Source organism: Megalops cyprinoides, chromosome 3 (genome assembly GCF_013368585.1).
Source record: "Megalops cyprinoides isolate fMegCyp1 chromosome 3, fMegCyp1.pri, whole genome shotgun sequence".
Taxonomy (NCBI): Eukaryota; Metazoa; Chordata; class Actinopteri; order Elopiformes; family Megalopidae; genus Megalops; species Megalops cyprinoides.
Genome location: NC_050585.1, coordinates 17935105 through 18223462, shown reverse-complemented (window position 1 = coordinate 18223462; position 288358 = coordinate 17935105). Strand labels below are relative to the sequence as shown.

At 41.8% G+C, this 288358-nt stretch overlaps 1 protein-coding gene across 7 annotated transcripts; it reads left to right on the top strand.

The window, feature by feature from the left end:
* The first annotated feature begins 101655 nt into the window (after positions 1–101655).
* Positions 101656–287442, top strand: LOC118774279 (teneurin-4-like). 7 transcript variants are annotated; one of them, XM_036523504.1, is made up of 31 exons: positions 101656–102016; positions 158825–159111; positions 161373–161642; positions 182978–183199; positions 196869–197115; positions 200128–200226; positions 201346–201581; positions 208624–208788; positions 210929–211143; positions 212219–212429; positions 216540–216641; positions 218594–218788; positions 220506–220706; positions 225606–225791; positions 230932–231078; positions 232097–232313; positions 237165–237284; positions 239767–240028; positions 241630–241897; positions 243032–243175; positions 244594–244843; positions 245233–245253; positions 250591–250823; positions 253122–253276; positions 258365–259242; positions 264070–264242; positions 266061–266296; positions 273366–273662; positions 275279–276893; positions 280494–280636; positions 285826–287442. In XM_036523504.1, exons 2-31 carry the CDS (start codon positions 158889–158891, stop codon positions 286582–286584), a joined length of 8490 nt encoding a protein of 2829 aa, XP_036379397.1. In that variant the 5' UTR covers positions 101656–102016; positions 158825–158888; the 3' UTR covers positions 286585–287442. The 7 variants fall into 7 exon arrangements, with proteins under 7 accessions (XP_036379397.1, XP_036379399.1, XP_036379401.1 ...); XM_036523506.1 differs by lacking the exon at positions 200128–200226 and adding an exon at positions 199750–199824; XM_036523508.1 differs by lacking the exon at positions 182978–183199.
* Positions 287443–288358: the final 916 nt, after the last annotated feature.

Here is a 288358-nt window from a genome sequence, read left to right as displayed (position 1 = left end):
TTTTGGGGGCAAGCATTTGTAGCTCAACAGTCAACTCTCTTTTGTCATTGGATAAAACTCTTTTCCTGAATGCCGCCCAAGTAAAATCTCTGAGCAATGATTGCAGCTTCATGAAGTGAAAGAAAACGATGGTGTCCTATGGTTGCATTTTTCACCCTGTCAGATCCTCCCTGCATCTTATCTGGAGAGGAAGGACGACCGCAACTTACAAAGTCCAAACCCTTTGGGTTCCAAAGGAAAAAGTCACATTTCATTGCTTCTCTAATAATGTTTCACAGATCCTTCAGATGTCCTGTTTCCTGTGGTCTTCATTTATTGACAGTCAAAAAATGAATGTGTCTGCTTTTGGTGTGGAGGTTGGATATCATTATCTCAGCTAAGTTAAGCAGGAGCCTTGTTTAATTTATTAGCTTTCATTATAGGTAGCTTGTTGGAGCTGTTTCACAGACTGCCTGGGAAATGACCTTTGTACCATGCAAATAAATCTAGCCTAGATTAAACCAGCCAGTTAATTTGTTAAGAAAACCCACGGCTGTTGTCAGCAGTTTAATTCTGTAATGACACCTTTGATTTAGAGAAAAAAAAAACTTTGTCTGTGGACATATAATATTTTTTGTTTCAGTTTTGGGAGGAGAGCTGTCTTTATCTCTTTGCCAAAAGAAACCTATTGTAATGCTTAACCGACAGTTCCTTTTTTGAATTCCAAGTCTGGAACATTTAGATTGTGCCTTTCTCAAACATAAGGCTGAGACTTTTGAAAACAACATGGGGATAACTTTGCTGAAGGTCAACTTGTGGCCACATTATCATACACCCTGAGCCTCTCAGACAGAGGGTTCCAGTCTGGTATGGCAGTTGCAAATTGTAGCTTGCAGCTGTTGGAAACAGATGCATGTAATTCTGAAGCCTGTTACACTGTTTGCTCTTTAATGGACAATCTGCAGCCAAGGAGGAACAGAGCTTTATAAACTGTTTTTCAGTTTATTTACTTTCATTGAAGTCTGACAGCGCTCACAATTCTGAGAAAAAAAATCAAATTTTGTCAGAACATACTGTATTTGGTAGATTAGCACTAGGAGTTAGGATATTGTCATGCAAATTGTTGCAATTACTTAGAAATTAATTTGTGAATGAGGGGTGGGGAAATTGTGAAATATTGACAATATATAAAGCTATAATGTTTGTTTACTTCAAAATTAGAAACTAGTGTAACTTTCTATGACTATTCAGTCTTTTTCAGTATCTACATACTATTTTTACCATAGCATCTTAATCACAGAGGTAATCCTCAACAAAGGCTATGTAAAATATAGCCATTTTTTAGGAATGTAAAATCACAACCAGCACACTTCGGTTAATGTAGCGCAGTTTCATCATGAACTGTGATCTTTTTTAATGTACATACCTACTGAAAATTGCATTGCACGCTCATGGCGAAATGACATACTGACAAAGCCATTTCCAGTGGAGTGGGATGGAGATGTGGTCTGAATGAAGTTTCATAGGAAATTGTTGCTGAATCTTCTGCTGTCAGAGAGGTGATTGCATTAACAGGTGGCAATGACACAGGGGCTGATTCGGAATTGTAAGATCCTTTTTCTGTCAAGAGCCCTCTCTGTTCCTTCTTGTTCTTGAGAGACAGGAGTCCATTAACTTTTCAGGCTGGACTGGGATCTGTGTCCTGTCATGAAGTTGTCGTGATACCGGTGAGGCTTTAGATGGGAGTCAAAACTGTCCTTTGCCAGCTGTTTTTAGAGAGGATTCTGGGTTGTTTTTTCCATTTGTGTCCTTGGGAGTTGCCCATTGATTCAAGCAACCACCACACAGATCACTGGACATCTTCCAGAGCCCTAAGCAGAAGTAAGCCAAGCTTGATTTTTCATGGGCATTCAGAAGAGTATTTCTAATTTAGGCAATGGGCAGTCAGGGCCTATTAGCCTTCCAAAGGTGAATCTTCTCATATTCTATTTGTTGAGCTCAGCTTCATCCTTTTTTCTTTTATCTACGCTGTGTGACAAGGAGACACGCTCATGTCCATATTTGTCCTTTTTGATGCAAACGGGGGAGTTTTAATATTAGCTGCAGAGTCAACTGTGCCATTTCAGGGTTAACTGTGAAGCAAACCAAACTTTATGGCTCAAGCTTATGCAGGGCACACAAGCAGATGGCTTTAAAATTGCATTTTTGATTTGAGGATTTATGCACACCCCTGTCTTTTCTAGCTTTCCTGAATCATTTCTGTGTTGACAAGCACATATAGTCACTCCATTTTAGTTGCATCTGTTCATCCCTGATTGTGAGTTTATAATGCTAGAAAGTGAATATTCCTCCCATCTTGTTGTTCCAGCTGTTGTACATTATTATACCGACTCATATTAATTGCATATGTTTTGCATGATTATATTAACACTTTTTTTTGTTTTATTCAGTCATTGAAAGCATTACCCGTGGCTTTTTTGTATTGATTTCATCTGAACTCATGCATCGTTCACCATTTATTTGTGTGTTACCTTTTGACAAGTGCCTCTTTTTCCACTAACATCTCATTCTTTTTATTCTCCTCTCATCCACCCTGCTGTCAGTGTCTCCACTCCAAAATAAATGAGTCATTGCTTTTCGCAAACACAAGCTCCCTTTCTCTCAGCTGTGAAATCTTAAACAATTTAGAATAGATTATTAACAGTTCAGAAATGCTGTGTGTACAGTGCGGTGGTTAGATTACTGTCAATTCTTAGCAGCAACAAGTTGTTGGTTTTAGGAACGAGTGGTATCTTTCTCAGGGAATGCCACAGGAGATACATACAGCAGGCCCAAACCATTCACAGGCTTGCAACATTGGGTGCAAGAAGGGGTACACATTTCTTCACCGATGACAAGGACATATACAAGGGAATTTGTTCCAAACAGCAAAGTGTGCCATAATAACATGAAAATGTGTGACACAGTGTATGGTAAATGTATTGCTTGCTGCAAATATCCAAAATCAAATACCAAGTAGTGAGGATTGTCATTGAATAGTATATCATAATATCTGAGGACACACACACAAGGGTGGCGCAGTGCAGAGTTAGAGTGAAAATTTAGATTAAGATCTTTTCTAAAGGTGGACTGTGCATGCATACCTCATATTCAGTAACATCAGCATTGTAGGTAAGGTAACATAAAATGAATTTCTCTTGCTGCAGCCTGTTGTCACGGTCTTGACAGAATATTCTAGAAACAAAAACAATTCTGTCCAATTAGTGAAAAGTGCATTGGGCTGGAGGAGACATGCCTAAAACCATGTGTCTTTCAATAAACCCAAACTTTGTGTGTTGCTTTCCATCTCTGAAATAGCTGGTATTGCACATTGCCATTTGTTTTGTTCGTGTGTACGGCAGCGCTGAAAAAGGCTGGAGGTTAGTAACGGCACGCTGCAGTCACAGGAGTATTTTCAGAGTGGGCCTGGGGAACTACAGAGAGGGGGCTCTCAGATCCCCCACAATTTTATCACAGATTTGTCGATATGATGAAAGCTAGGACATGTCTGGTTTTCAGAGCTCACGGTCTTCAGTGCTATCAGCTGCTGAGATTGGGTGAACGAAACATGGAGGAGGGGGGCCGGTGCTCACCGGATTATACGGAATCCCATCTTCGACTTTTGACGGCAGATATTTCTGAGCGCGCGCATTGACAGAAGGCACTGCAGATGGCTGCAGATAGCTGGGAACATTTATATGTCATGACACTCTACCGTGTAACAGCACTCGGCAGGGGTTTATCGACCGAGAAAAGGTGCCCGCCTCACTGGTCTTTCATTACATTCAGCACCTCAGAGCCAATGAACCTGCGGCATATTTCTGAGCCGTGAGCCCTGCAGAGCAACGCGACAGCAAGAGGCTACCACCAGAGCACAGGCATTCTGTTCTGACATGACATTCAGCTCAGGCGCCAATCTGTCCTCTGTCTATGAGGATCTGGCTGGTAACAAGAGGTCTCAGTGCTGTCTGCATTCCTGCGCCGACTGCTCAACTCGGTGCACTTCACACTGAAAGTTCTGTCACTGCAACTGTAGAAACTACCAGCAGTTTTAGACCACAGCTTTTCAACACTGTTCATAAACAGCCAGCGATTCAGAGGACTGCATTGGCAGAGCTAGATCGTTCAATGTGAGGAGCACTGAGCTCACCATCTGGTCAATATACAGAACATCTGTGGCCAGAGTCTGCTGGTAATGTCAGTGATCGCAGAGAGTGGGGGGCTAGACATCTCACAGTTCAGGCTGGTATCGCCTAACTGGGGAAAGTAAGCAGAATGAAGTTCTCCACAGTAATGCTCAACCTGACTGAATGCTCGGTCACCTCGGGAGTGCAATCTGTGAATTGCTGCCTCTGTCCGACGTACGTCTCCTGTTTGGTGATCCAGCAATTTGTTTTGGTGTGGAATATGTTCAGATGGTTTCTGGCTTCACTGTTCTCTGTCTTTTGTGAGGTGATGAGGGTGGTGGTGCCCACATTCTTGCTTTTGTGGAGTCAGAACAGAATCCATTGCGGAGTGAATGAATGATACCCAGTGGACAGCAGACCTGTGCACACAAGCAGTTGATAGTCATTGTCAAAGACATTATTTTGTATGCCTTTCTGCCTTGGTCAATTATGCTGTGTATTGTAAACATACACATTCTAAATTGCTACGCCTAATTTATGTATTGATCTGAGTGCATGAGTAAAGACTGTCTTGTGGGCAGTCAAGTAGCCTTCAGTGGTAAATGTAGCGCGCTAACGCACAAGATTACCTAGCGACAAGGAAACTAATAGGGGGTTGCTGGATAGGGGTCCAACATGCCCTTTATGTTTAATTGCTTTCCATTTAGAGCTAATTGGTTTGCCCTTATGATTTGAATTATTAATTTAAAAATGTCATTTGCAATTGCACGCAATGTGGCAGGTAAATTAAAGCCTTAATTAATTTGTGTTTTTTTCCTTTTTTCCTAAGAATCGCCATCTCAACCCTTGTAAATTATTGGTTAATTTTCTTATTATAGTTGCAGCCATTTGAAAATGAAATGAGTAAAAAGGCATGAAAATAGCTCATTTATCACATCCAGAGCCAGGCTGTCACCATGTCCTCAGGGAACCCGGGGGTCCTGTGTCCATACTAGGGCCTCTACCAGGTTCTTCAACAGAGATACCAGGCAGGTCTAGAATTTTGTCCTGAGAGTCAACAGCCAATGAAAACCCCACAATGATGTAACTTCCACTTTACCCTTCATGATGGACTTGGTGACATGTTTGATCGCTGCCTGTGCTCAGAGCGTCCTTCACAAAGAAGCATCTCGGTCGGATGGCCAGGAAGTAATTTTATTTAAAAGTTCATATTTAGGAATGCTGCTCTCAAAAGGTGAAAAGATGGGATCCAAAAATCTGTATGTGGCATTGATTCCAGCTTGAGGATCCTCTACCTGAGCGGACTAGATTTGTGGAAGACAACAGCACTTCTGCATTCGAGCAAAGACCAAAAGGGTGTGAAATCAAGGAGGCTGTAACTCCTTTCATAACCCATTCATAACATATCGTGAAGCAAACAGTGCATCAGCAGATACGCAGCCATAAAAATGAATCCTCCATCTCAGGAGAAATGGCATTATCACTTGCAATAAGATTCTTGCAGTCTTGGGTAGGCTTGAATTATTTGTACCACAGCATACTGGCGAAATCTGTACCTTTGAGAGCTGTGAAATCTGTTCATATACATGCAGTGTAGGTAAGCATATCTTGAGAAATACCGCTATTTCTTTGATCACATTCGTACAATTTTCAAGAGGATGTAGTAGCACTGAAATGTACTGTACGTAATCTGTCAGTGCCTTGTGTCGTTGGTGTGCTGCATCTCACCCCCCGCCCCCCCATGTGGCTTAGGGTGGTGCCATCTTTAACTTTAGTAGCCTCATTCTGTTAGAGCTGTCCAAGGTCAGCAGAGCTGTGGCCTCTATCTCCAAGGATTTGCAGCATGGTGATCAATCATTTCATGGTCCCTCCACAAAAAGTGTAAATAAAAAAATGTCTCAGAGTAAAAAAAAAAAAAAAATCTGGAAATGTTTTCTCAGAGTCTGAACCCTGCTACTGAATATTCTACACCTCCTTTAAGTACAGAAAAAACACACAGCTTCCTAAACATACTTTTGAAGGAATTACTGGATTTGGAATTACTGGTGGCACAGAGGTCCTGATGACCTCTTTGGTCAGGGCTGGCTTGAAAAAAAAAAAGTTAGTTGTTCTTTTTACCATGACAAGAAAAACATTGTAACCAAACATGCCCACCTGTTTTTGTCAGGTGTAGTGCATGCAGTGTCTCCAGCCCTCGCAGTGCAGATGAACTGAGAGTTTTGATTGCACTTCATCTCAAGAGGAATAATGATAAAATGGCCTGATGAGCAGTCAGTACCAATAAACAAAGCAAAAAATTATAAAAGATCAAATTTTACAATTCAGTAAAACTTAAGAAACCAAAAAGAACTAAAAGCACACAGGTGTTTATTGCAATGATAAGTCACTGAGACAATAAGCCACATTATATCACGAGAAGCCACAGGACATGCAACCGGTACATTTTATCTAGGATTTGAATGCTCCTTGGTTTCATCACAGGATGCTGCTACTCTTGGTGTAAAATACTCTACCCATAGAACCAAAGGGATTGTTGTTGTGGCTTATTCTGTATCTAAAATAAAGCGGAAATTTTTGGTAATGAAGTAACTTGGTAAAAGGAACTTAAGATGGGCTTTACTTTGGATTTTCGCCCTGGGCTCATAGTTATCATCTATGACCTCCCATTCAAGCACTTTCAGTAAGGCTGTAAATTATTCAACACATGTCCATGAATGCCTTAAAGCCTGAGCTCCTCCCAGTGGAAATCTTTGTGACGGTAAAATAAAAATGAACCAAAAAATATGAAATTGGCCTGGTCTGTCATGTGCTTGTGCAGAGATTTTAAGACTACAGGTTAGGCTACATTTTTATTGATGTTGTAACATGATTTAATATTAGAAATGAAAATATTTTTTTCCAAATGTGATAACAGGCCATGCTGAAGTAATACCTTTGACCCATGCACCAATCACAAATGGCAAGCTCAAGTCTGATTGCCTTTAAAGAGGAGGGACTGAGAGTGTCTAAGAAGAAATAGAGTGTGTACAGGCTCTGTGAAATTCCTGGTCACTCTTTATATTAAGGTGCTGTGAGTAAACCATTAATGAATACATTATTGAAACATGGGCTTTTATTACAGTGTCTTAAGAAGGCATCATTCAATTCTTAAAATTACTTTAAGGGCAGGCACTGGAAAACAACTCAAATAATGCTTTATAGTTGCAATTATAGCTCATTTGTAAAGGGTGAGGAGAATCTAATTTAGGGCAGGCGCTACAGAGCAATCAATGAACATTAACATTAAAAAATATCAATGTATCTGGGCCTTAATATGTAATGTTTTTAATGTCATGTCACTGATTAAGTGGATATCTGGACACAAATCCATCTTAATCGTGTGCCAAGTAAAGCACGGTTACAAACCGCACAGATTGCATAGGCAGTGCTGCAGAGAATCTCTATAGGAATAGAGAAAGTTTGTATCTGGCAAACTCTGGTTAAGTCATAATTATTATAATTATCATAATCATTTCACTCTTTTGAAATGACTGCCATTTCAGAGTCTTAAAATAAAGTACTTTTCTCAGCATGTCAATCCACTGACAATGTTCAGCTCTATAATTACAGCTGTTTGTTAATTAATTGCACATAGTTGAAGTGCCACAGGCTTGCCATAATCATTACAATATATTATTCACCACATTTGAATACTATTTTTGAGGTCTTAAAGGTGAAATGCAAGGGTGTACATATTATATTTCATCAGTACAACAAAATATAATTTGCACTATTATTTTTTCCTAAGCACTTCACACATTACTATATATTTTATATAATGTTGTACAAGATATTGATTTTAAGTTGTATGTGAATAATGGCATTTCTACACATTTTGTTCTTGAAATGATAAATGCCAATAATCATAAAAACTAGACCACAATGAAAATAAGCCAGAACAAGCCAGTAAAGTGTATATGTGCACTAAGAAAATATAGTGTAAATATGGTGTATGAATAATGTGTCAGAACCAGCTAGATATTAGTGCAGTGTTCATTCAAGGGAGCCGCAAAGTATCCATCATGATAATCAGGCTTTCTGCCTCTTGAACAATGTCAAACCATTCAAATTAAAGGAGAAAGTTTTCCTGCAAATTACAAATTACAGTGAAAGACTGATTATTTTTTCTCAATATTTATAGACATAGTGGTGAACAAAATGACATTGATAAACCTAAAAGGAAATGAAAGCAGATACAGTGAATGTTAGGTATAGATGAAGGAGACAATACTAGCAGCAACCAGCAGAAAGGAGAATAATTACAGGGCAAAAGCAAAGATATTGGGTGACTAACCTGATATGACTGAACATCCCCCACCCATATGGTAAAAGCATTCAGGTTGAGGAGTTCAGCACTAAAAACCTTATTGGTTCTTTGCAATTCATTTCTGAGATAGATTTCTCAGAACTTCTCTCCAAACTAGACTTCATGTGAATATGCCGTGGAAAATGCAAAAAACTGTTAAATAGCTAAGCTACTTTTGTGTCATCAGTGTAAGAATTCTGTCTTACTAACACTGTCCGAATAAAAGGTTATAAATGGTGTAAATTTAAAAGAGCTAGTATGCAGAAGCTTCAGGTTGCTTATAATGATTCTCTGAGGATATTGCTCAAGAAACCCAGGTAGTGCAAGTGACATGTTTTGTAATGCACACGTCAGTACATTTCAGGCATTGATGAGAAATTTGATGTACAAATTTATTTGTCGCTTGAACAACTCCCAGAACAACCTTGTTTGGATGCTGTCAAATCCTAGATTTAGTGCGCTACGCTACCAGTCATCTATGTGGAAATACTGGTACAAGTGTGTTTTATAAGAAGTGCAATACTCCTTTTTATGTATGTTGTATGTTATGTCTGTCTTGTGTTTGTGTGGACCTTGAGTCTGACAAATAAAGGTGATGATAATAGAGTCTTGGAGTCTTTTTGTTACTGTCTTAATGAGAGTACACACTCTGAATACAGTATGTAGCTAACGAAAATGTTTGGGTTTGGACTTAGCTCATCAGAGCTACCAAAGCTCCCAAAATTGTCCCAAAAATGTTGGGAACCCCTGGTCTAGCTAGGATTGAACTGGAAATTTTCTACTGAAGAAATGCAGTTTCTTGCTTATTTTTATTTTAATTTATTTTGATGATACTTATTTATTTTATTCACATCTTGAAAGCCAAACAAAATGCAGTGCATTTTTTATTTTTTGTAACTAATTATTTAGGAGACTTACAGACCATTGTACTTGAAAGTATATATCTGCTTATGGTGGGTCAGTCTGATCAGTGGTGAGAACAGAATTGCCCTTTTCCTTTCTGGAAACATCACCGATGATTGTAATACCCCTTCTGCTTTGAATACAGTAATCACTTAAATTAGCTTTCAGCTCTTACTAATCTAGGAATCTCTGGTACCGCCCCTGCTTGGTTCCCTTCTTATCCTCCTAATCACATGTATCAAGTCTTCAAGAGTAGCTCACTGTCTGTTCATAATCCACTCATCTGGAGAACCTCTAAACTCCCCTGATTGGTTTCCTGTGGCTTGTCCTGTAATTTCTGAACAATTGACTATTTTTCATCTTAGGATCTCTTTTTCACTCAGTTAAAGGCTCAATCAAAATATATTTGTTTTTATAGTGCTATAGTTTTATTTTTACAATTGTGATGTTGCAAAGCCCTGGTTGGACTTAATTTTCCAGAGGGAATTGAAAAACACTGGCCAAAACCTGTTGAGGGCAAACCTGGAAAATTATACCCTGACTCTATGGAACGGCTGTGGAAAGACACTCCTGGAAAATAGTGTAATGGAGACAAAAAATATACCTCACAAATGATTATAACTTGACACTTTTGAGGCTGCAGAAGACCTCCAGAGTTGGCTGGGTGGGGAGGGCTTGCCATTCAACAGTGACTTGGGGAGGGATGTTGGCGACTTTTTATCCAATGATGGCACAGGCTTCCTCTCCGATACTGTAGGTGAGGACGACCTAAAAACGAAGGGTGAATACTGTGACCTCTTGGACGGCAGGTGCTTTGTTGCTCAGATAGCCTGAGGGAGCGAGAGAGGGAAAGAGAGCAGGGACGACGAAAAGAAAGTGTGTTCTGAATAAATGGGCAAGGTAGTTAATCACAGCATTTAATGAGCAGTATAACACTTTGTTAAAATGGGCCATAGTCCGGCAGCATACAAAAGAAGTGAGAAGCCAGGAAAGGACGTGTAGCCATAAAAATGATCAGAGACTGTCTTACTCCACAAAGAACTGGACACGACTGAAACAGGGCATACCTACTAATAATGAGAAAACTGCAAGGGCGTTTCCTCATGCCTGAAGGAACCATCTCTTCTTGAACTTTCACCACAGTCTGACTGCTTTTTGTCACTGGAACAGGGGTAGAACAGTCTGCAAAATGAAATATAAGGATCTTCCTACCCTATGTATAGATCAACTTGCTTATGGCCAAGGAACAACAAGTAAGTTGGAATATTATCTGTTTATAACAGAAATGTTTTCCTGTTAAAATTTGAACATTGTAAAATATAACTTAAATAGCTTACATTACCTCATCCACTTTTACATGTGAACATTGAGGAAAGCAATACAGGTTCAGGTTGCTGAAGGATGTACCAACAGAGGTGTCAGACCAGTGAGATCAGGGTGAAATCCCCAACAATCTTTCCATAATACTGCCTGACTTACTGACATACATTTGGAAATACTTAAAAGAAGACAATGATGTTCTTTCAAAATAAGTCTTTTCTGTCCCAATTCAGTTGGCCATTGTCAGAATATTGCAGCTTATTATTTGTTTTGCATTTTGACGATACTTTGCCTGGATGACTGCATTGTTAATTATGAATTGCAACGGCAGTGCTGAAGGATATTTTTCTATGCATATTTCAGGAAATAAAGCCAGATATAGTTTTCCAAAGCAAGGGTCTCAAATCAAAATAACATCTGCCTACGGTAATACAAAGTTGTCATTTTTATAACACCACGGTGCTTACTCACTCAGGTCAACTCCATCTACATTGATTCTACATGAGAACAACTAAAGCAGACTTAAAGACTTTGATCACTAACTGTATTAATAGAAGGGGTATTCTGATGTTCTACTTATACCCAGCTCATTTGCAATGCTCTAACTGCACACTGTGCTAAGCTTTCTTCCTTACTTCTGTAATTAAAAAGCATGGTTACAACATTGTTGAAAGGGTGACTTTATTTACAGGAATGGCTGAAATGTGGTAACCATACTCCTGTTTCAGTGGAGTTTCTACAAGAGTAGCTTCTTATACTCTTATAAGCTTTGTCTAAGGCCATATATGTTGATAGCATTGCATCTGCTGAGACCCACACCCATCACTTACGTACATCAACATAAGGGAATTTAGTCCCCCTCAGCTGAAACAGTTCTTGATCACTCAGCCCCGGTCCATATTCTGTAACTGATCGCTACACCCATCAGTTGCGATGAGTCATTGCTTACACTTATCAACTCTATTGTGTTTATGATAAGCTGAAAACTATCTGGGTGGCAGGCATGACTGATTTGCTAGTGTTTAAGACTTGAGTTAATTAGGACAATATATCACACCAACATAGAATCTTACACTTCTCTCAGGGTGAAGGATAAACAGCTATTTAAATCTCAGCAGATATGTATGTATGTATGTATGTATACCATCTCATGGTACTATGTATAACTATATCAGCAGGATCACCAATCTATGCTAAATAGCACCACTGCCCTTCGGACCTTTGTATACTGTGTGTCAACTAGGCAAATGTTCCTTGATTGCTGTTGCAGCACCATCAGCAGTATTCAAGCACAACTTATTTTTTTCTTAGCAGAACCCCTTAGTTACAGCAACATACTGTATACAACTTACATGTTATCCGTTTATATGGCTGGATTTCTACTCAGACAAATCAGTATCTCGCTCAAGGTTACAACAGCAGTGCCCCATTTAGGAATCAAACCAGCAACCTTTCGTGTATCTTTGCAATAGTTTCACACATCTTCAGGAAAAGAGCAATGCTGAACTCATCCCCTTGAACAGTTCTTTAAGCTTTGCCTCCCCCAGATGTGCTGTGGAGCACTAGAGACAGTACACCTGTCGGAGATGGACAGTGCATGTTTTGATAGGGTAGATCAGAGCTCTATCTCTTTCAGTGTCAAGTAAGACTGATATATAATAACAACTAAGAAAAAACTCCAGCTAGAGAGATTTTTTTTTGGGGGGGAACATCGCTCACAGTAAGACAGTGTGGGCCTCGGCTTTGATCTATACTGATATTTTTTTTTACTTCAGTTGCCTTATGTCAAATGGCAGCTGTCATTTAATTTAAACCTATACTTGCCGTGTCTTGATGCCTGATTTCCTTGTACTCAGTGACTAACTCTCTTCCCCAAAGACTGCCTTGTTCGTTCAGAGAGGGTGTCAAAAAATAATGACCAAGGTAATGAAAAAACACAGATTTATGTCATTTTGATATGTGGAGTGTTTGGAGAGTTATAGTATGTTACATTTTTCCAAAAAAATTCCAAATGTGTTTGGTTCATGTTCTATTCTTCGCATGCATCCATAATCAAATAAAGTTATTCCAAAGATTTAAAAGAAAGTGCTGTTTGATGCATCCAGGTATTCCCAAAATGAGGTTGGTTGTTAAACTGTACTTTCTCCATGAAATCCAGGTCCCATAGTAGCAGAATAAATTAGGTCCATTCTGTCAAGGAAAGGATGTGGTGTTGGCCAGTGTTTCCTCATCCCCCTACTATATCAGGCACCCCATGATTCATCAGGCACCTGCGAGTTGCTTAGGTGATTGGTCAGTGGAGAAGTGCCTATCCTCCAATGAGTGCTCATTTCACTCTGGTGCATTGTGTGACCTGTACTGTGAAAAACAGCCACTGGCTGCACATGAGTCTGTCAGAGGATTGCCTTTGTCTTACTTCAATGCTCCCGCATGAGCGCAGAGGTCGCCGCAGTGAGACAAGCCTAATGTATAAGTGCTGACTCCAAAAACAGGGTTCCATAAAGGGCCGAAGAAATCATCCAAAAGACCCTGCAATCAATCACATTGAGCTGTGTTACTCAGCCATATTCATATTGGAAAACACATCATGCACATTGCGCCATGGAACATCTGTGGGCCATCTGCTCTGAAAAAGTACATCAAAGATCCCTGTAAAGGCAGCTCCTGTTTAAAAATGAGAATCATGTACACAGGGACCCCTCTATGTCAAAGTAGTTAAAGTTACAAATACTGAAAAATGGAGACATTAACCTAATCGCTGGCCTGTAAAGGTTTCTATGTTGATTGCTTCCGATGCGGCCAAGGGGGGTGATGTTCTCACCCCCCCCGCTTCTTTAATTGGAAGTCTGGGATGGGTGGAATTGTGTTTTTTGCCTCTGTGATGACTGACAATGCACAACATGTGTTGGGTATGGTGCGCTGGTAAATTGGGATTATGAAATGAACTGACCTTTCCTGGCTGGCATTTCATCCTTTTTATTGTTTATCTGCCTCCCAAGTCCGCTGGCACAATGGAGACAGAGAAGTCAAGGATCTCAAGCCACACAGTTGCACCACAGCACCTTCCCATCTTCTGTAGTTAAAGCAATAAAGACAGAATACAAGGCCTGCATGAAGAGGGGTTTAATTATGGTTTGTACGTTATCTGTCATAGGTGTACATTTCTCATATGAGGCAATTTACTGCCAGTCACATTTTGAATGACATTTAAATGTGGTACAAGCAAGATAATGACAGGTGACTTGCAACATAACGGATTACTTTACAATTCAATAAGCATATAGGAGCCTGAAGACTATCACTCCTGACATTGAGCGTACAGCACAAAGAACTACAGCAAATTAAGTCAATTTGGAAAGGGATGGACAAAGAGCTGAATAATGAGAAAATGAAAATAAACTTGCCAGCCTGTGTGAACAGTACACTGGACACAATAATAAAGAAAATCCCATCTACCCAAGCATCCAAGTAATTCTGCAAATCATTTTGGGAGAAAAATATAGAACCTGTGCCCGTAACGCCATGCATATGAAATATTGTATATTTTAACGGTTCAAAGTTTTTATTTAAAAAATTCATGAATATCAATATTTTCTTATTCAGTGCCATTTCCACTTGCTAAGGTTCTGTATTTTCATGAGACAAAAATAAGGAAAAATGATTTAAATTTGACCGCTGTGTCTTGCATATGTTTATAGTCTTCTTGTGTTTACATAAAACATACAGCAGTAATCAGAGGGAAATATTGAATCAGACAGCATGAAGATTAGCCACAGGTATCCAAGCTTTTCAAATGCAAAGCAATATGTCATTTTTGGTTTAATTTACTTAGATTGCTCTTTCTAAGACATTTCAAGCATAAATAAGCTCATGCAAGCATCAGTTAATGACCTGAATATGGTGAGACAGACATTATCTGAAACAAGAGTCAACATAAATCCTTGATGACCACTTACTAGACTGGATTCATCATTTCTTCATGAATTCTCCGTGTGGAGGCACCAGATAAATACTACACCGTCTTACAGACTAGAAGTATCCCTGTGATTTCTAGATGAACTTCTGTGAGTAGTTATATGGGCCTTCCTGCTAGGCTCATGGTGGCATCCAGGAAGAACAGGGGGAACCACTACCCAGGGAATACCACATTCTATGGGAACCCTGTGGGTCCCTAAGTACCTGGAGGATTGTGTGTTGATTTACCCTCAAAGAGCTGTATCACCCACAACACAAATCATGCACAAATCACAAATCAAATCTCATGGTGTCTCATGGTGTCACAGCTGGGCAGAGCAGACCTTACCTACCATGTAGGTAAGATCACACATGGAGGAGACAGAGTTTTGCCAATACCAGAGGAGTGGAGGGGAGATCTGCTGCACCAGATGAGGGAAATTAAACCGGAAGCCCACTATGAAATTGAGGAGTGTTACATACACCCATGTGTGACTGTGGCATCAGTCAGGCAACAGTACTTGAGCGAAGCTTTTAAGTCTTCATTGGATATAGCTGCACACCAGTATTTCACCATTTAGTTTTTACAGTTACTATAGGGTTGTTTTAAGTACATCCAGAAACTGAGGGTACATTCAAAGAGATATCATTTACTTCTATTCTTTAACAAAGCTACCACCATTAAGATACCACCATAAAAATCTACACAAGGCTTGTGCTGGTTTATTCTAATGGCATGTTTTATTTCCTACCAGAGGGCAACAGTCTGGTGTTATTATGAACCTGCTTATGTTATGGGAGTTTTACCCCAGGAAAAAAAACTAATTCAGCATACACCTTTGTCATGAAGCTGATGGAGCTGACTTCATTTGAATTTAAAAACTGGAGTATTGAGAAATTGCACAAAGGACAGAGCAGAAACACAGAAGAAGCAGAGCATATTCCATATTCCTTCAGGAGGTTGTGTCCCTGGCTATGTTTAATAATGCAGTACTACACACACTGCAAAATAGCAAAATACAAAAATCTTTATGGGGATGTTTTGCCAAATTACATTATTCATTCTTCAAGCATTGCAATATTATGATAGGCCTACTTAAAAAGTAAGTGGAAACTGCTTCAGGGTAAATGCTGTTCCGCAACTAATACTTAAACAATATGCAATATATTAACTCAACTTACCTATGAAAAGCAGAGATTAATCTTTGTAAGCATTACTTTATTGCTTCCCAAACACCCATACATGTGTGCACATGCACGCACACACACAGACACACAGAAACAGACGCTGAAAGAGACATGTAATGAGCCAGAAATCGGAGCTCATCATTTGACTTCAGGGTGGCTGCAAACCTTCTCCAAGCCCTCTGGTTTAACCACAAATTCTAACTGAGATCACCCCAGTGATCATAATGGCAGATGATCCTGTCATAAATCATAAACGTAATTGTAATTTTAAAAATAAAAAAATTGCAATGATTAAATATGATCAACTTGTAATCGCATCCTGGACATAATAAATTGCTTGATGCACTGGATGTTTACTCACTTTTATTGACTCTTTACATCTACCTGCTCACAACCTGATTTCTACATCTGTTTGGTGCCACTAGTTGCTAGTGGTCACTGGAGCTCTTTTGATAGCACCATATATTTCATTATGTGAGCACAGAATTTTGTCGTCTCAAAATGGTTCATTTACTCTTCAATGAACAATGCAGACAAGTAAACAGAATTTGATGTGTCATGGATTGAAATGTAAGAGGATAAAAACTGTCCTGCCCTTCTCCCTTTCAAGCGACTGCCAATACCTGTCATGCAGTCATAACAAATACGGTCTGAGGTCGGTAGATATGTAGGCATTACCCTGGGCTCTGGTGAGTCACATCTGTAACACCATGTGGAGGATTAAATATCAGCAGACACTGTGCCCACCTGTTCTGAGCGACAGCCTCTGTGCTGCCTTAAAGGGGAATTCCAACCCACACAAAATTCCAACTAACACAAAAAAGTACAAAACAAAAAAGGGCTATTTCTCACTGTAAGAACAGCTGCAGTGGCTTCTTTCATGTGACAAATCCTATGCTTTAGTCCCAAGCAGGAGTGTGTCATCTCAGCTGGTTATGTCACAAGAAGGCAGACATTCTCTTTGAGACTCTCATATTCAACATTCAATATTCAGCACAGACTGGATTACTCCACTTGGAAGGGTAAGCCTTGGGAGGGGTTTCATCAGAGTCAGCTGCAGTCAGTGGAGATTTTGGTATGTCAGTTTCACCTAGTCTATGTTATATGCATGTTGTACGTGTGTTACATGTATGTCACATATGTCATTGCAGCTGCCTCTGATTAGGAACTCATCAAGAGGCAGAACCCTTCCAAGTGCAGTAATTCAGTCTGTGCTGAATATTTCATGGTGGAAATTGAAAAACATCCAGTCTTTCCAAATCCCCCTGAAAAGCTTCACATTCCTCCAGCTGAGATATTACTATGTTTTGAGAAAAAAGGAAGGCAGGTTATGAAAAAAACCCGTATTAGAAAATGACAGCTTGTTTTTATAAATTCCCCGAAGCAATCAATTATTTAAGGAGCAACTTTTTTCAATTTTATTCACATAATCCCATGAAAAAAAGGTAATTTGTGGAAGTGTATTGCAGTTGGCCAAATTATGGATTCATGGTTACCTGAAAATGAACATATTTTCAATGATAAAATCAGTGATTTAGCTTTAGTTTGTTAAATATTTACTCAACAATGGTCAGTTGTACCCTCAAACCAGGTACTTTAACAAACCAGGCAGCTCAAGAACAATTGTATTAGAAAACATCCACAAAAAATTATTTTGCTATTGTTGAAGGAATTTGCTAAGCAAATCACCATCAACAATCAACAAAAAAGTACTTAACAAACACATTTTGTATGATGTAATTAGACACAAAAGGATACAGTGAGATGACAAGGTCCACAGTGGCATGTAATAATAACAACAATAATAATAATAATAATAATAATAATAATATGACTTTATTGTCCACAAATGTGGAAATTTGCCTTTGGCTCCACAGGTAGTTGTTGTATGTAGGATGAGAAAGCAACAGAAGCACAATTAAATACAGCCAAAGACAGTCTTTGGTGCATGTGTTGAAATTGAGATTAACTTATTGTAAGGGTATGTAGCTCAGGGCCAATCAACATGGTTTGAAAACCTAAATTCAAACCTTCAAAGGTCCCCCTCCTCAACTTTGCGTGGGGTCCAGCATTTTGCACTACGCCACTGATGGTCTATACACTCAGTTGAAAAACAGGTTAGGACACGTGGCAGGCAAACAGCCAGACCTGATCCTCCTGAGGGTCTCCTCCACCTCAGACCTGAAAGTTATCCCCCTCCACCTCTCTGACCACTGCTTTGTCTGATTTTCTCTACCTCCTCCTCCAGGACCCTCTTCTGTGCCTATCTTCTTGTCATAACATACTCAACCTCACACCTTTAGCTTTCTTTTCCACAGTTCTCCCTTCTCTCCCACCCCTTTATTCTTTCACCAAACTTTCTGCTGATTCCACTGCATGCACCTTTCTCTCCTCTCTGTCATCTTCCCTGGATTTTCTCTCTGTCCTCTTACTTCCAGGCCTGCACAACCCACTTCACCTTGTCTATGGCTAACAGATTCACTCCGTGAGAACAGGGCCAAGCTTCATGCCACAGTGCAGAACTGGAGAAAATCCAATTCCTGTGCCAATCTGCTGAACTATCAACATCTCCCCTCTGCACTCTCTTCAAGTGTGTAAAGACAAAATTACTCAAGACATTAAGTGTAAGTGTTCCTTGTTTAAGATAATTTTAGGTTTAATCACTAGCGCACAAACTGTTCTGAGTTTAGTTCAGTCTTGATACCCAAATCTGCTATGATATGTACATATGTAAACAATATTTGCATAGAAATGTGGCTAATATGATACTACTAGCCTCAAAAGTATGAAGTGGTATTTGTTTAATAAAATGGAGTCTTTTTTGTTGATGGCATGATGTTGTATTCACATTCTGTCAGAGATTCTTTGGCGGCAGTGGTGACCCCATTATTCAGTTACAGTACATGGAAATACGTATGGTCAAAAAGGGTGTACTGCACATTCTTCTTTTGAGAACTAATTCATTGTCATTTGTGCTACAGTACAATAATAGTTTTGTGTTGTGAGTTATTTTTTTGTAATTTTGTCCTTTTATGTTATTTTTTTTTGCCAAGCACCAGGCTACTCTGTTATTCTCACTGCATGCAAAGGCACAGAAAATCACCTGCATATTGTGGACACATTATGTGTTCATCTATAAATAGAAGTCTTCTGTTAAAATATTAATTCAATATGTTTCCTCTGACTGGTGGAACCATACAAAACAGTAAAGCATAAAGAGTGCATGAACACTCCTTCCCTGTCTATTCTTTTTAGTCTTCTAATGCACATGGCACAACTACATGAACCCAGTTTTGAATTCAGGGAATCTCTCTTTTTCCTAAGCACTCATTATATGTATGAGCCATGATTATATGCTGAGATAAAAAGTATACCAGAACTATACTTTAACACAACACACAAAAAAATTCTCATTTGGTTTGTTTTCCATTTTTGTCAGTAAGTGATTTAACATGAGTATTAATGAAATAAATCCAAGCACAAGATTTAGTTTAAAACTATTACTTATGTACATCATTATCTATTTCCTATATGCTTAGAATTTGTTTTATATTGGGAAAGGGAGTCACTATAAGAAAAAAAGTATAGTAACAGTTTTGGAATGTCTATCATAGAACTACATGTGTGTAACATTCATCACTTGTGTATATATGGCATGATTTAGATTCAAATCACCTTCCTGTTACTGTGTGAAAAAGAGATGTTGAAAAAAAAAGTTGTGCCCTTCACAAGTGTTTAATTGAAAGTCAAAGTGAATGAACACTGGAAACAAGATGCTTAAATTGGTTTAGTTGAAAATGCTTCACTTGAAGAATTCATGTATCATACTAAGAACTGTCACATGCCTTTATTATCCATCAATGTGTTCTCTTTTATGTGAAATCAATTTTTAAACTTGACCAAAGGGGGATGTGATGAATTGACTATTTTGACAATATACATATACGCTGCTGGTGAGATGATGGGGATAACCTGATCGCTCCTTGCTCAGGCGTGGCCTTATGTGCGACTATTCTGTAATAGCACCATATTTTACAGGCCCCAACAGTAACATTGTGAATCATAGCATTAACCCAATTCATAATGGATATTTCTCACACTTTAAATTCAGTGTAGAGGCCATGGAATAAGTTCTTTAGAGCTGCATGAGGCGCTAAGATTGCAAGTTGGCCACTCCTGTGTAGCAGAGCTAAAAAGGAGTAACTTGCAGACTTAATTCACTTTTGTTGCACCTTGCAACTTTACATGTGACTTGCTCTAAAATGTCAAAAATGGCGTCAGTATAAAAGGGCAAGTTCATGCTATGGCAAAGTATGACATCATAAATATGCAAGTTCCCATTCTCAGCTTAGTTTCTGATCCATATAAATCACATCAGTGCCTCTAATGTAATGCAAAGCAGTTCTGCATTCAAATTGCTGTCACTGCTCTATGTCTGTCCAAACTTCCCCTGTCTCAGATGGGTGAACTGATCTGTGTTTTGTCTATTCTCATTACTGAAGAGAATAGGCAATACCTGATCACTTGGGCACAGCATTTTCTTTAAAAAAGAAAAAACTGCTTATTTTGAATTTAAGGAAATTGGTAAAAATCTTGCATGAAAAATGCATACTATCAGGGACAAAGTACTGCCACTGATTAACAGTGATTCATGTAACAGTAACTTTTCTTTTTTTCAGTAGCATGCTTAGTGTAACCTCTTTCACTCTTTCTCTGATGGAGGGCACTGTTAGCTAACTGTTAGCTAAGTGGCTGTTTTTATAAGAACAACTGTGTAAGTTTCACACTCTGGTGCTTCAAAATGTGTGAAAATCGGTGCAAACAGAATGTGAGCGGCCTTAAATTCAGGTGAAGATCAGTTAAATCTCTATATTAAATTTGCTGTTTTCAAAAAATCTGTGTATGTTTGGTGAAAATGGGCAAAAACTAAATTGCCTGGCCTATTGATTATTTATAATTTGTCTGAAGACAAACACTGGTGACACACATAGCTGCACTGAGTGCTTTTGAGTAACCATCAATTAACCATGCTCTTTAATCAAAGATAAAGTTCCTTAACAGGAACTGTTATTGTTTAATACATTAAAAACAATATTAATCCAGATATGAGTGCCACAAAAAATGCTGTTGACAATTTTGCTGTATGCAGCTCCCTGGATAAATGGCATTGAGCTTAAAGCATATAGACCCCTAGAGACATATATTTCTGAATAGAAAATCACCACTCTGGAGAAAAGATTGACACTGAATTAATGTATGCTGTAGGAGCTGGATATATATTTTAAAAAAACAGCCAAATTAGCATACTCATGCACAGGACATTCAAATGAAGAGTGTGGGGATGTTGAATCAAGTGGTCAGCTGGCAGATCCTGCTGTCATGTTTATGTAAGTATACTAACAGGACCGAAAACATTGGTTGCGCTGTACAGTGCTGTCATAAGCAGCATTCTCCCTTTGGTAAGCCAGTATAAGATCTGCAGTATAGATTGAGAGGCCCTGCCTTGGTGTATAAATTTTTGAAAATAAAATCAGGGTTGGATCTAATAGCAGGTTTCCTCATGCACAACAGCTCATTCAGTTTCCATCTCAGATGAAAAACGGGTTAAAAAAAGTGTTCCTTGTGAAGTACTGGTAATTCCAGAAAAGCTTAATTAAGCCCCAGAAAGAGCAGCTGATCTCCTAGTACTATTGATCTTTGAAGTAATCCCATGCAAATGGCATTTTCCTTTCGTGACAGATTTGGCAGTTTTAAAAGACAATGCGAATTAAAAGATAAAGGAAATAATGTGTGTTCAACGGAAACTTTTGGCTTGTCATTGCAGAACTCTGAAAATGGAATTTTCAGACCAAAGCAATGTCAAGCAAAGGGTTTACAAGAAAGACTAGAGAAATTGACTTACACACTGTTCAAATAAAATCCCCAAAGCTTTTGCATGTACAAATGAGAAATCTATCACTCGTGTTTTACAATCTGGTGAAATGCATTTTAAAGCAGACATAACAAAGTCCAGGTTCTATGTAAATATCATAAACGTGTTTCAATAAGGATTCTACCCAATGTATGAAATGCACATGCAAGTGTCCTGGTAATGAGAAATCGGTGCCTGCCAAGAGAACACTAAAACAGACTTATAGATTTGACAGTGCAATGTACTGTATCATTAATGTTGCATGACACATTTAAAAAGTTGTTAATTGTATTTATTCGTATATACCTACTGTAAAGAAAGTAATGTAGTATAGGGTTCATAGGGAGGAGAAGGCCATCACACAAAGGCTTTCAAAGATGATGAGCTTTATTTATAAAGGTGCCACAGTGTTCAGTACGTACAGTGCAAGCCCACAACAGCAGAGGTGCACTGAAAACACACAGAAGAAAAAAAACAAGAAAAACAAAGTAAACCTATAACGCATACCTGAAGCAGTTTGCAAGAACTACTGGCTACAGCCACCATTGCTATAAAGCAACTAGTGATGTTCAGTATGTGAACGAACAAATCTTTCTGAATGAATCTTTGAGGTGTACTGAGTGTACTGAATCCCTAGTCTAAAAGATTTGTTCTTTTCTCTTTGCAAACATGCGTGCTGATTAACTGGCGTACCAGCTATAACTCTCCCTCCAGTGGATATTAGCTATTCGGTCTGTCCATGAAGCAGCCTATCACAAAACTGTATCAGCGGTATGTTCATGATGACAACTAGCCAATGGCTGAAATGCAAAAACACTCGATGCACCTCCTATTGGCCATCTCGGCACAGCGGCTCAGTGACTATGCTGACCATGGTGACTACAGCATGTGACTGACTCTGGAAGACTCGAAATGCCCTCACTGTGTACTGTGTACTGAATGACCTGATGTACTGTTGACAAGTTCTCAGTACAATGGTTCCTTCAGACTCGAAAGATTCTTTGACTATGCTGACAATGTAGGACAATGCAAAAGATCCGGTGACTACAAAGACGCGAAACACCTCCACTGTGTACTGTGTACTGAATGACCTGATGTACTGGTGACAAGTTCTCAGTACAATGGTTCCTTCAGACTTGAAAGATTCTCTGTCTATGCTGACTATGAGAGACCCGAAATGGCTGATTTGATACATAATCATAATAGTGCACTGTTTTACACAGTAATAAACCAACTTTTAGCATCTAAAACGTTCCATTGTCTGATGCATACTGAAAAAGCATAGAGGTTACCACACTTGTGAATCACCGGTATGCCCCCCCCCCCCCCCCCCCAAAATCTGAGGCGAGGTGATGCTGCGGTAATAAACAAGCTCCTTCAGAATGTCTGTAACTGCAAACTACACTAGATTATAGATCCTGTGGTACCTCTTAAACATAGCCAGCCGTTTGACCAATATTCCTTTTCATACCGCAATGTTGCTAGCTAGCCAGACTACGAATAACTGCACAGGCACAATGAAAAACATGTAAACTGAACACACACAAATATTTAGAATTGAATATTCCCCACAGGTAAACTTTGCTCCGTCATACTCAGTTTCATTCACAAATGAATGCATTACACATGCACATGCACTACACCACCTGAATTGAATTAGCACAACTCTTTAGCCAGGTAGAGGAGATAATTAGTGAAATCACCTTGATTAGTGACTGACTAGAACAAATACATGGTAGGACTTTTACTTTCTGAAGTAAAACTTTCTTTTTTTCCACCTCTGAAAACCATGTGTACATATCCACAAATGTGGACAAATGTCATTCAAAGTAAAGGGAAAGTTTATTGTGTGGAGATCTGGACACGGTCTGAGTTTAAGATTAAAGAACCAAATTCTTGCTGCTTGAAGTTATTGCTAACTGGAGACCATGAGCCATCTAAGTTTGAGTTACAAGTCGCTCCTTACAGCTACTCCAAGGTGCTGCCCACTGCTGGTTGTACATTTCTATACAGCTGAACATGTGCAATCAATGACATCTTTGATTCAAAGGGACTACAATCTGGGGGCACCCTGTACATGCTAGTTTATGTCCCAACTAAGTTATCAAAAGTACCAACACTTCAAAACTACCAAGATATTACATTTAGAAAATGGTTCCAAGCTTCATTAATTATGCATTACTGCGGAAGTATCTATGATGAAAATTCCATCTTTGTGTTCATGTAAAACACAGAGTGAGTTACTAACAACAAAAAGTGATCCTCTCTGTCTACGTAGGGACACCACACACAGAACTGACCTTTTAGTGCTGATCTAGAGTCAGATTTCACGAACCCAATCCAACCTAAACTGATCCAATTTCTTCTGCTAAATATGTTAAATACAAATTGTCAAACTGAATGGTTATTTAAATATGGATATATTTGTTCTAGGCAAACTATATTTGCCTTACCGTGTATCAAACGGTAACTAGTAGTAGTAGCCGTAGCTAGTATTTTGACAACCCTATTTACAACTGCTTCAAATTAATTGTATTTGTTTTAGATGTTGAGTGAACACTACTCTGAAGTCTTTTACTGAAATTACATTATGTGATTTTTAACACGTCATTGTGATAAACATTTAATGGAGTTTATGTTGTTGGGATGTGGCTTGGACCATTAGTATTCTAAATTACAGATACAGTTAGTTATTTACTTGAATATTCCCGCTCCCTTGAAAATAAAGACATAAAAATAATAAATATTAAATAAATTCCTACTATTGCTTAGCACATTTCAGCGTTTTCTGGTCTACCTAAATTAAATCATAACATTTGACTAATAGAGAAAAGATGTACCATAATGGAAATTTCATGTTAGCAAATATCTCAGTTCAACATGTTTAAAAGAATTACATACATTACATTTTTTGGACCTTTTGGTTTAAAGGAATTTAATACTAACAAGAGAAGGCAAACCAGGGTAACACATTAGCACATTTTAGCAGACATATTGAGATCACACTATGAATAGCTTTCAAAGTATGCACAGATACCATATAGTGCACATAGTGGTAATTTAAAAACAGATTAATAATCATTTTGCATGGAAAACATCTCCATCTCTTTTAAACATATCTGCCCTTTTGCTTCCATACAGCAGAGGCTTATTTCGTGTCAATTTCTGCTGTCAACATTTCACCTCTACTTATGTAAATATGTCATACCACAACAAATGATGTGTGAAAGCAAGCACTTGACATTGCATGTCTCTCACTCTGAAAATGACAGACACCACAAAACATAGACCTGTTTGAATAGTTGAAATGAAAAGTGAATACTCTACAGTCCAAGTAGTTGTGTTGTTATGTTTTTTTTTTTCAACTACCTCAAGTTCTTTAAAATATAAAAATATGATACTTGGGTATAAACAGTGTGAAAATGCAAGCCCATCAAGCAGTGTGAGGTATTAGTACTGTCAACATGGAGAACACATGCAGATAAATGGATGCATTAATAAATATGCATTCAGGCCTGCAATGGTCTAGTTGAAAAATCGACTTATGTGCTCCCTATGAAGAATAGGTCACAGTCCTCTTCTGGGCTTTGGAAAGGTTTCTTTAGTTCCTTCCAGAGCCTGACCTTACTTTCTGCCTCTGTGGGCCTCCTCAAGTTGTCCAGAGGGCAGGTTCAGCTTTTCCTTTGCATGGTAGGTTTGACTGCTGTGATTGATTGTTTTTTGTAGATTGTTTTCTTTTATATATGCATGATCCAGCTGAACTTCAATTATTAAAATAAACTGCTTTTAAAACTTTAACGATTTTTTTGGGGTTCCTACCCAATGGCCTTTGGATGGGATGGTGCTATGATTCTGCGATATTTATTTATGAAATTTTGGGGTTCATCAACAGCAGATTAGAATGGTCAATGATACTCTGCCATGTTCTGTCACTGTAAATGCATAACGCCATCACATGTGCAGGTTGTCAATTCAAGACACAATACTAGCCACACTGTTCTGAGGAGATCAAATTAATTTTGACAGTATGGTTTATTCCAGGAAGGAGGCAAACTGTATGTTGTGATTTTGTTACCATGACTGAAATGTGCATTAGGTATATATATGTTGTTGGAATTGATTCACGTATTGTAAACATTCATTAGGGAATTTCATTGACTTTTGTGTAAATTGGTAAAGCACCCATGCAACAATACATTTTCACTAATTTCTTGTTACTCGACTGATAAACGGAATAATTCAAGCATTCTAGATGTGCCTTTATGCTGATATGAAGCAACTCGCATGCAACATTTATCACTTGCAAGAAAGTTGTACTTGATTGCATCATGTAACACCCTCTGCAATTAACTAGCAACTCAATTGTAACCAAGTTGCACAAAATTTACAGTGATTCATCTTATTAATTCATATTCAACTGTTGACAGATGGAGCAGAAAATATGCTGTGTGGACTCAGGAGAAGGAATTGAATTTTTTGAAGGTATGTACAAGTGGTAAATATTGTCAGCATAAAACACCGGTGTCAAATTGTATTAGCTAGCTTGCGAATGTTTGTTGTAAAGAAACCATCTGTTTTGCTGTATCAGAGTTTCAGTAAGTTAGTTAGCTAGTTTGATCAGCAGTAGTTTGCTAGTTTACAACATATAAAGTTTTTCCCTTCAATTTTATTTGTAAAAATTATAGTAACAATCCAATCAATGAAAACATGTTTTACAAAATGAAAACCAGGTAACAACTTTAGGATTACTATTGCAATTAGGATTTAGGATTATTATTGTATTAGAGTATTGCATGAAACTGCATAAAATATACATCATAAGTATGATTGGACATAGAGTATAATTTAAATCATATTTGGATTGCTTGTGAAATGCTTTGTGTAACTGCGTGTAATTACAGCACATGCAACTGTAAGCGGCATGTAAATTGGTTTGTGTAACATCAGACTTAAACCTCTGGTGTAAATGGCATATTTTAGTGATCAATGCTTACTATAAATAGTGTTTAGCACAGTGTGTCAATGACAACATTTACTGGTGCTATTTTTACCTTGTGTCAAAAGAATTATTTAATTTGTGAAACCTGTTGTAAATACCATCTTTCACCTACTGATGCTTGGTGTCAATTGAATATTGCGCATTGTGATGACTGAAACCTGCTGATAAAAGAATAATTTATTTCTGACACATATGAATAGCAACAGCTGTTTTTATAACTGCTGAAAGGTAATGCAATTTACCTCATTTAAGTATGTTATAGTTTTGCAGGTGTTTTGAAATATGAGGATGTACAAGAGGTGGACTGTACATGGTAACTATGGTGATCATGTTTTATAAATAACTCTTGGTACTTGGTTATATGTCTCTCTGAATAGTGCATGCTACTCTAACAATTATAAAAATTAGACGGCCAAGGTGTCTACTTTTAACTTGCTCGCTGTACTGCACAATGTTAAATTATTAAACCTTGGCATCCCTCTTTGTGTTTGGTATCTGCTGAGATCAGCATGCAGAATGTAATATTGCTTTCCCATTTTGATAATGATTGCTATTTAAAGTGTTCGGTTTATGGCAGTATGTGGTTATTGCAATGTAATATATATTATTTTATTTGACTGAATAACTGTTTCAATGTGAACATCTGGATGTTTTACAATCCAGCATTTGAATAGTAGGAATATTCCCCAAGGAATTTTGTACTATACAAGGGATTTTCTTTCCCAACAACTGAAACAAGATGAATGCACTGAATGCACAGCTGAAACTGCTGCATTTTTACACATACTTTTTAATGCCTTATGACCTAATTTAAGATATTTTTCAAGTCACTAAACAAAAAGAGCACAAAATCATTGGCCCACATTCTTTTGTTTTCCATGCTTGTTCATGGAAGCCATGTTGCATCCATAGAATTAACATATACACATATATCTACAGATATATTAAAGCCATACATTCACCATCTGCAGTAAATTGGGGGCAGTTCCTATATCCAACATTTACTGTCTCTGAGAGACCATATTTTCCAACCTCTATTTCTTTGATACAGAACCTTTATGTTAAGTTGCTTTTTGGTGGGTTGGGGATTTCCGAGCGTAGGTTATGCTCACACTTTATATACATGTGTATTTTTAATCACAAGAAACAGGTACTCATTTGTTACTATTTTTCCTTCCTTTTATTTGAAGTATAGTGCATAATGTACATGTCCCCCAGAAACTGAATGCTGTTAAATTGTCAGTGTTTGATTGTTAAAATGTTAAATGTTTAAGGGCCCTTTGTCTTCAGTCCAATTCAAACCCACCTAAAGCAGATCACATGTCATCACTTGCATCCAGACCTGTTAATTGTTAATTGTTTGCCTGTTTGTGACTGTAATTTTCTGATGTGCACGTGAAGCCAGCCATTGGTTAATGGTCCACAGGTGACTAATCAGAGACACGTTAAAAACAGGTGTGAGGCTGCACAGGGAAACCTTGGTTTGCAGAATTTTTGCTGTTTGCTGTGTGCTCTGTGCCCAAGGCTGGGTATTTTCTCTAAATTATTATATAATTCTTATTGAAATTATTTAAACTATTTTTTTGTGGTAAAATTTCCCCCTTCTGTTTGTTTTATGTGTGATGCATCCGCCAGCATTGTTACATTGTAATATGTAACCATCTGGGACACAGACAGAAATATTATGGATTGTGCAGGGGTCTATGAGTATTGCACATGAGGAAGATGAGAAAGTAGCCTTCAGTGCCCCTCTCTACAGCTGCAATCACAACACACCCAGCTGAGTCAAAGCAGCATTAAAAAGTAATGTGCTGAGCTGACACATATGCAGATGTACCTAAAATCCGGTCACAATAAACCTCCTGCACTCAGTCCCCAAAGTGCCTCCAGTCTCATAAAGTCCACTGCACTTTGGACACAGAGGTTGTGCATGCTGGGTAGTTTTGCACAAAATCAATATGTTCCACTTATTATTATTGTTATTTTTATGTAAGTCCTCTGTAGCCCTGGCACATTATGGTTGACAGTTTCTACAGTGGGTGTACTCACACACAAACTTGCACGCACACACACACACACAGCATTTCTTTTTCAGTTTTCATTGAATTCATCCCTATACATCCAAAAATGGAGGACACTGCATCCTCAGAAGGGTCATGTGACTAATTTGAAGCATGAGTGGGCCTGGTGATCTGTTATCACAGAGGCGGGTTGCCAGTTTGGCACTTGGAACTCTCACCCAGTTTACTGAAAGGCCTGAGAGGATTAGCAAGATTAATCAAGGCCTTGCTGACAGTAACAGCCAGCTAAACAAGAATGAAACGGCTCCCATGCATGCTAGTGATACAGTCCCATTCAACTGGCTTTGGCTAACATACACTAATTATGTCCTGGTGTTGAAAAAATTTAAACATTATTGGAAAATGAAAAAAATAATGAGATGATTGATGGGAGACATCATTGGAGAGTATTGGTGGAAATTGAACAGGTCGCCCTGCCCAATGTGTTTTCTGTGGTGCAGAAACTGCTGCTTCGTTTGGCTATGCTTAACATAATGCGTTTGAATGCTAATCAATTATTAATTTGTATATCAAATATTTATGCTCTGACTTGCAAAATCCTATATCCTTTGTAATAATGACTTCCCCTTTGAGTTGCAAGTAGGTTTTTTTTTAACAAATCAACATTCTTGCAAACGTCTTGTACATAATGTCCAAAGCATCTCTGAGCAGGCAAGTAAGACTAGCTCTATCTTATAATTATTTTTTTTTTCCTTTGTTTTTTTCTATTCTTAATGGGCAGTGATGTAACCATCATGCATGAGACAACTACCTATTGAGACACACACTGCATATTAAATATAGGTCAATAATTAATACCATTCGGTTCCTTACACACATGATTTTTTGTGTCTCAGTCTTCAAGGATGTACTGGATGATTCAGTATTTACTTGAATACAAAGAAATTGAGAAGGCCACAAGAAAACATTGACTGGGTCCAAAAAGGGGGGGGGGGGGTTCTAGTCTGAAGGCTGTTGTCAAAATGTAATGGCAGTTGAAAATTTGTGTTACTGACAATTTTATACTTACCAAACAATTGCTTGTTGCCATGTTGACAAGGAGCCGAGCAACACAATAGCTCAGTCAATGAAGCAACATGAATATGTCCTTGAGTACAATGTTCATTTTGATTTCTGTTTGCAATTTTCACCCTGTAACCATAAACTGGGAACTTTCATTGTATGCTACTGTATTGTATGTATGTACAAATGAAAATGGTATATTGTGTCTTACAGCATAGGTATGTTATTGGATTAAGATTCATCTTTTCAAAGTCAGTGGACATGAAGTGCTCAGAATCTTAGCAAAGGTACTGATGTAAGATTATGCTGCTCAGCAGCCATATTGATTTTTAGGCTAAGGTTTTCAGACTTTAGCACTGATTCAGCTTCACAGCATTGGAGGCATATGGATGTTTTCAGGATCTTTATCGTAACCTGGGCATCAGATAAAGCATTCCTGTCTGATGGCAGCCATTTTTTTCTACTTTTTAATATCTCTCTCTCTCTCTCTCTCTCTCTCTCACACACACACACACACACACACACAAAACACACGCACACTTACTTCAAAAAGAATTCATTAAATTCTGCCCAGAGAGCAATAATGGAACTGGTGCCCCTACAATAGGGGACTGTGTAGTGCCTTGACTCTAAAATTTGGGCAATCAGCATTTTCTATTAAAGTCATAACCTACTGGAATTTGCTACCAGCTGATATAAAGAACTGCGGCTGGTTTGGTAGTTTTGCACCCAAACTCACAACATGACTGCAGGGAAATCAAATGGATATGATCTACTGTACATTCATATGATTTTTAACTACAGTACACATTTGAAGTTATTATCACATTTTTCATGTAAGAGGTTATTGTTGCATATGGGATTATGAATTTATTGTGTTGTTTTTTCAAACTTACCCAGGGAGAGCACATGACAGTCTCTTAGCTAATAACTTAGCATTTATGTTGAGCATAGCACACCATACATGACACATAAATGTATTTATTGAAATAAGCCAACAGACATCTGTAATTTGTGAATAGGCCTTCCACTGAACACAAATTTTCTTAAGGATTTTTTTTATTTGTCCCTTTGCCTAATGGAAAATAAACATTCTATGTAACCATTTGTGCAGACAACTCCATCTTTAAGATGGAGGTCAATACACCAAGTTGGAGGCAAATTAGCTCTCTACTCATTATTTCTAAACACCAGTGCTGCTTAAAGCAAATTATGAGGGGGACTGCAAACACATAGCCCCTCAAAAGTGTCAATAAATGTGTTATTGAGATTTTATTGCTGGAGATTATATTTGTTTGTTTATGCCATTAGTCAGGGTTGTTGTCATTGAATAGCATATTTTTAGAAGCTGAAGCTTCCACAAAGGACCACCCTATACACAAAGATACAGGCAAGAATATTATCGGTGTTGAGTTTTGTATTACCGTCTGCCTGGCAAGCACCCTCATCTGGAAGGTCATCTGAAAGTAATATTAACAGTCTGAAAAGTGGGAGTAATTAATCCTCAGAGCTTGCAAATTAAACCCAAACTTTGATAGTTCATGGAAATATATTTCCAGGATGAGACAGATTCACTGTGCAGAAATTAGTGGCGTTTTTACATCTTTTTTGTTGAAAATCATTACTGGAACTTTTTCTTTTTTATGAAACAAACAGGTGACATAAATGTCTTGTGTTTTAATTATTATTTGGAAAATGGCATTTATTGTATCATTTTAGAGAAAATGTACAGCACCAAAAAGGGGCCATGAAAGGGTTATATCCAGGAAATATACTTTTATCATCCATGTCTCAGCATTTTATGACCATCCTCATTGATGTAACACATTAATTTAGCTTGAGCTATTAGCAAAACATATTTAATCTCTGTGACAATGTTAAGTCACATGAGAATGATGAATGAAATCACACTAATTCATTTTCACAAGCAAACCAGGACTAGAATAATTTAGTATTTAATAATTATGCAGTTTTCCTCTACAGCTCATTCAGGCCCATAGGTTAATATTCAGATAAATAGTTCTGACTCTTTCATATGATTGTGACACTAATGTAACATGCACGGATGTGACTAAATTAATTCATAATATCCCTAATAATAATTATGATGATGAGGATTTTATAATTCATAGCTGTGATCCCTGGCTTGAATTCCTGAGCCTTGTGTGTGTGTTATTTTATCCTCAGCAAATTGCATTGAAATCCTTTCCAGTCGTACCCACAAACCTTTGACACAGCAAGTCTTTCCAACAATTTAGCATGCCACATACATTTTCTTTTGTTGCTTCATACATTTTCGTTTCTGTTTTTGCTTCAACAGAGGAAGAAAATATTGTGGAACACTATTTTATATCAATTCCTGAAATCGGCAAGTTTTTTTTTCCAGATGACCTGACACATCTGTTGACACAATGGTCCCTTTGTTTTGTTTTGTCAGATAAGTTGATGCTTTCTAGTATGGCATGACTTATTGTTTGTGGAGCTCCCACACTGCATTATATATTTCACATTAAACATTATACATTTCATATTAAAGTTTGCTTCAAGTTTCAAAGGCATGATTTGGGAAGGTGGGGTCACAGTGTCATGTTTTTATATGCATCTTATTTAAATTAATCCATGAAACATATGAATATGAAAAGACAAAAAAATCTAAAGAATTGCAGTTCATACTGCTCCAGTGACAATTTATTTTATTTTCTGCGAGGATAAACCTGTGTAATGGCTGTTTTTTTTTCAGGATACATGGTGACACCGTGGGTTCAACCTGGGTGAAGTGTCAGACATATTGTGATCATTAAGTGGTCAATATATAAAAGAATGGCCCTTGTATGCCATGCAGAATGTTAGGGTTTGAATTTAATTCACAGTGGACTAATTGAAAAAAGTCAATTTGCAACATCACCTTGTTTTTTGAGATGCAATTGGAATCCTGATGAAGTTAGTCCAGCCCTTTTTCAGCAGGTTAACTGATTTTCCTCTGAGTTTGGTTTTCTTGCAAAGTCAATGCATTTGTGAGTTTTTTTAATTGTTAAAAAAACTGTGTGTGTGTGTGTGTGTGTGTGTGTGTGTGTGTGTGTGAATGCGGATATGCATGTGTTGGGTTCCTGGGGACCTACTACTGTAGAACATATGCATTCTGAGGTCATTTCTCATGTGGTGCATAAAATATATGTCTTTAAAGGGAGGTACAACAAACCACTTCATCTTTTAAATATTCATGGGGGCTGGGTGACCAGCATACAGTAGGTAGCCGTTGACCACAACTGGAATGACTTACCTGTGGTACTCTTTGTCTTCTGTCTAGTCAACTTGATTTCCCCCTTTTCTTTTGAGCTGCCTGGGTTAATATCATTTTCTGACTGCTTCCTCAGCATTTCCTGGGAGCATCCTCAGTTCTTCTTTGCTTTCTTTCTCTGTCCTGACCTCCACCTCTTCTTTTGTCTCCTCTCTTTTCTCATTCTGTTCTTTTCTGCGCTTTAGTCTCCTCCACACTCAATGCCCTATTCACTGGATCATACGGAAACGTCTTTGCAGTCAAACTTATAGCACTGTATAGGAGTTTTGTTCTCACTCCTCAAACTCTGTGCTGTCTGCACAGCAATGTCTGTTGGCTGATTCTGCAGGAATTTGGATCGATAATGTCTGACACTGCAGTCAAAGAGCCTTCGGTTTGGGGAGTCCATCAAAACACAGCTAGGAAGAGTCGTTGTATGAATGGCTGGAAGTTTGCTGGATTTGGATAACTGCAGCCATCAACGATCAATGTGAGTTGGGTTTGGCTCGCCATCAAAAGCGACATACTGGAGACAGACTATCAGCTTGTTATTGGTGCATTTGCAGAGAACAGTTCTTTCCTTGTTTAAAAGTTGATTTCCACTCCAGGTCACTCTGCCAGACCCATGTAGAAGGTGCTGTACCACCTTCAACAGGGTCAAGATCTGTTCCACACCTAGGTATATAAAGTAAAAGCTGCTTCTGCAAATATTCTTCACAGCCTCTAATGTCTTCTGCAAAAAGGGTGTTTACAGCTGGGTCTTAAATGTTGCTGCTTTCTTGCCTTTACAGTCTCATTTCCTGACCCAGTGAACATATCTTTATCTTTCCTTATACATGGTTTAATGTCCAGCTCGTTTAGCTGGTTAGCTGGCTCATTCACAATCACCTTACTGTCAAAGAGAAGAGACCCAAAATACAATTTTGTTCTTCAAAAAGCACTTTGGGCTCCATCATTTCAAAAGGCAGGACATGTATCTCACAGGTGATACACCAGCATCCAAACCTGATGGTGGGAATTGTTGTCCTCCTTTGCTGAAGGGAAAAAGTCTCTGTAATTTTCATGTGCTTGATGCCATCCTCGTGAGTTTTGTCCTGGACAGAGATTTCTGGATCTCTCTCAACCTGTCTGGAGCTTTAAGGACTGGCATTCTTCCCATAAACAGACACCAGTTGGATTTGGAAAGATGCACTCTGCAGGCAGGGAAGGAATGCATAGTGGAAAATGGTACAAGCAGACATCTGAAGGTACTGATGATAACACCACTGTGGAACAACAGTCTCTTTGCTCTCATTTTCTGGCACTGTGAAGCCTCATTCGTCAAATGATGCACACTTCTAATGCCTCTCTCCAGCTTGCTGAAATCTAGTTAAATCTAAAGGTGGTCAAGCTAATTCAATTTAAAGTCATAAAGAAAATGCCAGGCTTGAGCCAAACCCAAGCATGTATAATATACATGCAAAGATTTTGGGCAGAGGAATGACAAAGTCATTCTAAATCCTGAAAGGTTTTTTGAGAGTGAGTGGGGATGATTTGCATCAAATGGCTTGGATTATTATTCATATTAAAGCATTCTCCGTAAAACAAACTTACATCAAAGTAAATGTTTATTGAGGGAGCTCTTTGTTAAAAATGTATTTGATGCATTACCTTAATGCATTACATCTTAATGTTCTCATGTCACTAGAAAATGAACAGGAGAGTTATATATAGGTTTTTGTCATACCAATTAACAATGGTGTGTGAGAGGAATATTACGCCATCACAGTTTATTCTGGGTTTGAAATAATCACGTACTGTGTGCTAGCATTGTCCAGGGATATGATTGGAATATGATTTGTGTGTCTGCGTGTGGATTAATCCCAGGATTATGTAATTAACATGCGGATCAACAAGCAAATAAACAGCACAGATATATTTAGACAGAGGTGACGATTCATGTCCTGGGGGTATTCCACTTTTCATAGAGTTGATATGCCCTGTCTTTATTAAATATGAAATAATTATTTCACAGATATGTTATACTTATTGGTTTCAATACCATATGTAGCAGACATAATTATAGAATTTGCTCACACACAGAGGCTTTGAACTAAAACCACAAGGTTCATTGGATTGTCTGTGTGGGGTGTACCCTTTATATTTCTAGGTAACACCTTACCGGTCTAAGGGTTACTCTTTTGGAACCCTTTCTTAAGAGTATACGACATACTGTATATATTGTTGTACAATATTGTTGCACAAAGCATTTTATTCAAAATGCTGCTGAAAATTAGCATTCCTATACACTGAAAGTATATTGAAGAAATGCAATGGCTGGTGGGCAGTGTGAACTCATATACTGAAGGTTACGTGAGAGAGAAGTTTTTTTCACATTTAAGTTTCATGTTTAGTTTTTTATTGCCCCCAGTAATGTGGAACAAATCAAAACAGTTCCTGTGTTATCTTATGGAACACTAACATTATTTTATATTTTTATGTTGAGATTTTGTTTTGTAATGTTAATGGATAACATTTATTACTGGTCATTTCAATACACTCATATTGAAAGAGATATTTCTTCTCTTCTGCTCATCTGTATTTGTTTCCATGAGTTTCTGTGATTCTGTGTAAACATTAAAGCAAGCTGTTTTTTTCTGATTATTTCCCTCTAAAATAGTTTTGCAACAGCGCTGTACAATATCAAATATGGTAATTATGTTTTCTTTTCAAGTACTCCTTTGAGAAAAAGGTGTCATTTGCCTTTAAGAATATTTTAATTATTAAATACTTTTGTACTCGTGGCAATAAAGGAGCATTTCTCATTAGCATAGTGCTATAGGTTCCTGCACATTATTATTAAATCTTTATCAGCATTTCTAATTACAGGGTAAATTAGGAAGTATTATCTTATTTATCTTGTATTGTGGCATTATGACAGGGTCACTCAGTGAAAAGGATCTATATTAAATGAATTACAATAAGCATGCCTTGTCATACCAGAACAATTACAAGAGCTTGTAAATGCCAGTTAGATATTTATAGCCACCTGTTCTCCCACATTATGAGGAATGAACAGCTAGAAGCTTTAAGAAGAAGCCTGTTCTTGATAGACAGCATAGTCTCCCTCCACAATGGGAGCTATTTTCCAGTTTTACATTTCTGTGGCAGGAAAAAGGAACATCAACCCAGTACACAATGAAGACTCCACAGCGCTGACAGCCAAGAATACAATGGTGCTGAATCTGATTCAGCAGCCGAAGGTCTTCAAACATGACTTCAAGACTTCATGGAAGAGGGGTGGGGATACTCCGTTAATATTTGGAAATACCCTGCTTGTGTCAACATTGTGCTCAGTTAACCTCAGGTGACTGTTACTCAAAGTGTGTGTGTGTGTGTGTGTGTGCATCGTGGAGATGGTAGCTGGATCTGAAACCACAGCTAACTTATGAAAACAACTGGCTGGCAAAGATGATGGGTTAAAGAAAAAAAGCTCAAGTGTACACAGTGTCTTCATTATAGTGACTTACCTCAGTAATTCCATTTACTAAATGCATGCCAAACTGTAGATTGTAGCAGATTATTTCCTGTTAAAGCAGGGCAGAAATACAGAAATAACCCGACCTGTTCTTAGTGATGACAGTTAAGGTCTGTCATTCTAGACAGCTTTCTTTTCCCAACATATCAGTTCATATTCTGAAAAAAAGCATGCCCAAGCTGTTATCTCATCAAGATAAAAATGTATATGATATGTAAAATAATAATTAAAATATTAAGAAGCCAGTTGAACCACAGAATGACATTTAATGCCTTGGCTGAATGCTAATTTACCCCGTTTTAGAGACAGAAGCCATGTGTCATGAGTAATTGTCTTTTTATAGCAGTGGTTTTATTAAAAACGCTTTCTCCAGTAATGCATTACTGCATTTGGCAACTTCCCTTCAGGGGGTAAATACGTTATTAATGGTTATGTCAGTGTCAGTCAAGAAATGGCATTCATTACCAGACATGCAGTGTACCCCAGTGACTTAAAAAAAAAATCTGCTGTGAGAGTTGATTTTAGGTAACCCTGGAGGGTTTCGTAATGCTTTTTAAACATATTTAAGTAATAGTTTGATATTTAGTTATTTGCCTTTGCAACACACACACACACACACACACGTGCCTTTCTGTATATATTGGCCAGATATTCAGCTCTCTGTGCTTCACATTTTAAGCTCTCTCTCTACCATTGCTGAAGCTGCATGTGTTCTGATTTGCTGGTTCTTTATGACTGTTCATGAAGGGGCGTGGTCTAAAATAGAATAACAATAACTCGCACAAGGACACAGAAATTACTGGAATTTCCTGTAACTAACATGATGGAGGATGAAATGAATACTGGGGCTGAATATCAGATTGTAAATTAGAATATAGTGGTAGTAATGCACATTGAATGCCCTCAAGTGTAATTCAGCCTGGGGATTACTCATATTTGCATATATTCATGTAAAATGCCAGAACAATATAGATTTAAGATACTGAAGCAAAACTACACTCAGATATTTAGAAAATTGGTGATGTCAGATTAGACCAATTGGCTTTACAAAAGATGAAGCTGAAACATCCATGGTACTTCCCTCTTCAAGCAACGTTTGCCTGTGTCAGTAACTAATTCTCCCTGGGTACCCTGGATATTGAGCCTTGGACTGGATATTTGCCCATGCAGATTTATTTCAGTGTATTTTTGTTGCTGTGTACAGTAAATGCTCTGCTTATGCCAGTACAGTAAATGGTGCACATTTTGTAATTGCTGTGAAGATCATGACACCGTTCTGGGAGAAATGCTATTATTTGCTGGCACCAGTGTACGCTACAGTATGCAAATGGAGACCTCAGAGGATCCCTGGAGGATAGGGCTGTCTGGAGGGCTCAGCGGGGAAGGCACTGTGGTAGTTTACGCGGAAAGAGTACAGAAAAGCAACAGACAGGAGGCCCGATCTCCTGCCCTGCTGTTAGAGAGCTTTGATGCGTTGGAAGAATAGATCTGACCTTTTACATTCTCTTTCCAGCCTCACTTAAAAACACAGCTCAGGTTAATGCTGCCTGCCTTTGAAACATCTCATCAGTGGTTTGTTAGATAAGTGAGGTTCAACCAGACACAAGGTTTATTTATTTATTTATTCTTTTTATCATCGTGAAGACCTGCTTTTATCACTCGCTAACGTCAGCCCTGTGACAAGACGCTGCACTTCACGTTAGACCGGAAGGACCCTTGACCTTTGATGTAAGGCTGACCGTATTGCCGTTCAACCACCTCGCCTTTCTGCCCTCTTTTGCCTAGTCTGCTGGCCATTAAAAAGGGGTCAGCACTATTCGTCTCATAATGGTAGCGGCATGAAATATGAAATGCTGTCCTTCAGCTCCATTTTCAAAGTGTATATTTTCCAAAGCAGTGGTCTAATCCCTTTTGGCCTGTAGATGTAAGTGACTGAAGAATGCATACATATAACATTAATGATTAAACCCATGGTTTTTGCAGCCTGGCCGCAACAAGAGCTGACTATGACTATGACTATGTTGAGGACATCCAGTCCAGAGCCTGTAATTGCAAAACCACAATTCAAGAGCAGAATTATCTATAGTACAACCCCCCCCTCAAAAAAAAAGGTGTGCTTCTGTCACTGTGTGTGGTCGACCAAGACCTGGAATGTAGAAGATGAGGTATTGATATCTATGTGACAAAAAAGCAAGCACCATCCTGTGTACTCGGTGCACTCAGTGCAGCTTAGGCCACTGGAGCTATTCAGGTAGACTGGATAGAAATTCCCCAGTGTGATCTTCCGTCAGCAGGTGCTGGTCTTTCCAAAGCAATGCGCTAATACGTTTCTGTGAGCAGAATGGTTAATGGATCACTGAGCAGTGGTGCAGTATCACTGCTGCTGACATATTTTTTCAGGCAGATATATGTGTGTGTGTATATATATATATATATATATACACACACACACACACAACCCTTTGAAAGACACCCGTTACAGAAAACATGCATTGCTGCGAAATGGCAACGTTCAGGTAGGTCAGTGTGTGATCTTCTCAGTCGGGTTTGCCTTACACTAAAACAATGCTAATGTCAGAATGCTCAGATTACTTGGCTTGGGATACTGACTGCTAAAGGAAAAGATGTTTGGGAAGCGATTCCATTGTGGTTAGCGTTACTAGTCTGGTTCATACTTGTGCCTCTGGATTCAGTATAAAGGTCAAGTACTGTAGATACCATCAAAATAAAAAGTGAAGTGGTTTGGCCTTAACTTTTGAGTGATGACTTTAAAGAAGTGTTTTCAGATCATTTCTGCCTATAATAAAACAAACATCTTCTAAGGATTATGAAAGACTACCTCTACAGGAAATGTGCTTTACAACATGATTGTGCTTTGCATTTTCATTAAATTGCCCCCTTTGTGACTTTCAGCCTAAATGTATAAGGAGGCAGGAGCCATAGTGCTAGGATTGGCCATGATGAGCATGTCATCATATGCAAATGCTTTCCTGAGCCCCTGATTAAAAACAAGCAACATCGCAGAACAGAAGCGGAGGTGAGGTCGACACCAGCAGTGAAGAGGTGTCTGGATGCACACCCACATTAACTGAACCATTGCACGACCAAGAATCCAATTAAACTCTTCCCAAAGTGCGTGACCCCCATGCACAGAACAGTGTATCTTATAATATATAGATACCAAAAGGAATACAATTCGCCTTGGGAAGAATACTGAAAATATGTTTTGTGTAATTTGATCAGAACAACATTATAAACAAATCAAAAGTTTTGTAACATTTTTGTTAATACCTCTATATATAGACATTATGTGCCATACAGCTATAAAAACACTTCCAGATTTGTTCTGCTGTAAAATACCTGCAAAATTTAAGATTTTATATTTAAATATTCTATGCACCTATGTAATTAACTTGTAATGGCTGTGTAACTGTGCCTTCAATTTGTATTTAATGACCACAGACACTGTCATTTACTTGGGCTTAAACTGAGAACATTCAGGGAAGACTCTTAAGGGAGAGTCACTGGACTATTAATTGGCTTCAATGTGTTGAGAGCCAGTGTGTCGTTAATGGCCAATTTACAAAGAATGGTTATGTAAAGCAGATGATGTCACCCTGAATGCAAAGATGCAATCTGTCGCTACAGTTAACGGAAAGATTCCATGTCATAAGAACACCGTGTGACAAGCAATGTTTAGAGCTTAATTAACTATATATTACAAAACCAAAATATGAAATGTGCAGGGAGAATTTGGAAGCCAGTCAAATATATGCAAGGTCTAGCAAAAACTAGTAGAAGACCTTAACAGGAGATTGTGTGAAAAGTACAGAAAGCAGCCTGCTCCTGGCGTGTGTGTGCAGTGTTTGTGACACCTGCTCAGGAACTGGTTGTCACAAATAGCCACAGGCAGCAGTAAAATGCCAGTGATGTTGAAACCTGTTTAAATGCGGGTGTCCTGCTCCGGCTGCTTGAAACTTGATTAATACCATCGGTTACACCAATGAAATGCATCAACATTATGAATGAAAAAGAATGCACCGTATGCAGGAGTCACAGAGGTACCGTATGCGGCCTAGTGACAATCAAATGTTTTGATGCTCTGCTGGCTTCTGTGTCAATTCACCCTTGTCCTAAAGGTAATCATTGTTTTTCATCCACATGCAGCTGTAGCTTTTCACACATGCTGTTCAGATAGACAGACAGACAGGAACACAGGAGTAAACTCCAATACACATATCATTTGTGGAGGTAACACTTGGTGAGACTAGGGTTGGGAACCGAAACTCGTTTCCAAATTAGAACTGAATCCAAAATGCCAAGTACCGGGTGCCTGTAAAAAAAAAAAAAAATTGAATTTTGGTTCTGCTTATCGGTTCCTAAATGCGATAACCCTTTATTATTGCAAACAAAGGCTACATATCTGCCAGGACCTGTCTATGTGACTACGTCACGCATCAACGCAACAGCGTGTCTATTTGTTTAGTCCTTTTGCGTATACGGTCACACCGGTGTGATTAGCCGTTTAATGCGTATGCTAAAACCGGTGCGATTAGAGCACTAGATTGGAAAAATTCTAGCCAATTTTAGCTTTGAGGAAACAGCAATTTCATGTTAAAAATATAGGAAATGCTAACTGAAAACCATGAGAGGCTTAATAATGCTGATGAAAATGTAACGAACCATGTAACGTAACACGTGCGCTACATAGCTTAAAAAAATTACGTGCGAAAGGGTTAAATACGAGCTAGCATGCATGGCTAACGTCACAAAAGTGTGAAAGATGGACCGCAGTAAACTGTCAAAAGTGTGGCTTTTCTTTAGAAAAGAAAACGACGACAAGGCAAAGTGCAATGCATGCGGGAAACTAATTAGCTGCAAGTCAAATCTGACCAAACATTTAAGGCAGCACGGCGTTGATCTGAAAGACTGCACAGTGTTTGATGTCTCGCAATACGCAAGAATATGTCAAGGCTCAGGCAAGGACTCAGGCGCGGACCACGGGAGCTTCGGGTTCCAAGCGTCTTTAATGGAATCGTCAGGCAGAATCGCTAATAAGAAAACGGGCAGGGTCGAAAACCGGAAGGCAGTCCGTGGACAGAACGAGGATCGGGAAACCGGAGCAGGCAAGGTCGGGAACCGGACAGGCAGGCAATTAGGCGAACGTGGCAAGGCGGCAGGCAAAAACGAGGTCAGGGTACGAGCAGGGTCGAAAAAAACGAGAAACAGGCAGACAGAAGCAAAACGCAAACGGCGGAGACGAAACAGGCGAAAAACACTGTGACGAACTAGCAACAGGGCAGGGAAGATATAGGGCAGGGTTGACGAGGGAATGGGAAGCAGGTGTGCAGGCAATCAGGCGGCCGGAGACCGGGCGGGGAGCGGGGCAGGACTAAAACACAAGGAAAACAAAAGCACAACAGCTAAGGAGGAGGAGCACTGACAGAATAAGCAGAATCGGAATCGATTAGCAGAATCGGAATCGATAAAAATCAAACGATATCCAACCTTAGGTAAGACATGGCAAAGAAATACCTGTCATCTACAGGTACAGTACCAATAAAAAGTGCTTACCTAACTGATCGTAATTCAGGTTGTAATAGCCAGGTCAAGAGGTGTGTCCTTGAATGACAGAATAAATGAAATTCTTTATATGTTCCTTCAGTGGAAGGGGTAAGAGGCATGTCTGGCATACATTTCTATTATGTTCCCTTCCTCTATACCTCAGCTGATGCATGGTGAGAATTCTGATGATCGTGGGTGCTATGCATTGGTGGTGGTTGAGGTGAGCCCCTTTCTGTTTCACTGTAAAAAAAAAAAAAAAAAAGCTTCCATTCTGGTACATCAGTGCAAATCATTGTTATTAATGTTATTACTATTATAGTTATTATAGGGTCAAAGATAATAACAGCTTGATTCCCTACCTTGGACATTACGTAGTAGAGTAGGCTACCCCCGAGATTACCCTTCTTACAATAAATTTGATTGGATTAATGCTTGGGATGGAATATGTAGATTGGAAGGAAATTTATAATGATAAGATTAAATGAGATTATACAACAACATTGTATCTTTGAAAAAACTGTATGGAGCTTCTTTGTTGTGCTGAGCTGTTAACATATTGTGTTGAGGAAGTCAGGATTAATGCCTGCTTTGAAGAGGTAAGAATGTACTAATAAATAGGTTGATTCTATTTAAAAAGACATTTACAACATCCCATCCAAATTATAGCACTTAAATACATATGCATGTAACAAATTACATATGTGCAAATGACAGAAGTTCATGATGAGGCAGTTGAATTGCAAGTTTGACACATTATGAAAGGTTAGAAAATACTCCACATATTTTTCGAGTCTTTTTAACGTGTGCACACACACAATCCTACGGTAGTTGCGGGCCTCAATTGTCAATGCTTGTTTTCACAATAATTTCAAAGGTGCAATAGATTAGCAGTTCAGTTCACTGTGCACTGTGGTCTTTGCAGCACTGTCCCCAAGGATGAACCTAGATGTATTGCAAAGGCCTATAGGCCATTCTGATATGTGCCACAATCAGGTTGGAAAGGCAGTACCAATATATTGAGTGTAGAGATACTGAATTTGTTATGACAAAGGTTTGAAAATCCATTTTCTATCCCTTAATTGCTTCTTGCTCTCTTCTTTCTGATTCCCCCATTGCCATTCTGTCTAAGCATTTAATTTCTGTTTAGTCAGTTTTATAAAATTCCCTGGAGTTTCAGAGCTAGAGAGAAGATCAGTAATCTTGCCTGGCCATGGTTTTCTTTTACAGAGTAAATAATTAAAGCTCAGATTTTTATCTCTTTTTAAGGCTGAGCCAACCATGTGAAGTGCCAGCCATGTGAAGTGAACTTTTGTGCTAGAAAGGTTTGTAAAAGAGGCAGCACGAGTACAAAGCAAATCTGTGAAGTGAGGTGGGATGTTCCCTTTATTTCTCATTTTACTCACTTTAATCTCACAATTCTCTCAAGTTAGCCTAGAAAGAAGCCCAAGTAAACTTAAGGAGCAGGATGAGTAATGCTTCAAATCTTGGGGAATGTTGTTAAGGCCGACCCAGTTGTTTTTAGATGCATCATTTAAGTTTTCAAAATGGCTAATTAGATGCAGCTGGTTTCAGAACTATGGCACATCATTTGAAACAGTGAAGAAGCACTTTCATGTTGGATCTGAACATTTCATTTATTGCAAAGCACGTTATGCAACTTTCCATAAATGTGACCTACAATACTAGTTCTCATTGAGAACTGTTTATTGTAAGCTGTTGGCACATGAGCAGGCATATCAACTGCCAACGTCTTTCTGAGCAGTAACATGTGAAACAGAGTAGCAGACACCATGACACAGTTGTGTGGTTGCATGGACTGGGAGTTTTATTGTGTCTGTACATTGTTTCACTTGTCACTGTGAGTTAATCCATTCTTTAAAACACGTTGCCTTTGTCATTCTTTAACTGCTTGTATACAATTCCTCAGCTGAGCTGGAATATAGGAAAAAATAGAAATATAGTGAAAAAATTAGATATGTCTCTGTCGTGTAATCTCTCAATTTAAATGCAAATTATTTTTTCAATGCACTCCTTAGTAACTCCCACAAAAGTGCATTTCTAAACTTGCTACATATGCTCTCAATAAATATCACAAATTGGAAATGATGTAGCTTTAAACTATGATTTTTATTAACAAAATCACTATTTTTTCACCACCCACTGCTTCCAACTAATTTGTTCTTTGATCAAAGAAGTAACATGCTAAGCTTCAGGGGTCAGCCTATTAACTTATAAGGAGAATAAATTAAATATTACAATCAGACCTAGAGGGATGGCTGCTGTTATCAAGGCTAATTAAATAATGATCTCCTACATTTTTGGCCAAAAACATTTGAAATCATTTGATCTATTCAAAGAAATTATTTTTTTATCTGCGTAAATGTAATGGTTTCAGATTTCCACCCTCAATGGTACTGGAGGAATCAATAAATAAATATAAATACCCTTGTTGACAAGCAGTATTATCTTGTTGACAGGGTGTCGATTATCATATTTTGTTTTATCTGCACTCATTTTCCTTAGAAAAATAAAGAAAATAACACTATGGTTTAACGGAAGAAAGTTTTGAAAACATTTTTTTGCTTATTTTGAGTACATTATACGCCTCATCCATCACTACAAAATGGCAAATGGCAAATGTTTTCTAAAAGGAGAACATATACCTCGCATCCAACAATGATTAACTGAACTGAAAGCACTATGACACAGAACTGGTCCCTTTTGGACTTTGGGTATACTCCACACATTCATCACAAAGTCATAAAGTCTTAGCTCTTTTCTTATATACTGTACTTTATGTGGGCTCTTTGTTGTATGGCAAATTAGTTTTTCAATCATTATGTTTTATAAGTCCCTTTCCTGAGTCCATTTTTCTCTTTTTTTGAGAGCAGGGGGGTGGGGAGGGAGACTTTGCCTCCTGGAATTAAGGCTATGAGCAGTGTACTGGGGCTTGTATAAACACAGCTCCCAGCAGCGTTTCTAACACTGAAATGATGAGTATTGCACTAGAGCAAGCTGCACAGAGCAAGTGACAGATGATCAGCAATGAAGCAACAACAACAACCACAAAACCAACCGGCTTGGCTGCCGAGAACTGCATTCAAATATATGCCCAAAGAGACCGGGTCAAAGAAAACCATAAGCATTTCTGCCTTGTTAATGTCCAGATGATGTAAATTATCCCTGCCAGGGGCCAAGGGTTCAGAACTAGCCCTAAAAATTACAATATAGAACGTATCTCATGAGTTTGTCCTCCAGTGCATACTCCACAGTAAAACTCAGAATTCAATTTGCTTGCTTACTCAATTTTTGATTCACTTTGGCTTAAAAATTTGACATAAGGTATACTTAATGACATTAACATTTTGTCACTTGGCAGGCAGACCTACAGAGCAAAGGTACAAAAGTTCATCTAATACCAGATGATATGATGACTAATAAATGACTGTGACTGATACCAGACAGTGTGTGAAATGTGAAATGTAGGATACAAGGATACACCCCCCCCCCCCCCCCCACACACACACACACACCCACATCCACACACACACACACACACACACGAAAAGAAGCACCCAGTGGGTCACTCATACGTAGATCCCATTTCCAGCGGAATGTTCCATGGGAAAATATATTGAATAAGCCAACAGAATAAAGAACAAAGACTCAGAGCTGCTTTTGGTGTGTGTACAGAAAGCTTGGTGCGCTAAGCTTAATGGTCAATTGAGAGAGAGACGGAGAGGGAAAAATGATAAAAGTTCTTTCTTCAAGGCCTGCTGCAACCAACTGGGACTCCCTTTTGAGTGGAGTGCTCCACCCCTGACTGGGCATTTTTTCTCAGCACATGGGTGGGTGACACTGTCTCTGAAATGCTGCAGGCCTCCGGATAGTGTAGGCCTCTTTGCATAGGAAGCCTCAAAGTCCACTGACCACATGACCAGCCGCAATAATGCCTAATGACCAATGATCAATCCTATTGTGCAATTCAGGATTTTGAAGCATGAATAACAGAAGCTTATCTACCTCTGTCTTAGATTATATAGTCATGTCCATGATGGAAGATCCAAATACATTCTCCTCACTTGCACAGATGTAAAATGGCAAGCCACTGTAGACAGATCTTGAGTCCCAGTCACAGTACAGATATATAGAAGGCCACCTATTTTTCAAAGGGATTTATGTTTAAACTGTACTCAACGGAAGCTAATGGTGCATGAGATGTGAAAAGGTTACTGCTCAATAACTGATTATGCTTTTGTCTACCTAGAATATGTCCTGTGAAAAGCTACAATTATTATTTTTTCGTCTTTACAGTCATTTCAATCAACAGCGTATGATGTGAAGTCTGTTTACTGCCACACATCTCCATGTCTACAACAATGACAGGGGCAGCTGAATGTTAATTGCATGACCTCAATGGGACCTGAGTGTGTCAAATGTGAAGGGGGGCCTCAGTAAATATCCTGCTGTGTAAATGGGTAAAAAAAAAAAATTGTAACCTATGTAAGTTGCTCTGGATAAGAGTGTTTGCTAAATGCCAGTAATGTAATGAAGCTCGGTTTGTGGTTGCCAAGTTGCTTTCTTGCATGTGTAAATTTTGTATCTATGCAAAATTTGCAATAAAAGAAAAAAAGACTACATTTAACGGTTGTTTAAACCACAGTGTGATCTTTTCAAACTTTTACAGTCAGAGGTAAACATGCGAGCTGAGTGAGAAAGTGCTGCAGTAGGGGCATCCTTCAATTGATATATAAACTGAAGCTCTCACTGTATCAGTGTTGCTGTGTAAATATGTTTTTCCTGGATGATCTGGAGGTATTTATTGCAGGATTTACTCACACACAGATTATCCTCCTTCCACCCTGAATTTAATGCCTATTCAGAGAGAGTGGAGTGATAACAGGCAAGCTAGGACCGCAGGACCACAAATGTGGCTGGGTTTCGATTAACTGAACAAGGGACAAATTTCTTTGCACATTCCTTGGTCTGGGAAATGTCTCTGTGTTCTGGTGGCTGTTCTTCAGCTGGAGGTCTGCTGCCATTGATGGAATAAGATCCACCTTGATTCTGTTGGTGAACACAGGGCAACACTACTTGACAAGTAACAGGACTTACCTAAGTTCTTCACTAATGTGTACCTCTTCTTAGATTGCCAAATGCATTTTTAATACTGTTGAACTCAGTCTCAGAGTTCAACAGTATCCAAGAAAATCCAAGAAGTCAGTTCAGACACGCTTACGTAAATCTAAGTATCATGCAACTACAGTGATGGTAATGAATAATTATTTTATACAGTGCACACATTTTGATAACATTAATGATAATCAATTAAATAATTAACATGAAACTGTTTATTTTTTCTTTGTCTTTACAGTAAACATGATGCTTACACAATCCAGAATATCAATCCACTTGTGCTCACTTCAAATAAATTTTCTTGGGAGCAGATAATTTCAGGGTTCCAAAAACTTGAGGCAGCTGCTACTTTGGCATTATTTAAAACAGTAGGTTGGAAATGCAACAGCATTTTGTGGACTGATGCATGCTGTTAGAGCAGAAGTTTGTTCTACAATACCAGCCACTCCCACTTCTAGAGTATTAAACTTCAGTTTAAAACAGCTCTCCTTCAATTGAGGATATAATCTTCTGTTTCTCAAAACTGCACTGAGTTTGTGTTTAATATAGAATTGAGTGTAGTATCTTTTCAGTACCCTTGAAGACATTGAACATGTGTTGATTTGCAACCCATAATGCTGCTGTTGCTGGCCATCTACTCCCTCCTACCACACGGCTTTGCTGTCTCGGGGGGACACAGATTTCACCAGTGCTACTGCTTATATCTGAGGCCCACTTCCCAAAAATCACATTCTCCATCCATTTCCATTTTCAAATGGTCCTACAGACTCTTCACCCTTACTCATTTTCAATTAATAGCAGTTTTGCTTTCTGGTTTTATTTTCTTGTAGGTTGTGTGTTCATTTAGGATGGTTTATAATGGCAAAGCACATCTGTTAGCCACCCTCTAAGATTCACAGCCCCAAAAGAGTAGACAGAAGCATCTGTCTACCATTGTTGAAGGACATAGACAGATCAAGGAGGAGTTTAAGAGAGGGTAGGGAGACTGCATGAGAGGCGTTGAGACAGTCCCATTCTCAGTCACAGAGAAGTGGACACAGTTCTTCACAGAGCAATCAGACATGGAGTCTAGACAGGTGAGGTATCCTGGTGCAGGAGATGAATAAGTAAAATAAATTGACAATTTTTGAACCATTAACCCAGTTTTGGCATAAAAGTTGAGAAGGGACATTGGGTGGTAATTGTAGGACATTGTCGGATCAAGACTAGTAGTTTCTCTCGTAGGTGTGATTTAAAATCATGGTAAAATTGCTAGCACAGCCAGAGTAATTAAAGAGAAAGGATTGGACGGGGGAAAGCCTGCCATTGCAGCCCAGGAGACACTGTGTGGAACTAAATGTTGTCAATGTGTGGCAGAAAAATGGAGAAGGTTAGAGTGGTGTGAAAAATATGTCAACAGCATGTAAAATGAGGTTGGTTCAACAATGTCTGTGAATCAGATCAAATAGAGACAGACCTGAGGAAAGAGAAGAATCACATGAATAAGGACCATTGGCAACCACGGTGGAGAAGGACATAGTGAGGGGGGGACCTTGGATGTGGAAGAGGAGGGTTGAAAGGGGTTGGAAATCACAAAGAACAGCTTGCTGGAATTACTGGTTGTGGGTTTGATTTTTGTGTTATAATGTGCTTTATTGGCAGAAGAAAGAAGAGGAGAGGAAGGGAACTGGGTTGAAAATGAGCAGGTGTGAGCCGGCCTTGAATATAAAAGACACGTAGAGCCAAAGAGTTACATGTAGTGCGGAAAGAGTACGAGAAGAGCAGTTAATAGGTTGATCTGAGGAGGAATCCAGAAAGGCAAGGCCAGGCACAAAAGACACAGACAACTGGAGGGGAGCCAGTGCATGCTGGTAGGTAACAAAGGAACCAGAGAACAAGAGGAGGAAAGGAGGGAAGGCAGTGGTGAGAGTCTGAGAACATTGACAGGCAGATTAGAGAGGGTTTGTACTCACATCAATTAAATTCTTTACAAATCATACATTTTGCTGTGTGTGATATTTTATTTAAAAACACTGAAACTCAAATGTAATTATTTTAAGGTAACATTTGTTTTAATTTAAAAAATATTTTTAAAGAAAAATGAAAAGTGAAATATGTTGTTTGCATTTGTGCAAATGTATCATTTGTGACAAATGTGTGAGTAAAATATGAGAATTGGTCAAGAGTTTGAATACTTTTGCAAGGTGCTGTATATACAAGTATTATAGATGATCAACATCATTAGCTTATGCACTTAAGCTTGTGGATATAATGTTTGCCAGCTGTCAGAGAATACTTTCACTGCCAAATGAAGAAAGGAAGACAACATAGGAAAAATTTTCTGAACAGAGAATTGCACGTATGTGCAAGTGAAGAGAAGCCCCCTGCCAAAAAAAAAAACACCAACCCAAATGTCAGGTCTACCTAAGTGTAAATTCCTGCATGTGAATTCCTGTCAAGGGTAGGGTGAGGACTGACATGGAGGGTACATGTGGGTGGCGATGTCAAATTAAACAGAGGCTGCTGTCAGATGCCAGACAGGACCTCTGAGATTAAAAGTGCCCTTGGCATGGCCAGCAGCTGGTGTCCTCCGTCTCAACTCAGGCATTTTTTTCCCCCAGAATATTTCTCGTAAGCATCAACAATCACTAAAGCTGATTGGAAAGTTATTTTAGATTCCATGCTCTACACATTGTATGTATGTGTAGTATATATAATACTACATATATACTATGCATATGTGTGTGTGTGTGAGAGAGAGCACTGTCACTGTAATAAACTGTAATACATTCATAGATAAAACATGAAATAAATGCTGTCATCAACACAGTAGATAAGGATTTAGGGATTTAAGGATGTCTGGGACACCTGCGTGTATAGATGGCTTTCGTTTTTCATAAGTTACAAATGATTACAGTTTCCTCTATCTTGGAGTTTATTTCATCGTTCAGATTCTTCCCTGTTGCCATTGGAAGGATTTGAAGAATTACATACCATCAGTGTTTCAGCCTGTGCACTCTTCTTGTCACATAAATTCAGTACATTTTGAAATTTAAGTGAAGTCCAAACCACAAATCGGCAGGACTGAATTCTGTCCAAAAAAGTATTTCTGAAGGTTTTGACTCATGTGAGTGTTTCATTTGATGTTTTCCAACCAATGTTCCCACAATGTGTCAGCTTTGGCTTTTATCCTGTCAGTTATCATTTAGGAAACACTTTGAAGATATTAAGATGTCTGTATCTTCAAGAAACAAATGTACAAAAATCAAAAGAGGAAGGGAAAATGAACACACTCAAGGATGGAATTTTGACAAAATAATAAATGAGGGCCAATCATCAACTTTAAAAATTCAAGGTGCATCCAAACTAAAAATATGGAAGATGATGAAGAGAAACTACTCAGAAAAAAAGAAAAACAGAAAAAACTCAGAAAGCTACTTGTCATCAAAATAAGTAAGGCTTCTGTGTGTGCATATATATAAGTATATAAGTCACTCTGATGAGTAGTATCCAAACATTCCCGAAGGGGATACTCTGTTGTTAACTGTTTAAAATACAACTGACGAAAACAAAAGAAGGCTAACCATATACATAAGATCTATTTAGCCATTTAACTATATGTTGGAAATATGCCTGAGGCAGAATGTACAAATTATGGCATTTTCTTTGACATAAATATTCATCAGAATTTATGTTGATGTAGCCTGTAGTAACCAGAGTTACAGAGGACTTGGTGAATGTAATTCTGTAATCTGTCTCATGCTCACAGGACAAAGCATAGAGTAGTGAGACCAGGTGCAACATTACTAAGAAGTATTAAAAATAGAATGGTGGAAAATTCTAAGAGCCCACTTCACCTAGGTGGTAGGATCAGTCACAAAGTCATTCATGAAGCCTGTCAGATCTTAAGATTTTATAATATGGCATTGTATAACTAAAAATCCAAAAGTGTCAAAGAAGACCCACCTATGACTTTAGTGTATATTCAGAAAGCTGATGATGCAGGGCATAAATGAAAGCATGCAGTTTTTGTCTAAAACAGAATGTCTTTGAGATCTAGGATGGCTCTGATTAAAAACATACCGATTACATCGATTAGATGGCTTGAAAATCTATTAATGGTACCCACCTAATGAGTTTTTCCCCCTAAATTTTCTCCTTTGAGATATTTGCCATGTGGAAATTCGTCCAATGAAAATGCACTTTCATTTGTGAATTTCCATTTGTAAGTGAGAAAACTGCTTTGCTACCCTGTGTTCATGACAACAGCCCAATATGTTACAACTGTAGTAGAGAGTTCTATTAATCGATTCATTGAGCCTGACCTGTCATGAACATGTTGGTCATCAGACAAGATAGTAAAACTCCGTCATGAAATCATGTCACTATCGTATCTATGCCTTAAAGCACATTTCTTTTTGGAGGCTTTGCTCAGTTGTTTACTGCAAATTACTCACTGCACCTTTATAAAAACACTCATAGGTGCAACTTCCAGGTGAGAATGAATTTCTTGGCCTATGGCCATTCTCAAGTGTTACACTGTTAACTTGTTTGAGTGACAACACTGCTCACAACCACTGATATGAACTCATTGCCAATTTTTTTCACCCCGGATCTTGGAAAGGGACTTTAACCTAGAAAGCGTCAGATCATGTTAAGACAAATAAGCAACAATGTCATTGTGTGTATATGGTCAGGTTTAAAATTTGTGATGTAACAACCTGAATAGCATGATTCATCCTAATATATCCCCAGAGTAACAGAGCCATGTGCTGTTTGTAATGACAGCTGGTTTTGCAAGTAAGACAATCCATCCATAAATTATACAGATGCAGTGCAAGATGAAAAATCCATGTTGTTTTAATTGATTCACTTTGTGAGAACCATCTGAATAATATCACCAGAAGGCAGGTGTTAATTGGTGACTACCTAACTGGTTCTGTCAGTCGCCAGCTGAAAATGGTCTCCATGGAGATGAGCAGGAAGGGTCTGGATATATTTCAAGGACATTTTTATCTATAGGAATCCATTCAGCACTTTAAACAGAAAACTTCATACCAACTGACACAAGCATTGTATATTAATATGCAACACTTTACTTTCTACATAATCTACAACAATGTTGAAATGGGAGAAACATAATATATTGTAGTAATGCTCATGTAATAACAAAGATAGGCTAAGATGCAGGTTCTTGGGCATCTCTAAAGACTGTATAAACCATAAACTGTAATGCTTATATATATTATATATATAAATAATGAGACGTCAGCAGTGAAATGAACACTTTGGACACATTAAGGAGTACGTATTCTAGTTACAGTTACAGTACATACAGATTTGTATGATTATTTTGTGTGTTTCGAAGTAACACAAGAACATACGTTTAGTGAAAAGAGACTAATCAATCAAGGGCTCATCATCTTCCCCATGGACTACAATGTATCTAGAATTCTGACCAGATCTGTTCTTGATCTAGACCAGATCCTGAGCGCTCCTCTCCCAGTACTAATCCTGGAAAGCAGTTCCATGCATTATTAATTCTCTGTGCAAACAAATAGTTCCTTGTGTTGGAGTGAAAATCACCTTTTTTCCAAACTTTTTTACACCAACACTTTCTTGCTGTGCTTACAGCACTCTGTTTTGAAATGGCTGCAATCCACTCTTAAAGAAAATTTAAAATTTAAAATAAAATTAAAGTCCAGACTGCTTTAGGTTGAAGTTGGATGGTTGGTGTATATGTGTGTGTGTGTTTGTGTTTGTGGGGATGGTGGGGGGTAGAGCTATGTTGTGGCCTAAACTAGCCCTCCTCCTCAAGGTTTTGCAATCTTGCACATCAGTTGTTGACTTGGAAGCCAAGTATCTTCCTCTTTAGCTAGTTAAAAGGGGGTGAGAGATTGAATTTATTATTTCCAATAAAGGATCTTCATTTGTACATGAAAAGATTGCAGAGCTGGTCTGTTATGTTGTGATGGCCCAGGGACTTGCCCTATCTAAACAGAGACTGTCTGACAAGTTACTGGACACCATTTGTCACGTACTATCTTCAGCCCACATATGCCTACCTTAAATGATGAACCTTATTAAATTCCCATGTGTCTTCTTCATCTTATAAACATTGTTGTCCTTTGATAACCAGAGGGCAGGGCCTCAGGTAATAATTTAAGATGCCATTGCATAGGGAGGATTTGTGTAAATTTCATTATGTGTGTGGTTTGGGCTCCATTCAAAACTGCCAAATAATCTGCACATCAGTAGTGCAAGCATCATCCAGGGTCCTTCCTGACATACTTACTGTAAGTACCCTGACTGAAATACTGTCACAATGGGCTTTCTTTCTAAGCTACTATGTATTTGTAACTGTGTTTAGTAACTAGTCAGACACCCTTATCCAACACAATTTACTCAGCATCTGTTTATATGTCTGGATCTTTACTTTAGCGGTTCAGGTTGTGAACCTTGCTCAAGGGTACAACACCATTGCTCTACCTGACTGAATGAAATGAGCAACCTCTGGGTTCTGAATTTTGCTCAGGGCTATGTGTCCCAAGTCTGGTGTTTTCCCAGCTGTTGATGATTTGCCCCTACTCCCACTTTACTCCGGGTTACAGGGACCTCTGCAACAGATGTATGACGCCTGTCGAAGAAGGGACTCCTCTTTTCAGTGCTTGGGGAACCCTGTCAATGGAAATCCTGGGACACGTGATGCTTTCAACTTCAAAATAGGGGTTGAGATGTGAGAATTATGAGCACTTCTCAGGATACAGCGCAGAGGATGGCACCTTCTGAAAAATGAACCTGAGATCACAAGCAGAGTTGTCTCTAACGAGATGAGCAGGTGGCTCTTTTGAGTATTCAGCCCATCAAAATGAGATGAGAGGCCTCTATAACCACAGTGTTTCAGCCAAAGCAGTTGAAATACATTCTGCTTTATTTGCCAGACTTATTAGTAAAGTCCTTTCTTTTTTTTTTTGCAAGCCTTGTATTTGCTAAAAGGCTGCAGCATCAATTACCATAAATTTAAGTGCGGATGGCAGCAACGCTAATGGTTTTTTAGCATTAAGCACAAGTACTGTTTTGTGCTTTACAGTGTAGCCTCCTTTTGTCTACCTTGCAGATTTTCTTTCATTTCTTGATTGACAGAGTTACCTGTAGATTTGACATGAAATATTCAGTAATCTGTTAAATGATGAAATGCTCTTAGTGAATACAGCCATCCTTTCTTTTCTTATGTAATGTCATATATATGTATATATATATATATATACAGCCCCATATGCAGCAGGGTGTGATGCACTGTGTGTTGTGACACATTCCTCCCGTAACCATCATTAAAATTTTCTGTGACTTGTGCTGGTATACCTGCGCACAGTAGACCTTCTATCAGTTTGGACCAGACGGGATAGCCTTCATTGCCCTTGCGCATTGATGAGCCTTGGGCGCCCAACACCCTGTCGCCGGTTTGCGGTTTGTCCCTCTTCGGACCACCGTCGGTAGGTACTCACCAGTGCTGACCGGGAGCACCCCACAAGCCTTGCCGTTTCAGAGATGCTCTGACCCAGTCGTCTGGCCATAACAATTTGGCCCTCGTCAGAGTTGCTCAGGTCTTTACTCCTGCCCATTTCTCCTGCACCCAACACATTGACCACGAGAACTGATTGTTCGCTTACCATCTAATCTACCCATACTTTGACATGTGCCCTTGTTTGGAGAAGGTCAATGTTATTCGGTTCACCTATGAATGGTCATAATATGTTGGCTCATTGGTGTATGTATACACACACGTATAAAGTTATATAAAGTAGTCTTATACTTTTTTTGTTCCATTATCACACAGTCTGAAGCAGGTGTGGTGTGTTATTCAATAACACAATCCAATCACAACTGGATCAATTGGCTCATAATTATCATCCCATTGGGTCTCATTAGGAGCATGTTTATTTTGCCATTTTTACAAACAAATGACGGAACTGTTTTTCTTTCAGATCCTAAGTTGAGTAGATATTGTTGAAATTTGTTGCACTATGTTATTCACTAAGGACCAAAAAAGAATTGCCCTCTGTTAATCAGTACCCTTTCTCTGCATACCTTCAAAGAAATTCTGCTCTGTGTGCTTGGTTTGTTTGTTTGTTTGCTTGCATGCCCCATGTGCATTCTGGCTGCCTCAATCTTCCTCTTAATTAAAATGTTCTTATCCTTTTCGTGACACTGTTCCATCTGGGTGCAGCCCTGCAGTTGACCTTTGGCACAATATGCTGTGTGCCTGCACATTTGAACACTTTTTCGACTGCAACTGCATTAATGTAAGACATAAAACTGGCGGCTTGCATTGTGTTCAGTTAATGTTAAAAGAGAGGCTATCCTAGAGGAATATTGTCCATTGACGCTGCTTTAATGTTAGAGATACTAGGATGGATTAGTACTGCCTGCAGGAGAACAGAAATAAACATGAGGGCTTGAGATTGCGGCTGAAACATACATTCTGTATGATAAAGGAATTCCACAGAATTCCACAGCCTCCTCAAAATATATTTTATAACAACAACAGTCTCAGCACAACAAAACCACAAATATTACATTAACAGGTAACATAATGCACATGGCTGTTAAAACCATAACTTGTGTTACTAACTAGTTGTCTAACACAATTAAAACTGTGAGCTGTGAGCATCATTTAAATAAGCTTTCTGTGGTGGTGTCTGTGTTAAGAATTTGTGTACACCAATCATTCCAATGACAGCAGCTTTGTGACAGTGGATGGCTGTCGCCAACTCTGCTGCATCAAAGCGCTGTTGTCAAAACTACACACGTTTATCAGGAAATCAGTTGACAGATTTTATCCTTTTTGGACTTGCACTGAATTCAAAACCATCATTAGCGACCAAACATGGGCATTTAATTAGAGAATTCAAAGGGAAAGGAGGAAGTGTTTCTTTGCAGTGGAAATGTGTTAATTTCTTGTCTGTTCTTGTCTTGTGTGATTCCAGCAATACTGTTTTCTGCCTTTCAATCCTAATTACTCAGCCTGGTATTTATACCAGTTGAAACTTCTCCACCCGTTTCATTTGAATCTATTATATATCTCGCATCATTTCCATGTTGATCATTAAGCCTGTACTAGACATGACAGGGGATGGTATTATGTGCTCTATAAATCAAGCCAGGACATCTTTGCTTATGTCAGTCCACTGAGGCAGGTACAGAACATCTTTTACTGTTCTACAATTCACTTGATGACATGGGGCATAAGCCCCTGATCTGATGGAGTGTTCCCTTTCTGTTTACACTACAATATCTGTGTGCTGAAATCATGTTGCTCCTGTGGCTTCTTCTGTATAGAATATAATGCAAAGTACTTCTTTGGGTTTGCAGCATTAGAATATCTTTAACTAAATGTGTAACACAAAGGCTTCCTAGCTTTTCAGCTGATCTCTGCCATTGTGGTGTTCCAAAGCATTTCATCTCTCAAGAAAACTGGAATCTTGACATTGCCCCTCAAGGTCTGCTGTAGGCATTTCCACAGTTTAAGTGGATATTATTAATGGGAACATAATTGTTGATTTTCATAAACTTTAAAAATCATTTCAAATGTTTTTTTTTCAGGTTCAAGTTTTAATCACCTACACTCTTATTTACTTCTGAAACCTTTGCATTTTGCAAAGAAACAATCTATCAGGTATGAGTGGAGAATAAAATGAAAGAACCTTATGATCATGTACAGACTTTTAAATATGTATCAGTCTGTATTGTATCATTTTACACTGTTGCAGACAGTGGTACCTCAGAGAGGGATTTAGAAAATAATGTATTATTCTTATTTCATGTACTATACATTGCAATAGGATCTTAGATCATTTTCTTAAGTTCCTGAAAACTGATCAATAATTATGAGAAAATGAAACTCATGGAAGGACTTGGCTGAAGTTGCCTAGAACACACCAATTGCCATGGCAAGGTTTATTTATCAGTGTTTGAAAAGGCCTAGCAAGCACTTTTCCTGGGTTTCATTTTGCCGAGAAGTACCCAAGGGGCCCTTTAAGTAAATTTTAAGCTAGGACTTCAGATACAGTCCACAGTCATTGCTAGGTGATACACTAAATTGATAGATTTAGATGGGATTCACAACTAACTATCATACATTTGTTTTTTTGCATTTATGTGTAAATATCAGAAGTGATTTGAATTGTAAAATCACATGAAAGCAAGGAATTTCATTTTCTGTTGCCCAAAATGTATCCATGGGAGAATTCAGCAATATGCCATGAACCCCATGCTCAGTGTATACTCCAGGTGCAGCTGAAAAACCAACACGAAAATTGCACGGGGTTTCTGACGTGGCCCTGGCGATTACCTTGATCTTACCAAAATAAAAATCGCCATTTGTCAAGGAAGACGAGACACTCGCAGGTCATGCAAAGTCACAGGCCTCCTCTGTGCACTGGCATGCACTCTTGCATTGTATCACTTCTGTTCCACACTCATCTCACAGAACCCTCATTTTCTGTGTTCACATCCTTGTTTCATATTCCCCTGCTAATTATCATCTGCCTGGAGAAAGCACAATGTCAAAAGAATGAATAATTAACGCATACAGCGGCAATTTTATTGTATCGCTGGTACTTTGTGAAATCTCTTTGAAAATCCTTGAAATGTACTTATCATTTGTGGCAGATTATACGTCTTAATGGTGAAAGCGGCCCAGGGCTTCTCATTAGTGGCGCTAAATATCAATAAAGTATCAGACGTGATAGCAAGGAGGGGGGCGCAGTCATTTGAGGGAAATGTGAGTGAATAACAACAGGTTTTGAGATCATGTAGAGCTTTGTTTCTCTCTCTTCCTTCCGTGAGGCCCTCACTCTCTCTCCCACACAAGACTGCCTGTAACTCCCTTGCTGAAGCCTCCAGAAAGATCCCGAGGAAACGCGCTGAATCTTGGATTATGTCAGCCCAAATATCAGATTTGCTTCTGATGTCAGTCTCCAGGCTCCTCCGTAGCTGGAGGATTTGCAGATCTTCAGGCTGACAGCCGTGCTTGACGTGTAGGGGGTTTATGGTCTGTCGTTGTAAAACCGTTATTGTCACTGCGCCTCAGGACGCGTGGAAGTCGGTTGCCTTGAGGTGCGTTTCGTTGTTGAAACATGTTCTAATGTCTTATTAAAAAGGCCTGTCGTTCGAATTACAGATAAATGCGTGCTGCTCCAGAAATGTGGGAAACGCATTAGCATTAGCAAGCACTTCAGTCTGTCCCCATAGCAATTTGCAAGCATCCCTCTGTAATCTTCCTCTGAATGGTGCGAATTCTTACTTTTGGCTATTTTGCCATTAGCAATAGCTTATGCTCTGTGCAAAACCTGGGGGCAGGGGGGGATTCAATTAAAGCACAGATAGCTTTTTTTTGGCATTTAATTTCAATGCAGTCTTACTTTCTCTAAAAACTTACCCCATTTGCATTATATTTATGAATCATTCCTCCTCAAAAGTTTTAACTCATTTTCTCTCTCTCATTTCTCTGATTGCTTGCTGTAATAGCTCAAGAAAATCCTCATTCATACAAGAAAGCACATTTTATCCTTTTTTAAAAGTTTTGTACCTGTTTAAAAAAAGGTGAAAATAACACCCAGTTGGCTCTATGCAATACCATTGGCATCGCATGTCAGGGCTTGTATGTGTGCAAACGGCCTTATCATTTCAGCAAACAGTTCCATTTTGTGTAGCTGTAAGTAATATTGGGTGCTATGAGCCAGATGGTAAAATATGGGGCCTTTGGACTGAACACCTGGCTTAGTCAACCATCTCATATATTACATATATTATTATAACACAGTGGCATAAAAACTGCAACAAATGGCACAACTTTTTCATGCAATTTTTTTTTAAAAACAAGAGCAAGATACAGGGTGATTTATTTCACCGGGAGGGGTGGCAATGGACTGCGGTGTATGTGGAAGGAACCTGAGACGCGTTAACCATGGAGCTCATATTCTAATGAGCCGAAATACCAAGGGGGTCCACTGCTCACCCTTTGCCTGGTGTCAGCATCACTGGAGAGTTCATTTTTCACAGCGACGCATGTTCCTCTTGCACAGAAGCGCTGCGCACGACTCGGCAGGAGTCCGAGGTCGCGGTCACAGTCACGGCAACGCGCACGTAAACATCCCAGAGGTTCTGTTTGGGGTCCATCCTGGGTGAACATTGCACAGCCAGTCCATCATGCGTGTGTTCCAGCCTGGCCAGAAAGACGCCCTCACGTTTACGCATGATAGCGCACAGCGCCTGCACTTGTCAAGGTGAGGTGCAGTGCATGGAGCTAGAAAATCTTTTCTATTGCATTGTGCAGTCAAGAAGCGTGACCTCCAGCCACACTATACTGCAGCCCATGCCATCACACCTCCTGTGTGATGGCCTACTATCGCAATGTAACATAGATGGCGCTCCTTGCTGTGTCTTTGGCACATTAAATGTAAACCACTATATGTGTGGTAGAATAGTCAGCAGACATGCAAATGTGATCACATGTTTCTGCACCTGTGATTGCGGGTACAAAAAACTGAGGAAAGGTTACTTTAATTAAAGCTGAGCCAAAATGCCACACTTGCTATGAGTGAGACAGAAAAGACTACCACAATGACAGGGCAGTGATGTCAATGTCAACAGCTGTGCATGTACATGTAATATGTAATATATGTATGACCAATACATTATATTTGTTAAGCACCTTTCTCATGCTCGAGACCCTGTGCAGTACTGGATAAAACACAGTGACAATATTTGGGTGAATAATAAGATACAATACCAAGAAAAATAGATATACACCATCTGGAACTGCAGGCTTTCGAAGGTTTCTTGTTTCCCTGAGGTATTGAAAGAAGTGACACATGAACATAGCAGGCAACCAGCTAACTCATTCAGCAATTGAATAGTGCCCACCATGACCAGTCCTGTCAAGATGTGAGGCAAAACCTGACAGTGACTGATTTATATGATTATACCGCTTACTGCTTGGGCACATTGCACCATAATGTACGCTAAAAATATTGAGTGAAAAAACTGTCATTCAAGAGTGAGAGCTGTTCTGCAGATGAGTTCCATGCTGTTTGTAATATCAGCTCCCCCCCAAACGATCGAACTGTATGATTCATTCCAGAAAATCAATCTCTTTCTGTAGATGTGAAGCATATCAGAAGCAGAATGAGGGTTCAGTCAGCATACATGAGCATCCTTTTCCCTACTGTTCTGGGACTCACTCTGCGAACTGCCTACTGATAGAGAAGGGTTCCAGAAACATTAAAAACTAACCCAATGATACAACAGCTGACTGAAAGGCATTTTGTTGAGCTTTTCTGTAGATTTGTATAGACTGTGTTTAAAAGCCGCCTCTGCCAATAAATGCTATTTCAGGAAGGCATTGTTGAACAATTGATGAACACCTTACATCTGTCTGGCAATTGATTGCCTTGCTTTACAGCAGTAATCAAATTTTATTTGATATAGTGCTCCATAATAAAATCATTGACAAAACTATTCATAGAGCATATTTAAATATAAATGCTGTAACAACCCACATTTTAGTAAACAGGCTGTAGCAATGCTACCTTGTTTTTTGGTAGCATTGTGTTGATTTCATTATTCAAGTAGTAAGTAGTTCACAGGAACATCTGTATTCGCTAAGAAGCTACATGTTGTTAACCAGTGGTTCTACAGTCACCACAATGCATGTTTACATGGAGTCTGGAAAGACCCTGCCAAAGGGTTTATTTTGCATGCAGGACATGGGAAATACCCACATCCTGTATATAGGATGATTATTACAAATGTGTGCTGCGTGCCATGTTAGTGCTGGGATGTTGAACATTATATACCTGTTCTGTTGCGCACTGTTGTTCACACTGGTACCTGAAGCACCTGCCAGTTGGCTAGGCCGGGCTGCATGGTGTAAAATGAGGCTGGTATAACTGTCTATCCGTATTACAGTGAGGTGTGACTCTCTGTCCTCCAAGTAACGCTAATAGCAATGTCTGTTAAAACTTGTATGTCAGAATGCATACCCGGAAACCCAAATTTGAGAAATGAGTATACTTCCTTTGAAATGTGTTTATCATCTTCCCACATATTGTATCCACTAGGGATACTAGTGTGAATTGTTCTAAGAGGTACTCACTTTCAAAGGACTGAGGCTCTCTTTCTGTATGCCTGCTCTGAATGTTTAAAGGCTTAATTGCATTTTGTACCGAGACTCTGGGCAAGTAACTCATCAGACAGCCGTCCATTTTCAGCTGTCTGTGTTCTGTGATCTTCCAGGTAATCATTACAAAAGACCCTGCTTTAGAACATAACCAAGAGGTAGTAGAGGCAATAATGCATGAGGACAATGCTGGTGTGATTGCTGTGAAGGGGTCACCATAATATTTGCTCCAGGCTTGTTTCTGAGCTGAAAGCTGTTGTGTCAAGCTAAGTCTCTCAGTTGAATGGCAGCGGAGGGAGCGACCAACATACAAACAACATCTATGATCTCTTATAAACATATGTGAACCTTTTTATTTTTGCACTGGACCCGAAAGGTGTGTAGAATCCACCCTAAGAAGCGAGCTCTGCCACAGCCGATTCATATTTCACATCGCAGTTCACATTCTGCTGAACGCTGCGCGTGAAAAATCGAACAGCGCAATATGGTAAGTGCATGCTGCAGAGGGACTCTTTAGGAGGCGTCAGGATTCTCTCAGGAGGTTTGACTTCTTTGAGAGGTGGTGTGCCTTTAGACTGCAGTTCTTTCACAGGAAACTTGCTGTGAAGGAGGTGCTCTCAGTCATTCCTGTTACCTGTAGCTAACTTTGCCCTTAAACCACATATTTCAAGGTACTTGTGAATGCGCCTCTGACCTCAGCCTTTCTCAATCTCCCTTTCTCTCTCCTTTTCTCTTCATCTCTCTCTTCTTTTCTCACTTTTGCTGATTGTTTTTTTTCTGAATGGAGTGAATTGCATCACAGACAGTACTGTAAAGCACAGCTATTTTATTGCAGAATGTGTCACCACTGTAGCTATTTCTGAAACTGCAATAGAGACAGCAGAGGAAATGGTGCCCACTACTGGAAGCCCCCATAACAGAACCAATGACCAGTTGGATACAATCTAGCTGATTACACTACCTTTGTGAAGGGAGTTACCATCAGCTTCACACAGTGCAAACTAATTGAGAGGGCACTTCATAAAGTGAACCAGGCACAATAAGGGAGACAGGTTACCAGCAATGCAAGTTTACTACAACAAAGACATTGGACAGAACATAGCAATGAGCCTTGCACAGCAATGGCCATATAGGTGGATGAAGGGTGAAGGTATAAGCAGGCAGTCTGTGAAAATGGGGAGGTTACCTTACAATTATCTTAACATCTTGTATCTGATTCCAGCCAAAAATAAACTTCAGTCTCTCTGGAGAAGATCAATAACTTTAAAAATGAAAGTGTTTACTTAGTATGCCAAGAACACACAAAGTCAATGGCCCCTAAAAGACAGATTTATGGACTTTTCCAGTGTTTTGTTCTTGGAACCATCCGAGAGATGTTGTTTTGAGACACCGTTTGCCAGATAGCTACATATAGCGCATTAATAGCTACAAAATATACATATTAACAAAATGAATCTCTTAGTACTCAGGTCTGGTCATTTTGGGCTAATAATCACACATGTACATTAGTGTTATCTTCAGTAAGAAGTTGAGTTTTATGTTGAATTGATTAATCAAGGATTGGGGACGCTTACAAGTGAGGCTTATCTCATTCAGAAATAAAAAGGGGGAGCAATGTCCAACAGTACATGATAATGTGAACATTTGTGGATTTTCATGTTTGTGTTTTATTTATAATCTGAATTTATGTCAATTTTGGCATTGAAGAGTTCAAGTGCATTCTAAAGCATTCATACAATTCATATGTTTGTTGAATTACAGACAGTGGTTGAGTCTTAAAGCCAAGGTGACCACAAGGTTCAGCTCTTACAATCTGTATAAAATTTCACCTGTGCCATCAGATGAAGATCAGCTTCAGGTCCAGGTCCACTTTTGCTAGGTAGTTCCATTCCGTTGCCAGCTAAAGTCGGCTATCGGCTGGTGAAAGGAAGGGAGGCCTCTCTCCGCAATGTGCAGGACACACCAGCGCTGGCCCAATCATCTGAGGGCTAGTGTGAGAAAAGAAATTTCCCACCCCAAGATGTCACCACCAAATGCACTGTATCAGTCAACACAGCAGGCTCATTAATGTGGCTTGTGACACATCTACACACAGTGGACATGACGAGATGTAGCTGTCTGCTAAGTGGCAGCCTTGTCAGTACAGAGGAGTAACCTTTGGTCAGGTGCAGATGTCTGATGAGGCATTACGGCTCCTGAGACTTGGGGGGGGGGGGGGGGGGGGGGGGGGGTCATTTACTTTATCACTTTGTTCTCTGCTGACTCAGTGCATACTATGATTGGTTGTTGTCAGGTCAAGGTGGCTGAAACATTCGAACCACTTTGCTGGTCAGTTCCCTTTATCTTTATCTTTAATTACTTTGCATAGGCCTACTTTTATGGTACTTGTAAATGTAACAGGAAATGAAATCTCATTGCACTTACTCTATTAGGCTGTTTTTGCTGTTCCAGAAACCAATTTACATTAATAGTCTAAATAATAATCCCATGACCTTAAAAGTATAAATAATTAATGCTTTATATTAGTTACTGTCATGGTCACTGTCATATGAATATCTCACTTTTTATATGAGTGAAGATCCAAATGATCCAAGATAGAGTAGAGTGGAGAGAGGTGCTTGCATTAGCATGAGTGTAGAAAAGGCCTTTAATATTCAGTTGCATTTCATACCAGATAAAGTCTCATGAGTTGTATGCTCTTTTTCTGTATATGGAAATTATGGGAATTCTGCTGGAACATTTCTGAGTTGGATGCTCTTTTCTGTATATTGAAATGAGGGGAAATATGTCAATTGTAGTCTGATTATTAATTAACATAATTTCAAGCATGACATATTTCCAAGACGCAAATGACCATCTTATGCATGCCCTGGCAGGAGACATTAAACAAGTGACAAAGATTATGGAAACCAGGCAAGATTTTTTGGAAATATCCAGCTTGGATATTTCACCACACCTCCACATGTGAATAATTGGTATTGTCAGGTCACATAAACCTGGTCTCTGTGGAAAATACCAGTAGCAAGAAAGCCACTTGTGTCTGCCTGTGCTTGGAGGGAATTACAATACTTATCACATATCAAGATATCATTTAACATGTACACTATCCTACTTTATCCTGGGACATGGGTAGTTAAGAAAAAGCATGTCATTTCAAGAAATTAATAGCATGTTGGATTACCTTTGTCCTTAATGACTGTCTTAATACATCGTGGAAGACTATATACTAATTGTCCGGTAGAACACTGCTGGTTTTGTGCTCCACTCCTCCTTTAAAGCAGTACTAAGCTCCATCTTGACTTTGAGAATTATTTAATGTTTTGTTGAAAAAATGTATTGGGAAATGCACCAAGGTGCAGTACTCAGTTTAACAAACCTAGCACTCCCAGCTACTGGTCATTAGCAATCCGAGTTATAAGTGCATGTGACGTTCAACCAATCACTTTCAATCACTGTGTTGATTCTCATAACGCAGCTCTCTTTATTGCTATCGTCAGTGCTATACAAGGGTGTTACATTCCACTCTTTTTGTTGTTGCATTGCTAGTTGTTTTGTTCTGGTCCTTGTGCTGCTGTGTTTGTTTTTGTGTCCCTTTGTATGTAGAGGAGAAGATTTGTCTTCCTGTTTCTGTGCAACCTCTTCAGGAGATGCGGTGCACCTGGATTGACCCTTGCAGGGAAAACCTCTTCAGGAGATGCGGGGAACCGAGGAAGTTTCTGATCATCGCTTAGCAAACGGAGGAGGGGACACCATTACCAAGGATGCCGTGGACCGTTGCGAAGCAGCATAACTAATGCCGGACTATTTATTGGCATGTTGCCGGTCTAACAGTGTTAGACCACCACTTTGCAAGCTACTAGACTCACGACTCTGTGCAACGCTGTTTAATCCACCTGACCTTGAGTTTTTCCTGTTTTCTGTTAATAACTTGAAGTATATGCATGCTGTAACCGGTAGTACAGTAAATAACAATTTCTCAAATTTAACACCTAGAAGGAGTCTGTTCCTGATCTTCATCGCGAGGACTGATTTCGATACCATCTCAACAGACGCCGCTGGATTTTGCTATTCTGACTACCTGCTGAGGTTTTGCAGGCCGTCTATAATCATATTCAGAGTTATGTACTAGTTTAATTGATATTCTCCACCTGTAATAATAAATGCAAATTAGCTTGTATATACCACTGTGTGGCTCAACTGGTTGTATTGTGATTGTGTGATCGAGGTGGCTTAGTGTTACGACCAGCTTCGTCCTCACTGTTATTGTAACATCGTTGGATTTTCAGGCAGTAACAAAGGGCGTGAACCACATCCCCTAATCAACAGTGTTGCACCCTGTGTGCTTCTTTGTACTCTTCTCTGGGGCAGTCAACTTGAAGCTCAAAAATGTCTGACCTTCCCAGGAATCCATCCTACGGTAGCAAATCTGGAAGATTGCTATCCTGCATTGATGTATCCTGGGCCAAGAGAAGTAATTATTCCCTCAGAACCCTCCCAATGAGTGGTTCACCTCCAAACACAGCAATATTTATCTTGAGAAGAACAGTCGGTCCGTGTGAGTGATCCACTCCACAGTATCTGGCCTTGTCTGCTGATGGTATAGTCTCTCATGTTACAACAAAACACATTTACTGCATCAATAATGATTTGTACAGCCTATTTACTACCCATTCTTTCAATAAGAATTTTTTTCTCTGCCACGATCGCATGAGATTTGAGTCATGATCATATTTTTATATAATGTCTTCTCATTGGATGGAATTGCGCCATACAAAGGAACTCCAGTACAAATTTTGAGTCTGTCTCAAGCTAGAATTTAAAAATAAGAATCTCCCCTGCTGTACTGTGATTGAAGTACTGAAACTCAGAGCATGTCACATCAGATAGTGTATTCTCCAGTTTATGTCTTTTCTTTTTCCCTAATTGCTTACAAAAGGGGAGGAAATAATGAGGAATGCAAAGCTGTCAGTCTTTGGGGGAATAGGTCTGTTTTTACTGTGGAAGCTTATATTGTGTATGGATTAGATTTTCTAAGACTAAATAGGCCACAAGAAGGAATAAGGCAACTCTTAGTAACCATTATGAATCATATCGAAACAGCACGTTCAGATTTGTCTGCATGTGCACTCTACAGCACTAAAAGTATAATGTTTGTAATGGCATGCCAATAGTTTACCGAAACAATTTTGTACAACAGAGTCCCAAGTTGTACTGCAACACTCCAGAAGCTGTAAAGAGCAAATTTAAGGGTCAAGTGATACTAGGAAAGGTGATGTGCGAGAAGAGATGGATGCTTCCCTGCCTTTGCCTCTGTCAGACCCACCTACTACTGCCCTAATGCTGTGTTAACCGTGGGAAGGTCCATGGCGTTGTGTCAAACCGGAGGCCGGTGAGATATTTTTCAACGACAGCTCCCCAGCCTGACATTATTGAATCTTTCAAATCTGATGCAACTCCTTGCATTGCACAGAAATAGATCTTTGCCACATTTACTTATGCTGGACATATGAGGCAGCCACTCACGCTGCCGTGTCAGCAAAACTGATTTTCCCACTGTATCTGTCCTACCATGTCGCATGGGAGAGATAGGCACATATCCAATGTGCAAATACAAAACATCCAAAACATTGACATGTAAATAATTCAACATGTTGAGTGAAATACAATATCTCCATTATTATATGAATGCAAATAACAAAACTACATAAAAATACAAAAACTAAAATGTATAAAATTTGGATAAAAGCAGACCAAGATCACCCTAGGTAGGGGAATTGCAGTACAGTTTGAAGTGGTGGGTCCTCAGTCTGTGAGAGATCATGGCTACCAGTTCAGATGTTCTGACCTCAACCAAAAGCTCATTTACAAAAATCCTTGCAATGGACTTTTTTCAGTGAATCTCTTCCTGTTTAATGAGCTCAATGTAACATTTTGTGTTGGGGCAATTCAACTGGGTGCATCTGGAAGGCTTTGCATCATGATCACCTTACATCAAAGAAAACTGGCTGGTAGTCAGCCTAGGCAATGCTTATGGCATTCAATAGGACAGACAAATGTAGCTGCAACCCCATGTGGTTGTCGCACTCAGCTACAGGTGGAGGATGCTAGCAATTAGCACGGAGAAGTCAAATACCGTTACAGCATTGAAAGGGTGTCTTTGTGTAATTCAAATGCATTATTTCACAGTAATCAAATAAGATGAACAATCATACCCAGCCAATTTACATTAGGAATCAGTCCCATACAGGGTTCTCTAATGACTTGCGAGTAGGAATGGAAGGTTCAGAAAATGCTCTGTAGCAAAACATTTTTGTTTTGAAATGCCACACGTGGTATAGTGGCTACCTTTTCCTTAAACATCATGGAGAAACATCTGATCACTCTAAATCAGATTTATTTAAAGATCAAACAACAGGATTCCAAAATGCTCCATATTTTCATTGTATTTTCTTTTTACATTTTTTCCACTTAGGGTTATGTCCAGAGATGTTTACTGTCATGAATGATTAGCCTTTGGTTTGCATTACTGCCTGACCAATGCCCAAGTAAGACAGCTTGTATCTCACTGCTGGCTGATCTACTCGGGAGCTTACAAACTCATGGGGTGGTCTGCAGGGGACACTGCAGGCTGGCTCTGAAACGCAGTGCAGGTAATTTGTCCAGGCCCTCCCCCCTGCTCCTACCTGCACAGCAGGTTCCCCTGTTGTCTGCGGAGCTGGAACAGTAACAGGCAGCACATAAGCACAGTCACCTCATCCGCATTACGGACCACTGCTGCGACAAGCTCGGGCATGCGGCACTCAGGGGTTTTATTCATCCGTAAAAAAAAAAAAAAGGAGGAGAGAGAGTAATCTGCCAGAGCCAAGGAGCTCTGCAACAGCTGAGTAGCCAATGTGGTCACTTCAGGGGGTCTGTGAAAACAGGGATGCATCTGTTTATTGGCACAATTAACACCTCCTATTTAACTGAATTCAATGAGGCACGAATACGACTTGTGGGAAGCGGGCCCGGTGAGAATTTGCTTTCGCCAGTCGGGGTTCTGCAAATGCTGTCATGGTTTCCAGAATTCCAGTCCATCCTGCTATTCTCCAGTGGCCATCAGAGGTTAAAAAGAAAAACGCAACGAAAATGGACTGCTCTCATTTTTCTAACACACGACTTGAAAATACTTGCTTGTCTGTGCGTGTTAAGTAGCTCACTACAAGTCCAAAAATGTATGTAATTCATGTGTAATAACATTTATGTAATAAAGTAAAAAGCGTTGAATTTTTTGGCACTAGCAGATAATCGTACTGTATGCTTAATGAACGCTGCCTGACACAAAGACTACTTTGTGCTACACCACTGCAATATTATTGGCAGATAATTTGGATGGTAACCCACATCCATTTATCTTGTTTTTGTCAGTCTTAGCATCCTTAATGGTGAACAAGGAATGGGTGTGCCGAGAGCCCCAGATAAAAAGCTAGAATTCTGACCTCTGGATCCAATCAATGTTTGTCCTTAATCTTTTTCTTCACAAAAATAGTGTGGCCACCAAAATTACTGGAAAATGTTGAGAGTTTGTAAGTCAAGGTTAAAACAAATGTTGATTCAATCTAGGGGTCAGTCTGAAAGTTAATGTAACATCTGGTACCACAGTTACACAATACCACAATGCCAAATATTTCTTAATGCCATTTATAAAGGGTGATAAGGACTGATCTACAATAAATCAATCAATAGAAATAGGTGAAATTGTGCATTACTTAATATGTCTTGCTTAATTAATTTTTCCAGAGCTTTCCCACTGAGGCTACCCAGTGATTTCATTATAAGGTCACTGTTACAGGCTTCCAATTGGTGGAGCTGCTCTGGAGAGGTAATAGCAAAGGACTTCCTGTGCTATTGATTTGAACACATGCGTTTTAATTATTAAGCTGATTGTATTTGGCCAAGAATCAAAGATTTCCTTCTGTTATGCGTAAAAAAAAGCCCTAGAGAAGCATGCCACTGAATCATACACATGGTAGATGGGGCAATTAACAGATGCGCTGTTTTTTTCCATTGTAAACTGGATGCTCCATGGAAATTAAAAAAAAAAACCTTGATACCCTTTAAAAGGCAGGGTTTGGCTTTGAACACTCTGGTAAGTGTGTTAGCCGTGGTCATTATTAAAACGAGCTTGCTACGCCCGGCGGATAGAGGAGTTACAATCAAACAAGGCCTTTATGGGCTGTCACCGAGCGGGGATTCATCTGTCTGGCCAATCCCCAGACGACCCAGGTGCAGCGCTCTGCGACATAGCTGGAGACGTGCCTGCGGACCTCCCAGGCCGGCTCACCCCCTCTGCCAGTCTCTCTCAGAGCTCATCTGGACCCCACTGGGTCATGTCCAGATGCTTGTCACAGGCCTTTAATGGAGATTTCAATGATGCAGTTTATAATGAGAGCTGGAATAATAATAACTATAATAAAAACTACAAGTGTTTGGTTTATTTATTTATTTAGTTTTTAAAATATATAACACCCTTCCAAGATGGTGTTCCAGTGCTCAGTAAAATAGGACACAATGGTTCTTGGATGAATTATAGAACCCTGTATTTTTGCATAATGAGCATTGTGTGGCCCATCGATTTGGCTGAGGGTGATTAATTTATTTTCAATCCCATTTGCAAAGCCAGAGCTTTTTTTCTGCAATAGCTCAGTCAAACAGATTGCATCTGAACTCATGTTTTTCTTTTCCCTCTTTCCAAAGAAAGTCCCAAGTTTCATTGACGTCAGCTCATACTAAACATGACTGGAGCTGATGTTCAGTCAGGTTAATCTGAGATGGAGCGGTACCAGGTTTTAATGCAAAGACAGTAGACCTGTATTCAGCATGTTTTGCCTAATTTTAGGCACCATGTATTGACTTTCGATTTGCATTATTAAAATCCATTTCATTCTTATTAAATAATAAAGATATGCAGATATGCAGAAGATTGCATACTCTAGATCACTGATTCTCAATCCTGCTCCTGGGGCCCCCCTGCTCCACGCATTTTCCATCTTTCCCTGCTCTACCTACCTGAACGAACTCATCAGTGGCACTTTTGATTAGCTAAACACACCTGATTTAATAAAGAGCATCAATCAGGTGTGTTTGGAGCAAGCATAGACTGAAGATATGCAGGACAGGGGGGCTCCAGGAGTAGGATTGAGAAACACTGCTCTAGATAATCAAGGTGTTGCACACTCTAGGCAATCTTTTGGAGTGGTCATACAAAAACATACAGTGGCAATATCTGGTATACATTCCTGTCTTTCATGCTTTAACCACATGTGGCAAATTAGGATTTAATAGTGTTCTAGTGTGAGATCTTTGACAGAGGTCAGGAATAGTCATGTAGTACAGTCAACATGGTGTTACTCTAAAGGAGATGTCCACTGATTATCATACGACTTATCTTTAATGGTAGAAGTGAATTGGTATTTCAGTACAGGGGGTGCAACCAAACATTTGAAAGCAGATTTATGCAAAAAAAAATGGCATGCAATATAACAAAAACAAAACAGCAACATGATTCTGGAACTGCACCTGGCTTCATAATAATACCTGAAGATTTATTCCCATGACTGTTTTTACCTTCAGAGAGGCTAAAAAAATGGACTTACATAGCCTGACTTATTATGCTTACTGTACTGTATGTGTATGGCTTGCATGTACAGGTGTGCAAGAATACAATCGTATTGCAGCCCAGTAGGAATATTTTGTCGTTTTCACTAAATATTGTTTGTTCACGAGACCTCATATTACATCTGTAGTTATACTGGTGTCATTTATTGTCTAAAAATAAATATTATCTATTTACTCTATGTGTTTCACATAGTTCATAGATCATATATTTTTGTCATCTGGAGGTGATTTGGAAGACCTCAATCTAGAAATAAAGATATGATGTATATGAAGTGCCACGGTGCCAGCCTCAGCCAGAAATCTATGTCTCAGCAACAGATCCACACTTTAAAGAAAAAGTAAACAATATGCAAACGCAAAATCAAAGCTTAATTTGTATCCCTCTGACTCTGAGTCAGATGCTTCAGGCAGAGGGTCTCAGTCAAAGAGACCGGCAGAGTAGTACTCATGTAATGTAATCGCTCAATGTATGTGTTCTCTAGCAAAACAAGACCCCTGCTGGCTTTGAAATGTCACACTGCTAGTGGTTTATTGGATGAGGTAGTTTGTGAAGTAAGCAAGGAATCCTTTCAGTCATTTGACGGGAAAAATGGAAAATAAGCACTTTTTTTAGTCACTGTAACATAAACAAAAAATTACAAGGGCATTGCCTCTTTCAAATGCTGGCTGTTGCTTTTCAAATAGCATGAAGATCATTTAAATAAATACTTACCAAATATAATAAAGAAAAAGGCAACCTCAGTTCTGTCATCATTTTATGATAATTTAAAGGGAGACAAAGAGTTACTATAAATTGCTCTTAGAGTTTGTCATCAAATGAAAAATGTTTCTTATGTCATTTATGTCTTACCTACTCTACTATGTCTTACTGACATATTTGGAGTGGTACCATTCAATTCTACTTTCTTTTTGCAAAATATGCTGCCCATATGTACGTATGCATAAATACAGCATTGTAAGGATATTATGTGCAAAATAAGGCTGACTACTTTTGAAACCAGTCATCATACAAGACCATTTTCTTTCCATGTTTCCAGCATTCTGCCCCGAAAAAGCAACAGCAAATTTCATCCTTCGAAAGAATGTAATCTGGTAATATATATAGTATATTAGTGTATATAGTATACATAGTATATATAGTTTATGAAAATTAGCCATTTTAAACACATTTTCGTAGTGCATATAGCATGCACCTGTCAGTGATTTGTGCAAATTTCTCAAAAATGGGCATTTAGACCAAGTGGAGCAGAGTTTGCATTGTGGGGGCAAACAGAAAAATGCAGTTCACTGCAGTGAAATCAATTACCTGCCTTGCAAGCTGAGCGCTATGTGTAAGATTCAAATGTAATGCTGTTGTACCCTTGATCAAGATGTACAATCTGAATCCATTCACAAAATGCATCAATGGTCAACATGTAAAAGGTGTGTTATGTAAGTCTGCTAGGGAAATGGAATGCAGTCACGTTTTTCAGTGCTCATTATCACTGACCACTCCCGTGTGCCTTCCACATACAGTAACACCCAGTGTGTTACCCACAATGAAACGGGGAAGAAGGAATTCAACAGCCTTGGTAAAGGTAGGCTCTTCAGCTGACCATGAAACGCCCTTAAAAGGCCAAAAATATGAAAATAATATATTTTCACATGCTGTAAAAAATGCTTCCCGCTCAAGAAAAGCAGTAAGAGATTTGGATTGTTAGCCCTCACAGGTTAGTAATAGTTGGATATGGTTAGGCAGCATTCACAGTAGTTATGCAGTTTATAGGGTATACATTCATATATTAACATGCACACATTATGTAAGGCGTGACAAATAAGAAATTGTTGTTTTCTTTTTCACTTCTGAAAGATGTGTAGGGTAATAGTTTTTTTTGTTATTGTTTTGTTTTATCACTAGATATGACAGCAGTATGAAATTTGGTGGAATGGTTTTATTCTAGCAAATCCACATGGTACAGCTAATTGCAGGGGAGACTCTTTCCACCTTTACCAGATAACAATACTTAAGTCTAAAAATACATAGTGGTTGAGAGCTGGTTGCTATGGGAATTCAGGTGGGTTTTTTGAGAAGCAATATCTTCACAGCATGTTTCAATTTAATGGTGGAAAAAAAACCTCATAATTAATGACAATGCATTAATATGGAAAACTGAAAACTCAAAGCAGAGATAATTAAGGTTAATTACAGTGATTGTTCCAGACTAATTACAAGCTTTAACATGGGCAAAAAACCTCTATCTCTCCGTATGAAGAAATATAAGGAGAAGTGTTAAAGATAAGCTCATGGTAGGAGTGTTTGCTGGGTACAACATGAACAATGCAACAGTCTCTCTGTGCTATCAAATTTCCATTGATCTCTAGGCCAGAAACCATAATCGGGGTATTGTAGAAAGTACTACCAGTTCTGAACATGAGAGACTGCTACAGGAAATTATTAAATAGTCTCCCAGGCTCTTCACAGACATAATTTACTTAATGACACAAACGCTCTGGTCTAGCTCCTAAATCTAAGGGAAAAAGCACAGTAATTTTCCCTCAAAGTGAGTTTCACACCATGAAGCCATTAGGGCACCGGAAAATCAGGATCGGAGGCCCTCTGACTCCTAATGAAGCATTACAAGCCCTCCTCACAGCATTGTGTGAAAGTTAATGCCCCTATAAACCACCGTATCTTCCCAGCAGGTACATGCAAGAGCAGATACTTTAATTATGGGCCAAATTATGTTTCCAAGTAAGCCCTTCCTGTTTCCAGCAATGGCTGAAGAATTAACCAGCCTATACTTGTGCGGTATGAGATTTGGTAAAGAAGTTATTACCTGACCCTTGAGTCATTCTTAGGGCCTTAAAAAGCAAGACCCTGAATTGATTCCTATTTTCCAGTGTGAGCTGTGTTTTCTTGTAATGACACAGCTCACCTAACTAGGCATTTATGTCATAATTTCAAATTGAGTGTTTGTCATCCGTTTGCCCAGTTGTAATATGTAATATGGATGGATGGAGACAGAGGCAAGGCCCAAGGAGAGGCCTGCCAATCAACACGTGGGATTTTCATTGTTCCCAGGAATTGCACACTCCTTTCTGTCCAACAGCACGTATTGCTCACTGTGTTTTGTGTAATGGGCGTGAAGATTTGGATTATATATTTTAATTAAATCAATGGTTTAGGATGTTTTGCATTTAGATTGGCTGAGAGCAATTTATAAGCCCCTGACATGGAGGAGCAGTGGACACCCTGCTGGAGTGAACTGAAGCTAAGCCAATTTTCATTTTTAATTTGAAATACCATGTTGTTCTTATTACTATGCATTGGAAATTAAGGACAAGTAGAACAGTTCTCTGCATATAGGATAATTACAATCTATATAATTAAATATAGGTGGCATCAATGGGTATTGAATAACATGGGATAACATTTTGATAATTCTGTTGAAATACTTAAATACCTGTTTTTATATGTACATATGAACGCACATGTGCTTAGAGATATGGTGCTTAAGCCAACATGGTTTGGCATTATGTAGAGTGTAGAGGTTGTGAGTCAACATGGGCATTTTTGTCGAGGGGAAAAAAGGAGAACAAAACACTTTGCAAAGATTTAAATCCAAAGTTAGCCAGTGTGACCCATTGTATGGTCAAAAGCCAAGCAAAGCAAACTGAACTTTGACATAACAACATGCAATTGCAAGCTTCCTCGCCCCTCTCCCTTTGTTGTCCTCTGGTCTAAATGCACCGTAGAAACAAGGATTCTGCCACACTGGAGCCGACCTTGCTTGTCAGTAGCAGTTGACGAGATGAATGAAAAAAAGCTGAGTTTATTTGAATTCTCATGTGATGAGAATCATCTCTTGCAGTGGAAAATGTGCAGGTAAATTACTTTGCTTATACCACGACTAAAATAAACAATGCAATTTGATTAGTTGATCAGTATTCTAAAGGTTTAGTTTAAAGGTTTGTTGTGTATGCAGTGAAGGAAAGGGGATGTATGTAATGTAATGTAATGAATGTAAAAAAATGTATGGACATCCAGAAGCTAACTCAAGTGAAACAAGCCTGATTACAGTTCAAAGTACTTTGAAAACCATGAACACAAGTCTGACTGACTGTCAAATGATTTTCACATGTTTACATACAGCAAAAACTGTGGTCCATTTAATCTGAACTAACAAACTGAAACTATCTTTATTTAATTTAATGTAGGAGATACAGGAGTATACTTCAATACTCCTTTATCTGGGCACAATGCTATCTGTTTTTTCTCAGAGGACAGTCTGTAGTCCACTGGACATAGATCTTAAAGAAGCTTTAAGCTTTAAGACTACTGAGTGCCAACTGTTTTCAAGAGACAAATTCTCTAAATAAAAGGGCCCTAGAGCGGCAAACTCATCCTTCCTCCTCTTTTTAGCTTCACATGGCAAAAACATGGCTGTGACAGCTCTCCATGATGACAGGATGAGATCACCTCCTGTGTCCTTGATCTCATCATTTGACTTGCTAATTTCAATGCACTGTGCCTTAAAATGAATGCCCTAATGCACTTTGCCATTAGCATAAATGCTCAGTATGAAATGTTAGATGTACCAATAGGAGCACGAACCACAAACTCCAAGAGGAAATGTTATATTTCATCTTAAAGGTACAGTTTATTTTTACATGGTGTAAGTTACATTATCCTAATCGTGCTGACAGAAAAGAGAGCTTTTGAAAATGTGAAACTGGAAAACAACAGCACAGTCCCATTTGAATGAAGCAGTCTGGCCAGAGGCAATGCATTTCAGCTCAGACACGGGTCTGATTCAGGCAAATACAACAATGATCTGATTTCTAAAAATGAAAATGAGCAAACCATAAAACAACAGACTGCCATCAAAATTAATTATGATCTTGCAGATATGCAAAATCGTAACATGTTCTGTTTTTGCCATCAACATCTGTCCTTACTTTATTTCTTGTAATTTTTTTATAATTAGTTGTTCAGACTAACTATAATTATGGCTGTAGCTGTAGCTGAATTGTTTTAATGTGAGTATCAGGTCTTCGCTCCCCACCGCAGAGTGGACACTGTCAGTGTAGAGGGTGGATACTTCACCACCAGTCACTCAAAATGACCTGACAACACACAGATGATGACAGATTATGTCAGATCATATAATGATTATGTTGAATGTGAACTCATACATCTTCAGCAACTAATATATATATATACACTTATTTTGTTGTGGTTGTTGTTATTTAACACTCACTCATTGAAAACCATATTTTGGCTGTATATTATGATGTTACTAGTATTCTGTCACACTACAATAAATCATGAAAGGGAATACTTGTAGTTTTTTCTCGCTGCAGCTCAGAACAATATGTGGACTTCAGAGAGAGAAGAATGGGATCAATGATCAGAGCAATGTTTATAATAAAAACATAAATAAGAATTACAATAATATTACAAAATCAAAACACAATTCAATTTTTTTTTTTAATGCTGAAGATTCAGTAGGCATTGAGCTGCTTTGGAATGTTTATCTGCATATGAGGTCAATAGGTTTTGTTTTGAATTGTCTTACCTTTAGAACGTTCAATGACATTTATTTGCCCCTGTTGATCCATTTAAAAGGATGACACTCTTAAAAACAACTATCGACTCAGCCACTGGAAACCTCAAATTTTGCCTCAGTGACAATGGTCAAAGAAAAATTTTAATTGCCAATAAGTCTCCTCTTAATAGGGTCTATTGGCATACAGATCTAGCAAGGTGCACCTCTGTCCAATCCGAGTGTTTGTGAGCAATCTTTCAGTTGGGAGGCGGAGGGGAGAGGATGATTGACTTGCCAGCCATGCCATATAAACACAGTATAGGCTTGTGCTTAAAGAACACCAGAGCAAATAAAAGCCCTCTTTGTTATCTAGCTGATGAATGTAGGTATGCACATGCTATTTTCTCTGTTTGCTCCCAAGGTGGATGACATTGAGAACCGTGCCATAGCTCTTGCATGGTCTGTTTGGTTTGTATTTGTCCCACGCAAAAGCTGCTAATCCGGAAAAAAGAGAGAATTCAACCCCAGAGAGGCCCTTTGCTTTTATCATTTTGATACTTGTGTCCCTCAATATTTCCTCTGATTTCAATTACATTTTGTTCTGCTCACTAAAACAGCAAAGTCAAAGTTGATAGTTTTCATAGCAGAGTGGTGGCATTCATAGAAATAGATTCATAACACTCAGACATAAGCAGCAGGGGTGCATCGGTCTTTGACTCCTGGCAATCAACCGTGGGTGAATTGAGATATTTACAGGCCTGTATACGGCCATTGATGGCAGCAGAGGGTTAGCTGCTGAAACCCTCTTCATTTGCAGGGGCAATGTGCTGAAGCATCATTTGTCTAACCTCAGTTTTCACAGTGGAAGAAGATTTCAACAATGGGAAAATTTAGTCCTCCAGACAGAAGGAATAGCTGGCAGTGGCAGCGTTTGTTCTCTTACTCAGAAGACAGCAAATCAAGGGAAAGGAACGTTAATGTAGTTTTACCTCTTTCAATAATATCGCAGAGGGCAGAACTGAAATACTATGGTTCTGGTGATAACTCTTTAAAGGCTGCAGGGGAAGATAATGAGACTGTACACTGTGACTTGCTTTGACCTTTGACAGTGGTGCTGATTTCGGATGACTTGGCGTAAGACCATAACAAACTGTCAAGTTTACTTTTGTAAAAATACAAATCCAAGACAGTTTACACTGCAGATTTAGTTTATGCTACTACACTAGTTTACACAAATGTATCTTAGATAGTTTACACTACACTGCATCCCATACATTTAAGGTACAGTCAAGGAAGAAAATGTGGTCAGATTAAATTCAGACATTGTTTGCCTATTACCAATAAATTCAGAGTTACAGGAACAGACTAATTTCCCCTATCATTAATTCAAAGTCAACATTCATTAAATTAATCCTCTACCTGCAGTTATACCTGGAATATTGTCATTGGGGGGTAGAGAGAAGAAAATCTGCAACACACTTCCTATAACTGCTGCTTCTTTTGTTTTCCATCTTATCTTTATTTCTATTTTGAATACTCTGTATGGCATTATACTGCATTTACTCCCTCCCTCCCTCCCTCCCTCACACACACACACACACACACACACTTACAAATTTAAATAGTCTTTGTGTTGTTTAAATTGTAAAGGAGGAGGCTGTTATTGTCTCCTTTTGTTTGGTACTTTATGCTCAGCAGGAGAAAGATCAGAACACTTATGGGTTAAAATAGATATATTTCATTCATCAGTGTGCAGCTAACTCCCCAGCAGTTGGGATATTGAATAAAAGAGGTCCCTAAAGATTTGCCCTAACTTGTGTTGTAATGTAGTGATTCTGTTTTTCTGAAATATTTCATGAAAATGAGCACAGTGGAGAGAGAGCATGCTCCAAGGAATATTTGTTAGGGGACGAGAGGGATTCCATCCTGCTTTGCAATTTGGCTTTTACATTGGTATTCTACATTGTTTGTCACTAAATAATATATTTGTACTATTTTAAAATTGAGTTAAATGAATATGGATTGCTGTGGCATAAGTAATGCCAGATATAGGCTAGTTATGTATTTCAGGGAAAGAGTACGGGAAAATCCATGAATGTTTGCTAAACCTACCTGTGTGGTTTCTATTAACACAACTATCATATTAATTTTCAGATTTTGGGGTTAAAAGGTGTGTACATCCTGTGCACAGTACATACTGTGAAGGAGGAGCTTTCACCTGTCCCCAAAACCATCTGTATCATGTTTAATTGTTATTTAATTGTTTTTCGATCCTCTGTCTTTCACTTTATGTCGCGCCAAACAACTGATCCGAATCCAATCAATTTCATTGCTAACAGCCTCTTGTCATTGTCTTCTCTTGTCAGTCTCTTGAAGCAGCTAACTGGCTAATTGGCCCCACCTGCCAAATTAAAGGAGTTTACACAGGTGTGTGGCTGGAGAGCAGGGCTGACTTTGCATGAGCAGTTGGCTCTGTGTGTTCAGACTGGTTCTTGTCTTTGTTGATTTTTTAAAAGAATTTTTTGTACAATTATCTCCTTGCATTTGCTTTATCAACAGTGCATTGGTCAGCAGATTCTGTGACATCATTACCAATGGATTAATCGGGATCATCTCACCTTAAAATCCAGTTGTGGGCAGGGTGGGGTATTCATGCTATTTTAAGGCGATCTGCTTAATAAGTAGAGAAAATAATGAAATGCAATTAATCTTCAACTGTGAAAATAAAAAAAAGCAATAACCACTGTGGTCTTTCTGTACTGTCTCACCTAAGATGACAGTGTTTGAACTGTGACTCTTATTTTCATAAAGGGAATGAAATGCTTTCTTCATTATTTGATAAACCATACTATATCTTAAAACATACTTTAAGCTACCCATATTCAATTGTAAGCTATACATATATCATTAGGATTTATCACCATATCATGATGCCATCCTTGGGAAAACTCCTTAAAAGTTTCAATGACCACCACTAATGATTTCACTGAAAAAAATCTAAAATATAAGTCAGTTTGAAAATGGATCAATTTTTTCCAAAATAAAATACATTTTCATAACATTCAGGTGAGGCTCGGTTAAATTTAAGGATGTCCCAAATTTATATACCAGCATTATATGTGTCATCATTGTACTAACTGTGTCAACATCAATATTAACTATATCATGTCAGCCTGTGGTTTTCTCTCTTTTTTGACATTTCAGTATTGAACGTGGTATAGTCATGGTACATAGCACATGGACACCTGTCCTTCTGTCTTTGTTCTGTCCTAAATATAATTCACTGGCTGATTCCTTGGAGGGGTATCATATTGAATCATCCCAACAAATTGAGGCTGTTTCTGGAACTAAATCAATAACCTCAGCCACGCCCGCTCTTGTTGAATTATTTTCCTCAGAAGTCAATTACACAGGGAGTGATGGCAACCATCAGCAAGAGTGAAATGATTTCTGCTTATGTTTGCTTTGGACACAGTTTTGCCTCAAAGGGAAATATATTGATGCAATATCAATTTTAAGAATAGTGTATGTTGTAGTCTCCCATAACTACATTTCTTAGTATATGTCAAAAAGGAAAAAAGGAACAACATATATTTTGAAATTAATTGAATTACTCTGAAACATGTATGGTATGATCAAAATTGAACATGAATATTTATGGCACAATACAGACCTAACCTCTAAATCTTAAGCAAATGCTTTAAAAATATACATTTAAGCTATATGTTATAGTTTTACTTCATATTGTTCTTTTTGTGATTTTTTTTATAGACTTACAGGTAATATTTGTTAGCCTGTAACTCCAGAAGTGGGGCCTTGATTTAAAATACAAATAAAGCCATACATGCATTCTTTATAATTATATTGATTTGAATTGCTTGTATTTAATTAAATGTTATTTTATTAGAAGGATCAGAAGGATGAGAAGACATTTCTCTTTAACCACAGAAAGCAAGGTAGGGAGGAAGGCAAGGAATTGCAGGGCCAAGCAGCTCCAGGGAGGTTGATCAGGTGGCCAGATTAATAGAGCCAGTTTGGGAATTCTGTCCCAGGAAGCGGGGATTAAAACCTCCTCTTGCTCGATAAATGCCATTGGATATTTAATGGTCACAGCCAGTCGTGGTTGAATGTCTCGCTTAAACGATATTATTGAGGATCTTAAAGTATGAAATTGCTAGAGCCCAGAGGAGCGGTGGAGAGTCCTATCTTAAAAAGTAAGGTGTTGCCCCAGCCCCAGCAATGAGGAGGCTTTTCTTTTAATTAAGAGGAAAGTAGGTTCGCAGATGCGTAATTGTGGCAGGACCTCACAAGTTGAAGAAGAACTGATGTGGAATGGGAGCGAAGTGGACTTTTTTGGTTGTCTTTTATGAGGTCAGAAACTTCTATGGATGTAAGGGTCGGTGTGGCCCATACAATCAGGCCAATGCCTCTGTGAAGCAACAACATCAGTGCCTTTCCAGCACAAACTAAGACCTTCTGCATTTGTTAGATCTGGGTTGTACCACATGGTGTGGGATATGGTAGCTGCAAGATACTCTTCTTACATGCATAAATTTCAAAAATCATCCTCATAAATTCAGCGTGATACATGTACTCGTGAGGGTCTCTTACAAGCAATTTTCTCTGCCAATGAACATATTGTGTTCATTTATGAGCTTGCAGAAGACATGTGATATCAGTCCGGCATCATCATGCACCTGAAATGCTACACAACCCTTGTTAATATTGAAGGACACATACAGTATCTCACACATTCTTTAGAATGTCTCTGCTGACTTCCTGTGCATGGTGAAGACAGGACATATGAAAGCAAACATGAGCGTCAAAACATTTGTGATCACATCACATTAAACATGACAACACATCCTCCATAGGATTATAGCTATAGTTATTTTAATACTGTATCTCATGATACAAGGTACAAGGTATTTGTTTTATATTAATACTTGTAACAACAGCTGATGTGATGCTGGCATTTGATCAATGTTAAACTAAAGCATCCTTCACATGTCTGTGAATGCTGCGTGTAGTCACACCTCTTTGTCTGCAGTGACATTAATTCACAGTATTCAATTTTCTGCTCAGGTGTTTGATTTTCCAATATGAAAATGAGCAGAAAGGATAATCCACAGACAAAAATACATCTAAGATTTTCATAAATGTATATTAATTGGTAAAGTATATTTAAAGCAAAATATCATAGCTATGCTTTATGCCTGGTATATCTAGCTGTATTTTACTGTACATTATGATGATGGTAGATGCTTATACCGCCTACATCTTTCTATTCAAAGACAGAAATGTCTGATCAGATCAACATTTCTTTCCAACATCTCTGAAGTTAGTAGTAGTAATGGAGGGTTCTTGGATATATCCTACTGAAAGAAAGAGATTTGCATTGTTTTGCAACAGTAAAGAAATAGCTTGATTTTTCAAGTGAAATCACTGATCTAGTAATGACCACTAACCACATCCTTAAGACCAGATTTATCTGTATCTATGTCTATATTTATATCTATATCTAGATCTATACCTATACCTATATCTATATCTATAGATATATCTCTATAGGTATCTATATCTACATAGAGAGATACCTATGTGTGTGTGTGTGTGTGTGTGTGTGTGCTTATATGCCTTATGCTTCGTTTTTTAAAATTCTACATAAATATTAATTAAAAATACTTTCTATGCAGGTGATGCTATTTGTTCTTAATGAAGACACTTATTTGTATGAGGTGTGTGAGAGAAATAAAGAGGAAGGAACAAAATCCAATTAAAATTTTCTGATAATGGATAATCATGTTTGCTGTTAACAGATGAATGGCCCTGGACATGTGCGATGATTGATCAAATAAATAACATGTTTACATTCGATCCCTTATTTGTCAGAGCATGGTAATTTTAGGGTTTATTTTAGACATTTCCAGAAAATGTAGTGAATTTTTAAGTTTAATTAGTTTTAGGTATAGTTTAGAAAAAGTGTACCCTGACAGTAATTCATGATCGGTTATGTTGAACTAAAACACATTGAAACACCATCAAATGTCAAACACTGTAATCTATGAATTCACATACATTGGGATTCTCTGGGACAGTAATAAAAGCTATCGTTCAAATGTGAACTGGTTTTCATTATAACCAGCATTACTGTTGTGTTATTCAAAACAAATAAACAAAAAACACTCCACTGTAAACGTTATGTTAGAGGTATAATCCATTTCAGCTTATTGTTTCTTTTTTGTTTTTCTTTGTTCTCTTCTCAAAGGCTTTAATTACACAATGGGAAGCATAAAATGAAGTCAGTCAATCAAAAGGGGATCTAAGTGGCTTAACTAAATAGCATTGTCTCAAAATCGCGTTCGTATAAAATGATTAGCATTCTAGGTGGGTAAGGCCCTGTGCTTAGTGAGCACATCCGATGAAATGGCACAGTTATCCCCTAATGTACTATGTACTGACTCCTCTGGCGCTCTACAGGCATTTGGCAGAAATGTCAAGAGGTTTGCCAGTGTGCACAGACTGCAGGAAGTGGTGGGGAGTAACTCATATTCCCTTTATCTCATGAATAACAATGAATAACATTTTTTTGTTGGGCAATCAGACCCTAATACTCCAGTACTTACAAAAATAAAGAAATCTTTGTTAGCTCATGCTTCATGAAATGGTGTAGGTTTTTAAGATTTACTATCAGGCATCTGAAAATCTGTTTGTATTCAAATCCACTGTACAGTATTTTTAATGTGTAAAGTGGCTTACCCCTGGACTATGTCAAAATTGATTGAAGACCTATTACCAGACTATAAAGACCACATAATACAGTCTACATGAAAAACTGTCGGTACAAATTATTTCACTAATCTTCCATCCGATGCCTAATCCAAAATTCATAATTAATGGTGCTCTGTGACAATCTATTTGCAAGGGGTGCGATACCAGATAAAAATGGATCGAATTTGATTGAATGCCTTGTGAGGGCTATAATAGCCTACCTGACTTTGTCTCAGAGTCAGTCAAAATGCAGTGCACTTTGACTGAACTCTTTGTGCTGCATTTTTACTTTCACACAGTATCACCTGTTACCTCAAGCAACCTCTGAACTCATAATAGTTCATAAATACTGACAAAACGGAACACTTGTTTTGATTTAATAGGGGCCTCACAGATGCCATGCAGTTATATTTACATTTATTCATTTGGCAGACGCTTTTATCCAAAGCTAGGTACAAGTGAGGCAGAGTACAACACAAGCAAAAAGCCATATAAGGAGTCAGGAATATTAGAAGTGCTGTGTGACCAGGTTTCAATAGTTGGCCAGACAAGGTACAAGCTAGCTGCTAGTGATACAAGTTTTTTTTTTTTTTTTTTAGTGAAGGAAAACAAAGTTTAAGACATAAGAAATTGTTTTGGGTATTAGTGTGTCAGGTGGGCGCAGGAACTTCAGATTTTTCTTAAAGAACCTGCAGTGGGTTGTTTTGGGCAAAACTGCAGGTCGATCTAAATGCACAGTTTTCTTCTCCACTGTATACGTAAGCATATATACTGTACAATCAAACAGTGAAACAACTCCAATGGACACCAAATCAAAACTGCGCGTAACACTGGATTCAAAATGGACAGCTCAGCATAGCCCATTATGATGTATATAGTCCTCAGACCCCCACAAACCATTCTCATTTATGTGATATCAGAGGAGCCCTCTAAGAAACACATTCCTTTCACACAGAAGAGAGCTTTTATTGAAGTGATGTACATGTACTGATGTACTTCAGTTCATTGTGATTTGGGTTTTAGGGCCTTTCAAAAATATATTTAAAAAAATGATTTAAAGAAGAGAGTTGTTCTTGGACAGATTCTCAGTTAACCTCTCCTTCCCTTTTTAATTATTTTTAGCATAAAATTCTTGGACACTAGCATTTCAGTTAAGACCACTTCTTTTCTCAGATTTCTCTAAAAGGTTTCTGATGAAACATGAGTGGGATTCTTAAAGGTTATGTGAAAGTGATGATTAATAAGTGTTTATGTAGATAAGGGGGGCTATGCAATCATTCTGCTTTGCGTTTTTTGCATAATTATGGGCACAATTTATTCATCCCACTTTGAGATCTCATTTTGACTAACTATGTTTTAGCAAGTGTTAATTATTCATTGTTCACCAAACATTTTTAATCAATATCTGCTTCTTCCGAATTTATAATACTGTGTGAGATGTACAAAAAAAAACATATGTTTACGTCAAAGTGCAGAGCAGAAGATTAGAGTTGAGTCCTCTAAAAAAAAGAAAGAAAGGTGAGGCCGTGAAGTTTACTTTCAAATGCGTCAGAGCAGTTAAAAAAGCAGCGCCTGAAGCCAGACTATCGCTGGTCGCACCAGGTGTCTGCTTGGAATGATAGGTTTCCCTGGAGGGGGATCAGTAGCCGGAGGCCTAGATTACATCAAAACTTTGACTCACCTGCTAATAGCACATTACAAACCAAGAGATGAGCGAGAGCTCCCTCTGGGCAACAACCAGGAGCCCGACCACAAGTAAGACTGGCCGCCATCAGAGAGACCTGCAATGTGCTATCAGTGGCAGAGCTGATCTGGTATTTAATACAAGCCTTGGAGCTGCTGTTGGTGAAGGTGAGGGAGTTACAGAGGGTCAGAATAATGGCTGCAGTATCCTGAACTGGTTAGCATTAGAGTGTGGGGGGCATAAGTATGTAATCCAGACATTAATTGAGTAATTTGGCAGATAATCTGTTACCAAAGATACAATGCAAGAGAGATGCACTTGTGGAAAAAAAAAATTTTTAGATTAGTAATATAAATAGAACTGAATTTGTTATGTAACAATGAATACCTTATTTTAGGTCCCATGGGAATTCTTCTTTAGGTTCTTATACATGTGAAGGTGAAAATGTTTATTAATTGAATATCTGTCTCAGAACTCTTTTTTGGGAAGTAAATCCTTAACTATATACTGTGTACTTTAGGAAGTATATCCTATACCTTATATCCTATAACTACAGCATAAAAACCTGGACACTCGTGCATTCTTAAAATGTCTTTTAAATGTCAGAATGAGGTATCATGGTCTCATGTGATGTACTGTTTCATCATGTACCATATCTCAGGAAAACATCACATCTTCATTGTGACCTCCCACAGTGCAGACAGCTCAGCCAACGTGTCACTTGTGTCCAGAGGTGTCTTCGGTGGCATGCCGCTTTCAACCCGCCGCGTTGACTTGTTGTGAGGCGACGTGTTAATAAACATCACGCTGCTGACTTTGGTTGAGCGTTGTCGCGACGCACTGCTGTAGTGGTGCGTTGTGACCTCGGCCATGTGACACTGCCGGTCAGTTTGCATTAAGACACTCAAGCAGGGTGTCGAGAGCCAGGGCTTGATTGTGACAGACAAGTGGTTGTTATCCCTGTCGGCGGGCACCAATTGTCTGCCACTGCGGAGCAAAGTGCTTGGGACAAATGAAGGAACACTTTTGAAGGGCAACCAGTATGCAGAGAGCCAAGTATGGTAATACAGAAGCTTTCCAAAGGTGTGAATCCAATCATATTTGTCTGTTTATATCTGTTCATCAGTGTTATGTTCCCACTGACCACATTTACATGTGCAAAGTATCTAGGCTGTGCCATACTCGTCTATTATTTCATTTCTATGCAATGTGAATGGCTGTAATAAATGTTTATGGGTAGGTTTTAATCCAATTCACCCATCAAGTTCATTTCAGTCCAACATCTGAATCTACTGGTGCTTTATCAGAAATGTTTCAAAATTATAAATGCTGTTTCTTTTTCACTGATAGTGTGCAGCTGCATTGGAATTATCTCACATTACCTTTAAATCACAAGACCAACAGTAACAACATCAATAGATCATCATTCTTTAAAAATCATTGCAGTATACTGCCAGAATTAAGCATAACTGGATGCAGTCCTGTTGTTCAATGAAAGTGTAAGTCAGACTAAAATATTAATCTCAACTTGGACAATGTAGCATCATATTAAAGAGTCTTAACTTGGGGGTGCAGTGCCTATCACATCAGACAGAAGAATGGCTATATGGAATAGGAATGATGTCGTCAATGTTGCAGAAATTACTTTGAAAATGTAGAAAGTTAGCATGATGTACAAGCAAGTGTTAGGGGAACCAGACCAACAGTCAGAAGGTGGTATATTTAAATCCCCATTGGTACATTGTGCTGTAGCTGTAATTATAAGTGAGGTACTTCACTTGACTTACATGACTTGCATATTCTTGCATGACTTGCATCCCTCTGTATAAATGCTTGGCACACAGAATGTATGCACTGTGCAGGTTGCCTTGTATAAAGCAATGCAATTTATACAATAGACTATAATGTGCCAGATCACACCAGAGTACCTGAGTTAACCTAAAGTGAAAAGAGAAAAAAATGCATCCAGAAGGTACACTACTTAAAAACATGCTTGCTTCTTTTGAGGCTATTTTCGACAATTGTATTAAGCAATTTGTCACAGAGAGGGACCAGAGATATGGTGCGTGGCACAGGGCTATTTTTGGCCAACTACAGCCTTCTGATGAGTGTTAAGCATTGCATTTCCGATGAAGAGAAACACACAAACCAAAATAAGCTCAAATAATGAGTGGAAAGAATTAATTAATAATAAAATAAAACTTGAAGTACGTTTGTGGCATTGTCCTTATTCATATTTTTAAAATAATTAAATGTGTATGTTATGTACAGTATGAGTCAAAAGTTTGGACACACCTGAATAAGATAATGGAAAACATGCATTCACAGACATTTTGATCTAAAGACTTATGCTTAAATGCCTGAAATTGTTTTGGAGAATCTAAAATAGAAGATGGTTTTGATTTGTATAAAATTTAAGAATCAGAATAGATAAGAAGATAAGAAAAGAATAAAATAAGATAAGATAAGAAATAGATAAGAAAAAGATAAGAATTAGAATTAAATCTGTTTCCAAACTTTTGACTGGCCCTGTATATCATAATGTTACACAAGATAACAAAAATATGTTGTGTTTACCCAAAATGAAGCATCAACTATTCAAACTCATACTAATGTGACTTATGCATGTAGTATGCTTATGAAATTGTCAAGCTGCTTCTGTCTGATTTTAAATTCGTGCAGTTAGATGCTTGTCCTGCTTGGTCACACCATCACAAAATCCATGCAACCACAGTAGATTGTGGCCTTCCTGCCCCTTCCTTCGCACTTCCGGAAGGGCATTGTCCTTGTCCAAAGGTCCCTCAGTTGCCAATTACTGTGCAGGTGCCACATATGACATCCACAATCTGTCCCTTTTTTATTGGAATTCCACCCGATCCTGTTGCAGTCGCAGATCCTGAGGACGGTGCATCTCACAGAGGGTGCTACTGTACGTGCTGCAGTTTGGTAGTAGTACCCTGCCATGAAAAAGAACATAAAAATTCATACAGTGTAACCGTGGTTCACTGAGAAATACATATTGCTGGTGCCTTGCTATTCAAGACACAATTTTGCACCAAAGAGATCCACTTCCTGTTCCCTGTTAGATGCATTTTGATGGTGATGGTGAGCTGTGATTCACAAGTTTCACACGCAGTTCTGAGATGCAATATTGTCCCACACAGTATGCGCATACTGCCCTCCCTTAGTACACTGAGGCTACTCCTCTAACCCTCACATTAGACTGGGACCTGTGTCAGCATATTGATTTGTACAGTGCTTTACTGCACTGTGGAATAAGGCAGTATATTGATTTTAATTTTCAGGCAGACCAGAAAGTCAGGTAAGTAAATGAGTGTCACACTCGGGCCTCCTGTTTCTCCTGATGTTTATGTGATAAGCCTATCTGGTCTAACAAATTACTGTGAATATACCCCCTTATTTTTAATTAAAAGAAGAATAATGACGGAGTATGCAAAACCCATCTTAACCTGTCAGGGAACTGAGGTATGTAGTAAAGAATGAGGATGTGGTTTTAGGCTAGCTTTCTGTAATACAGAGATCTGTTTCATTAATTAGTGCTCGTTCACCTGCACCTGTTTACCTACACACAATTTTGATTTTCCCTCGATTTGAGTACTTACCTTATTGTTGAAAAGTCATTGTTGTTTCAGACATCAGCGGGGGACAGTGTGAGATAAGTTTACTTTTCAATCACTGTTTAATTACTACCACAGTCACAGTCTATCACATTGTATTTTTATATAATATTACACAAGATTACAATACCCTCGTATAATAACTTCGCTTTATAAGCATCCAGTAATCCACATTAAATCTTGGCCATGCCTCAAAATATGAGTCTATCTTAGCATTATAAATGATGCCAATCAGTTCTGCATGATGATGGCGGGTAAGCCGTTAATGACTTCACACAGGCTTGGTCATGATTTAATTATCCTCAGGAGCATTCCTTCTGCAATCAGTTTAATTTTGAATGGAATAACAGTGCCAGACTGGGCCGGTAGGATTGTGCTTGAACTGTATAAATGCCTCACTGCTTTTTTTTTGTACGTCAAAGGAGATTCTAAGTCTGCTGAGCTGATAAAGTGCAGCATTTTGTTTACATTATAGAGAACGGTAACATGAGTCATTCAATGAGACAAGTAGAGAATAATGTATGATTCCCACTGCCCGGAGTCTGAATGCAAATTATATCACTATGTAGCTGCAGCAACATTTTCTGAAAGAAGACAAGTCCTTGTACAAATTCTTAGCTGCATATTAAAGTATTTTTTTTTTCAAAGTAACACATGGAAGTGTGTGAATTCAGTTTACATACTGTATGTATTTATGGTTAAAAAGATATTGAGGAATATTATTTTGTGCACATGCATGTATCCAATCTGTTTTATCAAGGAGATATAACTAAAATGGAGTAACAGTGTCAAAACAAAGGTGATTCTGGCTGGAGAGGAAGTGTCCCCATTGAAGGTTAGTCTTACCATTGAGGCAATACCCCCTAGAGGACAATGTGAGGAAGTGCACTGCCCTGTCTAGAACTTTAAAAAGGGTCCCAGGCAAGAGTGGCAATGTACTACCATACCATGTACTACCAACAGAAACTTTTAACTACAGGTCGTAGACATGGAGCCTAAATATTAAGGGGAATTCTATCAGCTGTACTACTGTCCTGTTGTAAGTGTATGTATGCTTATATCACCCCAAATGCCTACTGTGGGGACAATATCTGGTGAGTAGGGCTTTTGTATTCTACATTTCCATTTAAATTTGATATTTTTCTTTGTTTGTTCTTTTTGCAGTTTACTGCAACAAACAAGCCAATGCACCAATAGCTGTTAAAATTGAAAGAGACTGAATTATTTAAGTTGTAGAAAATCTAATTATTAAACGCAAATTATTCCAGTGACAATTACAAGACTTTTCCCAATGTAATACACGAGGGATAATTGACAGGACAGCAACAAGCCATCCAAACATATAAATGGGAGTTGAAGGAAATCCAGTTGAATACGTCAAACAGTAGCACTTCATTCAACAGTGAAACAATCTGTTTTTCATAGGGTTGAGGTGGCAATACAATTGGCAATACAATATCCACTTCCAGAAAATAGACATACAGGCAGTAACAGGATAAAACTGTGTTGACAAAGCAATAGCGCCTACTGTAAGTGTGAATATTAAGTTGCCCACACAGTGTGTTGGCAATATGTTAAAGAGTGGAGTGGTGTAAAAATGAAAGGCAAGGTGTTCTGTTTCATAGGCATAATATCTTAAACAAGCCTCAGACAGACATGAGGAAATCACACATTTTCGCAAAGTGGTATCGAATGTGGTGCTGTTTGCTTTTTTTACATCCAGGATTATGAGGTTTAGGAGCAGCTTTATGCAGTACCCTCATGGACCCAAGCTTACTTGATGTTACTGCTGACAGGTATCAGCTAACCTATGTCTTGCTCCTGGTTCTGCTCCTATGGGACTGGTTTCAGCCTCCCTCCACTGTGGGCACTAAGGGCGTGTGGAGACATCTCCTAATGGGGTCGCCGGGTACACTGTCACCCAAATTAGTAATCAACATTGGATCTCAGTGCAGTACCTAGGAGGTCTCCCATGGCTTTTCATCTCTGCCTTATTGGACACTGTGCCCCCCTTTCTCAAAGTCAGTTTATTTTTTTCGTAACCTTTGTCCCTCATACCTGCCATTAGTTCTCCCGAGGAAAGCAAGTGCTAGGATTTGAAATGATTGCTTTTCCTTTTCTGTCCTGGTAATTGGATGTTCACTCTATATCTCTTTCTCTCTCACTTGCTCTCTCTGTCTGTCTCTCTCTCTCTCCCTCCCCTCTCTCTCTCTATTTCACTGAGTACTTTTATGTAATAATTACTGCTCTGTTCAGGTCTTATCTGCATAGTGTCATCTGTGATACTGGCCCTAGGACTGGAAATTGGACCTCAGTAGGGGGCTAAAAGTGCCTTCACAATCTTTACAATCCTTTTAATCTTTCATCTATCACTTTCAAACACCACCGGGCCAATGATCCGTTTACCTTGAGGGGGAAGGTGCTATTTCTGCCAACAGACGTTATGCCAGTCGGCTGTGAAGCTGTCTGAGTGGAGGAAGGTGGTAAGCCACAATTTTGATTGGATAATTGAGGCACCAAATCACCAAACAGCAGAGAGTGGAATATGCGAAAGTGTAAATAAACAAGCATGAGTGCAGTGCATATTCCAGATGGGCACTGTATGAGCATTCAGACAGGATTACCCTCTGGACCCCCTCATTCAAATTGTGGTCCTCTCAGAGGGACGTTCAAGAAGAAGGGTCAATGTGATTTGATAACGGATCTTTTTTCATACCCTAATCTAGCAAACGCATACCCCCCCAGGGCCAGATTTGTAGTAAGTGATAGCATTTCACCAAAAAAAGAAAAAAAATAGGCTCGTATTAACCACATGTGAAGACTGCTTGTAAAACCTAATTTATTGTTACTTTACTTGAATAGACTTTAAGCATACCTCTGTCAAGGACACATCTGAGGAAATCACTCTGTTTTTTTAACAGGCTGCTAGACAATGATCGTGAATTATAAACAGATATGGTGAGATTGAGAGCTTGAAAATGAAATGTGTGGGCTATCCCTCTTCTAAAATAATATTTTCAATTTTTTGCACTTTTTTGTATTCATCGTGTAGCCTGATGTAATGCCTTATTAGGTTCAACAGCAAAGTTTTTTATATTATATAAAGTTATTATATTACCTGGAAATGATCAATACTTACACTCACTATCATAATTGTAAATGTTGCAGTTTCAGCTAATTTACATTGTACCTTGCATTTATCGTACATGTAATGTGTCTATTTGGTCACATGTTATAATGTACAGTATGTGCATAGTGCTTGGACATCACTTCATCAACACTATTAATCCAACAGTCTGGTATAATGTATGGATTAGTATAGAATCACCATTTACAATCCTGCCGAGGGATATTTGAATTTTTTGTAAATCTTTTCAGGTTTGTGATAATGCCATTAAAATTTGCCAACAATTACAGAAGTATGTCTGCACTGTATTGCAGACTGGTATCTTACTCATTGACGCCTTTGCAAATGCTTGGTCCCTGTGATTGCTGGTTGCACATGTATTTCGTATTGAAAGGAAAAAATTAATACAGGCTCAGGATTTCTCATGCTAAAATGCATGAGGTACGTCTGAGTGAGAGACATTTTGTGTTCTGTGTTTGACAATCAAATACTTAATATTAGCTTCCAGAAGCTCTGCTCAATTTAATATTCTATAAATATCCACTTTTGCAAAAAAAGGGTTGCTTATCTTTTTTTGTTTACTGCTTGTCTAATTCTGAGCCTATTCTTTTTCCATTTACTGTGTTTGCCATTATTATCAAAGTATTTGCTTGATATTATTTTCTTTTGAAATATCACAGTGTGTACTGTGAGTACCACACAACATTAATTGAAGGACCTGATTAAGACCTACTTCTCAAGATGGTTTCCTGTCTGATTATTAGCAAAGATACTGTATATATTCCTTAATAGTTATGTAAATTACCTCTGTTCCTTGGCAGTGTTTCTACTCTAATTGTGTGATGTTTCATGAATTCTTAACAGTTTGATTCAGTGCTGTTTGAAGATTTGTACCAGTTTCTTCAAATTTGTTAAACTAGTAGATGTTCAGCACCAATTTAACATTTTCTTTCAGTAGTGCCCTTTAAAGTTGTGCTTGTAATGTGCAGGTGTAGCTCAATGAGAATCAATCCAATTCCTTTTGTCTACAGATTGGAAGCTCACATTTTCAATTACTACTCTGGGGGAAAGAACTAACTAATGATAATCAATCGCAATTAGTTTATCAGCGCTGCAACATTTCCAGTGCTGTCGAAAACAAAATGCCAACCTCTTTGGCGGTCATGTGAGAGAAGACACCAAGAGACTGACAATTAAATTCAGGATGATCGTTACCTTCTAGAAAGCTCACCAACGGACATTTCTTAATGTTCCTTGTCACTGTATGCTCGAGATCCTTGCCTAAATAATAGAGTATCCTACATAGTGTCAGGGCTGTGCTGCTTCAGAATGTTTCTGTCTGCTACATACTGTACATCTGCTGGAAGCAGTGTGGCATTGTGGGTGGTGTGCTGGAGTTTTACCTGAAAAATAGAAAATCTAGGTGTGGCACTGTTGTTATACCTTTGAACAAGGAACCTATGTAAAAATATCTAGCCATATCCATGCATAATTTGTAAGACATAAGCTATTTAAGTCACCCTATATTAAAAAATCCAAGAAACATAAGCATGCATCTGTAGTAACTCAGAGGGGATTTGGGTGAAGGTTAGGATTAAGGCTCCAATGCACTACAGTTCACAGAGTCAAAGCCAGAGGAGACACAAGGAGAAATTACAGGGCTAATGGTAATGGCCCTTCATCAATACAATAAGCAATTGTGAATGAATAAATACACAATTTGTTGTTCAGGTTATTTATTTATTTATGAGTTTTTTTCCATACCATCATATTGATAGGCACAATATGAGTAACTATGATTGCGAATTGAATTTAGGTGATTTGTGGAGCAAATATACTGCATGCATTAAATGAAAAGAATTCATGCAGACAGCTGCTATTATTTCCTGTTCTGTTTCACTAGCATCAACATACATCTACAAAAGAAAAACCGATTTTAAATGGTTCTTTTGTCTCACTTTAATTTCTCCTTCACCTCTGGATGTCCTTTGCCTACTTTTAATAGTCTGTCTTACTGAAGTGGTATGCACTTCATTACCTGGCATGATGAAACAAATACTTTATTATCATTTTTTCATATTGATTCACATATGACTGTACTGATTCATTTATAGTTTTATAAAAACAAAATAAGGAAATGGCTTATGGACATTGATTTTTTCATCATATTGATTGATTAATCATTCACAACTGACTGACATGCTCAGGTGATTTTGGCTGTTGTCTAAGTATTACCTCATCCTATTGTAGAGGTGTTTGGGCACAGATCACGTACAACATAAAATGATTTTATGTAGTGACTTTCCCTGGGATATGTGAATATCCCAGGATGATTTGAAATTAAAATTTATAAAGAGTTAAACTCCAACAAAGAGGAACAGGCAGGTGAAATTAGGTTACTTTTAAGTCCAAGAGTTAATTGTATCTGCACCTCTAATGTGGTTTGAGTTCCAAGGCCAGGGAACAGAGCAGTTAAAAGGTGGTGGGTGACTTATCCTTGTGTACATCATGAAAGGAATCAAGAGAATGACATTTTGGTGGTATCTGCGCATTGGAGTCAGGGCTGTCAACACAGCCCGGGGTGTCTGTTGCCAGAGATTTCTAACCCGGCCCAACAATATGGCCAATCACATGACAGACCGCGATGTGGGAGACGGCAAGTCACACTTGGCCGAGACGGAGATGTCATCATCCTCCATCTTTGTGATTGTTTCTGCACTGCCAGAGTGACTAAAACAGAAATTGTGATTTGGACCCACCCACTCTTCCAGCAGCTCAGCTGTGAGGAGGCCGATGCCCCAGCAAAGCTTGCAGGCTTGGCAACCTGCTGAGGAGCCCAGGGCCATCGCAGCCCACTTGGGCCTAATGGTTTGTTAGTGCAAATGCAATGGGATGGTGTCCACCTCCAGTGTATCCACAGAAGAATGAAGTCAAGTCCCCTTTTGGGATGAATCAAGGTTTTGTGTATGTAGCAGAGCTGAAATTAGTAGCTTGTGTGAGTCCTGTGAAAAGCCAGTTAGGGTAGCAGGTAACAGATTGGTTTCAGAGGTGATGTCACTCCCTGAGACTGGGTTAGCTAGCGCTGTTGCCTATGAAGCTTGGGGCAAACTGACCTTAGCTCAACTGGTTGTGTAATGAGAACAGGGGTTCAGAGCTAATTCATGGGGTTGTGGACCTCTTTCACATTCGTTACATGCAAACCACCCTATTGGACATCAGTGAGTGTGGTGCAAAAGTGCTGAGGGATATGCTTATTGTTTTGTAGACAAAGCCAATTGATCCCTAGGTCTCAGTGGGATGGTCTGGGACAGGAGCATGTACAGCGTGCCTGTTCACATGCAGTGATTGATGGTGCCCTAACTGCATGGTCTTGCATTGATAATGCCCTGAGACCACACTTGCTGCCTTTTCTGAGTGGTTATCCTGAGGTGACAACATTACAGCAGGACTAAAAGTCTTCTATTAAAATTGTCACGCTGCTGGTGTAATGACAGTGTTCTGGCCAGAACAGAATGTGACAGTTATGATTTAGTCTTCCTACTCACCAGACTTGAGCCCTACTGAACATTTGTAGGATGAGCTGGAATGACATGTGGTATCTAGGGCTTGGAGACAAGTGACAGACACATGCTAATCCAGGTTCTACAAGAAGAACAGGGCACACTCCCAAAAAACTTCAACCTGATGCCAAGCCTGTGTCACAGACATACAAATTGTATTACTTCCATTTGTAGTATTATGAACTTCTAAACTACAATAGACCCCATATTTTTCAATACCATTGATGAAAAATGCCAATCATTACAGTGAAATTACAGATTTAATTTTCATTCAATACAGTTTCAGTGCACACATTCAAAAAGAGTTTGTAATTTTTCAGATATTAGCTTCATTCATTTGATTGGATGCTTTATATGCTGTATACATACCCCTGCATACACCTCAAAGACAGCAATTCAATGATATTGTGGGATTTTTTTTTTTTGCATCATTTTCAGATACATGTTTATAATTCAAACACAAAGGCATGTGGAGAGCTATTTGCACATTCCATGAACAAAATCAAAACTCCACTTAAGAAAAAAAAATACAGTTTTCTTTCCCTGTGGGGACATTTGCTACACTGTATTGTAATGTCACCACTAGTTTACCAGTGTTGTTTGAGCATTTCATTTCAACAGAGCTTAACAGTGCAAGAGCTTATACTAATTAATTCTTTTATGGTCTCCTCAACAGCACACACTATTCTAAATATTTGCTATCCAACGCTATTGCCCTCCTTTAATGTAACTTGGCCTTTCATGTAACTGTATTTTCTAATATCACCATCTAAGAACAATGTGGTCTTTCAAAGTTTATACTTATACTGTATCACAGTGAAGTATCCCAGATGGTAGCTGGCAGATGGCAAGTTGCTATTGACTGGATACGATATAAAAAGTTTCAGCTATCTAGGCAGGGCAAACAAATGGTGAGAAGCACTGATGAAGGAACAGGATTGGTGATGATGAACTAAAAAATAAAATAAGGAAGACAAGGAATAAGAGAGGGATGAAAGTACAAATCCAAATACAAATCAAGTACAAATCCCCCCCTCCCAACAACTGCCGTGCATTTAATAGCTCTGAGGGGAGAGGTTTGTATCTCTGTCTTTACATCTTTGACTGAAGAAGGTATGAAGGGTCACAAAGACATGCAGAAGACATGCTAAAGCTAAATCGCACATGCCCAAGAGGGCGTTTTTGAACATCAAAATGACAGGGAGACCATGACAGCACAAACCCTTACAATTCCTCATTCTTATGAAATGTGTCCCTCGACACACTTCACAGCTACCACCCTTTCACAACAGCGTTTCCTTCGCCATGCCAAATGAGTGGGGCATCTCTGTGTATTGACCTGATAATACTGTATTCTGTTACCTTTCACCAAATGTATCTGTAGAAATGAGCCAAACTGAGCTGGGTTTAAAAGATAAAGGCTCAGTCAGCGACCTTTGCAACATGATCTGAACATCAAAGAGTCCCATTGGCCAGTAGACTGAACAATTAATGTTAGATTTTTTTTTTTTAACATTTGCTTTGTTTGAGACATGATTAATGAGGTAAAAACAATTTGACCTTTCAAATAATGAGTTAAGTAGACCCTTAATAGGGTTATTCTAAAAAAACTTTTCTTGGTCTTTATCCCTTGATCCTATTCCTATCATTTACCATAAACATCTAATTATGGCTCTACGTTGATATCCTTGGATTGTGAGGAAATAATAAACATTCAGAAAATACACTTTTTACACTATTAATTTCATTTTATGTTTTTTTTCATAAAAATGTTGTTTTATCTTAAGATGATATGTTGTGCAAGTTATGGTCTGTATTAAGTTTTGTGCAGAAAGTTAAGATGTGCAGACACAAAAAAGCCCATGCTAAGAATGAAAAAATGAGACTTAATTAATTTAATTATTATAAATGCATGATTGCAAATTTAGACCAAAACCACTTCGCTTTTTGATTACTAGACCTCTGACATGTATAATTAAACAGGAGCCACCAAGCTTCTTTATTGGACCATGTTTATTTGGACACCTGTGCCCTGCGTGAACTACTGCTCAGGATTATGTGCCATATATCAAAAAGAAGTCAAAACAGGGACTCAAAGGAACATTGACTTCGGCGATGTTGTGCATAAAAATTCTGAAATGTTACAAATGTTTTTTCATATCATCCTCCATGCTAATGTCTGGATTTGACCAAATCAAGGGGGACCTATAGATTAGTCTCAGCAAGCAAGGTTGTTGTGGATATACACACAGATTACAAGGATACTGTTAACAAACTGCTGTACACAAAGCAGGGTGTCAGTGACTCACAGAGGCTAAGGAGCTAGTCTTGTTGGCTCTGTCCCCAGGAAAGGTACAGTACTTCTCTGCATGCTTAGTGAGGTACTCAAATATCCAGCTACACAAATGGATAATTTGTGGAGTGTAAACTGTGTAGGTACTCCTGGTAACAGATAAACAACATTAATAACAGCATGTAACACAAGCCACTCCCCTGGCTAAGTGTTCTGTGTTTCATGAAGTGGATATGTTGCCATTTTGGAAAATATGTTTCCTTCACTTCCCCTCTCATGGCTTCTGTCAGCTCTCTTTTTAAAGCAGCAGATATTGCATCTAAATTTCAAAGCATATGCTGGAGAGATCGCCTTTGATGTTTCCCAGGGAAGCTTGAAATTAAATGTCTTTCAGAAAATAATCCCTTCTTTAGAAAAATAGTCTTCCATTATTTTTCCCCCCAGAAGAAAAAGTCCTTGATAACACTCCCTAAAGTAATGGGGACATTAAAGAAACACTTATACAGTGTCAATATTTCATTTCCTGTATAACAAAAGAGATATGTAATTGTACATTTTCCAAATTAGTTTCCAAGAAGCAGATACTACATACCCGTCAGTGAGTAAATTCCATGTTAGGCTCCTAAAATTAGTTTCAGACCATAATTTCACAGGTTTTATAATCCATGAAGAAAAATTACTTTCATTCAGAATTTCCGCCAGCAGAAAGTTTCATCTGCCCATAAGACGAATAGGGTTTTAAATTACCTTCATCACAGAATTGTCTTCCTTACTATTTTTGTTGGCAATTAGAATTTCAAAACAAGACTCCAAAATAAATATAACTTATATTCTAATCATGTGGAATTTTTTTTAAATGATACTTTTAAGTATTTCGGATAGGCTTAGATATTGCTATTATAATTTAAACAACATATCCATAGCAGCAGTGTATTTCATCTAAATAAGTAAAAAAAATTAAGAGGACCTATTTCTTCCCTTTTCTTAAATTGTGTGTCAATTTGGTATCACCCATGGTTCCCTCATCATCTCTTTCTTTTAAGTAGCTATCAACTTTTGAGTCATTTTTGCAACTTATTTCACATTAAGTAACCTGTGATACAAGTTGTACTTCAGTGCATATTAGTTTGCCGTGTCATCTATCCTAAAGCCAGCTCTTTGTAAGAAAGACCAACCAGAATGCAAGGGACAGGTACAGTAAGTAGGGGGAAAAGAAAAAGCTTATTGGAGAGAGGTGTTTAGCTAGCAACTGTCGCTACACAGGATAGACTTTAAATTTTTTAAATTAGTGGTTACACAACATAGCTGTCTTTTCTCACACATTATATTACATATAATGATACACTACAGACACAACATATTTTCTTGTCTGTCCAAATGATGGATGACTTTTTCCTGTCCAAGCTTCCATAATGCTACCAAAGACAGATAATTGTTGGTAAACATAAACCATGCAACATGAAAACAGACATAAGAATGTCAAGCTGTGTGGCTAAACTCACTTTCTTAAGGGCTAAACTCACTTTATAAACATTTATTTGAGATCCATGTTAAGTCAATGCCAACAACTAAATTCTCCAGAGTAATGCTGCAGTGTACATTTGTGTGTGTAGGGGAGCTGCTTATATATGAATGAATGCATATTTGAGGTCTTCTCCTTCCCCCTTTCCTTTGTACATAGTTTTATTAACCACAGGTTGCTGACCAAACCCCTGAACACACACAAAAACCCACACAGGGCACATCATAATGAGGCCAGCGTCCTCCTCATTCCATTGCTTGTATTGAGGGGTCATATCCAGATCCCACATTAACGCAAACTTTGCCCTGATTCATTCCCACAATTTTACATCTGAAAGAATATTTAACTTTTCACTCATCCATTCACAAGGCCCGCGTGGTAAGACCCTAAAGCATGGCCAAGATTAGCTTTAGGGGATAATGTGGTGAATTGAATCCCAAACAGCCAACCCCCGTCTCTGCTCCTTCTCTTGTTCTCAGGGCAACTGAACGGACCCCAGAGGAAAGGCACTTTTGACCATAGCTTATAACCTTCTGGAGACGTTAGTTGATATGGCCATAGTCCTTAGTAACAAGACTCACTTAAATAGTTGGGACGAACAAAAGTAGATTCAAATGAAACAACATGTAGGTCCTCACCTCTGCTTATATAACCTCCTATGTCCCCCAGCCTTGTTTTTTTTTTTTGTGGAGGGTGTATTTTCACTATACTGTCTTGCCTCTGTGCCCTTACTTTTAATAGAATTTCATACTTTTTTGTGGCTGGTTGAGCTGTTTCATGGATAGAACATTACATTTTCCTTATTACTGTTACAGAGCGTAATGTCGGGGCAGACTATAGGACACAGCACATATATAAATGAAATACTATCTTTCTGTCTGGAAGCACACATTTTTGCTTTCCGCTTCAGTAAGAAGCTGGAGGCCATGCTAGGGTGGCATCACTCAGAGCTGATGAGAAACGACAGATGTACCATCCTGACGCATTAAGGAGAGTGTGTGAAAAAGGTCACCCTGGTGTCAACTGGATGTGTCTGTTCTCACTAGTGCAGATTACTGCTCTTGCCAGTTCACACTATACTTTGATGTGAGATCACCTTCACTGCCAAGCATGTTCGCTGTATCTTTCCATTTTAATCGCACCCATGCTTCAGTTTCATTCTGTGAAAATCACAAACTCCCCAACACATGGTTAGCAAACACTGCAATGCATGATATCATGTCAGAATTGGGTTCTTTTGACACAGATAACAATAACTGACAGTGATGATTGGCATGTACCATTCTTTAGAGGAGGGTTTATGGTATTATAATATTATAGTATTATATTAGTCTATGGTATTTTTTTTAGGAAAAAAAAAAGATTTTTATTTACATCATGCCCATCTTTACTACACACGCACTTGTAATCATGTAACATTCAAATTCCTTTGGCTGACAGTGTACCCACGCAGACACACACACACACACACACACACACACACACACACACAGTAAACTGGTTCATTCTTTTTGACTGCTGATGCTTTCTAAACGTCCTAAAGAGCAGCCACTGTACACTACTCTCACTTATCCTTTAGCATGGCAAAGCAACTGAGGGACAAAAATATGATTGTATGTTTTGAAAGTGCAACGGCAAAGCCTAAAGTTGTGTCTGAAACACATCATTTAAAGTAACACAAATTGTTTTTTTTTTTTTTAAATCATTTAAAACATGTAAATCGTGTAAAAAGCAACAGGTGGCCTAATAACAGATGCATTATATTGGCGGGATGCATATTTCTCTGATCAATTGACTTCATAGCACTACTGGTATCATGCTTCTTGTGAATCAGCATTAATCGTAACATTAAACGTAGCACTGGAAATGCTTAATGTGATTAAACACAGGTGACACGAACACAGTGTACTGATAGTTGGAGCGAGTCTTTGCCGAGTAAAATGTATTATTCAGTCTTAACTACTAGTCTGGTAAAATGGCAGCTTTTGATTAAAACAGAACAGATTTCAGAGCACACGACCAATAGTATATTGGATTTTTGAGTGCAATATAACGTAGCAGAGTCTTTGAAAAAAAGGGGAAAGAAGAACTACCGTGAGTTCACAGCAACAAAATGTATTTCCAGCACTTTTATGTGAAACAGGGTCATGAGGCCGCGCGCATTCTAATTTATACTCTGGTGTGAACAACGCCTCACATCGCGATTTCCAAAGAAAAGCAGTGTTTCGAACGCAGATCGGAACCTGCAGGAGGTCCGCTAACACCCCCGTTACTTCAATGGTACAAGCCAGCCCTGGATGCATGTGTGTAGTTTGTCAGCCCTAAGCACTCGGCTGGCTCTCTGCCTGTTCATTCAGAGTAAATCCTTGTGTATTCGGGTTGTGTGGCTACTAAGGATTTTAGCTTTCGGATTCAGTTCTCCAAACTGTGGTTCTGTTTATATTACTCTAACCGCTTGTGGCGTTCTGATAGCCCTGGACGGAGGGTGTTTTTATTCACTTTCCGGTCAGGTTCCTTTTGAATGCTATTACTGCATCCTTGCATTTTTCTTTTTTTTTTTCAACCAGCAATGATGAGAAAGCCCGTTTCTTAACCGCGCGGCACCGAATCGACTAGAAGAATACCACTACTTCTACTACCACAATTAATACTCTAAATTGTGGCCGTATTCTGTAATACACTGATTAACCTGCCGAAAGACCGGGATCGACGTTTGATGTGTCTCCAGAATGGTAAGTGCGTGATTCAATCAGAAAAGTGCATAATGTTTCGAAACAGCTGCACACAGGATCATGCAGCAGAATTTCGCGCTGAACATACTGTATCCCGTATCCTCGCATCCATACAGATCGGCGCGCTCAGTAGTACCAAGCTCGTTTACGGAGGCTTTTGCCATACGCATATTTTAAATTTGGGTATACATTCTTACACGGGCTGAGTTTACGTCCACTACTTACGAGTAAATAAGTATAACGCGTCGAAAGGTGATACAGTCACGGTTAAGTTTGATTCGATATGAGTTTCCCAATAACGAATTTATCTCAATTATCGCTGTAAATAGAATGCGTTTATTTGGAAGCTTGGAAATGACTGACACGTTCATAGGATTGAGCATCCCATGTAAGATTTGCAGGTGTTATGATCCGTGTTGCAGCAGGTTTGTTCTGCATTTATCGGTCACAGTACAGTATCTACTCTCTCTTCGAACTTGTTAGCTAGTGATTTTTGTGAGAACATTTATCATTAAAATTATTCATCAACGATGACTGGTAACAAGCCAATGAAAAAAAAAATACTGAGATCCAGATATTAGCATAAAATCAATATTCGGAATTTTAGTACATTTAGTTTCTTGAAATAATGCTAAATGTGTGTACTGCAAAACGTTTCCGTGAGGAAGACTAAGGTTTAAGTTTCTTACCCTGAATCTTTGCAGCGGGGGATTTGTTGTGTAGGAATTGAGGGCGAAGTCGTAGAAACTAGGGTAACAGAGATTTTGTATTATTGTAGTTAAGTGATAACATTTTTTCTCTGAAACCATATCTGTTCTGAAATATCACAAACATTTTTAATCACTAATACTGCTGTAGTGAGCAGTTGTTTGTTAGTCGTTTATTCTCATTCAGTCGAAGAGGCACGTTGTATAATAGTTAACGCCTAACATAAAATATTACTTATCGTTACAGTATAACCTTTGTGAGTTGTCTGACTCAGTAAATCGGAATAAGTGGCGCTACAGTCCGTTTCAAATGTGGATTTCATATTCATTTGCATGGGTGAGCTGTTGCGCTGTCGCTGGCTTGCTGTAAATACTACACTGGCAAAGTGGTGGTGAGGTTATTATTGCTTTACCCAAAACTGCTATATCAGATTAAAATTCTGTTGTGTGAATATGAAAAAGTTTATCGGTAGTATTAGTGGTTTAATCTCAAAATAAGTAGCCCATTGTATGCGTGAAAATTTCACACACCGGCGTGCACTAATGTGTAGCTAATTGCGTTTGTCATGGTTTACATTGTCTATCAATGTTCGACACCTCCATCCACGAGCATGCTTAAATGTGTATGCATATCTATTTGTTGTAATGTTACGTATTATGCTGTTTTATATAATCAGGTGTACTGACATTTAAATGGAGGATTGATGAAGATGATTTGTCTATTTATTTGTAATTCAGCTTGCTTCAGCTCTATATTTTCTAGAATTGAAAAGGGTTTTTTAAAGAGGGATAGGTCATTCGTTTGTTGTTTGTGGCTTGTGTTAAACATCCTTTTTCAGAAAAGAATTATAGTTGGAGATACCCCTGTTGCACTGAAAGGATTTTGGAAGTTGGGTGTGCTACTTCGCCATCTATTGTGGGTGTGATCTTCTTGTGCATGGCAGAGCTTACGAGTACTCCCATTGGGTAGGGTGAAGACCGTGACCCCTGTTTAAAGCTGCAAGGGGTTAAAACCAAGGCCGAGCCTTACATTTAAAGCGACACAAGGAGCCCTGTCACAGGGTGTTGAAAGTTATTGTTGAGGCAGTTAGGGAGGAGCCTAAGGTTGTTGGGTCTCCATTGATATTGACCTCTCGGGGATGGCGCTGTGTTCTCAGTAATGCCACAGCCCATACGGATGGACACAAGGCAATGATCTTAAAATGTCACAGTCAACACCATGGCTCAGCTCCTTTTTCATAATTTTACTGAGTTGTTTGAAATGTGCTTTTTATTTGCTTAGCCTAAAAGGATTGTTCACGCTAGTGGTGAAAAATAAAACAGTAAGGAAACAAAAATAGGAAAAAATTTTGGATTGTTGTTCTCAGAGACAACAGGAAAAAAACAACACATGGAGGAATACTTTGAAAGGCTTTACCTGTTCGGTGTGCTGCCTTTAAGGTTGAATTCGGTTATTATATATCATAAATCATGAAGTATTTTCAACTACACTAAACTGAGATCGGACTGTGGTAAATGCTGGGACTTCACTGAAACAAAACTGGTTTAAGACTAAAACAGGGAGTCTGTATGGATATAAGATGTTGCATCAACTTGGTGCAAGTCATTGGTGCAGCTCATGACACTTAACAAAATAAGTCTTAAATGCCGGAAATCTAAGTAAGCTAATACTTTGTGGTATGATTGATGTAACATCTTTTTTTTTTTTTTTTGCAAGATCTATGTCTGTGCCCTTGTCGACAGTCTAGAACTGCACCTGTGACAGGCCTGTAAAAACCACAAGTGTTTGCTCAATGTGTCACAGGAGGCCTGTGTTTGTCCTGAGGCTTTGGTTACTGTGAGGGTGTCTCCATATTACCATTGCAAAAAATGAAGCTCAGCTGTGACCAAGGTGTCAAACAAAACACACACCCAAACACATGCTTTGTTCAAACAGCACATGGTGAGATGTCAGTCTCAAATACCAGAGATCCAAATTCCAACATGTACGACACTGGGTTAAAGGATTATCCCATATAAGAAATCTTATTAAGGTATTTTGCAGCACTAAGGTCTGATATGTCATTAAGGATTTATTTGTAATTGTATTATATCCTGAATTATTATTATAAGCAGTAAAATCACTTTTTAAAAATGGAACTCTTAAGCATTTTTATGTTTTGTGTCATTCAAAGAACCCGCTGTTAGTAGAGACTGTTAGTAGTCCAAGTGTTTTTGAACATGGTTTCCATCCCAAATCAAGTAATTATCAATTGACCATAAAACTGTAGTGCCTTTACTTTTGTGTTTGTTATCCATGTGATCTCTTGAAAAGTACTTATGTTTTCACTTCTGAATTAGCTGAGGCTAGGAGTGCGATAACGCAAATTAGGAAACGACAGCCATTTCCCGCCACCATCGCCTTCTCCGTTTCCAGTTGCTGCTTTCAGAAATCGTGTTCGCCTGGAGATCTCAACTCCACCTTTTATTAACACACATTCACCGCTGTTTATTTTGAGAGAGCCTCTCTACGGAATAGGTTATGTCAGTGGGGTGTTTTGTGTGTTAAGCGCTCTTGGGCTGAGGGGCAGTGGTCAACAGGCAATGCAAGATGCTGAGACTGGTTAAATGGAATGCGTGCAGCTGGATCCTGCCTCCTTTCAGCATCGCACTTATAGGGTTCAAGTGCTGAGGGGCTTCCCTCTCCTCCTGTCCTTTGTTGACAGCTGAAAGGAGCTGGCCGATGGATAAAATGGAAACCCTTCCATCTCAGTCCATGTACTAGAAATCTCATGCATTCTCCCTGCTATCAATATCTGTGGGAAGAGGCAGAGGAAGGCAGATTCCGATAATTGGGATGGTCCATGGACACCCTGGTATTCGTGGGCACGGTCCAGAGCAGGAGATTTTCACAGGAGGCCAGGGGAAACTGCCTGTGAGTGTTATGCTGTGTGACACATGTCTTATCACTCCTCCAATCTCCAAAGACACAGTGGGAGGAAAGGAGCCCAATTTGCATGTGCTAATGGGAAAGAAATTTGCTTGTTGTACTGTTTTAATTATTGGCTTCGCTTAGCGCCTTTCCTGGCTCGTGAAGACGTTCCTAATAAGATTTATGAAAGGAGGGCTCACAAATCCATCTGATGACATTCTAACACAACAAATGTGAAAGGGATTTAAATGTGCACGAGACCGTATCTCATTGCAGAAGATGCATGGTATATTGAATGATTTAAAAACAGCCAGTGTGATCTCTGATGATCTGGCATGTGGTTGAATGTGAGTGCACTTTAAGCATTTACGCAAAGCATTGGGAAAAATGCTGCGTTGTCCCTGTATAAATCCCATTGCATTATTCAGAAATTAAACACATCATTAAGACCAGCAAGCAAGCCACTCGACAAACAAAGAGTGGGGTTGGATGAAGCTTCTAATTGCAGTTCGACTGCCTTCTGCATAGGCATAATGAGTCTTGGAAAATGAGACCTGGCCGATCAATGGATCTTTATTGACTCAGTTCTGAGACCTTTGCGAGATCACATGGAGCTGTCATTCAGTTCAGGTTGCTTCTCCTTCCCTGTGTCACTGTTACTGATTGGATTCTTTTAACACACGTGCTCGGGTGGCATCCTTTGATAGCAGCGGCCGGCAGATACGGAGCTTAAATTAATACAGTATGGCAGTGTCTGCTTTGCACCAGAAACCAACTGCTGCCTTTTACATTTTTTTCTCAGGTTTTCTATCAAGGCCTTTCTTTTTTGTAACAAATTAATCATGGGGTTGGATTGGTAAATTTTGGTAATTCTTTAAAAAAAGGGGCCAGGTCAACAGCTGTTTTGGCTTTAATATGAGGGTGTGCTGGGTAGGGCTGGGTTTCTAGTCTGGCTCTTCTGTGTAGGGTGGAGCAAGACACAGCTGGATCCCATGCTCCCTTTACAGGCAGGCAAGTCGTTTTTCCTGTTGAGCTGAGTGGGTCTCCTTGGTTGGACGCAGGGGCAATGCCCTGGGTCTGGCTTAATGTAGCTCAGAGTTCCTTGAGCTAAAGCAAAAATTCCTTCAAGCTCTCTGTAACATGGTTCTTCACTGTTACTAGAATGCTGAACAGAGGCTGGCACAGTCTCACTCTAAGCCTTACATTGTGAGCTGCATGGACTTTGATTCTAGCTACTTCATTCAGCAGGTGCCAGGTCCTTGTTCAGGAGATGAAGGAAGCACTTACCATTTTGTGAGCGCTATGTGCCTTAGTAGACACAGGACATTCTGAAATCTGGACATTGCTTGATGGAAATGTCCTATATACATTTCACATAATGTCAACATGGATCAGTTGTCGGCATGGGAAATTTTCAGGTACTTACGTACATGTCCGCGTGCAGGTATTAACACTAAGCAGTTAGGGCAGGCCAATTGATTTCTCACACCGGTTGAGTTGAATGTTCATTAATGATTGTCTTGCAGTCTGTCCTTTGACATTTCAGGTGACAGAGGGAACCTTATGTGTTTACAGAAGTTCAACAATTCATTGACAGACTAATTATTCAGGGTCATCAAATGGGGTGGATATATTCAAATGTAAAATTTAGTATATATCAAACAGAAATGTGGTTTTCTATATTTATTTTCACTGGATGTTGCCTAGTTACCAACAAGGTTGTTGTCATACAATGGCCAGTGTGGTGAAAAACGTATTTGACCTTTTCCTGTGCATCATGGTTGTGAAGAGAAAACAGTCTTAAGCGTTAAGTCAGATCACCCAAAATTTGCAAAATAATGAAACATGCCCTCATTTTGAGCAGCACGCCCTAATTTCGGGCTTAAGTGCCTAGAGGAGCACAGCTCTCCATGGAGGCGCTTTAGCCGGGTTCACGTGCATATATCTCAAGACTGAATTGGCCCCCAATTTATCAACAAAAATCCTGGTATCTTTGCTCCCCTCATGATCAGCACCTTGTGCAGAGGCTGCATATGTTTGGGAAGCCGTGATGGGGTGAACTAAAGTGCAGCGATAGCTCTTGACTGATGTCAGAGAGACCGCAGTAAAATGCCATTTGTAATGATGGGAGATAGTATTTCTTATGTTATGAAAATGCTGAAGTAGTGACAGTTATTTTAGCAAATGATGGCAATTAGAGAAACAGCGTGAATGTTTTTGGGTCATAGCAACAGTTCGAGGCTTTATTCATGTCTGTCACCGTGCAAGTAAGTGCCCTTTAATCGGAGAAACACCATTGTTACTGTTTTGCTTAGAAAACCTCAGCTAAGGGTTTCAGTGGGATACGAAAATGATGAAATCACCATTCTCTGTCAGCAATGTGCAAACTATGGGTCTGATGTTGCCCTCAGTGTTATAGGAAAGGAATACAGGGTTGACCAATTAGCTTGCTAGCTGTACTGGAGGGTAAGTGTAACCTTCTATTACGTTAAACTAAGTGACAGTTGCAGTTAATCCACTGTCCAGTTTGAAATGATAATATGATTACTGTACAGCAATTTAAGATTTATGCGAACAGAAATACTGAAAAGTACCTAAAAGAAAACAATGCAAAAAATAAAAAAAATTGTCACTCCTAGGTAGCCACAAATTCCAAATGACCTAGCTAGCTTACTCATGTGAGCTTTATTAGTTAGTTGCCAGTAAAGTTTAGCTTACAAAAGATCCAAAAATCTAGGAGTTTGCACAACCAAGGAGCTGAAATGTATAAAAAAAAGTGTCTACATTAATTTGTAAATTTCTAGAATACCATATATGTAGTAGACAAGCTTTAGCATGCAACGTGTTCATTGGTTATTTATTAAATGTTTTACATGGTTTAAACTTAATATTTACCATGCCAAGTTCATGCATTTAAAACTGAAAACAATAAAGCACAGAATGGCTCCTACAGCCACATTTATCTTTGTCTTATTCAGTCATAATTGTATAAATGCATGCCTTGTTTCTCATCTTTTCTTTAGTAGGAATCCCCACTGAAGAGCTTTTATTTTTTATCAAGCAGTAACAAGCAAGAAAATGAGCCAAAATGAAATTCTTTCATGGTTTCATGAAGAACTCTATGGTAATTGAAGACTCATAGAAACCCCAGAATGCATTTTGCATTTAAATAGAAAGGGAACAGGGTCAAACTACCTCTCTGTGCCTGCTGGAGACTGGAGGCAGTCAGCAGCGATGGTAATGAAACCAATGTCTATTTTAGCTCAAATCTTTTAAAATAATAACTTCCCTGTACGAATACAAATACATTAATTGGTCCAAGACAGACACTGAAGCATATTTTCAAGGGTTCATTTTCGTATTTGTAAAAAAGGAAAATACTGACTTATTCACTTGTCTCTTTTTGTAATGGGCAAGTGCAGCATACTGATACTTTGCAAGTACAAATTGAGAAACCAGCGTAAAGCAAGCAACAGTGTGAAAATAGAGTTGTTTTGAGATTTTCTATCAGTTAAATCACAGTGACAGAGTGTAAATTGTGCAGGTTCAAATGTGTGTGTGTAAACAAGGGAAAAATCCGCAATTACTGATGTTTTGTTCTGTCTTAACTTGGTGCCTGTGTGTGGAATGGGAGCTGAAACCACTGCTGTGAGCTAATTGCAGGCACATGACAGATCCCATCAGGGGAGCAGTCTTGGAGGATTTTTAATATTGTGAAGGTGCCATTACTCAGGGTCCTAACTCAGCCAAATCCCTGAACTCTGTGTTTGAATTAAATCACAATCAGTTGTCTCCATTAAATGATGCCGCAGTTGACAATGACTTAGCATTGCTGCCTGAATAATATTAAACAACCGCAGATCAGAATTCACTCTTCCGGAAACCAGGGTCTTCTTTTGTTGCGAACATCCCGCAATCGTTGTGGTAAAATTGAAGAGATTCTTTTGATTATACGCAGAAGGCTCTGTGATTGTCTTCAACATGTCAGAACACGGAGTATAGGATTTTGATAGGCTGCACTTGCTGAGCAGTTGGAGTCCTGATCAATATGACTTAATGGGGGAATTAATTCATGTCAAATGTTTTCCCATGCATTACATTAACATTAATTGTATTGATGTGCATAGATTAATTGCATTCCTCAAGTTGCTGTTCTAGATGTGGGTTCACTGTTCCAGATTAGTTTAATGGAGGCAAACATGTACTTTCTATAATGTGAAGAAACTTTTTTTCCCTGCCTTGAGACTGTGTATACATACAGCATTCTGTTTACTGTTTTCAAAGATTACACATTTTCACATAGTTCATCAAGTAACTACATTGTATTTGTTTTTGTAAGAAATGTATTATTATGGAAATACCAGCTTGAAGTGCTGGGTAATAACAACAACAGGAAAACAAAATCATATTAAAAGTTCTCATCCCCTCTCTTGTCTGCACAGAAGACCAATATTAGTTTTAATATTAACAACAAATTGACTGCAACATTGAAACTGGGCATGGCATTTAAATCATTTTCAGTTTACAAATGTTAGTATTTGTAATATTTCATCATCTTGCACAATGAATTATCTCTAGTAACCAAAAACAGACTCACTGAGAAACATACTAGATGAAAACCACATTGCAGGTTTTTTTTAACTTTTAATATTTGAAAGCATTGTGTTTTTTCTGAGTGATACACTTAGAATATGCATTTGCAAAGTCTACTAAGTATTAGTCTGTCTATCTATTATATTTGTATTTGTGATATATAATGTGACATGAGTTAAAATGTGTATGATTTTGAAGAAGAGTGCAGAAGAGCAACACTGGACTTCCAAATGTAGGCTTTGTGTAGCGTCTTCATGCCGCTTCATTTATACAGCCTTATATCGTGCCAAAAATGATTTAATGTCATAAAATTCCCATGTGAATACAATGCTTGATACTAGCTTTATTAAAATCAGCAGAATACTTAATGGACTCAATTTGCTGAAACCCTCCCATGTAAAGTGCATTTATCCCAGCTATACATATGCATATGTAGAATGAAATATGTATCAAGGTCAAAGGCATACTCTGTTGCTAACCCTGGGAAATAGTTCCTAATTGTGAATTTTGCCCATTATGACTGGTTAGTAAATCCTTTCCCTGTTTTTGGTGGGGAAAACACACACATTATACTTTTGAATCTCGCCCTGAATATTTTATGTTTATACTAATCAATAATTAGGTGACTTGTTATGTCAGATGGCTTGAAGCACTTTTCTCAGTGATCTTAGTCTGTCAAACGTGTGATTCATGTGCTTTTATCATGAGTTAAATGATGAACTCTATACGTTGTCTTGTTTAGGTTCCATCTATCATATAAAGGAAAAAAACACCTGTGTGAGCCTTACATCACTAGCTTATTGATCGTATATTTAAACAGATTTCTTTTTATTTCTGTTTAATTTCTATTTAAGATGCTTTCCTTTGTTTATATAAGGGCATCATATTTATGTGCCTCTGTTAGTTAGTGTACCTGCCTTTAAAATGTTAATGGAGAACTGAAGACACTGAAGCAAAGGGAAAAAAATGAATAAATAACATAAAATGAATAATTCAATAAATAATGGGTTGACTCCTCACTTGCTAATGGGAATGTGCTTCCAAACTGAGTGTGAAAAGTCTCACTGAGTACTGTTAACTACGGATTGGTCTTAAAGGGTACAAGGGCGTTGGTTTCTGAAATCCATTTGCCCTAGTTAAGATCACTCAAGCAAACTTTTTATATAATTTTTGTTGACGAGACACAAGTTTATCACAGTCTGCTACTATTCAGAGACTGTACCTCAATAATTGATTGGCAGGGAATTTGCCCTGGTGTGGGCCTGCTTTGACTGGTAATGGATGTGAACACCTTTAGAAATCTTTTATAAGCATTTCGTGCTTGGGTGTTTGCAAATCAAGACCTTCATCTCTGCACCTGTACCAGTCAGTGTAGTTTTTTCTGTTTATATCTAATGCAACCTACCCAATCTGAGTTTTGCATTATATTTGTGAGATAACAAGTCTGGTCCTTCAGATAAGCATGAATCCTCTTATTTTCCAGTGCAATTCCCCAAATTGTTGTTTAAAGAGTAAATCTTATTCAAATTAAATATGACTCTATAATTATGCAAATTTGTGTTTTCTTCACTTTACTTGTAATTGGTAATCGCATCAAAACAATTTTGAAGTTGAATGTAATTTGAGTTGATCATCATTAAAACTGATTGTAGCTGAGGATCCTGACAGGGTTCGTGACCACGACACCGGACCGCTTGAACATTGTTGGGATCTACAGTTTGCAGACACAGACTTTGTAGAGAGCAGGCTGGATCAGAGGATGAGTTGGTGTCACATTTGACCGTGGCATTACATTTGGTTAGCAGACACCCTTATCCAGATCAGACTCCATCCGTTATCCATTTATACAGCTGGAGCTTTGCTGAAGCAACAGGGAACCAACCCCCGGAATCAAAAAAGCGAAGGCTGGATTGCGAGCCCCGCTGCTCACTGTTACGACACACTGGTGCCATTGATGCACAAACCCAAGAAGCTCTTTACGTCCCTCTCTTTCACCTTCTCAACGTGCTGGCTGTTAGCAACCGCAGTGAGTAAATACAGCAGAGAAGGCGCTGCCCTGGAGCGCCGTGTTTTGTTGAAGCTGCAGTCTGTCACTCATGATTGATCACACGGAGGAGGAACAGGGAACTGTGGAGATTTACTAAATGATATCAGTCTTGAGGAGCTGGGGTAATGCGTTGGCTCACGCTAACGACGGTCCAATCACAGCGGCGTTCAACGCCTCTGACATCTGTGGCTTATTTTGGGTGTGGCACAGGCGGGTACACTTCAGTAAAACAATTGCTACTGTCAGTGGATGTTTGATGAAGGCCTGTTTTCACATTTGCATATTTTTTTGGCATATGTGGTGTATGCAGCCTGTGTCTGATCAGTTTTGATCAGAGTTGAAATAGACAGTAACCCAGGGGCCTTGTAATCTATCCACTTGTAGGTTGATCAATTTTCACTCAGTACAGCACAGTACAGTAATGCTGCTGATAATAATATCAGCAAAACAAAAAAGTGGGAAAAATAAAGGGATCAGGATTTTTAAAAAATTTTCTTACCCAGCACAATCTGCTGATAGAAGGGGGTCTGTTACTTTTATTTAAGTCAATTCAAAAACCAACCTAAAGTTATGTTTATTTTATAACGTGTAGTGCAATCACGTGTTACATAATAAAGATGTAGAGGAAGCTTATTCAAAAGTAAAGATATAACTAGATAAATGTATTCTTCAACCCTTCCCATGTCTCCTCATTCAGGAAGTTAGAGGACATTGGAGGAAGTCAGCACCACTTTTCTTCTACTCCAATGAATAAAACGTTTCCTAGATAATGAGGTGGAAGGCGATAGAAAATAAATCACAGGCATGCTGAAATATATTTGATGACAGGACTGGCCAGGATTTGACACAGTTGTGTTTTAGTTCTGTTGTATTTAGTTCTGTTGAGCTGACTGCTGATAGTTCTAAACTTTAATGGATTTTACGGTCAACATTTTACCAATCTTGGTAACATACACATAAAGTATTTTTTTAATGTTTTAGTGTGAAAAAAATCGTGTTATCACTGAAATATCCTATCATTCTCAAATACATTCAAAGCACAATGCACTGATTTTGTATACAGAAGTTTCACTGTAGATATGAAAATATTCCTAAAAATACCGTATGTAGCTTATTACAGTTACATTTACTGATATACTTTTAAGTAACTGCCGTTTCCTTAAATTCTGCCCCAACAAAGTTTAACAGTCACTCATCTGCCCAAATTTCACCCAACCAGAAGAACTATGTCATGTTCCTGATGGGGAATTGGACGTGAGAACTGGAGTGCTGGAAATGAGGGCCAATGCGTGGTCATTAAAAATACTGCTTGATTGCTGAAAATATGCTGATTTAGCAGGTCAGCAAATGAAAAATATCCATAAAGTACAGATTCCTAAAACACTTCTAAAATTGCTGTTTGTGCAGGAATTGACAGTAATGTGCTTTAATAAGAGGAAGCACCTTTCAAACTTTGACAACAGTGCAATTATTTGTGTATTGTTTTTTAGAACTAGTCCACAGCTATTGAATGTGGCTGGGTTTGAAGTGAATAAATACAGATGTGTCTGCAGATGTATTTAATTTTTTGGTTGAAATGAAGTGTCGTGCAGTTTGTATGCGTTGACTATACAGTGACTGTATTGTTAATGCAGTCGGTAGAGTTGGCAGGAAATGCACTGACTTCAAATAGAAACAACAAGAAACCAGATATCTGGGCAAACCGACAGCCGTCTAATTTGTATCACTGGGACAAGGACTATCAATGCTTGCTAGATGTGATTCATTTATCATTGCGTACTTCCCATCACTTTGTAAAGTGGGCTGTGTCCAGTACAAACAAACAAATAGGCAGGTTGAGGCAGACAGTAGACCTGCTTGTATACAGATGAGAATGATTGTGGGGAATGTTTCCAGTGGTGCTGTTTCAAATAATGGTGGTTTATATGGAATCACTTACAGCATGCAGCTTTTGGTGAAACGTGGAAACAAAGACTGAAGTAAACCAAAAGGAAAAATATTTATTTTCCTCCAAATGGTTGGCTTTGTTCAATATCGAGGCTGAAGAGATGTGTTGTTTGAATCAAATTGCCTGTTCCCTAAGAGCCTTTTTTTGAAGAGAGGAGTGGCACTGGCTCTTTCATCTTGAATTTTGCATGGGCTGTCTTCGCATTGGGTTGTAAATATGCCTAAGAAATGCATGTTGTGAAATAAGCAGATATTCCATGTAGAGAAGTTATTCTTTGTAATATTTCAGTGTTTCCGCAGTGATTGATACTAAACATTATTATTTAGCAATACAAAATGTATGTGATATATTTTTGATATTCTAATATTGTTTGATATTCCAATATGGGAACAACATTGTTTCTGTACTTGCTTGTTTGTGTAAAGCTTTGTGGAAAGTTATTCACAAAGCATTTAAATAACTGAAAAGCAAATGGCTGCCCTTGTGTGAGTGGAATATTGGTAGTCTAATTCTATAAAAGGCTGTCTCTGTCACCCGGTTTGACCCAATGTAACATTATCATGGAGCTTGTTAGCAATCTCTTCCTCATCTGTGAACCAATGTTTCATTAGTGTATGAAAAAAGCTGATCCAAAATGGCTTCTGTTTAAAAAATATAGTGCTCTGAGTTATGTGGAAATTTTGATCCACATATACAGACTCAGTCTGTATAAGTTGAGCATGTTGGCAATCACTGTTGGGATAGGGTCTGTTGTCATGTTTTTCTACATGTCTGGTGACCTCTGTTGCCATCATGACAGAAAAATTTCCATTTGTCCCTGTCTCTATTGAGCCCTGCTCTGTGCAGCCTACAAACCAGATATACCTGCTCTTGTGAAGTCACAGAAATTCATAATGCCAGTGGCGCTGAGTCACATTTAGCTTTATGCCAAATGAAGATGGAGAACAGAAGAAAGCAGTCATATGGTGCATGTTTCATGTCTGCATTCATGAAAGTGGTTTGGCTTGAATAGTCATAGTAAAATTCTTTGTGGAACTAAGGTTGATGGGTGTGAGCCCGTAGACTCAAGCTGTTATGGCTGTGTCACTGGAACAATTTCAGAGCCTGATGTCAGTTGAAAGATGTTTGCTATGGTCCAGTAAACCAAATTTCAGATAACTGCATTCCAGGCAGATATGAGCATTGTTAAATGAATGTCTAACAGAGATGAATCTGAAATGAAATATTTTCACACTCATTGTCTGAAATGGCTTGGTATTTGTTGTGCAGTTTAGGCACTGAAAGCTTGCGATTGTTGAGAAGGCTATTGTCAGTTAAGTGCAAGCCATTTAAATTTTGTGGGGGACTTGACTAAAAACATATGATACTATAGCTATGTTGTTTGGAATGTAAAGCAGCTGCGTCAACAGTCAAAGATAGTCACGTGTTTTGTGGTTGCAAAGCCCAGGCAGTTAGCATGGACCATGAACCACTAGAGGGATACAGCAGCAAGGAGTGCCACACAAAGATGAGATCTTTAAATAGTGTTCCTGCATTAATGTATATTTCTTGAAGGTGCTCTTATTAACCCAACTCACATCTAACTGACATTCCCCATCATTTTCAATTTCTCAGTTTCCCTGATTTTAATGAGGGATCCGTGTGAGCAATAGCATACATTTTTCTGGTTTAATGTCTTTTGAAATATGGGTTGCAAAACCAGGCAGTTGAGTATCAGGCTTAGTTGATTTTGAAGTTTTTTTTTTGTGTGGTGTGTGTGTGTTTCTCACTTTTTTCCAACTGAAGCATTCAGTGGAACAAGGGGTTCTAAGTCTTTAAAGCCATGAAGTTTTTCTCAGTGTGTTTGAACTGCAAAGCTTTAATAAGGGCTGGCAACTGATTGCTTCAAGTCACACAAAAGAGGGCTTTTTCTCTCGATCTGACATTGTGTCTGAGACTTAAATACTGAGGGGCTTTGAGTGCCGTTAGAGCTGTCGAGTGACCGTCAGCCGTTGGCGATAACATGCTGTGGCACGAATAACAACCCAGTTTTTCCCTCCTTTTTGGACTGGCTTCACTATTTAATGAAATGTCTGACAAAAGAGGGAAAGCTCAGGAACACCGCTTTCCGAAACTTGTTGGGCACCCACCGGTGGCTCATAGGAGGGATCACGACGTGAATGCGAAATAGATTGGATGTTGAGCATTTTGTGCGTAATTAAAATTGTAATGTGGATGTGTTCTTATGGTCCATACCATAGGTCTTCAATGCAAATCGCATTCAATCTAACACTGATTCTATTATCTGATGTTAAGATGTATAACCCCATACAATTTCCTAAAAAAATAAAATGAAGGAAAATACAGAATGTTGTGGATGTCCATAGAATGAACAAATGAGGTATGAAGACATCTGCTTTGAGGAAAGAACATATCATGTTTGTACCCCTAATACAGAATGCAGTATACCACTAACAGTGGGTTATATAATACACATTGGCTTATTTAACTGTGTTGCAGGCTTGTAAATTTTGGAAATCTCTGCCCTGGAGCACAGCATTGTGATGATCTGTAAATGAGTCTACATCCCTGATAAGGTCCTTGTATCAACATTAACAAGCAGAGACTCGGGCACGCACCCACAGTTAGTCACACTGTAGATACTCTTGCAGGCTTTTTCAAATGGCATATTTAAAATATACTAAATGCTACAAGCCCATACTTTATCCCTGTCACTCTGCTGTGTTCTTAGAATTCACTGTTTTTGTGCTGATGTATCCAGCTAAGCTAAAGGTTGTATTCATCTTTAATGCTGCGGAGTAATGTCCAGTCGACACTCTGGGCATTATTCTGAAGTGTCCTACAGTCTACACCTTCACTTGGAAGTAACTTCTCATGTAGCTTTGCTCAGTCCATTCCAAGGCATGCAGAATGTGCTTGTACCTGTTTGTTTTCAGCTCTGCACCTGGACTTCCTCTGTAGCCATTAGTCGCAGCTAGAGGATACCTCACCTCCTGGAGTGATCAGACTCTTAAAAATCAGCTGAAAGATCAGGCGAGAACGATGAAACTTGGTTGAATGCAAGAGCTTAATGTTCAAAATCAGATGGCTATCATTTTTTTGGTATATTAAGCCACCTTGTATCAGACCAAAGGAATATAACAAAACGCCTTGTGCGTTTTGTGTGCTTAGCTTATTCTTGAAGATAGAATGCTCAGAGTTTATCTCCCATTGTGCTTATCTCCGCCTTGGCCCTATCAGGCCACTGGAATAAATGGTACAGTTCAGGTTGTGTAAGCAGCAAGTAAATCAGATTCTAGCAAGGAAGGCTTTTTTGTCGCTAAGCTCTGCATTCAAGGCCAGTATCAATGATAATCCATGCAGAAGGAGAAGGTTTGAAATATTAATTAAAGCCCTCCTGCGTAGGACATATGGAATCGGCCTGGGTTTGGAAAGAAATGCATTACATTCTGTGCCGGCTGGCTAGTGTCTGCCTTCTGAATAATTTGAGACAAGCTCTTTTGATAAGGAAGCAAATGGGACTGCTGCTGTCACAGGCGCACCGGGGCCCCATTCCGTTAGATGATGTCATTAGTGGAAGTGGAAGGGGATCCACAGTCTCAACTTCAGCAGCAAGATGGAGGAAGTGCAAAACGACATACAAAGTGCCAGAGGCCGCCTGAATTCAGATAGGTGCAAGGAGAGACTCCTTTGAAATTCACATCCCATATCTCATCAGTCACTTTTTTTTTTTAAATAATAAGAGTAATAAGACTAAGAAAAATTTCATCTCAGACCCATTGCTTAGCGGTCCTACACATTTGCAAGCTTAATGTTATGATTTCCCATGGAAACAGTGAAATAAATAACATAGCAGTTGAGAGCTTCTCTGATTTATCTGCCTGTGTTGATAAAACACATTAGTTTCACGTTAACCATATTTGTTTTATGTCTTTATGTTGGTAACTGTAATGCCTTACAGAGAGTACAGAAGCAGAATGGGCAAGAGCTTTTTCGAGTGCACAGAATTCTGACTCCGTTTTTTTTTTTTTTTTTGATGATTGTTGGCACATTTGTCTCTCTGTAGCTTGACTTACTGTTGAACTTTTAGTACCATCACTTATACCGTACATGACAGAGTGGCACACTGGAAAGGGACCTGGGCTTGTAACCAAAAGATCTCCGGTTCAGTGCACTAAGAACGGTGCTTAAACTGAAAAGCTTAAGCAAATGTCCGGTGGTAGGATTGGGTAATGTCAAACATGTGTTAATGTGTCATCCCTCAATAAGGACACGCAACATAATTTTCTCAGCTTTGCAGATTTGTCTCCCTTCACACATTCATTCATTTTATGTGCGCTGTGGGGAATAGACCTGCCCTGCCCGCGCTGGGGTACTTCTTATATATTTGCACTGTAGGTTAGTTTTGATATTTCATACACCTCAGAGATATGCCGTGCTTTTATGATTGGCATTAAAACCTGCCTTTGATCCAGCACCATTTCACAGCCTTAACATACGGGATATGGATGCTTGCTTTTCTCTGCATTTGGCAGATCGCTTTTGGTTCATGCTCAAAAGGAGGATTCTCGTAGCCCTAGATTTGTTGCTTTTTGAGCTGTCATGGCAACTGCATGTAGATTCAGCAGGCCAAGAGACATTTCTTTGTAGATCTTGTTTTCAAGTACAAATTACCCCCAAAAAATCAATCTACTGTATGAAATATAACAGCCCCTCTAAGACTGTAGTTCCACTGGCAGGGAGGTGATCAGAGAGTGTTTGTTCAGGTTGCTCCTACCCCACAGCAGAAATGGGGAGGCAAGTGTTATGCACCCCCCTGCCGCCCCCCCCCCCCCCCCCCCCAACCCAACCCCCACCCCAGAGTGCACGGAGCGCTGCAAGGATGAGAGTGAGCAGGCGGCACATTGGAGCCAGCAGCCTGACGGGGGCGAGCCGAATGACACGGAAGAAATGAGATGTCCTTATGGCGTGTGAAGGTTACACTCTGGGCACGCAACCTCTGACAGGCGTCACATCTAATGGTGGCATCAGACTAACAAAGAGACACCCACATTTTTCACGGACATTGGTCCACTCCATCCCCCCCACCCCCGCTCAGGGGGAGTGGGGCCTCTCATGAGGTGATTCGTCACATGCTTGGTAATGTTGTGTGAGGAACAGGGAGGCCCGGCCCCAGTAGCTTTGCGGTTCGCAGGGCGGCGTACGTGCATGCTGATTGCACATGTCAGAGGGGCTGAGACATTTGGCGAAAGTTCAGGGGGGATAACCACGGATGCTTTTGTAGACGTTGTTTTCAGAGATGATCACGGCACCCGTTGCTGCAGCAAGGCGTTCAAGACTTTTTTAACAGTTCTGTGAGATGTTACAGTCAACATTGATTCCTTTGTTTCCTCCAGACAGATTAAGCACCACATGATCCAAGTGTGGGCGTGGGAGGGGGAAGGAGATGCACCGAGCAGAATGCTTTTAGTGCTTTTGGGAGAGTCACTTTGCATCTTTATGTCAAACCCGCTCTCTCATAATGCAAAGCGATGATGCACGGTTTTGCCAAGTTTAGATATTTCACTCCAGTCTTGAAGGAACTGCTCGCTTGGCTTCAGACAAACAAAATGGCTGTTAATATCAGGAAGGCAGCCTGAGGAGTGCATATGAATCCTTTTTTATATTGTTCAGTAATATATATATATTATCAAACAGTACCATTCAGTAATAGACCTTTACCATTTGTCACACTATGAGTGGTGCAGCATTTGAATAAAAACAATGTATGGATCACCCCAGGTGATACTGTGGGGGACATAAATGCAAAAACCTTCAGGATATTAAATCAGGCCATAGACTTTTTTTACTTATTTTACACAAGTGTTTCCATGATGGAGCCCTCATTGCATTGCATAATCAAGGTTGCTTTAGACAAGTGCTTTTCAGGTTACATTACATTATAAGACATTTTTTCAAGTTATTTTTGTTTAGAGACCATTTTCAGTGCTGATTGATTATTTTTGAAGTAATAAACATGTAATAGCTTTCAGATCTGTCCTCGCACAAATGCAAATTTCACTGAGAAGTGGTCCAATGCACTGTAAGCCATGTATTTATACAGTGTGGATTTTGTATGATAAATACATGGTATAACCTAACTTATCAAGACTGAATATAAAGGTAACCAAAATATGCCTGTAATGATTTTATTTTGAGCTTGTAAAGAGGAAAGTGCCGATGTGATTATGATTGACCGTTAAATATGGGGCAAGGAACAGGAGGCTATTATTACCAAACGCTCATAGGAATGAGTCTTAGAAAATAATATAACCACAGTTTCCTGTGTGCCTAAATTATAGTAGGAGTATTAAATGTCCAGCGCAGGGCTGGAGCTCATGATTAAGTCCTATATTAACAGAGGCCCAGAGGGAAGTGTTGCAAAATGGAACATTTAACCACATGCTAATGCACTTTTTGCTTTTAGTGTTTTTTCACTGGCTGCAACAGCTGGAAGAGAGAGACCAATTCTGAGATTTTTTAAAATAGAATATTAATGATCTAGGAATTTTCTCCCCTTCACGCATCAGCTGTCAATATCTTTTGCTTCCTGTGAAACCACACTTAGTGATTGGTGGTTACCTCTGACTTTTAATGAGGGCAAGACAGATTGTCTGTTTTGATAGGACAGCTCTGTGCTTTTCATGTAATAAAAGGGGTACATCACAGCATATTTAGCTATTACAGGAATGGATTTGAGTTCAGTTTTAATTACCATAAGTCCCACATGTTGTGGAAGTAGTTCCTGCTTTTTTAGTTTCAGGCCTGGTTACACGTCTTGGGACAGAGCCAAGCTATGGAGACACGGCCTCTCCTTGGTTCAGCGGTTGGCTTCACTCAGCCCAGAGAGTCGTCTGGCTCTTTCTCCTGTGGAATGAGCTGCATGCTGCTGAGCATGCACACCAATGCTGAAGGGAGATCCCCAGTGCGTAACCGTCGGATACATCACTGCAACAGGCCATCACCACTGAAATTATTCAGCATTTGTAAGAAAACGTTTTCTTACAAATACCTACATGCTGCTGGGGAAAATAGGCATAACCGTGGAACACAAGAAAAGATGTAGTTGCCCTTTATCTGATCACAGTCAGGGCTATCACACATAGTCAGATGTAATTAAGAGTGAGCGCTAGGACAAATACAGATTTGGACAGGCCTGTCTGCTTAAGGGTGCGTTCACATACATCCGTGATAATCAGCTGAGCTTTCATTTGTGCTCTGCATGTGAAAACTGGGGCAAATGTGAAACCTGAGCAAATTTGAGGCATTTTATTGCCAGCTTTCTCCCAAAGAGGCAGATTTACAGACAAATACCACCACAAACCTAGTCTGGGCTGGAAGGAGTCCACACTTGTTGTGGTGGGTGGTGACATTACTTTGGTCACACACCTTCCATTGAACTCAAAGAAGAAGATGCAAAGAACTGTGGGCCTGTAAAGTGTGACGTCATGTCCTCAGCAATTGCCTGGTAAGAAGTTTCTACAGTTCCAGTGTCACTGACTTTATCTAGACCCTGCTGTAATATCAATATGTTACTGTTACTCCAGCCCTCCCTCAAAAATGTTTTGATGGCTGACAAAAATATGTAATTACTAGAGATTTAGCAGTGTAGGTTTGTTCCATGAGCAGTAGTGTGTTTACACAGTTAAATGAGACAGAGCAAATACAAAGCATAATCTTTGTTATTTTGGGCATTAGAGGAGCTATCTTTCTCAAAATTATCAATGTGCATTTGGACATGTGAGTTCTTCACTCAGAAAGTGGAGCCGTATCACATAGGCATGATGTAGTTCTGGGCAGTGCATTTGCATGCAAGGAACTAGACTGGTTTCTGAACTAGTTTAATCCAGTGTTTATGTCATGTACCTCTAGGCCTGAAAATGCATTGCTTTTGAAAACGTGAAACAAACATGTAAAAAAAATCTCACATCTTGTTTTGCACCTAGGTGCTATATCACAAGGCAAAGGGCCAGCGATTAAAGTGTGAAAATACCCTGTACGGCAATATTCACATTAACAAAAGGATTTGATGCCACCTAAATGTTTTTTATTTTGGCTATTTAAACAAAGCATCATTAGGTGTGACAATAATTAAAATGCTGCTTACATTGCATAAACATCTCCGGTCTGGTTGCGAATGGTCAGATCTACATGCTAACTTCTTTCCCTGTAGCAATTTTGGGTCTGACACACTGCCAGAGTAATTAATTGAATTTTTTATGGAAAACAAAATCAACTGCTTATCTTTCTTGCATGCAAACAAATGTAAAATTAAAGAGCAAAAACAATGCAGGCCTTTTTTAGCCTTCATAAGATATTTGAAATGGGAACCATATCAGTATATCCAATACAGAACTGAACTTTGACCCCCCCCCCCCCCCCCCCCCCATACTGAAGCCTGGACTATTCTCCACCCATTCCTACTCCCAACATTAATCACACACAAACTCACACAGATCTGCACAGTCACTTTACTTATATAACAGTCTACATCATATCCTGCGGAATTTATATTTATATTTATATTTTTATATTTATATTTTTATATTTCTAAACCTACCATGTGCCTCGATGCCCTTGCTGTAAATATTTGTAGCTTGTTCTGTCTCTGTCACACATTTTATTTTATATCAGTTCAAATCACAAGGCACATTAAGCCACAACACAAGCAATTTCTGTGCATGAAGTAACTGGGAATATTTCACACATGAATATAAATGTAGATGCTGACAGGAAACTAGGAACTAAATATGTAACAAGTGTAAGCAAAGCAAGTCAAAATACACAAAAAAACACATATCGAACAGGTTTATATAGAACGGTTCGAACCCATTTTAAAATCTTAACTATGCATTTGTAATTACGTACGTATTTACATAAGATCTAATGTCTTATACTCATGACATACCTCCTGTGTGTGAGAGATTTGTGAAGTGTTCGCTTGCTTGTCTTTCCGCGCAGATGTCTCGCAGAACACACACTCAGGATCCTGGACATTATTCATAGACAGACACAGCCACCTGCACCACCTCAGTGGATGAGCTGCCATTTGCGCTTGCTCATCACATCCATTACGTCAGTTTCTTTTTTCATAATATGGTTCGACCTTCTTTGCCTTTTTTTTTTTTTTTTTTTGCTAAACTGATTTGTTAAGAGTGAGGGAAGTACACTGGGATGCCGAGACAGTCGCCATGGTAACTGAATTTGTTTCATTTTTATTAACTTGGAACGGTGAGTTCTAGAGTGAATGGCGCAGGTGCCAGTATACCTCAGAACTATGAGAAGGAGTAATGTGTCTCTACGCTCACTCTTTAGCATCCTTACTCTTTGTTTTTTACAATGGTTCACTCAGAGGCAAAAACTCCTATTACTAACAAGCCATGGCAAGACTCAAGCATCAACTGTCCAACCCACCTCTTACCGCAGCAGGTGTTCTCTTGAAAATTGAATTCCCGCGTATATATTCATTGAGCTTACTGAAACAGTCAAGCCCGGCATGTTGAGTTTCATCTTTCAGTTCACCGCTTTCAAAGACATCACTGTTGTGGATAGAAAGATTTAATCATTGAAGGAGTTATTCAACAATATGTACGTTTAATCACAGATTTTTGTTTCTAAAAGCATTTCTCAGAAAATTTAGCTGTACGGTTGTGCTGATTAGCTGTTTTTCCCATTGAGTACCTCTGATTTAGTTTTCACTGCTACAATAAATGAACAAACAGTCTTCATTATGGTGGTTGCATGTGAGATCATGACTGAAGAACCTGTAACAAGTAATGGAACATGAAATCTCATGTATTACATTTTATGTTTTTACTGTTATTTGGCAACCTCCAAATGATGAAGGCATCATTTGATAATTACCCATTCCCAACTTGGTAATGTACAGATTACATGAATACAGCATGTAAATGTTAATTAGTGAATCAGCCATTCATTGCATTATAACAGGAATGACAATATCTTTACATTGAAACCCAGGAAACAAGGGCTAGGCATATCAGGGTTGAGGTTAATTTTTTATACGTTCTGCCATAAACTAAACCTATTCGACTCAAATGGATCAGTCCTGATCAATAATTAATTTTGAATTCATAATAATTCATACATCTATAATTCATGCATTAAAATGAATTAACTGGACAATTCTTCTGAACATCCAGAAAATATAGTTTCACATCAGGGCCAATTAATAAGGGGTAGGACTATTGTGGCAGTATGTTTCTGCTGATTTTTCCTTAATATATTTCAAGTGGAGCAACCAGTAACCAGGATAACAAAACTGAATATTGAGTGTTTTTGTACTGAATTTGCAGCTCCAGCGCAGTGCAGTTTTTGAGTTCTGATGGAATTTCGGCAAACGTCTCTGACAATACACAACCTCCGGGCACTTCGCTGCACCCAAGGGGTTAATTTATGCAGTGGTGTTTGGGACTCTCTCCCTTGTTTGTTTGTTTGGAATACTCTGGTTGCCCTCCTTTTTCATTAAAGGTTTCACAAAGGGGCTCTTTGTGCAAGGCTTTTCAATTGGGAGTCCAGCCATTATTCCTTTTGATCTGGGAAAGCGCATTCAGTTATGAAGGGGGCATTTTAACTAGGCCTGGGATGCTGACCGCACGCAGGCTGAGAGCAGTTGTACCGCCAGAGTACGGTGCCATGCATATCAGCTTTGATAGAACTGTAAAATATCATTTCTTTGTGTTGGAGTCATCAGGAGAAAGTGTTGTCCAGCGGCGAGCGTGTTGATTAATCGGAAGCGCTTTGCATAAATCCTCATTGTGTGAATTATTCAGCCGCCTAGGTAAAGAATATGAAAGTTTAATGAAGCGTCAACAAGTGGAAAAGCATATGGGCAGCAAAGTCATGTCAACATTAAATGTCTGGCATTGGCGACGTGCTGGAGCACAGGAAATGTCAGGTTGAATTTTGACGCGTCTGGAATTTCGAAGGCTACTTCACGCAGAGAGCAGCTCTGTGGGTCTGCGTTACTGGCACAGAGCAGCGCGGGTGTGCGCTCTCTGGGCCTCTCCTGAGCTGGACTTGGTACGCAGATGATTTCTCGTGCTCGGCAGCGACTTGTATGAGCTTAAGTTTTCATCAGATTGATGTGAGTGCACGGTGATTTATGGTACACCTGTGGGTTACATCAACATGCAGATGCACCGCCATCCCTGTGTATTCCGGATTAAGTAGGAGCAAAAACATTACGTAACAGAGAAAATGTACATATTGGGTAATGTTTGCCTAACAGTTTTTAAAGGTGATACTTTAATCTTAATAGCATTGCACAGAACAAGCTCTGTGCTAGCCCACACCCCCTGGAACCTCCCACCCCAAATATATAGGTAAGTTTTGAGTTGCTTTACAGGATTATAGGTTGTTCATAAATATGTAGGGCACAGTGTAGATTAGAATATATGAGAGGTAACATCAATACCTATGAAGCATATGTATTGGTATAATTATACTTCTGGACGAAAAATCTGCCAGGAGATAAAGTTATTTTTTAGGCAGTGCATATCTTTTAGGGAGTGGTAGGCAGTGAAGTGGACGTTAGCGATTGCCCTCACGGGGATTGCCCTGTAACAGTCCCTGCCATAAATATTAATAAGGCCTACAGGCTAGGTGACTAATAGTAAGTCCATGTTACTGACATGCTCACACTGCAACATCAGATAGTAGATGGGCATGGAATGGCATTTACAGGCACGTCTAATTTCAGTTTAATTGTTCACATTTACATTCAGAGTGACATCCGAAATCTTGTAAGACATCAAGAAATGTTGTGAAGACATTATGATCACTTTCTTAAGGTTATCATAAACACTTTGGTAAAACACATTGTTAATTATTGATATTTTTACTTCTTGAAGTGTAAAGTTTTTCACTTTTATGTTTTAACTGTCAATTGCCTGTATTTAATTTCAGGGTGTTCTGAATAATCAGGATGGATGGGGTTGGCCCACGGGGCAAAGCAGTGGCTTGTGTGAGAATAAAATGTAATTATAGGGTTTTCTTTTGAAATGATTTCCAGGCTTCAGTAGGTTCTATACATTTGTCATAATTTCTGTGGCATAGCCTACTTCATCTTTTTTTTTTCATCTCAGCATCCATCTATGTTATACAGATCCAGGAAACATTCAGAAATTATTCTGCATTTTATGGCATGTTTAATCTGCAGTGGTACAATATTTTTTCTGCATTACTTTCAGCATTATTTAATGTTCTGCTAGAGAGCTTGCAAACTAGTCAGCAATCTAACATTAGCTTTATATTATCATATAAAAAGCAAGTATTAACCGCTTTTCACAGGGCAAATGCTTACTATTTATTTTCCCAGACTTCAGATAGTCTTTAGCAAAGGCAACATAATACTCAATGGGCTTCGTTTAAAAAATCCTATTGTCATCCTAGTAATGTATATATGTTTGAAAAATTACATAAATGTCAAAGGCAAAGATATTTGCTGAAAACAGTTTTTAATTGCCAATCTGACCCATTGCAGTTGATTACTAAATAGCAATAAAATGTTAATGTTTTTGAGCCACATTCTCTATTAGCGCTTTCATGTATTCATTTTATGTCTTGACCCCAGTAGTTACATTGGGGTTGTTGCAGAGTTGCTTCTGCACATCTTTCATAGATTATGTCAAGTCACAGTGTTTACCACAAGATAAAAATGATACCTTTTAGTGTTGCTTTCAACTCAGAGGCTATTCGCAATTAACTTCTTTTAATGATATGCAGATTTTGGTCACAAGGGACCATTGGGAGCTAGTCACCTGTGAACATAACATTACTTTTTAATGAGAAGGAAAGAACCTTTCAATTTTTAATCTGCATTTCCAGTTTGTCGTATCAAGCTTTACCCATTAACTCTCTTCCCCCAACCAAGGAAGATCCCAAATTTCTGGTCTTAACATTTCACCGACAAGCCTCTATGCGGAGCCGCAGTTTATTTTTATTTATTTATTTATTTATGTATTACTCTGCCATTTCCAGGAGTTTCTCAAGTGCCTTTTCTGGGGAGGCAAGGAATATATATTTTTCTGTAAGTGGCCCCAGGGTTTCTGGGCTTGACTGGTTGATTGAACCAGTGTACATTTTTTAAATGATTTTTTAAATTGTTTCCTAAGCATATGTTTCTTTGCTGTATTCTGTGGCACTCATAGTCTCTGTGGGAGAGATGATCTTCAATATACTGTAAGTAATCATATCCATTGACAATAACCATAAAATATAAATGAGACAAATTCTAGATATGGTTTATTGTCTGCTATAGAATGTCAACCTAAACTAGGACTGAACATCAGATCTTCAGAGTGATTAAAATTAATTTGTTTTTGCATCCTTCATTTGCATTTAGAAAATGTGCCAACCAATATCTGAATTTGGGCTCAAATGTATTGTGAGGATTTATGTAGTAAGAAAGTAGGAGGAAAAAGTATTTGAAAAATATATGCCCCATATATTATGCATCAATACTCTCACTATAAGGGGTAGTGAAGGCTCTTTCTGCGTGATCTGCTGACTAAATAAATGGAGCAGTCCACTTCTTGCATTTTGGGCTTTCGTTTCAAACCTAAAGATGGTGCTCACTCTCTCTCTCTCTCTCTCTCTCTCTCTCTCTCTCTCTCTCACACACACACACACACACGTACACAAACACACACAGCCTTTGAATACCAGGTGCAGCCAGGTGTTGCATGTCTGTTACGCACTGTAATGCATTAGGGCTGTTTACAGTCTAATGTCAATATGCTGCATCATTATCTCTGTACAGCACAGTTAAAAAAATGTTAGGTTATTTGGTTTTCTGTTCAGCATATTTTGTTCACTTTAGCCACTGCTAACACCACATGTGGTGTGAGAGCTGAAAGAATGAAGACTCTAACTTGCAATTTGTAAGTCTCTATGGGAGAGTGTCAGCTAAATCTCAAAATGTAAAATGCACTCAGAATGAGCTGGTAATTAGGTTTGATTGAGATGTTAGGCGATCCTGCTTTGACATTTCAACAGTTTGCTTGTGTTGGGTTATTGGACAGATGATTGTGCTTTGATAAAAATACAAGTGAAGGTACATCTGTAATGTATTTCTGTTAATTTTTGCTCCTTTCATAACAATAATTAGAATTCAGATTAATTGATCAAGAGTAATGAGTTGTTCAATTAACTGTAGGATTTGGAACACTTAATTTGGCAGATTATTTGGATGTCACAGCTTTAAGACACAGATATTAATAGAGATATATCGAATAAACCCCCTTGTACCTTTTTAATAGCATAAACACACACCCCGCACCACATTTAATTCACATGGGAATTGTAACTGATTAACTGCCAAAAGACCTTAAATACAGGGTTGTAGTCAATTAACAGTTCAATCAAATCTGATTCAATATAAGCTAATTTATTGATCCAAGCAAGCCCAGGAGGCACAGTCATAGTATGGTGTACCTTCAGCACCATGGCTGGAAACAGGTTCATGTCATACATAAGTGATAGATGAAAGATTCCACAGGACTGTTATGTAACCTTGGAATCTATTATTTCTTGCCAGTCTTATTATACAGCCAATATTATTAGATTTTATTTTTCTTTCACAAAGTGAAAGCAGTGTGAGAACCCCCTTTAAGCAGTCTAATTGTACTGTATCTACCTGTTGGAAGGTCTTGAAGATAAGACCACAACTAGTCCCATTTCCGAAACCCCTGGTCTATATTTGTTTTCTTTCGGCAAGAGTATGGTTGCTGTGCATATCTGCATACTTACGCAACATCAGGTTCAAGAAGTCATTTAATTAAGAACCATACAGCAAGCGGTTCTCTCATCTATTCTCTTCACGTGAGGAATATTTCTGGAGTTTTCTAAGTGGGCCTCAGAATGCATTAGATACATTGGAGTCTTAATGAAGAAAGAGGCAATCATTAGTTCTCCCGGATAAAAGCACCCATTTAAAAGCACCCTGGAGATCAGAGAAAGGAAGAGCCTGCTATTGGTAAAACAATCACAGTTCTAATCTTACAAGGTCGCCTTTCATTTCCCTTTGTGAATTGAAAGAGCCGTACGCAAATGCAAGTTTGGGTGAAAAACAGCTACTTGTGTGGTCTGGGGCAGACTGCTGTTCTTTTCGGCCTTTTTTTGAGTTGGGGGGATATTGTGACACATCCCCCCCCTTCCCATTTTCATCTTAAAACTCCTCCCTGTTGGAATGGAGAGACTATAATTTTATAGGTCAGTGGTGTCAAAAAAAGTTACGCAGACTGTGAAAATCACTAGGACATGCCAGTTTTGATTCGCTGGGACCTACTCCTTTGAGTGTTTGCAGCAGATTATTGCAGATGTTCACCACACCTTTCAGCATCATTTGGTGTCTCATTATGCCTAAATACCAGAGTCAGAACAGGTGACAGTGGTAAATCATTTTATCAGGGAATGTCACTGTGCAGAAGTTAGGCCTCAGTTATAACTGCTGTGTTAAATAATTTCACAGTATTTCATATTTAAAAAAATAGTTTATTGAGTCATTTAAAAATGTATACTCTGGAATGATAATTGTCTGGATGCTTTAGGCTTGTTGTCATGTCCCCCGCAACATACGCATTCATTAGTGTAATCTCCCATTTCAAGGTGTTTGTTTGCATAATCTCTCTCTGTCATAAACAGATGTGCTGATTACCACAGTTCTCACGCAGAGTCAAAGGTGGGGTGAGCGCGTGAAAAAATAAACCAGTGACGCAAAGACAGATCAACAAATGATTTTGCACATGAAATGGCTTGGTTCATGCCCGCACACAAAAGGTCTGGTAAATGCTCACCTGGCGTAAAAATAAATAAATAAATAAAACACATGACATTGTTGGAATAACTGTTTTAGTTTTTACAAAGTGGGAATTAATTACACTGTAGTATGAAGACAGGGCCTAGTAAGCATAGCTAGTACTGTTCTTCTATAAACTCAGGTAATACACATTTTGAGTGTTATTCCTGGGAGATGTTCTGGATATCCTGGTCTGAGACCTTCTGAGGCTACCTGGACTGTGACATATGGTCCACATCTGCAGACCTGGGGTGCAATGGGAAGTTTCTACAGAACCCCATTTCGGGGATCAATACTGTCAGTGTGTTCAGGGTGTCTGCACAGTTTTCAGTCTGGTAGAGGAAATCACAGCTGGGCAAATGATGCATACATGCTTACATTTGGCTAGCATATGTTTTCCCCAGTTAATTAACTTAATTTCAGATGGACTTGTAAACAGAAGACTGCAGATAAAAATAGAGGATGAGACTACTGCAATGAATCACTTGAGTAAATCTTCGAGCAGAAAATGTCAGCTATGTAAATTGCTGTGGGTAAGGGGGTCCTCTAAGAAAATAAATAATGTAATAATGTAATGTAAAAAGTCGAAACCTCCACTTTGTCTGTTCTCAGCTAAAGATTTCTTATAATTAGTTTTGCTTTGTTTTTCCAAGATGTTCTGGTATTGATACCACTAAATAAGGTTTTAAATGAGCTAATAAAAGTCTTACCATTGGGAAAAGGAGTAACCTAATTTGTGCCAATTATATTTGTATTATGTTGAGAAAGGGTACATTTTACAAATTGAAATGTCTTGTATGCGTCAATAAGTGGCTCAAAAGATGAACAGGTCCCGTGTTCATTTTAATCTTGTGTGGCTGCAGTGAGATTTTTCAGTTTTATACAGCAATAAATGTCCCTTTGTAACTAGACATGTCCGATTCAGTTATGGTGTTGCACTGTACATATTTTTAATAATGGACTATAATTGAAGTTTAAATCTGTTATAATATTTGTTTTTTTGCTTGTTACGGCTCACGAGAGGCAGACTTATGCTGCAGTTGAATTTATTAGTGTGGGTGCTTGTGGGATGTGCTTTGTTTTGGCTTTATATAATTTGGCTAATACTGTGGCATAAACCTTACAAATATACCAGCATCTTGAAGAAAATCTTTTAATCATTTAAATCATTTAAATGTGTAAACATGTTGATATGATGGAATAAAATGGTATCTCTGTTAATATGAATTACAGAGGTCATGCATATCTTTACAAATAAATCCATAATAATAAATCCAATAAAAACAATAAAATTATATCAATGTAAAAGTGAAATTACAACAGAGTTCTATAGCAGGAGTCTTAACTTATCTGTATATACAATATTGGGCGGTGGTTGTGGCATCTAGCGATTTTACAAGACTTATCCCTTTTTGTTGTGTCCTACAGAATAAAGCAGAGGTGTGAGCCCTGACAAATGCTTACTTTCGTGATTGTGCACAAAGCTCATTTATACACACAGAATTTCCGATTCAACTCCATACGGACACAAAATACATGTCAAACTGGCCACATTTTTCTCAGATGGTAAAAAACTGAGCCAAGTTACATGAAAGACTTCGGGAGCCATTGGGCTTGGACTGGTACTTGTTCAGTTTGTATGAGGTAATGTATCCAAAATTGTTGTAAATTGTCTTAATTTTGATACCAATAATTGGTAAATGTATTTGTACAAGTGTTTATTGTGTGATGCAAAAAGAATATATTCTGTGTATGTGTTTTAACTTTTTCATTTTTTCTACAGTAGAACATGATTTTGTTGACATCACATATTTCTAAATGACAAGTCTCTCTCTTTCTTGAGGCAAATATTTAATGGCTCTTCCAACACTGAAATGCATTAAACCAGTCTTAAAATGTTGTTCATTTGCAAGTTAGTTAGGTAAGGAATTAAAAAACACCCCTCAGAGTTGCATATGTGGTTCCTGCACCATGAATGTCCTCCCCATTTTGCTCCATGTGGTGCGCCTTCACCTGGTAATATTGCAGATGTGCGATTAAACAGAATCAAAGATGAGTATTAATGGCATTTGCCTTGCACTTGATCATTACTCAGAGACCCCAACACTGTTTTGTTCCGATCTAATAAGGTTGGATTGCACACTGCTTCTTGAACCACAGCTGAGTGATAAAATGAAATTGTCTGGGTGGGTAGTAGGTGGCAGTGAGTGCTGCTGTCCCAGAGCACCATATCCAGCTACAGACCTTCATCCTGTTGTGGAGCAGTGCATGCCTCTGTCAGACCAGGAGGGATGGGGTTTTGTGAATGGGGGGGAGAGGGGTGGGAGGTGTAGTTTCAGTGACTGGACACCTCTGACGCCAGCAGTCATGTCAGGATATTACACTGTGCTTATCCGTAGCGACTTGCGTAGTTTACAAATATTGATGCATCAGGATATCTGCTGAGGCAGTTTGGGTTAAGTACCTCACCCAAGGGTAAAACATCCTCTGGGGATTGAATTGGCAGCCTTCTGAATACAACCCTTACTATTCTCCACTTCCCATCTTTAGAAGGTCCTGTTAAAAATCTGCATATCAGGTAGCTTTCAGTTAGAGACACAGAAATGAGCTGACTGTTGGCTTAAGAATGTGTGGAAAGGTGTCTAAGGGCAGATTCAATCAAATCGTAAAGTCCTCTGTGCTTAACATAGAGGGAATGAAGACATGGATAAGAAATGCTCTGCTAGGACCGAAACTTTTGCTTTTGACATTTGCTTTAATATGTTACTGAGGTTTAAGGACCAAGCACATTGTGGTTGGACTGAATCTAAGTTTTCCCTTTTGCTTCCTTTCAGACAACACACAGCCTTTTTAATGGTGCTTGCCTCCTCTCTGGCTAGAGTGAACTCTAAGTGCCTTTTCTATTTAAACTGGACTGCAAAGCAAGTATGAGTCAGATGCCATTTTAATTTAACTTTCCAGTGATCTGGTGTCCTGTGTTTCGAAGCATCTCCATAAATAGTTTAGCTTTTACTGAATACTGCCAGAGAGCGGCAAAATACAAGCCAGTTAATAATGCACCTGTAGTCACCTGTAATAATAATAACCTTATGACGCCAGTATTGAGTATTTTGTAAGTCCTTTTGTAGCTTTTGCTCGCAGTAAGATGAGTACAATAATTATGATTTTGCATATTCCTTGGAGGGGTTTGAAGGGTACCTATTTCAGTTCTGTGAATAAAACATGATCTGCCTTACCTCATTATCATTTGCATTTGGAAATTGGAATAATTTTGATGGTTTTTAAAATTTTTAAATTCTTGATGATGTCCAATCATGTATGTTCACTGAGTTTTATTTTTTCACATAACCTAGCTGCGCTTGTTTTTGGATGAAGGTTATCTCCTCCTTTTGCAGTCCTCTTCAAAATGTCCACAGATCATGGATCACAGCGTAAGCAGTGTGTGGCAATGCAGGAAGAAGTGTGTGGAGCTAGAGGCTAGAGTGTGTCTTTATTGGCACGCTTTTGCAAAAGGTACAGAGTTTTGTCAAGCAAAAAACGGCATCTGCGAGCAAGCTTTGAACACGGCCAGTGTCTGGGCCAAGGCTGCGTGGCAGTCATCCTGTTCTCTCGCGCCTCCAGTTACAAAACCTAAATGTAGACCGCGAGGAGCGCTAAGTGTGAAAGCCTGGGAAATAACAAGCCTGCTCTCTCAGAGCGCCTCTGGATCACAAGCCGACAAACCCAAGGTGTTAGCGAGTGCTCCTCCGAGACTCTGCTAAAAAATTCATGCTGACAGAGGCCTCGAATCTGCCTCTAGAGGAAGGAGCAGGGTGCCTTTATTCTCCTCTGCTAGGTGGGAGGGCAGGAGAAAACCAGTGCAATGTATGCATTCAGTCTCCATTCTAAAACATATTGAACTGAATGCCATTTGTCACAGTAACGGGACTGCAGATGCACATTGGATCGCCTAAGGTCAGGTGATACCCCCCAGGCTTTGACAAATTAATATGCAGTGCACTTGAACAAGTAAAGATGTGCAAAATCGCTTAACTCGGCTCTAAGACCCCATTAAGGGTCCTCCAGGTGCAAAGAGCATTTCCATTTAACAATGTAAAAATTACATTGTAGAATGCCAGTCCTGTAACAAATTAAATACTCCTACATCATACATATTTAATCCAGATCGCAGTGGGTCAGCGATGGGGGTTAAGCACTTGTATCACTAGAATAAATGTAAACCATTTATCTGGTGCTAATGCGGCAACCATTAATGCTTTTACAGAGAATTGTTTTCACCAAGCAATACGCTCTATTCAAAGGAGTGATGTCAACCAACACAAAGAAATGGCAGGGTAGGGTCCATCAAATTATTTGAATCCGGCAATTTGAAACCATTCAAGCCATTAAGTCTTCCCTTGTACTTAAGCATACCGTTGGGGGACTACTTATGCCTTAAATTTGTAGTTTGCCCATAATTTATTATAACTTATTAAGAGGTTCAGTTTTGTTAGGTTCCAAAAAAGCAAAAATTGTTTTGTAAATAGTAAGAGAAGAATGCATTTGTCTGTCAAAGTTCAGGCCAATGTGTAAAGCTGTTTTAAGTATGTTGAAAATGTACTGCTCAGTGGCAAGACTTACTATTTTAACACATAATACATTTACTAAAAACTGGTGCTCACTGCTAATTTTGGTGCAGTGAAATGGTTGGGCTATATGTAACATGCATCAGTATATGTCCTTAAAGTTGATTTATATGATTTACTTAAGCATCAGTGCGCATCTGCAGCCTCTCTCCCACGTCATACTTGGGTGTGCATGTTGGGTATGAAGTGATATCACTTTAAAACAACAGCAAAAACAATGAAACAGATGAACAGACCTCACAGCACAGATGGATGGACAGTGTTCTCTTAGGTCCGATTCACAGGGGTTTGTTTTACTGGTGTCTGAAATTGCAAGTCACTGTCTGCCCTGATTGGCTGTGAGTGTGGCCTCAGTCTTCTTAAAAACAGTGACCTGAAATGAGGTGTTTTGTTCATTACTTAATACAATCTGGCCGCACGGCCTCCGCATTGGAAGTGTGAGAATCTTGGTCTTTTTTTTTCCACAGAGAGGGTACCCTCTGAAAAGACTGACTCATCTTACCTAGAAAATACATTTTCCAGTATGTCCCAGATCACCCCACCCCCTACCCCCTTCTCAACCAGGGGCAATAAATCAGCACATGCTTAATGCATACTAAACACTCTGCAAAGAAACTGTTGGGAAAAAAGCTCTTCCTGCAGAATGTGAATCACAAAGCTCTGTAAAAAAATAAAATCCATCTGACATCTTATGTAAAATCATGAAAAGGAGCTGGTTATTTGTGTCACCGTGGCTTGAATCAACTTTTTAATGGCTCTTGCCCTTAATGATCATGGCTGCATCTGACGGCATAATAATATTTTGTTGAAACTACCATTGCCCTTGCTCTTCTTCTTGGCCGACTTTAGCCCTCCGTATACCCAAATTAGGTTTCTCGAAACGTCTGTTACAACAAGTGGCTCGGAGCCAATGTCCTACTCTCTCTTTGTCCACCCCCCCCCCCCACTCCCCACCCCCCACCCTCCTTCCCCTTCGCTTTGCAAAGAGGAGTGCATTAGCAAGGGCCCTGTAGTGGATTGAATTAAATATTAAAAATCTTTAAATGCTCAGGCCAGACATGGTCATAAGGCCTGAGGGATGAGTAAATGCTGTCAGTTGATTTTGTTTTTCATCTTCACATTTTTGTTCAAGAATATTCACGGGTAACATTTGATTTGATATGGTTTATTGAAATTCCATGTAACTGAAAGGCAGAGGCGTGTTTGTGCATGCGTTTACAGTATTGCTAACGCGAAACAGAGATTGCAGTCAGGTACTTGCACAAACTGCACAACTTCGTACCCCTTTTCCTTACTACGTGGTCGTTGTGTTCTGTAACAGTGCATTGTTACACACTTATTCTTAAAGTAACTATAATATTGTTACCTTGGTATAATGTCTATTTAATGTGAAATATTCTTTCATTCATTTGACTTTGTGAAAAAGGAAAAATTATGATCACAAGGGGAAAAAAAGAGAAAAAATCTAAGTGTAAACAGCATAGACCAGTAAGGCAATTCTGTTTTCAAGTTTGTTGACATTGCTGTCTGGTGCTGATGCTCATTGAGAGATATTTCTAAATTAAACTGAGCATCTTCAGTGTATGCTCATCATATTGATATTTCTCATACATAACGTCATGCTTAAAGCCATATCAAACCAAACTGTGCCAGACCTAGCTTTGCTGGATCTTAGCTTAGTCTGACTGACAAGGCTTGCTGTGTTTTCTGTTGCATTGCTCAGGATGTAATATGGGTGCACACATCTTAATAAAAAACGTGATACACACTGTAATAGACTGCTAAACAGGAGAAAAATGTCCATTTTCACAGGTTCTCAAACTTTCATTTCACAAATGACACAGTTTATGTTTACACTCAGTTTATGAGTGTACATTTCTTCCTCGAGTGCTTAAAGCATGTTGTACTTGATTGACTGAATATCCAGGAATACTTAGGAACGTCATCTGAAAAAAGGTCCCCTGCATTACTTACCTTTTCTCTATAGCTATGGTTCACTAACAGCAGCCTTGGTTGCTTGTAACCAGTCCAGTACTGAGAAGGATAAGGGGCCAGGAAGTGAGGATCTGGGTGGAGCTGAACTCGGGGCTGCAAGCCTGGTTCTAGTACAGTTGGAGAAGGGTGTCTTTGTGTTCAGTGCATCCATTGGCCCATTGCTAGAGAAGAACCTCCCTGATTTGTCACATCCTGAAATGGGACGTGCATCTTGCATACACAAAGCTTCCGCTTCACAGAATGGAGCTACTTGTTCTGTATCTCTGCCATGCTAACATAAACACACACACACACCTGTATGGACATAGAAACACACAGACACACGCACACACAGTCTCACCATCTCTTACATTCACTGGAGGGCCATTGATACGCTAACAGATAGTCACCCTCTCACTTATTCAGTTAAACTTTGGGAGCCATTGTATTTTCCACCCACTGTTTATATATAAACATTAAACATGCATGCCTTGCCAGGTTGCTAAAACAAAGGAAAAGAATATTTGATATGACAGAAAGTAAGATTAAGGTCAGCAGCCACAGTATATGAAAATGTTTGACTTGGAATATTGAAAGTGCTGTCAGAAAGGAAGAAATTTGCCTGCACTAAAAACATGGGATTCAAATACTCTGTGCCCCAAACCACATGTATATAATTCTCTACCACCGAGCAAAATATATTAACAAATTGGTATGTTTTGCAGAATGTGTTCAGTTTACTTTGCAAATTGCTTAGATGCAGAAGAAAAAGAAGAAGAAGCTGTGTCTGTAAACAACTTGATAACGCCACATGGACCTTCTATTCCTTTTTTTTTCTGAGCCCATTCTGTAAACAGATTGAACAGACTGTTCAGCCAGCAGGCCTGAATATGTGAGTGAATTCTGTTAGTGGAATTTGAGTTCCCTGTAGTGTTTTGCCTTACATTTTAAATTCTGCATTTTCTTCTCTCCTTTTTTTGGGTTGTGTTTGATCACCCCTTAAATCTGACACAAGAGAGAGCCTGTAAGTTTGATTGCCATGTTCCAGTCTAATCCAGGCCAATTCCAATAGCCAGAAAACAGTGTAGAAAACAGAGGTGGCATTAATGATGCATATGTGTAACAGGTAGGTTTAATAGAATGACAAGAGATGTAATTAGCTTGCCAAGCAGAAGACCCGAAGATTGTGTGCACCAGGCAAGCATAATTAATGTATTTACTTCAAGGTGGATTCAGTACTCTGCCACAGGTGTCACCCAGACGGAAAGAGAAGGGAGAGAATCAGTGCACCTTGCCCTTAACTTTGAATGTGCAAGTGTGTTTTTTTTCCAGGGTAAGTGACAAAAAGCATGTGACAGTTGTTGTTTATTGCATTGGGGGTAGATTGAATAGAGACCAAATGGAAAGGATAAGACACTTTGAGTAGCAGAATAACTCTAATTTCCCCCCGTACTATAGAGATGTAAGTGGTGTGGGGCAAGCGATATAGGGGATAGGGTGGTATTCTTTTTTTGACAGCTGGGCTGGAGAAACCCTTTCATCTGGGACAACCCCTGATTATCAGTGGCACTCTTACAAGGCAAACGTTCAGTTGTCTTAATACAGGTCTGCAGATATTTTAAACTTGGTAGCAAATATCAAGAGGGGTCAATGAACAAATTATCTTGTGGAACTAATTATCTTGTGTAAACTTGATTCGTTTGAAGGGATTCTATTAAATAACTAAATTCTCTATTATTTTTTTCGTCAAGTACTCCAAGAATGATTGCTTTTAAATTGCCCCAGCCACCAAATGCAGATTGAGATTTTCAGCTTGCATGCTTTCAATCAGTAAAGTATCAACACACTCAGCCAAAACGTCATAAACAAAGGTGTGATACATCGAAGCACAAAGACGTTATTGTAAGCCTTAATTCCTCCAATTGAAGGTCTGCATCGCTAGGTATATTGCATTCCAGTGTTAAATGAAGCACACAAGGAGCTCTAGACATCTCCAGTGGTCTTCCACAGCAGACAAGGTTGTTTTATGAGAGAGTCTAACCCAGTGGAATGTTTTTTTTTTTCTTTTTGGCTGGACATGGCAAGTGCTTATCATTCTCCAGGGTAAGAGTCATCTTCTGTGTGCTTGGTATGTCCGAGTAAACACTTTCCTTGAGAACCACAAACATTTATTGACCTTTTTTCTAGAAAACCTACAACTGGATTTAGGTAGGATGTAAACATATGAGGTGTGAACTAGAATGAAAAATGCTTATGAAAAGTGCAGCCCCAGGTTTCCTTTAACAAATCTGTTGCCATTTCAGGCAAATATTATTCATAATCTTAATGTTAAGTATTAAGCAAATATTACTATACTAATATAGTGGTATACTTCTAGACTATTTACTATTAAACAAATCCCGATGTATTATTAGTAGCTATTGCTGCATACATGTATGATGAGATGGATTAAAGCCAAGTTGGTAGGAAGTACAGCTGGGAAGTGCAAAGACACAAAGTGCAAAGAAACATCTGCAGTGTCTGTATTAGCTGTAACATTGCGGTTAAGTATTTAATAACTTTTCATTTCTCAGCACAACCTCTTGAAAGAAAGCTACAGCTGGAGCAGCATGTTGACCGAGAGCTTAATCTGGGTCAGTAAGGCCTTCCTCCTGGAATACTCATTGTTTAGGGGCACCGTGTCCATATGCATGGCATTTCAGAGGAAACATCACAACCTGTTTTTCTGAGGAAGGTATCGATGCAAAGGTTCAGACTGAGTTAATTAAGGCGGGACTCACTGTGGAGAAAAGGCCCCTGTGATCTATTGAAGGGACATGCTGTTTTACCCTGTTGGTTTCAGGCAGCGCACACCTCTGTTGTGCAGCAGTGTGGAGCTGTGGTCAGGGAAGTGGTGTTGCAACCAGAGGGTTGGGGCAAGTTAATTAAGGAGGGACCCGCTGTGCAGAAAAGGCCTCTGTGATCTATGCCAGCAACGTGCTGTTACATGCTCCACAGGTGGTTTCACTCAGTACACACCTGTATTACGAAGCAGTGTGGTTTTGAGGTCAGGGAGGTCGTTGTGCAAGTGTGGGGCATTGCTGTGTACCCTCACGTATGCCATATCAGCTCTGTTGCTTTAGTCAATGGCAGGCTGTATAAATGTACTAATACACTTTGTGTAATATGCAAACCACAAGTCAATACGGATAAGTGACTGCCAAACAAATAAGTCATGAACTGTAATGTATCATGTGGCAATGTGTAAAACTACATATAGACTAGTGCTGTGTATTAATATTGTGAATTGTTTAGGCGAACAGGTTATCTGAAATGAATGAAAAATTTGCTGGAAATAAAGAACCGTGCTGTTAGATTGAAAAGTGGCCTTTGTGTTGGTTGTCTCCTTACAAACTGTGTGCCATCAGCTTTGCTTTATGGTGCTGTTTTTAAGGGAGGATTTATTTTCCCATAGTGCACTGGGGGAGTCTACTCCCTTTGACTGTTGGTCCCTCTGTCTAATCCAACACAGCTTCCTTGGCTTATATCATAAAAGTCATTTTTTGCCTCTTAGCCTTTTTTTCTTGGTAATTGTGTATAATATGCTGTAATGAGTGTAATTTCCTCCCTCTATCCCCAGTGATAACCGATCGGGCTATGTTTATTTCTGTTCCTGTAATCACCAGACATCAATGGCAAATCATATGGACATTTTGACATATTACGTGGAGGAGCTTTCTTAATTAATAGGATTGGTGTTACAGCGCAAAAAACAGAAATACACAAGTGATATTTTTGCGCTTTCTGTTTTGCCGCTGGACAGAGCCTTGGAAATAAACAGGAGAAAAACATAGTTAAGTGCAATCCGTCAAGAAGCCTGGCCATGTTATTATTTGATAGGATCTGATTGGATGGGAAATTCAAACCATGGTGGAAAGCATGGCTGTGTTCTGGCCGTAGGATGTTGAGCACACCCTTGAGGCCGCCGCTGTCATTGCTGTGTCACATCCAGTACTGCAGCTTGCAATGTTCAGGTTTCCCAGACAGGTCAGACAGAAACCCTGCACGCATGCCATAGGGTGTTTAACACAGTATGGGGGTGGTGTGTGTGTGCGTGTGTGTGGGGTTACAGACCATTTCCCCTATGGCTTGTGGTTAGCAATGCCCCCCTACTCACTCCCCAACCAAGCAACACACACACACACACACACACACACACACACACACACGCGCGTGCACACACACACACACACACACACACACACACACACACACACACACACACACACACAAAGGATGTGCCATGAGGCAGGGTCCGTGAGGCAGTAGCTGAAGCAGCCAGGCCCTGATTGCAGCCCGCTGGATGAGTGGGACCCGAGGGAGAGCTCAGGTTACTGACTCTGCTTCCTGCAGCATTAGCCGGGCACCGTGGAGTAGCAGCTCGCCATCTGGAACCGCCTTGGCCCGAAGGACAACCCCGCCCGCTCCCAATCACGCTTCTCTCCTCAATTAAGCGATGTTAGTTCAGGTTTTTTGTCGCTTTGTGTTTTTTTTTTCCAAATGGCCTTGCCTTAATCCGTGCCATTCCAACGTGCTTTGCCCCTCACTCAGCTAGTGAGCTGAATTTGTTATCAGAGTGGGGGGTTTTCCCGTTTGGTTTTTTCTTTTGTCACTGTGTGATTCTCCCACAAAACCGAAGAGTGTTTGAAAATTAAACAGTACAACTGCTTGTGGTCTGATGATGCGGAAGTTTGAAGTCGTAGTCCTAATTCAGTTGCAAACATGCCTTCCTTGAGCAGCTCTTTTATGTACTTCATGGCATTGACAGGGGGCCCTTTGCACTGGTGAGGGTGAGCGCTGTTTCTCAGCTGAGGGTGATACGGCTCTGCAGGTTGGATGTGGCTCTCTCTTCACAGCTGGCTAAGGTATTCACAGACCATAACCGGATGAGAGACTATGGCAACACCTGAAAAGCCCCTCTTCATTCATGGCCTATCTTTCTGTCTCTGCTAGAGGAGGGGTGCTCTGTACTTTTTCACTGTGGCGAGCATCTGTTAGCATTTGTTTGTATTTGTTGAATCCATAGTCTTTCTGGTCTTGGCATTTATGAAACCTCACCTGTAACTCTGTTTTGCTGGAATCCTCATAAATCCTTTCTCCATCATTAGACATCTTGACTAGAAAATGAGAAAAGCAGTAGCTGAAATCCAGTTGGGGTGTAATTGGTGATTAATTTCTGTCGCTGGGGTCTGAGTTCCAAAGTACCTGATAATAGGCATGGTGCACTCTCCATATGCAAGAATGTCCGCATGTGGAGAGTGCACCATGCCAGAGGCAAGGAGAGGGCTGATTAATGCATGCAAGCGTGCGTGGAATCTCCTTCGAACCTCCAGACCCTCTGCTTTTCCAGTGGCAGCTGATTGGTATCCATGAGCCCACAAAGCAAGGGGCTCATGGAGGCTGCCAGCCGGGCCCACCCATCTCTTAAATGAGCCTAATTAAATGATGCCGTATGCAAATCTGTCCCTATTGCCCTGCTTGCAGCCTCCTTTACCTGAATTTGTTTCGGTTATTTGAGGTAACTATTTTTAATGCACCACCATTCAGTAATTTGTCACTCTCAGTGCAGGGGTCAGTGAATTCTGCATCAGTGCCATGTTCATTGAAATGTTCCATCATCTTATAAAACTTGACTTTTAAAAGAGATATCCATTATGCTCCATGTCTTTATCACCATGTTTTTTTTTCTGTGAGCAATCCACTCTGCTATTTGTAAGTATTTTTAGGCTCCGTGCAGAGTGTGCTTTGGAAAAAGCAGCTCCAGTTAGTGGATTAATCAGTTAGATTTCATTATTAGTTGTGACACAAAGACTGCAATACACGGATGTTGCTCATTCTAGTGATGCTCTGGTAGACTCCAGTAATTTTGACAAATGAAGGATGATCTGACTGGAGAGGCAGGTTTCCCTGCTGCTTTGTGCCTTTGCTTGGGTTGCATGTTGAGTGCTCTCGGTTTGTCTTGGTTCCAGGCAGTGTGCTGTCTTTAACTGCTGTCTTCAGGTCATGCGGGACAGGATATTTACCAACCAACTTGGATCAGCAGGCGAAGTCAAACAGTCCCAGATATCTGAACTCTCTTTGGTACTGAACTGGCAGGGTTAATAGGCTGTCTGGTGTTGCTTTATGCTGTACAGTGATTCTGTCGGACTGCCAGGCCAGACGTGGGTAATAAGGGCTGATGCGGGCCACAGGTTGGCATCTGAAGTTCTCTTTGGGCGCGTTCGACTATCAGTGACACGCGGCTGTCGGGTTTGCTTTTAATCACCATGGAAACAGACCTGTGGGGAAATTGCAACCAGCTGTGGTGCAGGTCTCCCTCCTCAGCGGTGCAGGAAGGAAATGACATGGATTTGATTTCAGTTAAACTGGCCTGACTTTCGCTTCATCCGTCTCACACCGTACCAAACTTGGTTGTCTGGGTTCAGGAATACTTTTGTGCTTTGGGCTACGGGTGGACGTATTCGTAGGGTAAATTAGAGGGAAAGGGGCCCAGCTAAAAAAAACCCAGATGTCTTTGTCATGCCATCGGCACGGCATACTTTAGGACCGCCGTCAATCATCTACTTGTTCTTGAAATAGAGCAGATTTGTCTCACTCCTTTGCTGGCTTGACTTTGGTTCTCATGTCAGATGCAGACAAGCATTCACTTAATGCCGCAAGGACCCCCCCCAGAAAAGTAAGCAAAGGCATGGGTTTCAGCTGAAGAGCACTAGTCCCCATGTCCATTTGGTTAATAGATCCATTAGACAAGTGGTGAGGACAGGAGAGAGCAAGGCAGAGGTTCTTCATGAGTGTTGATTCGGGATAATTTGTTAGCCTTTGATGAGGGGATGTCTCCATCTCTGTGCTACAGCTTGTCAGCCAGGGACCCTCTCAGCCAGCCCAGATGTTGCCACAGGGTTAATGAAACGTTGTAAGTACGACGTTTGAAAACAAACAAACAAATGCATTGAGGAACAATAACAACAGAGTCAGCGAGAAATCAGATCAGGCTTTGATGGCCAGGACGCAGGAGACAGAGCGCACACCTGTGGAGGCGAAAGGGTAATCCAATCGTCCCTGAGCGTTTCATAGGGGTTTTATTTATGGAGAAATGCGTTTTGGTCCCGAGCCTCTGTCTGATTCGATCCCAGGCAGTGATTGTGGTCCGGGGCAGCGGTGATCAATCCTGATTTAGCCAGGAAATGAGATTAATGTATAAATGATGCAGTGCGCTAACCTGACAGCCGGAAGGACATTCCCCTTCTTCACACTTCAGCACTCCAGGGAAAGAAAGGGTGGGGAAAAACCTACTTCACTTTATAAGCTTTGCAGTTTGTCAAGGCCCTTTATCTAAAGAATATCAACCAAATTGGCAAGTGATCCTTGTTGGTCCAATTATTTAAATTTTTTTGCGAGGACATTTTGTCTGTGAGCAGGTTCTGACACGTGCCTCCATTTGGCCAGTGCAAAGTGCAGCACTCACAGGCATCAGCGAGCAATAAGGCTGTGAACTGAGGTCGAGCTTCCATTCGTCTCCTTATCCATTTTAGCCAGTAATAAGTTTAGGGTGGGTCAACATATTAATGTGTCATAAGGCAGAACACAGCTTACGTCGACAGCCTTACACCCCAAATGATGTATCACGTCACTAAGGGATTTTTTCATTTTTCGCAGTTGTTGAATCTCGGGAGGACGTAAGTGCTCTCCTGCTGTCTTTTTTTTTTTAAAGCTTTTACATTTTACACAACCTTGTTACATAACCACCGGAGTACTAGCAGTGTTTGTGTGCTCTGCGCGAGCAAGCCACCACTGAGTGCTCACTGCTCAGAGAGGTGCATTCTGGGAAAGGAGTGGTGGTGTGTACTCGGAGCAGAGGAGCTTGGAGAGACTTCTTTCGTAAGCCCATTGCCATGCAAGGGTTCTGAGCGGCATTGCTGCGTGTGCTGATTTTTACTGATGAAATCTTGCAGCCTGAGGTCTGAGTGTCTTCAGAAAGCTTTGGTGCCTTGGGCAGCATTGCCACACAAACACCCATGATTACAAAGGCCTATTTTTGTGGACAGACATACATAGTTTCTACTGGCAATGAACTGATACTGAAGTATTATGGTTTTCATCAAGTGGGAGGTTTTCTTTGTTTGCATTTTGGTGTCTTTGTGTTGAGAAAGGGTGTAACGTCCTGCTACCTCTTTGTGACATTGGATCTGGGTGCTTTCCTTTGCTGAAACAGCTTTATACTGGCGATGACAAGACTACACACAGTCATGCTAGTCAAAGTGTCTTATCCACATGAAACAAACATGTAGTTGTGTATAAATATATTCTGCAGGTGGAGTAATGATCCATGGAAACTCTTTTTGCTTTTTGGTGTTTTGGTGAATTTTCCCCTCCTCAATTATTTTTGTCCCGCCTCAATAAGTTATCTAGCTGTGACAAGAATGGAGAATCACACCAATCATGTTTTTTGAAAGCAACATGTGGAAGCGTAACCGGGATGCGATCTGAAACGGAGTTTGTTTTCATAGCTGCCTGATCATCAGCATTCTGGGTCTGTGGAAGCTCTGGGAATATTCCGAAAGCTCCCTGCCATCTCGATCACAATGTTTGAGATTTGATACCAGACAGGGGCTTTTCATGTGTGAAGCGCTTAACTCCACTCGAACCCGGCAGTCCACTCCCTCTTCTGCGGAACTTTCCGTTTCATTTCGCCGCCACTGCCACAACACATGCGGCTCACACACAAGCGCGTGACACACTTTCAGAATGTGGGCCAAGATGATGGAGAATAGGAGCACAGTTTATGGGATAATCCTGTTTTGCGTTCACAGGGAGCGTTCTTCAACACCTTGTTTATTCTGTCGCCGTCCGGTGGAAATCCTGTTTCTGAGTCTTGTCAGCAAAGATGATGAAATCCAGAATGCAAGGAGGAAAAAAAAAAAGAAACAGATCAATTCAGAGTGGAGGGACATGGAGATGTTCCCGTCAGTACATGTTTGTATGAGCGATGGAATGGAATGGAGTGGAATCAGGGGGCGCGTTGGCAGCGGAGACTCTTATCGTCGCGTGTCACAGATGTATTTCACGTGGGGAGAGGGACGGTGCCTGCTGTTGCAGCTTTTCTGATGGATTGAAGTCTCTTGAGCCTAATGCCCACAGGTGCACCATTCCCTGCTGAAACAAGTTTAATTGAAGCGCACCCCATGTTGCCCTGGGGTCTTCGGGCCCCTGTTGTGCTGGAATTCTAATTAATTTTTCAATGCCCTCAGATCCAGCAGCATCCCTGCTCTGTCTGACGGGGAGCTTCGACTCCCTGAAGTTTCTCCTGGGTCAGCGGGGACCACCAAAGCACAGCAGAGTCACAGAGGGGGGACTGGTTGGCCCCATATTCACCCTGTATCTCCCCCGTGCTGTGTGGAGGCCAAAGAATAACACTGAATCGATCCTTTATGTTCGGATCGGGGCCTTGTCCTCATCGAGGACTACATGCAGGGAATACGCAGTGCATTGTTTCAATGTCACTTCAAATTATCGCTAATTACAAGCCGCGCTGTGATTCATGTCTGCACGCGATTTTCTTCAGAAGCCTCATTAGTGCGATTTCTTTCTGGTTTGGGGATAGATCCTCCCACTCTGGTCGGCAAGCAGGAAGCCATTAGCCCCCATTGAAACAGTGTGTGATGAAGGTATTCAAGAAATCAACCCCACATTTGAGCTCCCTGAATGAAGGTCCAAATAATGAATAGGTGTAATTATTGGTTTGATGTCATTCCTTCTCAAATTCTTTAAAAAAGGAAAGCAATTTTGCTTCGAGGGTACCAGGGGTTATGATTTGAAAGTTTGGGCTGGGTTCTTGGAAAACCCTTTACTTGGTAAAATTTTGAGTTTAATGTCTACCAAACTCAAAACTTTGTGTATTCTAAAAGGAAGAGAGAAGAAGAAAAAAGAGAATTCCAGTTCCATTTTAATACAAGCCTTTCTATTTCCAATCCTCCAAAATTTTCACAAAAACACAAACATCTCAGTTTGCTATACATACTGTACCTTGTCCTTGAGTAGTATTTTCTAGGACAACACATTTTCCCAACCTCAGAATAGTTTGAAAAAATCCAAATATTCCAGCGGCCAAGGACATTTTATAGCTGACTTGACTCCAAAGGCAGAGAACAGGAAACACAATGAGACTGCAACAAAGGAAATCGCTGCTAACAGAGTTGAGTTTGCTGTGCCTTGATGGTTAGAGGTTAATATTCTCTATGAAATGAACAAGTTTGGTCTGTCAGACCATTAAAGCAGCTGACATTATCTAGCTGAGTACTAGTGGGCTAGTTGGCTAGTTTTTTAAACTATAATACTGTAGAAGCAGAATGACCAAAATAAACAAACTTAATCTCTAAATCCTTGGAGCTTAACAGATGTTTATGATTAAAAGAACCAGTACAATTACTCACTATTAAAATGTATTCTGACCTTTTACAACAAATTTGTCCCCATTAGAAATATGTCGCTAAAGCATCCTTGTCTATTGAGTACATTAATAAAAAGTTTCAAAATAAAAATGTTATAGAAGAAGTTTGTAATTTAAAGGAAAGTATTTTTTCACTATTACAAACACTTCCAACTTCCTGACCCTCCTGTGCAAAGGTTTGGATTAAATATTCATATACAGTGCCATAATCCTTCCTGCACTGTGTGATGACTGCTACTTGCAGCTCAGAATGTCATGGTGGCATCACTGGCTGGACATAGAACTGAGTAGATAAATGCTTGTCATGCCCAACCGATCACATACCAACAGCTACCATGTTTTTGAATCCCCCAAGTGTAATTTATCTTCTCAGTGTTTATTTTCATTGCATAAAAATTCTGAGAGAAAGCTTTTTTCCTCTCCAACAGCAAAGGACTACACTTTATGGACAAAAATTTTTGAAGCAGTCCAAAATCACTGAACTACAGTGTTCGTTGTAATCGTAGTGGGTGTAAATTGATTCAGTTGCTTTTATCAAATAGTTCAAACAATTTTACAACTGCATGATACATGCCTTATTGGTCAAAACTCTTGAGAATGTATTGAAATGAAAGCATATTGTGTCTGCCTGCTTTTAAATTACATCTTTATCCCAAGGGATGAAAAGAATAGGGATTCTTGAATCTTGAATGCTGTTTCTGTTCTAAAGATGTTTTGAGCTCTTATCGGGAAATTGTTTTTCAATAAAGAGAAAATGAATGATAGCAAATGATATGTGTGCAGTCCGAACAAAAGACGAAACCCACATTTAGAATGTGTTTTATACTACCCTTACGTATTTATGATTTAATCAGGCTACAGTGCAAACACAGGAAGAGTAAGCATGGGAGATGCCTTGTTGCTTTTTGAAGGTGGACATCAGTAAGCAGATAAGCCAAGAACATCCAGAGCAGGCCTACACCCTGAAGTAATGTACCTACACAGCTCTCAGCTCAATGTGCCAACACTCTATAAACAGTGTGTTGCATTTAGTAGAATCAGTGCTTGCTGTCCACATATTTGTGAGAATAGACACATAATAAATGCACAGGACTTTCTGTTCTCCTTTGCAGGGATTTGGATTACCGTTCAGGGTTGCAGTTTCATTGAGAGCTGTCATGCAGAATGAAGAGGAAGACTGTCTTCACTGAGCTGCTCCATGTTAAATCAGTGTGTCAGAGGTCACAGTTGCCGGACTGCCTGCAGTACCAGGGATTATTGCTACTAGTTGATTATTCCTTGGCTGAGATTAGGGTTGGTTTCGTGGGCCGGCCTTTGCTTTAAATCAGATCCAGGTCTCGCCGGGAGCAGATAATGAGCCATGATCACGCCCTAACGAGGAAGTGCGACGCTAACGGTGACCCATCCGTGCGGCCCAGGTGTCATGTTTCCTTGAAAATTAACCACCAAAGCTGGAAACCATTTGATGGAGTATGTTTATTTATCTTTCTGCTTGCTCAATTTGGTGAAACTGAAAAAGGCTGCAGAATGTTTATTCCCACCACCCCCCATCGATGAGCTGCTGCTTCTGTGAGCTTCACTCACATTCGGCCCCTTTGCCGCCCCCACTCATAAAGGCAATATGTTGCAGCGTTCGCAGCCATTGTAAATAAATAGGTTGGTCATGTTCTCGGATCAGCCCATCCTAGGGCAATGACGAATTTGCTCACCCTGGTCAAGGTCAAGGGTAGACATGGGTATGTCAGAGGGGAGCGTGAATCAGTTTGCTCCTTCGTCCTGTTATTTACTGGGTTAGTCACAAAACTCGGTCCCCTCTTCCATCCGCGTCAGCCTTTTACCTTGAAACGTTTGCGGTGATTAGTAGCTGGGGAGAATCACAGTGCTGATTCTGGTGTTGCTCCTGTTTGTATTAGGGCTTTTGTAGATATGGCGGGGGGAGGGTGGTGGGTGTTGCTCCCTTTGATTGGGGAAGGGGGCCATTTTCAGTGGACAGAAGAGCCTGCTGCATGAATATTTGGAAAATAAGCCCATTCAGGGAACCCTGCCTGGTCACTGCTTTCCCCCCACCCCCATAAAAGGGGGTTGGAGATGCCAATTTGCCTGTGCCCAGGAATTCCTTTCTCTTGTGTCTGTCCCAGTGTGTGTGTGAGTGTGGGTGGGTGGGTGTGTCACAGATGGGTGGCAGTAAGCTCCTCTCTGAATTGAGCCTAGCACCACCAATGTGTCTTTTTCTTTTTTTTTTTCCTGCGGGGGTGGGCAGAGTTTTGTGGAGCGAAGGACAGCACCTTCTATGCAGTGTCTCTCTGTTAGAGCCTTCAGCTGTGACTCATTCGCCTGCTGTGGAAGCTTGGACTGCATTGTACTCCTCAGAAGAGAGGCAGCTGGTTAGGGCTTGACTGATGGGTGGTCCGGCTGCATGGAACTGCACCGTTTGAAACATTGGGGGGAACCTACAGAAAACAAAAAGCGCAGACAAAATGCTCTTTAAAAAAAAAGGAGTCAACAAAAAGGGAAAAGGGATAACTCATCTGCTGAAGAGCTGATTTGACTTTCAAATGAGCCCAGATGATATTCAAGGTACATACATAATTGTCAACTTAATTTGTTTATGTATGCATCTCGGTGCAAGGACACAAATGGAGCATAGAAGTTGGATTCATTCCCAGTTTTTAGGCAGTATGATATAAAAGTGGTATGGAAAAATTCACGAAAACTTTTCGTATCCTCTGGCTAAGTATCGTGATCAGAGTGCTACATGGAGGACACCGCAAGGGCCCTCATTACCACCAGGACATCTTGTCTGAAATGTTGCCTGTGCTGCGTGCAGCTGCTTAATTGCTTTTATTAAATGTGGGGGATCCAGAAAACTGGATTTTTACATTGATGCTTGGCAGTTGCACCTCTTGTTACTTTTAATAAGATGCCTCGCTAAGCCTCTCTCCTGAAAAAAAAGACTGCCGGAAAAGATATAAAAGTTTTAGCCACACATTTCTTTGTGTTCATGTGTTGTCTTAGTGCAGACACATTTTTAAAACCAGGAAAAAAAAATTTGTTTAACATTAGTTAAAATAGTTTAGCATTAGTGTAACAGCATTCTAAGCTGAGGGAAGGTGTTGGTAGTTTCTGATTGACCGAATGATTTACAGAATGAGAGAAGACTGTAGATTACTGCCCACCCATAGTATCATGGACATATTTCTCTCAAAATCACAGTAAGAACTACATTTGCATATTGAACTTGGACAGTTGTGACCACAAGGTTTCAGGTGTGATGCCCAGGTAAGGCGCTGAGGTCCTTTAAGAAGAATTACTGTTATAAAGTTCTAGCCATATTAATAAAAAAAAAAATAGTAGTAAAGTTGCATTGGACAGGGCAATCTGCTGTACGTCATCGTCATTTAGCAGGTGCTCTTATCCAGAGTGACTTACAAATTGCATCTAATAAAATTGCAGGGGAAGTTGCCCAAACAGGACGCCACTAACCACATATGAATAAGTGTCAGTGCCAAACAGTCTTGCTAAACAATAAATAATAATGATAAAGCATGCAATGTGAATGCTTACATATTGAATCATTTGATAAATATTTATTTACCCCGAAGAGGACAAAAATACTGGCAATGAAGCCAGTACCATCTTTTTGGAAAAAAAGATGAAATTTAAAACTATATGACATGCTTCTGGTGCCATATGGTGAATTATTTCGTGGAAGATGTAGCATGAATCTGCATAATCCTCTTATGACAGAATTTCTCATACTGTATTTTCATTTGATTGGACAAAGACTGAAATTTATGATAGATTTGACCTCTGCAGCCCTAAGCCTATTGAGTGCATTTGTGACCAGCTATGGTGTTTAATTTGACCAGATCTTCTACTAAAGCCATTGAGCTTGTTTTGATGTCTGCCTTTATTGCCTTAGCAATATTTGGTTTTGTATGTTGTGTGGGCAGATATGCTCTTAATCTGTCTGGAAGAGTACCATTGGAAAATCAAAAGGATCAGACTAGCGAGTGTGTTTATTTGTGACTTGGTTGTGGTCTATGCATCTGCTGTGTGCACACTGCATTGTTATTGTAAACCAGACCTCTCAAACAGCCTTTACTGGGGAGCCAATGACATAAGCCCACAGTTTATTCCTGAATAATATAGCCTATTGTGACGTCATAGGGAAACATTCACTGAAATACAAGAAGCACCCATTATGACTACAGGCCGAAAGATGAAAGCAGTGGAAATATACATTATTCAAGTGAGATTACATAACTGCAAAGTGAACGCGCACCCTTTCCCTAAATGGTGTGAAAACAGGCACACGTTGGGAAAGCTGCCTGAAGATTTGACCGCAGATATTGGTAGCAGTGGGCATGGTACAAGTGTTTTTCAGGGAACTACAAGAGGGACTGGGAGCAGAAATTACCCAGGAGGAGGGCTGGAATTTCTTGTCCCTAAATAACCCAGGAAGCTGGCCTGCCCCAAGCCGGGCAGATATATGTGCCACACGGGGTTCAACAGCAATACTCAACACAAAAACGACTAATTTGATGAATGATACAACACGATTTGCATTTATATAGCATCTCTCAGCTGACTCCTGGCTGTTTAGGTTCTACACTTTACCAGTCCACCATGCCATGAACAATTACAAGCGCATCGGGTTCATGGGCGGTTAATGGAATCGCTTTGTGGGGCCGCTCCCCCACCTCACCCAACCCCCCCCCCCCCCCACCCCCCCCCGCCCCCAGTGTTCCCTGGCTGCATTTTATAAATTGCGCTGGCTTTTAATGGAATTTAGACTGGTGGTTTTCTGAGGGGAAATTGATCTATGATGGTTGCTTTGAAACTGCCCGTTGTTATTCCTCCAAGGAGCCATTCTAGCTCCAGTGGCTGTGCAGACACAGCTTGACCTTCGAGATGGCGCGTGGAGTTAGGCAGCACAGACACGGCGACCTGCGCCAAGAGGTGCACATCTATAATGGCCAGATTGAAGCAGCGCACTCTGATGCTGGGATATCTGTAATGAAGAAAATTAAAACTCTGCTTTGTCGGGTGAGAAATACACAACCTTTTAGACATTTCTTCTTAGGTGAGAGGTAGGAGCATTGGAGAGATCAGCCAAACAAAAAGGGTTTGTTTGCATTTCACTTGCTGTGCCTTCAGTAGAAGTCCATACAAATAAGACTTTTGACTTCAAAGCATTTTATTATTGGCATTTAGGAGATGCGCTTATCCAGCATGACTTACATCAGTTACAGGTTTTTACAGTGTTATCCATTTATACAGCTGGATGTTTACTGAGGCAACTATGGATTAAGTACTTTGCCCAAGGGTACAGCAGCAGTGCCTCAGTGGGGAATCAAACCAGCAACCTTTCAGTTATGAGTGCTACTCCTTAACCGCTATGCTACACTGCCGCCCAAAGCTGCAACCACGTCCGTGCTGTGAGAGTGAGAAAAGGACATTGTTTTGGAAGCAGAGTGAACCATCTAGCTAGGCAGTGTTGTTAAATTGGAGAATAAAAAGATTCAGTTTTACGCAAGCTGGGAGATAAAACAACGATTATGAAATGCTCTTGTTGCATTTCCCTAGGTAATGCCAGGCTGTTATATTGTATAGTAGCTAACTACAGTAATTGTATGGCACAATTCGAAGTATTTCATTGAGTTCAGTCTTGGGTTTACAAGAACAAAAACACACAACCCCAAAGGAATGGGAGTGAGAATTCAGTGAGCTGTGAACTTTATTATGGACTACGAAAGGCCCAACGTAGAGACCATCAAGTGTGTAGCAGTGGGAGACAATGCCGTGGGGAAGACTCAACTCATTTGTGCCCAAGCGTGCAACGCGACCCTCACCCAGTACCAGCTGCTGGCGACCCATGTACCCACCATCTGGGCTATTGATCAGTACCGGGTCTGTCAAGCATTCAGCAACCCACAGCTAAGCGCTAAGAAAGATGTTAATGAATAAAATGATTGTGAACTGATATAAATGTATCCAGTACATCACATGCTGCAAGCTAACAACAGCGTTTTACCTCACCGTTCAGTTCTCTAATACACTTAAATATCTCTGAAGCCATTGTAGTGTGGTTCTTTGATTTCCCAGCTGCTGAAATCCTACTTTTCTCCTCCTCTGTAAAGCATATTTGAATGTAGTCTTAGAGTTCATGACCCTTCTCTCTGTTCCTTTTTTTGCTCTTCAATTTTATTCTTTTATTCAATTATCTTCTGGTTGGGTTGGCTGGCTAGAGTGACAGAAAGGACTGTCTCGAGTGCAAGCACGTAGCGCTCCACTACTCAGAAAGCTGAACCAAAGATCTGTGTAATTATCAAGAATTTTAACACTGGCAAGTTATGTGTCAGACAAGTACATCTTTTACTGGCAACTTAAAGCACTGTCTGTATTTGGAAATGATTTTTGGAGATGATATTTTATTACGTATTCAGTGATCTGGGATTGTTCTCACATTTCCATGTAGGTTTTTAGTGTTTTCAGCTTGAAGGTGAGTGGTGATTAGTATGACCCTTGCCAAACACAGAGTGATTTTTATACTTGTAATTTAAGACTTGTTTTGCATCCATTGTAGTTTTGATAGACACATTGTTATTCTTTTCACTGTAATGCAAAGCTATAGGGTTTTCCTCCCTGCCTGTAAGCCCTCCAGAGATTAGTTTGGTGACTGGATCATGCTTTATATATTTTGATATGTTAGAGTAATTTTTGACACTATTTTTCTTGCACCACTTTTTCACACAGCTTCCCTCTGTGGAGGTAGAACACAGTGAAATTTGACATATCTGTCATGAATGGCAGGTAGCTACTGAACAAAACTATTCTTCAGGCATCATTTCACATGTGAATTGTAGTTCACATGTAACTTTGGGTTGTAGCTAGATTGTGGTTGTAACTGTCTGGCTGCTCTGAGTGGTACAACAACTGTACTTAATGCCCATGTCCCTTTCCACATGTGACCCCTAGGGATGCGTGTGGAGCTTCAATATCAATATCAGCATGGACAAATCAATATCAGCACACTAACTGAAATACAGATATAATTACATAAACAAGGTATGAAATCCATGTTGTGATTGGTGACACAAATGCTAATTTTAGAGACAAAAGGATGGGGGTGGGATACAAAAATAAAGAAACAAGCCGAAGATGGTTTGCAGTCTGTTTGAGCTCAGACCAGTCGTTCAAAGTACATGATATTATCAGCGTTACACGTCGGCTGACAAAAGGTTTATTGCTTGTTGCTTGGCTGAAAGGCCCATCTGCCATTCCCATGGCCTCTTAGGTGGGGATCTGCGCCTAATAGCCAATTAAAAAGGAAGAAAGAATATGCGAAGGAGATGTGGCTGTTTCGATGAAACTTGCTCTTTTGAAATTAAAACAATACACCTACGCATTTAAACTTCAGAGAACGGCCTTTTGCCACCATTCACATTTGCATAGGTTGGAGGCTCTTTGGTTAAAAAAGGTAGAACATTAGTAACCTAGAAACTAGACTCAGGATTGCTCAGATAAAAGGAGCATTTCCTATTGAAAGGAGAAAAGATGTTTTTGTCCACAGCTGAGGCTTTCGTGCATCAAGGGTTACAAGTCATTAATCACTGCCATCTTTTTAGCTGTCAGGCCGAACAAAAGGTGACCCCCCCCCCCCACACACACACACACATGCACACACACACACACACACAATACTCAACAAAGGCATCTGCTATACGTAGAATCCCTCTCTTTTTTCTACCCAAGGGGTCCAGGGTTCTCTTTGGAAGTCATGTCTGTGAATTAATATCACAGAATTCTGAGAGATAAGATGCGGAGAAGGAGAGATTGGGATAGAGTGATAGGAAGAGAGAAGTTGACACTTCTGTCCTGCAGTACGTCTGCTGTACCATTGGTGCCAAGACCCAGGCTGCAGGGGGGCAAGTGAGTTTCAACAACTGTGTGCAAATTCAAGGTCATTTATTTATTTATTTTTTTTGTTCTCCTTCTTCATCTTTAGTCTGAACCTGACCAGTCATGTTGGAACATGCATCTGACTGGCATAACACTTTCCTGATAATCCCAGCATCAAATTATAGATCAGAATTCCTAAAACACAGAGAAAATGCTGGGAAAGATAGCATTATATAATTGTACAATAACTTCCTGTGTATGTATATGGAGAATAAAAGAAACCATTTTTCAAATGGCAGCTTCAGGGCTCCACTGGTTGTAATTTGTCTGTTGCTCTCCGAATCACTCCACAGTGACCTTTTACCATAAATACTGCTGATCCAGTTTAGGCTGGTTCTCCGCAACATGTATTCAAAAAAAGCTGTCACATTTAATTTGAAACGAAGAGCTCACTTGATCTTGGTTTGGAACAAAGACTTTGACATTGTGGTGGAAAATTCCTGGGATCAGGTAGGGAAATCTCACTCTGCTTTAGCTGAGCCTCAGAGAAAACAGTGACCTACCTTCTAATCAACTTCATAAATCCACATTGACACGCTTTAAGCCTCTTCAGTAATGCACCTCCCTTGTGATGGCCTGCCAGGGGATAGCTGTGCTTCCATATAAGTTGTTCACTGAAATGGTGTGCCAAATACCGCTGCTCTTTTCTCATTAGTGTCAGAGATGCTTTAAAGCATTTTATTGTCAATAATAAATATTAGATTTTCTGCCAGGTATGAATTGAATTGAATATAGGGCCTTTCTGGTTGATCTGACAGTGCAATAGGAAAGATTAAAGCAGGTGTTACTGCCTTTTCAAAAATTTTCGTACACAACTTGTGAGTTCAACATTAAAAACCAGCATGTTACATTAGGAACAAATAAAACAAAAACCTAAAATCGCTTAAATGTGCAGCTGTTCAGAGAACATCATGCTTAGTGCAGACAGGGCTGTGCTCTTGAATACATGCTTCTTGTTTTGCGTTTTCCTTCCCCGCAGCAAAATCTTGTTTGGGTTTATGGGAAATCTATACAGTCGCCAACACTGCTGGATTCATCTCTTGCCTGGAGTCACTGGGCTCTCTGCTTTCAGGCCTGTATTGATTCATGTCTCTAATACTGCACAAACTGAGCCCTGCTTTAGTGTAAAGGAACCTGGCACTTTTAAACCTGGTGCAAGTGCAGCATTTCTGTGTGGCACGTAAGAAATATATATATATATATATTTGTGGGGGACTCAGCTCATAAACTTTATGGGTCAATGATTTGCAGTGCTGTGTTTTCCCAGGATGAATCCCAGCAGAGCTCCATGCTTGGCTACTCTACATTTGCAGCTAAAATGGAGTCTGAAACACTGCACCAAATAAGAAAAGAGGTGGCCTCCTTTTCACCATAAAAGAAAACCCAAAGTAGAGAAATATTTCATCCAATCAACAAATGCAAAATGCTAATTACATAGATGAAACTTACACTGAAAATGAACAGCAGGCAATTGACACGGCAATGTATGGATGTTTCAACAATGCTAATCTTAATGACTACATTTTTGTTTTCATAAGAATATGGTACATGTTTATTGTGAGGCAAATACCTACATGTGTAAAGCTTTTTGAAGGGTTAAAGTATCAACGTCTATGTCACACAAGCCAGCACAACTCTTTTTATCTCCCCAAATAAGAAACCGCTTTTAGCTTAAGACTTGTAGTATTCATTAATTATGATATAAAAAATGAGCAATGGGTTGTACTTGGTCCAGACAGGCAATGTCCCATAATAAAGTATGACATGTCATGTTGTAGAGATCATAAATGGATCTACAGCTGTATCAGATGAGAAACATGCTCACATTTCAAAATTTCTTTGAGTTGAGTACAAAACTTGTGCATCCAGTGTGAATTATGATTTCTCCCCTCTTTGTAAAATTATGCAGAGTTGGATAATAAGTTGGCTGGCTAGTTATTCACAGGGACAAGTAGATTTATTTCCAAATGCATTTGGAACTAGCCATTCAAAACAAGTATTCTGTATTTTAATTATTCTGTGTGTGAGATATATAGATCCTCTCTCCTCTCTCTCTCTCTCTCACACACACACACACACACACACACACACACACACACACACACACACAAACACACACAGATAACAATGCATAGATTATGTCTGGAAAGTAAATTAAGATATTACTCATCTTTCTTTCCAAAAAAGATCAAGGCTTAAGTTGATGTCTTTCATTGAAAACCACATTGATTTGCTATTGCTAGTCTCTGTCTCTGTTCAAGCCCTCTAATCCTCAGCTTTATCTAAAGAAGCCCTCCACCATAGCAGATTGATTTTTTAACACTGTATCAGACATCTGAAAATGCATTACATTGTGTAATAATATATTGTGAAATAATAGCTCGGTTATTCCCTTTTAGGTGGTTTTGTAGCATGTATAACATTTAGTACCCACGTTTGTATAGGGGTTTGGCTCAGAATTGAGGGTTTGAATTTGGTCTTCTTTTCTTCTCTTCCCCTGGGGTTGACTTCTCATCACTGTGTACGTGTATTGTACTTGTATTGTGGAGCCAGTGTCATACCTGCAATGGAACCTATGACTAAAGAGTCATTTTGTGTTGCATAGATCCTCTGGTCATGCGTGTCCGTTGGTCTGTTTAAACACCTGTCAGAGTAGTCTGGGGAAGCTACTTGTCCGTCTGCTCTTTAGGGATTCACTGCTGTTGTACCCTTGGAGAAGGCACTTTGCCTCAACCACTTCTGAAGAAACACTTAATAATGTTGAATGAAACATTTTCATTCAAGCCAGGATTTGCTTTGTCCTCAATTTTGGTAAATAGATTTTTTTTTTATTTTTAAAAAATTCTTTCACAATTTGGATTTATTTCAGTGGCCACCAACTTAACAGTTTTGTATGATAGGGAAAAAAGAAGTGTAAGACTTCCATCTATTGGCCTCTGTAAACTTTACAGAATGGACAGGGTGAGGTGCTAATAGACAGTTATCTTGGGTGACTTTTAGGACTTTAAGAGATAGTATTGTAGCTCCGTTTATGCAAAGCCAAAGTAAAGGCATGCATAAATACAGTTCTGGGTCCAGACAAGGAAATATCCATTTAGGCTGAGATTAATTGTGTACCACAACTGACTGTATTAATCATTTTACTGAAATGTAATATTCAGAAGTAGATCCCAGCATAAAAGTTGTATAATTATATGTAAAACCAAACTTTCCAGGTAGTGGTTGTATTCTCTGGGTGCTGACGATAGTTTTGATGATGAGCAAGAAACCTGTAGGTTTTTATTACTGTTAACTAATTATGTTAATTTATTCATTTGATAATCATTCTCATTGAAATGCATGTGCCATATTCCTTTAGGGTTATATCAGAAAGTGTGAACTAAGAAATCTTTACAGTTCTAATTATTTGTCGCACAGTGCGCTCTCTCACTTTAATGTTCCCACTTCAAAATGGTTATGTTGACTGCATTATTCATTGAAAGATATCAGGAGTATACATTAGTTGGAAATTGAATGAGAGACAAAGAGACCTATAATGTGGAAAGTGCAGCGCACCAGAAGGGGAGCAGCTGCAATATTTGTAAATAGAATTTATCTTGTAAAATGAAGGGTGGTTTTCTCTGTCTCCGAACACACAATTAACCTGGAGCATGTTTTTTTTTTTTTTTTTTTTCCTGTTTTCTGGCTTGGCAGCATTCCCAGGACTGAACTGCGACTGTCGCCAGCCTTTGATGTTGAAGCGAGAGAAGAGGCAGCCATGGACGTGAAGGAACGCAAACCTTACCGCTCCCTGACAGCCAGGCGAGATGCGGAGCGGCGCTACACCAGCTCCTCGGCCGACAGCGAGGACGGCAAGCTGCAGCCCAAGTCCTACAGCTCCAGTGAGACGCTCAAGGCCTTCGATCAGGACTCCAGGCTGGCCTATGGGAACCGTGTCAAGGACATGGTGCACCAGGAGGCTGATGAGTTCTGTAGGCAAGGTGAGGAGTCCCGATCCCACGCTTACCACCATTCAGGGCCAGCATCTCGCAGGGTAGATGTGTGAACCTCATGAGCAGAGCCTGCTTCACATAGGTTAAGACAACTTCATTTTGAAGGAAAAATTATTTTATTTTGTAATTAGTGGCAGTGTTGTTTTCTTAGTAGTTGTATTACACAATGTGTATTAAATTGTCCAGCATCCATGACAAAGACCTAATTAAAGGTAATTTGGTTGGTCTATCAGCTCTCTGCCTCCAACTCTGTTTTATCCAGGGCATCGTCCATATGTTAATGAGTGTCAGGGCATTTTGCTAAGTCAAACACAGCGCTGGCTTTGACTGCAGGGAGCTCTACCTCTGCCCAGCATCCGCTTCTCAGACAGTAGCTCTTCAAAGCCATTCTGCATGACTCCAATCGCAGAACAAGCGTGCCTCCTTGATCTCGTTAAGCTGGCGGTTTTGGCAGAGATTGAGGGAAATAAAAAGGGGGCAGAGGGTAGTCGGGTCGCAGCGACCATAGATTAGCTCAGTCTTTAAAGGCTTATACAGTCAGCAGCAGTGCCAGCAGTTTCAGCAGTTGCCATTATTTAGTGGTTGGAGTTAGTGCAGAGCGGCGGGGTGGGGAAAAATGGGAAGTTTCCATCTGAAGCGGCGCTCGAAGGATGTCCCTCCAAACGCCCTGAGTCAGCAAGAAACAGGTTAATCTGAAAATTAATTGGCAATAAATAAACACAAAGGCAGGCTCGTTCTGCTCAAACAGTTCTGATGGAGAAGAGTTTGTTCTTTTATTGGCTCCCCATATTGACCGGCTCAGGTTACCTCTGTTTCAAAGGCCAGGCCAGTTGCGTGGTATGAAAATCGATGTGGTGACGTCTGTCAGGTACAGATTCAGTTCAGGGTTAATTGGGACTGTCACGTTTGAGTGTTGATGATGCTCCCCGCATCCTGGTTCAGTGGGGCGAGGGGGTGTTGCTCATGCCGCTGCGTCGTTGATGGCAAACCTGAGCAAAGCACAGCTTGACACCAACAGCATTCACATGAGGGGAGAGGGAGTCTGCGGGGGGGATTTTGCAGATTGCCTCTGATTCTGAAAGTCACTTGAGGAAATCAGCTCTCAATAATTTTTTTTAAAAAAGAAAGTTTCAGAAAATTAAAATATAAAACAAGTGGGACAAACTATAAGTATTTATTTACGTATCCATTTCTTTTTTTGGCAGATGCATTTATAGAGGGCAACTTGCAGAACATTACATGACAAGTTCTAGAATGTAGTTCTCATGTAAGGTAGGATGTGTGACCAACAGTGCACACCACACATCTGCATAGAAATTCCATAACAACACAGAGCTATTAATACAGTTTGTAACACAGACTCCTCCAGTATCCACCGTATTATTCCATGCAACATAGTGGGTTCTGGAGAACGGGCTTTGGCAGTGGGCTGTATGGAAAGACGCAACCTTATCAGACATCCTTTTTGCTTTATCTCCGTCCTTGCGATTTTCAGGCTGGAACTCGGAGAACAGATCACTGACAACTCTGCACGAGGTCATCATGTTCATGAATTTAGATTTCAGCCCCCTCCTTGTTGATACACCAAAGAATATTGACACAGTGAATATTGTAAGTGCAGAGTGGAAGAAAGTCAATTCTCGTGACAGACAGAGACCTGAATTTTGTATGCATATCTACTCCACAATAGCTTTTAGAAAATGAAATTTCCTTTTCCCCAAGTTTAACATGTAATGTTTTAGCACATTTGTGTTTTGTTAGGACTCTTAAATCTGCTTGGCACAGGATATAGTGTAGAGTAACCAGCCACACAGCTGAGAGCTTGGGAAGGGGCTCCCAAGAGACCGCTTAATAGAGATTCAAGCAATTAGTCATGTGATGAGATTCGATCTGACTTGAATGGTCTCCAACCTGCCACAAAAATGTACATGGTGTAGAACATCAAAGAGCAGAATGTGTAGAAAGGGTTGTATATGCTTATCTCACATATGCAGTGAACAATACGAGCAGCCATGTTGGATTAAACAGTTACAATAATTATAGTGTCTAGGCTACATGCTGTATACTGCTCTCATCAACGACTTAAATGCCATAGTTGCATATACCATGAAGTGAGTCAGTGGTCAAACTGGAGTCGATAAGCAGTGATTAAACAGGGCAGTGAAACTGTGCTGTAAAGGCGTTAATAAGTGTGTGTGTGTGTGTGTGTGTGTGTGTGTGTGTGTGTGTGTGTGCGTGTGTGCACTTAGGGGCAGATTTCTCACTCCGGGACCTGGGTTTCGGTGACGCCATGCCCTCCCATGGGACGGCGTACCGCACAGACATGGGACTGCCTCACCGTGGGTTCTCCGTCAGCGCCGGCTCAGATGCGGACGCAGAGACGGACGGCATCGTGTCGCCAGAGCACGCTGTGCGGCTCTGGGGCCGGAGCACCAAATCTGGCCGCAGCTCCTGCCTCTCCAGCCGGGCCAATTCCAACCTGACGCTCACAGACACGGAACACGAGAACACAGAGAACGGTAAGGCGCGGCGATTGAGAGGGAGGGCTTCAGACTCAAGGCTTAGAGGGTCCAGTTTTTTTAATCTTTTTTTTTTCCTGGAATGTTAGGGGATTGTCAGTGTCTTCGTGCTGTATATGAATCATCAAGAAATGACGCGCTTGAATTGGTCATTGAATTTTGCTTCCAACTTAATCATGGTGTTGATGCTTTGCATGAAGGTAAAATCAGTTCATTTTGTTCTCTTAAATTGGTGTAATGTCTGCTTTTTTAACTCTGTGCAGGCCAAGTTAAAGAAGGTTAGATGTTTGGTTTTTGAGATCAAGGATAACTGATTATAACATTGGCTGCCTGGTTTTATATTTTTGAGTTTGGTGCATGAGTGAATTGAGTTGAGTCAAGTGCGTCAGTGAATGAGTGAAGCAGAGAGAGAGAGAGAGCTCGTGCCTGTGTGTGTGTCATGAGTCAGCCCATCGCTGACATCAGGGTCCCTTTAAATAGAAAACATCTTTGCTGCTTCATTCATCGTGCGGCCTGATGTTTCTTAATTGCCCCCAAAGGCCCAGTGACTCTGCGAGCGTGGAAGGTCATAGTGCTCCATAAAAAATGACACTATAAAGTATGTCAAATGTGGATATGATTAGGCTGGTGACTGTATTAACAGTGTGTGTCATTTCAGAAACTGTACTTTGAAAATGTGTCTGAAATATGAAAATGACTAAACATGAGTCTTTTTTATATTAAATTAGTAGCAATGACAGGGAATTCAGAGGAGACATGCCGATTCAGTGACATAGCAAAACATCATCACTGTCTTACTTTGCAAAAGCATGATGCATTTCTGTTCAGAACCCAGAGCGCCTAGAAATCTGTTTTGTAAGCTGAAGCAAAGTAGTATTTCGGAGCAATGTACGCTTCCGCTTGAGCAGGCCCTTCTCAGCGGTGGCAAAAATTATTTTGACTGATGCATTTGGCCCAAAGCCAGCTGAAGGCCCCCTTTTCTACAGGAGGACATTTTGCCAGAGCAGCCCAGGTAGAGAAAGACACTTGAGGGTATGGCAGTTATACGGCAGACGGAATTCCAGCGCGCAGTCGCATTTATGAGCGTAAACTACTCTTTGCTCTGCTGCTAAACACAGAGACAGCTGTTCGAGAAACAATTCTATGTCCTTGAGCAATGCCAACCAATGTAAATATCACAAGGGCCAGGCAGCGTGCTACAGCGCTGCACATCTCATTATAGCTGTTGACAAACCTCGCCTGTGCAATCTCTCTCCTGATCGTGCGAACGCTCACAAAGCCTCCGGAGCACCAGTGCAGCAGCGAAGCGCCGCTCTCCTGAAATTGGCCTAAGAGCTTGCGCACCACACCGTCTCCCACCTGGTACGTTCTCTTTTACAACGCATCCTCCAGTGGCTGCTCTTAAATTCGGTACAGTCGTATTAAAGTAAAATGCCATCGGTGCTTTGCCCAATCTTCTGAATAACTCCCAGCAGGCTGCATAATTTGAATGTGGTCATACGTAATTAAGTTCAATCACCAAGGACGGGTGTGCATAAAAAGAAAGGTTATGTTTAATATTCGGACTTCATGTTAACAGTTGCCTATACAAAGCAAATAATTTTTTTTTCCCAACAGCTTTTGTTCATTCATGCAGGAAGAGAGTTTTTACCACCTATAGTATTTAATTGGCTTTAGTATAGAGACATACATTTTGTATATTTTAATTTGTTCATATGTTGTAATGAATTAAAGGAAATATAAAAGACATGCATAAGTTAATTAAAAGGCACTGAATTGCTTTCCTTGCTAGTGGTTTAATCTCTTTAATCTCACACTATTTTAATGTATTCTAGCCATAGGCCTCCTCTGCTTATATGGTTTCCATAACTAGGGGGTGTAAAACACTCAAATAATGAAAACTGACTCGCTCAATTACAATGTTCCAGCAATTTTAATGCCATCATACCTAATGTGGTTACCACTGTGCTTCCACTGCAGCTGAATGCCACCTTGATGTTATGGTTTACAGTGTGGATCCCAAAGCATTTCCAACATTGTCATATTGGATTTATAAAGAAAAGGCGGGCGAGCACTTACAGAAATTCACAGGATCACAGATTTTTTATTATATGCTCAGTGAACAATTGTGTTAGTCAAGACAAATATTTATTGGCTCAAACATTTTGTTATCTTGTCAAGTTTACTGAATTAGTAAAAATGTTGTTTAGTGTTTAAATGAGCATGTGCAGAAAGCTAGCAGTAGATTGTGCCAAACACATAGTCAAGCTTCCGGCACTCAACTGTCCTGCGCAGGTGAGTGTCACAAGTGTGATGTGGCCTTCATTTTTATTTGGATAATTTTAGAATCTGTTTTTCTTTCAGTTTTCCCCCATCTGTAATTAGCTTTCATTTAAGGATGACACCTAGTCAAAGTGCGCCAGAGTCTCCACCAGGGTGCAGCGATCCAGGCTGAATGAATGGCTCGTTAATTGGCAGTGGACAGGATCGTCAGCCGTTCGGACACCTGCCATTCTCAGTGTTGGGCTGTGGGCTTGTTCTGTGGTGTGATAGCACAGGTCTCATCGGGTGCACATCAGGGGCTGTTACAGCGCAGGCCTGCTGCGGAGCCACGCCCACATTACACTGGCAGGGCTGCACAGAGACATTGCCGAGGGCATTGTCAATGGGGCAGGCCCACTCCGGGGGTGGGGGGATGGGGGCGATCTGTTATTTAGGTTCCCTTTCAGCAGAGCTTGTGTGCCTGTCCTCCTTGGCATCTGCCCTGTACGCTGTAGGGCGAGGACGCCCAACCGTCATGGACGTTTCATCCACTTGCTCCATGGCCTCTCTCCAGCGTCCCCTCCCGCTTTTGCCATTTGTCTACCTCAGCTTCAGGACAGCCAAGGCACAGCCTCTCACCAATATTCATTATGTGGGGAACCTCATTGGGAATTGATTGTAAAATTCTGCCGAGCTCATTAAAACTAAGCGTCTCTTTGACCTTGGCCAAGAGGCAGCGGATATCACGAGCGAAATCATGTGTGGAATTGAAATGGCTCTGTTTACAAATGCTCATTTCATTAATGGCCACAGATGTTGGGATTTTGCTCCTTTGAAAGTTACCAGTTATTATTATATTTTATTGCTTAGTACCATTACTAATAAGCCACTGCACCCATTTGTGGTGGATCTGGAAGCAAGGTTATGTTAGCTTCTAGCATGGCCTGCATTTTACATTTTACAATTTGCTAATATACGAAGCAGGTTACCATGCTCATCAGGAAGGCTTTTCCTAAATGTCCATCAATGCCTAGAGTAACAGCAGCATGCAAAGTATGTGTAGGGGCTTTGTGTAGGTGTAGACATGATCTTGTTCTGTGCTCTGTAAAAACTAGATCTGCATTAAATGCCAGTTAAAATCGTTCACTGATAATTAGTTGTACTTATATGTGGTTGTTTTAATCAGGACATTGTAAAGTGTGTTCCGTAGTTGAACAGAGTAGGGTGCAGAGCATGCTGAAGACGCTGAAACTTGAGTTTACCCTCTGTTGGTGTGATAACTGCCAGTTAACTGGAACGTCAATGTGGCTCATTTCAGGACTCAGTGGGCTCGACTGGGTTAATTAGTTTTACTGACATCACAGAAAAAAAAAACAAATGATGAGCCGCTTATTGTATTCCATGCACTGTCCTATTGATAACTTAATTTACTGGTGTAAGGTGACAGTATATTGAGACTCCTTTTCCACAAAGTGTTAAATACAATACTGATTTCTTTATTTTTATAATACAGTAGAAGTGGATTTTGAATTAAGTCTGTTTTGAATTAAGCCTAATTGGTATTAGGTGTCACATCTTTGCTCTGAACCTTACCTACCTACGGAAAACGTAAAATTGGCTTTCGCTTTATTTATTTGTTTATTCACATTTCCCTGGATCTTTAAACATGTACTTGCCATTACCATTTTTCTTGTACAGATGCAATCAAGATTCATGGTGTGATTATGTTTTGATATTAACCTGCTGGTTTTTATTAGTGACACGATGCACTGTACTGCGCAGCAGATTTGCCAGAATATCAGAATGAATCATTTTGAATAAGTTGTATCTACACTTGCATCACTGTTCACCTCTACAAATTCATGAATTTGCCATAAAATATGAAACAGACTTAGGAAAAGAGAAGTGTCTTCTTTTCAAGATTTTTTTTTTTACAATCAGAAACATCAGCACATTGTCCTTGGTTGTGGTTAGAAGAAGCCATTTTGCAAGCCTTTTAATTCTCAGTGAGGACAGTGAAAACACATTTATGTAACCTATAACAGGGGATCTTCAAGGTTTAGAAACAGAGGGAGCTGTAAACTGTGATAGATTAAAGGTGACAGGATCTGAGGTTTACTGTTCAGTGAGGGTGGGGAGAGAGAACAGACACAGCTGTAACTGAGAATGTTGTAAGGTACACCCCACAACTGCATAAAATGTTGCATTTGTGGGCAACTGTGGGCATGTTTGCTTGTGTGCATGTGTGTATGTGTGTGCATTCTTATTCCATATTATCATTACTAAAGAATATAATTGTGTCTGTGCATGCTTTCATATTCGTCATTGTTCATTTAATGAGTGTAATATTTGGGATGCATTTCTCCCTAAAAATGGTGGTTAAAAGCAGTATAGTGCCTTGTATGTCCTTTGATGCATATCGAGTCTCACTTTACTATTGTGGTCTGATATTGAATCATGTTTCTCCACCACTGTTCTTATGAATATTGACACTATACTTATATCCTTTAAATGACAGAAATGAATAGTCATCATCAATTAAACTTTTAAATGAATAATCTTCATCAATTAAACAAACCTTTTCTTAGTAGCCATGCAAAGAGTGTGTCCTCGTCTTTACATCATTTTATGAATGTACAGTCCTAAAAAATCAATAACCATGTACAGGAGCTGTATCAGCAGTCTTCAAGTCTACACCTGTGCTCATGTGTCATCAGTGACGCATATTGGCCAGGGGTTCTTTCCTACAAGCATATAATTAATAAATCTCTTCAACAATTTATTGTACTTAAAAATGTATATATGGTCCCCTGTGTTAAAGCTTGGTTTCAATGGCTTTGCAAAGTAGACATCAAAAATACATTATGAAGAAAACCATGACATATGCTGCTCCAGGTTATTCAAAGGGGGTATTGCGCTTCAAGTTTTCATTTTTATTGATCTCCTATTTTCAGCACATTTGAAACAGAGCACATCCATCTTAGATATTCAGCAAAACTCATGGATATAGCCCTCAATAACCTCCCCCACCTGAAGTGTCTGAAATAGGAAAATTCCTTTGATGCGTGCTCTACATTCATAATGCATTTATGTCTCCTTGTCCTTTGAACTCCCTCCCCTGAGCCGTGCCACCATCTTAGGAACCCCGCTGGAGTGGGGTATTTAAATCAGAGCTCCAATTAGATCAGATCGTTCCTCAGTAACAGAGCCAGGGGTGGTATCCGCCAGCATCACCGGGGCAGGTGCCCCAGCCAGAGATGGAAGGAACAGCACAAGAACAGGACCTAAAACCAGCGCGGAGTCTGCTTCTCTGTCACTGTCACGTAAATGCAGAACTCATGGTTTATGTCACCGTCCCGTTTGTGTGACTCTCGTTTTGGTCGAAAAATCTGTGTACTGATTTTAATGGCCACCACTCATTTTCTTTAACATCTCACGCAATTGCGACTCATTTCTTTGAATGCTCCATGTAACCTGGGAAGTGTTTCAATAAAGGCATGACATGCAGCAGCGAGCAACTACTTTGGGTCAAGAGCTTAGAAGATGCTTTCTTATTGTTATATTCACACACAGTATGCAGGTTAAGGCATCTGAATATGTAGTATGAGAAAATGAAAATATCAATTTCATTATGATGTCTTGAATCCCAGTCGCAACAGATTTATTGGTTTTCCTTGATTTAATATTCAGACAAAACAGAATTAGATTCTCAAGGAGATTGACAGTGTCTCCACTACTGCTCCCCCTTGCTGGCTGCCTGCCAGGGAAATCAATGTTCCCACAAGGTTCAAAGCCCCCACTTTTGGAATGATGAAGACATATTCTTTGGCATTCATGTATGTTCATGTTTACATGTTGCAGTTGTACAATTCATCATAAAATTCATTGGGATCTACCACCATGCTGTAAAAACAGGGAGGAATCTGAGCGCTCCTATTGCCCACAGCTTTACAGAGGTAGCGTTTCAAAATGGTTGTGTGGAACCGTAATCAGTGAGAATGGGAATATGAATGCAACAAGTCCCAGTCTAGTTACGTTATGGCTGATAAGTTAAATCAGCTAATGATCCAGATGCTAATTATACTTGAAAAAAACTTTTAAGAAATTGTGTGGCTAACTTAATACTTGTATCAACAGTTGTTTTAAGCAAGCAGGTAAGCTGGCAATTATTTTAAAAGAGTTACCAATTTCTGACGATCTGAAATAAGACTGTCCTTAAATGTGACAGACTGTAGAGGAGCAGTGACCCACACTCTCCTTCAGAACTAAAACTAAATACAGAAAACTAAATTAAGGTTATGGTTTAAAGTGGACATGTCAGTTTTAAAACACAGAAAAAGAATAGCCAGTGCTGTGAACAAATTGCATGCTTTAGCTTTTGTAAACAACTGAAGAAATTAGACAAACGGGGTAAAAACTTTTCTCTAATGTGTTTATTTAAAATGTTTTTCACATCATGAAAAAAGGCAGTGCAGCTTTCAGTGAATAAATCTCACTGAATAGGTGGACCTGTTTCACAGCTGATGTAGTGCATGTTAACTGGTGTAGCTAATACTGTACGCTTGCTGTGGTTTCATTCAGCTCTTCATGCTGTCAAGTGCTGGAAATCCTTGAGTGCTTCATACTCAGTGTTCAGGGTGCGTGGAGTTGTAGAGATATCACCCCAAACAGCCATTTATTTCAGGCATTCAGACAGACACCCTTGAAGAGCGTAATTTCAGCTCGCGCCCAATTACAACTCATCTCTCAGCTGTTTGCGCTTGAGTGCGTTAAGGGGCGACGGCACTGTCTTTTTCCATTCAGGATGAAATTAAACGGGGAGAGGTAAAATCGCGCTGAAAAGAAGTCATTTGAGAAATCTCGACTTCGGCCCTGTAATTACGCCCTTGCCTGTTTGGCAGGCCAAAATCCTCTGCTCGTGGATTAGCATCAAAGTTCATTTGTGCGCAGACAGCCGCTCCAGCACCGCCCTTTGGAGTGGAAGTCTTGTAGGCCCTGGAAGGCAGCAGGGGTTCGCCGTCAGCCGAGATATTTAGCCCTCCTCCTCAGCTCAATCAAATTAATGGTTTGGATGAATCTAGTTTCCCAGGCCTCTTTGGGTTCACAGCCTGCTTTTTTGTTTATCAGCATTTAGTGTCAATCAGTGCTGGCTGCTAAAAAAGCAGCAAAGTATCACCAGTCAAATCAAAGTGTATTATCATTTACTCCTCTAGCTGCTACTCTCTACTTGATATTGAAAATGATGCTTGTAACATGAGCTCGGCCATTTTTAATTATGTATTTTAATTCCAAAAATTTTTGTTAGAGATGCGTGGTTATTATACCCATGATCTTGACTGATTAAGGCAGTAATTATCTATTTGCATATTTATAATTATAATTTCAAATATTCAAATCCAAAGCCAGTTGCATTCTGATGTCTTTGACAGCTTTTCAGATTCTCTTTTTTATTTGTTAGAATTAAAAAATGGATAGTTTGTTCAGTGTGGAGAAGTATTATCTCTGAATTTTCTTCCCTGAAGCAATACTCCAAGTTAAAAGTTAAAAGCCCCCTCTTTCTGAATATAACTAGCTGATATGTGTAAACCAGAGGGAATTTCAAGAGATTGGAAATGGAAAAAAAAAAAAAACATTCATGAAAGGATCTCAGAATTTCATTTTCCAACACACAACACCACATAAGTCCCAAAGCTAGCAGCTATAGTTCACTGCTATCTGTGTTTTACTCACTAGATTCACTGTATGGATTCTGCTTAATATATTTTATATCTCATCACAAATTAAGTACAAGAATGTAATTTTTAATTCATTGAATTATATAATATAATTATATTATAATGTAGTATTTGATGTTATTGTATTATAATGTTCTGTGTACCACTGTAATAAACCGTATAACTAATATGAATTTAAATTGATTACTTCTTTCACATTTAAATATACTAAAACCTTGTATTATTTCTGTCATGGATACCAAAGGCAACAAAAATCTTAGTTTTTCTTATTATTTATTTTTGTGTTTTTAATTTAGTTTTTGCTGTTTGCTTGTATTAGAGAGTGAGCTGGACTGATACTAACAATAATGTTGTTTGAGATGTAGTTTCCATGAATCTGTAAAACTTCTGACATACAGTAGGATTTTCCTTTGTATGACTGATAGAGGCAGTGAGCACAGGCACCAGTGGTGCAGTCATATTTCCAGTCATATCTTTCCATGCTTCAGTTCTTGACTGCATCTTGATATGTCCTTTAACATGTGTGTAACAGAAACTCAAAGGTGTGTCATTTGTGTATGGCATATGGAGAGAGGGAATTCTGGGATAAGCAGGAGGAATATAAATCTGGTTTATGTTTTTTCTTTCCTGCACAACCTCTCTGTTTGAAAATGATTACCTGTGTCATGCTGACTTGCTGCAGAGCCTTTCCAAGATGCAAGGCTGTCTGTGCAGTAGGTAACAACACTGTCGGTGATACATTCTTCTAATGGAGACTCGGACTGCTGTGCATTTTGGGCAAAACGCACATTCTGGCACAACCTCCTGCATTTTTCCTCGCACCAAGAAATTGATACTGAAACTGGAAATGTTACTGAAGCAAGCAAAATGTGCTGAATATTACTGCAACATGTAAAGTTTGTTCATCTGTGCCAAAAAGTTTGAAAAATGCGCCCAGCAATCTGAAACTCTGCATGTGCATCTTTGACATTAAACCAGCCAAACAACATTTTTAAACGTTGCCTTGTGTGAAATAAGATTGTTTGAAGAGACACAATTGGCTTGAAACTGCCAAAAATATCTTACAAAAAAGGAAACAAATAAATGAAAACAGTATGGATCTAGGTACACCAATATGAAATGGGCTCACTGAAGCCTGAAAGAGACCAGAAATAGCTGTGTTGTATGCACAGCCCGTGATGAATTATATATAAGAGCAAAGGGGACTTGTTTGTGCCATTATGTATTACCCTTATGTCCCCCTGTGCATTCTGTGTTATTCCATTGGTTCAGTCTAAAGCCCCTGCATGGTTTCAGTTGTAGATAATGGTTACACTCTCCTTACTGGCTGTAATTGAATATACTGGAATAAACTGAATGTGCAATTTTTTCCTTTTTCTAATCCTGTCTTTGCATTTAAATTCAGTGTAATTATGCTGTAAGTCTCTCTCTCTCTTTCTGCACTTACCGGCCTCTCCTTAATGTATTATGTGGCTTCATTTTTTCCCATGAAGTTCATTTTAGTGTGTTTCTCACTGACACTGATAAGTTCTTTTATCAGGGGCCATGATAATGGGGTGTTCAGAGAATCCTGAAGATTGAGGTCTTCCTAACTGGGGCAGGAGTGAAAGAGGACCTCTGATGAATAAGGCTCTGTAGAGGTTGAATCTGAAGAACAGCTTCATGGAGAGAAACCTTGAACTCAGGCTCTTGAATCACCATTCTTTAATACAACAGGTTTTTGAACAATTATATGAATAAAATAATAATGAAAGTAATAAACATCATACTCACAGGTATCATAATCATAACTACAAAAATCTATGTGAATCCGCATGACGAAGATTCTGTTCTCTGAGTTAGGCGTCTTAAAATATGAAGTATGAAGTGGAAAGAGAAACCTGTAAATGACCTTGCCTTGCAAGCTGTACACATATTTAAATTAAATCAACACTGAGATTTTGTGATGTTCCAATTTTATTTTTTACTTCCTGTATGGCATATATATTTATACTCTTTATTTCACCAATGCAAAAACACAGCCCTGTCAGATTACTGTATTTCTACTGTATGCTATTCAGGCACAGCATTTTTAAGCATAGTAGAGATTTATTTTAAGGAGCTGTTTATGTTCACACTACACATCAGCAACTTATCTTGAGTCTCTTGAGTATATTGTACGCATCAATGGTTTGTTCACACTTATCTACCTTAAAATAACAGACTGTAAGGCGGTATTGCTGCACACACTGGCACGCACAGGTGTTCAGGTATCCTAGATAAACAGTATAAGTATATGGCCAGTTTGCCTATGTCTGTGTTATATTGTATTGGTAGTAAGGCTTTTTATTAGTGTTGGCCTAATGTGTTTGCTGTCTGTGATGAGATTATCGGGAAATGCTGTTATTGGACAGTTACTTTACTATGACACCTATATCTGCAATGCCTGTGTATTGTTGTACATAGATTCCCTCTGGTATGATACATTTTTTGAGACTGCTTGTTTTCTGATCAACAAATTTGCTTGGGAAATGACATATGGAAACACAATTTGTATAAAACAGCCTGATAAAAAATGTCTGAGAGCTAAGGTTAGGGCATACCATGCAATTTCAGATGGAAATTCATGAGTAAAAGGCATTTTTAGTGCCATTTTGATTGTGGTGGGTAAATTATTTCACCAGTGAGGGGCCAGATATGTCATTGTATGCTCCCCTGACCATTGGCCAAATGCAAGGGTTACTGTTCATTTTTTAGTCCTGTGTTTTAAACATTGGCTGGTTGTATGTGTGTTTTTAAATATAATTGTGTAAATAAGTAGCACAGATTAGTTTCTTTCGTTGGCTGTCATTCCACAAGGTTTTAAGATATATGTTCATTCAAATAACGGTACAAAGAGCAGCCAAAAGCAATCTGCCATTTTAGAAGCTCATCTGAGAAGAACAGATTTGCTCCTACTGTCATCTGATGTCTTGCAGTTTCTAATCTTCCTCCCTTTTTACTTCTGCACCTCTTTCAAGGTTTGGCTATCTATCCAAGTGAGATGAAAATCTTAGTTTTAGAGGCCAAAGGCCAACTCATGAAACAGATGCAAAATGTTATCTAAAATGCAACAACCTCATATATTATTATTGCTATTGCTGGAGGACGTTGACCTCTCACCCCTGGAAATGTAAATATCATGATTGTTTAAGGCAATGATTGGAGATGTGAGGTGCAGATACATACCTTTTTGTCCTTTTCTGACCCTGGGTAATCAGCATAATGGTCATTATTCATTATACTGGCGTTTGAGCTTCCAGCTACAGTATGCTCGATGTGTTCACAGCCTGCTGTGTTTCAGTGTCTAAAGAACAATGTTGTGAAATGCTCCTGAAGATACAGCAATATCCTCCAGTTTAATGTCTATACATTACTGACACATAAATCTATATTGTTCCCTGTTACCAGTGTCACATCAAGCGTGCCCTTAATTCTTAAATGTAATAACTGATTAAATTATATTGTTTGGTAAAATCACTGATTTATGATGCTCATATTCATGCTCTAAAATGTCAGAGATTGTTGTGTGTGCTGGCTGGGTAGCTATCATTGGCACTAACCACTGTCACCAGTGGCTACATAATGCACTGTAGTAAAACTGTATTCTCCCTTGTTTTTTTTCTTTCATTTTTTCTGAGTTTGAAGTGCTACCAGATTAATACAGCAGTTGCCTGATTAAAAAAGTATATGTATTAAGGAAAAGTCAGGGACTGACAATCACACCCATTTTAGGCTATATTTGCACTGGAAGGTAGCGAGTGTGAAAGTGGCACCAAATAAAAGCTTGTTAACACTTGATGATGAGATGAACAAGGTGACAGATACAATGCCAGGAAAGACAAAAGAAGCCTATGTGCTGCTGTCTCTCCTACCAGCTGCAAACTACAGTTTCAGAACTACAGGTCATGCATCCCATGTGATTTAGATGGCTTGTACACACTAGCTGTACACACTACCCAGCTGTTCACCTGGAGCAAATCTTTGCAGCAATAAGTGACCATAATAGTAAAATTAATGTGATTTGTAGTTAAGAGACTTAACTACAGAAGTCTGTCCCCAGAACACAATACAAAGTCTGTCCCCAAGTGCGCACATTTGAACTCAATGTCTGAATGTGTTATTTTTTGCCTGCAAATTGTTAAGAATCATTTGAGTTTGTGAGCCCAAGGAATATTGCAGTAGCAGCGTGACATTTCTGGTGAGTGCTCTTGCCAACAATTACACTGCGCATTGTGTGGTAACCAAGACTGCAGGGAGGCCCTCTCCACTGTTACATCTCACATCTGCATCCGTTCCCCGCGTGGCCCTTTCACAGCCTTGAACAAGAGTTGTTGATTTCAGCCACCAATTTCTTTCCATAATTACAAAAATTCAACATGCATAAAAAAGGGCTGCTATTATTGTGATTATTATGATTAGCTTTCTTTGAATTTTAAAGACACTCCTCATAACTTTTTTGTTCTGGGAATATGTGGACATTATGGCAGACAGGGTGGCCAAAACTGTTTGATTAGAGCTTGAACTGTTCCAAAAAGATGAAACATCATTTATTGATTATAAAGGACAACTTTCAGGCAGTTACATTTTCCAAAACAACTCCTTTGTTCAGAAGAATACATCCAGGGAGCCTGGTTTTACAACCATACATTGTGGGATTTATTCTTCAGAAAGGAGGGCTACAAGAAGTTGCTCTGGAAAATATAATGTTTTGGAAGTATTTTACAAAGTGTTGTGTTTTTAAAAAGTGTTTTAGAAACTTTTTTGTGAGGCAAATAAAAGCAGCATTGTTGTCTTTGATCAGGGATGCACTTATATCTTTAGGGTGTGCTTTTAGAATGCACAGAGGGATTGTGGGTAGCTACTGTGCCATTCCTATTCAGCCAAGCCCCAGGCAAGCCCCAGGAAGCCTAATGAGCTGCTTGCATTTTCAGGGCCTGCTTTGCAGTCAGACACTAGGACCAAAACTTTGTTTTCTCTCCACTAGAATTCCTGTGGAGGATTGAGGGGGTCATTATTTTTTATGCGGCTGTATTAACTCACCACCTTCTGCGTGTAATTTGAAAATGGCGGGGGAATGGGACTCTGTGTTTAAAATGTACGCTGTAATTTTCAGTCAGTATTTAAAAAAATAAAACAATGTAAATACGAAGCTAACATAACCAGGTCAATCAATATGTCAGATAACAAATACTTTGTCTGGACACTATTACTATTATATATTAATGTGATTCTCAAGGTGCAAAGACGTTTTGAGTAAATACAGTAATACTGAGAGAAATGTGTAGCGTATATATTTGTGTGGTATTAGGAGCCATCCCATCTGCCAGACTTCAGTCTTGCTCCCTGACAAACAAGGCAAGAAGACGAACAAGGGCGGTGGATCTCTCAAGCCGAAGTTAGGAATCGTGAGCGGCGGCATTCCCCTCAAAAGTCAGGCCAGAAGCGAGGAAGTGCAAAGGTGAAGATGACAGCGGCCAGCTCCAGTGTCGGCATGCAGCGGATCAGTCGTTGGTGGGCAGGAGGCCGCTATGGTGATAGCCGGCGTGTTCCCGCTCGCTAAGGGCGCCCTCGTTTTCATCCTCTGCTGGCTGATGAGTGGAAATGGAGGAAAAGCAGCTGTGGAAGTGCAGGAAAGAAGCCCTCCATCCTGATGAAGCACGGCTTTTTGTTGCCGGCATCAGAGATGTGTTTTAAGCCTCTTCACGCTGTCTCTCCTCCATGTGGTACTGCATGAGAGAGGCACACTCTAAGCGGGCCACGCTGCACTTAGGCCGACCGGGTCCAGGCAGAAGGAGGAGCAGATGCAGCCCTGGCTCTCATCTCTTCCCTCTCAGGAAAGTTTAAGAGGCTGAGCTTTAATGCACCAGAGGTAATAGCAAACTTTAAATTGAACCAAGAAAAAAAAAATGCAGAAGCTAAGCATCTGTTTTATTTGCGCTAAAATTGTTTTTAAGCAGTTCCATGAAACAAAATGGCTGCAGGCCTCTGTGCACTGGATCTGACAGCCTCTGCTGACCCTCAGGGACTTTTATCCACTCTTTACAGTACAAGACATGCCAAGACAATCAGGTCCACCTGTCCCTTGCTGACTTCCTGAGCTCAGAATTGGTTTTAGGAAAATAAAATAAGCAGGTGGTGACTGTGGCCGTATGGACAGCCCTGTTTGCACTGGCTTTAATGGGATCAGACCATGTGGGATCAAAGAGCCTTTATGTCCTGGAATTCTGATGAGTTGTTATCTATGAGAGTACCACTGTGATGCTGCCATTCAGATTGGCTTTTCTAAGTCCATTAAAGCTACTGGAAATGGATCTGTATGTGGACAGAGTGCGGGCTGAAATATTAGGGATATTTTAAATGGACCTCTGCCTCCGTGGTCGTTAAGCTCTTTTTTATTAGATACGGATATCATTTCCATTTTCTTAGTAATGGTCTGCCTTGTCTATAAAAAAACATTTATGGGTATTTAGAATTAGTCTGCACTTTGACATAAATTATATTGTCTGTAAAATATTGAGGTATCGATCCTGTGTGGATTTTTACGGCCTTTGTCAGAGGTGATTTATTCATTTTCCATCGCAGGTGCATTTGGAAATTCCTCTCAGAGGTATGTGGTTTCCTGCCAGGATGTGCCATGGCATGGAGTATGGTGTGTGAGAGAAAGACAGGAGGGTGCAGGAGGGTGCAGGAGGGCCTTTAGCTGTGTGTTAGGACATTATCATCACATCATGAAGAGCACAAAGGTTCACAACACTGGGTGATTTTAGTCTAACTATGCAATGCTGTAAGGTCAGAGTTGCAACTTCTTGGACGGTGATTTTCTCATGCGCTAGGAATTTGTTTGAGTATTATTATTATAAGAGAAAATGGAATCCAAAGTACAAAATGGAGTCAATGGCAAAAATTGTGTCAAACATGGCTTCGCTCATTGAATTATGTAACTTCATAGGAGATAACCATATCAAGGGCTGCCTACAGTTGTTACTGTATATTTTACATATGTCATACAGCTGGATATTTACTCAGGTAATTCATGTAAGTACCCTGCTAAAGGGGACAACAGCAGTTCTCCTCCTGGGATTTGACTCAAGCATCACTGCTCCACTCGACAGCCAGTCTTCTGGTTCCAAGGCTAATTCCAATTCCATCGCACTACCATCTTATTGTAACTACTCATGTTTAGGTAGTAACAGTACACAGTCTGGGTAATAGGGGGAGGTTATTTATAAGATGAAATCCTTGATTTTGGTACTTTTTCCATTTATTTTAAACCTTTTTTTAACCTCCTAAAAATAAAGGAAGGAGTTTTTTTTCCAGCTGTGTGACTTAATGTGATCTTGTTTGTAGCTTCAGTGTGGATTCCTCTGGATTCCTATGTGGGCATTCATTGAGAGGGGCAGGAAGGCCACTTGCTCGCCCAGCTTCGATGAAACTCGAGAGCGCATGAAAAATTTCACAATTACTTGGATGTGGTTCCCACTGAAAGTGTCTGGATCAGACTCCGGTTTCGAGATGAAAGCCTGGCGAGCGGCTTCATTAACCGCACCGAAGGAGGCCTGAGTGCCCCTCACAAACACGGCGACGAGGAAGCGCCGCACACAGCCGCGAAGGTCGTTTGCGCTGATAGCGTGCCCTCCTGGATGTCCTCTGCAGAGGTGCGGCTGTAATTAATGCGCTTACTGGTGTAAGCCCTGCACCGAACAAAGTGTGACACGCAGGCCGTGCGTGTGCACTCGTTTGTTCGCTTATGTGCCGGTGCGCGGGAAACGCGGCCGCTTTCGCCACCAAAGCCTCCCCCTCCGTTCTGCCTCTGATGATAAGGCCAAGCCAAGAGCTGCAAGGACCTCAGTGGGGCCTGTTGCGCCTTCACAGATAACGCCGCCGCCGCAGTTGAGCGAGCCGACTTAAGGAGACGCAAAGCACTTTTGAAGCCTGAAAAGCTGAATTCTGCGCGTCATGCTGTAGCATGTACCCACGCACCGCGGGGGGGGGCTTGGGAGCTGTAACAGCTCAGCCTTGTCAGTCTGTTTTCTATTTAATTTTTTTGTTGCTTTGCTCGAAGGATCAGACAGCGCCCTGTACGCCTTGCTAGCAGGGCCAGGGCTGATGCACACTTCAGATAGGCCTGTGATTGGCTCGCTGAGAAGAGGCGGCCATTATAATGGCCGCACCGATGCGGGGAGTGCCGATACATTTATCACAATGCGATCTGGAGTTAAGGGATGGATTATGTTCGTTGCATTTGTCCGATGGGGAGATACATGACATGCCATTTCTGCACAGCTGCAGGGTGCGTTGACGGATAGAGCTTGTGTGATGCTGAGGGAAAGAGCAGCATTTCAGTTGCGCCAAGGGACAAGGAGAGCCAGCACTATCCGTTTAATTGAGTGATGTGATGTCACCATTTTCTGCAAAATGTAAACCCTTAACTACATGTTTGTTCATTTAGTAAGGGGAGATTTCTAGAAATTTCCTTTTCAGACCAACAAGTTCAGGAGACTATTGCAAAAAGGAGGGACAGTTATATATATACTGTATATATTTTTAAGTTAAGTGCAAAGGTAAGAACATTGACAATGTAATAAATATGATTATGATTTCAGGATATTGTCATTTTGATTAACTTAAAGTAAATATCTCATTGAATAAATTTATTGTAGATGCATATTATTATTGCTCTTATAGAAAGGAAAGAAAAACCTTGATGTATGTATAACACTGCTTGTCCATGGTTTGTGAAGGTAACAGTAACGTGTGATTTTTTTGTGTGTGTATCACAGTAGAATTTAGATGCAGTGTGATATGTGACAGCGTTCTTATACTCTTGCAGGAAGAAGGCCCATGTCAGCATTGAAATGCATTGCCTCTGGTCGGAATACTTTATTGATACAGGATTACTCTGTTGTTTCACATTTACATTTTGAATTGCTTTACTGTCACTGAGCACAGCTAAGCTAAATGTGTCTGTCAGGGTATAAATGAGCACTGCCGCACTGAAAAGAAATAAAGGATACCATCTCCTGCAGTTTTATAATGCCCTGTGCCTTTGGTGTCTCTACTACACACAGGAGGAGAAGGAGAGGGTGGGTACTTCCAGTCCAGGATGTGGAGCCTGAGGGTTTGAATGGTAAATGTTTCCCATTGAATGGTTGAAGCTTTTTACCGTTTCCCTCCGCTGTGAAAGTTCCTTAGTGGTTCCAGCGTGCCACGTATTTCTTAAGGCATAAGAGCAGACACCGTTCCTTTTTAATCCTTAGGTGCGTGTGTGAACACACCCTCAGAGGTGCTGAAAGGCTGTCTCTACCCAGTTACCTCAAGCTGGTGAATGTTAAATGGTGAGGGACAGAAAGTGTTGTACAGGAGCTGCAGGATCATCTGCTGTTTCAGTTGATCTTTTTACATGCATAATTTATCAGTGCTTGAGCTGCGCGGTGTCATAAAGATGGCTGCTTCCCTTCAGACTATTCAATGCGAAAGTCAATAATTGTGAAACTTGGGGAGAGTGTTGAATTGGATATTCCAGACACACCCGAAGTGTAGTGGATGGCTGGTGCAAAGCTTTATTTGTCCATGCAAACCTTTCACAAGCTTTTTTCATGCCTTTGAAAATGCGCGCCAATGAGATAATGGTGTTTTCGTGATCTGATGGGGAGGGGCATTGGGGGGGTTGGCAAGGTCCTGAGCAACATCCCAATCCAAGAAGTGCATTAGCAGGCCTGTTTCCACTGTGCCACTGTCATGCTCATCTCAGCCACGCTGTTGGTTTGTGTTAGCAGGAATGTGTAAATACGTCACCAGCCCACAACAGCAGAATTTTCGGAAGAAAGGTTCAGTGGGAGAGAGTTTTCCTTTTCTGGGCCTAGTGTGGATGTGTGTCACATTTTCAGAGGAGAAAAGCCTCATGGAAAACCTGAGAAAGTGATACAGAACCAAGGGTACAGGGGCAGCCCCCACTGTCAGCTTGTGACAAGCCCCATCAAAGGCCCCCCAGGGGATATGGGGGAGATGTGGTATGTGTCCCATCTGGGGCTGAGTCACCTGACACTGAATAATTTTTTTGATTCGTCAACTCAGATGTCATGAAGCTCATCAGCAAGCAGCAGAAAGTTGTTCTTGAAATAGGCCTGCAAGCCTCCGCTATGCCTGTTTCCCTAGGAGAGTTCTGTTTATTACATCCTGGCTACATTGTTGCTCCTTTTCTAATAATGAGCATTTTCCCTCATTCCAGCAAGTTATCTGCACCTATGCAATAGTTCGATATTGGCGCTCTCTGGAGCAACTGAAATTCCCGAGCCGGCGCTCATGGAAAGCAGAGGATCAAAGTTACAACTTACTGAGTCCCCTGAAAATGCTTTGAAATGCAGGTTGTGTGCATTACTAGTTGAAAGCTTTATTGATGCATATCATATTATCATGCTACACTTATTGCATAAGTGGCCATCAGGAGTCCTGCCGTTCTGTACGAGAAGGCCACCCCTGTGCCCGTGGCCTCGAAAAAAGGGAACCGGCGTTGAGCCGAAAGCAGACGGTGTTTATTTGAAGAAGCCTTGAAAAGCCAGACCTGTAATACGAGCAGTCAGGGATCTGGCCTCGCTGTTTGTGTGGCTTGTCCCTCGATTGGCTCGGCATGTTCGGCCAGGTCCCCCGGGACGAGGCGGGATACGACGGGTCACTATGGAGACCGCGGACCTCCCTACCTGGTAATCACAGCCTGCCGTTGGTTCAGCCAGTCATTTAATTAGGTTGCTTATAAGTAGATAAAGCCTTTTTCACTTGGGGGGTGGCGAACTGAACTGGGCTTTCAGTGCTAGGCACTCATCGCCAGGCTTTGAAGGGCAGGCCCCCGGAGAGCAGCTGTCAAGAACCTGAACAGGAGCGCATGGTCAGAGGTCTCCTAACTAAAGGTCCTTTTGCTGCCGTAATGTGGTGAGTGAGGGCCTTAGAAATCTGCCCTGGCAGCTGGCAAAGCGTCTCTCTGCACCCGACCTGCTCCTCTGCTGCCTCCCTTCATGCCTGCTGATGCACAGGGGCTGGAATGGATACAGCATGCCCAGACCAGTGCTAAATGAACATCTAACATCAGCACGGGATGGTGGTCAGTGCTTGGAGTTTGTTTAAGCTGCCAGTTTGATATTCCCAGCTGGGGTACTGCTGTTCTACCCTTTATCAAGGTAGTGAACCTAAACTGCTTCAATAAATATCCAGCTATATAAATGGGTAGTGTGTAGGCTATATGAGTCTCTCTGGATGACAGTGTCAGCTAAGAAAATAATGCACAGAGGCACACAGTGAAACCAAGATGACTGCGCTCTGTGTAGTAGAGGAAGCATCAACTCTTTAACCTGCTTCATGACTTTGGCCAGTTTTAGAGGACTTTCCAGCACGCACGTGCGACAAAGGAAGTCGTTTTCGGGGGAATTAATAATATCTGTACGAAGGTGAAGGTGGAAGTCTCCCCCGAACAATATCAAAAGATTTTGCGATAGAAAGTAGATTATAAAGGCCAGCCGCGGAGGTCGTTCAGTAAGTGCTGAAATCTCAGCAGGGACCCGGTGGCCGACCCGAGGCTAATTATCGTCTGCGTTGCTATCCCACGTGAGGCTTATGTGGAAAGGAGAACGCATGTGGTAACAAATATCACACAGGTCTCAAGGAGAGAGAGCGCAGAAGCAGGGAGCTAGCATGCCATGAGGCCACAGGCACACTCTCCATCGCGTGACACATTCTTATTTCGCAGGAATGACAGGAAGTGTCCAGGTTGCTGTGACAATCAAATCCTCAGCTAAGCGGAAATGGAATGTCTTGGTTCCTTCATGACCTTTACTGGCCGGTGTGTGTTCTACAATAGCGCTAATGGTAGTGGTTATACTAGTAACACTGATGTTGGTTTTAAAAAATAAAAGCCATTCTTGTTAGACTGGATTGAAACTTCCATCTTCTAGGACTGTGAGAGCAGTTATTTTTATTTCCCAGCTGTAAACGTGACTTATTTGCTAATTACTAATTATATTTTTTTCTGATTCTGCGATATGAGCTGATATAGGAACTATTAAAAATGTAATGGAATAATCATTACTGCTTGATCCAAGGGTACTGAAAGAAATTGCTGTAAAATATGACATGCAGCTGCTACCTTTTTTCTCAAAACTGAGTGATGCTTGAAGCATAAGGCAGGGATAAAACTGCATTTTTGCTAAAGGCTTTGCTCGCTATAGTAGTGGCACTTAAGCACTACATTTCCCAGCATGCTGCAGACATTTATCAAACATTAATAACAACTTAAAGGACGACTGTGGTGATTTCCCTTTCCCAGATGAGATGGGGAAGGAAAACTTTAAACTGAGAAATTGGATGGAAATAGAGGCAGGAGACCCACCAATCTGATGTAAATTGTCAAAAGTGTGAAGTGCACCATGCTTTAGCACAAAAGGGAATGCATGCGCAGTATACTTATGCTATGATGATGTTCATTGTGTTGAGGTCATCATGAAGGTGACCTTCAGAGGGGTTTCTGGGAAATGTGATTTTGAGAAACATAGTGATTTTGTTGTCCGAATCCTGACAGGAGGTTATGATGCCTGTGATGTCAAAATTTCATGTTTTTTAAATGCAGTTTAGTTCCTCCAGTGGGATAGTGCAGTTTAATATGTGTGTCTGTCTATGTAACTGAGCCACAAAACAATTCCATTCATATTTGTATATTGACTGATGGGAAGAGTGTCTGCTAAATGACAATGATGTATAATGTAAGTTTGTTGATTGTGTAAATGGCTCACAACTAAATTATCTAAAGGTATGCCAGGCCTGTAGCTGGTTGGATGGTTCTTTTGATGTCTTCTAGACCTCCCACTAGAGCTTAGTGTATCTCTCCAGGCACAATCCCGTTCTATTCTTTCTGTTGTTTATTTCATTGACGCATTCATTACCTAAGTTGTATTTATATTCCCTTCTTTAATGGGCATGCTTCTTGATTCCTTTCTCAGAAAAAAAAATGTTTTCTTCTGTAAAAATATGAAAACCAATGTTTGCAAATTCAATAGAAAAAAAAATCCACTTTATGTTGTCATTTGAAAACCTCAAAAAATCCAAATGTGTATGGTTGAACCTGTTGAATTTGTCAATGTTGTATTTCCCACCAGAGGCATTTTCGAAGACAGATGTTTGTTCAGAAATGCATGACCTCTTTGTTTCTTTTTTTTTTTTTGTATCTGCGAGTTTTGCTGTTAAGTCTTGCATGTTGTGTTGTCTTGCTCTGTAGTGCTGCCAGGAATTGTGTTTTATTTTTGCCCCTGTGTTGTCTCTGTTTGTGGTTCACAGGTCCTCCCCTGCATTGTTCATCCGCCTCCTCTACCCCTGTTGAGCAGTCCCCCTCCCCTCCCCCTTCCTTTGAAGCCAATGAGAGCCAGGGAGGGTTGCTAGGTAACTGTGTGACTCAGCCAACCCGGGACTCTGACTCCGAAGAGGAGTTTGCCCCTGATTCATTCTTAGCTAAAACATGCTCTGGGACCCCCTGTGCTCCTGCCACTGTGTCTGCTCATGGTGAGTTGGTCTTCAAACTGTTGTTGCTTACTGGGAGGCTGTAGGATTCCCTGGTGGTCATGTTGCATTGCTCCTGGAAAGAGTCCTTTGCTGGGGAGTGCTGGGGATGGCTCCCCTCCTGGGCTTATCTTTTGGGGGTGAAGCAGACTGAACTCATCGCGTCTGCTCTTAAGTTGCCTCCAGGTGATGCAATCAATGTTCTTGGATAACCTGTCTTGGGTGAAAAAAGAAATCAGGAGCGATGTCACGACGTGGCAGATTTTTGCCATGAACTGGTGTGTGGGTGGCATGTCGGGCTCGCATTGCTGGTTCTTGCGGATCAGCAGTTAATTCCAGGCCCCTGCAGGAAGCTACCTTCAAAGCTGGCAAAATTCAGCTTGCCGTTTAGCTTGCAAACTCTTGAATTGATCTTTCTTTGTTCATCCCTTTCCCAGTCGATACAGCACGTTCTTCTTGTTTTTGTCACGCATGAGCAACTACGAGCAAACTCCTTGATTATAGTGGTTCATTATGAGGCCAGTCCTGGAAATGTAATGAAAAAAGTTTGCAGGAAACTGATTGATAGAATAATGAATGAGCTTTTTTTTTCATAAGTGACAGGAACCTGCTGAAGGGAAAATGCAGTACAGCCTATGTTCAGCACTTTGTGACAATTTCTATTGCAATACATGTACTGTAACAAATAAAAATTAAGAGTCTTATTGGATAGTAAAGGCAAAAGCAAAAAAAAGTCTTACCTCAGCCCTTTTGTCACCCAAATCAAGTGTCACATGACATGATGCAACTGTCACCCTCATTCATGTTGTTTTCTTTTCTCCACAGTTTAGTTTGGAGCTCATTTGAACTTCGTTGTACTCAGAGTATTGAGAGCAAAATGAAGTTGGGATTTCTCCAGCCATTGCTAGTCAGATAGATGCTTTTTTCTGTTTAATCGTTCCTGACATTCTGTGGCAGACAACCCATTCTGCCTTTGTTGACCCTCTCAGATTGGAACGGGAATCTGGCAATCTTGCCTCCGGACTGCTGTCATGGCAAATTTTATCCCTTGCCAAATTGGACCCCTTTGCAGTTTATGAAGGAAGTGTTCTGTTGCTTGGTAGCAACTGTGACTGCCGCTGAGAAGTTGAGTGCAAGCAGCTCTCGCTAACTGTGGGTATACAGTGCTCACATTTGCAGTTCTCTTATGGTTTCTTTTTTTGAACGGGCGTTCACTCAACCTATTGTGAACCAAAGCAAGAAGGGGTAAAAATGTTTCTTATTCTGTCTCCCCATCAGTGCATCATTGAATCATTTTCCATTGTGTTGGCAGAGGTTGAATTTAGATTGACACAGATTCCTTACTAATCAACTGAAAAGCGTTGAGAGTAAGTATGGCCACTGCAGCAGAGTGCTAATTCTGTGAAGATCTGAAGTGATTCTGTTACAAGAAACGTCTGTAGGACAAGTGGCTTGTTGTCTTTGAACAGCCTCTAGATTTTCATTCAAAGACAATCATAGTTATGTCATGATGTCAGCATTGATGTGAATTGGTCTTTCATAGAGAGTATATATCAGGAAAGCATATGGGGCAAATATGAACAATTTTAACGGTGAGTATAGGTATTTGAATGATAGCAGTGGTATTGATTAACAGGATCACATGATAACATAGTATAGTGTGTTTTGGATAACATCAGAGCATTACAGGCTTGCAAAAGGCCAGGGCTAGTAAAAGAGTAAAAGAGAGATTCGGAAAAAAAATGTATATATATGTTACATAGGAAAAGATTCTATGGTTGATATTTGGATTTATTTTTAGATAAGATAATTTACTTACTTACTTCCATACTTACTCCCCCCACACACAAGGCAATGCATAAAACACGTACATATGCATTCCGTTACCAGCCAGCATGTTTATATATACTTATGTCAGATAGAATCAGTTTGCCCTGGAACTGGGCCATGGCATCTTTCTGTGATAGATGGTTACATGTGTGTTCAAGCAGTACTCCTATACTGACTGTACCTGAAGTAGCTTGATGCATGAGTAGGTGGTAGAGCACCTCAAGCATCATGGAGAATCCCGTTACCCTCCCTGGTATCCTTCTCTGCAGGCCATGAAACGAAGGTTAAGGACCCGTGCCCTCTCTAACCTAGAGGAGCGGGTCGTCATTTTTGTCATCATTTGGGGAGGAGGCAAGACTCAGCACTCATATCCTGTCACGCATGCTCAACATATTTTCCTATCTGGTGATAAAAGTGGCAGTTTGTTCTGAGTGAAAATAACAGCTCAAAGCTTCTTTCAAATGCCTGCTGCACACAGCGACGAGACAATCATGTAAATAATTGATTGGGCTCCGCTGCCTAATTAAACAAAGGCTGAAATTCAATCAAATTTGAGAAGTGGACACAGCTCTCCTGGGCAGGGTAGAGGACGGTTATTGCACAAGTTGTCATTAATTCTGCTGCAGCATGCTGTGCTGGACAGTCGGCGAGCAACCTGGGGGCATTGGAGCTGAAAGAGGGTGTGCTTTTGTTTTGGAGATACATCACGTGACAAAGACCTCAATTTTAGTCGAAATGTAGGCTACCTTCAGGGTCTCAGTATGGTGTGGTCCGAAGGCATGGCCCACTTCTCTTTCCTTCGGCAAATCAGTGTCCAACTTTTAGGCTTCACAGGAAGTGGAATTCGGGCACGTGCTGTAAGCCAGCTTGCCTCTTCACAGCAACACAAACTATGGCCACTCCTCTCTTAAAGTCTTTCACTGCTTTGTATGTCAGCCAGCACCTTCGACTGCCGGTCCGTTATAGCCCATATTAATTCCTGCTTTATTGCACTGGTCATTTTTGTACCGGGGGTGTGGAGCACTTACTTGCTCAACCACTTAAATTTAAATCCTTTTTTTTTTCTCCTGCACACAAACCCTGCCATTGCCCACAATAGAATACCTCTCATCTTAATGGGCCTTTCACCTCTATTTCTGATGATATGTAAATATGCAGTAAATTATGCAAATTGAACCTACTGTTAGTTCCTACTCAGTCATTTTACATTGTTTTCTCCTCTATTAGCATAGGGCTGACAGCACAAGGACCCAGTTTAAATAATAGAGTGAAACTCTCCTATTTGTTCACTTTACCTCCACTCGAGCCACCAGCTCATGCCACCAGGCTTGTGGGTGATTCTCAGGCATTTTATGGGCAGTTTCCTTTTCCCACCTTTTTTATTTTTTAAAGGGTTAAACTGGCTGATTTGTTTTCATTTATTTTGGTCTCAAGTTTCTCATTTGCATGTTTTTGTACTCAACAACAACTGTTGTTTCAGTCCCAGTGTGAATAAAATGTTTGGATCAAAAGACGCACATTGAAAGTCTTCAGCTGTGAAGCACCATTGCACAAACACCAGCCCTGCTTCTGTTAATTGTTTGAAGAAGCCAGTTGCTGGAGTATCCGTACAGATATTTGACTGCTTGTGTTCTGTTGGAACAGATTAAGTAATATGCAACTTCCCATAACACCCACTTTATTCTAACTTGTGTCCTTTCTTGTTTTACCTCATTCACAGTGGCTACCACTAACATTTACATGAATGGATGATTATTGCCTGTCTGTGCCAGTTATAGTGAGCTGGAGTTGCATGCAAAAGAGGTTTATAGCGAAAGGAACCTGAATTTTTGCAGTCAATGATAGAGCCACAGCCTTTCCTCAGAGTCCTGTGAGGAATGTGATACAATCCGTGTGTGACATTGTGAGTTTGCTCATAAGCATCGTGGAGATGTTGCTAACACCAGCCAAGCCACAATTTTACTGCAACCAAACCATATTGTGCCCTTGTGATTAGTCTGTTGGGAATATAACTGCAATGCTCTCACGTGCAGACAGATTTTGTTGATGGATTTTGCCCCCTGGTTTTTTGTCATTTTTTCCATCTGGAATGTTGAGCAACTGTACAGTTGTCATGTTTCTGTAAAACTTCAGCTTTAATTTCCATTGGAATGAAATACATTAAAGCAGTGGGGGCCATTTTGTTCCTCAAAATGAGACAGAGTGAGACACAATGAAAGTGAAACAAGAGAAGAAAGAGACATGGACAGAGGGAGCCTATCGGGGGAATACTGGAAGTATGGTTTTTAGTGCATGATAATAAAAAACATGTTGCTAATACAATACATCAGTTGGTTTATGCCCTGCCTAGTCTGTATGTTTGTGCAGGCTCTTTGTGATTAATGAAGAATGTATTTGAATTTGCTACAGCATTATCCAAGTCTACTAGAGTAGTTACATTCCTATGGAAATTCCAACACCTGAGTCTCACAAACCTATTACATAGGAATGAGGAGTGATTTGGGGATTTGTACGGTTCGCCCTGGAGTGTAACCAGTGCCTTTTCCATTACATTCAGAATTTTTTTTAAAAAAGAGGAAAACGCAAGATTGTTCAGTCTTATCAAAAAATGTATTGTATTAAATAGAATCCATTTAGCAACAGGGGGAGTTTGCTGAGGCAATCTGCTGCATTACAATTGGGGGACATGTATAAAATGGGATCTGAATGAAGCAATTTTGAGCAGCCTCTGTACAGAGAGAATCTGTGAGCAAGAAACCCACCTTTGGGATATTGATACACCAAAAATAATTGGCACGCCAGGCATTTGTTACCCTCGAAGAGCCGTAAAATATTTGTGCGTGCGAGTAGTATTTGCTCAAGGTTATGTTTGGGCCTCCAAAATCCATTGCATTTTAAAATCAAAATGCTTAGGGTGTACATTTTGTTATTCACTTCAGTTATTCAGGGGATAGCTGTGAACTCATGCTTTATTTTCTGGGGCTTAGTTTTTTTTTTTTTCTCTTTTTTTTCAGGAGCAACCCCCCCCCCCCCCCCCCCCCCAACTCACCCAGGGGGCTAATGAGGTTGCCAGTGCTCTTAGAGAGTGCTCACTGAACCCTGTGGACATTGTGGGGGCATGTGTTTCACTGTGTCCCCTGGCTTTCTCACAGGGCCTGCCCAGTAAAGCCTCTTATGGGGAGTCTGCTCATAGGGGTGAGCTCCCCTGCTGAGCCACAGATCTTAAACACAGCAATCCCCCCTTTTTTAGCAACTTTTCAAGAAGACCAGCGTGGGGCCGGAGCGCAATTCCTTCCTGACACAGCGCTGATCTCCAGTTAAAGGGCCAGAGCCCATCCCCTCTGGAATTCATCCCCCAATAGCAGAGGTCCGGGATCAAGCTCAGAGACACCCACGATCTAGAATCATAACTGACAGCGGTTTCATTTGGACTATCTAATCGGCCAGTGTGGGAGGCCTTGAACGTGCGCGAAGGCTATCAACCGAAGGCGGTCCTGTGACACAGCATGCAAAATTTAGAGCAAAAGGGTGACTTGTTTATTCAGGCGTGATGCTCAGCGCATCAGCCCGCGGCTAACATCGAAGGTTTCCTTGACAACGTTTGTTTCTCAGCAGTCTTAATTGCAGTGGCTTTCTGTCCGCGCCCAGGTGCGTTAGATAGGAGATCTGTGCTCTGCAGTTTGGGGGCCTGGACCATTATTTTATCCCGCTTTTGTCACCTGAGGCTGAGCTGGCTTTCCTTTCTGAACAACACTAACAAGATGCGATTTGCCACACGCAGCCATGATGTGTTTTCCCTTCCGCTAATTAATAGAGGCGGGCTGGATAGCAGCAGCACCTCACGCAGGCCTTGTCAGGTGTAGAGCAGGCGAGTGCCGGGATCCGTACCTGTTGCCAGTCGTTTGTCGCACCTGTTACTTCTCTGACAAGCCCCGCGAAGACAGCTCATATTCCCGCAAGGATCGAATTTCAGAAGTTTCCAGCAGAGGAAGAGAAATTGCAAAACCCCAGACTGTGAGAGACATGGAAAGGGAGAGAGGGAGGTAGAGTCCCACTTTGTAGATGGCAGATGCCGTAGCCGTAGATGTGGCTGATCGCACCTCTGTGGGTTTGTCCTAGGCTAGGCTGTGATGGGCAGTGTGACGCAGCAGACAGTTTCACCTCCCTGCTCCACTGCAGGCGCAGAGCAGCAGTGAGGAACAGTTGGTTACCCTGGCAAGCTTTTCGGATGAATTCCGTATTGAATCACCTGCCTCATTGCTTTGATTGTGTGTCCAGAGAGGGCCATGTCCCCTTACCTGATGAGGTGTGACTCCTCCAGCTTTGGTTGGCCACCTGTTATTTTTTACATTGGCTTCTATCTCCTCTCCCCCCCATCAGCCTTAATTGAAGCAAATGGGGTATACACCATTGTGGCTGCTTATAGTTTAGAGCTGTTAAATAATTTTCAGTGACAAACACTGAATCGTGTAAATTTGCTGAAAAGGAGCGCGGGGGGGGGGGGGGGGGGGGGAGGGGGAGGGATTGGGGGGTTTGGCTCTGTCGTTCATGCTGATGCCGTGGCCTCGTTCTGGAGAAGGGGGGGAGGGGTTCTCATATTTCATCAATTATTCATCCTCTCACTGTTGATTCGCGGTTTCACCCATTGGTTGAATGCTGCCTCCTGCTCATCCTTGATGTCCTTGGAGAGCATCTATAGCCAGGGCTTAATTAGCTGGCGATGTGTGCACACTCTTACGCTGGCACTGTGACTCAGGGCACACGATGTTTTCCGTGGGAAGCTTGGCAAGGCTGGAAGCTGCCAGGATGATAATTTTGGAACGCTGGGTAGCATTCTGATTTCAGTGGCTGGATACAGAGTTCTGGTCCCGTCCATCTGGTTCCCTCCAGTAGAAATGAAAGAGACCTCCACATCCCCACCCCCACCCCAAAAAAATAAGACTTTCTCATAATGGCTGTTTTTGAAATCTTTTGTCCGTGGTAGTTGCATGGTCCAGAGATTCTTGTGAATAGCTGTGTTTTGGTCAGAGCATTTTTTTTGCAAGGGCTCCACCATGCCATTTCTCTCCTGCCTTCCAATGAAAATAATACGCTTATCCTTGGTTGCTGCTTCAGCTTTACTGTGTCAACAAAGCTGTTACGGGGGCCAAAGACTAGATCAAGGACACACACAGCCCGAACCCAGATTACACAAATCATTCGGCTTACTTCAGTGGAGGAACACGTAGGGTACCAGTGCAGTTGTCATGCAGTTTTCATTTGTCCACGAGTCCCTGGAAAAACAGGTGATAGAGACAATGTAGAGCCCATCAAAAATTTAAAACAGTTTCTCAGACAGGTACTGTCCTCATTTCACCTAAATGTTTTTTGGGGGCGTTCAATAAAGCACCTGAATTGTGTTCATTCAGTAGTTTTCCATTGTGTTACCCACATGCATGCAGGCAGTAAATCTTTTTTCAGTGCATGCATGCATACGGTAGCGAGTGTCCTACAGCTCCTCCCTTGCATGCTCTTTCATGCAGATGTTTTAATGTATCCATCTGTTTATTGGCCTGTTTGAATTCTGTCATATTTGCAAATGTTCAGCCTAATATGTTGTGGTTCAGGAACTTTTTACCTTTGAATGGGGTGGCTGGCTAACTTTAAGGGTTTTAATTTAAGAACTGCTTTAAAAAGAGTTTAAATTACCCAATGCGTCTGTATATAAAATACAAAAAACATTCATGTACATCACCCTGCAGATGACATTGTTTGAACAAATGAATCGTGTAAACCGAAGGCAAAAGCAAACAGTATTCAGATAAGGAGCCCTCATTTCCTTTTGTTTTGTATTTTTCCTCGCCACGTCTTTGTGTAGCCCTGGGAGTAACAGTGTCTTATGAATAGCAGGAGAGACAGCTCACAATATTGAAGGGCAGTATTGGCATTGCTCCGTGCAGGTCTCTATTTGCACATCGCCTTCATGCGCCTCTGTCAGGATTACAGCACCATGAGTGATCGTGGGGCCAAAAATGTGGGAAGGCGCCTTCTTAAGTAACCATCTGTCAGACTGACTAACGATATGTCGAGTGTCCAAAATAACAGCAAATAAAACATATATCTGGAATTTTGACAGCCTTGTATCCATTAATGAGTGGGTTCAAAGCGCTCGTATCGTGGGATTATTGCCAACAGATTTCCATCTCACTCATTCTGTCCAGTGAGTTTTTAATACATTTTATAATATAATTTCGACAGAGTGGAGTAGTTGGTGGGAAATAGAGAAGCAACCAGAAGGCTGTTGGGTCAGATCCCAGAGGGAACACAGCTATTGCACACTTGAGCGTGGCATTTGCATTGGCAGATATTTAGGTGTGTTAATGGATGATGCATTAAATTTTAGCCGCTGTTGGTGACTACACTGTAGCCATGAAGTGGTTAAGGCTCTCAGAGAAATAGTTTTGACAATATCATCTCTTGCACTCTTTTGCATCTCTGTTCACCTGTATTAGACAGAAACGAGTTCAGCGCCTCCTTGCATTGCCTTCGACAAACTATTAAACTGCAGCGGATAGCTTGTCAACCCTGCTTTTCTGTTGTTGGATGAGTGTCAAAGTTCAGTCAGGGCCCAAGCACAGTCAAGAAGATGCCCTCTGGTTTTTGTTTTGTTTTGTTTTATCTTTGTTTACCGGTTCTCAGAAACCGTCAAACGAGGTCTGGCGAACACAACAGACGATTTGGGTCTCTTGATAATCGACCCCCTGTTTTCTTTCCGGGAATCAGTCATCTCTCCACTGCCGAACGTGAAGGAACTGATGACGATAATAAGCAGGCCCTCAGAGCACCACCGTGTACCTGCTCTCCGGGATAATTGCCAATCTGCTGTGGTAGATACCAGCGCAGTAAAAGAGGGGAGCCCATTAAGGGCAAGAGGAAGCCTCATCGCCTTGCGCCGCCAATTGATTGATGAGTGCTTCGGCGGCCGAGGAAATAGATGGATACACTGTGCCGCCCTGCACTCGGACACAAGGCGCGAGGGCCGAGCCCCGGGCAGGGCGCGACTTCGCTGGGGGAAGAGCAGGGCACGGGGAAATGGGCAATTCCGGACCGGGTCGGCTGAGGCCAGCACAGACAGGGCCGATGATGCGCGTCCTAAACCAGACGTTTGACCTGAACTTGATTGTCTCCCCTCGGATTGTGAGGATTAGAGCTAAAACCCCTGCTTTTTCCCGCGTCTGCGGCCGTCAATTTTCCTTTCCCCTCCGCGCGACTCAGAGCGGACTCAGGAGCGTGGGCCGAGGCCTTTTTTTTCATGGTGTGTCATGTGCTGTAACACAGTGGTAATTAGTCCCCAGGGTCCAGCAGAACCGGCTCGTTAGGTTGGCGTGGAGGACCATAATACATGTGGCCCGGTCAAGTCGCGTTGCAATTCATGAACCATTTGGAACAATGGACAGTAGGGGGGTGGATACAAAGCATGTTGTGGAGGAAGAAAGATATATTGTAAACACAATTAAAAAGCAGTTTGTGTTTGTAAGTCTGATATCATTCATGTTAATGAGGCAGGGTCATCCTACACAACGCATGTCTGCGCAGGATAGATGTAACATCTCGTTTTGTTGGGTGGAATTGCAGTGCCTTTTTTGCACAACATAGTCTATGCAGTCAGATAAGGGGAATCATTCTTTAAGGTTTTGGTTTCTGGGGGATGTAATACAAAGTGATACGCACCCCTGAGTGAGGGAGAGGGAGATGTGTCTGCTTTTGAGCAGGCAGCTCAGCAGCAGCAGACACAGAGAGCTCTCAGTGTAGTGTACTGATTCCCTTTAAAACTGCTCTCTGTGAGGTCGCCAATGGTCAATAAGTTCTCTAACATTTACATTTACTTATTAAAAATGTTTACTTTAAAGCCACTTATTGATTTACTTGAATGTTTTATGTGTAGCTAAAATTTTACTGAATTTGTCTGACGTGCATTTAGCAGGTGGTCAGCTCAGTACAGGGACCTGGGAAAGGAGACCAAAGAAGCTATTTTCTTGTGCAGAGACAGGGTAGTATAGAAGGTGGGGGACCTGTGTTTCAGTGACTTTTGAGCAGACAGCAGCAGACACAGGGAAGCTCCCCATGTGTAGCACTGATTCCCTTTAAAGCTGTTCCATTCCAGAATAACTCAGAAACGCCTGAGGACCCAAGTGCTTTGCTAATGCAGGCACAATGCACCTGTCTTTACATCACACCAAATCACACACTGTGTCCACTGTCTTAGACTTACAGCTGCATTTTGCTGTCAGCGCATAGCTAGGCTGTAGCTGTGTAGTATAGTGGTTCGGAGCAGGGCTTGTAACCATTAAGGTTGCTGGTTCGAAGTAGCTCTGGATAAGAGTGTCTGCTAAATGGCAATAGTGTGTATGGTCTGTGTGGAGTTTAGGTTTAACTGAGAGACCACTGTCAAACACAGGCATATGTTGCACAGTTTGTGTCATGTCTCCTTATGTCATACGTGGTAAAATGCTAGACATAATAAGCAATACAGTCACCTGTAATCCTGATGCTATTATTGAAATCTCCATATTTCTGGAGCATGCTAATTGGATTCTCTGTTGGCTACTGACTGTTTCCTCCACAAATATTACACCTCTTGCATCTTGCACCTATTACTCCTCCGTAAATATTGCAGCATCTCTTAAAGAACTGATTACATCATGTCCTAGATTCAACTGGTATGCTGAGCACATATAATTTATTTATGAATTCATTTACCAGTGCAAAATCACTCATGATGTGGAAGCTTTTCCTTATTGCCATGGATGAACCCGGCACTAATTATGCCCAGTGCCCTTGTAGCTTGTCATCTTTGGTGACATGGCAACCTTGGCTAAACAAGGCAAATTAAGTTTATGACATTTTAATGCACCTCAATATGGGATTAGTCCCAGAGATCCTCTATAATGAGAGGAGTGTTTTAATTTATAATCGGTATTAGATAGCGTCATATTTTACAGTGACAGCAGTTGATGTCTTCTGTTGAAGAGGCGCAGTAGGACCCTGGTTTAACCTGCGAAGGTTAACTGCTACGCTTGCCAGCCGGCTAGAACCTCAGCCGTGCTGCCCTAGAATTCCCCACCAGTCAGCAGAGTTCTGCAGATCAATGAAGACGTTGTAGCATTGACGTGCGGGTGAAGATTGAATTAAAGATGAACATCAATAGGGCAAAGGAGGTTGAAATTAGCATTCAGAGACGCGAGATGTTGATGTTTCGAAGCAGGGGTGGGCAACCCCGGTCCATCAATGCCACTGGAGGTCTGTGTTCCCTTCCCATAATGCCTCTGGCCCTGTTAAGTAATCATCATTTGAATAAGAAGACTTAATTCCCTCCAGTTTTAGCTTTCACATCGAGTGTTCAAGGAAAGACAGTGGTAAAATGCAGGAGAGTTGACCACATTTTTTGTAGGAGGAAGATCACAGTCTTTCTTTCAGATGGTTCCTAAGTGTTGCCTGTGAGGTCTGAATGGGAGATTGAACCCATGACCCACTGAACCACCCAACATAAGTCAACAGTTAGCATACCGTGTAAAAGGCCTGGACCCCTCATTTGGGCAGGCTATTGAACCCTTGGCATGACTCCAGGGGGCAACGCCACCATCTGTAGCAGACCTACACACACACACCACACAGAGCTTCATTACCTAAGCTCCCAGATCATTTCTAAGGTTTATATCATAAATGCAGAATTTGCAGTAAAAGACATCTGTGAATTTCAGTGCTGTGGAACAACAGAAAAAAAGCAAAGAACCAACTATTTTCTCATAGAGCAAGGCCTAAAAGCCTAAAGCCATGCAACAGCATTTTATCACTGGAAATGAATCACAAACAGGTTGTCTGCAGTATCTGTTTCACCCTCCGAAAGCTGGATTAGCCTGATAATGAAAACATAGTTGATAATGACGGATTGTCACTGTCAGAGATAAATAATAGTGTTTGCCGGAATATCTCAGCCAGAAGTGACAGGCCCTTCAGTTTTTCAGGTGTCAGCTTAAGAGAGCATTTATGCGTGGCAGCCGACAGCGGATTCCCCCGTCGCTCACCTGACCAAACCGCGCCAGGTGGCGAGATGCGCCACAAACCGGCCTTGCACTGCTGATCAGTGCACACATGTGGTAAATGGGGGGGGGGGGGGGGGGTTTATTGTTGTTTTTTTTCTCCTCTATCGTCTCAGAGTGACAGACGTAGGCAGAAGGTAAACATTTGTGGAGGGAATGGCCGTACTGGGGAATGTGAAGAGCACTGAAGAGAAGTGATGTTGCTAATGGCAGGGGTGGGGGGGCAGCTGCTGCGTGAAGGGAGGGGGGTTCTCTCTGGAGTGCCGTAATAAACAGCTCTTTGAGTTGGAATGCGTATGGCTAATGCACCAGTCTCTGTGAGAGCCGGCCTCCTAATTAACCTGCTTCCATCAGGACATTGAGGCCAGAAGCAGGCCAGCTGTCTGATGTAGGATGACAGGTGAAACCGCTGGTCTTTATAGCGTGCTGGCTCTAAATTACAGCCCCTCTAATACCAGCCCCCCCCCACACACACAATGATTCCGCACACCACACCTCACAGGGTACAGGATATATTACTTGATCCATGGATTGAGCAGATCTTGCGCTTAAGTAGATTTAAGTAAGCGCGTTGGCAAACAGGTTTTAGTAAGTAGCTCATTGATTCAACGGGGCTGTAGTTTTTAAGGTATTGCCAGTGAATGTTGACCCAACTGCTGGGGTTGAAGGGTTATACAGAGCTCCAATCTGAAAAGGTTTCAGTGAACCTGTGACCAGATTGTGTTGCTAGATTTATTAAGAATGTGCTCTCTCTCTCTCTCCCTCTCTCTCTCTCTCTCCAGTCTCCCAACTGTGAGATCTGCGATCACTTTTATTACTGGAGTCGTAACTTTGAGGGCACTTCAGCACTTTCATAGTCAATGTCCTGAGTTTTCTGCTGATCCATGGTCTGCTGCATTTGCAGGAAAGTGGAGCTGAGGAAGTGCCTGGTGCTCTTTGTCCCTTACAGTCTAGCAACACTGAATAGCAAGCGATGCCGACACAACTTTTATAACCCTCACAAATTTTGATTTTTGCTTGTGAAAAATTAATTGAATCCCATGAAGAGGGTGGGTTGTCACATTTTTGTAGGCCTGTAACAGAATGAGACCTGTCTCAAGAGGACTGCCGTAAGTCCGCTGATGTCAAAGCAGAATTAAAAGGAAATTGTGGATTATCGGTTTGTTTCCATGATGTCCTCGTTAAAAAGTTCCAGTTGTCTTTTTTTCAAATTTGTGGAGTTATGCAAAACATGAAAAATGTATGACCATTTTGTTCTTCACAAGTATTTGCATATGGATTACTATAGTGATTACTGACATTTTCATGATTGTTGTAGCACTTTTAAAGTCAGTTTGAATGTCTATTCAGAATAGCAAGATGGGAACTGTAGCAATGATTAATACATTGCCAGTTTTGCCAAAATGTGATAATGACTTTTTTGTTTATGTTTGCTGTTGTGTGTGAGGCCTTATTCGATCCACAATTGTAACTTAACCTTGAAGCTCGTTCTATTTAAGGTCATCTCCCAAATGAGTAAATGTTAATGTAAATTGTAGAATTGGGTAAATTCCTTGTTCAGTGTTTGTCATCTTGCTGTATATTTATGAAAGGCAGGTTTCTAGAGATTTCAGAGGGAGAGGGCCCTTTTAGCTGTGATACCTTAATACAGACCTAGGCCCAAAAAAGCCATTGGTGACTGAAGCCGAGCATCACAGTGGTGATGGATGTCATCTGGCAGAAGTGTAATGGCGGCACTGGCGTCTCCCTCTGTCCCATTCCAGACAGCGCCTTTCAGAACCACTCCCGGCTCCGGACGCCCCCGCTGCCGCTGTCCCATTCGCATTCACCTGGCCAGCACCAGGCGGTGTCCGTCAACTCCCTGAACCGAGGGACCTACACACCACGCAGTAACCCCAGCCCTGCCCCCACTGACCACTCCATCCCACCGGAGGGCCCCACCAGTGCCCAGGATTTGGGCAGCACGCAGGACAACTGGCTCCTCAACAGCAACATCCCCCTCGAGACCAGGTAACCGCCACCGGGGACAAAACTCACCCCATAATAAGAGGCTTATGCTACGCCTCTGATTTTCCGTTGGACCCTGACCAGTCTGAAGCTCCCGTCGTCGGGCTAAGTATGGCCCTCCCGCATACAGTTCTTGTCGACCTTACTCTGTCCACTTCAGTTCATCTGCAATGTGTGATGACTTTGGAGTTAGGGATTTAGGAAGGCTTTTCTGGTCTTTTTTGGTTTGTTTTGTACACACTTTTTTGACTTTAAAAGGTTATATGGGAAACAAAACAAAAACAAAAAAACTTGCTTGCTTAACAAGCCATTGAAGCACACTGAAGTTAGATAGAACAGGGGTCTGTGTCTTAACCCCCCCCCCCCCCCAACAGACAACATACTTCATAAAAGTGAGGATTTCCCCCTCCCCTCTGCATGCACCGGCCAACATCCTTCTTGAACGTGATTCGCTGTGGAACAGGAGAAAAGCACTTTGCTTTGTTGCTCGCACAATGTTAGAGGCCCTGACAGGCCATGCTGGGGTGCTGAATTCCATCTGCTGGAGCCCTTGTTATCGGAGTGGATGTGAAGCAGTCTTTTGTGAAAAGGTACCTTCAAGATCCTGGGACAGGGCTCCCTCCCCCCTCTCCCCAAACAAAGGGCTTTAACACACAGCCGTGGGGTCGGTTTGAAACCAAATACCCTTCACTTCACCCATCCCAGCGTGTCCTTCAGTAAGAGGAGGCTCTCCAGTGATGGAAATCAGCACACTTCAGATGTACGAGGGAGAACGTCTGTTTCCATTTTCCTCGCTCCCTCTTTTTTGGTACGTTACTTATTTCCTTAGTTCTGGCATTTATCCACGGTGCCTATCCATACACGGCTTCCATTTTGCACATTATCCGTTTTAACGGCGGGTGCAGTGGAGGTTAATATTCGCAGCTGCTTGTGTACTTCACATTTTAAACGCCACTGCTGAAGGATGCACGCTGCTTGGGATGCTATCCCCTCTGGGATTTGAACCACCAATGATGTGGTTGTATGTCCGGTTTATCAAACGCTGCTCTGTTTATGCACAGCTAATGATGCAGGACTTGGCAGGAATAAACCAAATGCACAGGTGAGGTTTATATCACAAGCCGAAGGGGAGGTTTCTTTGGTTACATTAGAGGGACCGGGCTTTTAACTGAAAGATTATAGGTGTATCTCCCTGGCGGACCATTGCTGTTGAAACCTTGAGCAGTGTATCCAAACTGCTTTAGTCCATATCAAACTGTAAAAATGGATAATGAGTAGAATATGCGCTATATAAATCAAAATAGACAAGGGTTTGATTTAAGTAAATAAGTAGTAATTGTACAATATGTCTCCAAAACTAAAAGCCCAGCATGCCTCTGAGAGGATTTAATGGGGTTTAATGAGGTTTCACTTCACTCTGGCTTCAGACAGACAGGGTCTCTCTAAAGTTCGCCACCAGCGGAGAGGTCAGAGGTCAGGGCCAGTTGCAGACGAGCGGAGACAAATGTGCGCTTCAGCGACAGAGATGCCGCGGGACTCCAGAAGCTCGTTCCCCGACGCTGGGGCCTGGTAGTAACTACCTGGCACTTAGGAGACTCCGGCTGACAGCTGAGTTACGGAGTTGATTTAGTGGACGATTACACCGGCCACAGCGTTCCAGGCTGCTCTTCTCCACACGGCCGCCGGCGCGTGTGAGCATCCGCTCAACGGGAAAATGAACATTAACGGCGGACTGCGGATCGACGGTTAGCGGCCTGATGAGTGATTATGCGGCGCGGATGATTCCCAGTCATTCCCCGTGCAGGTATTCCCAGAGGCGGGGGAGAACACAGATGGCGTGTGACACGCACAGCAGCAGCGGGAGACTGTGCCCATGCAGTATGGATTAACGGTCCTGGCAAGCCTTTGTCAATAATTACTGTGCCGCTGTTCAAACGGGAACTTTGAGAGACGTCGCCTGACATTTTCAATTTGGCTGAAGCTAATATAATGCCTCTTCTTCCTATTTTTTCGAAGGAGGAACTCAGTGGCCCTAATAAATTCCTGGTTTTGTGGGCTTAACCCCAAACCTCTCTGGAGGGCTGCCAGCAGACGTTCTCGCATCTTCCTTTTTCAATTCCATCTCGAAGCGTTCCTGCCAGGGCTCTCTTGTTCATTAAAAGCACAATTTGCCTCCCTGAGCTCGGGGCTCAGTAAATAGACCCGCAAACCAACCTGGAGCAGACAGAAAGAAAGCAGGTCTTTTTCTCCTGTTCCAGTGGACACGTTCGGTATGCACATAGTACGTTGACAGTTCATTTCCCCATGGCATTGTGTCAGCTCTCCCTTATGGAATAGCACTTTTCTGTACCACATTATATTGCAGCCACATAAATGAAAATGCACAGTGTTATGGATTTCTACAGGGAGACGATAACCTGCTGCCCGAGCTTTGTCAAGACCAACAATTTCAAAGCCCTCCTGTTCTGTTTTAAAAGTCTGCGCAAGGCGCAAAGGCTCGTGGGAATGTGTTCGTGATTGTGGCGTGGGAGTTGTGAGTTTGAGTTGCTGCACCGTTCATGAAACAGTAGAATGTGCGTTAACTTGAAGCCTTGATTGAACGTGATGCATTGTTTTCTTTCAATTACAATCTCAAAGGAGCCAGAATACTCTATTGTTTATCAGAGAAGAGCAAGACGCTTTCAGAGAGGGGCAGGGATCATTCAATACAAGGTATGGGGCATTCTGGGAAGGCCCAGTGTGCCTTCTCTAAACATGGTCCAAGGAGAGGTAGATGTTGTCTCACTGATATGTCAACAGTGGTCTAGTTCCATAAGGGTTTATTTTCTTATTTTTTGTGATATTTTTCCCTGTTTTTTCCTTTATTTCTTTGTTTTTGCCTTTTTGTGTTTTGTGCATTGTCGTTTGGTGGGCACGTTACTTTGTCTTGACGTGTCTCTATGGCTGTGGTTTTGTGTTGTGTACCTCACATGCATGTCTCACTGTAGCTTCATTCATCTTTCCATCTGTGTGTAGAAACATAGCAAAGCAGACATTCCTAGAGACTTTGCAGGACAACCTTATTGAGATGGACATTCTGGCGTCCGCATGCGGCGATGCTGCATACAATGACGGGTACGTGACAAGGCCTGCTCTCAGTGACAGTTAGGATTGAATCTGCTTTGCCATGCAAAAATAAAAAAGTGATGTGTTTATTGTAGCTCTTTCAGTTTTTACAGGGGTTATGCTTTTTTTAAATTTTCTTTGGAGAGTTAAAGCTGAAGCAAGTATCTCTGTAAATTCATATATTGTACTTTTTCATGTTATGCTGATTGAACTTAACTGGTACATTTAAAACTTGCACCTATTCAATGTAATGAGTCAGTCAGAACTCATTAAGTCATCTACTGATCTTTGTTTTCTTACTGGATCAAGGGTTGGGGTTGGTGTGCTGATGCCACAGGCACCCATATTGTGAGGCTCAAAAATCAATGTTACATTAATTTGGGCTGTTTATCAGCTGACTGTTTTCATTACATCAGTTAACAGTTTTTGCATTATTTGTCTCTATTATTTAGAAAATGAGATAATCAAGCCTGTCAGCAGAAAGATGTAAGGTGCCTCGCCAGATGTGAAATTCTGAATTGCAAATTAAACACACTGAGAGCCGCAAAGTGGCTTCAACACCCCTCAACAGCTACAGCTTGACCCTTTTATCCAGTATAGTAACAGAGATCAGTGGGGTCATCCTCAGAGGAGCCCATGTCTGGTCAGTAACTAGAGGCCTGCCATTGTCTCCATGGCTGTCCTCATGGTGACTGAACAACACTGCACTAGGCTGTATCTGAATAGACCACGTGCGCCATGAATTTCAAGAGTAAATAAATGCATTCCATCAAAAGCTTCGCTTAAGCCTAATATCCGGGATGGGAACTGTCAGTGCTGTGATGATTTTTAAAACTGTTTTTGTAAACAGGGCTGCTGAAGCCAGGCTCTGCTGTGGTTGGTAGTCTAGTGAGGTAAATTTGATACAGATTCCTACTGGGTAGGCTTGGTAATAGACTCAGCAGCGTCATGAGCACAGCAGCTGTACAGCCTCACAAGAGGAACAGAGGGCCCTGGGTCTGTGACGCAGTTACTGACCAGTTAATGGACTCCCGCTCTCGCAGTGCGTGAGCCACGAGGAAGACAGGTTAACAGTAGCCAGGTGGTGGCGTGCTGTTCAGACGACCCTGTGTGTTTTCTTTTCCACAGGCACTTCCTGTTCAAGCCGGGCGGGACCTCGCCCTTATTTTGCACGACGTCGCCGGGGTACCCCCTGACCTCCAGCACGGTGTACTCCCCGCCCCCGCGGCCCCTGCCCCGGAACACCTTCTCGCGCCCCGCCTTCAGCCTCAAGAAGCCCTACAAGTACTGCAACTGGAAATGCGCGGCCCTCAGCGCCATTCTCATCTCTGTGCTGCTGGTCTTCCTGCTGACCTACTTCATCGGTGAGCGTCCCTCGCTTTTCCTTCCAGGACCTTCTGCATTAATGCTGGGGGACAGCGCAGTGGCTGCTGCTTCAGTCCCCTAGTGAGGAGCTGCAGTCACAAGCACACAGGATTGCGAAGCCTGAATCGCTCCGGCACAGTGTCCAGGTATATCAATGGATGTATTGTGTGTAACTGAATAAATAGCAGGGATTATGCCGAAACCATACTCTCGAATAGACTGCTCTGACACCCCTCATTTCACTAGGAATGAAAGGAAAGTGGTGCCCTTCCTTACCCAATTTGCTTTCAGCTCATTTAATCAGGCCACAAATGGGCACAAAGGCAGGCCTCCCCCCAGTTTTGATATCTGATATTGTCATGTTTTTTTGAAGATGTTTTATGCTGAAGCATTGGTTAAGTGGATGAGTCAAGCAGGATAAAATAAAATATGCTGCTTTCTTATCATTTTTTTTCTCACGCATGCGTGTTTGTGTGTGCACTTTTTTAATGTGCATACACGTTATAACGCTCTTACCATTTCTGGGGAGTATCAGAGTATCATTTCTACTTCGATAACTTCAGGGTAGCAGTCTTCACATGCAGATTTAGCATTTCACAAGTCGGTAGATATACAGTGAGGAAGTGCAACACACAATACAACACCTTGAAAAAGTTTGACTCAAGAAGTTACTTGACAAAAGCTGTGTTTGAATTATCCCCGCAGTCTGCAAGTTTGTGAAATGGCGGGGAGGGGGTGGGGAGGGAGCAGTGGCTGCACCACAAGGCTCAGTGTCACACATTGAAGTAGATGGGTTGTGAAAATGCCTTTCTCTGGTCTCCTCTGCTTGATACCGAGTGGGCTCGCCCGCGGCCGTCTAGGCTCCGACGTGCCCGCTCTGTCAGGTGAAATATTACATAACTGCCATATCGCTTATTTCATTTGCATCTGCGATTGGAAACACGCCCCAGGGCTGGTCCCTTATCCTCCGCCCATCATCTGTGTATGACAATTAACCCATTACCTTGCCTGCTTTCTTTTCATAGAGTGTACAGCCGGTGGCAGCTTGGCCAGTACATTGAAGTTCATGTGTGTCTTCAACCAAAAGCCCAGGAAAACGAGCATACATTTTCACACATGCCTTCATAAATTACTATTTTTTTCAGACTGACTTGATTTAGTTAAAAAATGACTAGTTAGTTCTGTCTAGCTTTAATTCGTATTACTGTTAACTTTATGATATACATGTAAATGACTGAGATTCTATTTAGCATATAAATTGGTCGAGCCATAGATTTCATCTGGCTCAGGTGTGAGAGCAAATAAGATGGTGTGTCGGCTAATGTGGGGGAAAAGAGTGTATGAATTCTTCCAGTTAGAGAGGAGGAATTTGAAGGCTCAGTCAGCGTAGCCTCCATCACAGAGATAAATAGTGTTCTTCTCTCAGATACTAATAAATATGTATTATAGCGCAGCGATGATGATACAATTTGCGATTTCTGCCTTTCCTTCAGGGTGGCTGGACACAAGTTTTTTTATTCAAATTCCAAATATAGAGCACTTGTCACATGTCGAAAAGGCACATTTTTGCCACAGAATTTTTTTCAGTTGAGAGCTTATAGTGTCAGTTATTAATGGGGATTCTCATGGATTTTCTTCATTCTACTGCAGGGATCAAAAATTTTCAAATTTGTAGTGAGAGGTTGATGTAAATTAATCTAAACAGGGAAATGGAAACTTTAAAGGAACAGGTATGACTGAAACCATGCCTTGAATCAGTCTTGCTAAAGGGAGGCATTCTCTTCGACATGCTTGGGAAACTCCAGCTTGGCTTTGCTCCGAAAATAACTTGTACCATTTGTGACCTGGCTGAGTGCCAGAGTAACCCACTAGGCCAATACAGCTTAATTACGGCACATAATTACTTTTTAAAAATGTAATTATTAACGTTCAGGTCCTCTCCCTTCGCACCTGATATAACCGCTTTCAAAACTAAACGTCGCGACAAGGAGTGGATTCCAAATCAAGGCCATCTTTAAACTGAGCAATGACAAGCAGGCAGGCGTATGTAGTGCCAAGTGCAGTTAATTATTGAGGCCAGTAAGTGGAAACACTGTCACCATCGTCTGCCGAGTCCCCTTAAGAACCTGGTGACGGATGTTCCGGCTCCCCCACATGGTTTCCCACTTTGCCGCCTGTAACGGCTCGTTTATAGAATCAGATTGTTTGATGTGACCGTTACGTGCCATCTTCTCTGTGGTGATCCCCTTGTAATTGGGATTGTCACCTTCACATGGCTGAGGTGTCCTTGGGAGTGCAGTCTCAGGGACCTGCACATGCACGTGTCCCTGCATTTTGTCAGCGTGGGAACCATGCGCTACATGCGCATGTGTCTGCGATGCACTGCATTAATATGTGTCTGTAGCCTGCTTTGAATTGAAACATGTGCTAGCATGCACTACAGGCAATGTGTTTGCAGTAGCTACTTGGTAAGGCCTGCTTGTTCTGTTTATTATTGGCATAGCTGTGTATTTGCGTTTCATTGTTTACCAGCCACATGTTATACAGAACTGGTGCCACTCATTGAGAAAGTAACACCTGCTGCTTATCTGTAAGAGCACTGGGGATGGACATGATAAATACCGTGTAGTTCTGTGCTGTTCTGTTCAATGTCTAGCGAAAGTATAAAATTAAAAAGTTGAAATTGAGTTGTTTAGAATGTTTACCTTAGTTTTATTTTGTTGAAATGTTGATTTGTTTCACAGGTCAGCTAATGTAAAGGCAGGCTAGCTGCCAACAAGGCTCAGATTCAGTCTAACCACAACAGACTTTGTCCTTTATGCTACATAAATTCAGCAAGTAAATAAGGTAAGCAAGTGTTCACATTTTTTATTTCTTTGACCGCATTATTCATTCATTTCATTCGCTGCCAAACTCATAACATTGGGTAAAATAAAAAAGTGTTATTTTCCACTCATAGAGAAGGACAAAACATTTTGTTGTTAAATTTAATTTGGGCGCAAGTGAATTACAAAGAAGTATTAGAGCATTTTCTCTTGATCTGTGCCCTGCCATTTGAGAAGCAGCCATGCTAGCATTATCCAAGCCAGGCTTGTTTTTTTCCCCCTCAGAGTTTTATTATAAGCGGAAAGAGTTTAGCTCTTTTGGTTTACTGACACGTGTTCCTGCTGAGAATATACTTTTTCATTTTGTATTTCTCAAGAATCAAATTTTCATTCCTGTGTTGCTAGGAGATATAAGCCCAGCCACTCTTGGCTTGGAGCCGTCCTGAAAATGTGCAATGGCGTTTGTGTGACTTAAGCATAAAAATGCAGATGGTTAAAAAAAAAACAACAACGAAGCAGGTACCTCCTTCATTTTCACTGTTTTCAAGCCAAGATCTGCAATAGCAAAGAAAGGGGAAAATTAGGTGACAAGCAATTGTGGAAGCAGTTTTTTTCTTTCTTTCTGTTTTTTTGGAAAACACATTGATAGTAACCATGATTAACAATGCCTGTTACGTAAGTGTCTCGTGTTAAGAAAAGAAGAGGGATAGCACATATGCCTCTCACAGGATGCTTTTGTGTTGTAATATGAATATATAGTATTCTTTTTTCCTGCAGTGGCATAGGTGCAGGTTATGACAAGGAGCCAACTGCCAAAATGTTAAGCAACAGCTGTGGCCCTTAAAATTTTAATACCCCCTTCCCTTGAAGGGAATATTGTACTGCTTCTACCTGTTATACTCAAATTCCCAATCTGGTAATTACAACAACTGAACTAAGCCTTCATGTCCAGAAATTTCCACTAATGCTTTGACTGGAATATAAACCAGAGTACGTGTTGAAGTGTGTCAATGACAACGGCTCTTTTGAGACATACCATCTAAACACCTTTCCGTAGGAGGTGTGGATGCAGGTGTTGTTTTATGGAGGAATGGAGAGCAAATTAAATTGGTTTATTAAATGAGGATACTAATGCTGTCAGACCATCCCTCCACAATGTCGTCTTCCTCACTTCAGTGTTTAGTGTCAAACTAGACTCAACAAAGTTCATACTAGATCAGATCGCAGATGAGCTGATGACAATTATACGTCCAGTAGAAAAAGCCTCACAGCTTCCCATGGTGACCTTCAGAGACTCGCCAGCAGCAGTTTGGTCACAGAGACGCTTGAAGTATAAACTATGTCTGAGCTTTCTTCTTTCTTTGTGAAGGATACTCAGGGCAGTCCTGTGAAAAAATCCATAGTTTACAATTATAGTGCATTAGTAAAGTACTTTACATTGCAGCAGCTTTTTTTTTCTGGAAAGAAGGCAACAATTGTTTGAACATGGATCCCAGGGAGAGTGTTTATCAAGCACCAAGTATCATGCAGACAGAACCCAAATACCAAGCTGTTTATATGCCTGGATTGTCCAGCCAAACATATCTCCTGGGTTTCTGGTAGTTTCACCCAAGGTGCCTTTTTAATGGAGAAGTCTAGAATAGTGTACTGTTCATATTCAGCTTTCTAGGATCATTTCCACAGGTACTATGCATATTAGAGACACCCCTTGTATATTGAAATAAAAGGGGGGACTTGTTGGAAGAACTGGGAGTGCTTGGATGCAGGTCAGTAAAGAATGGGCTCTGCAGAGAGGCTATTGCTTGGACACTTGGAGCAAAACCCCCTCCATCCCCTTTGATGCCTTCCCTTTGCCAGCACACTGCTGCTGTCCTCTGTCTATGTCTCTGCCTGGTCTGAAGCTACAAATCAAGGGGAACGCCTCTACCAAAGCCAAGAAAACGACAGGAGGGCCAAGCCAGGCCATCAGTCTCTCAGCGATTCAGTCTGAGTCTGACAAAGGCCGTTCCAGAGCCACCCGAAGTTTTAGTGGGAGCAAGGGAGCAGGCTCGAAAAGCAACTTCATTTCCTCGTGCCTCACCCGGTCTCGTGAAAGCTCGCCCCATATCTCTGATTTTATATCTGTCTATTTCCTTTCAGCTGGAGAGTGAAATTGTTCTCACTGTGGGGGAATGCAAAACTCCTTTTCATAGAAACTGATCGTGGAAAGATTTGGAGGCGTTTTTCGAAATGGCTATTGATTTAGGAAATTGCATTCACCCTTTATTGCGGCTGTATGAAAAGACCTCGTAATTTCAGCCCAGACATTTAACAGAATCTGAATGGGGGAATTAAAAGAGTGTTGCAATCCAATATGCCGGTAATTAATGGAAGGTTATCCATTGGAGAATATCAGTACCTTCCATTTATCACACCAGGGTTGATCTATAGCATGTCAAATGCACACCACGGTTTCTCACTTGCAATTTAGGTGCCAACAGTTAAATTAGAGCAAGCAGGGGTCTGCCGATTCAAAGGATCATTGATTAGTAAACCGGAATATAAAGCGAGAAGAGGTATTGTTATGAATGTGGCTAAATGAAGCACTTCATTGAACCTGTCGTTTTGTTTTGGTTGGGAAATGGCACCAATGTTCAAAGCTTTTACATTGATGAAGGGTTTTCTGTTCATAAGACCCTACTTTGTGGCCAGTGCTGTTCCTCCCTGCCCAATGAGCCTGTGTGTTTCCAGAGTTTGGACATACATGAAAGGCAACTCTTACACAGGGTGGACTATAAGTATGTGTTCATTGTCTACCAGTGTCAAAAATAGTAATCTTGAAGTTATTTTAAATTATTCCCACAGATTTTCAGTTTCATAGTGTAGTATAGTGATGTATTTAAAGCCAGCATTTGATTTTATGAGTAGCAATGTGGGGCGATGCAGTGAAAAATGCATAATGCTTCCTGAATTTTTTCAGGTGGCTGTTAAAAAGGAGTTGCCAAGCCATTGGCATATTTTCCTCCTGTCAGACCTTAATTGGCTAGATAACTTGCAGCCAATTAAATTCTGACAGGAGGAAAATGAAATGCAGAAGTAAATGAAGTATTTGTTGGATAAAGAAAGACACACATGTTGCTCAACATAAACCTTTTAATCCGGATGCTCATTTTGCATTTCCTAATTGATTTGCCGGGCTTTTTAGCTGAAAGCTGTGAGGGGGGGACAACAGGCCAATAAAAGAGCTGTAGTGCCTTTCCTGAGCTTTTCTGCTGACTGGTGCGATTCGTAGCCTGCCTCTTGCTTCAATAAGCTTGTCTTGTCCATTCTTCTGTGGGCCATCCATCATGGTTGGCCCCTCCCCCGCTCCCTTGTCCCGCTCTCCGTCCTCGTCTCCCATCGGGCATTCCTTTTGTCGACCTTGTGAAAAATCGTTGTGTCTCCCTCTGTCTTTAGCATTCAGACACCCCCTCCCCTTCCCTGTTTCCTGCTGACTTGATCACATCCTTGTGACCCAGGCCGTGGTAGAAATTAGCAAGGTAATAGTCATGAGAGGGGGGAGCTCCCCTGGGGCCCTGAATCCTCAGTGTTTGGAAGACCTTTGTGCCCCCTTTTACCCAGCACCCATCCCTTCTGTGCCATCTCTCCTCTGAACACAACTGTTGGCACAGCACTTTTTGTTTTTTTGTTTTTTTCGGTGTTTTGTTCAGAAGGTGGAGTTTGAGTGCAGTAGATGATTCTCTTGTTTTTCTTGCTGTGTCAGCACTTTAAAGTTCACAGGTTAATATCTGTGTCAGCTCAGTAATGTGTCTACTTTCTCCTCCCCCCTTCTTGGTTTACATTGTCACAATAATCAATTTTCTCAGTCAGAAAAATAAAGGTTCTGTTAAACTCAGCACTGTGTTTTTGGGGGGTTCAGTAATGGAAGATTGCACTAAGTGATAGCTGTTTTTTTTCCCTCCCCTGTTATCTTGTCAAAGTGTTAGCCAGGGTTGGGTGATTGCAGTTCTGAGGGGCCAGTGGGAACCACTTTCCAATTAATTTGATACAGGATCAAATTACCTGTCCTTGAGAGCCTGATTAGGTTACTTAATAAAGGTTTTAAGGTGGATACGAGGTGTGCCCAGTGAGGCCGACTCTGGAGGACAGGCGATATCAGCCTGTCCTCTAGCTTGTCGGTTGCGGGATCCGCAGCTGTAGAGGGGGTGGTGACGGTGTCTTTGTGTTCCTGCTGCAGTCATGAACCTCTTTGGGTTGAACTGGCACCTGCAGCCCCTGCAGAGACAGATGTACCAGCTGGCGGAGGAGGGGGAGGGCGGGTCCCCCGTGCCCACGGACCTCGGCCTGCCCCCTCTGGGGAACACTGGCCTGGAGCTGCCCGACCGGAAGGGCAAAGACTACGGTAAGGAACTCAGTGGGGTCCCGCTCACTTCATCTCGGGCCTTCCTGGAGCTGGCAGCTAGTTTTATTTCCTTCTGTCTCATTCCCAGAGACATGTGGTGGGCTGGCTCTGCACCAATGACTCTTAAAAACCAAAGCCCTCGCTCTTAGCATGTGAACTGAAAGATAAGTGTAAAAACACTGTAATCATATAAACATTAGGTGTTTAAACATTAAATTCACTGTTTTTGTGTGCATGTTTTACTCACATAAGCATGTTAATATGTCCAAAAAATGTTCAAAAGAATCAGTCAGATTAAATATTTTAGGATGGGGGTAACCTGATTGTGGTCCTGCAATGACCAGAACAGATTTGGACAGAGCCCCTGATCGATATTTGGGGAGTCTCTCCCTCCGTGAAGCATGAAAAATCAGCCTGACATCGACAACACCTAACAAGGTTCATGCAGGAGTGACATAGACTCCCCATACAAACCACAGGCTTTTGAGGGAGCTGAAAAAAAGCTGAAGTCATTACGATTTGTCATCCAGTCCTTGACCGAGACCAGCTCCAATGTGCTGCTGAAATCTGCACTGTAATCCAATGAAAAGTCCTGAAAGTTGCTGGGAGTGGAATAATATGATTTGTTCCTGGAGGAAGATGCCTACAGCTTTAGGGATTCAGTTACCCGGGACTGAGTAGGGGATGGGGGGGGGGGGGGGGGGGGGATTAACAGCTCTGTCCCCTCCAAAAGTGGAAGCGTTCCTTTCATCTCTTAATTTGGGCTCTTTTTCCTGGCAGTAGAAGAAAGCAGGCAAACAGCTTGGCATGAGCCCCGTGGTACAGAAGGATATACGCCTGGAAAAAGTTTGTCCTCTCACTGCGCCTAACAAACGGTGCCAATTTAGCCAATGCTAATTGCTGCAGGCAGCAGACAAAGGTGAGAGATCAGCTCCACCATTACCATATATATTAATCCCGGAGCTGGCAGTCTCAAACGCTGGGCTGGCGAGCGACTGCGTGAATGGTGGCAAGTGTACGTGAAATCCTCTGGGGAAACTGCCTTTTCTGACTGGCAGAGCAAGCTGAAAGGAAATCAATAGCCATGGCTTTCTAATTCTGCATTACAGTGTACGGATGTCAAGAACAATATGGCAAATCAGCCCTGTGCTTACACGAGCAAGGCGCGTTTGTTTAGAGGTATCCGTGCCTGTCTCACACACGTGTGCTTTTTGAAATAGGTTTTTTTTTTTGTTGTAGATCGTGCCATAACTTCCCCATTTGAATCAGAAACAGGAGAATCCTGGTCCATTTATGTAAGGCTTATGTCATCTTAATATTGTGATCTAAATGCAGTCGACTTTTGACACTCTTTTTGGCTGCAGTAAATCGCAAACCCAATTTGTCTTTTATCGCGTGAAAGGCTAACCGAAATCTGAAATATGCATATTTTGACATAATGAATTTAATCTGGATTGATTTGTGAATTTGTTATCTTAGCCATTAAATTGGGGAGGTAGAAGTGCGTGTCGACTCTGAAATGACACTTTCCAAAGGATGAACTGCTGAGGAGAGAGCAGACTGCCATCTGCCTGACTGAGAAGAGTTTGATCCCACATCTGCCTGCAAACCCTTTTGGGTTCTGCCGTGTGGGTGTCAGCTTGAAGTGAAGTCACTGCTGCTGAAATTGGACCCCAGCACATTTACGAGATGATAAGGCCCTGTTGAGTTTTTGCAACAATATCAGCTTTTTTTTAACCCAGTTTAGGTTCATTCATGCAGTTGTTGAAAGCTTGATATTTAGCTATGATGGAATTATTTTTACTTATTATTACTGATTTATTTGGCAGAGGCTCCTGTCCTTGGCACCTCCCAGAGCATTTGAGGATGGAATTGCACAATACAATTAATCAAAATTACGAAGTGCATCAAACGAAATAAGAATCATAGTTGCTGGTTGTAGATTACCATTAACTACATACAAGGTAGCAGAGGCTGTTGAGCGACTCCTCCCTCCTGGTCATGGAAAAGCAGCAAGAACACAGAGTGCACTAAGGACTCATGTTGATTTTTCCTGTATAATACAGTATATTGATGAAGCAAAATTTTTATTGTTTATTGGCTGATGTGTCATTTACACAAATTGATGGTTGTGATGCAGGCAAACCAGACAGCTGGTTCCCGGATGACAGCTTTGTGGACATGGGCGAGATCGACGTGGGCCGTAAGGTGGCACAGGAGGTCCTTCCCGGGATATTCTGGAGGTCCCAGGTGTTTGTCGATCACCCCATGTACCTCAAGTTCAACGTTTCTCTGAGCAAAGACGCCCTGGTGGGGATTTACGGGCGGAGGGGTCTGCCTCCATCACACACGCAGGTGAGCGGGCACACACATCAAGCTTTTCCAGTCATTCAGAAAGCATTATTTAGAAAACTGTTTGTATACGACAGATCTCTTTAAGTGCAGGCTGTTATTGAATTAAATCATCTTGAAGGTCTCTTGAAGGTTAAGTGCTTGTGTCTTACAAAAGACAGGCAGTGTTTTAGGATTTTCTTCCCTGTATTGATCCAGAAAAAAAAACAAATGCAGAAATGGATTAATTGGGGGCTTGTAAATGAAAAGTAGAGGTCAATGCTTGATGTTAGGTTTCTTTGAAGTTATAATTGTTGCAGATATACTTGCATCTGTGGGGAATGATTGCATGTCTTGGCACTCTTCATTAGTACTAATACTTAACACATGACAGTTTTGCCTCAAGCTTAGCAAATGCATTGGCATTAGATACATGCAAGAAATTTTCATTACTGTCTGTCCCATGACAACATATCATATGTGGATTTCATACACTCACAATCTCTCAGGAGAGATTAATTATACATACTTGGAGTGATCCCTTCAGTAAAACTACCACTCATTTACAGACATGAACAGAACCAAAGCACGCAACCCATAAATAATTCAACCCAGGCAAAGACTGGCTATTCCTGGAAAATGTCCTTTTAAGTCAATAAAAAGAATTTGTCAGGTCAGATTATGAAGGCTTGCTGGTTGTGAGCATACTAGTGAATGAAGCAGGGTTCACAGATAGGTGGTGATTGGAACGGGAGAGCATCTCATTGGTATTCATTGCGCTGTTCCTCACACGATTCACAGACAAATCTCCACAGATGCTATTTGGTAAACAGTAAACTTCAAATTTATTTGCCTTTAAATCTCGCACGTTTGAAGTGGGGAATGATTTAAAGCAACCAAAAAAACAGGGGCTTTCTCTCTTTCTTTCTCGATATGAAAACTTTTGACTTTCTGAAGCATTTCCTTGGTGGAGTTTCAGAACCAGGGTGGCCCGTGATGCAAATTATTTATCGCGGGGGTGACCTGGTCGATGTGAGTGAGGGTGAAGTGGGGGTCCCAGCATTCCTCAAATGGCTGTTTGCGGTCTCTCCGTCTCCAGTTTGACTTTGTCGAGCTGCTGGACGGTCGACGGCTGCTGGTACAGGAAGCTAACGGACTGGAGAGCCACCAGGACCAGCACCGCAGCCTGGTGCCCCTCACCCGGCACGACACCGGATTCATCCAGTATATGGACTCGGGCATCTGGCACCTGGCCGTCTATAATGACGGCAAAGAGTCTGAGCACGTCTCCTTCATCACCACGGCCATAGGTAAGCCCCGGGCCTCCAGTTGGCCTCCGCTACTTAGGTAACCGCCAGCACCTCTCATCAGGGTGCCCCTGCCTGGGCATGCAGGCTTCCTGCTCTGCTCATTTTGTCTGGCCAGGCTTGCACCCACTAATGAAGGTTAAGCTGAAGTTGGAATTGAATGAGGTAAGTGTATGGCACACTAGCAGGCTGTGGAATGATCCCAGGCCAGCTCTACCCCACCGCCACACCGTAATGGACACTAGACGTTTGAGGGCTTTGTGCGAAAGCACGTAATTCTGTTCCGATCATCCGCCATTGCTTCCCAGCGCTCAGTCTTCATTTACTGCATGTGGGTACAGGGAGGGTGGAGCCCGCCTCGGCAGCTCAGGGAGCAGAGGAGACCTGAGAGTGGGGCCAGCGCAGGGACTTCCCCCTTTTCCTCCCCCTGAAAGCTCCCATGATTGTCGCTGGAGGGCCGAGGTGGGCGTGGTAGACTGGGCCCCGCTGCATTCTGTCGGAGACAAGCAGGGAGCCTGGCCCCGTTCTTTACGCCTCCCTCCTGCTCTCCGCTCCGGGGCCAGAATCCATCACTGACAGAACAGCGGCGGCGGGCCGCTGAATCAGACGTGAATGAGCGTGGAGAGACAGAGATCCACCAGGCCCAGTGAAAGTCTGGATGTATGTGTTCAGAAGGGGGAGGGGGTTTGCTGAGGAGTTGTTTCTGTTGCTGACTTCCTCTCAGGCCAGGTGTCGGTGTGGCATTAAAAGTCGCAGGAGTGGAGCGCTACGAGGCTCCTGCTGGAGAGCCGACTCGAGCCTCCGCACCAAAGCTGCCCGCAGTCGTTTGGACCGGCGCTGATTAGGTCAGCGAGTGGCTCAGAGCACGGCGGACACGCGCGTTTCCCTTTTTGGAAATGGGTCGTCTGAACAATGTCCTTCAGCGAAGAGACTCAGCCCTTTTTTATCAGCGAATAACTGATGAAGTGGCAGCTTCTGAGGATTTCAGCTGATCCTCAAAAGCCTGTGTATTCACAGGCCTGTGTTGTTTGGTTTCTTTTCATGCCTCCTGCTGAAGTAAGCATTAGTCCTGAAGTGGAAATCCAAGGCAATGGGCTAAAAAATACATATTTGGTTGTTGAAGATGCAATAAACCCTTCAAAGCTTGCATCTAAGAAACGTCACACCATAATCATTTTCCCCAAATCGTATCAAAGCCTTAAACCTTCTGTAACAGATATTTGTGATGTTTTACTTTGAAGATAAACAATTTTTTCAAGAAACTGCTTATTTTCAGTAATTCTGCCAGCAGCTGGCAAGAAATACATTAGTTGAGAAAGACAAAGGGGCTAGAAATAAATGTGTTGGGCATAAAACTATTTTGAAAATAAATCTATAATTTCAAAATGCCTAATACTGTGTGTTACAAATACACCATATTATATCATACTTTCTGCTTTGTTGTATTTTTATACATTAATTATATGCATATGCATAATACTGTTTTTTCTCAATAAATGTTGCAAAATAGCAATGTTTGCTGTAGTATATGAAATCATAGATTTCTTGCATTTTGCATATACTCACATGAAGGAAAGACATAGCCTGTGTGCTTAAATGGCATACATTTCCATTTTGGTAAATGTACTGGCTGCCTAGAGCTTTTGGCAACCACGGAGTGGGACGTTTTGCTTTGGTCACTTTGCCCCCATCACAGGCGAAGCCTTCCAATGAAGGAACCTGGCTGGGTTGGTTTTCATTCGCTGCCACTTAGCCCTGGGCATGCTTTCAGTTAGGGCTCCACGCCCGCGCCAGCCTGGCTCTCAGAGCAGCACACCGTTCTCTCTGGTGCTCGGGATTCCCCGGCGACTGCAGGACACGCTCTGCTTTGTTGGCTCTGCTCGAGGAGAGCTGCTCAGAAAGAGGCCCTGAGAAAGCTTCTTCGCCTCTCTGACTTGTGACAGTTGCTGTTGTAGTTAAAGGCAAGTCAGTGCTGTTAGAAGAGTGGACCCAGGGAGTCTCCTTTCACTGGAACCAGGTTTACAGACTGTCTCACAGAGAGACTCCTGCGGAAGAACAGAAATGTGGTGTGAAATGTCACATCAGATCTTTTTGTAGGCGTTTTGAAATGTAATTAAGCTGAAGCTTGTGTTATAATGAACTTTCAACTGCCAAACTTTGCATTGCGGATAGCTAGGGATGAAAGATTTAATTCTTTTTGTTGAGCTTGAATTTTCCAGAGACCTGATTTTCAGAGAAGGGACGCCCTTGTTTCATGTCTGTAATAATCAAAAGTAACACACAGTACTATGGTTCTGCCAAATTGTCTCTAGTTATACTTACTAGAATATTTAAGCTAATTTGTCACTTATATTGTCGCTTATTATTGGTTGTGTTGTGCCATGTCTAATGTAGTGTATTACAAGGGTGTTGTGACTTTGATAGTAATGGTACTGCATTCAAAGTGGACAGAATACTCGGTGGGAAGTTTTAACAGAAGACATTGAGGAACAGACTTGGATATCAGAATCAGATAATGAGTGCAGAGTGCTTATAACAATTTCTAGGGAAATGTCAGCCAGAGTAACATGAGAGTATAAATTTCTTGCTACAAACCTGTTAAATGACATCACAGACAGTCTCTGGGGCAAATTTGCAGGAAGAATTCCCTCATGTCCCTCCATCACACTAACACATACGTGTGCACGCACGCACACACACACACACACACACCCACACACACCCCTACAAGAACACATTCACACACAAGCACACATGTACAAGCACACACATGCACCACATGCAGTCTGTAGGTAGGTGAACAAACTTTAAAACAATAATATCATGGCTGACATGAGACACATAGACACACATGCACTCCATAGGGTAGTACTCAAACTTTAAAACCATAATGTCGTGGATCCTATAAAAATACGTCTGTTCAGAGTGTGGCGTTTACATATTGACCAGGGGCAGACTGAGTGCAGAAAGCCACAAGCCCTCTCTGACTACAAGCCACAATAACTCTAGAGTAAGGGGAATCTGAGCCCTCCAGCCTGTTGCTCCCCAGCGCCTGCCATGAAATTCATATTGGGAGTCATGTCTGCATAATTGTGTTTCCTAGAGGAAAATCAAACGGCAGGCCCTTGCCGCTCTGGAACCTCTGCTAACCTCACAGTGCCTCCCACTGCCTTGAGGAAAAGCGTGGGCCCCTGTTAGACGCCATCAAAACCCTCAGTGAAATGCTCATAGTCTCTCCCTTTGTGTGTGTGTATGTGTATGTGTGTGTGTGCGTGTGTGTGTGTGTGTGTGTGTGTGTGTGTGTGCTTATGTGGGTGCATACCTTTGTGTATGTGTGTATGCGTGCACCTATGTGTGTGTCAATAGGGGGATGGTTCTTCTTTTGTGATCCCCCTGTCTACCTTTACCCCCCTAGCCATGGAGGATAAGGTCTAGCCATCACTTCCATCAATGACCTCTGTCTCTCTCTTTCTTCTCACCCCTCTCTCTTTCTCTCTCTCTGTCTCCTGCTACACCTTCGGTAATGATTGGCTCTCCTGAGGAAAGGAGGCAGCTCACATAACTAGCCCATGGAATACAAAGCCTGCTCTGTTCCACAGGACCTGGCTCAGAGCAAACACGGGCCTTTGGCAGTGGACAAGAGTGAATCTGTTCCAGTATTATTCATCATTTAATTCTGAGGGACCAGAGCTGGTTTCATTTTTCATAAGTTTGACATATTATCCTACCAGTTCTGTTCTGCATCCGCAGTAGATTGTAGAGGTGAAGTTGTGACCTGGAGAGGTACTGTTGATCATGAGGGTGAAGGTGTATGCAGCACGTTCTGTCACTGGAAAATGCAATAATTCACTGTCATTGTGGTGCGATATTGTCAAAATTCACAAATAGCGCTACACGTTTCTCAAGCATTAGCATGAATTATCACCAGCTGAAGCAAGACAGAGATTATGGGAAGGCTGTGAAAGTGTCAAAAGGCACACATTTGTACCAGAAAGTTGGCTGGGTCAATCAAACTTTTGCATCAAAACTCCTAAACAGAACTGTATGACACGTGCAGGAGATGCTTTAGGATAGGACACTGATGCCGCATTTGCACTTACTGTGTGTTCCCAGACTCCATTGACGATTGTCCCAGTAACTGCTTTGGGAATGGGGACTGTGTGTCCGGGACCTGCCAGTGCTTTCCTGGCTTCCGAGGCCCAGACTGCGGGAGAGGTGAGATCTTCTTTTCTTTTTGTTCTGTTTCTGTCTTACATTTTCCCATTTTCTTTTTCTGTCTTTCCTTCTTTTTTCCCTTCTCTCTTTTTTTCTCCTTTCTTTGTTTTGCTGACTCTCCCCTCCTCTTTTGTTTTATCCCCATTTTCCTGTTTCCACTTTTTGTCTCCATTTTAGGGGAGGGAAAACACGTGCACATTTTGCCCCCGGCACTTAGTACCTTCCATATGTTCTCAAAATTTTTATGCTGAACGCCACTCTATAAGGTCTGTGAAACCCCCATGAGCCGTAGAAGAAAGTGCATGTGGGTCTGCCTGCAGAAACGCTGCTGGTCATCTGTAATCGTAGCATGAGCAAGGGCCTCGAACACAACAAGGGAAAGTAGAGGGCGATCGCAATGTGTGTTTGTTGCTCCCCACTGATCTTGGCAAGTTCTAGAAATAACGTGCTCTCTCGTATGTGTGTCTCTGCATTCGTGTTCATTGCTTCCATCTCCTTTCGGCTCAAAGGACATAGCACACAGCACATGGAATGCTTTTTTTTTTTTTTTGAAATCTTTTTTTTTAATGTTTTTCACTAACTTTTTGGAGTCGAGCCCTTGGCTAACGAGAGCCAGACTGCTCCTTTTTGAAAAAGTCAGCTTGAAACCCACAGTAGAGCATATCAAGGTTTCCGCTCACATTATTATGGCCTGGTGCTTTGAAGTCCTTGCTAAGCCATCGGTTATTCTATTGATGATCAATGACAAGCCGATCAGCCCCCGCACAGTTCAGCAGATTTCAATACAGCCGTCGGTCTACACAGACGTTTCTCTCAACTCTTTTTCCGAGCATCTTGGCCTTAATGCTCATCCATTTGCTGAACGCTCCACACATTCAAATAGGCACATTTAATCACATCTCTGCAGGTGGCATACTTTTCTCGCGTTTGCTCAGAACTCTGTAAAGATCCATCAAACACATAATATTGTTAAATGAATGCAAAAATCAACATAGCGTTTGTAAATAACTCGCAGTTTTTTTAATTTATTGGAGTGGAATTACTGCTATTTGAAAAAGATGTGTGAGTAAAAACAAAACTTTTAAGAGGTAGTTTAAATTAGTTTTAATTAACAGCAAAATGCACAAGCTCACTGTCTGCATCTCCATTGGATATGTAATTGGTTTGGTGTGCATATATTTGAATCCTTAATTCATTTGTCAGCAAATGTTGAAATTATAGACCACCTGTGGCTCTTTCCTGAAAACATGGCCCCAAATCGACATTACAGTAACAGTACAACATACATTTGTGTTTGAATTTAACATATTTTTTTCTAAAAACAAACAGTTTTTTTTTCAAATGAAAACTAGGGAAAGAGCACATTAAGCACTCATTAAGTCAGTGGCTGTTATGAAGATGAGTTACACACGCATGTAATACCACCACTATGCCAGCTATTTCTCTGGGTTGTATATTCTAACAGAGCCACCTCAGGTTCCTTTTAACTGTATACAGCAACACAGCAACAGACACACACTGTGGTCTCCCTCTCCTTTTCCTTTTGTTTAAGGCTTTTGCTCGTGCTACGATTACAGATGGCCAGAAGCATGTCTACAGGCGTGCCTGCATGCCTGTTATTCTGTAGCTTGTGGGGGTTTCATAGACTTTATAGGGGCAGCAGCACTTTGCATCGGTAAGGTGCAGCACTCATAACCACAATGTTGCTGGTATGTTTCCCAGGAGGATCATTGCTGTTGCAAACCTGGTGCTTACCCTGAGTTTCCCCTGATAATATCCAGCTGTATAAAAAGTAGAACATGTTAAAAAAATTGTAAGCTATGCAAGTTCCTCTGGATTGTGTCTAACGATAATCTCTGAAACATCCATATGCTAAGCAAGTGTGCAGAAAAATGCGAGGGGAAACAAAGGTACCGTTCTGAAGAGCTGGTGTGTGTCTGCCCTCTCTGAAGCCTCGTGCCCCGTGCTGTGTAGCGGGAACGGGCAGTACCTCAAGGGCCGCTGCATGTGCCACATCGGGTGGAAGGGCATGGAGTGCGACGTGCCCACCAACCAGTGCATCGACGTCACCTGCAGCAGCCACGGCACCTGCATCATGGGCACCTGCATCTGCAACCCCGGCTACAAGGGCGACAACTGCGAGGAAGGTGAACAGCTTGTTCTAGGCTTGTCCTGATTGGGTCACAGACCCCCTCCGTTAAAAAAAAAATTGTTTTGATTAAGAGTTTCCGCCAGCCCGTTTCCCCTCTAGTCGTTTTGACCTTCTCCCCTACCCCGATTCATTCCGGTGAAGGAGAAATTGTTAGCAACGCTCCGTGGTTTGCTCTTCCTCAAACTTGATATAACCCTTAAAATATCTTCAAGACATGGGGAATGTCTGGAAGATATTGTAAGAGTTGCACTTCACAATTCTACCCCAAGTTTGTGTGGTAAGCATCTGTCAGTTATCCAGGAATATAGCCCTTAATATTTGATAAATTAGGCTCTTGAAAATTCTGCACTGCATCTGTTTATTTAAGCTGAGCCAGAAAAGGGAGTTTTGTATCCTACAAGTCCACATCTCAATCCTCAGTTGATATTGAGGCTTGCTCTTTTTCCAGTTGTGTGTAGCAACTTTTTGGAGGCTCCCACAGTTTTTCCATTAACAAAACAAAACTATTCTTTTGTCCGAAATCCCATAAGCTTGGTTTTTAGAAGGTGGGGGGGCGTGACTTTAATCCGTTACAAGCTCACTAAAGGGATAAGGCAAGCCAAGATAAGATTGAAGTAGCCATTGTCTGTGACAGCTCTTGAAGGCGCCCGTTTCAAAATGAAAAATGGTCCTTGGGAGTTTGATAAATGGGGGGTTCTGACACCCTGTACACCCCCATTCTATTTTGGGTCTGACGTCGTCCATAAAAAGGGGAGGAGAGCACGGGCGAGGGCCCTTTAAGATTTTTACCTTTTTTCCTGGCGACCTTCAGCTGGAGTGATTAATTGCCAGGAGAGATGTTCTTGTCAGTTAGCTGGTGATCTTTGCGCCTTGACTCCAAACCATCTGCTTAGAGATGAGAAATCTTGTTTGCCCTGTTTAAGTGGCCTTTATACCTATTATGTTATGGTAAAGAGGAGTTTCCATGGTTCGTCCCCGCAGCTCCCCTCTGTTGGCTATGGCCAGTTGGGTCTTCGCTTACCATCTGTGAACAGGTATTGTTGTTAATTTTTGGGTGGGTCATGCTCCAGCAGAAGCATTGCTGAGCCCAGACGTGCCATTGGTTGCCATGGGTAGCCTTTATAGATCTCGTTATACTTATTTCTAATGAGGCCCCGCTAAAAAGTTTCTACATGCCCACCTTTTTTTGGACATAAAATTTTTTTAAACGTTAACTATAATACATCCTACAATACATCCTCTCATATTTAGTTGCCCTGCCTAGTTTTATTATAGTTTTTAAATTTTGTTTTGAGATATTGTAACCTCATGGCATGATTTCTTTCTGCATTGGGCTGGGAGAGTTTCAAACCACCCTCTAAAGAAAGAGACCTCCAGCAGCCTGGTTTATTTCGTTAGGATATCCTTCCTGTTGCTGGCGAAAAGCTCACCACAGGCTGCTGGGGTAGAGCGCAGGGTAGCACAGGCCATACTCACAGGTTACTCTGTGTAATGAGCACCTGTGCTGGGGAGGTATCCATTGGCATAGTTTAAACTGCAGATATGTTTCCTTCAACTGATCCTCTGTTGTGTGCATGTGTGTAAGTATTACACCTGTTGACCTTAACCTGCAGCAAAATCCCACTGCTGAGCCGTCATCCTCCTTAGTGGTCGGGACGGTCCTCTGTTGCGTGACCCTGTTTGGTCACGCTGGTTCTTCCCATCCTTTGCAGTGGACTGTCTGGACCCGACGTGCTCCGGGAGAGGCGTGTGCGTTCGCGGGGAGTGCCACTGCGCGGTGGGCTGGGGGGGTCCCAGCTGCGAGGACCCCCGGGCCTCCTGCATGGACCAGTGCTCAGGACACGGGGCCTTCCTGCCAGAGCTGGGGACCTGCAGCTGCGATCCAAACTGGTCCGGACACGACTGCTCGACAGGTGAGTGATTCATGCACCGGCAGATATTGAACTTTACTGCTGGGCAGATGAGTCACGCCTGCCCCGGAGGGACAGCTAACCTTACCCACTTCCACAGGAGGCAGTGGCACATCTGAAAATAGGACACTTATAATGGTATCACTGCAATGATTCCGCTGATTAAATGCAACAGACAAATGCATGCAGCTGCCAGGCAGGCAATCAATATCTTTGTTCAAGTCTACAATAGAAGGTTCGTCCACAGTGCCACAGAAGATTCTAGAATGTCAGGCAGAGCTTCTATGTGTGTCATTCTGCTCGAACTGTCATAATTTAAATGGTAAAAAGTAATGTATGTCATGTAGAAAAATGCAGCTGCCTTTTGTGTCAGTGTAGTACAATGACATCTGCCACTGCAGACTGCAGGTGAAGACCGCTCGGGTTAGAAGTGGATAGACATTATACATTCTCTGAACGCTCAGCGCTCCCATTGATCCAAACACTCCATGTGACTCACTTGAGCCAGTCAGAATCAAATGTGTTTTGAGTGTTCAACAAATGAAGTTTCACCCCTGACAACAGCAGCAGGAATGAATATTGTCCTAGAGACGTATGCATTATGACAGCTGCAGGGTGGAAATGACAGTGCTCCTATTGTATCTGCTTTGAAGGCTTTTTTAAAACTTTTTTAAACTTTCCATCTGTACGCTATTGTGTGCAGTCAGTAGTCATGTAATTGCATGTGATTGGGACTGTTGTGACGTTATGCACTTAATCCAGGTATGTTTATAGCGGTAGTAACGTCAAGGGATTAAATATACACTATTCAATAAGTATGCTATGCAGTAGATATGCCATTACAGGGAGTTAACTGTATTATATTTTTCGTACAATGTGACACAGACCTTGTTGTAAATGGATAGCTGTGAAAAAATAATATTTGTTTTTTCTGTTTCATGAAAAGTCACATTTACCTTTCATTACAGTTGTAATGTACTGTACTGTAGATGTAGTCCATGAAATTAAGATTCCACATATGGGGCCCAATCGCTCTGTTTTTGTGTCAAATAGAAATGATTAGTGTATGTTTGTTTGTTTATTTATTCATTCTTATTTTTTATGGGGGATTTTTTGTCATTTTGATTTGGAATGGTAAATAGTCCATTTCATAAATCTCTCCAAAACTGTATTATTATAGATAAACCCGTCTCCAGTCATTATGTCTTGGAAGGCAATTTTTAATTTAAAGTTGAATCTCTCACACGGCATGATTTAATTGCCTGCTGTTTATTGCAACAGGGAGCCGGCTCGCTGGGGCCTCCTCATTTGATAAACATCGTAGCTGGGTAAAAAGGAACCGTTTGTCATAAAAGTGAAGATTATACACATGGTGATGATTAGCCAGCACTCAGATTTTGACCTTGAATTTGTATTCAGTGTGTAAACGGATTGTCCTTGAAGTTCGAAGTGCGAAAGGTTACTTGGCAGTTAGGAGGAGAGCAGCACAAACTCCTCAAGATGCCGTGAGGTCAGAGTTCACGACTAGGTCACGCCTGATCTGCTGTTGCTTTGTAAATCGGGATCTTTGTAAGTCTTTGTAAGAGGGAGCAAAGGCATGTGCCTCAAAACTGAGGGGTGTTGGACAGCCGTGCCCAAACTGCAGAACAGAGCCATGCTAATGAGGGATGCTTCTCCAAGCAGGGTTTCTGTAGGCCCGTAACAGGTGCTGAACCTGTACGTCTCCCCTCCCGCTTCAGGAGTCTGGCGGATTCCACGACACCGTCTGCAGTTCTGCTGTGTCGCTGCCTGCAGAGTGTTGTTGCAGAGCCCTGGATCTTTCCCCCATTGTCTCTGCTGTCGCACAGCTGTGACTGATCATGCCAGCAAGTCACATCCACCAGCAGAACGCCTTATGAGTTTTAAATGGTGCTGTTCAGGCTCTTGTACTACAACAAAAGCAGATGTCAGGGCCCCTATTGAGGGTATTTGCATAGCGTGGTAACATGAGAGCACGCTAAAATTAGCCCCGTCTCCAGGCTCAAAGTAACGGGCAGACTCGGCTCCATGCAAGAAGACTGCAGCACGTTGACCTTTCAGCTAATAAAAAAAACGTACGTTAAGGATGTTGCTATTTTTTTAGTGGCCCGTGCTGTGCGTCTGTTATAATAGCTGATGAATTTGTCAGTGCAGAATGACTCAGAAATGGGGTAAGGGTTTCAATATGCTGTTTTTATGGTTGGGTTTATAGCGTAATAGGTCACGTAACTTGCACGTGGGCTGACCGACCTATTAAATAATCCAGGAGCTATTTCGAGGGAAATGACCAGCAATGTATTCAGATTCCGGTATGAGGAAGCACGCTGCTTTATTATAACGAGTTATCCTTATTCATATCAGAGGTCATTTAGGGAGGCGATTGGGCTGGTAGAATGGAGGTTTGGAGGGAGCTAATTGGCCAGCAGGGGGTGGGGCGCTGGAGCCAGGGGAATCCCCACAGTATATGATTGGTTGTCAAGGAAGGGGGGTTATAGGGTGGATGGTTGGAGTCCCTGTGGTAAGTGGTGTCTCACCCCTGCCAGCTGTAGTGCTTCCCAAGTGGCCAAAGGGGGCCTCTGCATGCCGACAGCGTCTGGCCTCCCGGCCTCTGTCCCCCCCTCCCCATCCCCCCACGGCCTCCAAAAGGAACACAACATCAGCCACCTGCCAGGCTGCGAGCTGCCGGGGACCCCACGTGACCCTCATTCACAATCAGCACGCGGTACAATACAGTAGACCCTGGCCATCCGCCGCACAAGCGCATGCAAAAGACAAATGTCAACAGATGTCTCAGGGCGGTGAGGTGCGAAGGCTTTTTTCTCAGTCCTCCTGCCATTTCAGCATAATTTGTCCAGCTGTGATTACATTGTATTTTTGTAAAATGATTGTATTAGTTCCTTTTCCTTCGCAAACCTTGAGCAAAGAGAAAATAAATGAATGAAGCCAGGTAGGGTAACTCAGACTCTACTGACTATCAGACTATTTTGACTGATAGATTGTGGGTAATATGCCAATATATGTGAACAGCCTGTACAGTGACAACACAATTTTCTCACTCTCTCCTCCGGATGCATGTGACTTTCTCTTAACACATTTTTTTTTATTATTCCTGCAAATGAAAGTTAGGCAAGAAACCTGTATTTGGCTATAACAGTATTGCTTAAATTACTTCTCAGTTCTTTGGAATGATTTGTTGATTGAATATGAATGTCAGAATTACATCTGCTTACTTTGTACTGCATCTCTGTCTGCCTCTGCTAATTGTAACCTTGATAATGCATTTACTGGAGACAGCATTCAGGTCATTAATTATGCCATTTGCGTCTGTTAAGCAGAATTGACTCTGAGAGTCAATTTGCCATACAAAAGAATGCTTTCATAGATGATAACAACATTTCTTTGTTTCCTTGATGTTAAATAGTCAGACCTTGGCTTGGTTAATGTCAGTGTTTTTTTGTTTTTTTTTTGTTTTTTTTTCTGTGTGAGTGTGTGTGCTTGTGCCTGCATATTTGTGTGTGTGTGTGTCTGCAAGCACACATGCACAAGAGTGCTGTTTCCCAGACTACATTAAGTAGCCCTGAATGAAAAGGCGTGCAGATGCATCTAATTGAAAAGACGCATGATGCGATATTAAGAGCATTTGCATAATTCAAGAAAGCCTTGTTCAGTAATTACCAAGGAGGAGGGATCTCTCTTTAGAACTACTTATCTGGTAATGCCATGTTATGCACTGTGGCTAAGAGACTTCAGCTAACACCGTTTAATTTTCAGCAATGACAAAGGAGGTAACGCATAAAGTGTAATTGACTCATTCGTGACTTGACTGAATAGACTTTGTGGACTCCGGCCGCCCTGGGAAATAATACTGGTTAGCGATCCTGGGATACATGACTGCAGCTTCTTTTCCTCTGCCAAGTTCAGGATTCCTTTCACAAAAGGTCAATTTTAAATTTACCCCAGCTGTCTGTTGTAAGAAAAATATTATCCGGCAATGATTATGCCTACCTTTTTCTGTGGTGTTCTGGTTTCTTTTTCTCCGCCTTGCTCATTTTGGATTTTGGTCACAAGTCAGGGCTTGTTTGCGAGCTGGACACGAGCAGTGGCTTGAGGAATCGTCAGCGCTGGGCTGGAACGACACAACAGACTCAATGGATTAGTGATGTTTGCCCTCTCTGTATTCTCTCTTCAGCAACTACAAACACACTGTTCAGAGGCAATCTGCAACCTCCTGCTTCTCTGCAGCAATAATCCCTTATAGCAAAGGACTGTTTAAGAAGCATCACAACACAGTAATGGGCTGTTTGGCATTTGTGCTTCTTTGTCTTTTTTAGAATGCCTGAAAGGTAAATGACAGGGCACGGGGTGAACAGTGTGAAGTGTTTATTTTTTCCCAAAGTGATGCAATTGTTTGTTTCACAACATGCAGGAGATACCGAGAAGAGCCCTGGCACACTGGGGAGGCGTTCACCGGTATTAAATTAAATCTGACGTGTGTCTCAGTTCCTTTGGAAAAAGACACAATTGGGGTTTTTTTTGGCTGATCTTCTTTCTCTTCCTTCCTCATGACACAAAAAGAGGAATTTCCAAAAGAAGGAAGAGGCGAAGTGGGGGATCAGTCGGCTAAGGCCTTTACAAGCCGTGTCCTTTCTTTGTAATCTGCTTATTAGATTCTTATTGTGGAAAGGGATTACCCTTATGAGGTGCAGGAATTTCTTTTCAGTCACCGTCGGACAAGGTAGCGGAGCGTGGCCGCTTCTCCATGACAATAATTCCAGGATTTGTCTTCCCATCGCCCCCCCTGTCTCCTCCTCCTCCTGTGTCTTCTCCCTAAACCCTGTCTGTCCCTGTGCACCCGCCTCTCCCCGGGGTCCCTCTCTCCCACAGAGATTTGCGCAGCCGACTGTGGCGGCCACGGCATCTGCGTGTCTGGCACCTGCCGCTGCGACGACGGCTGGACGGGCGCTGGCTGCGACCATAGGGCGTGTCACCCGCGTTGCAACGAGCACGGCACCTGCAAGGACGGCAAATGCGAGTGCAGCCCAGGCTGGAACGGAGAGCACTGCACTATTGGTAGGGTGGAAAGGGGAGGCAGGGAGGAGGGGCATTGGGGAGGAGGCGGGGGGAGTGCGGGGTGGGGGTGTAGTCGGGTGAAATGTGTGTGGGGGGTGGCGGGAGGGGCGGGGGGGCACTGAGCGAAATAAAGGGGAAAGCATGCTTAATTGAATTTGTGCAACTTAGCTTAGCATGAGCGAGTTTGCGCAAGGATCTGAGGCTTGACTTCATGCATTTTAATGTGGGAACGTGCTAAGGTGTCCTTTCATTTCTCTCCCCTCATCCTTTGCCGTTCCATTATTTTTTGGGGGCTGATTTCAAATGCAAACATTTGCTTCATCGCGAGGGGAGCAACCACCGGAAAGGCATTCTTTCAGGGAAGAGTCAGTTGACTGGAACAAAAAGAAAAAAAAGTTTGAGTTTCAAAGTTTAGCATTCATTACGCCTCCCTGACGAACGTTCTCTGAACTCCTTGATAAGTAAAATGCTTGTTTTAGGCCGCATACGGTTTCAATTTTCACAAGGCTGGCTTTAAATTCAATAAGATGCAAGTAAAATGAATTCACAGCTTTTAGCAGTGTGCTGTTCATCAGTAATCAGATCTGGTCACAATAAAGTATTTTAAAAATGTCAGTGATTAGAGTGCTTGTGATATTCATTAACAGATGCACAGAGATATTTAGCGCTAGCCCACATGCAGAGGGACAGAGGCAGTGTGGCACTGTTGAAAAGCAGCGCGTGGCTAGTGCCCAGGAGGTCCTTAAATGCTTGTGTTGGCAGTGGACCACCGGGCCCTGGCAGAGTTTGTTCAATATGAGGCCAGGCAGCAGACTGAGACTGTGTGCATTCTGTACTCCTCTTCCCATGCCGCCTGGCCAGGATAACCATCCCTGACTCTTTCACCTGGAGCCATTCTTGACGGGAATGGCAATCTCGGATGTGAGCCAGCTAGAAATGCACTGAGGTGCCATTTTTAACTGTAGTTTCTTGACCTGGTCAAGTGAGCTGTATAGACTTTATTCAGTTAGGACTCATGATTCTAGGATAGAGCAAGCGCTTCTGAGAGGATCAGTAGCGTAAGATAATGGATAGAAGATGTGTGGTCTGTAACCAGAGGATTACAGGTTCAGGTGGGTCAGTGTGGCTGTATCCTTGAGCCAAGGCACTTGGCCTGAGTATATTCAGCAAATGCCTGTGTGAATAGGTAATGTATGTACTGTGTTAAAAAGCCCGTAGGTGAAGGAGTCTGCCAGGATCAATGTCGTGTGCGAGGGAGTCAAATGCTGAGATTAACATCAGCTTTAGCCTTTTATTGAATTAGCTATCTCTCTCATGGTGTCAGCCTAAGTGTTGCCCATTCCCACGGACCACCTGAACGACCACATAACACAAGAGGCAGAAAAGCTTGCTTTTCCCAGAATGCCTGTCACGATAAGCTTCCTATCTCTGTACCTGCTATTCCCATTCTGTGTCCTATTGTCCTTCCTGCAAAGAATTGCTTTTGATATCCCTGAACAGGAGAGGTACTGTCAGAAGCCGTTCTTTGTCGGCATTAATGTTTCCATCTGTAACATTTCTAATTGTGCCGTTTATCAAACTCCATGGTTCAGTATCCCAGATAATATGGAATCAGTAGGTAAACAACAAAGGCCTTTTACATTTTCCAGCTAAAGACAATATTGCATCTTAAATAGATTGGGAGCCTGAGGGAGAGAAAAAAGACAGATAAAAGAGAAGAATTGCAGTCATTAAGGTGAAAGCGTATTCCAGAATTAGACCGGGGGAAGATTCTTTTTCACAAAGAACATTAGGGACATCTTCAACTGCAGCTAACCGAAGACAGTGAAGGTACAGTCTGTGAATGTTTAATATGCCGTGCCTGCATTATTGATATGCCTCTTATATATTTCATATTGAAGAAGACATTCCAGTCTGGAACCTCTCGGAGAGTAGTAGAGTCCATTAAGAAGCAAAAGATCTCAATCTGAAATGGAATTCCATTATTGGAGTTGAAAGACCTGAGACATAATGATGTTCATAACCTCCACACACGCTATAGCCCGCAGCTCTGCCCTGCTGGTGAGGTCTTAATTTGCTTGACATCGCATCTGTATAGAAATAAATGTACCTCCCACCTTTAGACTGAAGTGTTGTTTTGTAGCTGTAACCTCCCTGTCATGACAAAGGTGTGGAAAGCAGAAAGGTTAAAGAGTGTAGTGCCTTGTCTGTTTTAAATGGACTCTCCCAGGTGCTCCTCTGTGGGATTCTGCTGACCGTGAGGCTTGGCAAAGGGGACTGATAGAGATGTTATTTTCTGTCCATGTGTCTGTCTCTCCCTCTGTCCTGGCTCGTGCTTGCTGTAATGCTTGTGGTGCATGCAGGGCATCTCACCCCTGTTCCATGTCTCTGCGGCGGGAACGACTAACACTGCCTGGCTGCCTTGTGTATGCAGTAGAAACGGCACTGTTCGATCCCTTAAATGTCCTGTCTCTTATTTCCCAAGCTCACTATCTGGATAAGGTAGTGAAAGGTACGGCCGTCCTCCTCCTTCCTTCCTTCCTTCCTGTCATACTTTGGTTTCTCCTGTCATTCACGTCCGTGCCCACAGCATACTCTCGACCCAGTGTTTCCTCCATTAACGCCTGGCCTGCGCGCCAGTGTCCACGTCCTGTTTGCTCCCAAGGGGAGATCCTGATCTGGGAACTGCTTCTGCCACACCTTCCAACCCTCACCAACCCCAATACCAGCACACACACACACACACACACACACACACTTTACCCCCAATGAATCCTTAATCTATCATTCACGTTTTACCACACAGGTTTTGTCACGCCATTGTACAGCAGTTGGCAGTCAGGGAATCTTCACATCCATCATTGACTTCCCGCCTCAGAAAGGGTGTGGTTTTCTTTCTGTGCGCCGATGCCCCAGTGTGGCACCGCAGTTCCCTGTGCTCGGGGGTCTCTTTTACTTGCTCCATGCATAATTCATAACTCTCGCAGCTGGGAAGGGGGGCCCAGTAGGTGCTGGAGCCTCATCCTTGCTAATTAGAAGAGCCCGCACGCCGGATGGTGCAAGATGTAGTGGAGAACCGCGGGGTGTGTGCACATTGGTGAGGGTGGCAGGGGGTGGTTGGCTCCCCTCCCCCTCTCCTTTCTTAGTCACAGACCACCTGTGATGGGAGCCCTTGCTGCCCGATTTCGCTGGTTTGGTTTAGAAAATTTGGACGGACACAATTGGGCCGATTTAACTTGGCCTGTTTAGGTAAAAGGAGCCAGTTGCCGCAGTAGCGCGTCAAGAAAAGGTTGAAGAAGTCTGCCGTGGTTTTTATCTATGGCACAATCTTTCCTCTGGTCTGTTGGATGCCTTCATGGAGATGTCCAATAGGATGGCTGAAAATCCAGTGGTTGTTTGGCCTAAGCCATTGGTTATTTGGTAATGCTCTGTTGTAAATCAGCCTGTTGTTATATACTGTATATGGAAGTATGCCTAAATATATTCAAGTGATACAATGCTTCAGCCATCTCAGAAGCTCAGGATCTTCCTCTAGATGCACAACTTCACTCTCAGGTTATTTAGGTTATTTGGTTGGTTTTGGCAAAAGAGGTTAACCCTCGCATATTTAGGTCCTGAGAATAGAATCATTGCTCTCTAATCAAAGCAAAGGACTTTGATAATGGTAATCTTTGCCTTTCTTGAGTAAGAAAGGAGGTCTGAGTTGAACACAATAAAAGCACGGAGAGTCTTTACTGCTGAAGTCTCGTCTGCCCGTACTTGAGATAAAGAGGCCTACTCAAACAGTGCTCATAAATAAATGAGGCTGCTTGACCCCCCACCCCCTCTTTACCAGATAGACAGACACTCTCTTTCTCTCTCTGTCACACATTTACATACACCTCACTCTGCCTCTTTCTCTTTCTCTCACAGACACACACCCACACTCGCACCCACACACTCATCCCTTTACGAAACCTCTGAGGTGGAATCTGTGAGGCAGCAGCGGCAGCGGTCGGAGCTGATGGAAGTGGGTCGGGAGAGATGCTTTTTTTTTTCAACGGCCTGGGCGTTTTTAGCTAATGCGGTATGTGTCGGGGATTTTTGCATTTCAAAACACTGAGGATTTTCCTCCTTTCATCTCCGCTTGCATCAGGAAGATTGGATCAAAAGGTAACAGATGAGCGTCGGGGGAAAATGCTGGATGAAAAATAATCCGCCGCTTCGATACCGCGCGTGTCCTTGAGAAGGCAGGGGTTGCATAGTGAATGTTTGGCGGCCTCTTCGCCACTTCTGCGCACAGAATCTCCCACGGATCAGTGTATCACAGATATGTGCTAGCTACACTTCCTTCCCTGCGATGCTGCATAGAGCCCCAAGCCTAACCAATCCCACCAAGCTCGGTGTGGCATTCTCCAGGGCTTTGAACCTCAACATGAACCCCTGATGTTCAACGTTACCCCGAGAATGCGCTGTGTATCCATTCATCCTGTCTCAGTGTGTCAAGCTCTCCTGATTCTCAGCTGACCTTGATCAGCTGTCTTATCATGCTTGTCAAGGGTTATGGTCAATTTTTTTTTACAGAATGTCAAAAAAAACACTTGTCATATTATGCAGTGTATTCTGCCTGATATATCTGTCTCTCATTTTCCCTGTCCTGTGCAAGTTACAGAGGGCAACACGTTGATGATGAGGTGAATCCTAATGCAGAAAACCTTAAACGATCTGCCTTTAATATGCATTTTTTAAAGGATAAAAAACAGAAATGCAGCACTACAAATATATATTACAGCATGTGGTCATTTTCCCTTCTCAGAGTACAGTGTAACACACTAATGAGCAAATATTGATTAAGTCTTTGGTCTATGATTCTGCCTCAGTGGGCAATAGCGAGGCATTTCCAAGAAATGGCGTACCAGAAATTACCCCCTCAAGCTGAAATGTCTACTTCTCACAATTCTGCTTACAGTACACCCACTTGTGTTTTTATAGTAAAGTGTCAGTGTTGGGCCCAATCGATATCTGTACAAAACTGCTGCTGCATGGGTTTGAAAGCGGGCCGTCTTGTCCTCTGACTAGCACGGCTTGGGCGGGGCCACGCTGTTGATGTGGCTGACGAACCGGCTGTGTCTGTGTTGTGTCTTTGCCTGTGACTGCGCAGAGGGCTGCCCGGGCCTGTGCAATGGCAACGGCAGGTGCACTCTGGGTAACAGTGGCTGGTACTGCGTGTGTCAGCTGGGCTGGAGGGGGAACGGCTGCGACACGTCCATGGAGACCGCCTGCAGCGATGGCAAGGACAACGATGGAGGTAATGATGCCACTGAAGTTCAGCTGTAAGTTGTATTTAATATAATGTCGATGAAGGTTGCACCATAAAGCCTCCACGACTCCAACAGAAAGAGGGGAGGGGAAAATGTTGTGGGGAAAAAAATGTATACCTGCTGGCCCTGGTTTTATCATTTAACATTTTAACATTTTAATCAGGGTATGCTCAGACCTGTCTGCATTTGTTTTATTGAGAGAAGGAATAGTCACACTCCTGAAAAGCGGAGGGATAGGCAGGGGTTTTTTTGTAATTCTCTTGGCGCCGGGCCCTGGAGCCTCAGATCCCTGGTGAGCCCGAACGGGGGCCTTGTAAATCGAAACTGGCCTGTGCAGCTCCGTTCACGACTCAGCACCCAGCAGGAAGCATGTTCCCTTACCTGGACGTGTTATACACCAGCAACTTCAGGTCTCACCGAGACGCCTGCATAATTCAGAATGATCCTTTATTTATGGAAGGGGCTGCCTATCGGCCCATCAGTGCACCACGCTCAGAGCAGCTAAGACGGGTGCCTACTAGGGAATTGACTGACTTATGAAAAGGGGCTTATTTTTATCATCCATCTGGCTGGATGGGGTCCACAAAGCAGTGAGCAGCAGAGAATCAGATGTTCCAGTTCAGGACTGCAAGTGTGCTCCACAGACACGTCAGAGATATATCGCTGGCCTTTGCCAACCAGGGGAAAGCTAAACAGCAGAAAAGAAAGGGTATCCCTCCACCCTGTGGTAAAATAATGAATCTAGGATGTTTGCTTTTTTGCAGACTGCAAGTTTAATTCATTTCACACAAAATGTGACAACAGGAACAGCTGTATCATATTTTGCCTGTAAATAAAATAGATACATTCTGAGCATTTTCGGTGCGATCGTTTAGCCGTGTGGGTGTCATAAGGTAGTCACTCATCAGTATGCCGTGACCAGAAGGCCCCCTGCTTTTTGAAGGTAAGCTTGGCTCACGCGCTTGTCTTGGTGCACTTTGTGCCCTGCATTTGTTCTCTGCACAGATGGGCTGGTTGACTGCTTAGACCCAGACTGCTGCCTGCAGGCCTCCTGTCACATCACCTCCCTGTGCGTGGGATCTCCAGATCCACTGGACATCATCCAGGAGACACAGATCCCCTCCACCCAGAGCAACCTGCAGTCCTTCTACGACCGGGTCCAGTTCCTGGTGGGCCGGGACAGCACGCACGTCATCCCCGGGGCCAACCCCTTCGATGGCAGGTTAGTGGCCGCGAGACAGGCTGAATGAGCCGCAGCTCAGCCAACTGCATCTCATTCTCCTCCAGAATTCCGCAAAACTGCCCCTCACTTGACTTAGTGAATGTTTCTCAGTCACCTCAGATATCCTCCAGGCCCCTCATTCTTTGCAGACTTCTCAACTGCCCCTCAGGTCTTCCAGCTGCACCACAGGTCTTCCAACTGCCCCACAGTCTTGTGAGGTTGCCCAGCTGCCCCCATCAGACTTCAGTCGTCCTGCACTCTCCTCCTATTCCCCTGTTTGAGAGATTTTTCAAACATCTCAGTACACTAATGCAATATTCACATTCAACACAGAAGCACTACTTTATCCTTTCCACAGAGGAAACATAGGCTGTTTGTGTAAAAATGAGTAATAGCTTGACCTAATGTATGTCATTTAAAATTTATGTCAAATTGGAGTTGGAGTTGGGAAGGTTCAACATACCAGGTTACACACGTAGATGGCCTTTACAGCAGATTATTTATTATGCAGATTATAAATTCTTTGTTAATCCAACCAAACACTTTCCCTCTGTTTTATGTTATACTTCTTCATATTAACTAGAGTTTTTTTAAGTTATATGACCTTTGAAGTGTTTATGCCACTGGATTACCAGTAGTTCATGAAGCAAATATTTTTATGGTAGCCCAGAGAGGTTTCCCTTACATAGAGTGAGACAGAGATGAGAGTATGACAGAGAGAGACTGGAACACAGTGAAGTGAATAGAAAAAAACTGGTGCTGAGAGAAATGGATATCGCTTACATTTTCATGACTTTTTCGCTAATGCAGCTGCAGCTATCTCCCAAAGGCAGAGTGCTGGACGCCTGGGGAATAGAATCAGAGAAGAGACTTTCATTTTGTAGGGAATCACTGAGTCCCCCCATCACTTCAGAGTGCATTTTTCCCCTTGTCTTCCTTCTCCTCTTCTTTAAAATGCTCTTGAGATTGTGGCCCATTTGCGTCTGTGTTGCTGTGTTGCTCATGCTTTTTTTTTCATCCTACTTTCTTTTTTTCTCCCTCGTTTTCCCTCACAACAACAACAAGAAAAAAACAAAAAAAAACAAAAAACAAGTCGGGCATGAAAACGAACAGACTTATGCCTCGTTATTTTATGATTAAAGACCTGAAGAAAGTCAAAGCAGGAAAGCAGTCAAAGAAGTAGCTTTTGTCAGGAGACGTCTTTCATTGTGACGCCTGGATGGGGTTTTTTGCCTCCTAAAGGCAGAGGCATAATGTGTGGAAAAGGTCCTAGTTTCAGAGGAATCTATTCTTAGCCTCTGCCTGGCTCCAGCTGAGTCCTTGGAGTGGAAGGGGATGTTTGGAAGGGCCTCAGTTCAGTATCAGCTCCTCTGCTGTAATTTGCCACACATCACATTTCTGTGATGGGCGAGGAGATGTACGGTAGACCGTGTTACTTTCGCGTGTCTGCATTACGTGTCCTAGGCTGCCAGTTCTCATTACAGCTGTCATTTACTGCAGCTGAGCTTCATCGCGCCCCCCCATCCCCCCGACATACTGTTACCCCCAGTAAAGGCCAGCCCGCTATATTACACATCTAGATCCCGCCTTTTTTCCCTTCACCCCCTGTCTTTTCTCGTCTTTGTACCTCGTGAGCCTGTTTGACGTGTAGCACTGTGTTTATGCAAGCCACTGCAGTCCGGGGGCTGTCGCTCAAAATTGGATCACGACCAATTTGTTGACGTCAGGATCCTTAGTGAATACGCTTAGCTGCCTTGCCTGCTGAAGGTGCATGGCAACCGCGGTTCGCCGGCGCCGCTACATGTGTCAGCCGACGCTCTTGTGAAACGCTTTCTGACATCTGCTCGAGGACTACCGACATTTCTTTTCCGCCTTGTCCTTTTTTCCTCCGGAAGGAGAGAGGAGCGAGTCGCTCCCGCTGCCTCCCTCCAAAGAAGATTGCCCATGAATAAATGAAGAGTGCAAAGGCGGAGACCTCTGCTCGCCTAAAAATATCTGTGATTGTGCATTATTTACTGTCGCTGCCTGCTCTCCAGCTGCGCAAACAGGCGGGGCCCGTCGTTACAGGGGACCCTGGAGGACTCCACCTGGGTTGGGAGGGTGTCTGGGGTCCCCTGTTCAGTCCTGCATCAGTCTCTGACCACTTCCGGTTGCTGTGGAGGGATTGGAGGGTTGTCACAGGTGTCCCTCATCACAAGAAACAGTGAGGTAGGGACCAGGGACCAAGGGCAGGGCCATGAGTGACACGTAAAAAAAACATCAAATAGCCAAACCTGCTGTATGGGATGCCGCGTCTCTGATTGGTCATTGCTAGTCAAGAGTATGTCTTCCTGTTCTCTCAAATAAGAGTACATCGTGAAATTGATCAGGTCCAGGTTCAAAACCAGCTTTGTCATTTGCCAATAATGACTGGGACAGTGGCAGAACAAATTGGCTTTGCTCCCCCCAGCGATAGCGGTGGGTAGGTCAGCAAGGATTTCCTTGTATTGCTGCTCTCACACACCCTGCAATCTTTTCAGTGGAGTAGCGCATATTGTCCAATGACCACCCCCTCTGCGGTAATGCACTGTGTGACTGTAGTGGGAAAAACAGTCTTTGGCTGTGAGTGGGTCTATCCGTGGATTGTGTTAGTGCAGAGGCATCCGCTATTGTTTTGTGATTAAAGGGTTAACATCTGCTGCATGCGAGCTTAGACGTTTCCTTCTAAAAGGCCTCTTCTGTCAATAATCTCTTTATTAGACCCGCAATGTACTTGCCGAATGCCTAATGCATGTTCCTCTTACACTCTCCTCTAATGGGAGAGCTGAGCTGTCCCTTGCACTCCATTTACCCACTTAAGAATGTGGTTGCGTGGCAAACCCTCAAAAAAAGGAGGCAGCACTGCAATCACAGCAATGAAATGGTAATGTGTTTATTTACTTTTCATTGTGCTCCGTAATCATGTTTCATTACTCTGGGTCTGGGATAAAGGCACGGCACACTTCTGCTCATTTGTCCACATTTTTGAATCACTTGATTCATTAGTGGCTCGTATAGCTTCAGAAGACCTATATATAATCTGGCAGAGCAGCACAAGTCAGACATCATGGTAGCGGTTGTGCACACCACCATCACATTGCTACATGATACCCGCAGCCGTGCTAAAACGACATAACCCCCATCTCTGTACTGAAGCTGACTTTACACAAAAGGTACCCATCCGGATCAGGTTATCCTCAGCCAGTCACACATGAGAACGGTACAGATTAATGGCGCTTTACTACCCAGTGCGCTCCACAAGAATCACATCTGACCAGTACAATTTGATTTTTATAAGTGGCTGATTCTTAGTTCCAAATGAATGTCTGCAGCTAAGTTCCTCAAACATGAAATGTATTTTTGGGTGTTCAGTTTTTTTTTTTTTACAGTCCTCAGACTGCTCAGAATGCTCAGACAGAATTATGATAAAAAGCTTATGATAAAAAATAAATAAACACACAAATAAATAAATAAATAAAATGCCACATGGATCCACATGGCCCTGCAGCTTGGCGGCCATGGCAACCACAGGACTGTGAGTGTTCAGAAGGCCTTAGGGTTTGGTGTGCATCTTTTCCCAGTCCAGGGCCGTGGCACTGGAGAAATCTCAGCTGTTTGGAGGGTTCCCAAATGGAGCGCTCCCTCTCCTGCCCTGGCACTCACCACCGCTGCTGTTTGTGAAGACAATATTTAAATCACTTGTCTCAGCGCGTGGAATTCACAAGGCGCAGAGAGTTTAGCTCCAGTTTTACACTCCGTGCCTTAAAGAAACAGGGAGCTATTCATCTCTCGAATTGGAATTTGTAAAATAAACTGCCTGCGTGAATATTTGAAAGGGAGAAAAGGGCCCTTGTTGCTTTTGCTGCAGACGTAATCCTATATAAATACACATAGATAGGTCTGCGTGTCGGAGCCAGGAGTCTCAGCTGTTTCATCTGCCTGTTTGCAAAGTAATTGTGTACAACCAAGGTTTCCCGAAGGAGGAGAAAAAAAGAAAGAAATTAGTATTTCATTTGGTTCTCATGTTGTGAGTGAATGATCTTGCCTCAAGTGAGGACAAGGACACCATAGAGGCTGGCTATTTGGAAGGCTGTTGTTAATTGTTTCACAGAAAGGGGAGATTTTTAACACTGAAAGGGAGATCAAGTGCAGAGGTCTAATACTGATAAAAAACAGCCCAACTTTGCTTTATGCCAGAAGATACAAACATTATACAAAGCCATCATTACTGGGGTCAGCTTCAGTGGAGTAGTATTATTAGGATTTTCAGAGCTTGTTTTGTGATTATGTCTGTCCAGCACCTTCATCAACACTCTGTTTTGCAATAGGACAGGGAGTCAGGGGTCCTTGAAGTAGAATGAGATCCCACGGGGTGCAGAGATTTATTTTCAACTCTGAGAGTTGCATACCAAATGAACCTCTGGCTCTCATTACTGCACACAGGCGTTTACTGTGATATTAGAGTCTGAAAGAGATGAACCCTCGTTTATATTGGTTAATATTCTCATGGAAATCCTCTTCATTTTAGCTTCTCAGTGTCGTTACTTTTTAATGGCTGGAAAGTCTGCAGAGGGTTATTTGTTTATTGGAACTTGCGGTGGTTGTGGGGAGAGGGGAGGGAGCGGGATGCATGATGCGCTTTAATTAGAGATTAGAAATCTCCCCCACAGACTCCGTGACCTAATGTTTTTTTTTTTGGTCCACTCAAAACAATCGTCCACGTTTGCAGGGCAATATGGTATCTGATCTGGCACCACCTGTGTTGTTTTGACTCCACCCCCTCCAACCACGCCCACTGCCACCCCTCACCTGCGTGTCCCTGTCCCCCTGCAGCCATGCCTGCGTAATCCGAGGACAGGTGGTGACCTCCGACGGGACTCCCCTGGTCGGCGTGAATGTCAGCTTCATCAACAAGCCAGCGTACGGGTACACCATCACCCGACAGGATGGCAGGTGAGGTCCCGTCTCGAGACCCCGCCCCCCCTGCCTTTCGTACACGCGTTACATTACATTGATGTTTTCTTTGTACCACTGTCTCTCTGCCTGCGCAGAGCAGACTGTTAAATTCCTTTACAAATCTTTCGAAGTGCGATACAATGTGTGTTTCTAGGATATGACAGAGCAGTGTCTCAGTCAGGTAGGTAACGCTTTCAGGGTTGGAGATTATTTTGATTTCTGTGGCATGAAATGGCTAATGTAAACATATACTCTCATAGAATACCCACCTAGTACTGTAACCATATATTGTGTATTGTGTACAGAAACATACATTTTAGATATATATTCTACAATATACAGTACAATGTATATATATATGTAAGTGATGATAATATAATACTGTAGTGTAATTCATACATAATGTGCAATGCAAGTATGCATCATGTATTTTGACATATATTAAATATATACAGAGGAAGGGTGGCGAAGTGTATATATATATATATATATATATATGCACATTATTCTTCAGATTATAAATTTACTGTATTTTGATAAATGTGGTCTTCCAGTACTTCTTCTATTTTCCCACCATCGAACCATCTAGCACATTCCTCCCTCTCTCTTCTCCCTCCAGTCCTCCCTCTCGTTCTCCAGCTCCCGCCATTCTCTCCTCCCATCTCATCATCATCTCTCTCCTCTCTCTTGGCTCTCATCATTCTTGCCACACTTGGCCACCCTGCCTCTCTCCCTCTCCCTCTCTCTCTTTTCCCTCCATCTCTTCTCCCTCCCAGCGCATGTGTAAACACAGCTCGGTCTCCCAATTCCTCCTGTAAACATGCCCAGCCTCCCACTTCTCCCTCCCCCCCGATCGCTGTAAACAGGCTCAGCACAGCGTGAAATCAGGAATGCACCTGTTCACCCACTTACACAAACGGGGAAAAGCTCTCTCATATTGTTTTATACGATGCCTTTTGTATTGTCTGAGGGACTGCGCTCAGAAAAATGATCCTCAAGCCATCTCCCGTTTTTTTTTTCTTTTTTTTAAAGGCTGTGATGAAAAAAGTGGCCACAAATCTCTGCCCCCTTCCACAGCGGCCATTAAAATGCGCCGCGCGTGCCCCTGGAGTACAGTGTGTTCTGCTTCGCTCGGTGTGCTCCCGCTTGCTCGCAGGGGGCCTCTGCGGAACGACCGTCAGGCCCAGAGTAATCGGGGCGTCCGTCACTGGTTTTCGAGGCGCGGGTGAAACGTTAAGCATAGAACGTGTTCGGCTGTGTTTACCTGCTGAGTCTCGGAGCTTTCCATCGTGGCCCGTGCCGCGTACGCACCGGGGGTGGCATAATGCAACCTGTCGCCAGGGCGGAGGCCCCGGCTGTGATTGATAGCCACCTGTGAGGTGCCCATCGATTGCCAAGGCCGCTGTGCTGTAATGCGCTCTGACTGGGCGGCGTGGAGCAGCTGGCCTAGGTCTGCCCGCAGGCTCTAACGGGGCTCTCGTGGGCGCTGAGCACTCCGCTGCAGAGCAAGGACACCACCGTCGCTCCCGTGTCCCCGTCCGCCTCTGTGGTCCCCCCCATCCTCCAGTGTGCTCCCGGGCAAGGGCGCAGCGCTAAAGGTGGAACGGGTTCCCCGCGCAGGCCCCGGCCAATCAGGACGTGACGCTCGGGGTGGTGGAGGTCTTTTTATAGCGCTGCGCTGGGAGACGTGCCGGGACAGCTCGGGTTTATCACCGATTTACCCTTAATTGTGAGGCACGGGGTCCGACGCGTGGTTCCGGACAGGGGCCGAGCCTGACCCCCGGGAGCCGCGCAGATCCGTGCGCTAATTACCTGCTAAAAAAGCGCCGTTGCGTGACGCAGGTGTGAGCTCCACGCTTTTGAGGCAGGGGATGAGGGACAGAGCAATCAACGAACGGCAGTCAAGCTCGTCCGCTGTGATTCGCACAATACTTCTCAGAGCCTTCTCCAAGGAAGGGAATTGCATCACAGGGCTCTCATACTAATGAACAGCGTCTCAGCCGCGCCCCTGAGTGGAGTTCACTTCACTCGGATTCCCCTCATACAGGCACATCGGCTCTCGCTGCTCGCTGAAATCTAAGGTGACTGTGCGCTTTACTTAGGTGGATTAAATCCCCAGCTATGCGCAAAAATAATCCTGTGTTTTCATGCAGCTTCAACACCCCAATCCAGGATGATGTATTACCATGCACTTTATTCGGTTAGTTTGCTTTAGTCTCCAACTCCCTTCCAGTCTGGGTACATTTAATCATTCTCTTTGTGCAAATTTATAGCATGGTATGCACTTTGTCTGCATGAAGTGCTTTGTGTATAAAACCAATTCTCTTTGAATGTAAGCAGCGTGTTTGAATCATTTATTTCCTGTTGGGCTTGACAGCTCCTTTTAAGCTCAGATGAGAATCGCAGACGTGTCCTGCCGTCAGACAGGAGGGCGGAGTTAACGGTGAACTGTGCTTCTCTCTCCCACTTTGACCTGCAGTTTTGACCTGGTGACGAACGGGGGCGTGGCCATCGGGCTGCGTTTCGAGCGCGCTCCCTTCATCACCCAGGAGCACACGCTGTGGCTGCCGTGGGGGCGCTTCTTCGTCATGGACACCGTGGTCATGCGGCACGAGGAGAATGATATCCCCAGCTGTGACGTCAGCAGCTTCACGCGCCCCAGCCCTGTGGTGCTGCCCGCTCCCCTCACCGCCTTCGCGGGGTCGTGCTCCGAGAGGGGCGCCACCGTCCCCGAAATCCAGGTGCTGATGGCTCCGCCTCGTGACTCTGACACTCTGACATACTCAGTATTGCACTCTCAAATCATGCCTGTATTATCTCTATTTCTTTTTTTTTTTTTGCGCGATTTCAAAAAGTACTGGCTAATGGTGTAAAATTCATCATGACCAAAATGAAAAGGCAATCACTTGCAAAAGTGTGATTGCAGTTGAACTCTATATTAGTATGATTTTAATGGTAAGTGTGACAGCGCTGCAGGAGTATTTCACAAATGAAATATGCCGAAAGTGTTGTGTAATTGATTAAGTGCTTAGGTGTAATTCTGAACAGAGGGATAATTTGATCTAATTTTATCTGTAGTCTGCACTATGCTTTGCTAGTTAGTTTGTTAGAGTAATTGTGCTTCTTTACATGTTCCTCTCCTATCTAATCATTATGCTTGGTTTCACAAGATTAATGCCATCCCAATACAGTCAGAGTGCACTGGAGTCTATTAATAACATGACTTTTTTGTAAAACCTCATGGCCTCCCCCCCAAACTGGGACACAGATAAATGCATAGAGACATGGTAGTAGTTTATTCCGAGCAATTAAGGGAGATTCTCATGCTAAGAGGGGCTTTTAGAGTCAAATGCATGAATAACTCTCAAGACCTGCGTGACCGTTGTTTCAGTAATCGAATTAGTGGGCTCGTTAACTGGTGCACCGGGAAGGTTTGTCCCAGGTGTGAGGAAGGTGGTCACTCAGGGCAACATGTGAAACATACTGATTTGTGGATCATTTGGAGCAGAGTTAAGACTAGGGGTCACAGGACATGTACGTCCTCTTTCCCGTGCTGAAGAAAAACGTGACAACAATTAGCTCGTAGCAGCAGTTTGGCCATTAGTTTTACTTTGTTGGAAGAGACAGTGCTTGAAATGAATAAAAAGAAGTAATGTCATTTGGAGGGAAACAGAGGTGGACAACGGCTTGTGGCATCTATGGCTTTTAGGCTTTTAGGTGGTATTTAGCCATAGCTTTATTCAGTGATGTAGAAAAACTGCTGTGAAAATGGTACCTTCCCCTTACCATGACAGACTGGCTGATTTAGAAGCACCAAGGGGGATTCTGTGAAGAAACAACCTCAAGGCAAGTGTTTGGTTGGACGCACCAAACATTAAAATACTGGTCTTCGTAAGGGCTGTTAGCTGAGTTTGTGCAGGGCCCAACTTCAGACTTTGTTGCAAGAACCTTTTACCACAAGGCCCATAACTGACAATGTCCAGGTCCAAGGGAATATATCTCTCAATGGTAACATTACATTACAGTACATTATTTAGCAGACGCTCTTACCTAGAGCGACTGACATAGGTTACAGTTCTTCACAATGTCATCCATTTATACAGCTGGATATTTACAGAGGCAATTGTGGGTTAAGTATTTTCCCCAAGGGTACAGCAGCAGCAAGTGTCCCAGCGAGGATCGAACCGGCAACCTTTCAGTTACAAGTCCTGCTCCTTAACCACTATGCTACACTGGTTAATTATCTGATAATTGTGTGGTTGCCTGTTGAACAGCCCTTGGAGGCCTTTAAACACTGAAATCGTGATGTGGGTCTAACAGGCTGGTTGGCGTGTGCTTCCAGGTTCTCCAGGAGGAGGTGCGCATTCCGGGGATGGACATGAGGCTGTCCCATCTGAGCAGCCGTACTGCGGGCTATAAGTCAGTGCTGCGTGTTGCCCTCACTCACGCCACCATCCCCTTCAACCTGATGAAGGTGCACCTCTCTGTGGCCGTGGAAGGCCGCCTCATCCGCAAGTGGTTTCCCGCTGCACCAAACCTCTCCTACCACTTCATCTGGGACAAGACGGACGTCTACAGCCAGAAGGTCTATGGGCTGAGTGAGGCCTTCGGTGAGTTGAAGAGCCCATAGATATAACAGCGTCCTAATGCTCCATCTTCATCTCTATAGCTGTAAATCATTAGTATCTGTATATCAAACGTCTTTATCTGTAAGCTGGTATGCAAAGTCTTCCTGCAAAAAATGTGTTTGTGGATTGTGTTATGTTAAACAAAAATTGGTCAATTTATAGATATTTGAGTCAAGGGATAATTCACCGGTTTAGTCTGTTTGCTGATGACAGCATTACAGTGCATTGCGTTATGTATTCACTTAGCTGATACAACCTTTATCTAGTGGGATTTACATAGCTTTTACATGTTATGCATTTATTCAGATTCAGAAGCGCTTCAGATTAGGCGCCTTCCCCGAGGGTGCTACATCATACTATTCTGGATTCAAATCTGTAATCTTCAAATTATAAACCTAGTTCCTAACCACTTTCCCTGACTGCTGGCAAAGTCTTAAAGGGTGACATCCCTGAAAGCACAGACATCCTTAACCTTTACATCAGTGGGTATCTATGGTTAAAAGTTCTTTGGTTGTTTTAGTAAAAAAGAACACAAGTTCATTTGCAGTCATCGTGGTGATTCAGTAGCCTATTTTAGCCTGTCTGCCATATAAAGCCCTTAATGTGTTTCACCTCTTCTCTTTGTGTTGTCCTTAAAAATTGTGTTACTCTGAGTAATTCTTTAAGAATGTTCTTGGTCACTTAAAAGCAAAAATTGACTCATAACCACTTATTTATTTTACACTAAGATGATGCTTGCTGAGAGAATTTTAGTGCAGATCCATTCTATCAATATGTCCTTGTAGTAGATGTATGCTAACAGTCATTTCATTAACAGTGGGCTCTGCAAAAGGAGGCAGACAGGGACAAAGTTAGTAGAATTTCAGCTTGAACCAGCATATTGTTTCAAGAATAGAAAAACTAAATGCTTTATATATTAATGACAGCCAGTATGTGCTTTGACGGCTCTTATGATGACTGGAAAAAGCGGGCTGGTGCAGAGACTTAGTGAGCAAGCTTCCCTTCATCACTCATGCAGTAGAGAGTGGGGAATATAAATGTGAGGCAAGGAAAGACCTGTTCAGTTTTTGGGCAAATACACCCTTTAACAGACGGGCGGTTCTCTCCTTTCTCCAGTTTCGGTAGGCTACGAGTATGAGTCATGCCCCGACCTCATTCTGTGGGAGAAGAGGACTGCGGTCCTGCAGGGTTATGAGAGCGTGGCATCTAACCTGGGCGGCTGGTCGCTGGACAGACACCACGCCCTTAGCATCCAGAGTGGTGAGTACACTCACGCTGGATCATTCATGCGCTGGGACCTCCCTCCTAATCTCATCTTCACATCTGCACAAACCTGAAGTGAAAACCTCACTTCATCTCATGCAAATCTAAAACACTCACAGGATTGTGTTCAGCCTGATGGCATTTATGTACTCTCTGTTTACAGTTTTTACATAATAACTGTGCCCCAGTTTTTTGACACATGCTTACGTATGGGGTAGTGATGTGTAGAGTATACCTGACAAGCAAACTGTCTTTAAAGACAGAGTAGAATGCTGTAAATTAAAAATGCAAAACAGATTCAAACACTGTGTACATGAAGGTGAGCATTGTTTTATTTTCTGAACTGGTTTTCAGCATGTTATTGCTTTGTTGTCAGGTAGGAATTTAAGCTTTCTGTTCCTGTGATGAGTGCCCTTTTCTGTGGTCCTGCGGATTCAGGAGTGGCGTGCGCCTGTGTCAAGCACGCCCGGGGTACAGCCAGCTCATCAGTGTGTCGATAAATCGAGCCACTTCTGCCACACCTTCCTTTCCGTCCAATTACAGCTTTAGATCAGGCTGCTGACAGCAAGGTGTCACCTCCTGACTGGAGAAGGCTGTTATTTCTTTTTGTGAGGCCCCGATTTTTTTATTGCCATTGTCCCTGATGGGTGAGAAGGGTCAATTTCCTTATTGCCGGCAAATTGCCTTTGAATAGCGGAGGATCCGGCGCGAGACGAGGCTCTCTCCCGGGCTCTTGTCAAGCAGAAGGCCTCGGAGCGCGCCGTCAGGAGGGCCTCATCAGAGGAGATGAGCCGTAGTTACAGGGGGAAATGTGCAAGAAGGTGGCGGCCAAGTCTGTCACCGAGAGGCACCGACAGACGGGCATTCCCCAGGGCTGCCAGGTCCAGCTTAACTGAATTACTTTCCCTCGGCAGCGGTGCGTCACTCGTCCTGTCCCCTTGATGTCCAGCCTGCACTTCAGGTCTTGGAAAAATCCTCCTCTGCTTCTTTCGGTCGTTTCTCGTTTGCTGTGCACAGCCCCGGAACATAAAGAAATGTTGGGGGGATAAATAAAAAAAAGTGAGTGGAGCTTTGGAAAAAAGGAGCTTGACTGATCTGCAGCAGTAGCTTCAGACACTCCGAGACTGCACACATCTTTCGAGATTCAGGCCAACAAGCGTTTGCGGTCCGCAGTGTTTAAGGAGCTGACGGCTGTAAAATCACACACTTTCTTAAGACGGGCTTTGATCTGGCTCAGGAGAGCATCCCCACTCACATCTCTCTTCCCCCCCAAGTGGCCCGTGTTATCTGTGCTATGAGCACGCTCTGCAAGTGGGCAGGTGTGGTCTGACAGCTACAGATCGGGCCGATGTTAGCGCGGCGGCGTTCGCCAAAGCCGGTCCCCAGGCCTTGACGTCCCCCCTCGCTTCCTGCAGGCATCCTTCACAAAGGCAACGGGGAGAACGTCTTCATCTCCCAGCAGCCCTCGGTCATCGGCAGCATCATGGGCAACGGGCGGCGGCGCAGCATCTCCTGCCCAAGCTGCAACGGCCTGGCCGACGGCAACAAGCTCCTGGCGCCGGTGGCCCTGGCCTGCGGCTCTGACGGCAGCCTATACGTGGGTGACTTCAACTACGTGCGGCGGATCTTCTCCACGGGAAATGTCACCAGTGTCCTGGAGCTGAGGTAACAAAGGAGGGGAGGTCTCTCACAGGGGGAGGAGCCTACATAAAGGGAGGGGCTTGTGTTGTTAAAGGGAGGGGCCCTTGTTAGCAAAGGAAGGGGCCTATGTGGGTGGAGAGCATCTGCGCATGGGTTGTAAACTTTCTGTCACAGTGATGAGACTGTACGCCACTAAAACTGTTCACCATTAACACCACTAAAATAGGACACCCTCCTTGATTAAGACCAGGTTAGCACATATTTAGAATGGAACAGTGTACAGTAGAACTCATTTGACTAAGTGACTATAATAGGATTCTCCTGACTCGCATCACGACTAGTGACTAACTCTCATTAACACCCCTCTCTCTGTTTCTTCTCTCTTCCTGCTGCTTGTGGGCTTCTTCTGTCAGAAATAAAGATTTCAGGCATAGGTAAGGAAGTAACCGCAGCCATAACTCTCTCTTGGTGGTAAATGAATACAGTCTAATGTGAATTTCTGCAAGTCCAGCAGGGAGATTGTGTGGAATGCTTATGAGTATGTGTAATGCATTCTGACAAACATGTACGGACAGGACAAAAATAGACTGTGTTCTTGCAGAGGAAATTGTTCTGTTGTAATTGTGCTGTGTTTGTCCCCTGACGTACATTCAGATGTGCTTGCATGTGATGGGAGAGCATGGACCATACTTTCAAATGTCAAATGAAAAACGAGCAGCGGTTGAGGATTTCATTAAATATGTTCTATCCTTGAGCTCTGTCTGGGGATTAAGGTTTTTAAAGAAGATAATCACCTTTCTGTTTTTTGCTAAAATGTGGCCATGGCTTACCTAGAACAACTGAATATAGAACCAGACCTTTCCAATAATGCGTTGGAGCTGCATGTGGCCAAATGTGATTGAAGTAAGGCTGTCAGAAAGGCGTTTAATCTTGTCAACATCAACAACTGGCTGTGGAAAGGAGTAGCGAGGAAAATATTACATATTTTGCGGAGAGAAAATAAAGCTAAAATAACTTGGAAGCTATTTCGGTTGACTTTATGAATGTGGGGCGTAGTAAAAATATTCATGAAGGAGATCAAAAAAAAAGTAGCGGGGAGTAGTAGCTCTCCCAATTGTGATGCGTGACACAGATCCGTAACTCGCCTTTCATCCGTGACAGAGAAAACAGGAAGCTCTCCCACTCTGACACGAGTGGCAGGGGAATAGGTGCTGTGTGCAGAGTTTAAATAACCTGTCAGTAGTACGGCTGCTCTGATTGATTTCTACATCAGAGGGTCGTGCAGCCCACAGGAGATATGCACGCTCGCGGAACGCCAAGGAACAGTGGCCACCGCTACCGCCCAGACCACAGCGGCAGCACAGTGGGCCCCTTAGCAATCTCGGCATGGCTTTTCAAGTCAGGCGCTGATGCCACGGTCTGTCAGAAACACCTTAAGCCTTCACCTTAAGCTGAGGTGAGAGGCTACGATTTGTTTGGATGGAAAAAGGAATTCGTCCAAGATGCAGGAAGTACGACCCACTTTAACAGCAGAGTTATTCAGAGTAATACACTATATGGACAAAAGTATTTGGCCACACCTGTTTTTCAGGGTTTGTGCTAGGCCTCTTATCTTCAGTGAAGGACAATCTTAATGCTTTAGCATACCAAGACATTTTGGACAATGCTATGCTTCCAATTTTGTGGCAACAGTTTGGGGAAGGCCCTTTTCTCTTCCAACATGACTGTGCCCCAGTGCACAAAGCAAGGACTATAAAGACATGTTTTGATGAGTTTGGTGTGGAAGAACTTGACTGGCCCGCACAGAGCCCTGACCTCAACCCCATCAAGCACCTTTGGGATGAACTGGAACGGAGATTGCGATCCAGGCCTTCTCGTCCAACATCAGTGCCTGACCTCATAAATGCTCTACAGAATGAATGGGCACAAATTCCCACAGAAACACTCTTGTGGAAAGCCTTCCAAGAAGAGTGGAAGCTGTTATAGCTGCAAAAGAGGGACCAACTCCATATTAAAGTATATGTATTTGAATACAATGTCATTACAATGTAATTAATGGTCAGGCGTCCTAATACTTTTGTCCATATAGTGTATGTCTGCCACACACTTTCGAAAACACCGCAAGTCTTCACCTGAAGGTGAGGGACAAAGACCTTTGGAGGGAAGGGGATTCATGCCAAATGTGGCGAGTAAGAACTGCTTTAACATTAGACTTATTCAGAGTAGTATCTGTGTTTGACCTGATGCCACGTCCTTTTGAGATAAACCTGCAAGTCTTCACCTTAACCAAAGGGAAGAGACAAAGATCCCTCAGAGGAAAGGGGATTCATCTTAAGTGCAGGGAGCAGGAACTGCTTTAACGTAACAGCTTTTCAGAGTAATATCTGCCTTTCAGCCAACACCATGGCCTTTCAAAAACACTATGTCTTCACCTTAAGATAAGATGAGGGGACAAAGATTTATTCAGTTGTAATATCTGCATTTGAGCTTTGGTAAGGACAGACGTGGCATGGTTAGAATGGGTTGGAGGTGATCCATCAACTTGTGGATGATGCAGGGAGCAGAGTCTGACAGGGTCTCTCTCCCCACCCCAAGGGTCAATGACCTCCGGCAGTAGCCCTGCTCCCATGGTGCACCAGCATGCGGCTAAATTCAATTATCTTCTGCCAGCCAGATGTTGTCAGTGCAAAGAATATAGATGGAGTCCACGGCTGGCACCGAAGGTCGGAGTGTTCTTTCGTTGGGTGCAGTGGTGCATGCTGGGAGAGATCTGCTGTCCCCTGCATGCGGCGCAGGGATGATGAAGCTCCACTGCGTTGTGTATGTAAAGCGGCACAGGGCTGAACACACAGATCTCGTGATTAACCTTCCTCTTAGTCCAGGCTGCTAAATCCCAGTCCTGCATGAGAAATCTCTTTCTTAGCAGGATTTTCTCAATTAGAGCAGAGTTCCTTCAGTTTAAGAGAGACAGTCATTTTTCTAGCAGTATTATTACAGAGACTGCAACTGGCCATTTTCACCTTTCAGATTCAAACATTTCTCTGCATGTAAGATACACACAGCTGTAAGTTTGTCATTTTTCCTTAGTATGCCCATTGACTGCCTTAGCTGTACAACAATTGCAGAATCACGAGAAATACCTATGAAATCAACTAGTAGGGTTTTTACATGCAGCCATAATGCATGCTTGATCCCGCTGACATTCACCAATTATTTTTCCCAAAAGAGTCCCAATAACCGCTTGCTCTACTCACAGTACATCATCAACACCTGCTTCCATGCATTCATTCAGTCCATTCTCTGGGTATTTTGTGCATATTCAGAAACTGCTTTTCCGTCATTATCTGAGAAATTTTGATGTTATTCGTCCCTTGTTTGCATAGAAAAACATGTTCATTCTCCTCAGATTCCTGTGAATAGGTGTAGCCAGCCACTCTGCCAATTATGTATTCATAACAGTCTAATCCTGCCTTTCTAAAGACATCAGAGCCCTGACACATTTCAAACAGCAGGCGTAAACAGACCGAGCTGCGCACCTGACACATCGCATCTGTAAATCTCCACAAAAGGTGCAAAAAGCATTGCAAATGTATGCTAGTATATTGTACACTCCAAAATAGTCACAGTTGAACAGTTGAAAGGAAATATCTACTGCACTTAGAGTTTTGAACTTCAACAGAAAGTTGGGAAAGACGGCAAACAGCTGTAAGAACAAACGAAGAACGAAACACATTTTTGAACTTTTTTTTGTTGCATCATTTTGAATCGAGTACACAGGAAAGAAGAAATAAATTGCTATTACAAAATGGAACAAAATATGAAGTGAACATAGCCTGTGAGTTAAAGTACCCCATGACAAACATTGGTTTTGTACACTCCAGCAACACTTCCGTTCATATAACAGTACAGACCAGTTTGGCATTTTTTGCTTATTAAATTTATATTTATATGCATGTCAAAGTTTTTCTCTCATTTGAAGTTGTCTGATTTTGCAAGAATTTGATTGATTGTCATTGAAAGTTTTATATTTATCCTTTAAAAGTCATGGAAAGATTGTGGACAATATAAATCTGATTTGAGTGGAAGCCTTGAAAAGTGTAATACAATGCAAACACTGTGTATGTATTGGTACGTATTCATATATTTAATAGTTTAAAGATTAATAGTTTGTTGAGAAATTGGCTTGGCTTTTCTTGGATTGTGTTCACGTACGTGTTTCTGCTGTTAAAATAAGCTGGGAAAACCTCCTGACCAAGATGCACACAGCAGCCATAAAAGATTTAGATTGATGGGTAGAACAGTTGGTGCTCAGTTCTGAGGGAAGAAATAGCTTTATTCCTGTATAAGCTGAAACAAAATAATGTACCTATAACCCATATCAAGTTTTTTTTTTTCAAGCAATGGGGTGACTTAATAATAGCAAAGCCCATCCTGGCTTTTTTCACCCACAATCCTTAGGTCTAAAGTTCAATGCACTGACCAGCGTGCCAGATGCTGCCATACTTGTGCATGTCCCAGAGGAGTCTAGTCTTTACGATAATACAAAAGGTCATCTGTCACTCAGAATAATGAAATGCGCACTAAAAAAATGTACTGGCACAGACTGGCTGGTCCTTGTGCTTTAGGCTCTCACTAGGGTAGGAGTTTTTGACACTGAAGGGCCTCGAGGACACAGCATGACATCCTCACTGAAGTCTGTGTGTTTTTTCTTTTTTATGCGGTTTGAATTGTTTTTCTGCCCAGCTGTTCGATAACGATTATCGCATTTGGCAGAGCCGCATGGGGGCCGTATCTGTGTGCCCTGGTGACTGTAGCCATCCCGTGCGTGGCACTCCTCCTCCTTGTTGCCGCAGTCCTTTGGCTGCGTTGGAGAGCCGTCAAAAACCACAGTTCAGCCTGTGCCTTTGTCTCCTCCCCCCTCTTGTCCTTGAAAGTCACTTGCGAGGAAGGTCGACTAATGACAGCCGTGGCGTGAAGCAAACGGTGCCGTCAACGAGGCTTTGGAAGGTTCACTCTCCCCGTCCTCCACTTCCACCCGGCTGTCAAAATCTCACCCACAAATCAGCTGTGTATAAGCACCGGCCTTTCTAATTGCACTGAGATTATTTCTCATTCTGGCTGACTTGCCATATATTGATTTTTTTATTCCACGTGGATATTAAAAATCATAAGCCCCGGTGCCTCCAGAAAGCCAAACAGCCCACCTCGGTCGAATGTGTAGCTGTGAACGTTCCTTTATGCCAGCATGAACTGGTGTAAATTGATTCTGCAGGTCCACCCACTCTGTAATGTATGTGGAGTGCTGTGCAGATCTGTTGGAGCTCTTGAACGCTTTTTGCCTTCTGTCGTGCCCTCGCCCCCCCAGCCCGCCACCCCACCCCCGACCGATGCAAATGAAGGATTACCTTGAGGACTGTTCTGTGGTTTAATGGGATAGCTTGCTGGCTTACACTGCCTCTTTGAGGAAATCTTAGCATGTCAGTTTAACTGTTGAGAGATTTTGGCAACTTGTTTCACTTGTGCTATATGTAGCCTACTGCGTCAGTAGTAGTTTTGCACATTTCAGTTTAGTGGGCTGCCTCTTTTGAAACGATTATAAAGAAAAGGTATTAACAAAGGGATTGCAAAGGAGAAGGAAAAGCAGTAAGGCCTGGCTTTTATTTTTTCTGTCCATGCTGCCAAAATTTAGTGAATGATGGACAGCTATTGGCAAATGAGTACCTTGTGGCCACTAACACATCATTACTTTGTGTTTTATTCTGCTCCTCCAGCAACAGTCCAGCGCACAAATATTACCTGGCCACCAGTCCTGTGTCGGGCACAGTCTATCTGTCAGACACCAACAGCAGGAAGGTGTTCAGAGTGAAGTCGCTGAGTGTGGTGAAGGACGTGGCCAAGAACCTGGAGCTGGTGGCGGGGACAGGGGACCAGTGCCTGCCCTTCGACGAGACGCGCTGTGGCGATGGAGGCAAGGCCGTGGAGGCCACTCTCACCAACCCCAGAGGTAGGTCCAAACTTGGCGATCAACAAATCAATACCCAGTGCTGAGTACAATAGAATGTGATCTATAGTATCCGCTTTTATGCCATTGTGTTGGAGTGTGAAAGGAGGAGGCTGACCTATGCACCTCTGCGGCTTGTATATCGATATGATCTGTTCACAGTTTGTATGGACCAGAGATGTGTCAGCTATTCTTGCACACAGCAATGTAGGTTGTAGTTTAGGAAGAAAGTCCCAGCTGCAAGGACAGGCATAGTTCATTGACTGCTGCTTGGTTGATGCTGTTATTGGTGAATTTTAGTGGTAAAAAAAGGTACTGCATTTGCTTTGGGGGAGCTACTCACTTGGTGAGTGAGAAACACTACTGTTGGTATGCTTGCTTAGTTGTTCTCAAAACTGGCAATAGACCTGACGTGGTCACCAAGAGGATTTTTACTGTAGTTCTCACAACTGCCATTTCAGTTTAGAAGGTTGGAACTAATACTAAAAAGTATGCACTAAAATGTCCAGCACATAATACATAGTGACCAAAACCAATTGCCTGTTCATGGCTGTTCACTTGAGAAGTCGAACACAAAGATGTATTTTCAAGTGTCTGGCTCCATTGTACCTGTAAAAGGTGTCTGCTTTTTCCTTGCCTGGACAATAGATCCAGTCTTTTTTTGAGGGGGTTTTGGAGTGCAGGTGATCAATATGATGGATGCAAGCGACAGTGTGTATAAAATATTCAGCCTTGGAAACACAAAAGTGTATTGCGAGTATTTTCTCTGTCAATAATAGTCTGTTTGAAGATATTTAGAGCAGCACGGCTCCTTCGAGACACTGAATCTCATTTTCTGTCTCAGTGTACAGCCAGGGGCACGAGGGGGGGGGGGGATCACAGAGCTATTTGAGAACTGTCATGGGAGGAATTCTGCACCGGGCGCTGACCTGCATTGAATTAATAAGTGTAGAAATAATCAGGTGTAAGGATGCAATCAAGCTCTTTTGATGAAAGAAAAGGCAGGTCTTTTGCATGCCGCGGTTTTTCTCTAAAAGCAACGCAGAACAAACCCGGTGCCAATGGCTTTGCAGAGAGTAAGGAAAAAAAAAACTGTATTTGTGTGATTGACAGCTGCAACACAATGCATTATCATATCTGTTTTGTCCTTGTCTGCAAGAAGGGAAAAGAAGTTAGATTTCCAATAAACAGTGACTCTCCTGTCTGCCAGGCCTTTTGTTTGGACTTTGAGAAATGTTATCTGATGAGGTATGGGTGGGGAGTGGCAGGGGACGGGGGGCTCAGAACAGAGGTCTTTAAGCCTCTATCAATACACCACCGTTTTCATGCATCCAATGATATTTTATCTCCTAGGCCCATTTACAGACCTGATTCTGTGGCTTAGGGTTGCAGAGCTCAAAAAGGCACAACATTTTTCTGTCTGTTTTCATAACAACCTCTAAACAGTTCTGATTGCCAAAGCGGAACATCTCCCTGTCTTCTGCTTGGAATAAAATGATCTATTATGCCACGTGTAAATACATCAGTTCACATGCTTATTTTAGGTCTGCAGTCTGCCATTTCTAACATTTACTGAAATAACAAACACAATGTCGTCTTTTCAAAACCCAGTAGACCAGCATATTGCAAATCCAGCCAATCTAGGGTAGTTGGATAGTAAATTGTTTGTGTAGAAAACAGATTTTTTTCTCCATGATGTTCATTTTTACTTTTCTCCAACACTAGTGCTGGGGACTGACTGTGTACAGTGGCTTCCGTGCCAACTGACCTATTAATTAATTAGGTTTGACTGAGCTGATTTAATAAGCATTTGAGATCTCTTGAGAGTTATTGGCAATAGGTCTTTGGTGGCATGAATTTGTTGGGGAGCTGTGTATTCGTGTGGGTATGGCGATCATAGCAAAAGTGTTTCTATTTTTTTCATGCCCCTCAATTCAAATTAGTGCTTCAGATTAGCACCGAACTTAATTAAGATTAATTTGTATTTCAATTAATGTATTGTTCTGAGCCCTAGAACATTTAATTATTGAACAACTAATTAACTTTAATTAATTTCATTTTGATGAATTTCCTGAATTCCCCCCTAATGAATTATTAGATTAGATTAATGCAGTGTCCTCAGTGCAAGATTCCCCTTCGATTGCACATCATCAGGCGTTACATCAAAATGAGAAGCAGATCCCTTTTTTCCCCACATGAGCTTTCTAATGCAAATCATGCAAATTATCCAGAACAGCAATCAAATAATCCTTGTGACGCCATGATCACCACTCCCCACCCCCCCTGCCCCCCTTATATCAGGCATCACCGTGGACAAGTTTGGCCTGGTCTACTTTGTTGACGGCACCATGATCCGCCGGATCGACCAGAATGGGATCATCTCTACCCTGCTGGGCTCCAACGACCTGACCTCGGCCCGGCCCCTCAGCTGCGACTCAGCAATGGACATCTCCCAGGTGTGCCTCCGCCTTCCTCCATCACGGGTCGTCATCCAGAACGAACCCACAGCTTGCACTGTGACACACGGTATCCGTTTATGTAGCTTTAACACAGTGTCACTGTATACAGTTGGATGGTTCTAGACCAGGCTTGACACAGAGCTGTGGACAGTCTGGACTATAGGCATAATGACACGCTTAGCTCAGCTGAACAGCCCCTTCTCATCATTAAAGTTCTAATGTTCTTATATCTACTGAAGCAATATAGGGTAAGTGCTTTGCTGAAGTGTGCCCCACCAATGCCCTGGTATCTTAGGCTACAGCCTTCTGTCAGTAAGTTAGGCTCTCAAGCCCATGCACCTCGCTGCTCCTGGCCAAGGCAACCCACTTGGCCAGTCGCACTGCGCTCGCCACGCTCTGTGACTGTCTGGAGAGCGGCCACCATGCCCCTGCCACTGCTTTTCAGCTCCCGGTGGAGGTGGGGTGTTGCAGCAGTGGGCCTTGGGACAGATGTGTGAGTTTTTTGACGTCAGGTGGGTTCTTTCTGATGTACCATTGCAACTATTTGCGCATTTAAATAAAAATATGTAGTAGTTGTAAATGTACCAGTTTTAATTTCATTTCCTTTACTACATAACATATCAATGCCAGAATTAGTATCTAAGTGCTAGTCTTAATGTAATTGTTGGCTTATCAGAGACATTATGGTGGTTGTTGTGCTTAATTATGGTAGTGCAGGTAAATGATAATTAGAGCTGTGCTGTGAAAAGTGAGCCTTCAGAACTGGCTCGCATTGCTCCTTATTAGCTTCTCTGAGGACTGTGTTCTGTTTTAACTCACTGGCGTGCCTCCCCTCCTGTCCAATCCACTTCTGTAGCATCTGGGCGAGACAAGGTTATTTGTGGCTCCTGGCAAATAGGTCCAGCAGGCTCCCCTGCTGCCAAAGAGAGGAGCTGTATTTCTATGGCAAGATGCAGCAAAACAGAGAATAGGGAATAACCTCCAGATGTCAGTCTGGTACACCCCCCACCCCCCCACCCCCTCCTTGGCCCCATTTGGGATGCCTGGCACTGCTGTTCTCTGGTACGGGACACCCAGCCAGACTGGCTGCAGCGGGAGAGCTCTGTTTGGCTGTCTTTGCATTACCAATTAATTGTAAAGCACATTCAGCATCATGACCGTGCACACAACCACACACGCATATTCTATTTATTATTGGGGTCACTGGATGAGTCAGCAAACAGGTTTGTGCTGTTTGCTCGAGAGCGAACGGCTGAAATGTCAACTTGAAACTTGTGGTGTAATTAGCCTGGGACACAAGACTCATGACAGTTGGCCTGTGACGTTGAACTGGTTGGTGAGAAACGGCAAGAAACTGTCTTTACAGCTGTCCGAATCTTGTCTCAAAATTTGGCGAAGGAGGTCTCATGCACAGCTATTGGGAGTGGTTGAGCAAAAGGGTGTGGAAATGTTATACAGAACTGTTCCACATTAAAAAAATGTCATCATGATTTAGAAACTGAATTCAGGTGCTTGCGTAAAGGTGGCTAAGACAGTAAGAGATTTGGCAGAGACAAAAGGACTCGCACTGAGAAAAGTACTCTTGAAGGAATCACCGAACAAGGAAATCAGGAAAGCCTGTGTCCCCACTGTTTTAGTAATGGTTTATTGGCCTGGACTCTAATCTGGTTATATTAAGGATTATGTCCTCATCCTAATTGCTTAACAAGATGGTATTAAGAAGTAATTGATGTCCAGAATAAGGAAGAGAAAATCAAAGACCAGGTGAGACAAGATCGCAGTCAACTCTATTGGTACACAATTGCAAAGGGGACAAAGGGAATCAGAGGATAACTAAATACACAAAAGTGAATGAAAAATGTAACTCTAAAATGTAATTCACCTCCCAGTGTTGAATTAATAAACACACACACACTATTTGGAGGAATGCCACTGAAAATAAAAAAACGTAAGCATGAGAATTGCATAAGCATGAGCCATGGGACAGCATCCATGTTTGGTGTGTTTTTGAGAGATTTGCTATAGCCATAGAGGAATGTTGTTGATGTATTTTTATTCTGAAATGGGCACTGAAAATGTAATTCCTGCTATATGGAATTAATCTCCTCCTCACCCCGTGGTGATACTGAAACCCCGAGCAGAAAACCATGGTCGAAAAGTTCTTTAAAATGCTTTTTTCCTGCTGTAAAGATGTTATGAGCCGCAGAAGGCCTCAGATAGAGCGCACTGTGAGTGACGTGGTTTGAAATGGAGTGGGGGGCTTTGCAGAATGGGGGATTATTTTCAGCGCTAGTCCTGGAATTAATAAACAAAGCTGCTGCGACTGGAGCAGTGTGGCACTCTGAAGGGAATAATAGTTTATCAGTAAAACCCCTTAGTGTGTGTTAGTGTATCTGTATGTGCATGTGCAGGTGCATGCATTCACATGTATGTGTGTGTGTGTATGTGTGTGTGTTCGTATGTGCGTGAGTGTGTCCGTATGTGTGTGTGTGTGTGTGTGTGTGTGTATGTGTTCGTATGTGCGTGAATGTGTCTGTATGTGTGTGCGTGTGTATGTGTTCGTATGTGCGTGAGTGTGTCTATGCGTGTGTGTGTACGTGTGCGCGTGCGTGTGTGCGTGCGTGTGTGTGTGTACGTGTGTGTGTGTACGTGTGTGTGTGTGTGTGTGTGTGTGTGTGTGTGTGTGTGCGTGTGTGTGTGTGAATGCTAATCCCATCCATTCTCTCATCTCCAGTGACTGTTTTCAGGGTTATTGCACCATGGGTCTGTGTGCCAGGCGCCAGTGACAGCTGTGAGGGGAGTCTGGCTCGATCTGGCAGCCGAGGTCCGAGGTGCAGAGGGGCTACGGCGAGGGAAATATCACTCCCATCATTCACAGCAGCGAGAAAGCCCTCGCAGCCAGTTCCCCTGAGTCACCCAACACTCCGGGTCATGAAATATTTAGCCGCCAGTGTTGACAAGAAATAGGTTTTAAGAAATTGAAAATTCCCCCCTGCCGTTCGGAAAGTAAATGCATTTTTAGTCTCTTCAGTGTTGACACAATGATATATATCTGCTTGTCTGTCCCCTGTCTACCGTGAGGCATTAATTAAAAGTTGCCTTTCTTTGGATCTGTACAGGATGTATGGATACAGGGGTTTGGCACATTCAAGGAATGGTGCTGTACATCAGAATTACACTTCTGATGACTGATATTGCAAGACAGTCTAATGTTGCATGACACGTGCTCATTTGAAATCAAAATTTCCTCTTACTTCAGTCAGTGGAGCGATTTTGAATAATTTACAAATTGAGCCAGAATTCTATTTTTAATAAACCAGCTGATGAAGAGATTTTAGTCCTGTATTAGTCTGTTTTAGTCCTGTATTTCAATCAAAGTACAGGACAGATGGTAAAAAGACTCATTAAAGAGGAAGCTGAGACAGAGAGAGAGTTTGTGATTGTCCAGAAGGCCATTTCCATATACAGATTTCTCCACTCTCTTATTTATGGCAAAAGGTTTGTGCTTGATACTGGAGGCAGGCACAAATATTTCATCTTTTCTTTGTGAACTTTAAAATACTCCCCTCGTGGAGCTGAATGTAGGTTTTTTCTTTTTTTCACCAAAATTGTTGGTTTTCCCTCCTTTTTCTTATGTAGTACAAGTCAGAAATTTTAAGTTGTCCTGATGCAGATTTAAACAATTGGCAGTTGGCAGCTGGATGTCTGTTCACTTCACTTCCAGTTTCCATGCCATATTTTTCCATCCCACAAATGTTAATCTCAGTGCTTCAAAACTGGAGTTGAAAGTGAAGCAGACAGTATCCTACAAAGCTGACTCTGTTTGCACACAGATAAGCCACCATCATCCTCTGCAGTATTCACAGATAAAATTATATCTGTGAATATGAAATGGACCGTGGATTTGTGATTTACCTCCTCATTTCAGCAGGTTCATGTGGTCATTTAGTTTATGTGAATTATTTAGTTTGGAAAATTTATTTTGGGCCTTCATGTCTGTAAAGTTATGCTTTGGAGGTTACTTTCCAGTTAACTAGTGGGGAGTATGTTTTGCACTGTCCTGTTTGTTCCTTTTCATGGCACTTGATTAGATGTACTCTGGATAAGAGAGTCTGCTAATTGACAATAAAGTAATATAAAGTAACGGGAAGAATGTGGCACATGTGTGCTTCTCTAATCTTGCTCAGCTGGAATGCAATAGATATTTGTTGTTGTAAGCCTAAGTCTGTTTTGGGGGTGTTGTCATACATGTATTATTAGATCAATATTAGATATATTAGACCAATTTTTTTTCACATAATTTTTTCCTAGAACCAAAGCGAGATAAATTCTGGTTTTCATGTGTCTGCCTTGTGTCAGGTAAAATCATTCAAATCAACCATTTTGCAAGGTGTTGCATGGAAGCAGAGAGCTCTGCGTGTTTGTCAGCACAGTGGGGTCTGTGCCTTGTTTCAGAGCCAATTATTGCTGCTCGTTAAAAGCCAGATGCATTCTTTGCAGAACAATAAGTAATAATTGGGGATCTGAGAGCAGGCGGAGCCTCTGATAAAGGTGTGCCATTTTCTCCTTAAGGATTGTGCTTCCTGCAGTCTTTTTCCATTAAGAAATTAATAACCCAGAGCAAAGAAAGACATTCCCTACACAGACTGACAGATGCACAGGTCTTTAGCCAAGCAGATTGCATCTGATGAATGATATTCTGTTCCGCGGGGTTTATCTGATCAATTGACTTGGTTCCCTTTTTTTCTGTTTTGAGTTCTTTTATACTCATCTGCAGGCATGTTGGAACTCGGTTACCTTTGTTTAACAACTGGGAATTCTGCTGTTGCTGTTTCTTTTATCAGATGGTCAATTTTTCAATAAAAAAACTCCATTCAGTGCTGAAGAACAACAAAATTGCCGTTGCTCAGCTTTCTCTTTAAATAGCAAACTCTTCAAACCCTTCAAACCCAACTGAGACTGATCTCAGTTGTAGGATGGCCACGTGAGATGGCCACGTGAGATGGTTTTCTTTTGTATAAATCGCAGTATGAAAGCATGTTGTATTGCGAAAGCCTTTAAGTGCTGTCGTCTTCTTTTCCTCAGATTCGTCTAGAGTGGCCCACAGACCTGGCCGTCAGTCCCATGGACAACTCTCTGTATGTCCTGGACAACAACGTGGTGCTCCAGATCTCCGAAAACCACCAAGTGCGCATTGTGGCCGGTCGACCTATGCATTGCCAGGTTCCAGGCATGGACCACTACCTGCTCGGCAAGGTGGCCGCCCATGCCACTTTAGAGTCCGCCACCGCGTTGGCCGTCTCCCACAACGGCATCCTGTACATCGCTGAGTCGGACGAGAAGAAGATCAACCGCGTGCGCCAGGTGTCCACCAGCGGCGAGATCTCCTTGGTGGCCGGGGCGTCCAGCGGCTGCGACTGCAAGAACGATGCCAACTGCGACTGCTACTCCGGGGACGAGGGCTACGCCAAGGACGCCAAGCTCAATGCACCCTCCTCCCTGGCCGTGTCCCCCGACGGCGAGCTCTTCATTGCAGACCTGGGCAACATCCGCATCCGCTATGTCCGCCGGAACAAGCCCTACCTGAGCCCACTCAACCTGTATGAGGTGTCCTCCCCCATCGATGACGAGCTCTACCTGTTCGATGCCAATGGCAGCCACATCTACACCCAGAGCCTGACCACGGGAGACTACCTGTACAACATAACCTACACGGGGGAGGGGCACATCAGCACCATCACCGACAGGAACAGGAACATGGTGAACATCCGCAGGGACGCTACCGGAATGCCCCAGTGGATTATGGCCCCAGACGGGCAGACCTTCTGGGTGACTATCGGAACAAACAATGCCCTCAAGAGCGTGGCTGCCCAGGATCAGGAAATAGCAATGATGACCTACCACGGAAGCTCAGGACTGCTCGCGACGAAGACTGATGAAAACGGGTGGACGACTTTTTACGAGTAAGTCCAACCACCACCCCCTAACCCCCCACCCCATATACAAGATAAATAATTAAAAGCATGAAAGTTAGGAGTTATCCAAACCTGATGGCAGTTTTCACTAGATCAGTAATGGTGTGGTTTTATTCAGGACCATAGAAAAAAAATATCTGTTAAAATAAAATGTGAGTTTACCTGAGGCTTTACTGCCTTTAGACAGTGAATGTGAAGTATGCATGTCTATTTATTCAGTGCAAACTATCCCAGTTTCAGAACAGGTGAGAATTCTGCCAGGGAGTTGTCTGGCTGTTTTGGATACCTTGGTTTTGTTTAATTTAAGTATTAAATCAGGGGGAAGCGGGGCCTTCGAATCCCCCTGATCGTAGTGATTCATGGTCGTGTCACGTTGGCAGATTGAAGTCTAAAGTGGACCAGACAGGACGCTGCAGATTCAAATGGTGATGACAGCATGGGGGTACCTTTGAACTGGACAGGGCACATAGAGTGACAGCTACTGATGATAGTCTACCATCAGCCGGGATCGGTGGCATTCCCTCCTGAAGGAGAGGCCAAACTCAGCGCGCTTTGTTTTTCCAAACTCCATAAGGACGCTTCAGTGTCACGCTATCTCTGTGGTGTCATGCTGCATGGGTGATTAGAGAGTTCTGGTGATCGGGGAGCTGGCTTTTCATGAGTAGCACTTGTACGGCCCTCTGGAGGAGGCTCTGTTTTAACTACGCTATATTACCATGGGCATTGTAGCGCGCTGACTTCAAACAATCCCCGACGCATGTTGTGTTGTCATTGTTTCCCTCTCTACCAGATGAAAAGTCACTTCCTCCTCCCATTAGCATTGCCTCTTAAGATGTTTTTTTTCCCATGTATTTATCTAGGAGATTATTTAAAATTAGATGTGCACTTCAACTGTCAAAATTCCTCATGCTTACCTATTGCTGGAAAAAGTAAAAGAGGACCTCTGTAATCTACAGTGCATCAAGTCTTCTCTCGGCACAGATCATCGTTACCTGTCAAAATCGTGCTCTCATTAGCATGGATTTGTCTCCCGCAGAATTGAAAGCCCTTGTGTTGTCTCAGATATTAGTCTTTCATGTTCACATGACACTCTCAAGAAGCTTTCAGAATCCACCACTGACTCGACTGTTAAGCAACTGAGGCTGTTTGGAATAATGCTGTGACACCGTTGACCCAGCAGACCTGTATTTGCTCGTTGCAGACTGTTTCTTGCTTTGATGACATCCTTTGTGTCTGCTCTGTTTATTTATTTATTTGTTTATTGTTACTGGGAATGTTTCTGAATTCTCCTTTACTTTGTACCAGAAAACAAGCAAAGGACTATTATTCTGTTCTTCTTAAACACTTGCAGGGGTGCTCCTCTATAAGGCTGAACATGTATTTCATTGAGCTATGCTTTTAAGACACGCTCACATTAGAATCAAGCACAGAACGTAAGACTGGTGCAGACTTATTTTCAGACTATTACTGTTTAAAATTCTGCTTATAAGAATCCAGCAGTACTTTTTTCCAGTAGCAATTTTGCCTCACTTACATTAATATGGTACTCAATGGAATATAGTGGTACACTGTTAACAAAAAACTCGATCACAGTGTATTCTTGAGCAATGCAGAATACCAAAGCACTTAACACATAAACCATTGTGAGAAAAAGTTTGTGTAGTTTAGCACATGTGCAGTTCAGTGCTGTTCATATATCTAATTTCTTCAGCGTGAAATATTGGGTGTCAGTCAATTTTCAGCCTTTGGCAACAGATGCCGTGTGTTTTCTAGGGAAGAAATAACACAAGTTGCATCTCATTGGTTGTCCGCCTTTGGCTAATGCAACACACATGGACATAAAGGAATGGCAGATCCAAAAGCAATAGCACACACATGTATGTTTTGGTGCTGTACGCTTTCATCATAAATAACTGAGTCAGCACATGGTTTCAAACACTCCATCTCCCCCATGGGTAGAGCTTAATTTTGCCCCAATTACATGGCTTTATCTGTTGTTGTTGTTGTGTTTGCATTGAACGTCTTTGCGCCACCTGTGGGTCAGAGCCAGAATTTCCCCTGTGGGATCTGCTGTTTATCACCATGCAGCGAAGCGCCAAACATCATTTCCCACTCAAAACATCCCACAGATGTTTTATCGTTAGCCTGACAGGGGTTTGCTTCTGCACAAAGTCATTAAAGCTGTAGATGGAATTGCTTTTTGCTGCTTTTAATTGCATCGGGGACCAAAAACAACACAGGCGTAAGGGTTTTTTTTTTTTTTCTCAGGATCCATTGCAACTTCAGCTGCAAGTTGGCTCTGGAATAAAACGATGTTTGCAGCGAGTCGGATGGAGTTCTTATGTTGCCGTCGTTGTTTTGATTAAAACAAGCAACTGTCACGCTCCCCCGTAACAGTAGCGTTCACGGACTGATAATGAATAACCATTGGGTGTGCTGGTGTAACATGAAAATAATTGTGCTGTGGGGCGTTCGGCTGAGAGCAGGGATACAGAGCTAGAAGGGCGTGACCACTGCAGGGTTAAAATAGACTTGTGGGTATTCCTGGGATGTGCAGTTTTTTTCCTCCTCAGTTAATTTCTCTCCAGGCCCAGGACATGAGGACAGAGAACAAATCAGTGGGATCAGCTTGCTGCTATTAGATCTTGGAGTCAAAGCCAGACAGGGCCCTCCTCCTCAATCCCGTAATGCAGATGGTTCTGGGTTAAGATTAGGGTGACATGTGAGACGTGTGTGTGGCAGTCATTTGGGTTGCTGGTACCATAAGTGCTCACAGCAGGCCAGCTCACCACGGCTTTGTATCCTGTGGGGTCCAGTATAGCGGGTGACCTCCTGTTTTCCCACTTAAAAGAATGTACTGGTTCTCCACAGGATCCAGAAATATGCGGAGAAAAGAACATAAATTGCACTTGTGCTGAGAGGCAGGAATTGCGGACAGACTCTGTGGTGTATTTGTTTCAGCTGGGGCCTTCCTAGCAGGGAATTGGGAACGCTCTCTGATGAACTGGCCCACGGAAATGGCTAGGTTGGACATAGCAAGCATTTGTCAGTGAACCTTATTATGGCCATCTGCTGGGTAAGGCACTGCTACCTAATTTAATTTCCAAATACTTACAGATATGCCCAGAGAACCTAGAATTTCATGCTCTGATTAAATTAACGTTAAAAATAATATCACAGTAAACTTGTTGGAGGTCAGTCCTGTGTGCCCTCAAATCACTCTACATTGTGATGGTGTCAGTGCTGTTGCTATTTAATTTGATTGGCTGATAACCTCAGTGAATCTTGTTGCAGGCTGTCTATATGTAGCAGAAGGTGAAATCATGTGGGTGTTTTTTTGTTATTTTTCACCTTGAAAAGGTACTTGAAAAATATAGCTTGCGATTGTATCTCAAGACTCAACAGTGTAACTGATAAGGATTATCATTGCAAATAGTATTCCTCTCTTTTTTATTTTTTGATGGAACAGACATAGGCCGAGCTGTGAAAATATTTCCAAAGTGAAGCCGACTATCACATTTATCATGGTAAATTATGGCTGCCAGTTATGGTGGAAAGTGCCCCGCAGTCGATAATGGCAGGGTAGATAAAGCACAGATTTGAGGCTTACCTTTTAAGTCTTCATTCAAGGAACCGTAAAAGCCTGTCCCTCATGTTCCGGAGAATAGACAAATGGATATATTTAGGATGATTCCAGACTAGAACCCAGAGAGAATTGTGGATATGGAACGGGTGGATTCTGCCTACACTGTCAGGCCTAAACCCGGAACTGTGGGTATATTTGTAGTTAAATGGCACCAATTATTTATTTTACCCGTGCCCTCCCCTCTACGCACACAAAGGAGGAATGTTTCCTTTTGTTGCGGAAAAAATACAGCCATGTGGGTGTTCATCTTTCTTTGTGTCTTAAGAAATGAGTTATCTCACAGCGCTCTAAGTTGTTTCTGTTCAGAGAAGGGATTGATTTGTGGATTGTGAACGGGAGCATTTCTGAAAAGAGGCTTATCTGTCTCACCTCTGTCTCCTTGTTCATAATGTTTCAGTGCCTCGATGTAAGATCAGCTTATCTCAACCGATCAACAGATCTTATTTTTTTTTTCCTCGGAATGAAACAGCATAGTGATTTCTCTTTTTTTCACTGGAAATCCGCTTGGTGTGATTGCTGAGGCTGACCCTCTTGCGGAATGCTGATCATCGGTTTCCCTCCTAGCCCAGCTCCGCCCTTCACTCGGTCGCTCTGTGCTTTCTTCCTCGCTAGAGAGCAGTTCAGTCACCGTCTGTTGTGATCTGTTGCATGTGTAATTATTCCTGGGGCCAAATATATTGATTGTGCTCACTCTGTGCAGTGCTTACAGAACACTGCGGCAGACTAACACTGCACTGACTATAATTTTTTTTAACAAACGCCTGGAGCACCTCCCTGCTGCTCTGTGATTCAGAGAGAGAGCATAGCAATGGGTTGGACATATGGAATGCTATTTACAAATTGAAACATAGCATTAAATTGCTGCATAGCAGAATTAAGCTGACTGTTGTTACAGAGCTATTTTTTTTCAAAGCCAGCTATTTTTACCACGCATGAATATGCTGTGTATGTGTTTTGCGTTAGTAAACAGTCGTCAGCACCAGTTGTAGAGAAAAATGTAAACGTAGGTTATGCTTAAATGTCATCATTTTTAAAAATTGTATTTCTCTCAAAGCAAAGCAGAAAGTGAAAATGGATCAGCCATTGAATTACCCCCAAACAGGAAGTAGAAGGTCCCCTCAAAATGCTCTCTCCAGTCCTCACCTTTCCCCCTTCGCTTATCCTCTCAGGTACGATGGCTACGGCCGGCTCACGAATGTCACCTACCCCACGGGACGGGTGAGCAGCCTCCGCACAAACTCGGACAGCTCTGTAAGGGTGCAGACAGAAACCGCCCACAAGGAGGACCTTACCATCTCGACCAACCTGTCAGCTTCCGGAACCTTTTACACTCTCATGCAGGGTAAGTGATTTTGGAGCGTTTTGCAATGGCAAAAATGCTTACTAAATTCATCTCACTGAGGTCAAAGCCATGGGAGTGTGCAAATGTACAAAATACAGCCTCAGATCGCTGATTTGACTGGTTTTATCATAGAGAATCAGATTTTGTGCATTTTATAATGATAATATACAGCTATAGGGCAGAATTAGGATTTTCTGAATAAGATAGATGTCTTAGCAGGCTCTGTGATTGAGGTCAGGCCCTGATGTTGTGTTTGCCCTCTGTACCACGCCACGTTCACATCCTGTTTTGCTTCCTCATTGATTACCAATGAATTGCTTTGAACTCTCCAGCCCTGGAGCCTTAAAGAGACAGTGGAGGGCTGTTTTTTTCCTTCTCCCAGAAGCGTTTCCATTTGAGAAACCACCTATCCCCCCAATGTGGACATTACTCTTGGGTGAGAGCCATCCCTAAGGGGGACAGTGACAGCCTGGGCGGCCTCACTGGACAGGCAGGAGACACGCTCACCTGGTCTCGATGGCGTCGCACCAGACTCGTGTGTCCGTTTACGCGGTCAGACAGCAAACACATTCGCGATGTCACTCTGTGATGTGAGAGCCGACCTTTGTGACCATCTCCCAGTGGCCTGTCTGCTTCTCAGCATCAGTTCGTTAGCCCGACCCTCGACCCCTCAGGAGGCCAAGCGAAAAGCAAATTTAGGCGGTTCATTAAGATGGAACATTGATCCAAACACAATCGATCGAGGGCCCCAAGCTCGGTCGCATGGCTTGCTTTGTGCTGCGCCTCCCGTTTGGAGTGAACATGAACGTTATCGTTTAACATCTTGTTTGTGTTGTGTCCAAAGAAGCAGTCCGCTTTTTCAAATGGCACGTGCACACACAGTTAATGTCATCGCGAGTATATGTGCATGAATGTGGTACAATAAAATCCCCCTGATCAGCACAATTTTAGCTTACTTTGGGCAAACAGCATGGCAGAAGCGGAACCTCGGAGGGCACTGCCTATTGCCTGAAGTGGCCATCTGACAGGGACGGAAAGAGGCCAGGGGCTCCGCAAGGTCACCCGGCTCGCCCTGTCCTTCCTGAGCCTGGAAGCCCGCAGCCAGGGGGAATTCGAGCGCTCGCTGGAGTCTCTCTGACAGAGAGAGCCTGAACGGCTCATTAATCACGGACGCCCTGGCGTAAGATGACTCCAAACTCTGCCTCCATTTGCCAGAGCGCTCGGCGCAAGCTGTTGTGAGAAGAGGAGCGGCCCTGGGTTTTTTCGCGAGATCCTCACCCGTGCCTCTCTCTCTCCTCGCTTCCAACCCAGCTGTCGGGAGGATCGCGGTCCCCCGTCCATACGCGCCTGTGTCTATGCATGCAGTCTGGTTTTCAAAAGTGCGCGCGATCAAGTAATTAGCTTCCTCTCTGGTGACTCATTACTCACAACAGCCCTTAACCCCCTGGGTCCCATTGACCCACCGGTGGGTCAGACAGGTTTAATATTAGTATTAGTAATATTAGTATTAATATCTCAGCGACTGCACAAGCTACAGTGTTGGTTCAAGTATCCCCTGAATCTGTCATTTCCACTGATTACAGATATCTAAACCAGCAGGGTACAGCGACAGCCAGGTCCCAGACATTACTATGGAGACAGACATGTTCAGTGGAGCTTACTTTTTCTTGCTTTTCTGGAAAGTGGTGCTGCCTTATTTCTTTGCACTACATTTACACTTTACACTAAACATTTCACTTCTGTGTAACACAAAACATGCTATTTTGTCTGTGTGTGTGTTTGTGTGTGTGCGTGTGTGACCCCCCCCCCGACACACAGATCAAGTACGGAACAGCTACTACATTGGCCTGGACGGCTCCCTGCGGCTAGTGCTGGCCAACGGCATGGAGGTGTCCCTGCACACGGAGCCCCACCTGCTGGCCGGTACGGTGAACCCCACTGTCAGCAAGCGCAACGTCACCCTACCCATCGACAACGGCCTCAACCTGGTGGAGTGGAGGCAGCGCAAGGAGCAGGCCCGGGGCCAGGTCACCGTGTTCGGCCGCCGGCTACGGGTGAGTCCGTCCCCCTGGCCCCGCCTTAACCGCCTCAGAAAAACGTCCGGCTGTGTGAGCGGATGACACATCTGTGTGGGGGAAAAAGCACAAGCTCAAGCTGTTCAGGGGGCTCTGGGTAGTGAAAAAACGGCATTTAACTGGGCACTTCAGACCCACACTCCCACGCGGGCCGCCTCTGGCCCGTGCGCCCACTCAGAGGCCCCCGTGCTCACGGCCACGTTACTAAGTGACCGCATTTGAGGCCGCCGCTAAAGGCAGGAAAAACAATTACGTGGGATTCAAGTAGCCACTATGGGTCAAACTCACAATTAAGAGCCAGGCTGTTTGTTTTTTTTTTTTTTTTTCCCCCAGAGCTGATATCACTGTTTCACCTGCTGTCTGTAACCAGTGCTGGTGAGCTGGCAACAACAGACCTAGCTTCAGTGTTGCGTACATCCTGTGTGCATGTGCATTGGGTATGTTCTCTCATGCCTGCGGGATAACTCACATATGATGCTAGAGATAGGAAGACAAAGGTCACCACGGGTAGATTTACAGCATCACGCAATACAGACAGACACTGTAGTGCACACAGAGGGTGCTAAAGATACACAAACACTCACACTCACACACATACACTGACACTCACGCCCTCATTGCGCTTTAGCTTTAATGTAGGGGAGGCGGTGCAGCTGGAAAGTGGCTCTCTTCCACTGTGGGCATTCACCACCGAGGAGGTAGCACTTAAAGTCTCTGAGTTAACTAATGGCCGCTGGGTTTAGTAACACACACTGGAGCTGTTCCGCCCTCCCCATCGGCCTGGCCCTGGGGTGGTGCATGGCGTCTGTGTGTGTGCTACCTTCTCTCTGCACCATGTAATTATGTCTTGATTATGCTCTTCAGAGCTCAGCGGGTGCACCAGTGCCGCCTGTCCAGCAGGGGGACAAATTGGGTTTTATTTTCCACCGTTGTTTTGCAGGGTCTAAGCCCTCGACCGCCACCGGCACCCCTTTGGTGTGAATTAATTGACGATTGTGGCGCTGTGTTTTTGCATATGCCCTGATCTGGAGGAAAGGCCTGCGTTTTGCTTTGTTTTGTACAGGCACGGCCAAAACCTCTCCTTCAGGCCTGCTGTGCTGTCGGGTTTACACTTACTTTTCAATGCATACGTACAGTACACCTGGTGCACCAGGTGAGCTGAAATACTGTCCTCATAATGACCTCAATTAAATTATTAAGAGCTGAGGCTGAGCTAAAATTAAAAATATATTGTGTTCCCCCAGGCCTGGGACTGCCCATACTTACCCCACTGCTGGTTTCTGAAGGGTGATTTTCATCTACCCGCACGTGTATATTCACACCTAGTCCAGGGCAATGGAAGTACACAGTGTGGACCATAACCCATGGGAAGCGTATATAGGCAAAAGGGGAGAGGCCTTTCATACTCACATGCGATGATTTTTTTTTTTTTTTCCTGGGGTTTTATTTGTGGCGCAAAGCTTGCACAAATGTCAAAGCAATCACAGTGCCTCATGAGTGCCTTCTCACTACAATGCATTTCAACTGTCAGTCCTCTTCAGGGGAGCAGTGAGAAGTCTCTTTCGTTACATTTACACTTTGTCATTTCGTAGACATTTGTCATTTGCTTATCCAGAGCAGCCTATATAAGAGTAACAAGAGCGCATCTAATGAAGTGGCAGGAAGCTGCACATACAGAGCACAGTCTTCTGCCGCCGCTCTTCGGAGGGGGTGTTTTCCATTTACCTACACCCCTATTTTCCCACCTGGATGTAAGCACTGGATTGACTTTTGTTAAGCTGCTTTTAAAAAGGGGGGGGGGGGGGGGGGGGGGCAGTACCTCTTTGTGGCCAAACACTCTGTGGTCCGGTGGTCCAGAGATCCAAGAAATGTGTTGCGATTTGGGATTCCAATGGCAAAGCCGGTCCCTCATGAAACGTAACCGAAACAATCAATCTGTGTGACCTAGTTGGCAAGTGGATCAAATAAAATGGCCTTTACAGCCACGGCACCAGTTCAGAATTGCAAATCCTCTACACTTACTAATGGAATATAAAGCCAAGAGGACCTATTTGTGACTTGAATGGCAACTGGGGCCCAGATTCAATCTCAGCTCAGTGTACACATTGCAGGCGGTGCCAAAAATCACCGTTAATGACATGCATTAAAAAACATTACACCAGAAGAATAAAACATATCCCAATAATTGTTTTAGCCTTGGTTAAAGAACCAAAGAACATTTGGATGTTTCCATTTTGAAATTTGTTTAAATGAAATTTGGCCCCGTTTTGTTTTGTTTTGGTTTTTCCTGCTCTCTGTGAGGTGAGGCGATCATTAGGTGTCTAAGCTGAGAGAGGCTGGTAGTGGCACTGTGGCAGGCTGAAGCAGAGCTAATTGGGAGGTGCCACTTTGTCTGTCATTGGTTGTTCATTTAATAGCCCTCTCGTCTCTCTGGAAGCAAAAGCCTCTAATGCATGTAGCAGACAGTGGCCCCAGGGGTGGGATGGGAAATGGGGTCATCCTAATGGCCAGAACAGAGGGATGAGGAGCTGGAATCCCTGCCAAGGGACTGAGTCATTGGGTGACCTTGAGAGGGTGTCAAGTGGTGTCTGTGTGTGGGGCCGGGTGTGTGTGTGTGTGTGTACCTTCCTGTACGTGTGTCCATGCAGTTGTTTGTGCTTATATGTGTTCACGTGAGTGGGTGTGTGTGTGTCTGTATGCGTGTCCGTGTGTGAGTGTGTGTGCGTGCGCATACATATACATGGGTGGTCATGCATACCTGCGGGTGAGTATGTGTGCGCATGTGTACCATATCCTGCAGCTAAACGAATCATTGCCAAGCCTCAGCACAGCAGCTTTAGCTTCAAGCGTAGGTTGGTCTGGCCTTTGCAGGGCAGCCGAGCTTCCTGTGATTGGTTGCACCAGGGTATGAAAATATTGTGTCTCTGTGGAAACTAGTCTCTTGTCAGACTTAACAGTAAAGGGATCGGCTTCCTGTGCTCTCTCGGCTGCCATCCGCTCAGTTGGGCTGCCAATCAAACTGGCATCTGCCTCTTTTAAATCATATGCACTGAGGGTGACGATAATGAAAGAACACTGACAAATTGACATCTGTCATGCGGCTTGCATTATCAGGCTTTCGAGACCGAATGGCTGGCCCCAGCATTTTATTTCTGTCATTTTTTCTTTCTCTGTCTCTTTCTTTTTCCTTTCCATCTTCCTTCCACTTTATTATTTCTCTCCCTGTATCTCTTCCTTGTTTTCCTTCTTACAGCATTGTGTGATTTTTGTTCATATTTTGCCATTATTGTCCACAGGCGTTTGAGGGCCACTAAATGCATCTTTCAGATGTGCCTCGCCTGATATGATAGTGAAACATGATTTTCACAGTGTTTGACTTCTCACAGCACTCACTCATTCCTCTCACACTGGGTGCAAATATCAGTTTGTAAGCAGTGTATTTATTCAGTCTTGGTCCCCGGCCATGCACAAATGTGGCTGTCACTAAGAACAGTTTCTGCATAACGACTTTGAGCATTAACTTGGGTCTGGTGCATTTCAGGGTCATCGTCTCTAGATGGGCTCAGCTTAAAGTCGCTATCCATTTGGTCTGAAAGCTTTGCCTGCACTTGCTACTGTTAAAAAAGTACTGTTTTGTAGGCAGAAATATTACCTGCGCTCATGTGACAATATTCTGCTCAGGTAGACAGCATCATGCAAGTCGTGAGACAGCCGTGCGTGTGTCTATGGATGCCTGTGTCTTTATGCATGCAGGGAAAATCCTACACTGAGCAAATAAGATATTACTATTCTTGGAAGCAGCGGGAACACATTTCACATAAAAATATCATAAATCCAGGCCACATGCTGGACATTAAACACAGAAGTTTAAATATTTACTGATAGGAGATGTAAAATAGGCAAGGATTTATTAAAATGAACACCATTAGACATGTGGGGATTAGTGAATAAATTATGACAGCATGAATAATTAATGTGCTAGTGACGATAAGACTTTTCCTCAGCAAAATAAATCTTGGTTAAACCATTGAAGATGCTTTAATGATTATCTAATGTTTGTATCGGCTTCTGCTGAATGTTAAAAAGGCAAGTGTTTCTGTGTCATTAATACCGGTCAAAGCTTTGGCAGGGTAGTGTGGAACTAATTCAACTTTGAAGATGCCTGCGTTTCTGTTCCTCGATAGCGTTTGACTGGACGGGAGTGGCAAACTTCAGAAGAGCGTTTTGATTGCTTTGATGAATGTAAATATGGTAGCAGTTTGTTGGAATATTGCTGCAGTGGGACCCCCCCCCCCCTCAATCTCTACGCCTGTTGTGTTTAAATGCCATATTAAAAATCTTAGTTTGGGATTCTGACGTCACATGAAATCAGGTTCTGTCTATCGGAATCGGTACCTCCTAGGGTTAAGGTCAGGGTCAGGTTTAGGGTTTGGGGTTGAATTAGGGTTTGAACTTGGATTAAGTTTAGGATGAGGATCAGAGGTGGGGTTAGGATTTAGGTTAAGGATAAGGTGACCCCTTTAGGGATAGTAGAAAGAATGATGTAACTCACATGGGAGAGCATGTAAACAAGTATCCCAATGTGCTGAAAGCCAAAGAGAAGCAAATCTGACAGGTGGAACCAAATCTGCAGCAACCCCTGCCCCTGGTGGGCCAGGACCTTACCTTGGAAGGAGTTTTTCCACACTGTTGGGTCTGTGTTGAACCAGAATGCAGCATATAACTGTCCTCCATTTCCACAGGTCTCCTTCTATCCTGTGGCCCAGAAGTGTCTTCCTGTCATTTTAGTCAACCAGACTACCATTTAAGAGACAAAAAGAAACGGTCCACTAGGAGTACTCTGTCTGTATTCAGCGTTCTCAGATCACCTAAGGGGGTTATGTTTAAATGTGTATAGGCTGTTCTGATGGGAACCGCGATATGAGCTTCACTGCAAAGCTAACACCTGGGCTCAAAAGCAATAATGACAGCGAAAGCAGTCCTCATAAAATGCCTGTTTTTCAGCTATCACAAAATATTATTTAAATCATAGAATATTTGTTTCTGCAATGTTATGGCAGTGTTTTTGTTTATATAGGCATAAAGAATAACCTTAAAACTGATTAAACTCAAAGACCAGCAATCATATGAGGGGCTATCCTCATCCTCCAGCCTTAAATGACCTCTGTTGGATCACGTTCACTTTTCTTTGTAGTGACTCAGACAGAGCTTTTTTCTTTGTTTGTTTTGAATGTGAAGAAAGGTGCCAAAGCCTGAGAGAGAACTTAAAATGGCCACAACCACAGCAATGAATGTGCTGTGTGGTTCCTTCCTTGGCCTCCAATGGAAAGGAGTGAGACGGGGATCTCTACCCCCTTAGTCTCACCCCCAGGGGGGATTTTCCTCTTGCTAATGAACTAGTTAATGAACTAGGTGCCTTCAGTGTAAAATAATCCCCTCAATTAGGTATTAGTGACATTAATTGGCCCCAGTGTAATTACTGCTTTACAGACAGGAGCCTCCTCCTCCCCTTGAACGTGGCTCTGAAAGGGAGTGCCAGATCCTGCTCGTAAGCGGCTTGCTCATCCCCATGCCACTGGAAGGAAGCCAGAGACAGCCAGAAAATCCCCTTTTCTAAGACTTGGTTGCACCGAGCAGTGGGCTGAGAGAGCCGAACCGATTAATCAACCTTAACAGATTACTGGTGCTGACACGAAGGAGCAGCATGGGGAGCAAATCAGCCAGGAGTTTTAATTAGAGCTCACCACATCCGTCCGCATCCCCCCGCCTCCCCTCCCCCGACTAGGGCACACTGCAGATAGTGACCTTCTAGGGCAGTGGGTAGAGACGGATTTGGTTGTCGCATTGGTGCGTTTCGGAAGACTGCGGTTGTTGACTTTTCTCCAGACTGGTTTTCTGTTTCTGAGCGTGGGAGTGTGGAAAAGAACACTACAGGCTGTTCTCTGAGAAAAGATCACTGGATTACTTAAGTGGATAACCTTACAAATATAATTTAACATTTACATATCGCCAAAGCTTTAATCAGTTTGAGGTGTGGGCTAAAAGGCAAGAGTTACTTGGAAATGTAACTCTGGGACCATACAAACTGAATTCACAGGTCTGTTTAAAAATAAATGACTTTCCCTGCTTTTTTATATTCTCATAGAACCAAACTAGGCAATTTTGAGAAGTTAGTTATGGCTGTCAGTCTAGGTTTTTTGTTTAAATCTGTTATTTCTTGGTAACATTGTGATGCAGTTATAATGGCAGAATAATTAGTAGGAACATTAATAACATCACATTTAAGATGTTTGAGTTATCAGCCTAAACATTACTGAAAAATGACATACAAAAAACACTTTTTTTTTCAGAGAAAATCAAAATTACAATATAAAATCAAGCAACATACAAATTCCTATAAAAAGTAGATCAATTTCTGATTGAAGCTTTAGATAATTGATTGGTTGAGCATAGTCACTGATAAGGGCAGCACCTCGGGTCTGCTCACACCAAACGTCTAGGTCACCCGGTTCCTCGTGTATTACAATCAAGTTAAACCCCTGCGACCAACCATGGGCTGTCACTCAAGCAGCGTTCACAGGCCTCCACTGCTGTGGCACTAAAGTAGAATCGATTTTTCTCCTTCTCAATTTACAACAACAGCTAAGTGAGAAGAAAAGTCATCTTCATTTGATAATGCTTCTCCAGAGGTGCTGGGGCTTATTTCATCACATTCCCACTTGCTGTTTGGGCTCTTTCTGAATAGACTTGTTTTCCCCTTGTGAAGAGAAAGAGACTGTATTTCTCCTCACCCCATTCCAGGAAATAAAATGCTTTTAATTACATATAGTGTTTCCTGTGTTCCTGTGGTGTGCTCTATTTATTCTTTCATTTATTTCTTCGTTGGAGATATGAATTATTTCACGCTGAAGAGCACTAACTTGACATGCTTTCATGCGCCATGTTTTCTTCCTGCAGCATTATATGTAGTGTTTCCTCAGTCCTCGCTCTGTTCTTCTGTTCATTGCAACTGGTTGTGGCGTCTTCTTATTTGTTCATCGTTCGGCAGGTGCACAACAGGAACCTGCTGTCGCTGGACTTCGACCGCATCACCCGGACGGAGAAAGTCTACGACGACCACAGGAAGTTCACCCTGCGCATCCACTACGACCAGGCCGGCAGGCCCACGCTGTGGGCGCCGAGCAGCCGGCTCAATGGCGTCAACGTCACCTACTCCCCTGGCGGGCACGTGGCCGGCATCCAGAGGGGCACCATGTCCGTGCGCATGGAGTACGACCAGAACGGCAGGATCGTCTCCCAGATATTTGCAGACGGCAAGTCTTGGAGCTACACCTACTTAGAGAAGGTAAAGGTGGTCCCCCAATTATCTCCCAGCAGCATTTGGCACAAGGCCACTGCCTTTCAGCTGCCCGCCTCAAATTTGTTCAGCTATTAATGAAAGATTAAAAAAATATGGGGGGGACTGTGTTCGTCTCTCTTTCATGTGCAATTTGAAAGGGGAAAAACTCTTAAAACAGAGATCAAGCCTCTGACTCCCTTTTTCAGGATCGACTTTTCACCTCTCTGTCTGTCCCTGATTTTTATTCCTCGTCTGCCTGTTCCATCCAGAGACATCTGTGAGAATGTCATCAAACGCCATCTGACACACACTCCCAGGATTAGACAGTTGCAACAGACAGGTTGACAGCGTGTTTTTTTTTTTTTTTTCCAGAGCTGCACTAATCGGTAGAAAGCAGAAAAATGTCACTTACCACCAACTAATGAAGGCGCACATCTCTCTGGGAATGAAATGGCTGTGATGTGCACATGTTATTATTTAAGTGTTAAAAGACAATGGTTTGCCTTCCTTACAATTTTAGTAAGTAGGAACCTTCACTGTCAGGCGCAACATGTAGTAGAAGGCGTATCGCTTTTATTTTCAAAATCACAAAATAACCTCCTCACCTCCTCTAAACAACTTTCCTACTCTTATTATCACCAAAATCATTTTTTTGTTTTGTTTTTTTTTCCAAGCCATTAGGTGTAGATTAGACAGGCTTTCTAGGGAAGGATGTGTTCACTCATACCTCTTTTGGCACTACAGCAGTAGTAAAAAGCAACACTGTCTTCTTGTATTTGTGCACATATTTGTATTACTTCCTCATCACATACTGACTTAAATGTACAAGAGCTGACTAAGTTATGCACACATCTATTTTAACTATGTGCTTCTAGCAGGACTTTCAACTCTGATTTGTCGTTAACACACACTGGTAAATGTTTAGATGCGTTGTGGAACTGCGGACACACTCAAGATCTAATATAAAACAATGCCTTTTCTATGTTACAGACAATAATAACTCTAAGACCATTGATAATAGTTGAAGTACTTTTCCTATTATGTTACAGTTAAAAAATAAGATACTTTTTGAAAATTTGCTCTGATGTAAGACACATTGTGCACCAAGGTCACCAAGTCACATTTTATTCTTAAACCCTTATTCAGGAAAATGTCACCAAGGTGCACAGTGATCTTGAGCAAGGACATGCTTTCTCTGTTACTGGAAAGGATGCCATTTTCTTCCACTGAAAAATCATCACTGAAACGTCTAAAAAAACTGTATATTTTGGAATGCTTCACAGAACTGCATACTTGCGTTGTTGCTCAAAAGTTTCTGAATATTGATTACCATATATATCCCAAAATGGTGTTGAATCGCATAGTATGAACACCCCTCTTCAGAACTAGCATTTAGCTCATCTACTGTTGACTCCTGAAGGACTCTTTGGCCAAAGGTTAAGCTCTCAGTATTGTCATGTGAGTGGAACACATTTATACGTGCTATGCTTGTATGACTGACTGACCATAGAAAAGAGTGTGGAATCTTTAAGTATTCATGAATGTGCAGGATGCTACAGAATTTCCATGTGTGTAAAGAGGCTGTGTTCTTCCCCCTCTCCCTCTCTCCCATCCGCCTGCAGTCCATGGTGCTGCTGCTCTACAGCCAGAGACAGTACATCTTCGAGTTTGACAAGAATGACCGGCTGTCCTCCGTGACCATGCCCAACGTGGCACGGCAGACCCTGGAGACGACGCGCTCCATCGGGTACTACAGGAACACATACAGGCCGCCGGAGGGCAACGCCTCGATGCTGCAGGACTTCAGCGAGGATGGCCAGCTGTTGCGCACCACCTACCTGGGCACCGGCCGCCGCATCGTCTACAAGTACGGCAAGCTGTCCAAGCTGCTGGAGATCCTGTATGACACCACGCGCGTGGCCTTCTCCTACGATGAGACGGCGGGCATGCTTAAGACCGTAAACCTGCAGAACGAGGGCTTCACCTGCACCATCCGGTACCGGCAGATCGGCCCACTCATCGACCGGCAGATCTTTCGCTTCAGCGAGGAGGGCATGGTGAACGCCCGCTTCGACTACAACTACGACAACAGCTTCCGGGTCACCAGCATGCAGGCCGTCATCAATGAGACGCCGCTGCCCATCGACCTCTACCGCTATGACGACGTGTCTGGCAAGACAGAGCAGTTCGGCAAGTTCGGTGTCATCTACTATGACATCAACCAGATCATCACCACCGCTGTCATGACGCATACTAAGCACTTTGACGCCTACGGCCGCGTCAAGGAGGTGCAGTACGAGATCTTCCGCTCGCTCATGTACTGGATGATGGTGCAGTACGACAACATGGGCCGGGTGGTGGGGAAGGAGCTGAAGGTGGGGCCATATGCCAACACCACCCGCTATTCCTATGAGTATGACGCCGACGGACAGCTGCAGACAGTCTCCGTCAACGACAAGCCCCTGTGGCGGTACAGCTACGACCTGAATGGCAACCTCCACCTTCTCAGCCCTGGCAACAGTGCCCGCCTTACCCCGCTCCGCTACGACCTGCGGGACCGCATCACCAGGCTCGGTGACATCCAGTACCGCATGGATGAGGATGGCTTTCTGAAGCAGAGGGGCAATGAGTACTTTGAGTACAACTCCGCTGGCCTGCTCATCAAGGCCTACAACAGGGTGGCCGGCTGGAGCTTGCGGTACCGCTACGACGGCCTGGGGAGGAGGGTGTCCAGCAAGAGCAGCTACGGCCACCACCTGCAGTTCTTCTACGCGGACCTGTCCAGCCCGACCCGGGTGACACACATGTACAACCACTCCAGCTCGGAGATCACCTCGCTCTACTATGACCTGCAGGGCCACCTCTTCGCCATGGAGCTCAGCAGTGGGGAGGAGTTCTACGTGGCGTGCGACAACATCGGCACACCGCTAGCAGTCTTCAGCGCGACGGGCCTGATGATCAAACAGATTCTGCACACGGCCTATGGCGAGGTCTACCTAGACTCCAACCCCAGTTTCCAGCTGATCGTTGGGTACCAGGGCGGCCTCTACGAGCCGCTCACCAAGCTGGTGCACATGGGCCGGAGGGACTACGACGTCCTCGCCGGCCGCTGGACCACCCCGGACCACGACGTCTGGGGGCGCCTGAACAGCAACAACATCGTGCCCTTCAATCTCTACATGTTCAAGAGCAACAACCCCGTCAGCAGCAGCCAGGAGACCAAGTGCTACATGACAGGTGAGCTGGCAAATCCAGTGACTGGGACCCCAGCTTGCTGGGTCATCCTGGGTCACTTTTTGCAGTATCATGTTACATGATTTATTGGCTACTCTGGGTGCACTTGCATGCCGCACATTATCATTTTCACAGATGGATAATCCCTGAACCAATTCAGGTTAAACATCTTGCTGAAGGGTTCAAGAACAATGTCACACTGGAATTTGAACCTGCAACTTCTGCTTAGATGAAGGCAGGCTGGTACACAGTTGGGATGTTTGCGTGAAAGCCTGTGATGTGGACATCCAGGTATTGTGGCTTTAGTTGCCATTATTCTTTGAAGAATGACATTGTAGGTCATCAAATATGTCCTGCTCTTCTGAGATTGTACGGGGGTATTCGTGTTGAAAGCACACAAAAATAAGCACAGCATGAAGCAGTGAGTCTTCTGTTGCTCAGCCCTTGACTCCACTTCTGTTATGTCATAATAGAAGGAGGTAAATGGCCACCAGTATTTCCCAACCAAACGCTTGACCACAACAGAGGACCAGCATTGTACCACCTCTTCAACAGCTGGGCGAATATAACTGTATTTTTGCACAAGGAAAAAAAGATCATACAGCGTACATTCTGAGACAAGTGAGGCAGAAACATTAGTTTCACTTCAGTTTTTTCCAAATGCAAAGGCCTTATTATATTTCTAGTAGTTTTACACACCCCGGCGGATGTAATTTATTATACAGTATTTTAAAAATTGATGAGGAACAAGTGTAAGTATGGGGTATGAAAGGACGACGGCTGGCGCCATTAAGAAGTATTCACATTCGTGTCTTGTTTTGATGGATACCTCTACATCTGCAGCTATTCCTCACATCTTGGGACCTGCCTTCCCCTCTCTTTATATGCAGGCAGCGGTGTGTGGTGGCAGCATTTATTACCAAGCTAAACAGTGAGCCGTTAAACTCGGCTCTCCGCCATTACGGCTCTGTCTGGGAGGCTGAATGTTAAGCAGACTTTTAGATATTGTGCTCCACGGCGTCGCACAATGGCCGCCCCGCTCCCCCAATTGTGATTGATGGCGCTGACATTTCCATTCTGTCTTTGCGAATTAAGACGGGGGTATATTCATTGTCCTAAAACAAATGTATTTTTAAAAGGGTTTTGTCTGGTTCCACAATGCAGAATGAAGAGATAGTGACAAAAGTGCGCCATAACTGTTCACCGTCAGTAGCAAATAACTTAAACGTGTCCAAAAGGCTCTTTCGCTGCTGGTGTCTGTGTCAGGAAAGATGGCTCTTTAGTCCCCGACCTCAAACCACCAATGCTTTTTTGGAGCACGTCCGAAAAAGATATAATTTGCCAGGAGCAGTAAGATGTGAAAGATTAAAGTGGAGAGATGCCATAAAACAGATGATCTGTAAAAAGGCTTCTTCCAAATGTCACCTCTGCTCATAAAACAGGGTTTTTAGTGAGGGTGATCGGTCCACCAGCAGGGCATGAAAATACTATGAAAACCATCTCCATTTCGAAAGGTTATTTCCACAGTGTCTTCAGCATTAAGTGAGTTGAATTCAGTTTTGGCAAGGATGTCCTGTAATGACCGTGACATAAGCCTGACTAAGGAGCTATAGATTTGAGCCGTCATTTCTGAGAATGGAGATATGTATTAGGCTACTTACGAAAATTATGAAATCAATACTGAGGCCCGTTTGCTTTGTTCTTTACTCTGCTTTGGAAATCACATCATGTGTTCATCTTTTATTTTCTTATACAAAATGAGTGCAATAAGAACAAAAATGAATTGCAATAAGTCTGGCAGAAGTTGGAATATATAGAAGTTGGAGCTTTTTAAGATGTTAGAAGTCTCATAAGGTTGGCAGATATTATATACCCATACAGTTCAATATATGTAATGTACATCTAACAAATAGATGCAACAATAAGTTACAAAACAAGTTTGAGCTTTCAAGTAATACAGTGATTTCTGGTATAGGTTAAAGTTTCCTTGTGAATGTTCTCAAGATGCTTGCTAAATTGTGGATTGATGACCTCAGTATTAAAGTGAGACTCTCAAGGGCATTGTACTTAGCTTTGTTTATGACCTCATTATGGCTTTTTTTCTGAGTGGAGAAACTGGCCAAAACAGTCAAATATATCAAAGCTGTTTCATGTCAGCTTGTCTTTCGAATCTGCATACTGCACAAATAGCTTTGTTCTGCACAGCGTCTCCTCCAGCAGAGAAAGGTCTTCATCCTCAGCATCCCTATTGACAGCCAATACACAGTGACAAGCCTTCAATATTCTATCATCTGCTTGTTTTCCTTGCTTTGTTATCAGTGACACTGCAGATGGGCATTTGACGGGCTGCTTGCATTTGATATGCATACTCCCTGCCATTTCTGATGCTCCGAAACAAGCCACCCTCGTACCTGTGCCTGACGTCAAACGCCCATCGATGATGGGGGCCAGGTGACAGTCGGTGACAGAACCCCGGCTTCTGATTCATGACTCAATTTCTCCAAAGACTCTCCCTCAGCAGAGGGGAAATAACACCTCTGTAACAGTAGGGAATGAATGCTCTGCAACCCAGGGCCACCAACGGCAAGCTGGTCCCTGGGGTTCCGGAGTCTTGCGCATTACATAGGTCTGTCACCTGCATTAGTTCAGCCTGCTAATTTATCCAATTAAAAGACTCCATTGGGATGAAAAGTGTAATCCTCCCTGGCACAAAACTAGGGTTGCCTACTCTTGTGTGTCACAAAAAAACCCAAAAGAATGAGTCAGAGGCCCAAAACAGAAAGCCTAGGATGATGTACCCTGTTCGGCTCCGTTTTGCTCACAGATATTTAAATCGGGACCGCACGGCATCAAAAGAGCTCAAATTAACTTTTGGGTATTTAAAAAAGTTCAAAGAATAATCCTTTGAATGTGTCATTTGCAATCTAAATTAACAGTACTGTTTATAGCTGGAACTGAACTACAGAGAACTTGTATATGAAAATCCCCCCCATGGTTCTGTGGTTGTGTTGGAAAACCTTTCATAATTTGGAGGCTGATGCAATGGTGCAGTCAGTTGGTATAAAATGCATTTGTGTGTCATGAACCTCTTTAGAGCAGACACTTAGCATGCCTAATATTTGCCTTCTTATGATTATCAGGTAACACTCCTTATGGTAATCAGTAGTATTTGAGTATTTAGTGAGCCATCCAATCTCCAAATGTAAGAAATACATTTTCAGTATATTGTTAAAATATGTAGTATAACATAGAAATTTTGCATGCCTACTTTTACATATATCTTTTTGTATCTGTTATTGAATATATTTTGCAATGAACATAATTTTAACATTTCTATAATTTCTATAATTTATAAATGAAAGTTTATGATAACATATGTGGCATTATAAATCAGGAAGTGTGTGACTCAAAATTTTCTGAAATTAGGCTGTAGATTTTGGCATATGCTGGCAACACATTCCATATAATTTGATGTGTCATTTTTATTATTTTTATGATATATTCCTTGTTCCTAAGGACCTGTAAGGATATTCACCCAATTAGGTATACATGGGTTCCATCACTGACTCAACTCTTCCATTTTGGCTGTGTCGTCTTCTCCAGATGTAAACAGCTGGCTGCTAACGTTCGGGTTCCAGCTGTACAATGTCATCCCGGGGTACCCCAAGCCTGACACGGAGGCGATGGAGCCATCGTATGAGCTCACGCGCACACAGACCAAGACCCAGGAATGGGACAGCAGCAAGGTAACCTGTCTGTACATCTTTCAGTGCTCCCTCCGGTTCGATCTTCATCGGCATCTGCTTGACCCGCTGTGTCCATATTTTCCATAGAGGCCCTGGTAATTACCTCCAACAACGGAGCCGAGTTAGCGTTAAGACTGCTACTGCACTCAGTGCAAAGACTTTCCATTGCTGTCCTGCCGCAAGGGGGCAATCTGCCCAGCTTTCCTCCTGCAACACTTTCTTTAATGGAAAAACTATCAGCTGAGCTGTGGATTAGTACCCTCCCTCCCACCACTGGCCATTGATTTCAGCTCTGTCTTTCAACCCCCCTCCTCCCCTCCACAGTCAAAGAGGCACCGGACGCGACACAATCCCCCTCTCGCCCAGGCCTTTCAGTCAGTTGAATAATAAAGCTGGGTTTGGGTTACAGCACCAGCACTCTGCGGAGCAGGAAGGCAATGACAGCACAACACATCCACTGGCACAGTGACATTCATCCAACCACAAACGGGCAGAGTACTTTTCCAAGGCTGTCTGGGTAATTAAAACACAGAACGGGCCACGCCAGGTCAGGCCTTCTCAGGCCTCAGCCTCCCCAGCTAGGATGGCAGTAATGATGTAGAATGTGATACACAGTGCAGTAAAGCACTCCTTTGTCTTACATTACCCAGCTGCAACTCTCGGTCATTCAGGCAGCCTTCTGCTGCTCGGAAATCTGCAGATGAACAGGTGAACATTTTCATATGAGAAAACATCACAGTGGAACTGAATGTATTATTGGCTTAGTGGGCTCTTGAAATACTGGGTAACAAATAAGCAGTTACGATAGATCAACCACAAAAGCATTTTAGAGGACGTCACCATGACTTGATTTAAAATGAGGTCCATGTACATTCAACAACATTCATTAAAATAATAAAAATTGGAAAAAAAAACTTTAAAATGTTTAAGTCACCTTGCAGCGCTAGAAAAGGAAATTTATTCTCTGTCTCTCTCTGGATGCTTTTAGTGTGATGTACCCTTTTACAGCTCCTGTCATATATATATACAGAGACTCACTTCTACAAAGGTACAGTGCTCATAACTCGTGAGAGGTCATGCTGTTTTATAGAAATAACTGGGAGGCATTTGTGAGCCGCTAAGGAAAGATTGTTTCAGAGGTACAGTTGGTAATTTGTTGAGTAAAAGTACCCTTTCAAAATTAAAATTAGCAGCGTGTTCCCATGTAACAACAGCACTTAATCTTTTAAAGTCCTTGTGGAGCGTTCAGATAACCTTTTTTGGAGGGCATTGCAGTCTTTTTTTTGAATATAATAAACAAGTATTAGGGGTGAATTTAAAGGAAACCACATGCTGTCCTCTGAAACATTAACAGCAGTGTACCATACTCTTACCATTTAACATGTGTATCTGATTGGGGCATGTAATTTTTCATTTCATATACTGATGCAAAAGTAAGAATATTGAAATGAATGCCAGGTCAAAGTGTTCAGCTGGACGTAATAAGCATACACCAAGCCAACAGCTCTTACAAGGTTGATTCTGAATAATCAGGACACCCATAAGCTTCCCTGAGTTAGTACATTAGCTAAGTAGGTGCTCTCATCCAGAGCTGCCTGCAGAGTGTAACCCCCTCACCCCCAATCTCTGCCTCTCCACATGTCTTTCAAATGTTGTCTTCTTAATGAAGAAAAAGACAATGGCCCGCGGTCTCATGTTGTGTCACAAAGCCAGAGACAACCCAGTTCAAAATCAACAATGGCAAACTTCTCCCCCTCCCTGCCGGCTGCTGTGACCTCAGGTGGGGGCATTAACACTGACAGTTTGTCAGGGGGTCGACCTCCTCCCTCCGCAGTGCCGGTAATGACATTTAATGTTTGGTGCTGGTCCTGGTAGTCATTTATTCTACTGAGAGAAGACCCTGTGGTGGTATGTGTGATCAGCAGGATCTGTGTTATTGGGGCAGCTTTTAATATTAAAGGGCTGGAAGAACAAACGGAATAGAAGATGATCGCTGTGCTTATCTGCTGGTGTGTAGTCCCAGGACCAGGCCTTGGAGCGCCTTGCTGCATTCAGGGAGGCATTTGAAGTTGTGTTGTTAGCGTAATGTGTTTCCCCTATTGAAGGAGAAGGTCGTGATGAGGCCACACATTAGCCTTTACTTGCTATGTGCAGTTAAATAAAGTGCATGAAACAATGCACTTAAACAGAAGTTTTAAAGAATTGTATGTAAAAAAAAACATCCATTATGGGAGCATGTAATGGACCATCATATAAAATGAAGCATAAAAAGTGTGCAGATTGAATATTACTATCCAGAAGCCAGCAAGACAAGGGCCATGGCATCCCTGCTGTGATTGCCATTTTACTGATCACAGACCCGTTCACATTGCAGCCCAAATGTTTCCAGAGGAGAGTGGTCGTTAGTCGCTGCTGGCAGGAAGCATGCCTGGTGGCTGCGGTGCGGTAAACGGGCGGTGGGTGAGCCAAGCTTGTCTTGCCACCCAGAAGAGTCTATCTCTCTCTTACACACACACCAGCAGGGCCAGTAGCAGAGAGTAAACCAGCAGAAGGATGGAATTAGAAACCGTCGGAGCCACGCTATGATTTTCTTTTTTTTTTGCCACAGGTTCCTGTCAAGACATTGCCCCCTCTCCAAATTTGTTGTCTCTTGGGCGGCAGGAAGCGCCGCTGTTTACGGTCTCCCTCTCCTGCCGGTGCTTGTTCAGGGTGTTGCCTGGCCGTAGTCTGCATGCTTTTCCCTCATGCCATATTGTCTATTTTTACTGCAGCTCCTCTCTGGGGACGGATCTCTTGTCAAGGAATATTAGAGACAATGATTTTTCTCAGTCCTGCAAACAATACATCCAGGCAAAGCTCAGGTCCCCCCAGAATCATGAAAAAACACTTAACAGCTGGTTTCCTTTTTGCGCTTTCTTCGTTCTGTCTGTGGTTGTCAATCCTTTCCTTTCTGGTTCGTCAATCACACATTTCCCCCATTTCTCAAACGTCATTCTTCTTGTAAATGAATAACAAATTAATGCCTCCCCAACTATTTCCTTTTCTTTAGCAAAGCTTATTTTGTCTTCCTGGCTGATGAATCTTGGAAGAACAAAGAGTAGCAATGGCTAGTGCTCAAAAAGTGAGGCTTCATGAACTCTGTATGTGTAGAGTTACTCTTTGCTGCCAATCACTGATATGAACCAATTAACAGGCTCTCCATATCAAAATATCAATTCAGACAGTCACCGATGGCACATGACAGCTCCAGCCATTTTGGGGTTGTTGAAGTCTCACTGTCCCCTCACTTGCAGTGGCCAAGTTGCCTTTTGGAGTCCAAATAACTACAAATGCTGTATGAAGACCTGTTTGTTGCAGTTACAGTTCAGGTGTCATCTTTGTGATGTTTCAGTTAATTAATGAAAATAAATGCTTCCACACAAAAAGGGTACAGCATTTTGACAGGCTGTTTGAAACATACAGAATGTTGACCGTCTGGCCATGAATTACTGATTTTTTTTTTAAAGTTCCAGCAGGAAGTGGTAATCAGATGGGTGTTTCAGCTCTCTTATTTTTTCAGCATTCGTTTCATGTGAACAGCTGGGAACAGAGGAACACCTTTGTCACAAATTAATCTGTATTGTAAACACGTTGAATTCAGCCGAAGTGCCATTGCTTTAATGAGCTGCCAGTTATTTTGAACATGGGACAATGGGTGTTTATTACGGCTGTAGCAGTCTAGACATGAAATTAATAACAGGCTGGTTACCAAAGGAAAACTTCCACGCATTTATTTATCATCATATGTATCATATCAAAGAAACTCAAACTCAAGCAAGCTGAACGTGAACTCTACTACAGGTTCTTCAAACTAAGCATTAAATGGTCTCTGGTCTATGGTTTGATTTCATAAAATTTAGACTTCAAAGTTGTAGGGAAACTTCAACAAAGTTTGCGATCCATCTGAAAAGCTGTTTACAAGTTTGCTATTTCTTAGCAGACGGTCTTATTCGGAGCGACTTTCATAGGTTACAGTTCTTACGTATAGCTGAATAGTACAAACAGACAAGATTGTTTCATCTTAGTCCGTCGGGGGAAAAACAATGCAATGTCCCTGCAAGTATGTAGACAGATCCATAACCATGTGTCAAATAACAGCGTACATCACAAACATGCAGTGTTCAACATATATGAAACAAACATTTTCTCATTTGAGAATAAGTTGTTCAGCAAAAGCTGGCACAAGAAAATGTGGGGTAACGATGCCCATCCCTCTGCTATAAATGCATTCAGTCCATTTGTCTAATGTGTTACATTAAGCAGCCAGTCCGCAAGTACATGCTCATCGGATAAAAATCACAGATTCATATATAAAATTGATTTGCAGCATTAATCTAAACAGAGATGGATTTCAAGTGGGGATAAAACATACTTTCACACTGAATTTTCTCAGTAGATGCGCAAGCCTTCGGTTAAGTGTGCCAGTGTGCTGTTAACCAGAGATTTCGAGGTCTCGAGCCGGAGGTGTGCAGTTATACCGTACATTCCTGCTTCTTCTTCGCAGTCACATCTCTGAAACTGTATCGCTTCCTTGTGCCACTGTTAAAATGTCACAAGCCTTCGTGCTAGCATGAGCTCAACATTAAGGAAAAAAACTTAGGGTGGCAGACTGCCTCGGCAGTGCCTTTTCAACAGGCTACAGAAATCGGCAGAGTGCATGGCCTGCCCGGCACACAGTCACGCACCTGTCTTAACATAAAAAGAATGGATAATGCTGGGTAGTCAGGACAGAGGAAAATGAAATCGTTTGAAGTGTTAATGAAGCAGCATGATCCTCTCCTTTGAAAGAAACGCAGAGCTGCAGAAACTTTTGGAAGAGAGACAGCTTCCTGCTGTGACTCCTCACACAAGAGCTCTAGCCGGAAACGTAACATACGCCGAGGAAACCGGAGAGTAGGAGTTCGAAATGCTGAGGGGATCGTAGCTGGAGAGCCGACAGAACAGCACGGCTGCTATTTTTGAATCGCTTTATAAGATAAAGATAAGGGATTCCAGCAACAGCTCTCTGTGTATCCTTAATGAATGGTGTTTGACATATGCTAACAAGTGCCCCTTGCACTAGCTGTGTGTGTGTCTGTGTGTGTGTGTGTGTGTGTGTGTGTGTGTGTGATGCTGCTGCTCAGAGAATTACTGGCTGTCTTGTTTTGCAGTCGGTGCTCGGGGTGCAGTGTGAGGTGCAGCGGCAGGTGAAGGCCTTCGTCAAGCTGGAGCGCTTCGGTCAGATCTACAGTGCCAGCGGCGCCGGGTGCCCGCAGTTCCCCAGACACACACTCTTCGCCTCTGGGGGCTCCATCTTTGGGAAGGGGGTGAAGTTCGCCCTCCGTGACGGGCGGGTCACCACCGACATCATCAGCGCGGCCAACGAGGACGGCCGGCGCACGGCGGCGGTGCTCAACGACGCCACCTACCTGCAGGACCTGCACTTCACCATCGGCGGCGTGGACACGCACTTCTTCGTCAAGCCGGGCCCGGCGGAGGCCGACCTGTCCCTCATCGGCATGACGACGGGCCGGCGCACGCTGGAGACGGGCGTCAACGTGACGGTGTCGCAGGTGAACGCGGTGCTGGGCGGCAGGACTAGGCGCATCACCGACATCCAGCTGCAGCACGGCGCGCTCTGCCTCAACACGCGCTACGGCAGCAGCGTGGACGAGGAGAAGGCGCGCGTGCTGGAGCTGGCCCGCCAGCGCGCCGTGGCGCAGGCCTGGGCCCGCGAGCGGCAGAGACTGCGCGAGGGCGAGGACGGCTCGCGTGCCTGGACCGACGGCGAGCGGCAGCAGCTGCTGAGCACCGGCCGGGTGCAGGGCTACGACGGCTACTTCGTGGTGTCGGTGGACCAGTACCCCGAGCTCGCGGACAGCATCAACAACATTCACTTCATGAGACAGAGTGAGATGGGGCGCAGGTGACATGAACACGGCGCGCCCGCCCGCCCGCGCGGCAGACGCCACCGACGGCGGCGGGGACCTCTTGCCAAAGACAGCTGCTCGCGAGGCCACTCCCTCTCTCTGACTCGTGGTCTGCTCATTTTACTTTGCGCTGTGTCGAAATGGAGGGTGCCGGACCTTCTTTTCGTTTTTAGCCTTCCAACGTTTCTTCAAGTATGTCTGCAAAAGAGTGCAACTGGTGACAAACTTTACCGCTCAAAAAGAGTCCCTGCTGGTGGTTATTTGAATAACATGACTCCTAAAGCAATCGTGAAAATGTACTGGGTTATGTAACATAAGGGTTTTTTAACCACTGCAGTAAAGAATGCAGAATGTGAATCACAACTTACTCCATCCTATCCTGTCACCACTCTGCCATGGGGAGAATTCCTCCTTTCCTCTCCTCTTTTTGTACTTGAAAGCCCATTGTCACCATTAACAAAAGAAGGCAAGTACATATTTAATGTTACCCAGACCTGGTCACTTTCGCCATCTTTCTTCTTGTGTCCATCCCCAAGAGGGTTCCTGTGAGTGGTCGTTTCCTGTACGTTTTTTTCCCCTCAAAATAACAATAGCTAAACCTTCACCTATGGCCGCAGTCTAACTCCAAGCTGTGAAGGGCTTGAGTGAATTACTGCATTACCTGAGTTTACATTCATTCTCTCTTTAGACATGATCAAATGGGGTGTCACCTGACCTGCTTGTGAAATATCCTTTCCTTTTTTCTGTCATATTTATTTTATTTTCTTTTGTTTGCTCCCTTTGTGATAGAAAAGAGAGACAATTACTGATGCGTTATTTATACATGTGGTCAATACACAAAGTCTTTGAAATGCAGACTGCTGCCAATCTTGTAAGAAGATACTGTTGACAAAAAATGATTCTGTATAAAAGGACAAAAGGTATTTTACACAAACTGTTTTTAATTTCTATTAATTTGTTTTTTATATATATATGAAATTACAGTATAAGAAATGTGAATTCAGCAGTGTGAACTATTGTCCCTTTTATTGCTAACTGTTGTACTTGAAAAATATTAAAGGGTGTTTCCACATGTGAAATAAAGTATAAACATGTTTGGGAAGCTGTTTTATTAAAAAAAATATATGTGGAATTTTTAGTGTACAGTCAAGCATTCTATCCAATTTAGGCCAGTATTCATAATGTCTGAAGTGTTTGTTTTTTTTGTGTTTTGCTTTACTTTGTTTTTTTTTTAGTAATTTTTGTTTTTGTGGTGTGCTTTACCGAAAGCATCATTCCTCTACATCTGTCTCAGCTCTGAAAGGCAGAGAGCTCTCAGAGCTACAAGGATGGAAGTGCATAAGAAAAGTGCCATGGTACTATAATCTATCCTGACATTTACATGCCTGATTTTTAATGTTTGGCTGCAGGGGTCTCGAGGCCTGTGAGTTGTGCTGCAGCTGGTTTAAACATATGAATAGCCTTAGCCCCCAGGGCTACCTGTGGGTCAGATTCCAAAGTGCTTTGATGCTGAAAAGCAGACGAGGCTTCTCAGCATCTCCCCAGCAAGCTGGATCACACTAGACCTGCAGGTTTGCAGGTTTCGGCCAACTGGCCAGAGGTCCGGCACACGTCCACCCTGGAGCCCCTTCTCCTGGACCTGTGCAGGCCCCTGAATTCCCACAGTGAATGGAAGTGTCCCGCATCGAGCTCTTGTTTTCTTTTTGTTATATGGTTTTACCCCGGGAGCTGTGTGGTAGCTGCCAAATATGGTGATGATGGAAGGGGTCCTCAA

Coding starts and splice junctions, on each gene's coding strand:
- LOC118774279 (XM_036523504.1), top strand. CDS start 158,889: ATGGACGTGAAGGAACGCAAACCTTACCGCTCCCTGACAGCCAGGCGA. Junction 201,582..208,623: donor CCTGCTGACCTACTTCATCG/GTGAGCGTCCCT, acceptor TTCCTGCTGCAG/TCATGAACCTCTTTGGGTTG. Junction 208,789..210,928: donor CCGGAAGGGCAAAGACTACG/GTAAGGAACTCA, acceptor GTTGTGATGCAG/GCAAACCAGACAGCTGGTTC.